Below are 272,639 nucleotides of genomic sequence, written 5' to 3' on the forward strand. Positions count from 1 at the left end.
ATATTCCCATTTCTTGATACTGAGGCTGTATATACTTGTATTATTTATTAATATATGTTTTTTGGGGTTACAAAAGATGGAACTAAGTAATAATATATTTTGAATTATGTAATTTATAATCATGATGATAAAAGATTAAGTAATGTCATTCTTTTTTATACTTTTTATTTAATATTAGTAATTAAATATATATTTCATATAATTAATTTTATGTATATAAATATATTTTATTTTTAAAATAACTATAAATAAATACTAATGTATTTTATAGAATCAATTCGCTTTTACATAACACACTTTTTATCAGAAATAATATATGCGTTTAATTGTTCTATATATATTCGTTTCTAATGGTACTTTATGTATTTCATAAAAAATTTATTTTAACTTTTTCCTTTCAGTTCTTTATAAATTTATTTTTTCATTAATTTATATACATCAATTATTAAGAAAAATATACAATTTGAATATATATATATAAACTTTTAATTTTACTTAAAATATCTATTTCTATAAAAGTTTTTTTTTATAGTTTGGAACAATTATAATAATTTATTATGTAGTATATTTACATTTGATAACTAGGTATTTTCATATCACAAATTCGATATTACAAATTTTAGTAAATTATCTAAGTGTTAATGAAAATTATTTTATGAAAGAAGTGAATTTAAAGGATGGTTTAAATTATTTTATGGAATTTTTTACTAATAATATTTATCACATCTTAAAAGAAAATTATGTAGATGAAAGTTTTTATATAAAGTCATTTTTTTTTTTATTTATTTTATACATCCGATATGGGCATCATAAATATATAATTTATGAAATTCTTTAAAGTATTTTTATACATCTCAATACTTAATCAAGTTAAATAATATTATTTATGATTATATATATTTCTTATGAATCAATGTCTAGTGTGTTAAGGGATGAAATACTTTTTATAATATATTGAAAAATAAATAAAAATATTTATTATACAGAAGTAGATTATTTTATATTGGCTGTGGTGCATTAAAATAATACATAGATATTATATATTAACTTTAAACATTTTTTAATTTAAAATAATACTATATTTTATATTTTTAGTAAAAGAAGATACATAAAAAAAAAAAAATTGTAAAAGTAAAAAATATACATATTGTTAATATTATTAAAAAAACAAACATTATTAATTTGTATTTAATGAATATTATATTGGGAAGTTAGAGTAATATTGTACTTTTCATTCCCTTAAAACTTATTTATAAGGGATATCAATTCCATACTTAAAGTAATATGTAATAAATTAATAAAATATTTTTTCATACTTATCAAAAAAATTAGAAAGCATGCATTATAATAAATTAAGTAATTCTTTTGTATGATCTTTTAGTTTGAATAATTATTATTTAGTTGTACTTTATTACACATATTATATTTTTAAAAATATCATTTGTAAATTGAAAATTTTATATAATAAATCATTTGTTTGAAATTACAAACTTTGATATGTTCTGTGTTAAGAAAAATTTTAAAAGAACCATTCTTATTTATTATTATAACTTTTTACATAAATGATTTATTATACATTTTTCTATGTGGTTATAGGGTAAACTTTATTATTATTATTTTTTTGTTTTACTTTGAAAAAGAAATTTTGAAGAATTTTGCTTTTTTATAATTATTATGTAAAAATTAGTGTTAGTAATGGCATAAATTATCAAAATTATATATGTATAATGAGGAGAAAGTTAATATTTTATTACTAAATTGATGTATTTTTTATGTGCTTTCTTAATTTAAAATATAAATAAATAAAATAAGCAAATATAGATATATTTTTTGAAAAAATTTCTCACAAAAGTTATTAGAGAGAATGAATATTCATAAAACTGAAAAAGAATACTTACAAGTAAATGTTTAGCAGGACATTACTATGTAATGCTTGTAATTTTCATGATTTATTTCATAATATATATATGGATTAGTAAGAAATTTTTAAATATGTTAAGGTATATTTTGTATATAAATAATAACTTAGATTAAAAAAGTAGGATCACCAATTTATGGGAGAAAATATCGTGGATTAAATAAGATTCTTCATAAAGGATGTTTTGACAATAATATAAGTATATATTAAAAGTATATTTATATATAATGGTATTAATTATTTTAAATATTTCTTATTCGTTTTTTTATAAATTAAAAATAATATTTTAAATTTAGTTATATTTTTCTTTTTTTATATTTTTAATTATACACTAGGAAGTTAAAAATTTATAAAAACGATAAGGTAAAGTTACATATCAGATTATTACAGTAATAATTTGTACTTATAATATTTTTACGTTTATCAATATGTTCTCTATACCGCTTAAGGAATGGAAATAATTGAGTATAATATATTTTTTCGCTTTAACTTATTTTTAATGAAATATTATTTATTTATATATTTATGTCTTTTGAATATACGGTTTCTCTAAATTATGTTTTAAGCAACATATACTATAAAAAGAATAACTAAAGAATTATATGTTAGATCTAAAATTGTAAATAGAAAAATTATTAACTTATATATTTTAGAATAATATATTGTTATTATTTATCTTTTGTTATGTACTTACTGTAACCTTTGTGTTATTCTCATTTGTAAATTTATTTCATTTAATAGGTTTATAAGTTAATGAAATAGTACGCAATAATTCTACAACATTTTTACATTTAAACTGAATTTTTTTTTTATTATGTTCATATATCCTCTAAATATACAAATAAATAAAAAAAGACAAATAAATAAATCAAGGCGTATGCATATATAGATTTTTCATGTAAAAGTAATAATATAAATTAAACTTAAAAATTATAATATTCAGAAGGTATAAAATAAAAAATATTTTTTTATTTAACTTTTGAAATATATATTTATCCATGAATTAAGTAGAATGCTATAAATTCGATCTATTAAATATATTATTGACCACATGTGAATGAACTCTTTAAATTGTATCTAAAGAATATATTATAATAATTATAATATAAAATGTTGTACAAAATATTTAAATTTTAATTTATTATTACTATTAATATATTGACATAATAATTAATATTTTTAGGAGGAATAAAATATTCTTATAAAATATGTTTTTAAAATTAGAATTATTAATGGATAAAGTACTTAAATTTAATAATTATTCTATTAGTATATGGAGGAGTATATTACTTATATAATCTACATATTCTCTACTATATATAAACTCAATGTCTTCATATAACTAAATATCACATATATATATTTTTAGTATATACTGTAAAGGATACATAAAAATATTATTTAATTAGTTCATTACATTAACTAATTAAATTTTATGTATGGAATATTCATGAGGGTATTTAAATTATTTAATTTTATTGAAAATTATTTTTAATTTCTAGAAAAACTTAAGATAAAAATTACATAATATATTTTTGAAGTAATTATGCTTTGTATACGTTATAAGATGCATTAGCTTTATGTATATTATAACATCAAATATTTATGAATCTCTATTAAAAAAAAAAAATTTACATTAAATATAGTATTCTTTATCATAAGAAGTTCATCATATTATTATTAATATTATTTTTTCCAAATGTGTTACAAATCAAAAACCATATGATTGAACTAAAAATTAAGTTGTTCATATTTATTCAAATTACTCTGTTTTTCCTTTTAATGAGGATATGCCATTTAGGAAATGATGAGGTATGACAATAATAAAGATATTTATATGATTCATATTTTTTGAGTTTTATATTTTTTAATACTATTTTTTATAATTAATTTATTTATTCTATTAAAAAATATTTACATTTTTTTTTTTTTAAGAGATTGGTTAAAACATATTTGAAAGAAAATTGTAAGTATATTAAAAAATTAAATACAATAACGTATGGGTTACTAACAAGATGTAAACATTGCGTGGATTTAAATATTGTAAATTTGAAAAAAGATATTCCAATTAATGGAATGTGCAAAAAAGTATATACATATATTAATGCAGAATGGAACACATCAAAGAACAAACAATAAAATGGAAATTCACCTAAGAATCTGGGGGACCATAAACAAAATATAAACAATAAATCTTGTATGTTTGAAAAAAAGACCTTTTCCCATATTGAAAACGAAATATTCAAAGAACTATATTATAATGATTTTCTTAAAAACACCAAGACAATTGATAAGAAGACTTATAAAAATATTGTTCGTAAAAAATATGGATTACTAGTTTCTTTACATTTATTATTATGTTTGTTGTTATTAATTGTATTCATAGTAGACTTATCAGTGGGTATAGCTTATAAAAGTAATGGGGGGATTATAGAGTATATTAGGACTGAAAGACTATTTAGAAACTTTGTCTGAGACTTCTGAATGATGTTGCCTAATACTTTAGAATGGGTAAAGTGGAACTTATTGTGGCTATCGGCATGTAATAATTTAGATACGGGTACACATAAATTGTATTTTTTAGTTTCATTAGTTGATATTATAATGTATTTTATACAATTCTTTTTATTAGGTGTTTCAATTATGTCGGCAATTTTTTATTACGATAATAAAGTTAAAAAATATGAAAAAATCAAGTACGAGAAAAGATGAATTGAATAATGAGGAATATATTTGCTTATGTGATCTAGTCCTTAATAAGAAATATTATTTGTAATATCTTTTATTATATACTTATTAAATAAAAAGTATTGCTTCTATTTTTTTAAAGCACTAATATATACTTGGACTTTCTGATATACAACAATCAAAAGATATATTCTTAGTTCTTTTGTGAATTTGAATATTTTAATTTTCTTCAGTTTGTATTAAATGTATTGTTTGAGTTTAATTAAATTATGTGAATTAATATATATATATTTCTAATAAAATAATATTTATGAAATGTATATACAAATTTATTAAAGTTAATATATAATAGAAAATTTCATATAATTTTATTGAAGTGGGATAATTTATTCTAGATAAAAAAGTTGCTTCTGCCTCTATTTTATAAAGTAGTCTAAAATTATTACTTTTTCATGCTATTATGGAAGTGAATTATGATTCTTATATTAATAATAAATGTGTCTTGTTTTGTATTTAATAAAAGGAATTGAATTTATTTTGTTGCATTGATAAGTATATGTATATTTTTTAACTAAAGTGAAAACTTTATATTTTCTCTGAAAAAAATATTTTATTATAAATATGTTATAAAACATATTTTTCCATAAAAATATTAGCCGTTCTTATTTTTGTTTTAAATCGTATGAATGTGAAATTATAAATATATAATAAATTGATATCATTTTTAATTTTGGATGATTTATAACTGTTTACTACGTAGAAAATTCTAATATTTTGCAATTAAGTGAAGGGGTAAAACTAATTATTACATTAGTGTTGTCCTAATTGTAATCTTAATTCGATTATGCAAAAAATATATAAATATGTATTATATTAAATATTAATGAATTCAAATATGATATGCTGTTTATTTTTTTTATATCCCACAAAGTTTAAATTAATGTATTAAATTTAATTATATATTAATGGATAATTAATATAAATAATTTTTCTATCTTTTTTATAACTGTAAATTACTAAAAGTGTAATATATGTCTGTAAAAAGTTAAATTATGGCAATGGTAATATAAATAAGTATATTCTTTTTACAGTCATATATTAATGTACATGTATTTTTTGGTATATTTTTGTTATTTTTCTGTGTCTATAAATATATCAAGTAAAGAACTAAAATTTTTTTATTTATGTATAGAAATGCAAGTAGTTTGTATTAACAGTTCCTGATATTTTAATATTTAAGAGTTAATTTTAAAATTAAAACATAATAAAAACAGAAGAATAATTTTGTTTTTTATGGATCATTCATAAATACGTTATATTTTTTTTTTACTAGTTGGTTCGTTTTTAATAATGTCTTTCTAGAAAATTACTCTTTTTTTTACATGTTTTAATTAAAAAAGTATAATATATAGGGTTTCTTAAGGAACGATGTTGTTCTTAATTTTAATTATGAAGTTTGATTTTTTATAGGCTTACATGAATGTAATAATATAATAAGAATCTAGTTTTTATTTATAAATCTTATACATATTATAAAAATTATTGTTTAGACAATAAAATGATACACACGTATACTTTTTTCTTTGAAATTATACCTATGATCTAAAGAATAAGAAAATAGCATATATGGGTAATTCTACATAGGGAAACTAAAAGTATTGCTATTTTAAATTTTAATAATAAATATACTTTATTTTTGTTTTGTTTATTAATATTATTTCATTTTATTAAAATATTTCTTCTGTGTATATAGCATGTAATGCGAATATTTATATTACGATATTTATTTTTATAGTTTTCAGACATTCTTTTCAAATACGTTTAAAGAAAGGAATAAAATTGTTTTCTTCTTAAAGCATTTTCTTTAAATAAATAATATTTTGAAGAAGGAAATATATTACTTTTAGATAGGATATATTTCTTCTTACTCAAATTTTTATGTTGACATTTTATAGCATATTATTATAAATAACATGTATGTTTATATGAAATTTATGCTTATACTTTTTTCTCTCTATAATCTATTTATATAACCTATTTCCAAAAAGAGTAAACTAATATGAACATGAAAATTACAAAGCATATAAAATATATTTACTTTACAATTATATATTAATAAAGAATAAATATTAAATATAGACATGTAATATAGTTATATTTTTAAATGGAATTTATGAGTTATACAAAAGAAGAAAAACTTTAATAATATTACAAAAGGCGAAAAAAGAAATTAAGATGAATGAATTTACAAGATTCCATGTAAAGATGTTATATACATATTTTGATGATTCTTTATTTATAATAATATTATGAAGAACTTTGGGTTTAGGGGTTTCTTCTTTCTTAAAAATTTTAATTATTAATTGATATATAATTTATAGTTTTGGACAGAACGTGCATCTATTATCCCTTTTATAGTATTTAAGATAATTTTCTCACAGAACAAATAATGATAATTAAAATAATAAATATAACAGTTTTATATATTTATCCTGTGTAAATTATTAGTATGAATGATATAATCAAGCATTCACTGAACTTATTTCTATTCAGAGTAATGTCAGAATATATTGTATACTAATTTTTAAAATATTCATATCAATATTTCTTTTCTATTTTTTTTTTTTAACTCCTGAAAATTCATATAGGTAAAATTATAATATGAGTTATATACATTGGATTTATAACTTGTATACAAGAGGAAATCCATAAGTTTAATAATAATTTTATATACATATGATTTTTCCGATTATGTTCTTGATAAATTTTCTAATTTATAGCATGTGGATTATTTATGATGAAAACTATAATCTTTACGTACTTTACAATGATGTGTGAAATATATATGCTTCACATTTCGTGTAATTTTTTTTAATTGGTCTAAATTTTTATCTTAAAATGGTGCATGGAAAAATACTATGAATAATCATTTCTAAATATATTTTGTTAATTGATTTGTAAATTAAATTTTTCGTATGTTTCATACGAATATCAATAGCTTTAAAGTATCAGTTTGAAAATTTAACAGAAAGAAATAATATGTGCAAACTTTTAATTATTTTAGTGAAATTTTATTTTTGTTATGTAAGAAATAAAGCATGTAAATGACAATCCATGAAATAATAATTTATTGAAAATAAATATAAATTCAACCAATTTTCAATTTTAAAAAACCTTTTATGTTGACTAGAGACATCCTAACAAAAAAAAAAAAAAAAATTTAGTACTAAAATATCTGAATATAGAAAAATTAAGATGATCTATTGACATACAATGTAATTATTATTAGTAAAGCTTTAATAAATATGTATTAGAAATAACTTATCCTTAATTAACTTTTTTGATGAAATTATAATATGATAATTAAACTAGACATTTATATCTTTATAAATATACTATAAAAATTAAAAATATTGTATTACATTTAGATAGTATAAACTCGTAGTAAATTATATATTATAAAAATTTCATTTTTGAACTTCTTATATATTCCATTAATATAATAAAAAATAATGATTTTTATTTTTTGATTTACGTAAAAATAATCTGTATATTTAAATATAATAATCATATCAAAACACTAATTGATTTCTACAAACGTTATTTATAGATAAATAATTTTATTTATAAAATTAATAAACATTTTTGTTTACAAATAAAAGCATCAAATATACAGTTTTAGAAGTTATATCCATTTTAATAATTATATCTCTGCATCATTTTACAAGTTAATATAAATGATGTATCATTTTGATTGTTATGTAATATTTTTATAACATTTTAATATTTTGTACTTATTGAACGAATTATAATGTACTAGAATATATGATATAAAATATATTATTATAATTGAATACATAAAAAATGTCTATTATGATAAAATACTATTAATATTAATTAATTTATATGAATTATATCTTCGTATTTTTATAATTAAATTATTTAATGTATCTCTCCCATGATTAGCAAAAAAATTTGCCTTATTTTATTTTATTCTATTCGTTAATTATATTTTTATGAACTTATACGTAAACTTAATTTTATTAATATTATTAAGTATTGTTATGCATTATGAGGATATATAATAATTACTTAGATTTAAATAATGTTTAAAAAAAAAATTGCCAGTCACAATTATTCTGAAAGTGGTGTGAAAGGAGATGAAACAGTTTTTATGTTTAAAATATATTAAATTCACTGTTGAACATTTAATTGAAGAATTACTGATAAAATATAAGTAATATATAAACTTCTTAGCCATTTTTTTTTATGTTTCATATATAATACAAAAGATATAAAAAAAAATATCACTGCATACTTCAATTAAAAAATTAAAAGATTTGTTTTTATTTGTACTTATGAAAGAAATAGTATTAAATTATAAACAATTTCCTAAAAAAAGTATGCTCAAAATATGAAGAATATTTCTTGTATATTTATATATATATATTTTTTTTTATTAAAATATATAAATTTATTTTTATTCTTAATATTAGAAATACAACATAATAATATTATTACAGTGTTTAAAATGTTTCATATAATTTAGGATTAATAAAATAAAAGTTTATAAAAAATTTTGAGTTTATAAAAAAGAATATATATTGAATGTTATTTTATATATATGTAATATATCCCTGTTTTATTATAATATGTGCGAATGAACATGTTTTTTGTATTTTATTATTTTTTATTTTTTGAAAATGTTAATAATATATTATTTTATTACCTCTGTTTATATATATTTAATTTAAACGTTTTGAATATCTATGAATGTAATCTAAATAAAGGATTTTAATTAAGTACGTTTTTTTTTAAGTAATATTATAATAAATATTTAATAATAAATTTTTAATGTTAGCCTACTCTTTGAATTCTGTGAAATTCATTTATGTAAGTTTAAATATGTGTTAAAAAAAACGTAAAAGATAATAGAACAAATATTAAAGAAATAAAAATAAAATTTTCAATTATTGTAAGTATATTAATTTATTACTTATATTTTTCCTACTTAACATACAATATTATAAATATATATGATGGAAGGAAAAATTAAGACAAACTTGTATGTTAAAATTTGTTCGTTTATACTTTTAATTTGGATATGCAATTTTTACAATGACGAGGTATAATAATTTTATTTTGGAATATTTTTATTATTTATATTGTACTGCTTTAATTTAATGTATTCGTTATTTTAACCATAAAATTTTTTATTATTTTAAATAACGAATATCTTCTTTGTTTTATTAGAGTATGTACAATAATTCTTTGTATGAGAGGCATAATATAGGTGGAAAATTATATACAAGAACATATCGATTACTGACATTGCATAAACGGGAACATGGATCAAATAAAGTAGGGTTAAAAGAAAAAATATCACTTAATAAGGCATACGAAAAAAACAAACAATATAATGGATGTTCTATAATTAATGCAAAAGGCTATAACAATTCTAGGAAAAGTAAACCTTCTGTAAACCATGAAGGATATACATATAATAAAAAAAAGTTGTTGGACAAGATATATTATATAAATAAAGTTAGGAACTCTATGAATCTTGACACCAAGTATTTAAGAATGACGACATATAATAATTACAAATTTTTTTATGCTTTACCTTTATTACTTCTGTTAGCTGGAATATTAATTTTTGTATTAGAAAAATATTTAGACGTTACATTTCTTTATGAAGCGTTATCAATTGCAGGTCAGTGGAATATATCGATGTTAAGTATAATACTTGTCTCGGTATTTACACTTATAGTTTTACCAACGTTTATTTATATATTTAAAAATCTTGTAAAAGATAATAAGTCAATATATCTAAAATCGAAATTGTATAATACGAAATATCCTTATTTCACCAATCTAGACTATTAAAAAAATTAAGATCAATAATTTCCTCAGATATATACACATACATCAAGCGTAACTATAATTGTATAACTTTATAATTGGTTCTAGGTGGGCTTAGACATTTTAATATTCAAAATATAAATATACATTTTTAATTTTATAGGGAATTTGAATAATTTAATGTTATTAACTTTTTATTTTAATGTATTTTTTCAGCTTTATACATTATTATGTCTTCATATATATTTGTGGGTATCTATGTGAATTTTTATGAAAAATATAATTATTTACTCTTATATTGATATGAAAAAGCACAATTCGAATAATTTGATTGACATTCCTTGTAAATTTACATTTGTAATTATACATAGAGATCTTATTTTTATTACTACAATCTGTCTTACATGATTATTTCTTGACTTAATTATAGAAATGATTTATTATTTTTTAAATAAACAATATGTATGCCCTGTTGTGTATATGAACAAAGGAAGTGAATGTGTTTAATTGTATTATATTTTTTTCTTTCTTTTATAAAACAAACATATTTGTTCTATGAAATGAGTTTTATGAAAAATAATTTATAAAATATAATTATTGTAAAAGTATTTTTAATAGATATATAGTTTTTTTTTTGGTCCATTATATAAATGCGAGGTCGTACATATAAACTAAAGGAATTACCTTTCTAAATATGGATTATTCATAATAATTCAATGTGTTGGATATACTAAATATCTACAATTAAATGAAGAGTTAAAAAATAATATATTTGTTATAATGCCTAATCGTTAAATTAGTTTAATTTGGGTAAAATAAATGAAGTTTATATTATACTGAAAATTTATAAATAAATAAAATATATAATTTTTCTTATTTTTTCATTATTAAACGATTATAGTAATTATTAAAAATAAAAATATATTAGTAGATAATATTCTGAAATTTATTTATATTTTTTTTCTTCGTTGTTTTACAAGAATATTCTTTTGAATATATTTACATATATAAAAATATAAATATATATTAAAAGTAACGAAAATAAATATGCTTTTTCCAAAAATAATATAGTGATATTCAGAAGGATATTTATATATAGGTTTTATTTTTTACGCATGTATATAATTATATTATGTAAAAAGTTAGTATCTACATAAAGATGTATAAAAATATGTATAGTTTATATTATCAATTAGTAATTTTTTCAAATTAACAATAATTATTTTTAGATGAATTGGAAGTAAAATAAAGGAATAATTTATATATATGTAATTTATATATATATTACGTTATTTTTATATGATATATATCATTTAATAAGGTGCATATAAAATGTTGCTCTTTTTCTTTTGCAATTTTTAAATAAATAAGTACAATGCTTAAGGATACGTATACATCTGTTTTGAGAGGAACTGCAATCTATTAAATTTAATTTTTTATAAATTAAAATTAAAATGATAGTATAATATTAACAATTGTCTTAGATATATTTACATGGATTTAAAAAAATATTTTTTTATTAATTTAATTCCCCAATGCATAATTTTTTTCCTTGTAAAATTATACTTATATTCTAAGGAATGTATCCTTGAAAAATAAGGAAAATGAAGAATGGTAAAGGTATACAAATTTATAGTAATAATTTTTATAAAAAAATTATGTTTTTATTTTTGTTTGTGTAAAATATTAGTATGTTTAAATATTTTCTTCTATGAAAATAATATACATAATACATGGAGTAATCCTATTGTAACGCTTTTTTTTTTTTGTTACAATAGTAAAACATTTTTGTATATAATAAATTTTAAGTTGTTATCAGAAGTATTTTTATCTACGAAGAGTAAATAGAACAAGATGAAAATAAATTTCACGTTATAAGAAATTTTTTTATTATATAAAAGTATTAAATGTTCAAGTTACCTCAAAAATGGCTATATAATAGTATGTATGTATGCATATATATATATATATATATATATAATAATATATTATGTAATCTCTCTGAATTTTTACTTAAGACAAATTAGAAAATCTTCTGTATTATTAAATTTTATTATAACCTTTTATATATCTTAAATGTGTACTCACTTTATTACTTTTATATGTAATATTATATGGCTATAAATATTTCTGAAATTATTGAATTATACAATAATTATTTAATAAATTTATTTTTATGTTTGTTTTTTTTACTTTTTTTTATTATATAAATATATTTTAAAAATATGTTTTTTTTAACTTTTTAAAGCGCACAAAAAATACTAAATTTTTTAAGTTTCTAAACTTTTCATTAAATAACAATAAATTTTATTTATATTTAGATAAAAATTGTAATATAAAAAAAAACTTGTACAAAAATATACTGATTATTAATATAGAAATCTTAAAAATATACATATTTACAAATAATTTACTAACCATAAATTTTTTTAATATATAATTTTTTATAAATGACCATGTTTTTTTTTTAAGATTAAAACTAATGTATATTTTATATGATAAAATTGTTTTATTATAGTTTTTTATACTTTATCAATTGTTTTTACTGTTTTAATAATTAATATTACTAAACTTTAAAAGGAAAAACTACATGAAACTTCTATATAATAAGAAACATATGAAAAAAAAATTAAAATTTTGTAGATAGATTCCAAATAAAATTTAGTATGCCATTTCAGAATATTATACTTTCTTTAAAATAAATACAAAATTTTTATCTTTGATTATATAATATTTTGTTTGATTTAGCCTTATATAGTCTTATTATTATTAGAATTATTTATTGTTATTTCTTTTTTGATAACGATTAAAAAAAGAAAATAAGTTACATTTCTTTACAATTAAATAATTAATTTAGATATTTTACTATTTAGCTTTATTCACACATTTTTTATATAATAACCCCATAGAGAAAGAATATAAAAACAATTTTGCTTTAATTATTCATATGAAAAATTTATTATGAACTATATATATATATGAATTCAATATATTACATCTAAAATAAAATACATAAATGAAAAATAATAATATAAAAAGTTTCATCTATTAGTTTATCTATTTTAAATATAGTAAAAATTTTTATCAGTCTATATACAGTTGAAATGAAATATAGAATGAAAGAAATTAAGTTCCTTATTTTTACTAAGTTCCTTGCATTTATGCTTTTAATTTGGACATTCCATTATAAAAATGATATTGTATTATAATAATATTTTGCGTTTATTTTATATAAAATTTATTAGTTTCATATTTTGTTTTTAGAATTATTATTTTCATAACATAGAAATATATATTCTTATAAATAATAAGTGTTTAATTTCTTCTTTTTCAGAATAACTGTAATAAATGGTTGTATAAGAAGTATAAGCTAGGTTGTCATATATCTTTAACAAATAATCGACTACTAACAGTAAATTCAGTTAACGTAAATTCAACTAAAGAATAAACAAATAAATGGTGCAAAACCAAGTTATTATATAAAAAGGATGATATCTATAAAAATGAAAGATCACTGTATTAGAAAGGAAAGAATTAAAAGGAAGCTCTTTAAAGAACCTTCATAGGAATAAAATAACTACGAAAAAAAAGTACCCTTTAGTTAATAGAATGGATGCACTTTTTGAAAAAAAAATATTCATTCTATTAGATTCTATAGATAAAATAAAGAACATGGAAATTAACAAAATAACTGCAACTATGATGTTATGTAAAAAGGTTGCGTTAGCATTTACTCCACCTTTTTTAGTTTTATTGACAACAGTTGTAGTAACATTATTATCAGGTTATGTATCTCTTAATAGTAATGGTTCACCTGGAGCCGTAGAAATACTTTCATTAATAACAAAATATTCATTACTTTTAGTATTTTTGGCTGTCTTAATTATATTAGTTATTATTTATATTTCTATAAAGTTTGTAAAATATAAATTGATAAAGTAAAATAAGCCTAATTTTTTTCATAATATCGTTAATTTTTTTGGCAAGGAAGACGTTTAAGATGTAATAACAAGATAGGTAGTATACTTAACATTATTACATGCATAAAAAATGTATATATAAATACTTAATTTTTATAATAGCTCCTACATATATATAACTATTTTGATATAAAATATAAAAGATATGTTGTTAAACCTTATTGAATTTTATTAATAAATTTTTTAAATATTCAATTAATGATTAAGTTGAAAATAATTTAATATTTCTAAATAATATATATGTGTTTTTAAAAATATTTTTTATGTAAAGCATATAAATGTTCTATAAAATTCATATAAAATGTTTCAGCTAATATTATTATGTTAAATTAGTATGAACACTTATATTTTGAAAACTAAAAAGTTCACTTAATTTATTTTCATTTTTTTTACGTTTTTTTTAGATAGATATTGTTTTTTCGTGAACTAATTAAAAGAAATGTGCATTGTTTTAAATTAAATGTAAATGTCTTTTTTGTACATAATATAAAGAAAAGAACAAATTTTTTTTTTATCATTTTGAAAAAACAAATTTAATTAATATTTGTTATAAATGTTATCATTATAAATGTATTATAATACCTATTTACTGCAAGTATATTTTTGACGTGTTTAAATTTTAATTGGTTTAAAAGTGAAATTAAAAAATATATAATAGAAAAACATTGTTCATAAGAATGAATTATTTATAGTTTTTTATTAATTTTGAGAATTGCAAATACATGTGGCTAAATAAATATCACATATACTTAATATTTTTCTTACTAAAAATATCCTTTTAACAAAATTTTATAAGAATTATATAAATGCATATTGTAAAGTGATATAATATATAAACTATTTCCATTGTTACTTTCTGTTATTGAAACATTATACAGGGGCTACTGTACTAAGTTCAATAGTATAGTGTTTTCTCTACAAATGTATTTTTCTATGTTTTGTCATTATTATTACTTAAAAATAATTTATATTTATCTAAAGGTTTAATTATAATTAACCTAAACGAAAATAAAAAATTCTTTTTCTGTAATCTCCTAAGTATAGATAATTCATTTTATTCTTTTACTATTATGTAGGTTCCTCTATATGTATTAGGTGAAAAGAGTTAATAATATCTTAGAGGGATTACATAATATGTAAATTATATGTTATGAATTACCAATATTTTGATACTAATAATTTAGCTCTTTTAATATAAAATATTATAAATATATAATCAATGTAAATTACTCTTTATATACAAACAGATATTCCTATTTTTTGTTATTAATTTTATAAGATATAATATGTTTGAATAAATGTTTTATCGTGCGCCCATAATATTTTAAAATAAATAAATAAGTAAATAAACATATTGTATAAAATTTATATATGAGTACATTACATTATTGCTTTTATTATGACAAATTATCTTATTCATGAATTCAAACATAATTGAAAGTTATATATATCTTTTTTAATTATAGTATTTATATACATTGATAATTTCATTTATTGGACTTGAAATGTATATATAATTGTTAGTCATTTACATGTATATTTATGAAATAAAAAAGTCATACTGGCATATGAAGAATGACTCAATGAAAAATTCATATTAAACATAATAAAAATTTAAATAGAATATATATATTATTTTTTTTTACTTATCAGCTAATATTAAATATAACAGTATGCTATTAAAATATTTATTTTTAATTACATAATATATATATTTATTTAATGAATTATGTTATGAATAAAAATTACTTTTTTTTAACAAAATTTTTTCAATTTTACATAGAATATTTTTCATCAGAAATAACCTGTATGTGTAATGATTCATCGTGCGTTCATTTTCAATGAAACCAAATGTATATTACAACAGAAAATATACTATAATATTTTTTTTGGGGGGGTTTTACTACATATCTTATATTTTTTTATATATAGAAATTTATAAAATAAAGTACAAATAGGAAAGAAAACATACATTGTTTTTTTTATATATAAATATTTATTTTGATAAAAGGTATTAAAATATATCATAGAACAATTTCAAAAATTCGTTATGTAGTATTTTACGGTAGATAATAATGTAAACTCATATTTTCATTTGAACATTAGACATGTTATTCACTTTTATATTTATAAATGAACATGCGTTGATAAAAAAGTGAAATTATAAGAAAATATAAAATGATTTTTTCGAATTAATATATAATAATATTTATCACATCTTAAATGAAAATTTTGTAGCAGAAAATAGTAACATGAACTCATTTTTTTTTTTTCTTCTATTTAGTTAATCCGTTATGGAATTAATGAAAATAAAAAATATATAACTTATTAATATATTCTTGTGTATTTAAATAACAATATAAGAAGTATAATACTATTTATGATTATTAATATTGTGTATGTATTGGTATGTGATGCCATAAGTTATAAAAATATTTTTATTTTGTATTAATAAATTATTGACAGTAATTAATGCAAATAATGCACATATATTTTTTGGATTATGGTGTATTAAAATAATCAATCTAAATTATAAAATAATTATAAAAAATTTTCCATTTAAAATAATAATTATCTTATATTTTTACTAAAACCAAGTACTTGAATAACTAAAATAAAATAACATAAAAACATTCTAAAATAGTATTACATTCTAAAAATTTTATTTACACTGTAATTAACATAAATTTTTCAGATGGACTAAAGATTAGAAAAAATTTTCGATGAAGACATTAAATTAATTAAAGCCTTTCATTTTGTGTGAAGCTATATTTTAATTTTAGTAGAGTAACATCTATATAAAATCTTTGTAGTTATTTGAATTAGAATTTTTATTACACGTCATTTATACTTGTAAAAATAAGAAAATCTAAAATATCTCAGTAGTCCGTAGAATATATTTTATGTTTACTTTTTGTTATGTATATTATTTTTATTTCACTAAAGAAACAAAGAGTATTAAATTTTTAAAATTATTAATAATTCCAAAAATAAGGATCATAATTTTTGTTCTAAAAGTTCAAAATTTTATTAATTATTGTTCCACAACTCATTTGTACCAGAATTCACATAATTCTGGAAAACTGTAAATTGTTACCTGCACTTAATGTAGCTAAGAAAAAAAATTATATTTTTTATTTTATTTTAAATTATTTTTTAAAATAACTGAATTTTACCTTATAAAAAAATTAATTCTTTCAAAAATATGATTTATCATTATTTAAAAAAATAAGACATCTTTTATGGAATTAGTTTATTTTTTATCAAACTTCTTTTAGCAACACAGTTAAATTTAGTAAAACATATATTCATTTATTCTGTATTTTTTTTATTACATGCTTTTAAGTAACTTATAAAACGTTTAAATTTACATCAAAGTTTATTTCATTAGAATAATAATGGAATAGTAAATAGAATTAAATTATTTCATTTTCATTATGAATTTTTTAAACTTTTGAATTAATAAAGTAGTAAAAATAAGTTCTTTAATAGGGAATATATTTTATTTTGTCAACACTTACAATTGTACTTTTAAAGGTAATTCAAAATATTAAAAGTGCATTACTTACATTTTTTGGAGAAAATTGTATTATAATACATGCCTAATAATATTAATGGAAACGAATATTTACTAAATTTACTTATTAGTAAAAAAAAAAAAAAAAAGATAATACAAATTCAAAAAATAATATTTTAGTACTATTTTACAAAATTAGTAAAGGACATATTTATATTTAATTTAAATTTGAAACAATTTGTTTAAATTAATCTTTAATATAATAAGCATTTGGAACTAGTTGAAAACATATATAGAATTTTTTGTGGTCATAAATATAAAATAACTCATTAAATCAGCGACATTGTATCAAATGTGATTTTCTATATGTATTTCAATGCATATAATTACAAATATATTGTACAAACTTGCACATAAACGTACTACGTATACATTTATACTATATTTTTTGTTAGAGAATAAAGCCTTCGTTAAAATTACTTTATATAAATTTAAATATTTGCATAAAATACTATGTTTACAAAGAATATTTATATATATATTAATATTACATACATTAAATTAATTTGAAACAAATGTAAATAATAAAAATGGTTTAATACTAACACTTGCATATATTATTCATATATGTTTTTATTAGTGTGTGTAAATATATGTAATATACGTAGTAAGTAATAATAATTTTACTATTTGCCTGTACATTATTTAAATATGTTATATCATTTACTACGAATAATCATAATTTTAAATTTTGTTTTTATGAAACCAACATATTCTTTAAAACTAGGGTTTATGTTACTTGCTCGTGTAGCTGTATATTTTATATCTTTCAAAAACATATATATTATAATAAATAAACTTGTAAGAGTAAATGCTAGAACAATAAATACATATATAAAGTTAATAGGTATACAACAAATATTAAATCTACATATCAAAACTAAAAAAGATGGAAAATACGAGGGAAAAATATTTATAATCAAGGTCTTGAATGTTTCTAATTTATTAGCTTTTTTATTATTTTTAAAATAATTATCTAAAAAAGCTAGAAACTTAAATATTTTAGCTTCTAGGAGTGCGTCCACTTTTTTAAATGTGTATAAATTAAAAGTATGATCTAAACTTTTCTCTTCCATATTTGATAATTCGATTTTTTCTAATTTTTCGTTCTCTAATGTCTCATTATTTTCATTATTTGAAATACACTATATTACATCTATACTCGTGGGTTGTTACTATTTCAGCTCAAATTCAGATAACAATAATGATGTAGTTCTTAAAGTTAAGGAATTATGCAACTTGAGTTTTTTCTCCATTAATTTAATAAAATTATTCAAAGAAAGAAGAGAAAACATAAATATTTATATTATTCATGTAAATAGATATTTATATAATATAAAACATGAATCTTGGAAAAAAGAAGAAAATAAAATAAGAGGATACAAAAATAATAATGAAAAAAATTAAAATATTCATTTTTATTATTTTTTTACGTTGCTTTTCTAGAAACTGCATCTCCAAAGTAGAACAAAAGTAAATTTTTTGATTAAAATAAAAAACTTACGTTTTTCTTCCATTGCGATAATTTTTTAGTGTTGTATTAAACTATGTAGGAAAAATGTTAATTAATTTTTTATATCGTTAATATAAAAGGTGCTATTATATGGTTCAATATAATATGTTTTTAATATTTTCCTCTCTATTTATTTTTTGAAAGGACTTTATTATAGACATTTAATTAATATTAATTTATAGAAAAAGAATTGCAAGATTAAAAACTATATATATCATATTATATGTTGCTAAAGATATTTATGGATATAAAGTTAAAATAATTTAATTGAAATAATTTTATGTAAAATGTATATAGTATATAAATTTATTATTCCATTTAAGAGTAATTTAAAATTTTTTGTTATAATATTGGAAGTATATTAAAATAAAATAAAAGGACGCACAAACTGAATAATCTGAAGTGTTTGATATTAAATTTAAATTATAAGAGACATTGAATATATATATATCGACATTATATATTATTAAAAAAAAGTAATCTACAAAACTTAATTACTTTTAAATAACAATTTTAATTTTAGGAAATTATATTTTATTATCCGTTGATATAGTTTATTAAAATAAAATTATTTATTTAAAAAATAATAAACGAATAAAATAGGATTTATATCTTATATAACATAATAGCTACAAGTTAAGCAGCTATGTAAACTTTGGTAACATTTGTTCGTTAGACACAGCATTTTAATAAAAATTAATTCATACCATTTGCTAATTAATACTTCATAATTTCTATAAACTTCTATAAAAAATTTCTTTTTCTTTTTTTGTTAAAATTATGGAACGCCATAAGTGGGCATATATATTTTTTATAACTATTTATCAATAGTATACGCTAATAAATGCATAATTTTTTATTTTGTCTCATCGCCTGTGGAAATATATACGTTTATATATTTATATGAAAAACTAATAAAAAAATATTATAGATTAAAAAAGTATACATAATATTAGAATATACGTAGACATTACATACAACAGTAGTAATTCTAAAAAAATTTCATTATTTAATAACTAAAAGTAACGTATAGAGATATATTGTTAAATCATATGCAGGGGTTATAATTTTAAAATTATGAATAATCTTTATTAATTAATTTGTTTAATAATTTAGAACAAATTATACACTAATTTAATTTATTTTTATCCTTTATATTTATATATTATCTAAGGAGAATATATTGAGAAAATTTTCGGAGTAAACATAATAAATACATAAATAAGATATAATATGAAGAATACATTAATAGAAATAATATAATGCATCCCAATATTTTAGATGTTTACATATTTTAATAAGAAAATAAGTAACTTTAAAAATATTAAGTATGGATTATATACTATTTAAAATGTTTAAAATGAATTCTTCTTAACATTTAATGTATTTTATTTAACAAAAAAATGTTATAACAAAACAAAAGAAAGAATATTTCTAAAATAAAAAAAATTAATTATATACTATATTAAAAACAAAAAACAATAGTATTTTAATATAATTTCAGAAATATCTATATATCGTGTTTTCATTTAGAAAAGGAAGCATATTTAGTACTTTTTATAAAACTTCTTTTTATTTTATTGTATTTCATTTAATCTTATATAAAGAAATTATTTATTTAAAAATTAACCTAAATGGTTTAAACATTTATCTATTTATAGGTCTTAATATATTAAAATTATTAAAAAAAATCGAGAATAAAAAAAAATAATATAAACAATTATTTTACAGTAAAAGGTATTCTTAGAAAAAAAGCCTCTCAACGCTCTTATATTTACAACTGAATAAAAATTAAATTTCAGAATAATATTAAGATGAGCTATTATAATAAAAGTTAACATTTTAAAGTATGTAAAAATTTTATTATTTCAGATAATTAAATATTTAAAAAGAATGTATTATGGTATTGTGAAATGTACAATTATTTTCTTCTATATTACATTTGTACCTTTTCCATTACATAGTAATATATTAACGAGAAAAAAATAATAGTATTACAAAATTAATTATTTACATTTTTTTGTAAGTAATTTTTAGCAATATAAAATATTAGTTTTTACGTGCATTTTAAATAATGTGTGTTCAATATAATTACATAATATCTTAAAGGTTTTGGAGATAAAATTAAAGCACATGGTACAAATCTCATATACGTAAAATGAATGAATGTATCCTTTTTATGTACATTTCTTATAATAAAATAATTTTATTTGTTTTTCCAAAATAACTTAAACCATTATATTTGTTAAATTTGAAGAAATACATTGAAAAAACGTATATTTACATTAGAATATTGCAGTTATGTATATATTTTTATTTGTTATATTTAGTAAATTTTTTTTTTTTTATTATGCATCCTATATTTTTTTTTTTGTAAAAGTATGATATTTTACTATTTATTTTCTTGTAATACTTATTACTAGAATGCTTTGAATATTTACATATAAATTATTTCTTATTAAAGATTGCTTTAAAATAACATTGTACCGCAATTAATATATATTTAATTATGTATCAAATAATAAAATTAATTATATTGTATGTACATTTTTTGTATTCTTTGCTTTATATTTATTAATATAATTATCTTTTATGATTTATGTTTTATTAAAACAAAAATTTTCGAGATTTTTATGATTATTTATCTGAATAAATTGATTAGCATGATATGTAAATTTTTTAATTATTGAAAATACACTCCATATTATATAAGTAAATAAAGTTTAGATATTTTAACCAACTATAAATCTGGTCAAATTGTAATCTTATTAATTTTAGTTTAAATTTCATTTTTTTATGTTTTTAAAATAAGATTTAAGTACCTATTTTATGGCCTTTTAACAATATTATTATCTAATTCTAAATAAAATCACTATTGAAATGGTATGAATCATTTAATTTTTTTTTTTAATTTGCTAAGTTTTTCAATTATTTATATTAATATGTTCAGCACTTCTCTATGACATATAATTAAAAAATTACTAATTAATGCATTTGCTCAAAAATTTTTATTAAAATGTTTTCTATCTTTTTTTTTATATCTTATTGAATGGGAAAATTGAGATAATAATGATTCTAATAAATTCATTTCTGAATATTTTATAATAATATATTTAATTATTCATAAAAAGTGTGAAAACGATTAAAATTATATAAAACTATCATGTTATTTATTTGTTGATAATTGTAAAAAGTGATATGATATTTTTATTGGAGAAAAAGTGAAAAAAATAAAAAAACACCTTATCAATATATAATTTTTTTTAAAATCATAATACTATCATTTACTGCTAGTAGTATAATGTGAGACAATAAAAAAAAAAATGAAACATATGAAAATATATAATTACAAATCTGGGTAAAATAATTCTTTATAACTACAAAAAATAAAAATAAAATGATCTTCATTAATTTCTTTTTATAGCGTAATATCAGTTCTATAAAAATCATATTAATACTTATCAACATAATTTACAGACTTATTTTTTTCATGTTAAAAATATAAAAATGAGTGTCCTTTGTCATTATTTTTACTCTTTTAAAGATATTTTTGAAAATTTCCTCTGTGAAAAATAATTTATTGTACCCATGCATTTAATGTAATATATATATTTATATATAATAGTATCAACACCATTTCAAAAACTTCTTAAATTGTGACTATTGAAATAAAGAATAATGTAACATTATAATTTTGTATTCATGATAAAATGGAGAGTACAGAGCATATAATGTTTTTATAAAATGTAGATTACTTTTTAACTAATATAAATATCACCAATTATGTTTCGTAATAATAGATATTTTTTAGCCTCTCAAATACTATTAAGTTATAGTTTATTAATTTTACTTTTTTATACTTTTTTTCTTCAATTAATTTAAATTTAAAATTTGCAATGTTAATTAAATCAGACATGATAAAAAATATAAGTATATTTTTATGATTTTTAAAAGATGCTAAATGGAATAATTAGTAGTATCAGTATTTAAAATTCAACATATATATATCATCTCTAAATAAAAAAAAAATTATTATATTCTTATATATAAATACATATCTATAACTACATTTTTTTAAATACTTATATAGGCTTATTAGTTAAGTGTACCATTATAAAATAAGGTTTGTAATTGTGTATCATAAAATAATTTGCATCATTATTTATAATTTATAGTTTTCTATAAGGTGTTTGTCAGTATTTTTTTGCATAGCAAAAAAATTCCCATAAGAAAATTCATTTTGCATAGATAATACATTGCTAATTTTCATCTTATTCCATTCAATATTAAAAATTCTTATTATATGTAATAATAATAGATAAACCAAAATGCAATATTAAATGAGAATTAAAGAGCTAATCTAAGGGATAAATACTTATTTACATCTTATAATATACAGAATTGAAGAATATATCTACAGATTATAAAACACTATACATTATGTACATAAATTATATTCTTAAATTTTTTTTCTTTAATTTAATTACCATATAATGAAGTATATTTGCAAAATTTAGAAGGAAATGTATAGATAAAATTCATATTTATTATTAAAATTTTTAAGCGTTCACTATTTATGTGCTACTTTTGTTATGAATAATAATAATACGCTTTTTCATTAACAAAAGCATGAATTGATGTAATTTATATATTCTGTTTAATTTTCATAATATAATGTTATAAAGAATTCCTGTATGTAAATATGTAAAGAATTGATTAATGAGAAAAAAAAAAAAAAGAAATAACGACGGCTTAGATTATATGTTAGATAAAAGTAATGAAAAATTTAAAACTTTTTGTAAAAATACATCAACAAACTTAATCAAATTATATAGTTTCTATGATGAATAAAAGTTTGTACAAATCAATGATATTATTTCCAACATTAGTTTTTTGATGAAGAAAACATTAGGAACTAATAGGAATTATATCAATATAGATGATGTTAATAAAATTTTTGTAGAAGTGAATAGTTCGAATTCAAAACTTTTACTGAGTATACTATGTTATTTTTATGCAATCAATTATGTTGAAACAGGGGAATATTAGTAAAAATTGCGTTATTATTTAACAAATTTAGAATTTAGGAGAACTAAAATTGATGGTATGTATAATAAAATGGGTACTTACTGGAAATAAATCACTCACAATAAAAAATTATATAAAAATTTTGTAGATAGAATTTATATATATTGTAATGATTATCATCATAATGATAGGTGTAAAGATTATATTAAATGTAATGCTATGTATAATCATTTTATAAGGTATTAAAAAATAAAAATGATATCATTTTAATGTTCTCCAGAGTTAATTTATAAAGATAGACAAACATAAATCTACTTTTAATAATTTTAAAAATATTATAGAAAAAACAAAGAAAAAGGATGAATTAGCTGAGGTTAATTTATATTGTCCTATATTTTCATAAAAATGTAATAAATTAATATGAAACTCTCTTTCAATTTCTCCTTAAATCGTTGTTAAGATTAATGAAATATTTTTCAAACTTATTTTTTCTTATTAAGTAAAAATAAATTGTACTTTGAATTACAGAATGTTACATAATTATATATTATTAAATATTTTAAAAACTTCAAAATATAAATTAAATGTATTATATGTTTTTTACATTTTTCATTTATATAACAGCTATTTGAAGTGGAGTTATGGTTTCATAAGAAAATACAAAAATAGTTACTGTAATATTAAGGAAAAGTATACGAATAATATATTAAACCACGGTAGAGAAGAAGCCAACTTAATTTTACAAAAAATATCATCAAATATAGATTGCTGTAGTATATGAGATATCCTAAACACATGTCACATGTAATAATTATAGGCTGATAACAACAATATTGAAAATATGCAATTAGGGTTTTGTATACAATTCTATTCAACGGAAAAAAAAAGGCAAAAGACAGATAATTGAATATATAAAAAGAAGAACAGCAAAAGATACTGTTGAATAAAATGATATACAGACGTTAATATATTTTTGAGAAATTAAAAGGTATAAATAAATTACACACTTCTTTGTTGACATGTAAAATGGAGAATACACTTTATATAAATATTTACCAAGGAAAAGAAATGAATGTAATGAATAGTTTTTTCGTGGTTATTTGTTGATATATTATACATGATATAAATATTAAAATTTATAGATATGTTATTAAAAATTATTCGAAAAAAGTAAATGCAAATAAACTTTTAAGTCCTTTTAATATCATTTATAGAGTTCACATATTTATTTAATAAATGTTATGTAAACAATAGAACAATATAATATGTAAAAGAAAAGAGGAATGACACGTTCTATATATGAAGTACCTGATTATTGATACTCGTAATATACAGTTAACTGTATGAATATATTAAATGAAATAAGTCTTTAATAAATAAATACATCAAAGAAATGTATAATCTAGAATGATCGAATTTATAAAGGAAACATTAATAAATGTTATATTTTTTAAAAATATAAAATTTTGAGGTAACCTTGTGTAAAGCAAAAGAATAAAATCATATTCTTCTAATATTATTAATATTTAGGTCTTATATTACGCAAGTGTACGTAAACATATGTAAGCAGTGAATATTATGAATGTATGCTTCATATAATTGACAAATTAAAAAAAAATATATGTCAATGAGAAATATACATCCGAATATTATAACGTTATAAAAAAAGAACAAATAATGATAGTTTATATGATGGTATAATTAATATATTCATTAAAAAAATATAATTCTTCATGAACAAATTAGCAGATTAATTAGTAATGACATAGATAACTATATATAAACTTGTAACTAAGATTTACCGTATTGCTAACAAATGAAAAAAGAATAATAACATTTTGTTAGAATAAATTTAATGGATTTTTATTATTTTTTAAACAAAATATTTTTGTTAAAAAAATTAGTAATATATATTATTGTGATATTAACACTATAACAAATTAAAGTAATAGAATATTAATAAAAAATGTATTTATAAAAATATTATAAATGAATATTATATGGCATTTATAAATGATTACAAAATTGCTGAAAGGTTAATATGAGTATGCAAAAGAACATTTTCACATATAAGTGTGCAATGAGGAATATATTATGTACAATAACAACAAAAGAAATTGTTTATATATGTTTTAACTTTTTTTTATATTAATATAAATAATTTAATATGTGAAAATTAAAAGAATTCGATTATAAGATCATCAATAAAAATTTTCAAAAAATAATAAATAACAAATTTACTAGATATAACAATATATATCTGAAATTATGTAATAAATATATAATTATGTTAATTTTTGTTCAATTATTTATAATAATTAAAAAGTTGTATTTTATATTTAATAATTTTCTTTCTTTTAAATTTATTATTTTTTTTTTGTAAAAAAGTACTATGAAATTTTTATTATTCGGTTAATTTTTTGTACATAAATATAAATTTATAATTGTAACTCTGTCACAAACAATGAATAATAAAATTATTAAAATATATTTTTACTAATATATATTTTATATAAAACCGCATATTCATTTAACTTATAATTTTATTTATTTTTTTTTTTATAAACATTTTCTATGCACAATACTTGTTTAAAAAGAAAAAAAAAAATATGTATATTCGTTGCGAATTGTTTATAAAAAATATTAATTAAAATAAGAATGATCTTCAAAATATCTATTGATATTCTATATTAATTAAATAGATATAATGTACTTAATATTTATTTGTAAATATATCTTGAATTATTTTTTAAATTATTTATTTTGAATCCATTGTGTATATGTCAATTTTAATTTGAATTATTTGGTATTTTTACGTCAATAAATGTAAATATTTATTTATATGATTAAAGCACGATAAAATAGATAATTTTTAAATTCATTAATTCACTAATTAATAATAAATATACTTTCGAATATACGCAATTTATAATAATTGTAAATTTAAAATTAAGAAGTAAAGCTCTTTAATATACACATTTTGAAATATGAAATTTTTAATGAATTATATAACAATATAACATTTTAGTACTTAATAATGGAATATTATATTTTGTCCTTGAATTTATTTAAGTTCTTATAGTATATATTATTACTGATATAAAAATATTCTTTTTTTTTCATTACTTTTTCAGTTTATTTTTATAATTAAAGACATATAAGGATAATATTTTACAAATTCATTTTATAAATATCAGTGCTAATAAGAAAAAATAATTAAAATTCGTAATTGCATTCTTAATATTTAGGGTTATATATACATATATGCATTAAAAATATTTCTTAATTTTAGGTAAATCCAGTGTTTCTAAATGTTGCGTTACAATTTTTATTGCAAATGTGTTAAATAAAAAGTATTTAATTCCTTTACTACTAATTCATTAGTTTGTACTTTTTGAATATTTATGAATAATTCTATATAATGTGTTTTAATTAAAGTTAATTTTTTATAAATGTTTTTTTAATCAAAATTTAAATATAATATTTTTAAACTGTCTTACTATACATTGTAAAGTAATTTACAATTACATACTTTTTAATGAATATTTAAGAATAAATCGAAAAGAAAAAAAAGTAAAGGAATAAATATAACACTTTTTACCATTAGAAACATTATATTATTGTTAATTTTTTTATAATGAATATATTATAATATTAATAATCTGTATTATGGAACAAAATATTAAGTCACTCTTTTTTATTAGAAATAATACATTTATAGTTCTAACTTATCTTTGTAACTTTTACAATGATTTGTTATGATAATGTTATTTAATGATATTTATATTTTTAATATTTTATTTTTATTAGTATATATTTTCATCTTCATATTATTTATACTATTAAATAATAAATATATATATTTTGTATTTTTAACATACGTTTTACAAATTCCCATATTAAAGCACATCAATGAATGTAAAGTAGAAGCAAGAATCTATTGATTACTATGAAAATATTAAAAGGATATGAATTTTAACACTGTATATTTAAAAGAAGATATACCAAATTTTCAAAATAACGAAAAAGAATATATATCTAATAATGAAAAAGGTAAAAAAGGAAAAAATATACAGTTAAATGGAAGTTTATTAAATAATGCGGGAGAGCAAAAAAAAGGCAAGAAAAATAATTCTTATATATTTGGAGCAAAAGGATATTCGCTTTTTGAAGAAACATCATTTCAAAAATCTCATTATCTAAATTTTCTTAAGAAAAACACTATAACTAAACATGAGTTTTTAAGAAATGTAAAACATAGAAAGTACAGAAAATTAGTTATTAAGTCTATTTTATTTGTATTGTCTCTATTTATATTGCACCTATTACATATTATGAAGTGAATTACAAATTTATCATTAATTCTATACATTCATTCAGGGAATATAAATGTGAATTTTTTTTGTTAGGTTTTTGGAGATGTATTTGTTTTGTTGTAGTCAAATATATACCTATGTATTTATTAGTTATACTACCTATTTTTGCTGCTATTAGTTACATTAAAAAAGCTGAGAAGTATGAAAAATATGATGTCATAGAAAGGAAAAAGTAATAATAAGGAATATGTTTCTTCCTTTAAAAAAATCATTAAAATGATATAATGTTTGTAAGGACATTAGAGACATAATTTACATACCCATAATTTTTAATATGTTATAAACATACCTATATATGTCTGGCCTTTTTTGTACACAACAGTAAGAAATTTTATTTTTAATTTTTTTGTAAGTTTGAATTTTATGATGTTTTTAAATTGGTATTTGAATGTATTGCTTCAGTTTAAATAAATATTATTAATTAAAATATTCTTTTTCATATTTTAATTTTTTGACATTATAAATATTTGTTTAGGAGTTAAAATATATTTGTAATCTCGCAATTTATATAACTTTATTCAGGTACAATAATTTATATTTAAATTAAATTATAAGGATTTCAATTTTATAAATTGTTTTAGTCTCATATAATTGTTATTTTTAAATATTTAAAAAAAAATTATTTGTTTTATATTAAAAATAAATATATTATTTTCTGTATAAGATGAGAGCGCGTAAACGTATTTTGTTCCAATTATGTATATATATATATATAGAACGAATAGTTAAACTACAATAATATTATTTTTTTTTTTGCTCTCGTAAATTATTTCATTAATATATAATCTTATCTAATTTATAATGTGGTTTCCTATTAATTTTTGCATGCATACATTTCCAATTAATATATATATTAAATAATAATTAATTATAAAAGCAAAACATAATTATAATAATATAAATATTATGTTATTTTGTAAGATAAAATTATCATAGGAATATATAATTTACTTTTAGCTCTGAGTGATGGAAGTATAGTAATTATGATTAACAAGGGAATGTATCATATTTTAACACATAGATGATGAAAAGGGAAATATGAAAATTAATGACTAAATTTATGGACTTTATCATTTTTATTATTGGTATGGTTCTAGAGTATACAGAATCCATTCATTAATATTATAGAATTTTTATTTTTAAAAAAGATAAAAAGTGAATTTCGTTTATTAATTATTTATAGTATGTTAATAAAGGTATTCTGAATTTAACTTATTACACATCTTAATATACTCTCATATCTACTTAATTATCTAATAAATCTCTATTTTATATAATTAATAATATAGAATGTAATTATATTTAAAATTATTAGTTTAACCTTTATAATATATATTGATAAAAGTTGAAATTTTTATAATAATTGGAACTACTTGACCTGTATGTATTAATAATATATTTTATATATTTGCATGTATTATTAGTAACAGTTCTAAATGATTAAGCAATGTTACTACATGATATACTTTTATGAAAATCTTTTGGATATTTATAATTATTATTATACACTATTTCTTAAACACGATATAGATAAATAATCGCAATGTTAAAATTTATATTCTGATAATAACTTTTAAGAACCTTGATATAATTAAGTTTATAAAGTTCAACTAATAATAAATCGTTAACTAAAACTGTGCTTCAGAAGGAATGAAATATAGCATTTAATATATAATTCATAAAGGAAAAAAAGCGTGTTAACAATAATAAGCGAAATAATAATGAATAAAAATAAACAACTGCTGAAGGTATAAAATTTAATTACTAATGAAATATATCATTGAATCAGCTAGTATACCAGAGATAACTATGATTGAAAAAAATAGATAAATTATTGGATAACTATTAAAAGATATTTTAATAATAAAATATTTTTTAATATATTTAAAATTCATTTCAATGTTACCTTGAGAAACTTTTTAAGCAGTATAACTAAGGAAAATATATAATTTAAAAATGAAATTAGTTTATCTGTAAATGTATTTTATTCATTTCATAATAAATTTTTCATTGTGTATAATAATGATTCAGGTGATATTATTAAATATAAATCTTAGCTATAAGCGATAACATGATGATTCATAAAAAATATAAAAGACAGTTCAAAAATAAGTTTTCATAGGAAATGAAAAGTTATAACAAATTGCAAGTTATAATATGCTTGAAAAACTTGAAGAAAAAAAAGAAAAAAAAAAGATTAATTACATCAAACCATAATTTTACAAAAATTAAATGAAAGAATTTTTTTTTTCAAATTAATTATCATCGTCTCTCAAAATTCTTTTTTAATAAATTCTTTATCTGGTTTTTTAAGTTCGAAATTTGTATTTTCAACTTTGTATGGAAAATCACAAAATAAATCATATTTATAAAATATCTTTTTAAGAACTTTATTAGATATGAATTAATAATACATAAAATAAATAAAAATATTCATGTATACAGAAATGATAAATAATATGAAATACATAATAAATCTGTAAATGCAAACGTATGGTTACTCATATTAGTAATAACCACTGTAACTTTTAAAATTAAACAAAATGTTAGACACCTAATAAACGAAATAAAATATATATAAGTCTTTAGAACTTTAACACATTTTTTCCAAATTTGTGAGTGTGCATGTGTGATATAAAAGATTAATAGTTCTTAATGAAATAATGTTTTTTTAAATAATGACATTATTATAAAAATATGATTGAATAATAACAGATTTGCTTCTAATATTCCGTGTGTTAAAGAGATTTAAACATTTCGATATTATAAGTTAAAGTAATAATTAAAATAATGCGTTTAACTTATATATGACATGCAGTTAATTTATGGATTCATTTCAAAATAACGTTCTTTGTTATTATATATTTATCCAGATATTGTTTAATTTAATTCTTAATCATCATACATGAGAAATTTTTCTACAGCAAGATTAGCACAATTTAATAGAAGGTAAATTTATATAGGAAAATTGGGTTATGATAAATTATACACTTATTATCTTATGAAATTTATTGATTATTAAATTTTTTTTTTATTACAATGAATTATTAGGTGAAACGAAATTGTATATCGCTTACAAAAAATTGTAATGGAATAGACACATTTGTCACAATATGTATTTATTAGTCTAACTGGATTGTTCATTTTCTAATTATTTAGTAATATCACATTTTATGTTTTTAGTAATTACACGAATGTTAAACCTGAAATGCATTTTCTTTAAGCATATTAAATTTCGATATTGTATAATATTAACGGGCATAAAAAAGAAGTAGAATGCATAAAAAATAAAAAATTTACATATATATGTATATAAGAATCAATCAGCTTTATGTTACATTAATATTTTAGATTTCTGTGGATCATAAAGTAATGAAGGAACTTATACAAAGTACGACAAGTAAGAATGAATAAAATAAAAAAATTACTACTAAAATATTATAATATAATATGTAAGAAAATAAAAAGACACGGGAGTTCATATAATTATGGATAATAAATGAACATGAAATAATAATTTTATTTATAATAGAAAAGAATTAATTCGATACTAAATTCATTTTCTTCGTAAAATATATCTTTAAAAAAAAATTTAATTTTCTACATAAGAAAAAGTACTCCTTTGTAAGATATAATATGAAATTAATTTTTATATTTAATTTAAACATTTCAGTGTTTATGGATTTTCTATTTTTCAATGAAAAATTGTTCTTATTTATTATGAAACAAATATCTATGCTAATTTACTGAATTAATCAACATAAAGAGGAAATTTGTGAAACTTAATAAGTTAAATCTTTAAAAATATATATGTATATTAAAATATATATATAAAAATAAACATAACTGTAATAAATTAAAAACTCAATAAATAAAATGGTCAAAATTTAATTTTGAGGAAAAACTTTAATAAAGATATGTAAGTGTGTTTTTCTTACACATATGGATAAATCATATGAATAATTATAAGATTTGCATCTTTTTATAGCTGTTAGAAAAAAATAATTATATAAACATACATTTAAAACATAAATGACATATTTATGTTAAGGGAAACTAGAAACATATTAAACTAATTTTATTAGATAAAAGTTTAACATAATATATTATACACACAATGGGTGTTTATATATTTTAAAATTCTAAAAACTATAAAATTTTATGGGTATTAAGATAGCATATTTTAGTTAAAAGCCTTCGAAGAATTGTTCTTTAAGTCTTATCCTAATATAAGCTTAAAATTCTTCTTATACTTAATGATTTGTTAATATGGTTTTACCAATATTTTTCTATATTTTAAACAAAAAATAAAATAATACTAATATGGATAGTGTACCTGATATTATAACACCTGAAAACAAATCAATTAGGATAAAAAAAAATAAGATACCATATATTACCAATAAAATAGGAGTTAAAATTTTAGTCATGTTTTTAATATTTATATCAAATTTACTTTCAAATACTTCTATCGTTTTACATTTAGAATATAATAGTTCTGTTATATGTTTATTACATTTTTCATCCAATTTCGTTAAATATTTATATATGGATGATTAAATGTTATTTTTTCTTGACTCATATTTTTTTCATTTGATATGGTTCTTTTAATTCTCCACTTTTGTCTGAATATTCAATAGATATTATTGAATATTAAAATTCTCAAATTCATTTTTAAATTTTAATGAATTACTTGATATTTCAACTTCGTCATCATGCAATAATGTAGTAATGTCTTCTAATGAATAATCATTTTCCATTAATGTATTTAATCTATTTCTAAAGGTATATTCATCTTCATTTGCTATTTTAATTGCATCTTCTTTTAAAGAGGTGCTTAAAGCATTGTGATTTACATTTGTTTCTGAATACAATAATCTGCTCTTCCTTACATCCTATGTGTTACCTAGGATGATTTCTTTATTTTATGGTTTTTCTGAGTCGACTAAAAATTAGGGTAAATATTTAATATTTAAAAAAATATCAGTATTTCCGTATAAATAAAATACTAGCTTTAAAATAAAAATGTCATGTTCCAAAAAATTTATAAAAAATTCTGAATATAAAAAATAATATTTCCTCAGGATTTTTGGCATATCGATATGAAAAGGGTAAATGAGAAAATTTTAATAAAACTTTTATATGTTTGTACTATCATGTCGAATTTACTTATAGAAGCTATAATTGTATTAAATATAAAATATTTTTATTAATATTGTTTTTTTGATAATATTCAAAAAAAGTTATAATTTTTTCTTTACAGTTTTTTGTTATTTTGGAATTTAAAATTTTTCATATTTCCTTAATGATAATAACATACATTCAAATATAATTGTGAATAAATGGGTTACATAAAAATATCTTGGTAAATTTCCCATGTAAAAATATTAATTAAAATAACAAAAATACAAGATTTTTAAAAAAATAAAAAAACAGGTAATTATACAAATAATAATTGATATTACACATACTGTAAATAATATATTTCTATACATATTTTATAAATTTTCTGTGAAAATATCATGAAAAAAAATTTCGTTAATTTGGTAAAGAGAAAGGATAAAATTTAATAAAATTGCAAGACCTTAATTATTATATACTAGTTCGATTTTGAAAAGTTATTATTTAAAAATTTTCTGTTACTATAAATATAATACAAAATATTTTGAAGTCAAATCCAAGTCTTGCATACGAAATTTTTTTTTTGAATAATTTCCAATAATTATAAAAGTTAGGACAAAAAAATATATCTATAATAATTATTTCGTACAATTTTATTTATATTCAATAAATACATCATTAACAATTTATGTGCAACTGTTAAGCAAAAATGCTAAATAGACTATTAACGATAAAATATATATTATTTATGTTTTGTAATATTATTTATGATAAAATAAATTTTATTTTTTTAAAAAATAAAAAACAAAATTTTACTAATCTGTTGTGTCATTAAGGACCCACTAAAATTTTATTTATTTTTATGTTTATAGTAAAATTTATGAATTAATATTAATAAAAAAATAAACAAGTACAAATGCTTTTTTTTAATTTTTGAAATAAAAAATAAGGAATAATATTTAAAAAGAAAATAAAATAAAACCAAAGAAAAGAAAAGGTAGAAAGTCAATATTATATTCTTTAGCGTTAATAATTATCTATTCGAAAAATAAAATATAAAGTTTCAATAAAACTTTTTTTTTTTTTCGTAATTCTCAAATTTTTTAACACATTTAATATTATATTATAGAAAAATAGTAGTATATTATATAAGAATAAATATTTTATTATTCAGTTACGGATTTTTCCTAATAATTAAAACATATATATATATGAATTTATAAATATCTAATTATGCATATTAAAGATATAGCATTTTTTATAACTGTCCTTTAGAATTGCTTAGAGCTACATTCATGTTCTACAAAAATACACCAAAATAGTTTAATTTTTCGTTTTAGGTGACAGAATATCTTAAATATGAAATATAATGATGGATCGCAAAGAGAAGATATTTGTTTTTTTTCTTTTTTTTAATTTTTACGAAAAAAAATTACTTAAAATAAGAAATGTAATGCGCTGATGCGAATTATGTGTTTTAAATTTATTTATTGTATGCATATTATTCTAATATTTTTTATTAAAGAATAATTTATATTATATATGTTAAATTATACATTAGGTTAATGGCAAATTCATTAATATGTGTATTAGATTATACTTATTAGTAATTGCCATTTACAGTAAAATGCAACTTTTTCACTTATATATTACTCATTAGTTACCATTTTTCTTTTTCTTTTTTCCCTTATATCAGAAAAATTGAGAAATATTGATTATAAGAATTATTTGATTTCATTTAAATATCATCCGAATATATTTTAGTGTATCCTTATCAATTTATGAAGCATATTTTTCTGCTATTTTATTAGATTTGTCTATTATGGTGTCATTGTCTATAAAATTTACATATATACAATCTTCTCTTATCCAGTCTTCTATCTCCTTTCTGAAACAGTCTTCCCCTATACAACCGTCGATTTCCTTATTTTTATTACTTTCTAAAGGGATATTCTTTGTTTGACGTATTTTTTCTGTAATATCTAGTTTTTCATCTGCATTTTTTTCTGTCATACATTCACTTATGGAACTATCCAAATGTAATTGTTTATTTTCTATATGCTCCTCTTTTTTACAGTCTTCTAAAACCATCATAAGTACAAGTACACACAGTTTTGCTAGTACTTTCTTTTTTATACATATATACAATTCTTCATAGATTTTTTTATTCTCAAATTCTTTATCTATTAGTAATATTTCATTCTGGTAAGTTTCTGAAATATTTATAATTTCTTCTGTCAATCCGTTAAAACAGTACTGTTCCAATTGTTGTTCTATAACCTTACTATTAATTGATATCCACTGTCTCCATATATCTTTTTCTTTTTCTAAGAATGAAACTTTTTGAATTTCATTTGAAATGGAATTTCTTGGTTCTTCAAGTTTTTTTAAACAAGCTTGTTCTCTTTTCCATTCATTTTTCAAATTATTAAACCATTCTTCTTCTTTAAATTTTTTAGTTAGGTTTCTATGTCTTTCTACCAACTTATTCCATAAAATTTGTTTTCTTTTAATATTACTGCTACTTTTAATATTTTTGATTATCTTTTCATCATTTGTTAAATTAGGTTTGGTTATATATTCCCCTTTTGTGAATTCATCTAGACATATTTCTAAAAATTCTAATTTTTGATATTCCCATTCTTCATTTTTGAATTCTTCAAATACTTGCATATGAACTTCTATAATAGTTAGGGACCTGTCCTTTTTTTGATATAACGCATTTACATTTTTTTCAATGCTATTTTCATGTATTTTTATTTTTTTTATGATTTCTTCTTTATCAAATGTAGAGTGTTCCAAAAGATCACGTGATAAACTCTTACTTTTTCTGTCAGAAAATGAAGGTAATAGTATTCGTAGAAATTTTACGTGTCTTCTTTTTACCTTTACTTTTTTTTTAAACAACCCTATTAATATGTACTATAATACCAAAAAAAAAATGGTTTTACAAAATATATTATAACAAAAATAACAACTTTATCTCATTTTTAATGCATTAAATTTATATTACCTTAATAAAAAGGGAAAATACTAGAATAACTAGAGAAATTATTAAAATAGATGATATGTATTTGTTATGTGAATTTCCTACTGGACCTGTAACTTATTTTTGAATTATATATACTATTTAGTGCAGTTAATTTAATAATATAAAAATAAGTAAAATTGGTGATACCTGGATTTACGGAAGACTGAAAAATTGTAGGAGATGAGCTAGCACTTAATACATCAGGAGATGAAATAGTTGAAGGAACTTGTAGTCCTTGCGTTTGATTACTTTCAGTAAATATTGTAATAGGACCTGATAATATTTGATCTTCAACTAAAGAATTTTCTGTTGCTTTTAATGTTGGAACTGCGGAAGGTAATTTTAAATGAGTTTTTTTAAGGGTAACATCTTCATCTGAAACTTCACTGTGTGATAGTGTTATAAGTTGATTTTCCTGTCCAGGTTGATTTTCCTTTTCAGATGCAGTTCCCAGTTCAAGTTCAACCTTCTGTATAGTTTCAGCATTCTCTCCGAAGGGAATTTTTGTTTCTGCTTCGGTTAGATCTTGGGGATTAAATGAATATTCATCTGGTTTTTGATCATTATCTTGGGGATTTTCTTTTTTTACTTCAGTTTCACTTTGAGTAGATGCAGCTGGAGGTTCTACGTTGCATATAGGAAGTTCATTAAATGTTTTAGTATCTAGTATGTTGCAATTCTTTTTTTGAAATTGGGATATTCCATTTTTACATTTATTTTTAATAAACGAATTATTTTCATCAAAGAATAACGTTTTTTCATTAATCCAAGCATTATATTCTCTAATTTGATTTAAGCATGTTTCATTACAATTATTTGAAGTAGTACGTCCCCCTTTAAGGCATTTTATTTCTTTCATTTTTTGTTTTTTTTCTTCGCAGAAATCTTCTAACTTATATTTTAAATCTAAAATTCGTTTATCTTCCTCATCTAAAATCACAAAACATCCACCAAATTTATCTAGTGGTTTATAATGAGATTTTATCCATTCCTTTAATGTTCCTTCCCATGTACTTGGATTTTGACTAGGTGGTGTTTTCTTTTCCCTAATTAGATATTCAGCCAATGCTAGGCATCCTTCTCTAAATTTGTTTTTATTATCCTCATTTTTTAAGGAACTAGTTTTCTCTTTTACATACTTTTTAATTCTTTGGAATTTTGGTGTTTTATATAGGATTAATGCTTCAAAACCTAGGATCATCCTTTTCTAGATTGAGAAGAATTATTAAGAATTATTTAATCATTAATTTCTATTTTACTCGTATTTTCACTTTTTTATCATAAATAAATATTTTATGTAAAAATATAATCATATTAACAAACATCGCATATTACCGATGTAAAACATTTTTCCATTACGACTATATATTAATATTCTAGTTCGTTGTAAATAAGAATTTTAAATAAAAATAAAAATTTATATCCTTTATTAATACAGTAATTTTAAGATTATCTACTATATAATAATTTTATGGAGAAATATAATTTAATTGAATGGCTTAATATTTATTTTATAAGTTTCTTAACTTTCATTGCCTAAAATAAATATATCATAACTGGAGATATATCATAATTATGTTTATAAATTATATTGCAGTTAAGTATATACTTTTATATAGTATTCATATCTAAATTTTAAAGAAAGGTCAATTAATTAACAATAAAAAATGAAATAAAAGTTGTAATATCAAATAATAAAAAAGTTATTGTGTAAAAAGAACATTTATATTTGTATTAAATTTTTTCTATCTTTTTAATAAAGACACATACATAAATATTGTTACCTATATTAATATAAATAATTCTTTTTATTTTTCGCTTTTTCCGAAAATAATCTATAAATGAAATAATTATTAGTACTGCTAATTTTTTTCTTTTTTTTTTTGTATTAGATTTGTAATTAACTTTTGACCTTAATCTTTATAGTGCTATAATTATTTTGTTAATACATTTTTGTATTTACTACGTAGGTTCTATAAGTGATAATTAATTATACATAAAACATATTAAATTGTTGGTATAGTTGTGTAAAACATGTGCTATTAAAATGCAATTATGTTACTTAATTGTATATATGTGTCATTTAACTATATTTTAATTAATTTTTTTCTATATTATGCCGTTGAATTGTTTTAAAATAGGATAATATAATATATATATTTTTTATTATGTATAATACCCCTATTACTTATTTTGGATATGAATGTTTTCATATGGACTAAATTTTACTTAATATAATTTATATTTAATTATATGAATCAATGAAAATGCGTTTGTACACTTATTTAAAATGTGAACAATTATTAGGAAAAAGTTATAGAAAAATTAATAATACAATATTGTTAAAATAATAAAATAAATTATAACCTTAAAAAATGATAATAATAATAATAACATGATTTCATTTAAATGGAATAATGAAATACATTAAATAATACAATATATTTTGAAGAATCATAATTATATTTCTTCAAAAAATTATAAATGCATTCGAATACATAGACTAAAAATATGTTACGTTGTTCTCGTTTTTTTCTGTACTTGATCACTATAAGAAAATAACTTTTTAATATTACTAATAAATATTTATATAGTAAGAAATATAAAAAAATTAATGCATTATTTTATAATACCTTTTATTTCAGGAATTGATAAATAAAATTTCAGAAGTTTTTAAACGTATAATGAACAACGTATGTTATTCTATTAAAAAGTAAACTTATTATTTCAAGCTTAGTGCTTTATTTGAAACATTTACATAATTTATAGATTATGGAGAGAAAATTACAAAAAAAAAAATTAAAATGTAATGATTTTTGGTAAATAGTAACATATAAAATTAAGTAATTACAGTTATTATTAATGAATCTATTATATTAAAGAATTACTGGCTTCATTTCTATTACATATTTTAATTTATATTAATGCAAGTATTTTGTTCCTTGTTATACTTACTATTTTTACTTTAATCCTTTAAATAATATACTATTATATTTATAAATATAATTTCTTAATGAAAATATACATTGGAATATATATGGAAATAAATTTTCATGTAATAAATTACTATAAATTTAAATTGTTGTATTTATATATATTACTTAATTGAAAAAAGTAATATTTAATAAACTTATAATAGTGTATGAATATATGGAAACATAAAACAAAATATTATTTTCTCAAATATCTCAAATCACATGAAATAAAATACGTAAATTTAGCTTTATAGCATCTATATAACAAAATCACTTTCTTTTGTTCATACTACTTTATAAATATGAGGATTTTTATTTTTTTCTGTTAATATATTTTTCATTTTTTTGGTTTTAATATATGATCCAACTTATTGTATGATGATGCATTATATATATAATATTTAATTAAATATAATGCAAAATTAATAATAATTAATATGAATTATTGAATGTTTCTCCATGGTACTATAAATATATTATTTGTATATATAAAAAATAATTATTTCACATTAAAATTGATATATTTTACTTGTATATTTTCCAGAGTAAATATAAAAATATAACCGATTTATATATATAAAATACTATAATATCAAGCTGAACATATTCGTAAAATTAACCCTATTTAACATTACATAGTTACTTTAAATAACATACTAATTTTTTTTTTTTACTTAATATGTATATATGTATAATGCAATAAGTGCGATATATAAGGCTATAAAATAGGAGGTTTTAAAATTAATAGTTCATATTATCTGATATTCGATTACATAATTATCAATATATTCTAAATATGTAAAAAGAAATTATAGTATAAATAAAAAATATATTTTGTCATAAGATTATTTTATTTTTTCATATATTCATATTACTTATACACGTAAATATAGAGTAATACATTATATATGGAACTTTTCTTTATAACTTCTTTCACAAGTAATTCAATAAATTATATATATCTCCATTATTTGAACGTATTATATTTGATATTATTGTTAAGTATCGATAATTGTCATTTAATCTTAATGAATTACATATTTTTGCTATTTATATAATTTGTTGATATCAAAATATATGGCTATAGCATTAATATTTCAAAATTTGAGTTCCATAATTTATCATATTTTTGACAATTTAATTATCATAGTAAAAAAAATTATTGTTTTTTTATTAATCCTACATTTATATATTAAATTCTTTCACTATTACGAAATTTTAATGAATTTAACTTTAGTTGTGTATATATATTATAGCTTATGTTCAAGTTACCTTATTAGCTTTTTAAATTTTCCTTTTTCTTACTTATCCATTTATATATATTAGATGGTTGGATGAATTGTAAGAAACATTATATATCCTAACTATATTCATAATGAACAATAATATGAACATTTGATATCCAAATAAATTAATTATTTTTTATGTTTTCTTTGTCTAGTTCATAACTCATATATTTGAATAAATATTAATCTTTTAATTTTGTTTATATATATATATATATAGATATTTTTTTTTTGTTTTTATTGTTAAACAAACTCTATGGATCTCCAAATATAAAATTTTTATACTTTTGTTAGAAACATAATGCTATACTATTACATTTTCCATATTCTTAATAAAGCAATATTATTGTGACACTTTTTTTTTGTTATTTTTTTTTTTTTTTTTAATATATTGAATTATCTTATTTATGTCTTTATGTTCTATAAAGGATATCTATTATTTAAATTTAATAAATTAAGATTTCCTTATATTTGTTTTTGATAATATTATCTGATATTATCTGAATGTGTAATCATTTTCAGATCCATGTTTTGGAACTCCCTCATTTTATTGATCTAGTTACTTTAAGATATTTATGTTTTTTTTTTTGACGACAAAAGGAAATTTCGTGAGTACAAAGCAAATATTAACAAAAATTGCATATTTGTACGTACAATACGTATACAACATTAATTTGTTATAGTAATACGTTATAGTATTTGTAGAACAATATTTACATTTTTAAATAGAATAATTTATAGTATTAGACAAAAGAAAAAATGTGGAATATACTATAAAAAGTGTTATTACAATTATTCAGAATAAAGAGAAATATTCATATGAAGTAACATCAGAAGGATGATTTTCTCATGATTGTAATAATCCGAGTGAAAGTTTTATATGAACTCGAATTCATTGGAATTAAACAGATTCATGAATATTATGGAAATATTTTAAGAATAGTACACTTTTGTACTAATATAATTTATTTGAATACTATATTTGTTTGTAATGTTTTGAAATTGGGTACTAATACTGTTGTCATCTTTTACATTATACCTATTTATATGACTGTTATATAATAATTCATATTTTTTAGCATAGATGGCTATACTCCTTGCTTCAATTGATATATGGGAACATTTTAAGAATAGCGAAACAAATAATTTACTTTTGAAATATGAAAAAAATTAAAGTTTCAAATATTTTTTCATTGTAAAAAAGGAAAAGCATAAGTGTCTTTATTTTATTTTTACTTAAATCCTTATAAACAATGCATTGCATCGGATAAAAATTGAATGCTATGATGAATATTTTATTTTTTTGTAAGTGCTGTAATATATAGACTATATAAATATGAAAATGTATAGTGAATATTAAAAATTATTATTATTTAATATATATAAAAAAGATATAATATAAAATTTTCTGATCTTTGTTGATATATATATATATAAGAATATAATTTACTTGTAGTTTATGTATGTTAAAAGAAGCAAATTATATATTTTACAAGGAAATTAAACTGTTTTTATACTATTTCTTAATTTAGGAAAATATAGATTTATATTTCAAGAAAATAATTCCAAAAAAATACTTTGACATATTGAATGTTGCTAAAAAAGACTAATTATATTCGTAAGTAAATGGTTAACAATATTTTGCTATGGAGTGTCCTTGTTTTTCATAATTTATTATCTAGTTTATATGTATCTTATCATAAATTTTGAAAATTGTTTAATGTATATTTTATATATAAAAGTTAATTTACTGTAAATAAGTGAGAACAACAAATTATGAGAAAAATTAAACATAAATAAATAAGAGAATTCACAAATATTGTATGAACAATAATTTATATACTTTAAAACAATAAATATATATTAATGTAAATTTTTTTAATATAAAAATAGTATTTTAAATTTAGTTATTATTTTTTTTAATTTTTTAGTTTTAAGAATATGATTTTTTAAAGAGAAAAATAATAGAAGGTATTTTTAAAAATTTATAGAATAATTTTTAGGTATGTAATATTTTCTTAATTTTCTCCATCTGAAATACAATGTATAAGAATATGAAGTAGTTCCTTGTAATATTCTTTTGCTGTTAAAAGTATTTTTAATAAAGCATGAACTATTTATATATTTATTTCTATTTATAATGTTGTACCTATAAAATATGTTCCTGGTATTATGTATTTGTAAAAGATTAAATAAAATATAATATATTCGTTATAAATTTACAGATGTAAAAATTACTGTATCATATATTTTATTGAATTATATTGTTATTCTTTTTCAACTGTTACCTTACAATATATACTCTATATTATTTGTAAATATTTTTCTTTTCATATTTTTTTAAATAAATGGAAATGCACTCAATATTTCTACATTAATTTTATCTTTTGTCAATTTTTTTTTTTTTTTATGATATTAAAAAATACTCTAATCATATATATTTAATTAAAAAAAAAAAAAAATTAATTTGATGAATTAAAAAACTTTTTATTTAGAAATAATGGCTTAAATTTAATTTGAAATTATGCTTTTTTTTTTTATATTACAAAATTAAAATATAATTCTTAATATGACTTTAAAAAATGTGTTTCTTTATGTATAATATAGATGCATATATATTCTTCTTTTTAAATATTTTATAGTCTGTAAAAGATTACACACGTTCTGAAGTAGTTAAAGCACACATTATAATTAACATAACGCCCAATTTTGTTTTTTTTCATTTATAATTATTGTTATTACATTGAAGGAATAATTAATATTTCACTAAAAATAATTAGTATTTTCAAAATATAATGCTGATAAAATTAGAATTATTTGTAGGAATATATCCATAGAAGTAATAATTATAGTTCTAGCATGTAGAGTAATGCATTATTTATATATTATGTAAGTTATCTATTGTATATGAATTTAATAATTCCATATAATAAAAAATAAAGTATATTTTTCTAATTAAATTTTGAGAAGGATTAATATAAATGGCATATAATTCTTGCAATATATTAAAAAGTTAAATAATATATTCTGCATATTTATGAATAAGCTCAAATAGTATTATTTTAATTAAAGTTAGCATTTTTTTTTAAATAAAATTAATATAGAAATTATGTAAGACATCTTTAAAATTATATATCTTTCTAGATTATGTTAAATGCATTATAGTTACGTATATTCTATTGTGTTTTTTCGAAGATTTAATAAAAAAATAAAATAAAATATATATATCATCCTTTGAATTTAAATGTGTATTATATTATTATTAATATTTTCCATACTCAATATATTATAAAATTAAAGATCTATATCGTGGCATAAAAAAGCAAGTCAAACTTATTTATTAAAATTGCTACGTTTATCCTTTTATTTTGTATATTCCATTTTAACAATGATATGGTATGAAAATATTATTGAAGGATATTTTCCTTATACATATTGTTCTTTTTGGATTTGTGATAATATTTTTTTTAGTTAGAGATTATTTATTTTATTAAAAAAATAATTTTTACATTTTATTTTTTAGAGAACTTTTAACAGTTCTTGAATAAGGACTTCAAATATGATAAAATATTAAGCACAATAAATTATCGATTATTAAAGAAATGTAGACAGAATAATTATTAAAATATTTCATATTTAAGAAAAGAGAAACAAAATAATCGATTGAAAAAGGAAAAAATATATCTAATAATGAAAGGGAGACGAAAGGAAAAAAGAAAAAATCTGATAGAATATCATTAAATAAAGTGCTATACTATACAGAAGTTACAGCTTATGATAATGGAATGTTTGTAGAAAACATTTCCATTTTGAAAAGAAATTGATAAAAAAAATCATTATGATGATTTACTCAAAAAAACAGGAGAATTCGAGATATAGCTTTAAAAAAAATAAAATTTAGAAGTTACAAATTTGGAGTTACCTTATATTTATATTTTCTTCTATTGGGAATAGGATTACCTACATTTTTTGGAAGTAAGTTTACGGAAGATACATCAGGTTTAGAACAATATCAGATAATTACTCAGCTTATAAAGAAAATAAAACATCTAACGGGTTTATCAGAAGGAAATACATTTTTAGTATTTTTTAGCATTGTTATGCTTATATTATCTATTATACATATAATAGCACTTTATAAGATATTAAGGAATAATGAAAAATATAAAAAAATTAACTTGATAACTGAGTAAAATAAAAAATAAGCATTATGTATCTTTCTATGAAGAAGTTGTTAATATGAAGTAATATCTGTAATATGTTTTGTAACATATTTTTAATATACAAACTTATAATTTCTGAAATACTATAAGTGCATGTTTGTGTATCTGCCCTTTGTGATACATAACACTAAAGAATTATTATCTTCATTTTTTTGTGAATTTAAATGTTTTAATTCTAATAATTTATAATTTAAAATATTATTTCTTATTAATTAAATAGTATGACCAAATATGGACATTTCTCTGTTTAATTAATTATTTATGAAAACTATTTGTTCGTATAAATTAATATATAATACAAAAGATCATTTTGTTTTAGTTAAGTGTACCGCTTTACATGTTAACTGCTACTTCCTTATTTTGTATATTTTTTTTGTCTAAAATTATTATTAGTTGATACAATTAAAAAAATGTATTTTTAGATTTACATTTAAAAAAAATGTGTACTGACATTTTACTGAAAAAAAATAATACACTTTATTTTAATAACATAATATTATATATATATGTATATATATATATATATATATTACGTAAGAAAAAACATAATAGTTATTCTATAAAATGAATTTTATAAATAATATAATATGTGTCTTTTAATAGGAATTATTTATATTAGTTTACTCATGTGGGCGCAAGAAATAATCACAATTAAATAACACAAAGCCGTTTATTATTTTATCATTGCAAATAACTGAGCTGTTAATTAAGCTTTGGAAAAACTAGTTGAATATATAGTATGCTGAAAATTTATAAATATATATATCATATATTGTTTCTATTTTTTATATCATATAACTAATTAATACGTTTTAACAGATATTAACAAAAAATTAGTTAATTTTTTTGTATTTTAATAATAATATATTTCAAAAAGTGTGTTATATCTTAACAAAAAGCTAAATTATTTTTTGGAGTTATGAAAATAAATACATGTTTTCTACAACCATATAACAGTTTGTACATGAATATTTATATATTTGTGCTATTGTTTATTCTTGTCCATACTTATATTTATTTTGTTAATATCCATATATGAGCGTTTAAGTATATTTTTAGTTTATATTGACAATTACTAATTAATTCATATTTATATCGCTCATTTTTTAAATAAAATAGAAGGAAAAAAATAAGAATATTTATTTTTATAGATAATTAGTAAATACAAGATAGGACTTTAAAGTTTGTTCTAAGATTATTGCTAAGAAATATTCACAGTTTATTAGCATAATTTTAATTTTAGTAAAAACTATATGTAGGGGATTATTAATTTGTTTTATTCCTATAATATTCAAATAAATAAGCATGTATTTAAATTGATTATCACATTATTGCCCATACCTAATTGTTGACTTTATGGATCTTTATAAATATTACTTAAATATGTATGATACGTTAAATTGAAAGAAAACATATATAGATTTTTTTATTTTTAAGAAAATTCAACACTTACATTTTAGAACTATGTATATGCTAATATTTTTGCATTATACACGAGATATACTTTTTTTTTTGTATTTTATCAGAGGTAATAAAATGTGAAATTTACATTACGTGTAAAAAATAAATATAATTTATATGTTTCCAATTAGGAAATTATTATATGTTGAGCAAAAAAATATATTCAAATTTTATCAAATTGTAAGTACATATAAATTTCTACATTAATTAAAAGATCTAAAAAACAAAAAACATACACAAGACTATTCATCACTTAATTTATTCTTTTACAACCACTTCGTATAATTAGAAACAATATAAAGCAAATGTGAAATTTATACAGTGAAAACTGAACTAAAAGAAAAGACGTACATCATATATAATAAATTAATAATTCTTACATTAAATATAAAATTGCAATAAAATCAAATAAATTAAAAAAACAAAATTAAAATTTGATAATAAAATAAGAAATATACAGATAAAAAATTTTAATTATATTTCATTAAATGGTTAAAAAGTACGAACAATAACATTTACGAGAGTAAGGAGTAAATGGCATAATAGTGATAATAATAATGAATCATTTTATAATTTAAAATTTTAAACAATATTTATAATCATTTTAATATTCAATAACAATAATTATTTAATATTATCTACGTTTACTTAAATAACACTTTATTAAGTGTACTCTCATATTAGTAGTTTCTTATATAATTATAAATATACATTTAATATAAATAATTTATAAGTTATAATATATTTTATATTCATTATAATATGTTATGCTAGTGAATTTTTTTCTTTGTTGTTTTTATATAATTAAAAAAAAAAAAATAACATGCATTCTTTCATTTTAATATCCATGGGTATATTATTCTTTGCCGAAATATTATCACTCATCTACCATAAAACAACTATCCTTTAAAAATATACCTTTCTTCAAAATGATGAATATAAATATATATAATTTGCATACAGTTTTAAAATGATGCACAAGTCCAAAAATTTGAAAATTTTTAATTAGTACTCTGGAATATTTATACAAAATTCACAAACTTTACAATAATAAAGAATTTATATTCTTTAGTTTACATTATTATATCATATTTACCATGTACATTATTTTCGTAATTGGATATTTTAGTAAGATGAAAGCTTTTTTTAGTATCTATTTGATTTTAATATTCTAAAATTTGTTTCTGTTTTTCCTTCTTTTTAAAGACATGTGTATTTATTCTTCCTTTAAATTAAGAATGATATCTTTCTCTTTATCCCTGACCTATTTTTCTCACCTCATATCTATTGTATAACAGTAATACAGAAATTACATTACTATTTACATATATATGATATAAGATTAATTGAATATATATTTATAAATGCATTTTGCGTAATAAAAGTTTTATTAAAATAATTAAAAAAAAATAAATTTATATAAGTACTTAAATTGCATTTTATTGTACTTATAAAAAGAGGCGTAACAAGTTAGGAACTAATAAAATAAAAAAAACTGTAGACGTTTAAATATTTCAGAAGAGTTATTCTTATAATTTTCACTTTGTTGTTAAAATGAATTTGTAAAATAAATTTGGTCCAGTTTTTTTATTAGAAGTTGCTGAAGATTATGCCCTTTGCAGTAAAAAAGTATGTTCAACGTAACATTTTATTCATTTTTTATACTTCTTAAATACAAAACAAATTATATTAACTGTAATAAATTAATTTTTTTTTTTTTTTTCATGTGAATTAATTAAAGATATCTAACTTCATATGTCATTATAAATAACTTAAAATGAAATAAATAACCAATTTAGTTGTATAATATATATTAAAAAATAATATATTATACTTATAAGTACATGATTTCCTTACATATATAAATGCAATGGAATCTATAAATTTTTATGAACTTTCATGTATTTACAATAGCAATATAGGTCTTCTAAATAAATATTCAAACACAAAATTATCAACGCGACATAGAAATCTTTTCATAATTTTCACATTACACCAATGATATAAACATCTTAGTACTCTCCCCCGTAAGATTTATTTATTCATATGTTAGTAATATATAATATATTTTATATTCTTTCGACTGTTTTATTATAATAATATATATATATGTATTTATATACACAAATCTTTATCTATTTGTATTTTATTAAATTATTATTATATTCTAATACATATGCGTGTAATAATACAATGTTTACATGTTAATGTTTAAAATGAATTATTATCTGGTGTCCAATGTTTTCATTTTGAGTTTATAATTTCAATTAAATCTCATTATAAATTAATTCTAAAAAACTCATTATTTATTCCATAATATTCCAATGTGCTTTTTATGCATTATTTATAAGTTGTCAAGTACAATTATTATTTATGTTTTTTATTAAATATTAGTTAACGTAATAATTAAATGCATTTTTTATTTTAACCCCATACGTTCTAAATATTTAGGGGTAAAAAATGATTATTCACATATAATACAATTACGAACAAAACTAAGCATATTAATAAGGCGTTCCTTAAAATTCAAGAATTTATTTAATGTTTATTTAATAGTGTATTTATATGATTAAACCTAATTAATCTTCATGAACTTTTTCTTAATTATATAAAGCTGTTATTCTTTAAAATTGTAGAATTTATTAGTTGTAATTCATAATAAAAATAAAAAAAAATTTAAGATCATTCATTATTAAATATATGATATATTTTCGTAATAATTAAATATTATTTAAACATTACTAAAAAATAATTACTATGTTTCTAGATTAGTTTTGCATTGTCTAATAAAACAACAACATATTTTGTTTAAAGGAAGTTTTTAATAAATGATGCGTTGAACACATTTACAAAAATGGCTTCATAATTTACAAATTATTAACTATTATTACAATGTTTATTCTGTAAGTGTCTGTTAAGGATGAGAAGATGCCATTTTTATTTCTGGTGAATTTCATTAAAAGAATAATTAAAAATATTTTTCCGATACAATTTTTGGTTTAGGATATATTACATAAAAAATAAATAAATAAATAACAAAATAAAATTGATTAATATGCATTATATATAACACAACTTTGGTTCATCTTTTAGTCAATATATATTGTTAAAAAAAAAAAAAAAGTCTTGTGCTAAAAAAAGAGGAATTAATCTTATTAATTGAAGAAAAAATTGAAATGTTAAAATAAAAAGTTTAATTTAAAACATAAAAAAACGATTATTCATATAGGAATAAAAATTTTCAAATATAATTATAAATTGAATTTTTATTTTATTTTGGAAATAAAATAAAACTTTGAATAAAACTAAATTTAAACCGTTTTAAATTCAATTCCTCCAATTCAAAGGACATTTTATGTGATATTATGACAAAAAATTTTCTACATCGTTCTGAGAAAATTTATTTGTATGTTTATATTCTGAATAATTTGCTAGTAGTTCAGGTGTTACCCTTGTCATAAAAAATAAATCCCTTTTTTTTTTTTTTTACTTATGAAAGCTTGAAACAAATAGTGCAGTGAAAAACAGTATATATATAAAAAATAAAAAGAATTGAAAATATTCCTAGACTCATAAAAGGTGTAATTATGATAACATAAAAAGAATTGCATAGGGAGTTATTGCACGGAATTTCTACAGTATGAAATTGATTCATTTTACAAAAATTAAAATATTTTCGGTGTTTTGTGGATTTTTCAGTTATTATTTTAGAATGACGATAAAAGGTTATAGGTCTATCTAATTTTTAAATTTATTCTTTATGAAGATTGAGGTTCAGTACAATTTACTATTAAATAAAGATTAATTGAATTGTAGTTTTAACCGTACATAAAATAACTTGACAGTTTTCCTAGCAAAATTTATTTATATTATAATAATAAACATAGTATGTCTTTATAAACTTTTCATTTAGACTATTTATATAACGAAGTTATTGTAAAATAGGATTTCTTTTCATAAGTAGCAATTTTTTGTTAGTGTTATCATATGTTTTAAAATAACCATGGGAATCTTTCATTTTTTTCCATACAATTGAACAAATGTTGGATATAAAGTTATAGGAACATTTATTAATACCTAATTTCTAAATAGAATTATAATATATATGAAGAAATTCAGTGTAAACATCAATTTTGTAAATATTTTTCTATTTGGAATTAACTATTTTCTATATATCCTCATATATGTAGAAATACATTTAAGCACATCAATTATTATGCTTATTATTACAATGATAATTCTTTATTTCTGATAAACTGTTGCTTAAAATTTCACAAAGTTTATTAAAACAAACGTAATGCTTTTCAAATTTAATCATTTCAATATAAGTACAGTATTTACATATATTCGCCTTTCCGTTCAATTTATAATGTATCCCATTTCTCTGTAATATGTTTAAGGTTAAACTCAGAAAATTGAAAGGAAAAAAAATGAATTATATACATTATTAGTTTCACTTTTTCAAGAAATAATTTTTCATTGTGTTTAATAATTCGTAATATATATTAAGAGTTTATAAAAATGATTTTAATGTAACATGAAAATAACCAATTTTAAACATTTTTTTATGATTTTCATATGAATTAATCAATTATGTATTTTTAAGCTCTTTGTAAAAATCCTTCAGAAATGTCCAAAGCATACTTGATAATGATTATATTCTTGTTTTAGTCTCATGGTTGAAAAATAATTTTATTTCATTATCGGAAACTATATTTTTAAGAAAAATAAATCATTACTGAATTCTGTTTTAAAAGCTTTTACTTAAGTATTATACATGTATGATTTTTTATATGTATCTAGACAGTTTATGTACAGTACAACAAAAATATGTTCATTATGTAATCCGAGTATTCTAAATTACTCGAAGTATCTAACTTTATTCACTTGTTCTTAATGATACCATAATATTCTTTAAATTTGAAATATATTTCCTATTTTTAAATAACTCTTCACCACGATTAATATTCTTAAGTGGATATATTCCATTAGAAATGAACCTTTCATTATTAATCAAATACTATGTACCAAGTACATAGTGAATAATTGTTTTTATGAGAGTTATTTTACTTTATGTATCCATATATTCAGTAGCCAGAATAATCATAATAGTTATTCTTGACAGAACGTTATTCCAAAAGTTTGTGTGAATTACCTAAATATTTATTACATAATTAATGTTATCACAAAGTTCACGAATGTGTATGAAGTCTGAAATATTTCTTATTATAAAACTCTTACCAGTAAAGAAATCATTAGCATTAAATATTATCAATATAATTTAATAAATTATAAAATGCATTTAACTTTTCATTTTTTAAAAGTCAATTCTAAAAAAACAAAAAGGAAAAGTAATACATACAAATACATAAACATGCTTTTTTAAAGAAGTGTTATTATTCTGATAAATTAGTAATAAAATACTAAAAGAGCTATAAGTAATTATTTTAATGAAAAATGAAAATATACTTTCTTAGTTAAATATTTTTTAATCAAGTTGAAGAGTAATTTAATATCCATTCATTTTTGAGATAATGAAGTTATTTTGTTGCTCAAACCGTTTTCTTACAATAAAGATACTATATCCTTTTTAATATACATTTTAATGTATTCATCAAATTCATTACAAATTACTCGGAAATTAGGTTAATTATAACAACTTAAAATTTTTTCCTATAGATCTGTGGCCTCAAAAGCGTAATCACATTGTGCAAGAGTGCATTTATTATCACATGTATTATGCATACATCTAAAGATGTAAGTAAAAAAAAGCAAAAAATATAATTTGTTCATCTCTTCTATTTTGTTTCTCCTAGACTTATAAAAATTGCTTGGATATTTCTCATCATGAAAAATTTTATTTTTCACACCCACCAAATGAAAAAAGTATTAATAAGAACTACACTAAATCGACTAGATAATAATTTATAATTAAGCTATTTTATTAAGTAAAAACAACATATACTGACGTAATTCATTTTATCTATATCACTAAAATGTTTGACTTTATTCTTTGAAATATTTTTTAAATTTCGTACAAGATTTTAGAAAATTTCTAAACAAAAGCGTTATCTGAAAAATTGTGAATAATATCAAAAAAGAGCTAACTTTCTTAAAGAAAAGTGAAGTCTCTATTAAGTTATCTAAAAAATGTATATAATAATAAATCCTTTAAGTTAAAATGATTAAAAGAAAAATTAAATTTAGAATAATCTACTTCATAAGCTCTTATTATTAAGGAGATTTATACTATTCTTCAGAAAAAAAAGGATATTTTAAAAAACTTATATCAATTATTGTAAAGGAAAATATACAGAGTCTGTATTAGCAACACGTTTAAGATATACTGTAAAAATAAACATGTTAATTAGGTGGAACAAAAAAATACGTAAGTTCATTTAGGAGTATTTCTAAAAAATGGCATTAGTAATTTATATACATATATTTTATTTTATTAATTCAAAAAAAAATAATAATTAAATATTTCGTAGTTTTATTTTCGGAATAATATATATTTTTTTCTTTTTTTACATTAGTAGCACCAATATATAGTTACATAAATCTTTTTAATTATAATGTAACAAGCTGAAAATTCTTCATAACATTTCTAAAAAAATATAACATTACATTGTAAAATATTATTTTGAAATATTTTCATTAATATAAGTAACATATTTTTTTAAAATAATTAGCAATTTGAAAAGAATCATTTTTGATGTAAACAACCACAAATAAAATATATGTAAAGAAACATTTATTTACTAACTTTTTTTTTATTCTTCTTGAAACATTTTTTTTAGATAAGCTTGTTTGGATATAAAAATATTAAATCTGTCTTCCCATTGATGAACTGATTTTTCATTTTTAAATTAAAATATTTAAATTATTATGTCAATTTTCCTGTGTATATAAAATAATTTATAGACGAGGAGGTATATCATCTATATATCAATTCAATCATTCATGTTAAAGCACAGATCATTTTATATGTTAATAATATTTCTTAACAAGTGTATTTTTAAGAAATTCGTTATTTATATTTTATATGTATCAAAAAATAGAGTAATAAAGCATTTCATAAGATGAAAAAGACAATACAACTAATTATATTCAATTATGATATTACTATACACTAAAATAAAATAGGATTTATAGAAAATAGACTTAAAATAATACACTTAAATTTAATAAAGAAATTAACTATTATAAAAATATATGTTTAAAGAGAAAATAATTGTTAGAATAAAATTTAATACAAATTATATAAATTGAAAAAAAAATATTAATAATAATAATAATTTATATTTTTAAAAAGCACCAAAAAAAAAAAAAAAAAAAGTGACTTTTATTAATAAAGAATGTGCAAATGTATTAATAAAATATTTAAGCATGTTCAAAATATTTTGAATATCTTTTTATTACTAATACATTTTCTTAGCGAACAAAAAAGAAAAAATATTATTAAAACTAATAATATGTACGTACAAATATAATGTATTTTCATATTAATTTAATTTATATTGTTTTTGTTTTTAAAAATTAAAGAGTTATGGGATAAATAAAAAACAGGTAACTTGAATGCATAAGGCAAGTGTTGAATTATTTTGGAATTTATAATTAAGGTTTTTAATTTAAAAAAATTTTTTTAAATTCAAATTTTTTTATGCGGTTATTCGGATTATTTCTAATTATTATTTTTAACAGTTTTTGCTATGTTTAATTATATATATTTTAATTATACTTCAAAGATTTAATCTTACGAAAGATAAGTATATATACATGAAATATATTTTCCTTGAAATGTAGCATAATGCGCAATATATATGTGTATATATATGATTTAGAATTTTAATAAAATGTAATAGATTATTTATTTACTTATGTTAATTTATAAAAATAAACATACTTTTAAAATTTCAATGTTTTACAAGCATAGACATTATAACATAACCTTATATATATACAAATTAAAAATAATATATATATTTTTATAATTGATTTTTTTTACTATAATATGGTTAAAATCGTTATGTTGTTCATTTTTTTATTAATCCTTTTTGTTATTTAAATAACAAACGTAAAATAAGAAAATAACGCTTAAATGAATGTACCATATCAGAAGTTCAAAAATATGTTAAAAAGAAACTAAAAAGAATGTAATAATTATTTATGAAAATTGATATAAATTAAGTAAATTATTTATTTAAAATACATGTCTTTTTTTTTGTCGTTCTTCTTTTCTAAATTAATTATATCTATAATAATACTTCATGAATAAATATATGTGATTCAGAGTACATTATAAAATTGTTATAGTTTTCTTTATGTAAATTACGTATTTCGTGTAGTCCAATATTTCTACTTATTTTGTTTATTATTTTTTTTTAAATCAATTATTAGAAGCATGTTTTGGATATCTAGAAAAGACATTGTATAAAAAAAAGTAAGCAGAGCATAATATTCAAATAGTAAAAAAATCAGCACCATTTTTGTCTGATATATTACTATTGCTTTAAAGGATTTTTTTTTAAAAGTCATTTATAATTTTTTTTTTTGGCTTCTTACATTATTCTATCATTGAATATTAAATTTTTTAGAAAGGGAGAGGGTTTTTGCATATTCTATGTTATTATATTAATTGTTATTGAGCATATGTTAATTTACGTATTAAGAGGGGTGATGAATAACTATTTTGTTTTTAAAACATGTTTTTTTGTAAATTTTCAAATGAGGGGAATATATAAATGATAGTGTTTTGTATCATTTAATGATTATTTATTATTACGTATATAATTGGACATATGTAAATATAAGGAAAATAATATAAAATGAAGGAACACAAATTAAATTATTCTGTAAAAAGTGGAATGGAAATTTCTTTTAATTATACATTTTTAAAATTTTATAATGTAAACAATTTAGTGATGGCTGTACATAATAATTATAATTATTATTGTCTTTAACGTAATTATATGAAGTATAATATAATGGATTTATCATCTGGAATATTTATTTTTGAATTGTATTTGATGTCCTATAATTTTGTGTAATATATATTAATTACCAGTGAAAACGTTCAATGAGAATAAAATAAATAATAAGTATTATGATTAATAAAAAGTGATGTAAAAAAAACCATCTTATATGTTAACATTGTAGGAGTATAGAAAAAAGTGACTTCATAATAGAATTCTTAACTACTGTTTTACAAAACAAAAGGAGACAGATTACTGAAAAAAGGTAAAAAAAAAAAAAATTTACTGAAAAAGTGTTCATTTATATTAATTAAAATGTATATATATGGAAAAATAAAAAATGTTTCATTTACTTTTCGCTAAATATATTTTGATAAGCAGACGTTGTTTATTCCATAAGGTGATATTAATTACGTATGCAATGTAAACATAAATAATAATATATATCATTAATGTTCTTTTATGTTTTTGTTAATCCTTTTATATAAAAAAATAATAAACGATAATATATTTATTTAATATTATTATTTATATAAAAAATTTATTCAACAACTAGTTACATTAATGTGAACACCATAATTGTGAATGTTTAGCATAGGCAAAATAAGGAAAAATATTTTCATTTCTGTTTAGTGTAAAATAAATGAGAGCATATATTGGTACATAAGAAATAAGATTTATCAGTAATTACTTGCTTCACAAATTAAAATAAAAAAAAGGTAAACAGAAAAAAGTGATGTAATATAAATATTTCTATAATAGGTTGAGTAGGAAAAAAAACTTTCCTATATCTAAATGGAAATAGGTAATAAAAATTGACACAGAAAAAATATGTATATATATGCATTATGTCTTTATTAGGTATTATTAACATAACTATGATAATGTGATTTAATAAAATTAACAAACAGTATTAAAAAGTTCAAGTAAAAATTTATGTATAAAATAAAAGTATAGGTTATATACATATATATAATAATTAACAATTTATATGGTTCATTTTATAAAAAAGATAAGCTATTAATCAGAAACAATTTCGTACATTATTATATAACTTTAACTTTACATATATATAAATGAATGAATAAGAAACATTAAATTAAATATTTTTACTGTACAACTTATTCAACGTTAGTTTACCAGAATATAAATATCATTAAAAAATATTCTGTTTGTCACTAGGAAAAAACTTTTAAACGTCGATCATAATTAAATGAATAAAAACAAAAAGAAAGAACAAAAAAGTAAAAGTGAATAATTAGTTAAAAGTTAAAACGTTCAACACTTCTAGTTTTTGCTAGGTAGAATTTTCATATATTAGAAATTAAAAGATTTATATCAATAGTTTTACAATTTGTATTACTGCAATAAACACCTATGAACACACAAATACTATAAAGTAAATTTATTTTTTATATGTTGTTGAGGTGTGTAATAGGATATGGCAAATGATATATATAATATGTTTTTAATAAATCTCATAAGTTAAATTTATAATCAACGCACAAAAGATTTAAATGTTTTATAAATAATATACAAGAAAAATTAAAAAGAAATTTATACAATATATAACTGTATGATAAAATGAAGTTTCCAATAGTTGAATATATGGAACATTATATACATGCTGATTCCATCAATTCAGATTTTTCTGTAATGATTTATTTTTCTTTTTTATGTTTTTTTATTTTGTTGTAAATAAATTTGTTTTTTAACTCTTTGGTAACATAAGCACATATTTTTAAATTATATTTTTAATTTATATATGATATATTCAAATAATATAATCGAAAAATGAATAAAACACATTTATTCTCAATATTTCAATATAAAAAGTCCCACACATATTTTTCATTAATTTTTTTTTCAAACTTTTCTAATTTCATTGTTATATAATTATGTAATTTCTTATATGATCCCTTAGTCCATCAATTGAATATTCCTTTTAAGTTTCTAGTTTCTAATGATCTTCTAATTTCTTACATGTATTATTTTTTCATTCTTAAATTTCTAAGCAGAGTTTTTATGTACTATATTTGTTTTATAATTGTTGAATATTTACTATATTCTAAAAAGAATTTTATACATCATTAATGTTAGTATCATAACAAAAAAAATCTATATTTTATATTTAAAAAAAAAGAAAAAAAAATTGTGGTTTTTTCCTTTTTTCTTCAGTTTCATACAATTATAACAGCTTTATTTAAATCTATATTAAGAGTGTTTAAATTTATATTTTTCACATAAAGAAACTAAATAATATATATTTTTTTATTTTACTTCTGGTTTATAATAATGTATATACATTTGCTTTTATAATTATTTTTTTAATGCTTCCATTTATTTATAAAAATAGTTTCTAATTTTTTTAAAAAAATTTATTTATGTAAAAATAATAGTTACTATTTATGTGTAATTATAAATAAATTGAAATTAAAAATAATGAAAATAAATAAAATATTTGGAACAATAATATTTAAATTATATTGCTAATAAATTTTTTAATTAAAATCTTATAAAAAGATAAATACTTTTTTTTTTGTTTTTTTCTACATTTTTGGTTAACAGTAATGTATAATTTATTAATATAACACATTTATAATTCGTCGCACATTTAAGCGAAACCTCTTTTTTTAAAGAGTAAAATACTTATAATCAGAATTACACTATGGTTATTATATATAAAACCTTTCAAGTATGTTTTTAAGCACTTTTGTTTATTTAGAGTAATTAAATTTAATAGGATTAGACTATTATTGTAAAATGAATAAAGAATAGAAATAAAATAAGATTAAAAATTAAAGATCAATAATGCTTCTCATAAGAAGTTAATTCTTAACATGCTTTTAACACTTTTAAACAGTAATTGAGAAATTCTTTTAGCTGTAAAATTTTTAGGGTATAGTTTTGTGTTTATTTGCATAGAATTCATTATTACGAAATAGTTTTATTACATTAATTTTTAATATTATTTATATCAATTTTCTATACTAAATTCGCTTATAATTATAATTAACACACTACGTTTTTTTATTATTATTTACTTTTTTAATTATTTTATAGAACCATTACATAAAAATTGAATTTAAAAGTCATTTTTTAAAATAAAATTATATGGGACATGTATATTTTGAAGGATAGCCATTTATATAATTATTAAATACAACTTTTTATTATTATGTTATTATTTATTTTTTTGTTATAAAAACCAATCTTATGAATATAGGAAGCTTCCACTTGTGTTATTAGGCTAATATAATAAAAATTAATAATAATTAATTCATATTTTTTCATAATTAGTTTTTTTTTTTATTATTATTATAAATAAGAATTTTATCGGAATTTTTGTAATTTAATTAAATATATGTTTTTATGTAGGAACTGTTTTTTTTTTAATTTTTTTTTTTTTATTATTATTATAGAATTTTATCCGAATTTTTGCAATTTAATTAAATATATGTTTTTATATAGCAACTAACTGTTTTTATTTTAATATTTTTTTTTTTTTTATTATACTCGAAACATATATAAAATATATTTTTAATAACAGCTGAATAAGTGTAATAACATATATAATTCTAATTTGATTCGTACATATTCAATATAAGTACGTATTTATATTACATTAGCATAAAAATATAGAACAATTCTTTATTTATCTTTATTTTTAATTTTTTTCTTTAAAAAATATATTAATTTTTTAAATATGGAACTTTGCAACACCCAAACTTCTGTTTTATTAAGAAAATCCTGTGCTACAAGTAAAAAGAAGAAAGGTAACACTTATTTAGCAAATTCCATAGAAGGGTCAGAAGAGAAATTTAATAAAAGCTATGGAAGAATATACACACTTTCATGTTTCACAAATACTCTTTTTCTTATATTATTATTTCTATTATTACAAGTAAGATTAAATATAAAGGTGTAGTAGTACGCATGAATTCTTTTTTCACCTAATTTTATTTTTTTTGTTTTTTGAAAATTAAATTTTAAGTTTGGAGTAGCAAAAATTTTATATAAAATATGAATTTTAACTATTTTTACAGAACGAACATGCACATGAAGATAATGTAATTTCAGAAATACATTGGAATACTTTATGCACAAGGAAATTAGGAGAAGCGAATTGTTCAAGTTCACAGAGACCCAATAGTATGTATAGAAATGATGGTTATAGTCCGGATGGTTATAGTCCATATGATAATACGAATAAAGAATTAGTGTACGGTGAAGTAAGTAATACGAATAATCTAACTAACCTAATACAAAACGAAGAAGGTGGTAATGGGTGGGTTTTGAATAATGCTGGGGGAAACGATTCTGTTGATGGTAATAGGTGTTCTGATGGTCAACATGGATATTATTATGGAGAAGTGCATAACGGATATAATATTCAGGGGGGATTTTATCCACAGAACGGAATGGTAGCACAACATAACCAAAATGAACAAATGTATAGTAATAGTTCATCTATGAATAATAATCTTGCATTTGGACATATGCCAGAACCTGGAAATTGTGCAACTAGTAATCAAGTTGAAAATAATTATGATACTGCACCTAATACAAATAGTGAACAAAATGTGCAAAATGTGCAAAATGTACAAAATGTACAAAATGTACAAAATGTACAAAATATTGGAAATGATTTTACCTCATATAATCAGCAAAATGAAGGTCTTTCAGGAACTAATCCTACAACAGTTAATAACCAAAATGTAAACATTTCCGGTAACCAAGTTACAAGAAGTAATCAGATGGATAATTTTTCTGGTGGTAGTAGAGGCACATATAATAATTCAAATGAAAATAATTATGGTAATGGATATGATAATTATCATAACCAATATGATCATTATTACGGAATTAATGGATTAGGAACATACAATAATGGTTATGAAAATGGTTATGGAAATGGAGAGAATACATACAATAACCAGTATGAAAATCCCTCTGGAAATAGGAGCACATTCATGTATAATAATAAACAGGATAATAATTATGGAGGTACTGATGCTGCGTACAGTGGTCAATATGGATATCCTAATGGAAATAGCGGATCAACATATAGCAATCAAAATCAAGACATAAATGAAGATATGCTGTGGCAGTCTTATAGAAATTATTGTGGAGGATATTCAGAAAATACGAGAGGTACACATAATACTCAAGATGATGTGTATCCTGGTGATATGTGGAATGGATATAAAAATCAAATTCCAAGTGATGGTGAAACAGAGGGGGAAACATATAGAAATAACAACGAATATTCTTCTTATGAACAATCCAACAGAAGTAGCAAGCATTATAATAGAAGGCATTCCGAAAAAGAAGATACCGATAGGCATAGTACGCGTGAAACCTCTGAAAAAATGAGCATAAATGATAAAAAGAAAAAAAATAAAGAAGAATTTGACAAACGCCGTAGGGAAGCAAAAGTTATGGAACAAGCATCTGCTGATCATATAAAAGGACTCATTGAAAAATTAGGATCCAAGGTAAGCATGAAGGAAATGATGGATGTATTTAATTGGGTGATTTTTCATGAGAGAAAAAAATATTTTATCATGGAGGAAGGCGTAATGGTATTTTGGGAAATTTTATCAGTATCTTACGGTATTCCAAGTTATTATAAGGTTAGACAATGGATGAAAGCCTATGATGGTATGACAAAAGAATTACTATATTTGGAAAAAAAATTATATGAAAAATTAATGCGTATGCTTCAACATGGATCATATTCACGTACAGAATATTTGAACTTTGTAAAAGAAGTAAAATATGCATGTCATAAAATAAGAAAAGATATGGAAAGTGAATGGCAAGGATATTTGAATTCTAAAGTTCAAGGATTTTGGGAATAAACTAAATTAATGTTATAAAAAAATTTTGTAGGTATTTATATCTGTTTATATAATAATAAAATAAAATGTACTATATATGTGAATACATTAATATTTTTTTTTAGTAATCTGGCATTATATTTTTTATTTTTAAATATTTTTATGCGTTCTATTATTTGTTTTAGTTTTAATTAGTAATGATATTTGTTTGTAAGTAAAGCGGTTAATGATAACTAATTCTATACGCATATATATGAAGCATTTTAAGTGTACATATAATTATTATGCTACATAATTTTATGTGGTCAAATATTTATTAAGTTATGTTTTGGAAAAATGAAAAAGTGGGAAAGTAAATAATAATGATTCATGTGGTCATTTATATTTCATAGTTTTATTTTATTTTAAGAAAATAATACTACATTTTAATTAATAATTTAAATTGTTTCATAAGACGAAATAAAAATAATTTTACAATATTTAAAAGAAAAATTTTCTAATATTATTGAAATTATCTTATCAATATTTTAGGTTTATGTTTTATGGTTTAGAGTTGAGATTAATGATAGTAAATGGTTAAGTTATATTAATGTAATTTTAATTCTTCGAAATTAGTTAAAGGATAAATGAATTTATTATTTTGTTATTATACTAAAGGAATTATTGATATAATTCTATTTTATATAAATTACTTAGTTATATATGTATTAGTAATTTGTTAACAGGAGATGATTAAGTATGAATATTCTTGAATGCATTAAGCATAATTTACTGAATCAAGTTAATATCGGTATTAATATATTTTATGGAATTACTCGTTTTTGTTTTTCTTTTTTTTTCTTTTTTTTTCTTTTTTTTTCTTTTTTTTTCTTTTTTTTTCTTTTTTTTTTCTTTTTTTTTTCTTTTTGTAAAAATTACATTAGATGAATATATATAAACTTAATTCCAATATTAACTTTCTAAATGTATATTTAAAGTCGCCCGTTCGTTAGAAAAAATTATTTTCACTACTATGATATGGTAGAATGAAATATATGTTAATATATAAAAATAAGTACATGAAACTTTTAATGACATTCATTTTAGTTAATATTTTAAAATATATACATTTGTGCTGGAGTATTTGAGTAAAAATGATGGTTGTGATAATAATGTTAAAAGAAGTTAGTAGCTTTAGAATACAGATTAATACAAAAATTTTACTGGATGGAACAATAGCGAAATAAAAATTCATAGGATATATTCATAATACACCTTAATTTTTATTTAAACAAAATAATGACGTAACGAAAGTTATATATTCAAGCATTCTTATAGCATAAAGAACATCACTAATAATAAGACACATAAATTATTATTAGAAAAGGTATATTTAGAAGGAATGAAAACTAAAAGTTAGAATATATATATAAGTTAATTAAAAAATATTAAGAGATTAACATATATATATATATATGTGCAATAAATATACATATATGAAACATATGTATATACATTTAATAATATTATTCATCTGTGATATGTATATCTACGCAGGACTAAAGTTAAAAATTTCGAGAATAAATGAAAATTAATTATAATTAGTTTTTTTATTTGTCTAAATATGTATCATTAGTAAAATTATATTTACATGGATATTTTTTATAGATATAATATTAAAAAAATAACTTAGGAAAAAAAATTTTATAAATAGACAAGGTAGTTCTTTTAGAATTATTTGAATATGTTTTAATAAGAAGCTTATAAGTTTATATAAATTACTTTTATTTCTTATTCTTCATAAAACATAGTATAATCTATTTAGATACGTTGTGGTATTTTTTTTATATAAACATATATATATAATATATAACAATGAGTAATTCACTAGAATATTTTAGAATTTTCAAATAAATTCTACTTAAATTTATAACTATATACAAATATTTATATACTATATACATATGAAAGAATGAAATAATATAATAATTGTATTTGTGTAATACTATAGCATAATGTAAACTATATAACAAATAAAAAAAATTAACATATTTTTTATTTTTTGTGATTTAATTGTTAGTTAAAAGAGGATTATGTTTAGGAAAATTATTATGAATTCATTATTTATATATAATTAGAATAATATATTCTATATATATTATAATTACAGTTGTCTTCTCTATATGTATCTAACATGAAAAAATAAAAGTATTGGAGTAAAAATACTTCTTTTAAAAATATCATTTCAGAATATATCTTATTTATTTATTTTATATTAGTTGAATGAAAATTATAATTAAATATATGATATCGTGTAGTATATATTTATAGATTAATAAAAAAATAAATACTGCTTTCTATACTCTTACGGCTCTAAAGAAAATAATAATACATAAAACACTTACCACTGTTTTATTATATACTACCTTATATATTATCCTTTAGTATTACTAAACGATATAATATTATCGAGTAAGTTAATTTATTTAAATTTATATACTATTGGAATTATTTTTTAAACTATGATTATTAATAAAAAAATTTTTTTACTGACATTTAACTTTTTATTTTTTTTTTAATATTTGTATTCCCATATAACAAATTAATACAAAATATTATATATATATATGAATTACTTATTGATACTTACACTAATATAGCACAAGACCGTTAAAGCTTTAATTTGGGCTTTACATTTAAAAATGAACAAAAACTGTATATGAGTAGAAACTTACAAAAAGAATTTTGATATAATGATATACATTTTCCATATATGTATATATATGCGATATGTTGAAATATAATTTATGCATTAAAAAACAATTTATGCTTTTGTTTTTGAATTCTTTTCCGTACTATAACTTTTATTATATGTTTTATATAAATTATAATTTATATTTAAAAAGGAATATTTAAGCATAATGAAATGTGTAAATTTAAAAGTTTATTTATTAGAAGTTTATATAATAATTAATAACTTTATAACTAATATATACTAATGTACCCATTATCACGAATTATATTTTTTTATTCTAAATATAAAAAAAAATCTTAAGGTAGTAAAGTATTTATTTTATATCATATTGTTTTGTTTTTTTTTCAGAAATAGTTTAACAACAAAAATTTATTATAGTTCTATTAGTAAATTAAAATATGTATATATATATATATATTGGAGATTTATTAATAAACTTAGTTATATCATAAAGTACTTTTATTAAAGTTGTTTTTATTAAACATAATAGTATTGAAGTATTTACTAAAATATTTTTTAAATTATTTTTTTTGTACTCTTAATATTTAACTTTTATTTATGCAATTTCATATTTTTAAAAAAAAAGCAAAAATAAAACAATATAAAATGTTATATGATATAGATATGTATCCTTTTATGTGCACTTAAGTATATAGTATTTTACTTATGTACTTAAAGATATTGTAACATTTAATAATTCCAACATGAACTAAAAAATAAAACCTTTTATATTAGTCAAAAAATTTATATTTACACTTTTTATTTGGAGTTTCTCTTATTTCAGGAATGTGTTTTATTGATAATATAACAGAAAATTTTATGTTATATACTTTTAGCTTCTTCAAGTTATATATATATTCTTATAAAATAAAATTTTTTATATGTGTATATAAATGTATCACATTATAAATAATAAAAAATTTTCCTTTTTTTTGTCGCACGACTTTGATAAATTTTTACGTAATAAAAATAGTACAAATAGCGTATTATCTTCAAGAACTGTTAGATTATTATCAGATCTTGTTAATGAAACAGTGAAAATAAGATTAGCAGTTAAATTACCTAGAATTGGATGTGAAAATGAGGAAAAAGAAGAAAGTAATTATTTAAAACAAAATTATGTTGATAATAATGCATTAATATATGATAGAAGTGGCAAAACTAAAAATAAATGAAATTTGATATTTGGAGATAAAAAATTATTCAAGAAGTGCATATATTTTTTATGTAAGCCATTTGTGGAAATAAATAATTTTCTTTGAAAAAATATTATATAGGGAATTTAGTACTATTTATAAATATAGGAAATGAAATTATCCTAACGAGAAAAAAAGTTTAAAACATCCAACTGTTATCCGTATACATTTTATATTTTGTCCACCAGTAATCTTTTTTTTAACAGGATCTCCAATATATAGTTTACAGCAATTTCATTACCAAATTTGCTAGAGTATTCTTACAGGGTTATCATCAATAGTTTTTTTATATCAAATTTTTCTTTATGGAAAGATCCTTGTATTAGCATTAGTTATTTTAAGTATTTCAATAGTCACTTATATATTGGTAATATTATTAAAATATCTATGTAGAGGGATGTAGAATGAAGGTTTAATTAGAATAAATACATTATTCTCAAAAAAAAATATATTTGATATATCTAATAACAATCTACTTTTTTCTTAATGTTATTCTTAAAAAAGTTTTATGTTGTACACATATAAATATTATTATGAAATTAAGATAATATATAAATATAAACAAGCGTAGAGAATATATAAACATATGTATATATTAGGTAATTATAACAATTTGTTTGTTCCTATTTTTTTTTCCATATTATCATGTATTCCTTTGAGTTAATATAGTACTATGATTTGGAACATACATACATATATATATATATATATATATATATATATGTTGCTTCATAAAAATGTGACATTAATAATGCACAATATTCACAATAAATATATGTAACTTATATGCAAAAATAATGTGTTTAAATGTTTTGTACAGATTTGCTTTTTAACGAATATATGGCTTCTTAATATAATATATAAAAACACAATTAATGTAACTTCACATAGCCACTAAAGCAATTTTAATTTTTAATAGTCATATTTAATATTATTATTATATTTTTTGAAGTTCATATGTGATGTATAGAAGAATTTTTTTAAAAAAACTTATTTTATATTAGATTAAATTTAAATGCATCATAATATTTTTCAATTAATAAATATAAATTCGTTTGTTTTTCTTTATTGATGTGTATATCTTATATAAATGAAAAGTAACAAATATTCCTTGTATAAAATATAATTAAGAGAAATACATATTTCAAACTTCTTTAATAAAAAGATTCTGTATAAATATATAAGTTTTTTGTATGGTCTATATATCAAGTTATAAGGGTATTATTTTATATTTTTTTTTGTTTTTAATGTAAATTATTAATAGCTCATTAACAAAATTAGAATTCGTGGAGATTTCTAATTAAATAAAGAAATTGAATTTCATGTATTATTTTATATTTTAAATTAAGTAATTTTTGGACAAAAATACATTTTATATCCTTTTTTATAGTAATTTATTGTAAAAAGGGGAAAAAAATCATAATAAAAAAATAATACATTTGTTTGTTTTTTATAGTAGTAAGAGCGTACATTTTTTGAAAGAATATCGGTCTGATATTATTTTGTGTTATACATCATTTAAACATTTCAATCTGTTTAAAATCATATGTATCTTAATGATAATGAATAATATACTTATGTTAAAATTTGATGAATAATTATATAATATGTAGGTAAATTTTATGAATAAATATATTTTGTTCCTGAACATCATTGTATACAGATAATTACTTATTCATTCTAAAATATTTTGCATTTTTTCTGTATACATTAGATTGTATCAAAAATAATTCGACATAAAACATGTGAAAAAATACTATATGTGAAGACAAGAATAAATATTTACTTATACGTAATCTTCTTTTTAATAATATAAATATAATTAAAGGAAAATCTATGTTATATATATTAGATCATAACAGCGCAGTTATATTTTTATTAATTTTACAATCTATGATATATTTTAATTGAATTAATAATAAATTTTTTATTAATCATTTAGTTGTACAAAGATAATATATATCCTTTTTGGTACATTTTATTTAAGAACCTATCATATTATGTAACTATTCTTTTTGTAAAAGTGCTATTTAGTATATCCTTATTGATCCTTCCCAATTGGTATTAACATGTACTTTATGGATAACATGGTATTTACATTTGAACATGTATTCCTTAGACCATGAATAATATCAATTATTTCGTTTTTCATTGAAAACGTGGTTGAATGTGGATATCTTAATATTTAAAATAGGAAATATCTTCAAAAAGAAAAAATGGGTCATCTTATTAATAAAAATCTTATTATTTTCTTTCTTTTTTTTTTTTTTTTGATAATATTAAAAGTTATAGTATTCTATGAATTTATATTCTTTTTCTGTAAATTATATACTCATGTATATAAGATTTTTTTATTGGGATTCAGATTATTGATAGGAAATATTCAAAATTTTTTGGTACTATTTTAGTTTCAAATAGAATCATATATATGAGATTATTAACTTTAGAATTGTTCTATATTACCATAAAATATATGGTTATGTACATTTATATTATACCTTATTATTATAGAGTAACTTTCTATTTGATTTACAACCAAGTAAAATTTCATTATATATTGAGGAATACGGTAAAAATGTTGTGAATAATAAACATGGTATACCTAAAACAATAAAATATTTCGATTTTGATAAAAAAATATTTAAAGAACTTGATAATAAAGATTACCTTAAAAACATCAAAACAATTGGAGATAAGGAATATAAAAAATTAACACGTAAAAAGCTCATAATACGTATAGCATTACTTTTGTTATTTTTCTTTATATTTATAGTGCCCATTTTAGATCTTTCTTTAGAAAAATTTTCAGGAGTTGGGTTGTTGGGTTTATTAGGCCCGTTAACCACCAAAAATGAATCTATGGCTGGTATATCTAAAGTTACCGTGGGTGGTCTTTTGATTACATTATTCAAACTGGGAGAATGGGCTGAATCGAAATCAATAAATACATCAATTATTTTGTTTTATTGCGTATCTTTCCTCATATTTGTTGTTAAATTTATATTAGTGATGGTTTATTACTATAATAAAGTTATAAAATATGAAAATAGAAAGTTCAGAAAAAAATTAAATAAGAAGAAATATGTTTTTTACTGTAAAAATTTATTTAATATAACGTCATATCATTAGTGACATACTTAACTAGCATAAAAATAACTATTTATATTTTAAAAATACATTTAAATATACGGATATTTTATTGGGAGATAGTATAAAAGTATGTTCTTAGTTCTTTTGTTAATTTGAATTTTTGAATGTTTGAATAATTTTCAATATGTTTATTAAGGAGTGACTTCAGCTTAATTAAATATTTTGACTCTATAAATAAATACTCCTTTTAAAATATGTCTCATGAATAATATATATATACATATATAAGCGTTTGAATAAGTATATAATGAAATATTTAATATAACTTTAGTGAAATGTGCTACTTTCTATTTGACTAACTTTTTTTTTTTTTTTTGATCAAGTCTAAAATAATTATTTGTTTAGGTTATTTAAGTAAATGTAATATTATTGTTATATTAACAATAAATGAGTTTTTTTTTGCATTTATTGTATGTATATGAATAATTTTTTTTAGAATGGTAAGTATATATATATTTTTTTTTTTAACAGAAAAAAACAAGTTAATATTTATCTTTAAAATATATATTACACGAGATATTTTATAAAAGGTACTAACTGTAAAAATCTTTTTAACAGAGTTTATTTTATATATATTATTAATGTAATATAAAATAATGCACTTTCTGATTATGGATTATTTTTAACTGCTTATAAACTTGGAGATTCTGAATCATTACAATTAAGGGAAGTTTTTATATTAACTGTTATATTATTTTTTAATCTAATTGTAGTGTTTACTAAGTGTTTCATTAATTATTTGAATATATATTATATTAAAAATTTATATTTAATTAATCTATATAATTTATTTATTTATTATATTACTAATAGTTTAAACTATTGAAAAATAATTATGAAAATATTAACAGATACTTTGTTGAATTTCTTTCTAAATATCCATTATTGGGGATTAAATATTGAAATATTTGTATGTCTTTTCTTCATATGGTACGTACTACAATTTTTGTATTTCACTAATAATTATATTAGATGTAATGAATAATTTAATTCATGAGCGTCGACATGGTTATCGAATTTACAGTAACAAGAGACTTATTTTATTAACAATACATAATACTGTTTTTTTTTTTGTGTAATTTTTTTTAATTATATTTTCTTTTAAATATATTTAATTATAACTTGCAATAATATTATGTCTCATACGTAGAAAAATAAAACATTGATGTTTAACAATAATTTAATGTTTTAAATAATCATAAGTCTCAAAAATGTGTTGGAAGAACAATTTTATTTATTACGTTTATATATATGCAATTGTGTAATGGCGACATTTGATTCTCTGTTAAAGCTTCGAATATAAGATGTATATTACATTTTTATTTAACCTAAAAATAAATATGAATTTTCTAATTTATTAAATCTATTTATAAGGAGTGAAACGGAACATAAATTCATAGTTCTATAAACTCATTAATATATAATAATGATCTAAAGCATGAATTAAAATTCAGGATAATTATTTTTATAATAATATATATAAATTAAATTTCGACTAATGATTATTTTATCATTCCATAAACAAAAGTTTTTTATTTTAAAATATATTTTGAATAAAATAGCATATCATTTATATAACACAACTTTATAATTTAAAACAATGTTTATGAATATTGAAATCATTGTATCATGTTATTCAAATATTAAATAATTAGATGAGGTAAAATTTATATTTAATGTGTTATTGAACTATTTTATTAATATAATGTATTAAATGTTACCGTATTATATTATAACTGTAAGGAATATAATAAATTAAAAATTGTTCATCATTCAAAAATTTAATGTAATTATTTCTATGAAAAAAAAATTCAATAATAAAGAATAAATATGGTATACGTAAATTAAGTTCCGTGTCATTAAAATATTATACATTGCTTTTTTTATTTGAAAAAATCATAAATAAAACTTTAACTGAAGTTCAATTATAAATTATTATATAAATATATTTTTATTATTAAATCTTTGAATATCAAAAAAAAAAAAAAATTAAATACATTTTTACAGAAAAATATATGTGAGAAAAAAAAAAAGTTTAAGAAAAATAAATATTCACTATAATTTGAGTAAATGATCAAATTAGCATACTAACTTTTTTATTGTATAATATGCAACTTAAAAGTTTTTTTAATTTACATCGTAATAAAAGTTCAATGCTTCTTTATTTTAGGAAATGCTAGGTATTAAAACTTTTTTTATGTAAAAAATTATGTTTAACTATTTAAATATGAATAAATGTAATGATAAAATATTCAAAGGGTACTAAGAAAGCGTCATGCATAATGTTACAATATGTACATAATATGTAATGAAATGAAAATATAGTATGCTAATTTTAACTTGATTTAGTAATTCAAAAAAAATTTTTAATTGTAATAATTATATTCTTTTTATTTTCTTTTTTTAAATATACTAATTTTTTCTTTTAATTTTATTGACGTATGTAAATAAAGTTAATTTTTTTCAGTACAACAAATTATAATTATTATCATATCTATTCTAAATATATAAAGAGTAAAATTTTCAGAATATAGAAAAATTTTTCTTTTTTAAGAAATTTTATATTATATGAAAATTTTAATTGTTTATATTTCATCTTAAAAATAAATTTTTAAAAAAAATAATATATTATAAATTCTTGCAGTATTTTCTATTGAAAAAATTAATCATTTTACTGTATTCATATATTAGTGTTATCATCCTTTTATATACCTTATATATATATATATATATATATATATATATATATATATATATTCTTTTTTTTGTATTAATTTTTAATAATATGAGAATATAAATATTTTTGAAATTATTTAATTGCATATAATATTTTTATACTAATTTCCTTCTTACCTTATTTTTTTATTTTATATTGATATTTCTATATATATATGTGTATTTATATTTTTAAATATAACAAATATAATAAGAAATTTATGAATTTTTAAACATTCAATAAAATAATAAATCTTGTTCTAAATTATTTATAAATTATTATATTGTAAAATAAATATAAAAATATATAGTGGTTATATTGTTATACTTTTAAAAATATACTTAAATTCATAGAATATGTTGTAACTTTGAATTTTATTTTACTATATAATAGTTTATAAGAGAAAACGTATTTTTTTAGTTAAATATGTATATACGTTTTATATAATAAAAAGTATATTTCATAACTTCATATGCTTTTTTTATTATTTTTACTGCTACAGTGCATACTTTTTTTTGTATATATGAGGAAACGCTACAAAAAATGTGAATAAAATTGAAATTACTATTTGGAAACAATGAAAAAATACATATTTAGCTTCTGGATATACAAAGATATACATTTTTATGTGTTATAACTTCTTTTAAATAAATAATAAAAAAATTTTTGTTGATTGAATAATTTCTGATTTTATCCAATATTCTTTTAAATATTATATTATTTTATTTTTAATATAATAAAATATACATGGAAATTATTATAAATAAATTTTGTTTTTATTTTTAATGTGTAACTTTTAGTATGAGATAAATATGTATAAATTCTATTTATTACATTTGAAATAAGACAAAATGAGAAAAATCAAAAATGAAATAAAAAGTTTCATACAGAATTTGCAGGATGTGAAAGATTATTAACATTTTTATTATTATCATATAAAAGTATAAATGTATACACTAGTGGAAAATATTAAGTCCCTCATTTTTATTAAAAAAAATTGTATTTAACTTTTAAATTGGATATGCCATTATAACAACAATGTGTTAATATTATGTTACTTCGTATTTTCTCTTTTGTTTCCAAATTTTATTTTTGACTGTAAAATTTTCTTGACTTATAAATATATATGCTTGTATATTATAAATGTTTATGTTCTTTTATTTAGTCTAACTTTGATAATTCAATAAATAAGCAGTACTCACTAGATAACTATTCTTGTTTAATAACTAATAGACACCTATCAGGAAGTTCATTGGATGTAAAATCAACTGAAGATAGATAAGAAGACGAGGATGGCACTAAATTAGTGGATTAAAAGAAAGATATATATGAAATTTGAAAAGGCTATAAACTAGGAAAAGAAGAAGTAAATAAAATTTTGTTAAAAACAGAAGGAAGTAATATGTTACCTAAGACAAAAAAAACTATCTTAATAGAATAGATACATTCTTTGAAATAAAGATATTCAATCATTTAGGTACCTTAGATATAATTAAAAATATATTGAAATTTTATAAAAATACTGCTAGAAAATTGGTAAATAGAAATGTGAATTTAGGAATTTCTCCACCCTATTTAGTTTTTTTGACAGGATTAATCCTTTTTTTAATGTAGATTCCACTAGTTTTGCATTACGATGCTGTATATGTAAAAACAATGGTTACAAATTTATCAAGTACATTATATCATGTAATTTTCGTATTTTTAATATTTCTGGTGTCTTTGACTATATTAGGTATTATATATATTTTTATAAAAACTGCAAAATTTGAAAAAATAAGGACGAATAATTCTAAAGTTTGTTATAATATTGTTAATTACTTTTATAAGAAATACATTTAATATGATATAAGAATATTTGGAGCGTCCTCAAAAATATTGAATATATAGGAGAAATACATACAGTTACAAAATTTTGATAATTCATAATTCATATACAACTATTTTCATATAACATAAAAAAATATGTATTTTTAATATTTAGAGAATTTGATTGTTTATCTTCTAAATTTATATTTTAAGGAGTTGTTTGATCATAGTATTTTGATATAATTGTTTTATATGTATGTAAAAGTGTTTGTGTGTGAAATATATGCATGTTAATTGATTTAATATAAAAAAGTGAATTTTGTATATTTTCTTTAAATTAATAGAAAATTTCACGTTGTTAATCTTAAAATATGAGCGTACTTTGTTTCCATTTCTTTTACGTTCATTTAGTCTAAAATTATTATATACTGACTTAAGAAAATATTTTATCTCTTCTATATTTATTGTACATAACTTTTGCCGTATTTAAAAAAAAAATAAAAGAGCATATTTTTTTTTGGATGTTTTGCAAAAAGATAATTTGATTAATTTACTTATAAATGGTATTATGATAAATGTATTACAATACGTATTTAATACTAAAATGTTTTTATTATATGTTAAAATTATTGAATATTTTGTATATGAAAAGATAAATAAGCCGTAAAATAATATTGTTTTTAACAATGATTAATCTACAGATGAACTATAATTTTGAAAAATATATTTTATTGTATCTAAATAAAATGTATATAGACTTAACACATTAGTTATTAAGATTGTATTTTAATTCAATTTTATTTGAATTACGGGAGTATACATTATAATAAAATGTTATAAATATATATATTACACATTTAAATTTATTTTTTAGTTAATGTTAAAAATTTAAGTACCTTTTAAAATTATTAATTTTATATATATATTATATAATTATAAGAAATATTTATATTATACATATATTGCAAATAATTATAAATAAAAATTACTGTATATAATAGAAACGGCTATATTATTCGTAAAATATTTTAAATAAAATATTGCATAGATGTTTAAGGCTTGTATGAATATTCATTTTTAAAGGATTACAAATTATATCATTATAGAAATTTTGTTGTGGATTTTTTATTTGTGCAACTTTTTGTTCATATTTTTTGCTTATATATATGAAAAAATTTATAAGATTAAATATATATAAGCAAACTAATATATAATTATTTAATTTCATTTATACTATTTGTTTTTACAAAAGGTGTTTAAATGTATTTTTGCGCAATATTAAAACTTCATCATGTACATTTATAGTTAGAAATAATATAGTATCATATGTTCTTTAGAATATTAGATATTTTACTAACATATCTAGGTGTAATTGAGCATGAGTTTTATAATAAGGAGAATTAAAAAAACAAAAACGATTTAAATTATTTTCTGGAATTATTAACTAATAATATTATTCATATCTTAGATGAAACTTGTGTAAATGAAAGGGATTGCATAAAATCATTTAATTTTTTATATATTTTTTGGTCGCGAAATGGAAATATTGAATTTATAATTTATAGGATTCAATAAAATAATTTTATGAATCATAATAATAATATAAGTAATATGATATTATTTACCATTATAATTATCATGTGGTCACTTCTATCTTGTTCCAAATGTTTTAAAATTATTTTTTTACTCTAATAAGAAATCATTGAAAATTGTTAATATATATAATGTGTTTATATTTTATTTTATAAGTGGTATTAAAGTAATCCATAAAAATTACATATAAATTTAAAACTTTTTTCAATTTAAGATGATATTATAATTTTAAAAAAACAAAGTACTCGAAAAACTAAACTAAAAAAACAATATATATTTGAATAATATAATTGAAATAATAATAAAAGAAAAGAAAAATATATGGATTCCTACATTAATAAGAACTTTACGAGATGCTATATAATAGATCTATATATTGATGTTTTTCTGTGTCTGATAAAAGGAATTGTACACTTTTGTATGTATATTGATACGTAAATTGGTGAATATTATTTGCGCGAATTTCTTTTGGGAAAGATTTCTTAATTAATATTCTGAATAGTGGATGAATACATATATATGATAATTTATATTTATTATATACCTTAACTCTTATAAAAAAAATATTATACATTATTAACAAAAGTATACGTAAATAAACGTCTATATAACATTTTTAAAAATTATTTATAGGTGTCATATGTTCATACGTGGAATGTTGTATATGTCATTTGAGTAATATATTATATGTAATATAAGGAAATGCTATCTTATATATGAATTATATGAAAAGTGATACTCATGATAAACATATGATTACATTAATATGTTAGTGGAAATATGTAAGGAATCATTACATATTTAAAATCATTGTGCTATAAAATTTGATAAAATTCATAATTTATACATTAAAATATGATATTTTTTTTAAAAATAAACGATTTTTTGGTGAACAGAAAAAAGAAAAAAGAATAAAATCAAATTCTTAAAATGTAATTATAATTTAAGCTTAATGATATATAAATGCCCGTAAACATGTATAAATAATGAATATTATGAATTCTTTCTGAATGTAATTGTTCAATGAGAAAAATGCAAATAACAATAAAGGGTTACACAGAAATGAAAAACATGTCACTCTTAAAAACGTAGGAATAAATGTGAAAATGTTTGTGCAATAAATACATTAACTATATTATATATTTTAAGGTACATAAATTAGTTGATCCATTAGTTATAAGACAGTGATAATATATAATAAGTGTGTAACTGGAATGGTACAAAATTATTAGTAAATAAATAATGAAGTAATAAATTTTTCGTTGAATACATATAATATAATTTTGTTATTTTTCAAAAATAATATTGAATTAATAAGTACTATTATGTACTATATATTATTATGATATTTATCGTATAACAAGTTTAAAATTTAATATATTGATATTACAAGAGTATTCCAAAAATATTAAACTCAATATGATATAATGTCAAAAAAGAGTAGAAAAATGATTTTGGATTAATACTTATATATAAAAGAACAAATTAATTTTTGATATAAGCGAATAGCATGTGCACAAAAAAGAAAAACATTACAAAATAAAGAAAATATTCGTGAATATCTTTTTCATTTTATATCAATACATTATATTTAGAAAAAGATAATTAAATAGATACAGATATAAAAACAGAAAGTGATAGTAATTTTAAATAATTCTAAGTAATAATAATGCTTAATGGGAGAATAGCTCCATATATAAAGTAATGGAATAAAATTATAATTATGATAATTTTTCTACTATAATTTTTTTAATGCAAAAATTGCTTTAAATCTAGTAATTTTTTTTCTTTTTTTTTTAATCCACTAATTTTTTTTTTGAAGAGAGTATTATGAAATTTTTTAAATAATTATTATAATATTTTTGAACATATAATAAATTTTTAATTGCCGCTTGAACTATAACATATAAGAGCTAATAAAAATATAAAGATATATAATATTTATGTTGATAAATATATTTTTTGTGTTAAAATATTTGTTCACATATGTTATATTTTTAATTTATTTTATTTATTTTTTTAAAATTTACTTTATATTTGTATGGTTTATAAAAAAAAAAAAAAAAATAAAATTATAATTTCTAAAATGTTCCAAAAAAAAATTAATGAATGAACGGAATTTTTTTTTAAAATTTATTATTATTATGTCAAATTAATTATGGATAAATACTGTATATAATTTTTAATTGTAAATATATTTCAAACAGGATATTTTATAAATTATAATTATTTTATCTAATGGAAGTGTATCCTTTTTAATATTGATGCTTGTATCTCTCTGTATTGGTAAAAATAAATATCAGTTTATTTAAATGAACAAAATACGTATAAATAATTAATTTATAGCTTTACTTATAAACTATTTAGTGATAATAAAATTTGTTGCTAAATATAAGAGATATATAATATTATAAATACATTATACATAAATAAAAAGATGATACTGATGATATTTTTTAAAATATAAAAATTTTATTATATTGCATAACATAAAGTTGTCATTTCAAATAATATATTATATTTTATTTATAAATTCATCTCAAGTTAGTTACTACGTAACATTTCCTAATTACTATAATGGAAATTTTTTTTTAAATATTACTTTTTTATTTATTTTTAAAGATAATATTGTAAAATTATAAGTAAATACTTTTACAAAATACAGATTATATGTATTAGATCTCCTACAAAAGAAAAAAATAAGTCATAACTACATTCTTAATATAAAGCTGTATATACTATTTATATTTATGCGTTCTGTATTTTAAATAAAATAAATATTTTAAAATATAAAATATATGTATATTTTTTTTAATATGGTTAATAGAATATTAATTACATACTCTTTTATTATATAATTAAATTATATACTTTGAATATTTTGTGAATAAGTTCATGTTATTTTATTTTAATGAAAGTTGGATTTTTATAAATGTCACTTATGATAATATTTTTATAATAAATGTTTGTAGTTATTATATTCCTTCAATATTATATAGTATATAAGAGTTATATAGTCTTTAATAACATATTATGCTAAAATAATAAATAATATTTAAATGAATGAAAATTTCAATAAAGTGTTCTTTATAATTAGGAGTATATTATATTATATTATTCTTAATTTTTTTTTTAACTTATCTCATTATAATATTAAAGATCTATATAATGGAAAAATATATTAAGTTACTTTTATTTATTAAAATTGCTACCTTCTTTTTTTTACAATGGACATGTCATTTTTACATTGATGTGGTATGAAAATGACATTTTGTTTCATTTGTATTATTCATATTTTCTCTGTTTTATTATTATTAATACTGTTTTCTAGGATGTTATTATTTAATACTTTATATAATAAATTATCAATTTTTTTTGTAGAGTAAGTTTAACAAATCTTTCGTTTATTTTTGCGAAATTGGTAGACAATTAGATACAAGAAGTTATCGATTACTAGCAAAATATAGAGAGAAATATGCTTCAGATGATGTGTGGCTAAAGGAAAAGATGCTATATAATGAAGGATGCCCCCCAAAAGATCTGTCTAATAATGAAAAATTAACCAAATATAAAAATAAACAAGCAAATCGAATTTCATTAGATAATTCTAGAAACTGCGAGCATCCTGGGAAAATAAAAAAGTTTGTATATGAAAGAGGGGATTCACATTTAGAGGAAGGAATATCAAGGAAATTAGAATATGAGAATGAATTTAGGAAAGTTGCGAAAGATGATTTCAAGATTTTAAAAAAGAGGGTAAATAAAACAAATTTTTTTCTTTATCTTTTACCTGTACTACTTCTAATAATTGGAATAACTTATTTTACATTGGAACAATTAAATGTTATCAAAAATCAAATTCCTACAGTATGGTCACATCTTTCAACAGTAGATATAGTACTTCCCTTAGCCTTATCTCTTATAATATTACCAGCATTTTTTTATGTATTAACGAAAACTGTAAATTACAATAAGTTTATATATGTAAAATCTAGATTAAAGTGTATGAATTATCCTACTTTTCCTAGAATAGTCTATAATACCTCTTACGATTTGTAACTTTTCTGAGGGCCATATACACATATCAAACATAATTTTATTTGTTTAGTTTTTATGAATTCTTCCTTACATGTTTATAATTTTTGCCATGGAATATTAAAAAAATGCTTCTATATTTCTTTTATGAATTTAAATATTTAATTTTTTTTTCAATGCATATATTAAAGTATTATTTTAGCTTAATATAGTACTATAAGTTCACATATACATTTGTGTTATTGGATAGTTTTTTATAAAAAACTTTCATATTTGTTTTACAGTGAATACGTAATGACACAATTTATATAGTACTTTTAGAATTTTAGTATTTTTTTTTTTGTAATTGTAAAAAATGGGCTTATTTTTATAATTACACTGTTCTGTCTTAAATGATTATTTATTGATGTAACTAAAGAATATTCTGATTTATTTTAATATAATATACCTGTTTCTTCTATTTTATAATAAAAAACTAATTGAAAATATTTTGCTTAGTAAAATATTTTTTCTTTTTTTTTTATTTTATATAAAATACAAAATATTTAACCTATAAGGTAATTTTTATGAGAAATCTGCTGTAAAATATTGTTAATGCAAAATTCTTTTTAACAGATGCTTAGCTCTTTACATGGTTTATATGGGATAATAAAAATATATAATAAAATCATAACTTTATTAAACATATATTATTTACAATTATTTAATTAGTATTGTTTTCGAAATATTCGAAGTTCCGTGTAGAGTTAAGTTCATTTAATTTATTTTTGTTCTTCCGAATTATACTATTTATTAAATTTTGCATAAATATTTAAATATATGTTATATTGAAAGTTTATAAATAAACATATTATAAATTTTTACTTATTTTTTACTTGATTAAAAGATTAAATTAATGAATTACATGTAATCATATATTAATGGATAAAATGTATTAATACTTCTTTTTGCTTTTTCAAAATAAGAAAATTTTAATTATATGCACATATCTCTAAAAAGCTAAAATATCATTAGTGGAATGAAAATAAATATATAATTTCTACAGTCATATAATATGATGAAAATAAATAAATAAATATATATATATATCGCTATAAGGTCTAATTTTAAATAAATTATAAATCTTTATTAGTTGAAACTAACAATTAAAATATAAATTATTTATATATATTACAGGATATATGAAACTATAGCGAGATTTTTAAGATGAATTATGAAAAAATAAATAATTCATACATTATATAATTGTATTTGTGACACATATTTTTTACAGTTGAATATATAATACATTATTAAATTTCAAGTTAATGTAATAAATTTATAAAATCAATTTCTTTTTACATTGAATATTTTGTTGCTGTTTTTTTACTGGACTTAGATAAATTTATCACGAAATTTATGCATATTCATTTAAAAAATACTGTATTATCCAAAGCAGCAGAACAAAATATTAAAAAAATTTTATTAGGCACGTCAATAAATAGTGGACTATTATATTAAGTAGTATTAGACATAATTATTTTATAGTAATTGTGTTATTAAGCATTCCAATTATACATATAAGTATGAAACCAAATAATGTTATTGCAAAGAAACTAAGGCAGATCAAAAATGCATATTTTCGTGAGTGTTCTTGCTTACTGTTTGGAGTAACATTAATTTTATCTTCATAATTAAAAGTATTATATTTATTACTTGAGTTGATGTGGCGTAAAGATGAGTTATTCTTTGAGTGCAATTTATTTAAAAATTTGGGTATGTATTTGTTGCTCTGAATATTATCTTAATGCTTTAATGCAGGATATTTTTATTTTAAATTACTTTCAAAGTCAAATTCTCCAAGTTCATCAAATTCTAAGTTTTCCATCAAATAATTATGTTCTTGAGAAGAAGCATCACTATATGGTGATTTCTTATCTTCTTGAAAATGTTCATTATTCTGTAATACATATGTTCTTTTTTTAAATGCTTCAGTGCTTTCGTCTTCTAAATTAATTATTTTTTTTTTTTTTAAATACTTTTTCTCCTTTACTGTATTGAATCAATTCATTTAAGCAGGCATGAATGCGTATATTAGTGTATTAGATGAATTATGGATTATATGTATAGATATCTATCAGACGTATATAAAATATTATAATATTCTGATTATGTGTTATATGAAAAGATATTGTGGAGGCCGAAAAAATTATTATGAATGATATAATTATTCCTATAACTTAATGCTTTTAAAGAATTATCAAATTTGAAATTATATATATGATCTCATGATAATATTAGATACAATAATATTTTAATAAAATATGAAAAAAGACGAAAGAGATAAATTTTTATTAAATTTTATTACGTATTTAAATCTATATATAATTTATTTTTATTAAAAAAGTGTTTATCTGAATTGTTTTTTGAATGAGCAGTAAAGTCATATCAATATTGAGGTATTCAAAAAATAATTAGAATATCATATTTAAAGATAAGACTACAGAGATCATTTATTAATTGTTACAATATTTGGTGTTCTAAATAGAGATATATTCATAAGAACAATGAAATCAAATATTCTTAAATATAATATAATTATAAATGGGAGAATTAATAAGTAATATTTTATATTTAAATCTTTGATGAATATATAGAAAAAAAAAAAAAATGGTATATAAGTTAAAAATACCTTAATTACTTAAAATTGTGAGGACATATATGATAAAATAAATATATTATTAAAATATTATTATAAAGGAACTCTATTTAGCGTAGTAACAATATGGGTTAATTCTAAACAATATAAAATTATATATTAATAAAACATGTAAATTGTAGTTTATACGAATATTTACATAACAAAAGAGAATCTTTGATGAGGTATATTTATATGCTGCAAAAAAAGCTTAATTCAGAAGAAGAATAACAATAATGAATACTACATTTTACCGTATAACTAAAACTAGTTAACTACTAATTACCATTTTATTTTTTAAATTTACTGCTAAGTATTCATTAATTATAGAAACGTGTTCTTGGAAGTTAAAAGGAATAAGAACCACGTATATATTCACTGAAAAATATGATTTAAAGTTATTTGATTAATTATATTTTTAATATTTCTATACTTCTAATATTAATATTTTTGATGCAAATATTCATAGTTATAAACATATATGCATATAAATAACTCTGGAAAAAATATTTTTAGATAATATATGAAACTTCAATAATTTGAACCAACAATTAAAATATGAATAATTTCCTCGTATTAAGGGATATATATAATTATGATAAGTTTTTTTTGCAAGAATAATTATGAAAAAATAATGAATTAATATATTATGTAATTGTATTAGGGAGTATAATTTTTTATTATTAAACGTATAAAATTTTATATACCCTTAAAGTACTGTAATAGATTTTAAATATTATAAGACTAATTTTTCACAGTGATCTGTTTTTTCATATTTATTACTAGATTTAGATTTATATAATAAATAATTTTATATATTCTAATTTAAAAGTTATCTACTTATAATTTAATTTAACGTTGCAAAATCGCAAGTTTTTGGAATGGACAATCCGTTATTCCATAGCAGCATAAAAGTATAAAAGTAATACATAACATAGATAGATAAAAAAGAACTAATAATATTTTTTTGAGCAATTTCTTGTTTGACATAACTAAAGAATATACTTGCCGTTTTTTTCTTAAATATAAAAGATCCTTATCTATATCATGATGCTTTATGGAATGATGTTTATTACATGAACTGTTTTGAAATAAATCTGATTCATTTTTTGAGTCTACCTTCTTTAAAAATGTATGCGAGTTTTTGTGTTTTTCAACAATATCACAATGTTTTAAGTTATGTTTTTTGTTTAAATTTCGTTTAATATTGGATGAATCATGTTGTTTGTGAAATTGTGTGTATTGCATCAAATCATTAAATTCTTGTTCAGAAATATCACGTTGCATTAAATTAGTAAATATTTTTTTAAATTTATCATAATGTTCTAATGAATTTGGTCTTTCTATAAAGGAATCATCACTTTCGTATAGTAAAACACTTATACCTTTTTTTAACATTTTGTGTTTTCGCTCTTCTTTTACTTTTGTTTCACTACTTAGTAATCTTGTAAATTGTACGTTGAATGTATTATTTTGGTTGTATCCTTTGTTCCATGATTTCCGATAAATAGATAACTAAAAATATAGATGAATATCCATTAGTTGAAAAGAGTATATTTATATATTATTTCAATAAAAATTTTATTTTATATAAAAAAATAAAATAGCAAATAAGAAAAAAGACAATTTATATGCAATTACTATGGTACCTCATGGAAATATTTATAAGTCCATATTAAAATGGAAGAAATAATAGCTTTAGTAAAAAAGGTAAGCATATTTCTATTTTGTAATATAATGAATTTTTTAAATGTTCACAAAACTTTTGCAGTAATTAAGGTATTAGATATATTCAATATTTTTTTTAATATTCAGTAAATGTTTGATTTATAATTTATTTTATTTGTTTTTTATTATATCAATATAAATAACATTATATTTTTTTTTAAATAAGTATAATTGTAGTATATACTGAAAAACAAATAATTAATAAAATATTTATTTAAAATAGTCATTAAGTAATATTATTGAAATAAAATTAATAACGTAGAATTTATTTAATTTTAAGAATATAAAATTGCATAAAAATTATAATTTAACGACATATAAATTTTTTCTAAAAATAACAATTATATCTACTATATATACATAAAATATTTCATTAAGGATATAACAGAGAATAAAATTCTAAAAGTAAAATTTGTATTAGTATTTATTCAAAAAATAGATTTAGAACAATTTTGTTTAAATCTGTTGTTAGACGATGAATAATAAATGTTTCTCTAGAGATTATAAGCTAATTATTCTGTGATATTTTTTAAAAATATTTTTGATAAATATATTAATGAATAAAAAAAACTATCATATATAAACTTAACAAGATTGCTATATATTACTTATGTTTATATATATATAATATTAAGTACAACTAAATACTAACTAATAAAAACTAGGTTTACGAAATATAATTATATAAGACATATGTAGTCTTGCTATATATAGTTGGAAATATTTGAAATTTTTACTTTTATAAGAATATAACAATATGACACATTTAATTTTTAAAAAGTTTAAATATTCAAATATCAAGTCGACAATTCTAATAATATAGTTCTAAAAAGAATATTAAATTCATAAGATATGTTCTCTTATTATATTTTGCTTTTCGAGCATTAGAATAATACAATTAGGATGCGATAAAGTAAAAAGAAAAACAGATAAATAAAACAAAATCCTTGTATAATATACATTTTTTTTTTTACGATATTTTGCTCGTATTATTTTTGTATATTATTTTTTTTTTTTTTTCTGGCTTTTGTAATATTAGATCAGTACTTATATATTAAGTTTTTTTTTCTATTTAATAAGTTTATTTGATATTTATTAAATAACTTTGTATTTTATAATTCAATGCGAAGATCCTCAGAAAGAAAAATTTCATGAAATCAACACAGTTATTCTTTAAATTTATGTGAACAAAATTTTCATAGAATTAATTATATTTGATAAAATTAATGTGCGAAGAAAAAAAAAACAGAGATTTTTATATTGTGTTTTCATGAAATATTTTATTTGCTTACAAATTCATGTATATATGTGCAATTCTTTGTTTTTATTGTTTATGTACTTTTTAATTTTAATTTTTTTTTTAATACATTATGAAAATCACAGCTTGATGCTTAATATTAAACAATATATTTATTTAAACGTTATACAAAACTAATAACATTTCATGTGATTTATTGACGTTTTTTCTATAATATGAAGCATATATTATATATTTATTTATATATTTATTAAAAATATAACATATAATATTAAAATAGATATGTACAATAAGTAAATTTTTAATATAATATAAACTAATAAAAATATTACAACAATAAAAAGTAACGCAAAGCAAAAAAACCAAATATATATAATTAAGTGTAATTGTATTAAAGAGAATATAATTGTTTAAATAGCAAATTATATATTTTTTTGTTTTTATTTTATATATATATATTCTGAAAATAAGAAATGTGGAATATATTTTTAAAAAAAGGAATTTACATATTTATATTTGTAGTTCAAATTATTTCAAAATAAAATTCATAATTACTTATATATTATAATAGGGAATACGTCCTTATAGAATAAAATATATTCAAAATAAAATAAAAAAAATTATTTTATTGACAAACATATTCTTATTTTATATACATACTTTTAGTTATACAGATAAATATAGAGTTTCATCATAGAATAAAATAAATTAGTTTTATGCTTGAATGCAGTTAACATGAAATAAATTATATTTGTGTATATTATAATAATGTAAAAAAGGTGATTTTATTGTTATAATTAATTAATATCGTTTAATCTTATTGGATTACATAATTTCGACCTATATATAATATGTTTAATAGCAAATTCTACATCACTAACACAGATATTTTAAAAAATATGATTTCTTATTTAGTGACATAACTGTATATGTAGTTAACATACTATAAAAATTATTATATTTTTATTAATGCTACCTTAATTTATAACATATTTTTAATATAACAAATTATTAGGTAATACAAAAAATTTTTATTTTTCATCTTACATAGAAATAGTATACACATATTTATTTATTTAATTGTCTTTAGATATATTATACGGATGAGTTTTCCACAATAAATATCATATATCCTATCTATGTTAATCTTGAGTAATAACGTTAATATTATTAATTAATATTTACTTTTTTTAAAGTCTTATGTCTTCCCCTTTAGTGGTATACAAAATTTCTGCAAAAGAATAATTATTTTAATTCAGGGTGTTTTTGTTACCTCACTAAAATAGATAACACGAATCTTTATATGTGAACTTTTCATAGTTCTTTTAAAAACATATTCAGGAGTATCCTAATATTTTTGCAATATTATTATTATAAAAATTTATTCTGTAATTCTTGTTTTTCTGTATTTTTTAAAAATACATTTCAATTAACATATATGGTTATTATTTTATATTTTCATTGATTATTATAATTGAAGAGTTATAATTTAAAATTATTTAAAGAACAATGTTCTATACGGTATATCTTTCCACATACATATATCTGATAATTTTGTTTATCAAGATGTTTCAAAATTTTTATAATTATTACTGCTGAAAACAACATCATTTTTCAATTGAAGTAAAATGGTACAAAAGATTGGCATTCTTAAAAATACAACATCAATATAGAAGTAATTCATTGTCAAATTTATTAAAAGTTTTAAAGAAGAGAGTTATGATTTATAGTTGGAATAACTTGAAGTTTGGGAAAAAGAAAAAATATGAAAAATAACATAATATATGTTTATGTAATTATAGGCAATTTTTAGATAAATTAATTCTACTTATCATGTGTCTGTTCTTATTATTTTGTATATTAATGCTCGAGTGAAGATTTTTGCAGGAAATTGTTTTTATTGATATTAAAGAGCTTCATTCCCTTATGTGATAAATTTTAAGAAGAGTTCACTTTAGAACTTAATTTTATAATTCTTAAGAGTATAGTATTTACATTATAAATTTTGCGATTTAGTAAAAATATTATTACTATTTTGTATAATGCCCCTATTTATAAATTATTATATAATACGTTGACATTTTTAGCATGTATTAAAAGACTATATGTATTGATTGAACTATGAATATTTTTTAGAAGCGTTAAACAAACAATTTATATTAAAAATATGAAACAGATACTATTTATAAGCAATTTCTCTTAAAGAACTAAAAAATACAGGCATACATATATACACTATTGCTATGATCATTTAAGAGGTATGGTATATTCTAATAAAATTGAATATTTAAATGAATATTTTATTTCATAATGGTATTTTTCTATATAGCTAGTATAAATATAATAATAATAATTTGAAATTTAATATTATTTAATATTTAACTGGTTTTGTGTGTATGTATTAAAAATTAAAAATATCATAGTACTTAATATATATAATGATTATTAAGATATACATATATATAATAATACAATTCACTTATATATATACTTAACAAAAAGTAAATTTAATGTTTTACAAAGAATTTAAGTCATTAGAATATGATTCCTTAATTAAAAAAAGGAAAAAACATAAACAAATTATTTAAGGGTAGTTATATGGATAAAAAGTAAATAGAACACAAGAATATTTATAAGTGAAAAGTGCTTCTAAAATTGAAATTATTCATCTATACATAAATTGTTGGAATAATTTTATTTTATAGTTCACTTGTTCTTTATAGTTATTTTATAATTTATATTTTTTTTTTTTTTTTGTCAATATTAAAAATATATTATTGTTTATTTTATATAGTAATATTAAATGTCGTAAAAAACTATTACCAAATTCTGAGAAATTGTAGGAGAATATAAACAAGATTCTTAATAAATATTTAAGAACTATAATGTGTATACTTTAGAATAATAAAAATGTAATAATGTTAATTTTGTTAATTTCTAAATATATTTAAAAAATTTAATTGTTTTTTCTCTTGTTTAATTTTTTTATTATGTTCTTAGAAGTTAATGTTTTTTAAGAACAATATTATAATTTTATATTTTAAATTATTTTAATAATTTTCTTTGTACATAGTGTTTTTAGAGTTATCGTTTTCTTAGAAATATAACATAAGAGAAAAATGTTTACGTTATGTATTTTTTCCCTTAATTGTTTTAATTGAAATAATATTTCGATATTTTTGTTGATTCATTATGCTGAATCTATAAAGTACGTTTACAACTCCATGTATAAATAAAATAATAAATAATACATTTGCTCTGATATTAGATTGAAAGAAAAAATACTATATCGTATATTTAATTACACTGTTTTTTTCTTTATTTGATATATAGATATCTTATCCTATATATTATATGTAAATTTTTTTCATTTGTTATTATTTTAAATTAATGAAACTTTGTGCATTATTTCTATGCGTATTTTTCCTTTAATCTCTGCTTTTTATTTATTTTTTTATTTTTTACTATGTTAATATTTTTACTAATTATATATAATTAATTTAAGAAAAATTAAATTATAAAATGCAGGATCATAAATATTTGTCATATATTAATAATTGTCTAGTTTGAACTTCAATAAAAATTATAATTTTCAAAAATTAAAGTACAAAAATAAAAAATCATGCTATATGTGTTATTAAATTATATATATTTTTTTACATTAGGTAGAAATATATTAATCTTACCTTCTAGGTACATTATAGTGCATAACGCTTAAAACTACATTAATAGGGAACAAAACATGTATTAAGATAAATATATCACACAATGTTGTGCTAAATATCCTTTTTCACTTATTAATACTATCATTATCATGTTGTAATAATTAATATTTTTTAATAATAATTTCTTCTGGAACTTTATTTTAATAAAATTAAATAATAAATATGATAATACTGTAAAATTAATTTTTATTATCTAAGCGTATAGAACTATGTATTATCTACATTCTATACTCTATACGTTTAATATTATATATAAACTCACTATTTGGAAATATTGAAATAATGTATATAATTTTTGTTTTTCATTCTTAATAAGATTATTAAAAAAATAATTTAATTAGTGTAGTATATTAAAATCTATATTTATAATATTTTTTTACAAGTACAAATTATTTTATTTTAATGAAATTTTTTATTTCTAACAATTTTTAAAATAAAATTATATAATGCATTATTAATATTTTTTTTCTTTATCATTGATATAAAATATATTATACCTGTATAATTTTTATTATGTTTCTATTAAAAAAAAAACAGTAGTACAAAAACATTTTTTAGGTAAATATAGCATCCTTTATTATAAAAAATATATTATTTTATCACTAATTTTGTCGTTATAATATATATTAGAATAATAAAATTTTTATATCATGTATCAAAAAAATAAGCCACTATCTAGCATTAAATTTTTTATGTTTATCCTTTTTAATTGGATATATCTTTTTTGCAATGATATGGTATAACAATATTATTTACGAGTATCTCAATTATTCTTATTTTCACCATTTTATTTGTATTAATATATATATCATTTTCTTGCGTCATACTATTCATTATGTTAGAAATATAATATTTACCATTTATATTTTTTTAGAATAGGTTTAACGAATCTTTGGATGAAATCTGTAAATTTGATAAAAAATTATATATAGGAAATAATAGATTATTGGCAAAATATATACAGAATAAGAATTTAAACATTTCAGGATTAAAAGAAAATATACCATATAATACAGATTATGAAAAAAAATATATATACAATAACGAAAGGGGTACTAAAGGAAAACACAAACAGTCAAATAGAAATTTATTAAATAAGGCTCAGTACTATACAGAGGTCGTGGATTATAATAATGGAATGTTTGATGGAGAGCATTTCCATTTTGAAAAAAAATGGATAAAAAAAAAAGATTATGACACTTTTCTTGAAAAAAACAGGAGAATTAAAAATATAGCTTTAAAAAAAATAAAATTTAGAAATTACGGATTTGGAATTGCTATATTCTTTTTTTTTTTCTTAATGGGAATAGGGTTACCCATATTACGTGCGTATGAATCAGTTAAGGAGGCACTTTTTACACCATTTAAAACTTGTTGGGAATTTATATATAATATATTAGGCCTAGGAGAAGGTGCAAACGGACAAACGCTGAATTCAGCAGTCCCAGGAGTAGAATATTTTTATCTAGCAATATTTGTCTTTCTTATCATTTTATTAGCTGTCTTGCTTATAATAACGATTCCTAAGATCTTAAGAAATAATGAAAAATATAAAAAAATTAAGTTAATGGCTGAGTCAAATGAATAATAATATGTATTATTATGTAAAAATTCTATTATTATAAAATAATATTCCTTATATCTTTAATGTTATATTATTAATGAACATAAATATGATTATCATGATTTCATAAGCATATGTATATAAGCCTGGGATTTTTGATGTACTGTAGTAAACAATTAACTTCTTATTTTTGTGGTGAATTAGAATATTTAACTTCTTAAGATATTATTTCTAATGTATTAATTATTCTTTATTAAATGTATTTGATATAATATATATATTTGTAAATTTATATGCATTTTTATAAAAAATGTATGTTTACTCTTTAAAATGAATGTAGGCTTTCAGAATATATACGCCTTTTTCGAATATTGTGATAATTTATATATTAATAAATAAGTATTTTATATCTTATATCTTGTTCTAGAGCAACATTATTCATTGTTTTCTCTATTAAGTGAATGTGCTATAATTTTCATGTTAACTATAAATGTTACTTGTCTGTATTTTATGAAATGGATTGGATATATTTATGTTTATATATGTATGTATACATATATATATATTTAATTTATGTAAGAGCTTAATATTTATTTTATATGATAGATTCTATGTAATATATTTTAATGAATATACTAATTATAAAAATGTTTCTTAACAGAATTAAAATTTCTTTGAATAATATAAATGTGAAATAATAGATATATAAGGAAAAAAATATTTTAGTTAAATAATGATTATATATAAATGTTTACTATATTGGGAATTGGAAGCCAATACATTTAAAGTATGACTTAACCATTATCATTTTATTATTTTCCTTAATTGCAGTTTTAGTTTAATTTTGAACAAAATATTTAATTATATATAATATTAGAATAAATAAATAAATAAATAAATATAATATATATATATTTTTATTGTTTTTCAAATTAAATGATTAAATTAATGAATTAATTTATATAATCAATTAATATATAATATGTACAAATTTTTTTTTTTACCATCTGATGAAAGTGAATTTCTAATAAATTATTTTAAGATTGAAAAGGTTTAAATTATCTTTAAAATTTATTAAAGTAAATATATGTTTTATACGAGCTTTTTATTATATATAGATATTAACTTAAATATGAGTATTCCGTTTTCGTAGTTATCTATAAATATAATTACTAAAATTTTGATATTATTATGAATACATATCAAAACACATATAATATATATTGAATATTACTAATTCATTCATATTTATAAATATAATTTTTTATATAAAATTATAGTAAAAAAAAGAAAATTCTTTTTTCATATAGAATTTGTAAAAACAGGTCTATCTTGGGGACTCGGGGCTTAAGTTATTTCTAGGAATACATCAAAATATATAAGTGCATTTTCTTATTCAATAGGAATATTGAATATTATATTTTTCTTATAGTGCAAAACTATGTTGTTATAATTAATAAGAAAATGAGTAAATATATTATGTTCTAATAAATTTTAATTAAATTATTTTATGAAATTTATCTCTAATAACTATGATATGAATAATGTATTAATACAAAACATTATATAATTTTATTATTGATGGAATTAGAATAATACATAACACTAGGAACTCTATTCTGACTTGAAAACATCTAAAATGAAAATTTAAGAATATATTTTTTGTCTTTTTGTTTTTTTCTACTATAATCTTTTTAATTATATATATATAGTTAAAAAAAAATAAATAAAATAAGTAGGTGAACATAAAAATATTTCATCTATATTAGTAATGGGGGAAAAAATTAAATAAAAATTATAATTTTCATATATTTTTATGTAACTTAAAAAATTATAATTAATTTTAACCTTTAAAAAATATGTTGTTTTATAGTTTTCGTAGTAAACTATAAATTCGATATGTTAAACATCTTATAGAACACACAAAAATATTGTTTGTTTATCTGGTTATTAATGTCAACACCATAAATAAACTAACACAAAATGTTGTAAAAATTTTTTTTTTTTATTTATTATTACTATTATTAAAATATCACAATAACTGTTATGATTATTAAATATTATCGTGATTTTCCAAAATAAGTAAATAAATTAAAATTCTTAGTAACAAACAAATTTTCTAAATTATATATTATTATTTAAAAATATGGAATGGTATATAATTTATAATATATACATTCTATAGTATATGTATTCTATATATTCTATATTATACATAAAATCGAATGTTATATATATTAATAAATCTTATTTTTTATTATTAATTTGTTTTAAAAAAATACTAATAACGTTTTTTTTATCTACCCTACTTCTCTATATTATTAAATTACATTTTTTGAATATTTAAGAACAGTGAAAATTATTTTGTTTTAAAGAAGAATTATTTTTTAGAAATAAAATTAAAAAAAATAATTTTATATTATTTTTTAAAGTTATTTATGTTTTTCTCTATTATAAAAAACATTAAACTCAAATATATTTCATTAAGTACTTAAAAAGCATTAATAAAATTATTTTGCGTTATAACAGCTATCCTATATTATTAGGTGAACATTATATGATTAATAATTATTTCTTCTACTTAATACGTTAGGTTATGAAAATATATATCATGGAACAAGAAATTAAGTTACCTATTTTTATTAAAGTTTCTATTTTTATCTTTTTTAGTGCGATATGTCATTTTTTCAGTTATATGGTATTATAACATAAAGAAACGCATATTATTTATATATATAGTGTTTAATATTTATTATCGCTGTTATTCAGTATGAGAATATTTTTTTATATAAATAATAAATATTTTTTTTGTTTTTCAGAGTATGTTTGACAAATATCTGCGTGAGAAACAAACCATTGGAAGTACATTAAATATAAAAACTTATAGAGTACTTGCAGAATGTAAACAAGATAAATATTCAAATGTTTTATATTTAAAAAAACAGATACCTAATGATATAATGAAAAACGAAAAATATATATATATAAACGATAAGGGCGATATACGAAAAATGAAGCAGTCAGATGTACATTCGTTGAATAACAATGGGGAACATAAACTATACGAGAAAAATAAATCTAATATATTTGAAACCAAAAAATTATCCCATATGGAAAAAAAAATATTCAAAGAGCTGGATTATATAGATTTTCTTAAAAATAACCGTACAATTAGTGATAAAACTTACAAAAAAGTAATATGTAAAAAATTTGCATTACGATTTTCTGTACCTGTATTATTGCTTTTGTTGTTATCAGTATTGATGATAATAGATTATTATTACTTTAGTTATCTTGTATGGCGGTTGTTTGATACATTGCGTTGGTGTTTTGGCGGTTCGTGGTACGGTTCCTTAAATAGTTTATTAAAAAATTCCTCTTTAGAGTTTTTATTAAAGTCTAAAATTAAAATAACATTAAATAGATGGAGTAGTGAAGAAATATCACTGGGGTCAATACAAGATGACGATTATGTATTTGGTTTTTTTAAATATTTAATATATTTAATATATTTAATATCTTTCTTAATATTAGGTGTCACGCTTATATTAGGAATTGTTTACTATCATAAAAAAGTTAAAAAATATCAAAAAGTTAAGTTCAGAAAAAGGTAAAATATACAAAAGGAACATGTTTCCTCGTATAAAGAAGTCTTTAATAAGAAATAATACCTGTAATATTCTTAGTGCTATGATTAATAAATGTAACTATAGCTGCTTAAATTTTATAAATAATTCCACATATAGGTGGACTTTTTTATGTTCAAGAGTAGAATATGTTGTTAGTTTTTTAGTGAATTTTAATGCATTAATATTTTTCATTTCGTATTATATAATATTTTTTCATTTTAATTAATTATATTTCTCATTATATGCTTATATATCCTTATTTAAATAGATTTTTATAAACAAATAATATTTGCATATTAAATTAATTATATGATGGCACAATATATATAATTTTATGGTATTATTGTGATAATATATATATTAAATAAAAGGAGCTGCTTCCTATTTTATACCTAGTTCTAGTAGATGCTGGTTTTCTTTTATGTTATTAAGAAAATGTACTTTTTGCTTTAAATTAGCAATAAATGATTACTTCGTAATATTTAATAAAAGAAAATTAATATATTTTGTTGTTTTCATATGCATATACGTATTTCCTTTACTAAAGAGAAATTTAATATTCATTATATAAAATATGTTTTTTAAGAATATACTATAAGAAATAACAACAGTAAACAACATATTAATGCACTTTTAGTTTTTTCTGAATAATATTAATTTATATATATATATAAATAAAAAAATATCCTTGTTAAATATACATTATTTATTATTGTTTACCAAATGATAAATTGTGTATCTTCACGATTAACTGAATATTTGAATTGTGTATAATTAAACTTAATTTTGTTAATAATTACATTGTATTACGCTTAATTTAATATATATCCGGAAAATTATTAAATAAATAAATTATATATATGTGCATCTTCTTGTGTGACATAAACATATTTAATGAATGAATTTATTCTTATCATATATTGATATATATATGTATAAATACGGTTTTTATCTTTTTTATAATAGTAATATTTTAAATATATGTACATATTTATAAAAAGCTAAGTTATTCCTACTTGTAATTAAAAAATAATTAATACGTTACAACAGTGAAATAATGTATATGTACTTTTTTATATATATTTCCTATTTTTCATGTATATATATATATATTTTATATTGATAATTAATAATGAATTTATATATATAGAACTTATTTTTTAAATATAATTAAAATAAAAAAAAAAATTTTGCTTTTTTTTAGAAAAATACTAAGTACATAGAGTTGTTTTTTTGTTTTAAATAAATTTTAATTAGTCCTATTCGAAATTATAATGTATTTTTGTAGAAGATTTAATTAATTGTAATGTATATAATTTCTCATGAAGCTGTTTCACCAGTAATTTTCATAACTAAATTTAATATACAAAATTTTCCTTTTTATAGATTCAAATGAATATTATAATATAGTAATAATATATATTTTAGTAATCGCATTCCTTTACAATTGAGATGTAATATTTAGTCAATGGAATAATACGTATATTTATCTTTGCAAAAATATACTAATAAGACAAAGAATATGAGATTAATATATATAAAAAGCTCTGCATGGTGAAATAGAAAAGATTGCTGATAATATTTTTAATAAAATGTATATATTTTTTTTTTTTTTTTTATAATATTAAATATTACTTTATTTTATTAAATTATATTCTTCTGTGTACGTAATATATATATTTATGTGGAATAATTATATTAAGATAACATATTTTGTTAGTTGAATATATATGAAATAAAAAGAAATGCGTCACAAAAATTGAAAAAGTGTAGGTCTCATTATATCATAATATTACATATTTAGATATATAAGAAAAATACTTTGATTAAATATTCACTTATAATACTATGTTTAACGTCACATGTTATATTAGTAGATTTATATTCAAGAATATAAATCCGTAGGTATCTTAAATATTAAAAATTTTAACATATTCTAATAATTCCTTTTTTTTTTATCACTTTATAACAATTAAGTTATATTTATCCAAAAAATTATTATTCAAAATTTTTCATTATATATTTTTTAATAGCCCCATTATATATAAAAATATAAATAATTATAAATTCAAGTATTATATGTATACAATTGGAAAACACGAAAAAATTAAAGGAATGATATGCATACAAGTTTGAAATGTAAGTAACAATATTAAAGGATTATTTAATAAAGTATATAATATATACATTTATCTGAAAATTTGTATAGTTAAATCAAAAATTAAGATAATGAAAATTTTTGATACAATTAGAATGACATATTTTTCAAGTATTTATTCTATTTTTTTGATATTATATAATTTTTTTTTACTTGTTTTTCTAAAATATACATAAAGTTAAATATATGACATTGAATTTCATTAACGCCGGAATTCAAATGTCAACGTAATAAAATAATTTGTGCATAAAGAACTTTAAAACAGAGGCTCAAGTTAAATGATTTACAAAAAAAAAGAAAGAACTTTTTTTTGAAACTTCTCCCAGTTAATTTTTTAATTTACCTATGTAATTATTATAATTTAACATATATACATATTTATATATTTTTTTTTCTTAACATTATTTAAATTATTCTATAGTATTTGAGTATATATATGAGTAAAAAATATTAATTGCACATATACATGTATCCATAATATATTATTTACTACATATCTTAAGTTCTTGAGTTTATTTCACTTTTTTATTTCTCTATTTTACTTTGCTTTCTTTCCTTTATTTCTTTTTTCAGTTAATGCTTTAAAAATTAAAATTCTTAAAAAATTATTAAAATTTAATGGAATATCCAAAAGAATGATTAAAAGTAATTTAATATATAAACTGTATGTTTCCATTGGGACAGAGTTTCTAAAGCGTTAATATAATATTGAATTTATATGATAATTTTCGTGACATAAATAATTATTATTCTAAAAATTATTTTATTTTTGCTACTGGTGTACTTTTTATCATTTTAGCTTTAATTACTTATGGAATGCGAAAACAGAAATTTTATTAATTATAAAAATTAATATTACAAGAATTAATAATATATGAATGGTAAGAAAATATTATTATGTTTATTAAAAATATTCTTTTTTTCATATTACGTGTTTTTCTGTTAAGACTAGATATTTGTCGAGAACTATTGTTACTCTGAAATAGTATAGGATAGAATAGAGAAGAAGGAAAATTATATCTGACATGTCTATTTAAATGTGACTCTAAGAAAACAAAAATAAGAAAAATAAAAAAAAGTATAAGAACATGAACTATGGTTAATAATGATGCAAAATTATATGAATAGCTATAACTTATAAAAAATTTTACCTACCTTTTTTTATTAAATTCAAAAAACAATTACAAAGATGTTTTTCTAAAAAGGAAGATAGGCACTTATATAAATGCTTTATATAAAAGAGAAAGAAAAAAAAAAGAAAGAAATCTGCTAACATCCTTTTTCTAATTTACCTTTTCCTTATTTAGGTTGTATGAAAAGATGAAAAGCATAGAAAATAAGCTTATAATTATGAAATGTCTGGGGAAATGTAAATAGAAGACTTAAAAAAAATTTTTCTTAAAGAATTTATGTGTGTTATGCATACTTCTATGATGTGTGACCACGTATGTTCATATGTACATGTGTATATGCTAATGAATATACATGCATTCCATAGAATGGTATATCCATGTACATATTTCCACGCATATACCTTCCTATATTTAATAAAATCCATATTAATTTTTATGCCAACTACAATACATTGACTTATTTGACTATATAATTAAATGTGTTAATGGAGGTATATTCTCCTGTACAAAATGAACTGGATAAAATTAAAACAATCAGACTTAATAAAATGTATTTTATATGGAATTTTTTATATATTTAACATTAATACATTTTTTGAGGAATTTCTTATTATGACCAAGCTTCTTATATATAGGTAAATTTCTTTTATGGTGTTCTCTTTACCATAAGAATATTTTTATAAAGGTGTTAATATTTACTTAAATCATTTAAAATAAAATATATCTAATAAAACATTTATACTCAAAAGATGATTTTATATATATAAATAACTTATTGATTTGTGTACACAATTGTAGATGTATATAATATTGCATTATTCATGATGGAATTCTTACTAATGCATATAGAACTTATGAATATATATTTTTTTTTTGTTATATTATCTTTCCATGTATGTTTTAGCCTGTTTACATTGAAAAGTCGTAAACTGATAAGCATATATGTATATATTCATATAAACATTGGCATTCTGAAAATTTATTTACATGTAATTTCTCACATTATCTATCTATGTTTTCTTGTACATATGTTTATGTAAATGTTTATGTATATAATATGTTATGAGACGAATGATAGAATTATGACATATGAAAAGGGAGAATAACGCCATTGTATGAAATTCATCGAAAAAGACATCTCTTAAGGATGTTAATCAAAGGAAAAAAAAACTTACACGATAAGACAACTAAACGTGGAGTTGACTAAATTCATTAGTTGTGAAGATAATTCGTTTCAGAACATCTCCGTTTTATATTACGTTAAAATTGTAATTTTACATTTAATTTCCTTTATTAAAGTTTCTTTTACAGTTTTTTAATTAGTATATTTGTTGTAAGCATTAAGAAAGCACGAAATGGAAAGTAAAAATTGGAAAAGTATAAAATACAAAGTTATAAATGGAAAATGTACATATTATAAGTTCGTTGGAGTCTTCTGAAAACAGTTTACATATACGCATACATGTATGTATGCATAAGGTGACATGCAAATTGATGCACATGTTTATAATATTCATAACAAATAAACAAGTATGTAAGGTTGTATACACAGATAAAAATAAAAAATATGAGCACACAAATTACTTATGCATGTGTATATATAATGAATTTATTCATTTGGAATAATAAAAAAAAATATTAAATTATAATTATTTATTTTTTTTTTTTGCAAACATTACTTTAGATTGATGTATATAAATTCATTGCTAATATGGAAAAATTTAATATGTTTTTAAAAAAAATAAATTAATTCGAATAAAGAAATGTCAGAAACGTGCTTAAGTAGAATGAAATACATGTAGATATATATTATAATGGTTCCGGTTTTAAAGAATATTTTATCAAATGATGACTGTGTAAGCATACTTCATAGAATTTATAGTTAAAATAGAATTGTAGAAAAGGTATATTAGTTCTATAATAAAATTGATTGTAAAATTATTACTCAATGAAAGAATGGGAAAATAATAATTTCACTGGGTATATGTATAACATATATTAATTTATTTTTAAATAAAATATTGAAATTAAAAAAGTTATATATGCCATTATTGTTACAATGTTTATAAGAAACCTAATTTGCAATAACATAAATTATTAATATAAGAGGCATATATATGAGAAATTATTATTACAAGTGACATTATATCTACAAAAATTAACTACGTATTAGGGGATTAATCTAAATATATATGTATATATGAGTTAATAGATATACATATATACAATAAATATGAATATTTATTAATACTACTTATTTATGTTGAACACATATACTTAAGAATTAATTGTATGTTTCAAGAAACAATGGAAATTATTTATAGATGATTCTTTAATTTTTTTAATATGTATAATTATTTATTTTAAATAAACTTGAATATTTCAAATAAATATATAGTGCATAGAAAGAATTAAGAAAAACTAAATGCTCCAAAAAATTATTACATTAATTGATTATATGTAAATTTAGAAAAAAGTTAATATATATAAGTTAATACGTTTATATAATTTTTAACGTTATATATTCTTAATAATAGGTAATATTATTTAATAAGGTGTTCAATTATAGTTTTTTATATAAACAGGAGTTTTTAATTTTAACAAAATAAGGAGCATAAAAATAAAGCGTACATTTAAAGAATTTAAATCCAGAATAATTTTGAGTATGTTTATATTTATGAATATAATACATGCATATGGATCCTTAAAGTAAAAAAGAAACTACTCTATTTTTATACAATCCAGTAAGAGAATATACATAACAGAATAAAAATTTAAAGTTTTTTTATATTCATTTTTAATAATATTTTAGAAAGGTAATTTTATTATACAAATTAGTATCATATTATTATACATTGAAAATAATATATTTAATATTTTATATTTTTATAATTATCTACATTCACTATAATCAACAAACAGTATGAAATATAATTATTTCTGCTTTTATAGATATATTTCATAAAATAACTTATATATTTATGTAAGATACAAAGTAGATGTAATTTAATATATTATTTTGTATCCTATTTATTTTTAAATCAATAACAAATATGTACTTTGTTCTACAGCTTATGAGAATGTCCAAAGGTATAAACACGCAATACAAAATTTACTAAATTTTAGTTTATGTTCTTTTATACGTTTTCTTTCATTTTTCTGATCAATAATATTCTATAATGTAACTTATATTATCTAAAATCATTTTATTATTATAATTAATATTTAATTTACTTTTTAAATATATTTTTTCATCACATTTCCTCTTTAGAATAGTATTTTTTAAATATTATTATTCATATAAAACATATAAAAATATGATTATTTTATTTACAAAAAAAAAAATAATTATTATAAAATTACCTAATTACTAAGTTTACTAAATTGCTTTCTAGTCATAATAAATAAAATGAATTATATATAATTATATAAAAATTATGTTATACCGTTTATAATAATATGTACATATATATAAAAAAGTTAAATTGGATAGTAATTTTCAAAACATCAAAATTTTGTAGGTGAACTAAATACTAGAATCAAGTAACAAAATTATTCTAATATATATATTCTATATGTCGTAGGTATATGGCACTTATTAGATTATAAATGTTTTTATAAAATTTTTTTTCATTTTTTTATTTAATTTCTATTTTTAGTGTGAACATTATCATGCGATATACCATAATTCATGTTTTTCAACATTAAAATAATATTTTAATGGTATAATATGTAGAAATATCTAATCTCATTATTATAAAGCTCAACAATATATTAATAAGTATATTCTTAATACATGCTAATGTATCTGTTCCCATCGAAACTAATTTATCTATACTAATTATAAAAAAATATATTTATTCACTAAAAGACCCATTTTATTTTATTTTTTTTGTGGAAAATATTAACGACAAATTTTTAGAATTGTTCATTTAGGATGTTAAAAAATATATATATTTGGGAATTCATTAATAAAATTAGTTTCACCAATAACCATTTTATTTGATGATGTATTTTCTATAAATAGTTTTATTGAATATATTTACTAAAACATGTTTATGTTTAATTTTTTTTGTTGAACTTTATATATGTATTTTATATATGCCTTTTAGTATTTTTTTAAAAGGTAAAATAAAGTAAAATATGAACGGTAATACTTTAATTTTACTAATAATGCCTTTTAATTATATAGAAAATTGTTTACAGAATTAAAGATATTATAATATTAATGAATACAAAATTGATAAGAAGAATTAATTGTATTATTTAAAACTCCTACATTTATGTGTTTTATTTGGTTAAGTTATTATTACTACAATGCAATAAAATGATAAAACAGATATAAATTCTCTTTATATTTTAATTTATACTATATATATACATACAAAAAAAAAAAAGATATATTTAATGTTTAAATAAATTTATCAAATTATAAATATTTAAAACATTTTCTTATACTTGTAATATATATGCGATAAATACTTAAATAATAAAAACAATGAAGAAAGAACATTCAATTCATGAGCACTTAGATTAATAATAGAAAATTAGACAGAAACAAAAATTTTGGCTTTGAAAAATATGTTACTTATAAATAGATACGTTCATTAAAAGAATCAGGCTTCTAATTGCGAATTATAGTATTATGGGAAAAGTTAATATACAAATAAATTTGTTTCATACAGTGAATCCAAAAAATTGTCAAGAAATAAACTTCTGTCACATAAAAATCTTTTTTGAGCGACAGAAATTTTTTTGAAAAACTATTTTATAGAGAATTTATTTCTTTATATATAATGCATAAAATGGAACTATTCTGTTAGGAAAAAAATATTAATAGATGCAATATGTATGCGAGTCTTTTTAGCATTTGCTATGTCAATAAGACTCTTAATAACAGGATCTTTATTACTTTTGTTCTTAGAAATCTATGATAAATTTACATTTATTTCTCTATTGTTAGTTATTTTAGATTTTTCTATGGTTATTAATATCTTGGTTAAATTCTCATTACACGCATTAAAGATAAAGAAAATTTACTTAAAGTATATCTATATTAAAACACAGCTTTAAAGAAAAATGTTTTTCATGTAACTAATAAAAATTTATATTATTCTGAATAGAGATATATTTTCAGAATATTTAACAGTTAGACACATATTTTTATTTAAGAAACAATATAATATACGAATATATAATTATAAATAAGGGTAAAAATAGATATACAAAATATTTATAAAAGTAGCATATTTTTATACATGTTTCCGAATTATGATGTAATATGTTGAAGTTATTTATTAATCTCACTTAACATTTATATTGTTTTTTATAAAAATGAGAAATTAATATTTCTCTATATTCATTACAATATATGTGCTTTATAGGATAAAAATATGATTATATATGTTTAATCTATATTTTTATATTAACATATTTGCATTTATTAAATCTAATACAGAATGTTATATATAATGTGTCGCTCTAACTAATGAGGTAATATATATATTTATGAATCTTATTTTCTCTTTTTTATTTTTCCTATTTTAAGAATTTAAGTATTTTAAAAATTTCTCTAAGAAACATATTGTATATTAGTTTTAATTTAAATGTTTCATTTTGTTTTCCATTTAATAAAACTGAAACTTTATATTTTATTTAATTTACATGTATTTTTTATTTAAATATACATATAATAAATAATTTCTGTAAAAAAAAATCTTGAAAAATATATATATTAAAACTTAATGTAAGGCAATTTTTATTAAATTTTTATATATTTTTCTATTTCATTTATTATATTGTTATAATATAATAATGTTATTTTAATTTTAAGAATAAATTATTATTAGAACATTATTTCTTTTAAAGTTTATAAAGTTTTATAATTAAACAGGTAATTACGAAACATAGGACCCATTAATTTTGAATTTAATTTATTGATTTAATTGTGTATTATAAAAATTACCTAATTTTCTATAATAAAAAATATATATTTCTTTTTGGAATATATAAAGTAAATATATTTTTAAAGTTGCGTTAGTTCCATGACTGATTATGACAATAAAACTATTACTATTTTTGTTATATCTTAAAGAATAAATGAATATTGAAAATTATTAATATATTATTAATGAAATTTAATTAACAATTAAATAAAATATAAATAAGATTTAAGATAATATATATCTTTTCCCATAACAAGCATATATATGTATCATAATTTATATATTTGTATTACTTTTCTTTTTTTTTTTATAAGTTTTCAATAGCAATAATATGACCTTAAATGCGCGCAAAAGTATAAATATTTTACAGTAAGAACTTCAAAATTTTGTGAATATATTTATCATCCTTTTTATAATAATATAATGTTAATAAAAAGGAAATCACTATTGTATATATAAGTCAATTCATGCATGTATAATTATGCTATTATAAATGGAATAAGCTCTTATATATATTAAGTAAAATATTAATCTATTATGTGTACGAAATTATTAATTATATATTATATAATTTTTTAATAAGTATAAGTGCCTTAAGAGTGATTAATTTTTATATTTTTTAAAAGTACTTTTTTCTACTTTCCAATTCAATCCCCCAATTATGATTTATATTTTATTTATTAATAACAAGACATGTAAATATGAATATTTATTGATTAAATCATGTAGAATATTAAATATTTCTTTTTTATCGAATAAATAAATTTGGAAATATCAAAATTTATAATAGTATTTGAAAGGATACATATAAAAAATTGAATATCTTCTAATAAAAATTTAAAAAAAAAAAATTGTTTTTTTTTTTTTTTTGCTATGTTAATATTTTTTCTGAATGTATATATTTAATAAATAAATTTAAAAAAGTACATAAAGAAATTGTGATATAAAATAAAATGAATAATTAGAAATTTTAAGAATTACTACACTCGAATAAAATATAATCCTTTATTTATTTTTAAAATGTAAATTGTACATATATTATATAGGGTTTTATTAAATTTTTAAATATGTTATAGAATATAAAACAATATATTTGTTTGAAGAGTGACTAAAGTATGTTCCGTATTTAATATAGAACAAAACTCTTTAACAAATTATTCCTTTTTTAATTTATTTTTACTATTATTATATCGTTAGGAGATTATAATTTTATATCAGAACTATCCAATTTTTTGTATGTATTATGTTTATGAAATTATAATAATAATTAGGAAAATATTAAAATCAGTAATTATTCAAATAATAAATAAAATAATATATTATATTTATATTCTCTATATTCTATACTGTATACAATTTCTATATTTACAAATATAAAAAAAAGAATGTATATTTTTTTTTCTGAAAAGTTTTATTAATAACATTTATTTATTAACTGTTCTAGGTAACTAAAGTATATATTTTAAATATATATAAATTAAAACAAATTATATTATTTTAATTAAATTAATTTTTAAGGAATAAAATAAAAATAAAAATTATAAAATATATTATAATATATATTTTTCTCTTTTTGTTTTATAGAATGTATCATACATATTTTTAATTATTTTTTATGAAAATAGAATAATAAGAAATTAAAAACACAGTTGTAGTGTCCACTATTAAATGTATATTATACTAATGTAATTGTTTTTTATTTTAATATATTATAATATATAAAATTTATATAATGGAACAAAAATTTAAGTTGCTCATATTTATTAATATTTCTTTGTTTATCCTTTTAACATGGATATACTATTTTGACGATGATGTTGTATGATTATATTATTTAAGTATTTTTTCATTATTCCTTTTATTTGTTATTTATTTTTATTAATATTTTTTTTCTATTATAATATTTTAGGTGCTTTTAAATTATAAATATTTATTTTATATTTTTAGAGTGAGCTTTATAAATCACAGGATGAGTACTATAAGCATAGCAATAAATTAAATATAAGGAATTATCGATTACTTTCAATATGTAAACACAATAACGATACATTTATTGTGAGTTTAAATGAAGTCAATTCAAATAGTGGAATGAACGAAAAAAAAGATATATATAATAATGAACAAATGTTTGCAAAATTAAAAAGAAAACCAAATAGAAGTTCATCAAATAATATGGAATTCAGTAAAAAAGGAAAGAAAAATAAATCTTGTATATTTGAAACAAAAAAATATTCCCGTATGGAAAAAAAAATATTCAAAGAACAAGATTATTTGGATTTTCTTAAAAGCAATAGGACAATTCGTAATAACACTTACCAAAAAATAATACGTAAAAAGTACGGATTTCGAATAACGTTACCAATATTATTTGTTTTGTTGTTATGTATATTACTTTTACTGGATTTATTCGAGGGTTGTGGACTTATAAGGGGGTTGTTTAAAGTATTGAATATAATTGCCACAACAGTGGAATCAACCACAAATAGTGTGACACCTTTACAAAAAATGTTAAGGCCATTACATGAATGGTTGAAAAATTCCTTTTTTGGTTCGTTCTTCCAAAAATCTATTCAAGTAGCAGCGAGCGGAGACAAACCTAAAATAGTTAAGCATTATTATATAACTGGTTTCTTTGGTTTTCTTATATACTTCATACCAATCTTTATAATAGGTGTCACATGTATATTAGGTATTTTTTACTACCATAAAAAAGTTAAAAAGTATGAAAAAATTAAGTTTAGAAAAGGGTAAAATGAATAATAAGAAATATGATTCTTTCTATAAGGACGTATTTAATGTGAAGTAATAACTGTAATGCCTTTAGTTATATAGCTATTAAAAGTACCCATAATTGATTACTTTTTTTCAAGTGTATCCGCATGAACAAGGTTTTTTTGATATACAACAGTAAAAATATATATTTCTAGATTTGTTTGAATTTAAATGTGCGATTTTTTTTCATTATTTATTTAAATTATTATTTATGTTTATTAAATATTATGGCGTAAATACATATTTGTGTATTTATATATATTTTCATAAAAAATATATGTATGAATGTTTAAATGAATTTATAATAGTACAATATATATTGTTTAATTTAAGCCATAAGTTACTTTACATTTGAACTGTATGAAATAGTATTTTTCAATTTTTCACTTGTTCCAGTTCAAAATTATTATATGTCCATATAATTCAAAAACTGTGTTTTACTGATTTAAAATTAAAAATTAATATGACTTGTTTTGTTTTTAATATAGGAAGTGTATGTATTTTGTTACAGAGAATTATATATATATATATATATTTGCTCAAAAGGAAATATTAATTACTCTATAAATTAAGTTTTTTGAGATATGTGTTATAAATAATACATATTTTATAGGTGGTTTTGTCAATTGTTTAGCTATTTTTTCTTAGTTTAAAAAGGAAAAAAATAAATGTATATAAAAATAACTTTATTGTGTATGGGTTATTAGTTATTGTTTAATAAAATTGAATTTATTTTAATTCTTATGTAAATGAACAGTTAACGCTATTTATCATTTTATCATTGTACCTACTTCTGGAGTTAATTCAGTTTTTATAAAAGTAATTAAATTTAATTTATATTGATAATCTATGAATAAATAAGCTATATAAATTTTATTATTTTTTACGTCGTTAAAGGATAAAATTACTTAATTATATGTAATTTGATATTAACAAATAGTATATTAAAATAGTTTTCTATTTAATATTGTTTTTTTTCATAATTGTAGACTTCTAAGAATGTACTATATATCTATAAATATTTTCATTAAGGGTAATGAAAAACAATTCAGTTATTTTCTTTTTAAAATAATAATACATAGATAAGTATTATATATAAGTTTTATTTTTTACAATCGTTTGTAAGTATATTAAGTTAAAACGTAACATTATTTCAAAAATATATATATGTATACATAAAGTTTATATTAACTATTAGAAATTTTATCAAATTAATAATAAAAGTTCTATAAACAAAATAAAAATTAAAAAAAAAGTTTTATTTGATAAATGATTTATAAATTGATAATATTTTTTTTATTCGTTTGATATGTATTAATAAATTATATCAAAATGACATATATATCTTTTTGCAAAAGTTTTATCTAAATAATCATAATGAATGAGAAACTGCATGCAACAATTTCCCAAGTAATTTTCATAATTAAACTTTATTTTTTATATATAATTTTCTATGTATTCACATGAAAATAACAATAAAATATTAATATACGTTTGAATTATCACCTTTATATAATATCTGAAAAGTGCTGCATAGTCAAAGAAATAATCATTGCACAATTTTTCTTTGTAAAAGTATACTTGGGAACTATAGAAAATTAGACTGATATATATGGAAAAAAAAAATATAAATAATAAAAATTTTAATAAAAATTGCATATATATAATTTTTAATAATAAATATTAAAATATTTTAGTCCATTTATCAAATTAGTATATTCACAGAAAAAACAAATACTTATATTTTGACAATGTTTATTTATTTTATTTTTTTTTTTTGTATGTGAATGTTTCTTCTATATGAGAAAAAATTAATTAAAAAAAATATATAAAAAATTAAGTAGATGAATATAAAGATTTTTCATTAATTAATAATGGTATATTTTAAACATAATTTACAATTTTAATATTCAAAAATTATGGTAGAATATTGAAAAGTCAGTTTTTTTTGGTATTTAAAATAAATGTTACTACTTACATAAGATAATAGCATATATATTCATTACTATATAGGATTGTATGTGCTCAGGGATTATCTAAAGGATCTGTAATAATTAATGTAACAGAAAATATTATTCTATCAGTATATTATTACCATTATTATTCTGTTAAAATAATAAATATTTTTTAAAAATAATAAGAGATGCTTCTGAAATAAATTATTTATACTAATAGAATTATTAGTTTTATAGTATCTGTACGAAATGTACATATGGTATTCATTTATAGGACAGTATATTAACTGTATTCTATACGTTATATATTCTATATAAATTTAATAATTATATATTTTTTTATTTTATTTTGGAAAAAATGAATAAAAAGAATTACATAATTGTTCATATTATATAATAAAATTATAGTTTTAAAATATTTAAGTATAAATGAAAATTATTTTATCTTAATGAGAGTTAATTTTTTATAAAAATTAAGATTAAAATTTTATGATATATATTTAAAATTATTTTCTGTAGGGATGTTATAATAGATGTTTTATTTATATAATTTTTATTAGTTTTTTACAGAGAAAACAGCAAAAGATTGTTTTAAAAATAATTATAGCATTATTGATCTTTTGAAGCATATTATGAAATAATTATTTCTTCCCTTAATTTATTAGAATATTAAATAAATGTATAATGGTGCAAATAATTAAGTCTATCTTATTTATTAAAACTTTTGAGTTAGTCCTTATAACATGGTTATGTTATTTTAACATAGATATGGTTTGATAATACTATATAAGGATATATTCTTTATACGAATATTACATATTCTACTTTAATTACTAAAATTTCATAGAATTAATTATTTATCCTTTAAATAAAATAAATTTAATTTATTAATTTTTTTTTTTTAGCGAACATTTAATAAATTCGCGGATGCAAAATACAAACATGGAAAAAATTTAGATACAATAACCTTTCGATTATTAGCAAAATATAAACCGGATAAGGATTCGCATATTTTAGAGTTAAAACAGAATAAATCAAATAATAATGAGCATGAAAAGTATGATATAACTATTAATGAAAAATGGAACAAAGGAAAAAACAAAAAATCTGATAAAAGTTCATTAAATAAGGCACAATACTATGTGGAAGTAATAGATTATAACAATGGAATGTTTGATGGAAAACATTTTCATTTTGAAAAAAAATGGATTAAAAAAAAAGATTACGATAATTTTCTTGAAAGGAATAGAAGAATTTGTGATATATCTTTAAGAAAAATAAGATTTAGAAAGTATGGTATTGGAGTTGCTATGTTTGTTATTTTTTCCTTGTTTGCAGCAGCAATTGATGTATTACCAAGATTACCATCTTTGAATAAGACATGGAAAACCTTTGCAAGCAGTGGAATATTGAAAACTCTGCATGAAACTGTAAATGGGTGGGATCAGCCAGTAAAGACCTCTGTTTATATAACATTATATAGTATACTTATGCTTATATTGATTATTGTTCTTGTAATAGGAATTTGTAGAGTCTTAAGAAATAATGAAAAATATAATAAAATTAAATTGATGTCTGAACAAAGTGCATATTAATAGAGTTATATATTTCTGTAATTAATTCTTTAATATGAGTAATGTCTGTAATATATTTAGTGATATTCTTAATATTAATACTTATAATTTCTAAAATGTTGTAAATGGATATGTGTATAATTGGTGTTTTTAATGCACAATATATATATATTTTCTTTGCTCTTTTTGAATTTAAATATTTTAATGCTTTTGAATTTGAATAGATATTATTATTGTATCTTAATAAATATTATTACATAAAGTATTTATTTATATTTTTAAATATATTTCTATAAAAAATATGGGTTTATGCTCAAATGTTTATGTATTATAGTACAAAACAGATAATTATTTAGAACTCTAGATATTAATGTTTGTAATAAAATATATTTCTTTTTATATTGTAAATTGTAATCTAAAATTACTATTTGTTCAGGTAAATAAGAAAGTGTATCATTTTAAAATTAACAATAAGTATATCTTGGATTATATTAAAAGATTGATAGTAAATATATTTCGATGTATTGATGTATATATATTATTTTACTTAAGAAAGAACATAATAATTATTATATATAATATGTTTTAAGTGAAATGTGTTATAAATTATATCAATTGTAAAAATCCTTTTATTAGAATTTTAATTTTCCTTACATCGAATAAAAGTAAAATTATAAACACATAATTAAGTAGTATCCATTTATATAGGATTCTTAGTTAAGAACTTATGGAATATATTTTAATTTCATTTCTATTCTTATTTTATTTTATAAGTTTATAAATATTATTAAATATACAATCAATTATTATTTAAAAAGAAAAAAATATACTTCATAGTTTTAAGAAAATAAAATATTTTTTTATATATATACTTAAAAAAAAGTTAAAAGAAATACATTTCGAATTATAAAAATATTTTTCTAATTGTTAATGTTTTCTTGTTTAAATCTTATATCTTTAATATATAAATGAAAGCAATCTTTGAAGCACTAAAATTATTTCTTTATAAAAATTAAATTAAGTATATATCGAATTTTTAGAACTAAGCAAATAATTTTTATAGATTAATTCTGGTTAAAATATATTAAGTCGATAGTAAATAAATGAAGTTGTAAGATAATATTACTTTATTACTTTTATATTTTATTTTTGTTATGTGTCACAGTATGTATTTGACAATGTATGTAAATATATATTTTAATAAATAATTACTGTTTAAATAAAAACAATAATTAACAATTATAACAGACTAAATTTTGCTTTTATTTTAATTAGATTTATGAATCATGTTCTCCGAACTTTGTTTTTACTAAATCTATGCTTACTGTAAAGAAATGATAATTAAGAAAAAAATTTAGTACCTCATTATCATTAAAATTATTTCATTTATCCTTTCTATATGAATATTTCATTGTTTGAATAATTTTCTATAATTTCAACATTACATGTATTTTTGTTTATTATTTTGAACGCAATATTAAGTATAGTACAAAATATATTATATATTGTTAATAACTAAAATTCATATTTATAGCAAAATGCAAAGACTTATGTAACTATGTACAATAAAAAAAATGAGCGCGTACATGAAGTTTACAATTAACAAATTACCATGGTGCCTATAAATTTCATGTAATGAGCAATGAAATCCTACTTTTCTAAATTATTATTCTTATTTGAATGTATAGATAATAAAGAAATGGATTCTATCTGGAAACTCAATAAAATAAGAATTACATTTCTATTTCTCACTTTTTATAAACATAAACATGTTACTTGCTATTATGATTATGGAAATATTTGTTGTATTTTTCTTTTTATATGGAGAAAATAAAAACTAAACATATGCATTTAAATAATATTTGTTATTATTAAAATTTACGTTACCAAAAAATTTATAATGTAGTTACACTTATTTATATTATCTATCATATATCAATTTTTTTAATCATATGTATGTTATGTATATAATAAGGTATTAATGCAGTAAAAAAACAATAAGAATAATGCTAAAGCAGACCTTACTTATGAATTATAAAATAATGGTTAGGATTTTTCCCATTTGAATTCAATTAAAATTAGAATTCATCTACCTTAGCGCCAGTCATAAATACCCTGTCAACAATATCATATATAATATATATCAATAGAAGAAAAAAACGTTAAAACTGTTACATAATGTGTAACATTTTTAGTAATATTAAATTGAAAGTGGACAAATAATAAAAATTTTGAATAAAGTTATAAAGAAAAAGTAGATATATACTTTATATTTTCATTAATGTTTTTATTCCAAGGTTTTAAATTTTTTTATTTATATAATATTATTATTGGTGTTGTTTCTAATGTTGTTTTTTCTTCTGTAATACTAAGAAAATAAACGCTACCTCATATTGTTATATAAGGATATCCACTTTTTCTTTATCATCTTGTGTTATATGCTTAGGTTTTAAAATTATTTATATTTCATTCTAAGGGGAATCTCGTTTAAATGGAATTTTCTACTACTAATTTTAAAAATAGCATCGTATTTATTTTATCTTTTTTTTTGAATAATTTTTATAGACATATATTCATTTCTTTATTTATCGTTTACATTGCTTTTTAATGAATTTGTACTTAAGTGTAACATATATATCACTAAGTATTTTATTTTTTAATGAAAATAATATAAACGGTTAATTTTGCATCAAGTGTGTCCTTGAGGTTGATAGGATATATTATGAGAACTTCCTTCATAATTTCTATTTACTTCTTCATGAAGGTTTTGTAGGGATTCACTGAATTCTTCTTGAAATTTGTTATGTTTAATAATTTTTTTCCTTTGTAAACGACTATATATCCACGATTTCAGTGGAGTAAACTACATCAAAATACATATATATTTATTTAAATTATAATTTTTATATTGTTATAATTTTTGTGAAAATAAATTATTCTATATGTGTTAAATTATTATTAATTTTAAGTATAATTCTTATTAACCTTATATAAAAAAAATATAGTGAAAGACATTAGTAATACGATAGCTGTTGTTAAAATGGGAACAAATACGTCATCTTCTTTTGTAGTTGGTAATATTATTGTTGAAGTTTGTTCTATTTGTGGTAATGTTTTTGGTAAATCATTGCATGGAGATAATTTATTCATTTTATCATCATATGCTTTTTTGAAATTGATTAACTCCTCACAAAAAGCGTCATTCCTTTTTTTTTGACATTGTTTGTAATTATCATTATAAAAGTTATAACATTCTTCAATATTATTGCAAATTGTACCATCAGAATCACTTTTTTTACCTTCATATTTATTAAAATTCTCATAATAACTGTATAATTGTTTAAGTTTATTTAAAACATCTTGATGAATAATTTTTATTTCGTCTGTGCATATGTTTTCTTTTTGGGACGAAAAATCTCTATATCTCTGAAACCATTCAGTTTTCTTATTATAACTATCATCTGAATTTATCCTATAATTTAAGTATTTACAACGTTTCAAGCTATTGGATTTATACTTATCCTTTATTTCAATTAAATATCTACCAACATTTTGGCATGGTGTAGTAAAATCAGGATATTCTTTAAACATTTTTCCACATTTCCTTCCAGGATTTTCTCCACTCTCTCTATTGTGAATATCTTGGATAACTGTTTCAAATTCACTTTTATATTTAACATATAATTTCACGGTATTCTCCTAAAAATAAAAAATATAAAATAATAATATAAAAATGCACAAAACAAAATTTTCATTAAATAGATTTATCTATCATTTCTAGAACAACAAAACCTTGGATAAAATAATATATATAATAATTAAAAAACAAAAATAAATTTTACGTTTTCTTCTGTAGTGTGAGTTGCCATTGTATACAGGTATACGTGAATTAAGGAATAAAAATTAAATTAGTATCATTTTAATATTTATATAAATGAAAAAATATATATAATATATTAATATGTAGTATTTTCCTTTTCTTCATATATAGATTTTAAAAACAAAAATTACTTAGGAAAAATTTCCCCTTTACTTTTTATTAACATTACAATAAGTAGAATAGTTAGCAAAATATAAGATAAACGCTTTTAATTGATAAAATAATAATTGTAAAAACAGGGTTATTTTATTGTAAATAAAAAAAAATATAGAGAAAAATTCGGTTTTCTGTTTTTTTATTCGTATGAGACTTATATAATTGTACTGATATATTATACAAAAAAATAAATTAATTTTAGTATATTCTCAAATAAATTTCCTATTATAATTAAATATTTTTTCAGAAATCCTTTTTTGCCTTTTAAAATATTATAAATAGATAAATATTAACTATTTATAAGATATAGTATTTTCTCATTTATTTTATTTTTTTTTTTTTTTATTGTTAAGGTAATAACTTTCATAATATTTAAATTAATATTTGTAATAGGTTTTAATAACATATGTATTGGTTAAGAAACTGAACTTCATGAATATTACTAAAATTTAAATTTAACTAAATAAAAGACAACATTTAGCTAAAAAGAAGTATAGTATATGAAAATAGGCATTTATTTGTTAAATGAAAAATATACATCCTCAAAAAATTTAATTTAATTATAAATATAATATTCCATGAATGCAATATATCGTATAATTTTAAAATAATCTGCTAATTCTCTTCATTGTATTATATACAGAAGATAAAGTTTTACTTTCTTCTTTAGAACCATCATAATGGGATAATATATATATTTATATTCGATATATAAATGTACGCAGAAAAAGTAAATATGTTTATACTATAGAATAATTATTATTATGTATTAAAAATAAAAAGCAAAATAATATAATATTTATCTTAATTGCTTTAGTAAAATTTATTATTGAAATCATTTGTACATGTAGCTTAACAAAAATATAAATTAATATTTCAATCAATATTTATCATAATAATCTACAGAGCATACAAGTTATTAGCAATATTGTTTATAGAATGTGTTTATATTTCAATATATAATAAAACAGTTGCGAAGGTTAATATCATAATATTTTTCAATTATGTATATGTCACTTATATTTTATTAATGATATTATATTTCATATGTGTTCTAACATATTATATCATTTAATTCAATGTATTTAGAAAATAGTATTAAATTATTATTATTATTATTTTTTTTTTATGTATATATTATTGTTCTAAATTATTTTACGATTATGTACGTTTAGTATGATATACAAATTATAAGTTATATCTTAACTGAATTAATATATTTAACATATAATCAAATATATTTAAAAAAAAACTAAAAAATGAAATAAAAGAAAAATATGTTTTTGTTATTATTTCATATATGTAATGATTTGTTTTTTCTTCATAAATTATGTATAATTTTAAATAGTACAATAAGCTTTATAATTGCTAAAATAAATACTAGTTAACGTTATTTTGTAGTGGATATTCTTTTGCTCTTATATCATTTTTTTATTTATAATATTAAAACTTGCTTTTTTAATTTTTACATCATCGTTTAACTTAATAAAGTATAATATTTATCAAAGTGCATTATATATTTTAACACATTACAGTTTTGTTATTCGACTTTTATATAAAATCATAACTATGTTCGTAAGTCCATGTATGTTAATATTTTTTTAAAATATTTAATATATTTTTAATGTACTTGCAATATGTTTATATGATTATAGTTAAATTAAATAATTTATTAAGTTCACATATCAAATATAAGAAATATAAGAAAACATACGTATTAATATCCCTGTAATTTATACACAATATTAATGAAATATATAATTGATATAAATATTACATTATAAAAAATAAAAGTATTTTTTGAAAGGTGACATATATATTAAAATAATATACTTTAAAAGAACTATATATTCATTATTTGTAATATAAAATAAGAATTTTAAGTTCATTTAAATTTTTTAAATATTTTTTGAAATATGAATAATGTTAATATTATTAGTAAGTAAAAACAATTGTTTCCTTAACAAAATATTATTGATATACTATAATATATATGTTTTATATAATATGAGGATATTATATTAAAAATAAGTATTTATATTTCAGTTAAAATTGTGTTATTTGATCGTCATGCTTATAATTCATTCAGAAACATATTTTTTTTTATTAATATTATTACTGCATTAATTATAATGTTTAAAAAATAAGCAGAATGCTGTTATTATAGCTTTTACTCAATACAACTAGTAAATAAAAATATACAATTTACTAATTCTTTATGGAATATGATAAAAGTAAAAAATTATTATGTATCAAAATGGATTAAACATTTTAACAAATAGATCTACTATTGGTTTATGTTATAAATAAATAAATATATATATAATTTATAAAATAATAAAAAAAAATATAAGAAGAAAAAATATTATTAACTAAATATTAAAAAAAAAAATATTATTCTATAATTACAAAAATCAAAAGAGAAAAAAATTGAAAGTTAGAATTATATATTCTTTTCAAAACTCAAAAAGGTAGTGTCCAAATTTTTTTATTAATATAATAAAAATAGATATTTAATTGAAAGGAAAAAAATAAAAATATATGATATTTTTTGAAATTCCTATGAAATAATTTTATTCTGTTTCATCTGTATTTCATTTTAGAAAAGTGTTGAAACTTATCAATTTAGTACTGTTTAACTTATATACTTTTTTATAATTATATTTTATATCTTTGATATTATAAAAATATTTATAAATTATAATTTATAAAAAAAAAGGACAATAACACAATAAGAATAATTTTTAATTATCGGTTTATATCTTTTTTTAAAAGTGAATAATAAGGTTAATATAAAAAATTATGTATCCTGAATAATTTCATTATTATCACATTTTTGTCATTTTAATAATTTCATTGATATTTAAAATTTATTATAATAAAACTTATAAAAACAAAAAAATAAATACTTTAATAATACTAACGTACATAAATATGCATGAACATTTTTTATTAAAGTCACAATATTGTTGAGAAAAAAAATTAAATTCTTTATTAAGAGAATGAATTTTTATATATGATTTTTTCATTTTGCATATATATAAATAACTCAAGAAAAAAATTATTATATATATAACAGTTAAAGTATTATAAATTTATAATAAATAAGAACTATTAATATGTGAACATTTATTAGGGCATAGGAATTAACAGTGTTTTATAGAATATATAGTTTACTTTTGTATAAGATAAATTATATGTGGAATATAATTACCTTTTCATATATTTTAAAATCTTTTTTTTTTTAATGAACAAATTTACTATATCAGTTAAATCATTAATTTCCAAATAATACGAATACTTGTAGATTACATAATAATTATCTTTTCAAAATTGAAAAATATTGTACAGTAATTTTTAATGGAATAAAATATAATTATATAAATTTATGTGATAATATTATATTAATTCAAAAATAGTATTAAAATTTATTTATTTTGCTCATTTTTATTATTCAAAATGTTAATTTTTTCTATGTTTAATATTTTGGAAAATGTCAATATTTATATATATATTTTTTTTTTTGATGTATATAATATCATCTTACGAATTTTATTGAATAGAGTATTAATATAATATTCTAATGGATATTTTTTTATAAAGAAAAAATTGCATACGTAATAGTAATATATTTTAAGTATCGAAGTTTCAAACTTCATATTTCATTCTTGCCTTTTTCTTTTTTATTACTTGTTACTTTACATTCCTCTTCTTTATTTCTTACATGCACTAAAAAATTCAAATAACCTTTATTTTTAGCAGCACCTTATCTTAAATATAATCTAACTATATTTTGGTTGTATTAGTATGAATTTATGAAATGTGTTTTTCTGCTATATCAATGGATTTTTCTACTGTCCCATTATTAACTATAGAACGGGCATATAAGTCATCTTCTCCTATCCAATCTTCTATCTCATTTCTGAAACTGTCCTTCCTTATATGAGTATGGAATTCCTTATTTCTTTTATTTTCTATATCACTGTTAATATATTCAATTGTATTTTCTGTAATTTCTTGTTTGTTACCTAAATATTTTTGTGTCTTCCATTCATTTATGGATATATCCAAAAATGATTCCCTATTTTCAAAGTACACCTCTTTTTTACATTCTTCTAATACCGTCATAAGCGCGAGAACACACAAATTTGTTAATAATTTTTTTTTTATATATTTATATAATTCTTCATAATTTCCTTTTTGCTGAAATTCTTCTATATTTAGTGGTGATAAATAATTTTTATTATCTTCGTTTTCATATTCTTCTGACATATTCTGCAACTGCTCTGCTAATCCCTTAAACCAATCCTGTTCCAAATACTGTTCTATAATAGTACCATTTTTTGATATCCACTGTTTCCATAGATTTTTTTCTATTTCAAAAAATGGAACTTTGGGTTTTTCTCCAGATTTCTTTTTTATTTCTTCCATTTCATGTATATAAGCTAGTTCTTGCTTCCATTCATTCTTCAAATTATGAAACCAATGCTCTTTTTTTAATATTTCAGAAGCATTTCTATGTTTTTCTATCCATTTATTCCATAGAATATTGAGGTTTTTTATATCGTTGTTATTTAGAATATTTTCTGTTATTAGATGATCATCCGTTAAATTAGCACAGGTTCTATAATCCTTTTTTACTAACGCATCTATACATATTTCTAATAATTCTTCTTTGTTGTTTTCCAAATCTTCATTTATACATTTTTCTAGTACTTCGATATGTACTTCTATTATGGTTTTTGATCTGTCTTTTTTTCGCTTTGACACGTTTACATTATTTGTAAGTTCATTTATTTTTATTTTTTTTATGATTTCTTTATCTTCATCTATTGAGTATCCTAAATGCTCATCTTTTACAAGCTTATTTTTTTTGTTAGAAAATGAAGGTACTAGCAATTTCAGGAATTTTATTTGTTTTCTTTTTATCTTTTTTTTTTTTTTAAACATCACCATTAATAAGAACTACAAAGAAAAAAAAAAAAAAAAGATTTATATAATAAATTATTATGGTAATCAAATGTTTATTATATATTTAGTTTATATTTTTATTTTACTTTAATAAAAAAAGAAAATAAAACGATAGTAAGAATACTTATTAAAATAGATGATATATAATTGTTAGGCTTCTTTACCACTTTATCTGTAATATATTTTTAAATATATATATATTAATACATGTATTTATTTTGAAATTAGAAAAATAAATAGCATTAGTGGTACCTGAAGATATAGGATGAGTAGAAGGAGCTGGAGAAAGTGAGGTAAAACTTAATGAATCAGTAGATGGAGAAATAATTTCAGGATTAGAAAATGCTCCAGAATCATTAGGAATTGACGGTGGCAATATAGAGTCTTCTTGTTGTGTATGGAGAGATTTAGAATCTGTAGTTTGCTCTGATGATTCAAATTCTGAAGATGCTGCTACTACATTTTCTTTCGTTTTATCTTGGTTAACTGATTGCTCAGATGCTCCTTGTTGAGGGGGTATCTCTGTAGGTGAATGTTGCACACTTGGAAAATTTTCCACTGGTGATAAAGTTTGATTTTGAGGTATAGAATTTTCTGGATCTTTATTATCTCTTTGTGATTTTTCTGGAGCTTTAACTTTTTCTTCAGGTATATTCATATCAGAATATATGAAGTTATTAATTGTTTTAAATGTTTGAGAATTCATTATGCCACAATTGTTTGTTGGATATTGGGATAAAGCTATTTTGTTTTTGCATTTGGAATGTAAGAGACCCTTCTTATTATTAAAATGATCCTCCCTGCCTTTAATCCACACATTATATTCCGTAAATTCATTTATACAATTCGCATCACCATTGCAATTATATATATTACTATTATTTGTTTTATAATTATTTAGTATTTCCATATATTCTTCTTTTTTTTCGCAGAAATCATCTGCATCATAGAATAATTCTAAAAGTTCTTTTTCTTCATTGTTAAAGATCATAAAACATCCACCATGTTGTGTTATCCCTGTAAAGTACTTACTATACCATGTTCTTAATGCTCCTTTCCAAATATATTCTTGATAATGCCTATATGGATCTTTCGAATTAATTAAATAATCAGCCAGATTCTTGCATTTTTCTCTAAATTTTTCTTTTTTATTTTCACTTTTTAAAGAAGAGACTTGAGATATAATATTAGCACCAACTTGTTTAAATTCTTGTTGTAAATACAAATTTATTGCTGTAAAACCCTGAACAACTGGGTACTATATTTAGAATCATTATGAATTATATAGGAATTATTTTTTATAGTAGATATGTTATAATTTTATAATATATATGCAATTTATAATTAAAATTATGCATCTTAAAAAATAATGAATATTACCGAGTTAAAACATTTTTCCATGACTATAATATTATTGTGGGTTGCAAATAACAATCTGAAAGAAAAATAAAAAATTTATGTCTTTTTGTTTTTCAATAACGTAATTTAAATTAATATTTCTTAACTAAAAGAAATTATAAAATTATCATCTACATAAGACTTTTTATATGATATATTTAATAATGAATGCATTACTATTTTTTTTTATAATCTACATATATTCATTAACCTTAAATATATAAAAACTAGATATATACCTAAACTTATTTTAATATTTAATAAATGTTAAGTAAATATTTTTATGAACAATTTCATGTTTTCTATATGAAGAGAAAGTCAAGTTGCTAACAATATAAACCTACATATAAGATGCATCATGTAATATATAATTTATTATCAAAGAAAACAGTATTAATATACTGTATTTTTTCCTTTTTTTTTAATGAAGACCAAAAAATATAAATAAAATTGTATGTATTAATACAAATAATACACCGTATTATTATGTTTGTCCGAAAATATATAATCTAAAAAACAAATAATTATTAATACTGTTAGTATGTTTTTTTTTTATTATATTATTTTTGTTATTTATTTTTAATATTAGTTATAATTTTTCCATAATTATTTTGTTAATGCTTTTACGTATTTACTATGTATCTAAAGATGAGAATTGATAATATATAAATTATACTAAATTTTCGCTATGATACTAGAAACCACATAATTAAATTGTAACTGACACCTAATATATATATATATATATATCACTTATCTAAAATTGAACTATTTGAGGTATATATATAATTCCATTAAGAAATTTTAAAATAGAGTAATATATTTCATATATATATATTCTGTACATGCGTATTACTTCTTTTATTTATGAATGAATTCATATTGGCAATATTTTAATTAATAAAATGAATATTTAGATATATTAAATAATGAAAGAAAAGTCATCTATTTATTCGAAATAAGTATAATTTTCTGGATATTTTTTTAACAAAATTAATTATTCTATACATTTAAAAAAGTAGTAAATTATATTATAATTTTTTAATGAATAATAATAATAATATTATATTTCCATGTAAATGAATTATTATACTATATTAAATTATATAAAAAATATTGAACCCCCTAATTTTGTTTTTGCAATTATTTAGAGATATATTCTAATGAATATATCAAAAAAATAACCTTTATTTTTTGTTTTTATTTTGCATAACTATATGAGAATATCATTTAAACAACAATGACAAATATGTTTTACCATAAAAAATGAAAAAGTTAATATATTATTTTATAATACATTTTAATATATGAGTCACTATATGGAATTACATAAAATTTTAAATGTATTGAGAATATCATAGGTTAATGAACCATAATTTAAAAATACAGTTACTAATTTTAATTTTTCTTTTGAAACTAGTACACAAGAGTTATAGAATAGTGAGTACGTTAATAAATAAATGCATATTAATTATAAATTTTTGTAAATAATTACTTCCCATACAAAATTAAGTTATTATGTTAATGTTTAATGAGTCTATTACATTAAAGGATAATAGATTTTATTCATTTCTAATTTCCGAATTTATATTTATACAAATTTTTTGTTTTATATATTTTTTTGTTTTATTTCCTTACTTTATATCTCATTTATTTTAAATATATTTTGATTAATAAGCCTACATGTGGGAATATACGTAAAAATATTTTATTTTTTTTCTAGAAATTATATTTTTAAATCTTTATGTTTGAATATATTATATGTGTGATACGCATACTACATAAATAACATATGATATTAGATGTATATAAGGTCACATAAAACAATATATTATTTTCTTAAATATATGAGAACCTACTGGAAGAAATTCAAGTTAATTGCTTTAAATATTTATATAACAATATTTTTTTTTTTTCTTCTTTATTTTATTTTTTATTATCTTATAAATATATGTATATTTTGTATTTTTATTGTTTTATAAATATATATATAGAAAATTTTTTTTTAAATATATTTCTCATTATTTTGTTGTAATATATGAACAAATTTAATTTATATTAATGGAGTTCACCGTTTACATTTAATTAAAAGCAATGAAAAAATTAATAAATATTCATATTAGTTATTAAATATTCCTTCATAATGGCACGAATATATTATTTATTTAAAAAATATTTAACAATAAAATATATATAATGATAGGTAAATATTTCACATAAATTATACTAAGAGAATATCAATGGATATATATGATGAAGTAGAGGATGAAGATGAAATATATATGCAGCTAATACAATGTTACATTTTTTAGTAACTTTAAATAATATAACATATTTTTTTCTTATTAATTATGTATAAAAGAACAACGCAGTAACTGTGATATATATTACTATAAATAGAATTTACGTATTAAAATTTATAGTTCATATTATATGACATACATATATATAATAATTAATACCCTCTAATAATGAATACATCCTTAAAAATAATGTATATGAAAAAATTTATTTTATGATATATTTTAATTTTACATATATTATTTTAGTTGTAGATATAAATATAGAATCGAAACACTCTATAAAAGTAACTTATATATATATATATATGATTTCAACAAATATGAAATAAATTTTATTTGTCTTTGTTTTCTTAATGTAAAATATTTGATAATATAATTATGTTTTAAATAATATGTTTACTCCTTTTGATTTACATATAATTGCAATATTTTCAATTCATTTAATATAAAATTCTATGATTTTAACAAAGATAATTTAAAATTGGTGTTCAATAATTTATTACATTCACACTATTTAATTAAATAAGTACAAATGTTATTACTTAAGTTCAATTATATATAAAAGGACAAGTTATATTTATTATTAAGAAAAGTTAGTTAATTTAATGATTAATCTGTAAGTGTGTTACAGCTATTATTAACGTTCATATTTTATAATTATTAATTCGTCTTTTCTCTTAGATTTCCATTTATACATATAATATGGATGAGTTGCTTATAAAAAGTAATACGCTTTTTGTGAATGGGTGTATTAAATGATAATATAGGTACAGTATATCAAATTAGAATTGACGATTTTTCACAATTTATATGTATCTACTTTATAAAATATAACTTTTCATAAATATTTTTTTTTTGATTTCCTATATTTTTTTCTTTTACGTTTGTAAACTTGTTCAAACGAATCTTATTACGCTAAAATTTTGTCGTTCTATTAGATTTATACTCATTTATACGGTACTGCTTCTACAATATTAATATTAAAAAAAGTTGTTATAATCTTTTTTTTTTTGGTATTTTCTAAAATAACACTTTCTTTAAGTTTTTTATTACTTTATGTTATATGCGGAACTATCCTTATTATTGAACATTTATAAATAAGAATTTACTACAATATAACATGTTATATAACACCTGTTGTTACGTGATTATTTTAGATTATTTTCAGAATTCAAGCTAGTTTATTAATCATTTTTTTTATCTGAATATTTCGAAATCATTATATTTGTTTTTTATTGAAGAGAATAGGAAAATTAAAATAGCATAAGCTATTATTAGAAAATATTACATATTTTTCAATGCAGCACTATTACGATGTTAATGCGTTGTCTGAGGAGATTGGATATTTGTAAAGATGTGCTTGAAATATTTGAATAGAATATTTATATTTTTAGATAAATAATATTAAAAATACTACAATATATGTTAATGTTATTAAAGGATATAAACAAATATATTGAAATGTAGTAGTTCAGAAAGTTCTTGTACCAATGACACGCTATCATCGAATGAGTATTTGACATAAATTATGTGTCATTGAGATTCTACATGTTCATTTAGTTCATTAGTATGTTTTAAGCTGTTCATGTGTTAGAACCTAGGCATATTATTTTTATTACTATTATATTCATTTTTAACGTTTTCCATTTATGTACAAAAAATATTTCCTTTTTATATAACACGTACATTTATATGGATATTAAATAATAAATAATATTTTTCACGATATATAAGCATATTATATATATTAATTGAAAAATAAAAATTTATTAAAATTAAAGCGAATATAAAATGTGTTAAAAATATAAAAAAGGGGGGATTTTCGGGAATTTTACCTTTGTTGAACAACAAAAAAATAGATTCATTTAAGTTACGGTTAAAACCAAGTAAGTAATACAATAAATTCTATAAAAATTGCTTATTTAAATGAACGCATTATTTATTAATATGTTAGAATATACGATTTTCATAAACATGAAATAATGTTATGGAAATTGTAATTTAATATTATATTTATCTTCTTTTATATGTATGTATTAAGCATTAATAATATTATTAAATAAACATAAAAATGATATAATTAGAAAAGTATTTAAACACTATTGTTATATTATAAACAATAAAAACATATGACATATATATAAGGGAAAAATTAAATATTTTCCTGTAAATTAATATATTTATATATGGTCTCTTTATTTAGAGAATGTAAATAATCTAGATGAATAACTAATTGTTTTTTAAAATAAATAGATCAAAAAATACTTAGGTTCAATAAATGTTTCTAAAAATAACAATATTTGTAAGTAAATATTTAGCAGTATTTTATTATATAGTGCACTTATTTTTCATAATATATTTTGTAATTTTTGTGTATAGATTATTATAAATTTTTATAATGGATTAAAGCATATTATATACATAAGCATTAGATGAGAAAAAAAATGTGAGGTGTTAAAAATGTTCCAAAAGATAGAACCTAAGTGTCTTGATAAAAGACATAAAGAAAATAATATATATATATTAAAAAAAATAATTATGATAATTTTAGTATAAGAAAATTTATTTTTCTTTTTTTTATAACTTAGAAATAGTATTACAAGTTTATCTATTTCCTTTTTGATTTTAATTATTAATTGAAAAGATAGTATTTATTAAAAAGAATTATATCAATTGAAATTTTTTTTGACTGGAATATTTTTTTATAAAACTTTTTTATATTTAAATTTCTAATGGTTACAATATGTAAGAGATATATATGGGAATAATATATTTATGCTCATTTATTCTAGTTACCCTAATAAATATGTTTTTGGGATTATGTATTTTCAAAAGAATATATAAAAAGTAATTTATTCTTTCTAATATTATGAATTGAATAATCACTAAGTCATATATTTTAGTTGAATGTATTTTTATTATTTCACAATTCTATAAGTATATTGTGTCATATATATATCTTTAGTAAATTTGCTTCAGTTGATATATTTTTAAATTAATGAAATTTATTGTATCAGTTATATATCTGCTTTACCTTTAAACATTTTTTTTTTTTAATATTCTTATATTTCTTTAGAATATATAAAAAAAGAAATTTAAAGTTCTATGTGCATGAATGTAAAAAATTTTCTTTTATATGGAAGGTATAACTTAAACGTAATTAAAAATTGTGATTTTCAAATATTAAGGTGCAAAAATAAGAAATCACACCTTGTTTGCACTTACAATATATATATCTACATAGATTAAGTAGTTCCATAAATTTCTATCTTAAAAAGAAATTATATACTATAAAAAAGTATATTTACTTGAGGAGGAATTAATGCATTTGTCCTAATTAATATAATTAATATGTTTTTTTTCTTATATTATTATGATTATTGTATTATTATAATAATTGATATTTTATTAATAAAAATCAACGTTTTCAAAATAAAAATTTATATAATCAGAATTATTAATTGTTTATAATTTTTAACATTATTAATTATTTTCTTAATATATAGAGGAATATATTATATTTATATTCTCTACATTCTATATAGTGTATAAACTCAATATTTACATATAATAAGTATTCGAATATTATTTTCATAATTTATTCTGAAAAAGGTTAATAAAAGTATTATATCATTATAACACTACAATGAATATTTAAATTATATATTTTAAATATATATGTATTAAATCGAATTATATGATTTCAGAGAAAGTTATTTTTTTTTTTAATAAAATTAAGATAAATATTACATAATGCATTTTAAAAATTAACTTTGATTATAGAACATGTAACGTACATTATAGTTATATATATTTTATTATATATTTATACAGAAATAATAAATTTTTTTTTATTATTTTAAATATTTCGTTTTATCATTAGAAGTATATTCTATTATTATTAACTTCTTCTTTATTGATTATATTATAATATTAAATATCTGTATCATGGAACAAAAAACAAAGACCCTCTTACTTTTTAATATTGTTGAGCTCATCCTATTATCTTGGATGCTTCATTTTAACAGTGATGTTGTATGCAAATATTATTTAAGGATATTTGAAATCATAATATTTTTTGGTTTTTTTCTCTATTAATACCTTTTTTTTACCTCTATATTATTTATACTATTAAATAAAAAATATTTACATTTTTTTTTAGGGCGTGTTTGACTTGCCATTGAATAATTATTGCAATTGTGCGAAGGAATTAGAAGCAAGAAATTATCGATTACTAGAAGGATATAAGTATAATATCGATTCAAAGGATATATTTACAAAAGAACAAATGCCAAATATTGGTTTGACCAACAAAAAAGATATATGTAACAGTGAGGAAGGGTTGCAAAGCAAAGTAAATAAGTCAAATGGATGTTCACCAAGTATAACAAGAAGTCGTAAAAAAGATATGAATAAAAAATCTTGTACATTTGAAACCAAAAAATATTCCCATTTGGAAAAAAAAATATTCAAGGAACTCGATTATGAGAATTTTCTTAAAAAAAACAGATCAATTACTGATAAGATGTACAAAAAAATAATGCTTAAAAAATACAGATTACGTTTTACTTTACCTTTATTATTTTTTTCACTGTTTTTAATCATACTCTTAATAGATTTATCATGGGGTTTGATTGATAAGAATAAGGGGTTATGGGGTGCATTAGGGGTTTCTACCTATTTAGATAGCTTTGCTAATGGTCCTCTGAAAAGTTTTTTAGAACCATTGACAAAGTTCCAAGGTTTTTGGAAATCTGCTTTTAATGCAACATCGAGTACAGTTAGTGAAAAACTCGTATTATGGCATTTATTTGGTATACTAATATATTTCATACCGTTCGTTATATTGGGTTTCACATTAATATTTGGGATTATTTATTATCATAAAAAAGTTAAAAAATATGAAAAAATCAAGTTCAGAAAAAGGTAAAATGAATAGTAAGTGATATTATTCTTTTTAAAAAGAAATACCCAATAAGAACTAATATATATTATTTTTAGTGATATTCTTAATAAATATTCTCAAAACAGTATAAATTTTATAGGTAAATTTACATAAATATACCGATAAATATATTCAACTGTAAAAGAATATGTCTTAATTTTTTTTGTGAATATAAATATTTTAAGTTTTTTAAATGTGTTCATTAATATCTTATCTCTGTTTAATGCCGCATTTTCGATTTTTTTATATGTAAGTAGGTTTTTATGAGAAATAAATTTTTCTGAGATAAAATTAATATATAATAGGATAATTTACATACATATATTGAAATAGTATGTTAATTTATAAATATAATATGTGATACTTCGTATTTTTCTACAGCTGAAGTCTAAAATTATTATTTATGAAAGTAATTATTAAAATGTAATATTAGATTTATATTAACTATAAATATGTCCTATTTTATAATTTATGTAAGAATGTGAATTTGTTTTGTTGCATTTACATATACATATTTGTAATTAGTAAAAGTATAATATATAAAATATCTTTTATGAAATATGTTTTATAGAATATATTTTTTGTTAATCCCTTTTTGAAAAAGGTGGGGATCTTTAGGCATGGTTTAAAAGAAAAAAAAAATGTATATAATTATATAATATATATATTAAATATTGATTAATTTTAATAGTTTTTTAAATTAAAATTATGAATGTTTAAAATTAAAGGAAGAGCTAAACGAATTTAGTTTATTATTAGTGTATTCGGCTGCGATATTAAAGATCATTTTGGAAATTATACTTAAATATATATTATATTGAAAATATATAATCTATATAATTTGTTAATTTTTTTTTATTATAAAAAAATAAAAGTAATTAGTTTAAGATAAAAACATATGAATGTATTATATTATGGAATTGTTTTGTTTTGTTTTTAATGATCATATATATTTTAATGTGTCCTATATATCTATGAATATAAAAATTCTCTTTATCTGTAAACAATCTATATTTATTTTATTTTTGAAATAATAGATTAAAGTGTATTTAAATATTTATATATGCGTTCTATTTTTCAAGATTGTCTATAATTATGTAGTGCGTAAAAGTTTGAAAACATTTTAAATATATATGAAAATATAAGTATTTTATAGAAACAATTAATAACATCTTCAAAATAATTACAATTTATTAAACACAATAAATAAGAAAAAACAATTATATTTTTATAGATAATTTATAAATAATATGGTTATTATTTTTTAGATAATTTTTAACAATTTGTATGTACAAAATTATATATTTGTTTGCTTCGTTTCATTCAATATATCTAATACAGAAATTTGGTTATGGAATGGTTTTTCGAATATTTTTATTTATTAAAATTGATTTTATATAGATATAAATGAACTCAAAAACATAAAGTTAATATATTTTTTAGTTATTACACTTAAATACACTTTTAAAAAATATTTTTATATAAATAAAATGTCTCATTCATGATTATTTCTTTGTAAAAAGCATACTCAAGTTAAAAGGGAATATGATATTGTTATGTACAAGCAGTTATTCCTAGGAATGTGAAAATATATTCAATATACATTTTAATTAAAAGATCAATTATTTTTGTATTTCTTGTTAATTCTACAGATTAATATAATATATTCAAATATTTTATTTCATTCAAATAAAATATATATCCATTGATATACGTAACAGTTCTATTATAGCAATAGGTATTTTATTTTTCGTTTTTTTATTACATTATTGTTACTTATGAATATATATAGTTAAAAAAAAAAATAATAATAAATTTAGTACATGATTATAGATAATTTTCATTAAAATTATGTAATACCACTTGAACGCAAAGATTACAACTTTTAAAAATTATGGTACGAATATAAAACAGAAGTCTTAATTTGACTTTAAAATAGATACTAAATCATATATTAGATAGGATAAAATAAATTTAATTTTTTAAATATATTATACGCTAAAAAAATAATATATTAATACAAGGAGTAATTGAATCATATGTTATATTTTAAAAAACATAAAATTATATTTTTCTTCATTTAATTTTTTTTATTATTTTATTGTTATAATAAATGATATTTTTTTTTAATAATAATTTGTGAAATATAATGTCTATAATATTTAATTGTTATTAGAATAACATCCATAAAATGTGTAATTAATATTTTAATAATAGATAAACCTACTATGTATGTATTCTATATGTTGTATATTTTATGGGAACTCAATATTTCAAAATAATATGGAATAAAATTTTTATCCCTTAGTTTATTAAGAAAAGGATTTGTAAAAATACTATTTAATTAGTACACTCGATGAAATAATTTAATAATATACTTAGTATAATTACGAATAAATTTAAATTATTTTATTTTAAATAAAGTGTATTTTTTAAAAATATTAAAATTAAAATTTTATAATACGTTTATAAATATATTTTTCTTTATATATATATTACAAAATTTATTACAGCAATGTACATTTCATTAATTATTTAAGAAGAAATAATAATTTTTTTTTTTTACGAATATATTAATAATATCAAAGAAGTATATCATGGAAAAAAAATTTAAGACTATGTTATTAATTAAAATTTATGCAATTATTCTTTTAACTTGATTATGTCATTTATGAATATTATATGATAATATTATATAAGGATATATTTGCGGTATACATCTTGTTTTTGATTTTTTTTTTATTATTACAACTTTTTATAATAGAATTATTCATTATATTATATATGAAATATTTACTTTTTTTCTTTTTTTAGAATAGGTTTATCAGATTTTCCGATGAGAGCTATAATCATGGTAGCAATTTAAAAAATAGAACGTATAGATCCCTATCCGATTATAAAAAAGGTAAGTGTTCAAATATTGTAGTATTAAAAGAATATATACCTAATCATAGTGAATGTGAAGAGAATGATATATGTAATAATAAAAATGGGGGAATATAAAAAACCGAATAACCTAATAAATCATTAAATAAGAAGAAATTCTATACACAAGTTACGGGTAGCGATAAGGAAATGCTAGATAGAAAATATATCCGTTTTGAAAAAACATGAGTTAATGAAAATGATTATGAGGTCTTTCAAGAATAAAATAGAAAAATTCATGATATAGATTTAAAAAATATAACACATAGAAGATATGCATTTGGAGTTGCTGTTTTTTTTCTTTTTTTCTAATTGAAAATAGGATGCCCTATATTAGAAGGATTAGGTTACTTGAGAAATCTACAAACAATTCTTGTAGGACTGTTAACCATTATTCCATAACTTAATTTTACTCCAGTAGAACACTTTATTTGTTCAATATTTTTTGGAATACTTATGATTTTATTAGTTATAATAATTATAATAACGATAATTAAGATCTTAATAAATAATTAAAAATATAAAAAAATTAAGTTGAGGAATGTACAAAATGAATTATAAGTAGTGTGCATTCTTCTCTAAGGGGATTATTAATGTGAACAACTATATCTTTAGACATATATTTTTTTTTTATACATAGATATAAATGAAATAATTTTATAAATGTACTTGTGTATATCATATTATGTTTTTACGTTAAATAAGAAATTATGATTTTAAATTTTTTGTGAATTTAAAAATTTAAGGAATTTTTATTTTTTATTATAAATTGTTGTTTCAGAATAATTAAATATTAGTGATTAACATATATATTAATTCATTAAAATATATTACTATATAGAATATATATATTGGAGTTAAAATTAGTGTACAGTAGAAAATATTATATAATTTCATAGATGTCCTGTAATAATTTATATTTTAAATGAACCATGGTTGTGTCCCATTTTTTATCTTATTCTAGTCTAAAATGTTTATTTATATATAAATTAAGATAAATATATAATTAGTTTTGTATTAAAAATTAATGTGTTTTTTTGTATTTATTGGAGCAAGGTGAACGTATTATATAACATTGATATATAGATATAGTTACAAAATATATTTTTACTTAAATTTTGAAACGTAAGTAATTTAAACTAAAAATAAAAATTGAAGTAATATGCTTATATTACAAGAAATACAAAATTATATGAAGAAATTTTTTCATATGAAATGAAAAAAAAAAAATAATTCATGTATTATATAAATATAATGGAGATATATACTATTTTACAATTGATCATATAAAATTTTATTCACATTCGAATAATTATAATAAATTTATAAAATTCATTTTTTTTAATGAATACTTTTTTCTAGCTTTTTAATAGAAATTAATTTATGAAATAATTTTATGTATATTAATTAAAAAAAAATTTATTATCCAAAGCGGAACAAAATATTAAAAAAAAGTTACTAGAAATACCATTAAGTAGTGAATTAAAATATTTTAACAAGTATAACTGAGGGAATCGTAGTAAAAAATCAAGTTAAGTATGCAAAAATTTCAGAGGTTTGAGTTCAAATTGTTCAAGTAATATTTCAATTAACATTCCACTTAAGAAAAAAAATAAGAAAAAAATTAAGCTAAGGAACCGTGTCTTTTTTAACCAAGAAAGTAGGTAACAAATTGTAGATTTTCTTGTATGTTTCTGATTATAAATTGCAGTAGTATTAATTTTATTTTCGTTATTAAAAGAATTATATTTATTACTTGAATTTATATGGCTAAAAGATGAGTCAAACTTTGAGTATAATTTTTAAAAATTTTTGAGTAAGTATTCTTTATTCCAATTATTATCATAATGTTTCAATGTAGGAGATATTTCTTTTAAATTATCTTCAATGTAGAATTATCCTTGTATCGGCAATTCTGAGTTTTCCGTAAAATAATTAAGTTCTTCTTGATAAGTATCACTGAATATTGATTTATTATCTTCTTGAAAATGTTTATTATGCTATAATACATATGGTTTTCTTTTAAATGCTTTATTCCTTTCTCATTTTAAATTAGTTATTTTTTTTTTTTTAAAGTTAAAATTTATCTCTGAGCGATTCTATTGCTTCACTACTTAATATTCTACTAAATTTAACGTTTAATATGTTATTTGTGTTCAATTCCTTGTTCTTTGATTTATAACAAATGGTTGAATAAAAGTAAAAATTCATATTAAACATTCAAAAAATGTATATTTATATGTTATGTGAATTAAATTTTTCTTTCATATAGAAACATAAAATAAAAAAGAAAAGGAAAAAATTTAAGTATAATAACTAAGATACTTTGTATGTATATTTTAATGTACATATAAGACAGGAAAAAATAAAAGCTTTAGTAAAAAAGATTCACATTTTTGTATTTCGCCTTTATAATGTATTTCTTTAAAGTTATGAAAACTTATGTAATAATTGAGATATTAGATACATATGATAATTAAGATAATATATAAATGGTAAATATACAAATTGTCTTAATTATTTACTGTTATGCCAATATATAAAGCCTTTATATTTTTTTTTTTTTTTTATGTAAATATAACAGTGGAACTACGGTGGAACAAGACAAATATACATTTAAAAATATGTTATGATTAAAAAATATATATTTAAGTTAAAGAAATATTTAACAATAATATTAATTATTATTATTAAAATAAAACAACTAAAAATGGATTTAATAAGTATTTAATGAAAAAAATCATATAAATATTATAGTTCAACATACAAATATTTTATTGCAAAGATATATATATATATTGGTATACAATATATTCATAAAATATTGTTTTAATATGGATATATTATTAGATAAAATTGTAGTAATAATATATGCACTAGAATACATTTACAAAATATTTTTAGAGCTTATATCATTAAATATATCAGAAAATGTATGATAAAATTTTTTTAGAAAGAATCTATTAATTAGTCAAATGTAATGTTTTTTGAAATTATTTTTATTAAAAATTAATTAAAACGTATATGGAATATAAATAATAATAACAAAATTATAATATATTATATGCATTTATAATATATATATAACGAGTTTTAGACATCATTTGATTAAATGCAATTATTAATAACTTAGCTGACTAAATATAATTATTTAACTTATATATAGTTTTATTTTTATGTTATAAATAATAAATAAAATATTTTTTTTGTATATTAATTTAACAACTAGCTCTATTGATTCTTTGCACACCATATACATTTATATATGAATCCAATATTTTCAATAATATAGTGATAAAAAAATATTAAAACTATAACATGTAATCCGTTATTATACCTTTTTTTTTGAATGTTACATAAATGCAAATAGAAAATGATATATTGAGAAAAAAACCAATTAAATTAAATATTATATTTTAAAAATAAAATTTTTCTTTTTCTAAGATTTTACTGCTATTTGTGTACAATATTTTTTTTATTTCAATTTTTTTTTTTTTCTTACTTAACAAGTTTTCTTATTTTAAATAATTTTATGTTTATTTTTTCACTCAGAAGGCCATTATCAAAAAAAATTGATAAATTAAAATGAAATAAATTTTAAATATATTTTAGAGAAGTTTTCAAAGAATGATTTCTTATTTTATAAGATAAAAATTAGCAAGAAAGAGGAAAAACAAAACTTTAGAAAGAAGAACGATTATACTGAATTAATATGAAATATTTTATTCATTTATATATTATTATTTTATTTTCGCTGTACATTTATTTTTGCTACAGATAATAAAAAATTATATTCATAATTTATAAAAGTTTTTTATTTAAAATACGATTTTACGAACTTAGAGCTATAAAGTATTAAATGTAAAAATATATATTAAAATTTAAGCGTGGGTAATTATTATTTTTAATAATACTGAAAATATATAAATGATAAAAAAAATATAAAAAAAAAAAAAGAAAAAAAAAGCAGCTTGCACTTTTACTTTATATGTGAACTTTTGTATACATTTATATATAAAAGAATAAAAAGAATAAAAATGATTTATTTGTTATTATTATCCATATTTTAGCATTTATTTATTATTATAGAACAAAATTATGAACATATTTATCCTTGAAAATATGTAAATAAAAAGAAAAATGCATAATAATATTTATGGTTAATCAATTAATAATCTTATTTGTATTTTACTTTATTTTATTAGCTTTATATATTTGTTAATTATAAATTAATTAATTTGGTATTAGAAAAAAATAAACTTAACGTTTGCATGAATATATATGTACATTTTTATTTACTAATACCAAAATAAGAGTTAAATAAAATAAAAAATTAAATACTGAATTGGTTGAAAATATTGTAGATTTCTAAAGTCAGGAACGAAAATGAACATATTTTTTATCTTCCTACGATATTAAAATTGAGCAAAATAGAAAATATTGATGTTTGCTAAAAAATTAAATTTAATTTAGCGTTTATATATTCTATAAAAAGTTTAGTATTCCATGTAAATTTAATATTAGAAATAAGCAGAATAATTTGTTTAGTCATTTTTTTTTGATGCCTTAGACATTTTATTTTCAGCGAAAGCATATCGTTATAGCATAGTTATATAATATAGCGGCAGATATAGTAATATTCATGTATTTAAATAAATTATAGTATGTTTTAGGAAAAATAAAAAAAAGTTAGGAAAAAAAGGCGATAACCAAATTTTTTTAAATATTTTTCTTATAATTATAAAAAAATAACTTCCTTTATATATAAATGAAGGGAAATATTTTATTATTGAAATTATTTTCTACAAAAAAATAGTTTGATTAGAAAAATTTTTAATTTGAAACTTCTCTAAGTAACTAATTTCTATAAATTAAGTTAAATATATGTAAAGTTGACGTTTCGTAAGTAAATATATAAGTACGTGTTACTAATTTATTATTATATTTTACTTCTTTATTTTATTGTCCAATACACAATGTGTACATATATAAGTATATATATATATTTTAATAAATAATTTCGATAAATTAAAAACGATGAGTAAAATATTATAAGGGAATAAATAAAAACTTCGATCTAAATAGAAGTATGAACAGTATACTGAACACTTTATTCCGTAGTAAATTTATGATTACTATAGAAAAGACTCGAAAAATAAAATTAAGCTTCTCATCATAAAAATTTATTAATTTGTCTTTTTTATATGAACTTGTCACATTTACAATAATATGATATAATTAGATTGTCTATATTTTTTTCTTCCTTTTTGTAAAAATATTTACTTTTTATAAAGTAAAATACATTCTGAAATGACAAAATATATGTTTAGTCTGATATTTCCTTCCTAATTAGTAAAACTATAAATCAGGTGAACAAATGAGTATCTTCTTTGTATTAGAAAACTGTTATATTATTAGACAATACATAATAAAATTTAAAGCACGAAATGTAACTTTGAAAAAAAAGAAATCATCAAATAATAAATAATGAAATAAAGAAAAGAAAAAAACAGTCGTAAGTTAGTATAAATTAGAGGAAATATTTATCAAAAGAAAAAACAAGGACTAATTAAATTTAAAGTATAACGAAAAACTTAAATCATTATTAAAACATTCAATACATAAATTAAGGGATGTCAATAGGAATAAATTTATTAGTAAAAAAATAAGTTCTACATCAAAATATCTCAAAGAAATTAGGAAACATATTTTGAAAATTGGATACTGGACATACTGTGCTATGTAGATAAAAATAAAAAAGACAGAAATTTAATTAAAATATTTATAATAAAATAAATTTATGCAATATACAAATATTATTTTTTTCACCAATTTTGATGTTATCAATCTTGTTTCTTTGTTTTATAAATCCATTGTATGAAGTTTTAATATTCGCTATTATATATGTTGTAGTGTTTACTTATCATTACATAGACACTCTAAAATATTATCTGATATCAAAAAGTGTTCGTAGCACTATATATTGGAATAATATTTATCTTCAGAAATGTATTTATTAAAGAGTTTTAAAAAATTTATTGTATTCTTACTAAAAATATATCTTGGAAAAATATTGAAGAAATATGTAATCTTTGTGAATTCACAATGGTATACTTAAATACTTTAATATGTAATATGAAGATTAATATATATTTTTAAATTTTATTAGTATTATAATATATTTTTTTTCTATCCATCATATATAGTATTTTTTTAAGATGTCTAAATGTTCTTATTTATTACATATATCCGTACGTATATTTTTAATAATACTATACTTTTATGATATATATATTTACTTAAATACAAGTTAAATATTTCTATAATAAATATAAATTATTTATATATGATACTTTTCTTAGATTAATAAAAATAATTAATTTAAAATTTCGTGAATATTTTATTAGGTATAAAATACAAAAAACATTATTTAGAGAAAAATAAATACTCCAAAAATAACCACCTCAGTCAGTTCTATGAGAATATAGAATATATTTATTAACTAAAATTTTATATGTTTACAATTTTTTTATCATTTTGTCCTCAAAATTTATAGCATTAGATATTATGATACGCGTTTGTATTTCTTTATATAAGTATAAATTGGTAATTTACGACAAACTAAGGGAAAGTAATAGAATAGTTTATGGTTGTGAATTATTAATCATCTAAATACTTTTTAATTTTATATAAAATGCATATAAATATATATCCTACATATATATGGAAGTATAAAATAAAAAATAGTTATCTTATTTTTGTGAAATATTGTAGGACAATATCTATTATGTAGAATATTAAAAATTTCACGTTTTTATATATACTTTTTTAATTACATAAAATCCATCATTTAATATATGATTTTGGTAATATTTATTTATAGATTAATAGAAAATAAGTATGCTATTTTATACCTACAGTGTTATAAAAAAGAAATATAAAGCATTAAGAATTTTCATTAATTGTGTTATGTTTTATTTTATATATTATATGTTCTTGTTTCTTTTCTATTTCATTTTATATTCTAAATTACTCTATTTAAAATATTCTTTTTTTATTATTTTTCTTTTTTTTTAATTACCATATTTACTATTAGTGATTTTATTTGTACATTTACTTTTTTATTCTTTTTTTTTAAATCGTAATTTCTATAAAACTTATAAATTTATATTTTTTTACAAAATATAAAAGAAAAGACAAAATATAAGTCTTTTTATACTTGAATATAATAATTTATATTTTAGTATTATATAAAAATATATTTTTTTAAATTATATATGAATTTTGCTGTTCCATATGTAATAGTATAATATAACTATATAAAAGAATGAACGTGGATAGAAATTTTTAAAATATAAAAATAGTATTATTGGATTATACCTTAGAGTAGAATGTTTTAATTAATGTACAAATGTTTTATATATTGTACATATATGGCACGTGTTAGATTATAATTTGTGTAATAAAAAAAAATTTTGTTCTTTTTTTTTTTTCCTACACTATGAATACCATTACATAGTATGAAGTAATTTATCGTTTTTTTAATTATTAAAAAATGTTTAAAATGTATATAATATACAAATATCTAAGATTATTATTAGGATTATTAGCAAGAATTTAATAAATATATTTATTATATAGGCTAATATGCCTATTCTCACTGTATATTTTTTATAATTATAAAAAATAACATTTATATCCCTAAAATTTTATTTTATTTTGTATTTTTTATGAAAAGTATTATTGACAAAAATTTGGGATTGTTCTGTAAATGCACTAGTATATTTATATATATACATATATATATATATTTTTTTTTTGGAACATTTATTAATAAATTAGTTTTACCGAAAATATTTTATCTGTATTTGCTCTTTGTATAAATAACATTATATGATATATATAAAAAAAATATATTTAAATTTATCTTTTCCTTTTTTTACATTGTATTTATATTTTATTTATGTAATTTTTTACTTTTTTAAAAAACAAAATTTATTTAAATAACATTACAAATAACTATACCCTTTTAACACTAATTTTGTAAGTAAAAGAATTTTATACTTATATAGATATGCTACGAAATTAAATTATTCTAACAAGGGTCACAAAAGAATAATTTATTTTAGTTAAAACTTTTACATTTATCCTTTTTATTTGCATATGTTCATATTTTTCTAATGCGCTATAATAACATAGTATTAATTTTTCTTTTTTTTTATTATGCTTCACTTATGTGTAGATATATGCTTATAATAAAATATTCTCTATGAGTAATTATATTTATCAAATTATAAATAATAAAAATATTTTATTTTCTTTGTAGATTGACTTTATAAGTTTTTATATAATTAGAAAATTTAAAAACGAACATTATTTACGAATAAATTACTTATTATTATCAGAATATGAGAAAGATACAAATAATATAGGACTTTATATATGTTATTTATGAATGGATATTATAATTGGGACAATATGGATGGTAATATTATATGACAATATAATGGTGAATATTAGTTTACTGATAATTATAATTTATCTGCTGAAGATAAAAAGACAGACAGCAGTTGGTTAAATGTTTATGTAGGTCATTTGAAGTGATAAATATATTTTTTTTTTGAAAAATTCTTATGTATGACATTTAGTTCTAAAATTATAATACAGGAAATATAACTTTAGTCCCCAGAAAACAAATTAAAAATATTTAATATGTATGAGTACGTTATTAGCATTTAATTTTATAGTATATATATTACCTTTTTTATAGCATATTTCATTAGGGAACTTGTTATAAATATTTGTAACAGAAGTAATAGGAATATTGATTAATTCTGAGATGAGAAATATAAATGTATTTTCGTTCGTTACTTTGTTAACTATTTTAATGGATAATTATATAGTAGTAAAATTCTTAATAATACGTTGATGTAGGAAGAAATGGAATTAAAAAATAATTATAACAAATATATTGTTTCTAGAAATAATATTTTTAGGGTGTCTAGTAATGTTATAAATTATAAATAAAAAAAAAATTTTTATGTAACTAATTTAGTTTTGTACCTTAGTTAATATATAAATATATTTTTATAAATAAATGTAAAGAAATATATATTATATTATATGAACAGTTCTTGTGTCGGTATATTTGTTTTTGTATTTTAATTTATACTTATAAGGTTATTCAACTACCTAAATGCGCACATATATATATGTATATAATATATCTTTTATGATTCATAAAAATGTGAAATTTATATTGCCCAATATTAAGAATATTATGTAAATAATTGAAGAAATTATATCTGTAAATCTTAAATATATCTCAGTATTATAAAACATATGTGATAGTTTAATTTAATATGTAAAATTATAATTAATATAACTTAACTAGTAGAAATAAATTACATTTTCAATTATTCTTTTGTTTTCTTTCATGTGATTGTAAAAGAATATTTGTATAACTTTTGTAATAAATTTATTATATTTTAGTTCTAATTTTAATGCATTACTTTGCTTTTCATTTAGTAAGAAGAGAAACATATGTTTTTCTCGGTTGATATGTATTTTTTATTTAAAAGAAAATGTAACAAAATATTTTTATAAAAGTTTTATTATGAGAATTGCATGTTCCTTGGCTTATCTGATATAAGAATATTTTTCAAAAATTTTTAGTTTTGTTTTTATTGTACAAGTATGAAATTATTAATAGAAATAATATAAATCTGATTTCATGAATGAAATATTAATTTAACATAATGAATTTTATAATTCATAAAGTTTTTTTTTTAAATGAGTGGATTAAAGATATTTGTTATTTTTCCTTTTATATTACGTAATTTTGGGAGTCAATGCTTCTTGTAAATAAGACTTAAGTATCTTTGATAAAATAAATGGATAAGAACAAATTATATTCATTTTTACCTTTGAAATAATTAAAGTATATTATTTTACCAACAGTGTACATATGTTAATACATTTTATATGAATGTACTTTATGCATTCTTTATTATATTTGTATTATATAAATTTCAAATATATATATTAAGTTAATAATAGAAAATAATAGTCTATAATTTTACAATCTGTTAATTTATGAATAATAGCATAAATTATATATAACGAAGTACTATATTCTTCAAAAATTAAATTACAAAACAAAAGATTATACTTCATTTATATTGAAACATATACTTTTTTAGTATATTATTTGGCTTTTTATAAATATGTTCTTTTAAAAATATATTATAGCTTATAAAAAATGCATACGTTTGCTAGTAACTGTTGCCGAAAATATAGATAAAATAATACAAAAACTATTAAAAAATATTTTTTTCTCTATTATTACTGCTGTTATTTAGGTATAATAATTAATATTATTTTAGAAATAACGTTTTTTTTCGATAATATAATTTTCATAAAATTTGTATTATTTATAGGAATACATCCTTGAAATCAGTAATACTTTTTTTTTAAAATATAGAGAAATGTATTATCTATATTCTGTACATTCTAGATTCTATATATAATCAATATTTCGTAATATAAATAAATCATATATTTATTTTGTTATTTTATATTGAAAAGAACTAAAAGTAAAATGTTTAATTATATTACAAAATAAATAATTTATATATTTTGAAAAATTATTAATGAATTCATTTTGTATTATATTAATTAAATTTATTGCACTATAAAAAATATTAGAACCAAAAATTTATAATTTATTTTTCTTTCATTCTTTTATAAATAAATTAAAGTTATGTATATTTTAACATATTTTTACGAAAAAAAAATTAAAAAATAAAATAAATTATAACAGTATCCTCTATAATTAAAGGAATATTATGTCATAATTATATTCTTGATAAGTATATTGCAGCTTTTAAGATCTATATCATGGAACAAAATATTAAGACTACACTTTTTATTAAAATTACTACGTTTATCCTTTTATGTTGGATATGTCATTTTTGTATTTATATAGTATAAAAATATTATTTAGTGATAGTTATATTATTTTCGATTAATTTTTATTAGTTCTTTATATTTACCATTAGATACTTTATTCTATTATATAACTAATATTTGCATTATTTTATTTATTAGAGTACTCTTAAAAAAACTTTGGATGAAAAAAAGAATAATCGTAGTATATTACATGCAAGGACTTATCGCTTACTAGCAATATACAAGAAGGATAATGATTCAAGTACTTTATGTTTAAAAGAAGAAATGTCAATTAATGGTATGCATGAAATAAATGATATAACTAATAATGAGAAGGATGATTTGGGGAAAAAAAAAAGATCAAATGAATGTCCCTCAAAGTGTGCAGGAGGTTATAAAAGACCTACGAAAAATAAATCTTGTACATTTGAAACAAAAAAATATTCTCATACCGAAAAAAAAATATTCAAAGAACTTGATTATACGGATTTTCTTAAAAATAACAAGGCAATCAGTGATAAGATTTACAACAAAATAATACTTAAAAAATTCGGATTGCGAATTTTTTTACCTGTGTTAATCTTCTTGTTTTTATTAATAATATTTATACTAGAAATATCACTGAATTCTGTAAAACCCAAAAGTACTTTATTGTCTGAATTAGGATTAAACAAGGAATTTTTAAAACTCTTAAGCGAAGGAGAATGGAAATCATTTTTATCAGTTTTGAAAAATTTAGGAGGGTTTTTAAAACACAGTGTATCTGATTCTGAGGGCACAGCTACATGTATTATGTGTGATACAGCAAATAGTGTTAGTGATGCATGCATATTAGGACAATTTTTCCGTATTCTAATATATTTCGTACCTTTCATTATATTAAGTATTACTGTAATAATAGGAATTATTTATTATCATAAAAAAGTCAACAAATATGAAAAAATTAAATACAGAAAAAGATAATATGCATATTAGTAAATACGTTTATTTATGTAATGAAGTCATTAATATAAAATTATGTCTGTAATATCTTACTTCATACACTTATTAAGCATACATTTAATTGCTTCTGTAGTAGAATTGAACATATATATGTTGTATTTTAGGTATATAATAGAATAAACATATTTTCTGAAGTTTTTTTTGAATTTGATCATTTTAATATTTAGTAATTTTCATTTTAATTTATTGTTTTGGCATAATTAAATATTTTGATTTTGTATATATATTTTTATTTTTAAATTGATATCTATGAAAAATGGTTGTCTTTGTGTGTTAAAATAAATATACTATATCACAATTCATGTAAATCATTTGAATTGTGATAATACATATTTGATATAAAAGGTTTTTTTGTGTTCTTTATATCGTTCTAGTTTAAAATGATTATTTTTTCTTGTTATTAAGAAAATGTATAATTAGTTTTAAAATAGCGATAAATAAGTTTTCTTTAGAATTTAACATTAGGAGGACAGTATATTTTCTTGTAATGATATATATATTTACTTAAAAAAAAATATTTATTTTTTAATATTTGTTTTTTCAGAAATGTATTGTGTAGCATAATTTTAGTACAAATATTTTTACAATATTTTTATATTTTTTTATGGTATTCATTTTAGGTCATTAAAATATAATAAAAAAACATAATTATTAAACAAATATAACTTTACACTCCTTAAGAGTTTATATGTTTCATATCTTTACATTTAAATCAATAGTTAAATTCATTATTTATTATTTTGGTTAATTATTGTGTTAATTCCATTTTGGAAATTTAAATTAAATTATATTATATTGAAAATTTGTAGGTAAATTAAATATTTATTTTTTTTAATATTCACATGATTAAAAGAATAATATAATGGATTAAAGTTAAGCATATACTAACAGATAATACACATAAATTTTATTTTCCATTGCTTTTTCATAATATTATCATTTTTAATATTTTCCTATTCGTATAAAAAGTCCAATTATCATAAAGGGTAATGAAAAGATAATTATTTTTTCTACAACAATGTAATAATTTGTATCTATTCTTTATATATATTTTCATTTTTTTATATCTATATTTGTATTAAGAGTTAATAAATTTTCAAAGGTGCATAAATATATATAGTATTTATAGTATTTATAGACAATTAATAGTTCATTTACATTTATGTAGTCATTATTAATATAAAATAAAATGAAAATTTTGTTCATTATACGTAATATATAAAAAATATTATTTGTTTTACCAAATAGATTACAATAAAGCTTGTTTTGTATGTTACACTATTTTTCTTACATTAAGTAAACGAATATAATATCTAAGTATTAGCATGAAAATGTCTTTCTTTTATTTTTATTTATTAAATTTTATTTTTCATAAATTCAAATTAAAATATTAGTATAATATTAATATATGCTTAATTCTCACAATTACATACACTTAAAAATGTTTCTTTTATTCACTAAAATTATCAATGCATATTAATTTTTTTTTTTTTAATATAAAGTATTATTATAATTCGTTAAAATATGTTATTACATGAAAAAAATACGTATACGCGTATATGTAAGGAATAATTCTCTCGTAATTTTACGATTTTCTTTTTTTCTAATTGAATTACAATATTCAAAATATAAATAAGGAAAAAAAAAAAAAAAAATGGATAAATTTAAAAATATTTTATTTACAATTAAACAGTGACTTAATTATAAAAATTATAATTTACAAAAATAAATGCATAATCATAAGAAATTATTTCTTGGATTTCTTTATGAATATATTTCCTTGTAAATTAGATATTACATTATAAATTATATTTTTTTAATTATATTTAGAATATCAAAAAAACTGCTTATGAATAATAGGAGAATAAAGCATGGATTATAATTAACACAACGCAAAATATTTTCTTTATTTGCTATTTCACGCTTTAATAATTAATATTTATTAAGAATAAAATATAGTTGTCCTAAAATATGATGCTTGTAAAATTAGTAATAAAAAACAGGATTAATTCCTTAGTAGCTTAATAAGCATTTTAATATATAGAGGAGCGTATTATATATATATATATATATATTCTATACATTCTCTATTGCTTATAAACTGAATATTTCCATATAATAAAAAATATTTAATAATGCATTAAATAAAAAGTTGAATTATATATATTGTATATTTATGAATGAATTCAAATTCTTTTATTTTAATGATACAATTTGTTTTTATATAACATTTAGGTAAAAAATATATAATACATTATTATATATCTTTTTATATGTAGTTGTTTAATTGTACATTATAGTTGTATATATTTTATTAATATCTTACTAAAAAGCAAAAAGTATTAATAATAAAAAATATTATGTTATTATTTATTCATTAGTTTGTATTTTATAATATTATAGATATATAATATGGAACTAAAAATTAATCCAATCTTATTTATTATAATAACTACTTTTACTTTTTTAAAGAGTATTTTATCTTTTAACCATGATGGGGTATGATAATATTAGTTATGTTATTGTATTATACTTAATTTCCGTGTTTTTTTTTTTATTAATACAGTTTTTTACAATTAAAATATTTGTTAATTTGAATAATAATCTTTTTTTTTAGTTAACGTTTAACAAATTTGTAGGTGAGAATTTTATGAAGTATAGAATATTAGACAAAAGAAATTATCGATTACTAGCAAAATGTAAAGAGGATAAAGATTCAAATAACATATATTTGAACGAATTTTTTCAAAATAATGATAAAAAAGAAAATAAATTTATAACTAATAATAAGAAACGGAATAAAGAAAAAAACACGAAATCCAACAAAAGTTTATTAAATAAAGCTCAGTACTATACAGAAGTTATAGATTACAATAATGGAATATTTGATGGAAAACATTTTCACTTTGAAAAAAAATTAATAAGAAAAAAAGATTATGATGCTTTTCTAGAAAAAAAGAGGAGAATTAGAGATATATCTTTAAAAAAAATAAAATTTAAAAGTTACAGAATTGGAAGTGCCATATTTTTACTTTTCTTCTTGTTGGGAATAGGTTTACCCATATTACAAGGATTTGAACTATTAAAAAAAGCAGGAGAAGCGATTAAAAAATTACCACATATGGATGATGTGTGGACAGCTATAGAAACATGTTTAGGTCCGGCAAAATATCATTTTTTTTTAATAGCATTTAGCACAATTATCATTATATTAGTTGTTATACTTGTAATAGTAATTCCTAAAATTTTAAGAAATAACGAAAAATATAACAGAATTAAAGCGATGTACGAGTAGGGTGAATAACAAGAAACATGTTTTTTTATATACGTTATTAATATGAAACGTTATATGTAATATCTTTAATTTATATACTTAATAAACATATACATTGTTTCTACAATTTTATTAATATACATGTGTTTAGGACGTAATCCTTATAATTAATACTCATAAATTATGTTCTTTGTCTATTGGTAAATTTGAACGCATTATTCATTGTCATTTTTTATTATAAATTATTGTTGAAACAAAATAAAATAACATCATGTAATATATGCATTTCTGTATATAATTAGATTCTTATAAGAAACATATATATATGAGTTAAAATTAATATATATCATCACAATTAATATTATTGTATTGAATTCATTTATTAATTTATGTTATAACTGTAATATTTCTGGTTTATATATTTTATCATATTCTAGTATAAAAATTATTTAATATTATAAGATTATTAAGAAAAAGAATTATTATTTTTAAATTAAAATTTAACGTGCGTTGTTTTTTACATTATGAAAGTAAGAGATTATATTATACTGTAATTTTTTTTTCTGTTTTTATTTTAACTTAAAAATAGTATTTTAAATTTCTTTTTATTTCGTTCATAATTTCTTATTAATATATTAATTGATACTCTTAAAAAATAATATTTTAGATTTTTACAATAATTTGTTGTTCTTATATTCATTTTATAATTGTCATTATCTAATTTATATCACATACGTAGTATAAATAATTCAACAGATCATTCTAATTGTATGAGTATTATTAAAAAAAAGAATTTTCATTTATTTGTATATATGTTCTTTATCTGTATCGGTAAATTTATTTTTTTGACAAAATATATTTGTAGAAGATAAAATAAAACTAATTTATTAGCTCAAAAAATATCACGATAAAAGTTACTAAATAATATATTTTGGTAAAATATATTGTTACACTGCATTAGGTCTAGTTTACATATAATAATTTATATATTGTCATTATTATATATATATTATTTGGAATTCTTCTTAATTACGGTAATTGAATAAAACATTCGTATATTAATTTTATTGTGTTCTTATTTTTAACATAATAATATATTAATATTTTTTCAAATATATATATGTAGGTAAACATTAAAAACTTTATGAGGATTAATTTTAAAAATCTTCCCTTTAGAAATAATGGTACAAATTAAATTAAAAATTAAATTTTTTAAAAATATAAAACAAAAATAAAGAGTAAGCTTTATTTACATTTAAAATATATGTAAGTTATTATAGATTCAATGATACTTTATAAATTAAACTTCCTATATATATTTTAAACCATATTATAAAGTTCCTGTATATGAGAAAACTAAAAAACGTATTATATTTCAGAAAAAGCAAAAGTTTTAAAAATTGGATACATTAATTATTGCAATTATTGTACAGTTACAACAATTAATACATTATAAAATAAATAACTCATTTATTCAAAGTGTAATATTCTAGAATAAGAACTGATAATAGGAAAACATTATTAAAGTTAAAAATTACTATCCTTATATACAAGATATTGGAATACATATATATTCTATATGTTTAATGCTGTAAATTAAATAAGTATTTCAAAATATTAATATATCATATATTTTTTTTAACATTAAAAAGTTTATATAAAAAAAACTTTTAATTACTTGACTATATTAAATAATTAACGTATACATTTTGAATATTTATGAGTGAATTAGAATTATTGTATATGATTTAATGTCATTTTTTAATCATAATGTAAATATTAAAAATTTATAATATATTTTTAAAGATGTTTTATTTTGGTCCTCATTATAAAATCTATTTTAGTTATCTATATATTATTATTTACCTAAGAAGAAATAATAATTAAAAAGTGAAAAAACACATATAGTACGATTTACGTTGAATGTATAATACTTATTATAAATATAATACATTCTGAATATATTACATCTTTAGAAAACTATATAATGGAACACAATATATGGTTTTTATTTTTTAAAATTTCTGTATATATAACTTTTACTTGGATATGTCACTTTTACAATGAGAAGGTGCGAAAACTTTATTGGAATATCTTTGTATTATTTATATTATTACTGTTTATTATTATTAATCCTTTTTTTTTTTTTTTTTTGTATAAGTATATTTTTTCATTTAAATAAGAACTATTTACATTTTTTTTTCTTTTTAGAATTCTTTAAATAAATATTTAGATAATAAATGTAGTATTGCTAAAAAATTATATACAAAAAATTATCGATTATTAGCAAAATATGAGCAGGGTAAGAACTTTTTCATCGTAAATTTTTAATGAAGAAATGCCACATAATGAAATGGCACAAAAAAAGGTATAACTAATAATAAAAAAGGGACAAATGGAAAACAAAAACCCTCAAATAGTAGTTCGTTATATATTGAGGAATACGATAGAAATAATGAGAAACGTATATCTGGTATTTCTAAAGAAAAAAAGCATCCCAGTTTTTAAAAAAAAAATATTTGAAGAACTTGATTATAAAGACTACCTTAAAAACGTCAAGATAAATGATGATAAAAAATATAAATAACTATATCTTAAAAAAAAAAGAATACGAATTGCTTTACTTTTGTTATTTTTCTTGGTATAGATACTACACCTAGTGGATCTTTCATTAGAGAAAATTACAAAGGGTAGATTATTGGGTTTATTAGGCTTGTTAAACGCCAAAAATGGAACTGTAACTTGAATGTCTACTGTTGACGTAGAGAGGGGTTTGATAACGTAGTTCAACATAGGAGAATGCAGTGCATCAAAATCAATAACTCTATCAACTATTTTGTTTTATTGCTTACCTTTATATATATTTGTTGTTATATGTATTGTATGGATGGTTTATTACAATAAAAAAGTTATAAAATATGAAAATGTTAAGTTCACAAAAAGAATAAATAAGAAGTAATAAGAATTTTTCTGTAAAGATGAATTTAACATATAGTCATATATTTAGTGATATATTTAACAATTATAGCAACGAATATGTTTGTTTTATAATTACACATATATATACGGGTGTTTCATAGGGGGTAGTAGTAATGTACATTCTTATTTCTTTTGTTAATTTGAATTTTTTACTGTTTGAATAATTTTCAATTTTTATTTTAAAAAATTATTTCAGATTAAATAAATATTTTGTCTATATATATATATTCATGTTAAAGTAGATTTTATAAATAAAATATATATATGAGTTAAAATTAATATATAATGGAATAATTTATATAATTTTAGTAGTGTTTCTTTCCATTTCATTAATAATTTGCTTTTTTTTTATCAATTCTAAAATGATTATTTATTTAGGTTATATAAAAAATGTATTATAATTGTTAACCATAAATATGTTTTTTTGCATTCAGTGTGTGTACATGAATACTTATGTTTTACAATGATTTGTTTATATTATTTTTCTTTTTTTCAGAGAAAAAAGAATGTTATTATTTATTCTATAAAATATATTTTATGCGAAATAGTTATAAAAATTATTAATTGTAAAAATCGTTTTAACACACTTAATTTTTTATACAGTCTAAATGTAAAAACTTTTATATATCGAAATAATGTAATTCTTAGTTATATATTATTTTTAACTGTTTACAAACTTGGAGATTCTAAATAATTACAATTAAGTGAATTTCTTAGACCAAATGAAGTATTACTTTTGTAAATCTTAGTGCTATTTACCCAATATTTAGCAAATTACATTAAAATATATTATATTGAAAATTTATATTTAAGTATATATATATATATTCTATTTATTTTTTATATCATTAAGGGATTAAATAATTGGATAATAATTAAAAAATATTAATGGAGAGTTTGTTGAATTTTGTTCTAAATATCATTTATTTAGGATTAAATAATTGAAGGTTCATATATCATATCGTAATATAATATGTTCTATTATTTTCGTATTTTACCAAAAATTACATTAAATATATTGAAATAACATCACATAATACAAAATGTTCGGGTTATGTTATATTATAAGTTTTTTTAGACTACTTAAACACTCTAACATTAATGCCTTAATATATTTTTTTTAAATATATTCTTTATACTTTTAAAATATTATAATTTTTATTTATATTCGGAAAAGAGGATAAAACACGAATATACTTAATGAATATCTATAAATTATTACAGAAATATATAAATATTCCTATTGAGGATGAATGCTAAAAATTATGTTGAATAAATGTTAAGTATTAATAGGAAAATAGTTATATATTACGAAAAAACTATATATGTGTGTACATATTTTAAATTAAATATATAAAAATTATATAAAGGATAACGACGGATTTACAAAAAAATATATACATTAAAGTTCAGGTTATAATAAATTGTGTTTTGGAATATAAATAAATTCTCATATTTCATAATAGTAGCAAAAATAAATAAAAATAGAACAATATACTTATTATATATATTGTAACTTGATAATCTAAAAAAGCATATATTAGAGTAAAAAAAGAATTTAATAATAAATATTTTTTAATAGATAGTATATTATATATAGAGAAAATTTTATAATGAATTAAAAAATATATATATATTAATGAATATGCTTTATATATTAAATAATTTTTACTTATTATTAAGAAAAAAGTTTATGTGGTATATTTCAATATTTTTAATGTAAATATAATTGCAAAATAAAACTTATCTTTATTAAAAATTACATATATTAAAAAATATCCTTAAAAAAATTAAATTCTTTAAAAAAAAGTAAATAATTTTATTTAATGACATTTTAATAGAACATTGCATTTTTTATATTTTGAAAAAAGTTTGTGATGTATATACATAATTAATTTAGTATATAAATTTATATTATTTTTACATTAAGATCATTATTATATTTACTTAAACAAAATTATCATATTTGTAGCATAAAAAGTAAATAATAGTAAAATACATTGTAGCGTTATCGTATATAATTGAAAATAAATTTATATTTTTTTCAAATATTTGTAATTACAATATAAAGAAAAAGAATTTTAAAAAGTACTTATTTTTAGAGTATATTTTATTTTTATAATTTAATTGCAAAAATTCTAAGTTTTGTTTTGGAAAATAAATTAATCGCTTTCATAGAAAAATCACTATGAAAAAAAAAAAAAAAGAGAGAATAAAAAAGTACCTGAGACGAATTTTAGAGCAATAAGCTTTAAAAATATAATTTGCAATAATTGAATATTATATATTAGTTTATTCATTACTAAAATACATTGTCTCTATAAATTCATTATTTTTAACATTTTTGGTGTTCATTAAGGATATACAATTATGTAAAAATATTAGTAATGTTATAATATTTATATAATACTACTTTATATAAGAGAATATTATCTAACTGGTTAATTTTATTTTTGATGAAAAAATTATATTCACACAAGATAAATTTGAAGTCATTATGAACATAAAAAAATCATTTGAAGTAACACTTAATATATTACTTAAAGATATTTAGTAATATTTTATATTTACATTATTTAAAAAAAAGAAAGAAATTCCCCTTTTATACTTATGACAATTTTTCTTATACTTATATTTAGATAAATATAACATGAAATTGAGCAATATTCAGAAATATGTTAATTTTCGTACAAAATTTAGATTTTCAATATTTATATTATTGCATGAGGGCATATGACATTATTATATTTAACTTCATGGATTTTATATATGAATTATTATAAGAATTGATAATAGTAATAAAAATAATAAGAAAGTTTATATTTCTTTTTGGTTTTATGGAATAAAATGGATTTTATACTTTCTGCTATTTTATACAAAACTATAGTTTATATCATTCTAGAATTATATAATTAATCGGTACGGTATTTTTTATTTATTTGAAATTTAGTTTTCTAAAGAATATTTTATGTTATATTAATCTCTAAATTCATGAGTAAATGTTGCATGTATTTATAATAATGTAAACATAATTTTATGGTGAAATGATCAAGTAATACTTTTACAGATAAAATATACTACTGGAGCGATAGAAATGTTTGGATTAATAAATTTTTTGAATTATACGTGATAATAGGTAAAAAAATTTAAGAATTATTCAATTATTATTTTATGTCATATATATCTAACTATAAGAACAATTATATAATATATATATTACTGTTTTTTTGCTTCCGATTTATGTCCTAATAAATGATATATTAAAGCACTTAGGTTAAAATGTAGTATGGGTTTTTCGTTATCTATGAATTATTATTAAATAAAAAAGTTTATTACTTTTATTATTATTATTATTATAAATAAATTATATTTATCAAAAATACTTTGAATAAGTATTTTGAAAAAAGTAAAATTTCATAGTACGCGATATTTTCTTTGAATTCTTATTTAAATGGCACTTTATTCTTTAAGACATATATTATAAGTAATTAATACAAAAAATATATAAAGATCAATTTTCCTAGCATTTTTATATTAAAAATGGTTTTGCATTTTTTTAGTTATTAAAAGAAGTATTATTTAAAAATTTCTATGTATTTATTTTATTATTAATAATTAATAAAAAATTTATATTTTATTTTCTTAAGTTTTGCGGGAAAACATATAAATATTGATATGTTTTAACATAAAATATAAACAACTATGTGCGGGAATATTAAAATTTCTTATGGATAATTTAATCACATCTATTATTCTTTTGTAAGGATGGTGGTAAGTATATAATTATACATTTAATATACCTAAAAATTTTTATGAACTAATTTGAATATTATGACGCATATGTTATTTCTTATTAATGTCTTAAACTTTTTTTTGCACTTGTATTATTTTACTTTATTTCGTTTTATTTTTTTACTTTAACTTTTTAGAAATTAGAAACAAGTAAAAAAGAAAAATTGAGACTTTTTTTTGAAGAAGATTATGGACCTTCTGATTTTAATGAAAAATTTCCGTCATTTTCTTTATTAGAGGATAAATATAAAGATTTATATAAAATTTGTTACATACTTTATGATAATTTCAAAAATAGACAAGTATATCCAGGGTTAATTGATTGCACTGGTAGTGAATGTGGTAGTTTTAGTATTAGTGATGATGATTACTGTGAGTTATTGAATGAATGGTTAAACAACAAAAAAAATAAATATATAATTGAAGGATCTAATTGTGAAGAAAGCGCACAAGTATGGGAAAATCACATTGAGGTATTGTGGGAACAAATTAAAATATATATAAATGATAAGTTCTTGTGTGAAAGAAATAAAACTATCTATAGTTGTTCTATTTCACCTGAATTTAAGACTGCTTCACCTGATTTGAAGACTTCTTTATCTGTGGGTTTTACATTTCTGGGAACTTGTCTTATTAGTTTTTTTTTTTTGTATAAGGTATTATATGAATTATCGTTAAAAATAATAAAATTTTAGAACAAAGATTGGGCTTAATTTTTATTTAAATAATATTATTAATATATACGTACATAATATATTTCATTATTTTTTCATATTATATAATAGTTTAGTCCCCTTGGTCCCTGGATTAACAATAATATAAATAAAAAGAAAAGAATAACAAAAAACATATTTTCTGAAGAATCATCTGGATCATTAGAAAGATCTTCTAAAAATAGAGAAATTACTATAGGTTATCATTTTGTAGAAGATTCGTAATTTATATATAATGTGTTTTGGTGGTTTCTTTCATAATAATATGAAGAATGAAAAGGTTAATACCTGGAATGTTCCACTGTTCAATAAAAAAAACAATAAATAATATAATTACCATATAAGTAACATATATTTAAGTTTCAAAAATAATGCTTTACTCATATTATTATACGTTATTCATAATAATGTTATTTTGAACATAATTTATTACAAATAATTCTATAATATTACAGATTAGCAAAGAAATTTAGGATTAATATAACATATTTTACTTAATAAAATATATAATTATTTAGAAAAACATAATTAGCTATATTTCTGGTATACTATTCTCTATAAAATATTACTAAAAAGTTTATATGCCTCTTGCAGTCACTTGAATCTATAGGGGATAATATATTTTATATTGCCATCTGCTTCCGTTGTTATCATTTTTATGAGTTGAGTATTATTTTATTAAATAAATAAAAAAACAACTATAGGATATATTAATTTTAATATACAAATTTTTAATAAGTTTTCTAAAATAATTTTAAATAAATAGAAAAAAAACATGATGAAAAAATTATTTTTTCAAGAATATTAATAATATACTTTCTAGTTTAATTAAATTAAATATTTATATAAAATATATAATATATATTATGTTATGAAGTTATATAAATAACATATATTTTATTTTTTATAAATGAAATAATTATAATAAAATATATTATCATTTTTTTCAATTACTTATATTATTCATGTATTTTTACTCTATATAATAGAAACAATAATAAATAATAATATTTCTCTTAAAAAAGTAAGGAAATGATAATGAATAATTCTAATAAATATTTATCTATATATCGATGTTATATATATACATTATTATTATTCGTATTATAGATTATATATTCAGCGTAACGGTAATATCGAGAATTAATTATCTTAATATTTCTTATATATATAACTGTATATTTATATTTAATTTTAAAGTGAAATATTATTTTTACTAATACATGTGTATGGAATATATTTTCATTACTTTTCTATATATTCGTATTTAATATATTTATATATATATTTATTTTTTTACGTAAATATTTAGGAGAATTATATATAAGAAATAGGCAAAAGAAAAAAGATCGGAAATATATATGTAATGAAAAATTATTATGTGATCCATCTGTTTTATTATAACTTTATTAATTATTATGATGTATTAATTTTAATTTTATACATGTCTTCTATATAAATAAACTGTATATCTATATGAGATGAATTATTTTATTAATATTAACATTTCATTAATAATAATTTAGTTATTACTTATATTACTTTATTTATATTGTCTGGTATGTACTCATTGGAAAACACAGAATGCATATTCCATGTAATTAAATGAATATTATTTTAAAAACAAAACTATGTTGTCCAATGTAGTTATTGAATGTGGCATATTAATATAACTTATATTAATTAATTAATTTTATTAAGTATAAATAAAGTTGTCTAAAAATCAAATATTATCCTTTTTAAAATATGAAATTTCAAATGAAATATATTGTTAAATAATAGAAAATTTAGAAAATAGAAAAATAATAAATGACATAATGACGCATGAAATAATTCATAAATCTTTTGAATATATTTATAAAAATAAAGATCTATGTAAAGATAAAATAATAAGTAAACATTAACAACGTCAAATTCATTCAGCGGACGTACAATATAAATAAAATATTATATTATAAATATTGTAAAATAAAAAATGAATACGAAAGGATAACTTATAAGAGGAGAAATTTATGAAATTGATATAAAAAAAGGAATTCATGAAATTACAAATATCTTATATAATTTTTAGATAATTGGAAAACATTAAAGAATAAATAAATAACAAATAGCAATTAGCTATCTGACATTTTTCCTCATATATAATACATTTTTTTATGATTTTATGAATATCATTTTAAATTATGTTTAAATTATCATAAGTAAAAATATATACATAAGTTATATTCTTAAATTTAATAATTGTAAACATATATTATTAACATAAATTATAAATATGACTACTGATACATAATTAATTATCTTGAAAAAATTTAAGAGCATTTATTATATTTTATTGAAATAAAAAATAAATGGAACTATGAAAACTAGGTGATGAAAAAGATTAATAATTCTAAAAATTTAGAATAACAAGATATAATTTTAATATAAAGGAAAATAATTCCATATATAATGCAAAATATGCACAACTATATTACGTATTATACATAGCATATATATCGTGTGTTTTTTATAAACACGTATTTACGAAAGTAATGTTTTAAGGAAATACATAATATAATATAATTAATGTTATCATAAATAACAATAAAATCATACTATATATGTATTAAATTATTTCTAATATTTCAATATGGAAGGTATTATATATTTAGAACCACAAATAAATAAATCATTCTTATAAGAAGATACACTATTTTTTTATATTTTATCCATATATTTTATTTTTAATAACATTAAATGTCATAATATATTATTACAATATATTCATTTATGAAAATAATATATATACGCTCACAAAAGATTTTTGTTTTAGGGTGAGGAATGCTGATAAAAAATAATCAAAATCTGTTAGTGCAAAATTAACTTCTAGAAAAAATTCTATGTATCATGTTAATAATATTGAGTATTTTAGTTATTTACCAAGACAAAGAAGTATATATATAGTTATTTTTCTATTATTTTACTTTCTTTATTGTTGATTAAATTTATTTTATATAAATTTATATTATATTTTGGATATAAAATAATAAGAAAAAATATGCTTTTACACCATTGAATGAATGCAGAAATAAATTACTGAAATAGTTTTATTTTTATTACAATCCATTTAATACTAAAATTATTGTTTTGTTTTGTTTTTTTTATATTATATTATATTAAAATCTCTTCTGAATACAGATTTTTCATTAAGATATAGAGAATAGTAAGGTCGCAGAATTTATATATATTTCGTTAATAAATAGTAAGAATACGCTTAGTTATTATAATTTTCAATAATTAATATGCATAAAAAAAAAAAACCTATAATTTATTTACTTTTAAAATATATATGTTTTTATAGATTTGATGATATCATATAAATTTCACTTTTTATATATATTAAAGAGAATGAAGGAATGAGTATGTTATGATTAATATATCATAGAATGCTGTATAAAATATGTTTTCTTCATTTATTGTAATATTTATTCTATTATTATTAAATTTAATATTTCTGAGAAATAATATTTGTTTTTTAAATATTTATATAAATTAAAAAAAGAAATCAAGAAATATAGTTAAAATTTATTATTATTATTATAGTATATAAAAAATTGCATTTCCTATATTCTGTATATTCCATATACTACTTAAACTCCATATGTTGAAATATTAAGAAATCATATATTATGTTCTTATATTATCATTAGTATAAATAAAGAAAACTGTAAAAATACTATATTATACTAAATAATTATTGTATATATTTTTAATATGAATAAATGAATTCAAATTATATTGTTCAAATGAATTATATTTTTATAAATAACACTTTTATAAAAATTTTACAGTATTTATATAAAGTTACGTTTCATATATTCTGTTGTAAATAACGTTATAATTCCATAAATTTTATTAATTTTTTTATAAATTAAATATATAATTAGAGTGTCTCTTATATTAAAAATAATATTATATTATTGTTTATATTTTTCATACTAAATGCATTACAATATTGAATATCTATATAATGGGACAAAAAATTAGATTACCGTTATTTATTAAAGGTAGAATGTTAATCCATTTAGGTTGGATATATTATTATTATATTTGTATGGTATGATAATAATAATTCAGTTTATCTGTATTTCTTATATTTTTCACTATAAACTTTTATTATTTATTTTAGTGTAAGTTTGTACATTTGATTAAATTATAATTTTATTTTTTTATTAGAGCACTCTAAAAGAATCTTTGGATGAAAGTTACAATGATTGTAGAAAATTATATAAAAGAAATTTTCGTTTACTCTCAAAATATAAGAAGAATAAGGATTCAAGTATTGTATGTTTAAATGAAGTGATACGCAATGAAGTGTACGATAAGAATGACATATGTAATAATGAAAACATGAATACAGAAAAAGGAAAGCAAATGAACAGGAGTTCGTCAAAGATTGGAGGATGCAATAAATCATATATAAAAAAAAAATCTTGTGTTTTTGAAACCAAAAAATTTTCTCGTTTAGAAAAAAAAAATATTCAAAGAACTAAATTTCATAGATTTTCTTAAAAATAACAGAACTATTAGCGATAAAGTTTACAAGAAAATAGTACGTAAAAAAATTGCATTACGAATTTCATTACCATTATTACTGTTGGTATTGCTATCAATATCTATCTTATTAGATAGATTATTGGGTCGCGGACTTGTTAAAGGATTATTTGAAGTTGTAAATATATGTGCAGGGGGAACATGGAAAGAATCTTTTCTAACAATTTTGAAAGGTTCTTCATTTTCTTGGTTGTTTAATGTACCAGAAGGAGTAACGAAGTATGCTTACATAACGAGATTCTTTGCTGTTCTAATATATTGCACATCCTTTTTTATATTAGGAATAACAATTATATTAGGGATTCTTTATTACCATAAAAAAGTTAAAAAATATGAAAAAATTAAGTTCAGAAAAAGGTAAAATGTTTATTGAATAATTAGTTTCTTTTTATAATAAAGACATTAATATGAAAAAAAATATATGATATTTTTAGTTATATACTAATTAAATATAAATATAATTGCTTAAATTTTATAAATTCATTCACTTATATACAGTCTTCCCTATACAAAACTGTAAAAAGATGTATTTCTTATAATTTTGTTAATTTCAATGTTTCATTGTTTTTAAATAAGTATTCAAAAGTTTTTTTTTTTTTTTTTTTTTGCTTTATTTACTATAATGTCTTAATATATTAGTATTTATTTATGTAAATTCATTTAAGCTATATATTTATATATGCTTTTAAATAAACATAAGAACAATTTTTAAAATTTTTGATGTAGTATATTTACACTTAGTAAATTAGAGGTTTATACTCGTCAATTAAATATTTGATATTTTAGTTACTTATTTATGAATAAAACAAGAATATTTAAAGAAGATAAATTCAGAAAGAACTTTATGTTGTTGATACAAACATTAATTAATAATATTCATCTAGTATAGTGTGAATATTCGTTAACTGTAGGTTATTTAATGTAAATATATATTTTATTATATATGTTGTCCATTAAAGGTGGAAATAATGCGTATATAATTGATAAGATTTATTCAAATATTATATATATCTTAATAATAGTTTAAGTAATATAATCTTATTATTCATTATAAATAATATATATTAATTATATCTAGTGCAAAAAGATATAAGTTTTTTTTTTGCATTATATTAAGAAATCATTATTTATAATTAATATACGTAATGCACTTATTTTTATTTACTGTTGTACCTTAATACCATGTGCAGAATTTAGATATTATTATAAAGCATTTTTCAATGTAAAATAATATTATATACTAAATTTTTTAAAAGCAAAGAAATAGTAAAAATAAAAAAAAAAGATAAATAAAAAAAAAATTTATTATTTTTCTACTAGTCTTAGTTTTACATATCAGTTCAATATACCAGAACATAAATTTATGTGCTTAACATTAATTTTTTTTAAACATTGTTAATTTTTAAATATAATAAAATTTATATTATATTTTACATAGGTGGAATAATAATGAAATAATAAATAAAAATAAACTCTCTTATTTTGATTATAAATATATTGCACGTATAATTTAATACAGTAAAAAGAAAATTAATTTTATTAAAGGAAAAATAAATTTAACTTGGTCACATAATTAAACTTATAAAGCATGTTAAACAATTTAAAAAGTTATTAAGTACATACCTTTAGGAAAAAATTTTTATAATGGAATTTTCACAATGTTTTTTTAGAAGAGTTATGTATTAAATTTATATATTATCAAATAAAAGAAAAGTAATATCAAAAAAAAAGAACATAGAATGTTTTTATAAAATTCAAAAGATAAGGAGTATTTATATTTAACATAGTCTAAAAATAATTTATTTTACCTAAGGTATGAAATAGTATGTATTTGAAACTATTTAAAAACAAAAACAAATAACAGAAAAAAAAACAGAAAAAACAAAATACGTAGGAAAATTTTGATGGTTTAAAGAAATGACTCATTAAATAAATAAAACCATATGAATTGTACATTATTATATTAATTTTATCAAATATTTATATTAATATACTGAACACGTATAAACAGGATTGTATCATATATATATTTATACTAGACTTCATGATAAGAACAAAATTTTCATTAAAATTACGCTATTTCTGTTAATTTAAATATTTATATAAATCTAATTGTGTATAATGTATATATAAATGTATATTAGAGTATATGTATTAAACTGATGTGAGTGAAAAATACAAAATAAAAATGGAACATGCAAAAATTTATAAGCATTACGAATATAAATTTTTCGTACTATGTGTAAAAATATGTATGATATAAAATACCTTACATATAATAAAATAACTATTAAAAAGTACATCTTTTAAATATGTAATGTAATTTACTATAAATTATCTTGATTTAAAAATTATTTTTATAAAACCAATATATTTTATAAAACTAGGGTACTTGTGACTTACTTGTACAGATCTATATTTAAATCCTTCAAAATAACGTGTGCTAACAAAACTAATCTTATAGAATACATATTCTGTAACCTAAAAGAAGTAACAATTCAATATCTTATCCTATATAAAAGAGAAGTTCATATATTGCAAATAATATTGGTGAAAGATACCATAAAGCTATGTTCTTTAGTAAGATCTTAAAATTTTCTTTTATACCACGTTTTTTATTTTTTATAAAATAACTATCTGCGGAAGAAAAAGACTTGAATATTTCAGTTTCCACTATTGTATCAAGTTTTTAATATATATAAACCTTATCTTGATTATCAAAATTTTGTTTTTGGGTATTTACTAACTTTGTTCCTTATAATGTTTTAGTTTGTGTTGTTTCACAATGTAATGTCTCATCAGTTTCATTATATTCTTTCCGTTATTATAAATCTTTACCAATGACTTTCTCATCCATCATTTCATCATCTGAATACGATAATAGTATAGATGTTGAATTTGATGCACCACATAATTTGAACTTTCCCTTCAATGATTTAATATAGATTATCTAAAAAAGAAAAAATAAGTAATAAAATCTTTTATTAATATAAATATATATTTCAATAAAGAAAAATTAATTTTTTAAGAAAAAAAAAAAAAAAAATACTCCTAATTATTATTTAAATTGTTATCATAGATATGGCATTCCTATAAAAGTATGACAGAAGTAAAAATTATTTTGAAAGACAAAAACTTAATTTGTTCCTCCATTAGAGTGAGTTTTCTACGTTATCTTAAATGATGTAAGGAAAATGGTAATTACACTTTTATGTAATTAATTATAAATGTCGTTATTATACTATAAATTATAATTTGTTTTAAAAATTTTCCTTTTATTTTTTTTTTTAAATATATTTTATTATTTTATACCTCTTTAATTATATTAATTTATATGAAAAAAAATTGAGGTATTAAAATATATATATATATCCTATTGTATGTCATAAATTTTATTTATGATAATGTATTTAATTAAATTAATTTAAATGGAGTTGTTTAATAAATGTAAAATATATATAATACTTATAGAAGTAGTCATTAATTTTATAATATTTTAGGATTTTTTGTTATAATAATAAAAGTAAAGAAAAGATAACATAAAAATACTCTCAAAATAAATGATCTAAAAATTTTGGTATTTTATTTTAAATAGATAAGATATGAAATGAAAATATAAAATTTTCTGTGTATATAATTAAAAACATAAACTGTAAATGTGAATTCTTACATTTAACCAACAATTTTAATTTTAGTGAAATGGTATTTTATCATCTGTTAGATTCATTTATATAATAAAATTAACTATTAAAAATATATTAAACGGTTACAATAAGATTATAGTATATTTTTTAATAAAATAATTACCTATCTAAACGTAGGTACCATATCCTTCTTTAAAGAATGACACTGAAATAAAAAATTAATAGTTATTATTTATTAACTGATTACTCATAAATTCTATAAAAATTAAAAATTTATATCTTTTATTAATATATTACAACTCCATAAACATGTATATATATTTTTATGCATTTTTTTTTTTTTTATAGCTACATAAGCATAATGAGCGTCGATAAATGTATATTATTATTTAGCTTACATTATGTAAAATTACATACATACAAATTATTTTATAAAATATCAATATAATAATATTAAAAAAAGAAAAAGATAATATAAATAATATTTAGATATATAAAAGCATTGCATAGAACTACAAAAATTCAAAAATATTTTAAGTATGTAGTGCGTAAATGTAATATATAAAGTAATATTATTAGAAAATGTAAAGGAAGAAAATAATAAAAAAAATGTACAAAGATTATATTCTATTCTGTTGTTCAATAACTTAAGAAATTGAAAAATTGGATTTTTTTTTTCTTTATTTGTTTATATTATCTAGAAAATACTAAGTAATAAGCAAAATTAATGAATAAATATAATAAAAACATAAATGAGGTATTCCATGAAAAATACATTAATTGAAATAACATTTTGTATCACGATGTTTATAATGATTATTTAATATATTTGGGAAAATATTAATTTTAAAATATTATATTTTATGGAAATATTATTGTCACAGTTTAAAATTAATTTTTTGTTACATATGTTTTTAAAATATTTTGCCTTAAAAAATGTATTAGTAAAAAAAAAAAAGGATAGAAAAATATTGTTAAAATTAAAAAATTAATTATATATAATAAAATAAAAAAGACATAATAATATTTCAATTTCATACTCAAATACATATTTATATTGTGTTTTCATGTAAAAAAGAATGCTAACTTAGTATTTTTTAATCGTTCCTATTTATTTGACTGTATTGAATTTGATTATTTAATGAAACTATTCATTCATAAATTACCCTAAAGCATATTAACAGTCAACTATTTATAGATATCTATGTATTTAATTTATTAAAAAAACAAAATAAGAAATCTTTTATTAAGTAAATTTGTAAAATATGTTCTAAAAAAAAAAATTTTAATAGTTTTGTATTTTTAATTTAATAAAAATAAATTTTCATAATATTAATATTAAAATGAACTGATTTCATGTAAATTAAAGCTGTAAAATGTGTACAATAATTTTTTTCTTATTTTCAAGTTATAAAATAATTATGAAAGGAAACATTATAGTTTTTTGAAATTTACAAAAATTCTTTGATATTTTATGTATACTCATTCTGTCATATCGAAATATATTTATTAAAAAAAATTATAGCTTAAAATTAAACTTTTAGGAATAGAAACAAGTCTTAACGTATCATACACCTCGTAAATGTAAATAAAATAAAGTTCTCTCTTCTATGTGTTATAGATATAATGAAATAATTATATTTTTTTAAAATTATTAACTCAATAATATTTGTTAATTGTAATTATATAAATTGAAAATACATATTATTATGTAAGGACATAGTTGTAATTTTTTTGTAATATTTTAGGAATTTTATTTAATTTTTCTATTTTGTGTTAATACATTTTTTTTTTTTTTTTTTAAATATATGTTGAAAATTATTTTATGATACTGATGTATATATATTACGTTTATTTAAAATGAATACAAATTTAATTATAATTAATAAGAATTGTTGAAGCTTTTATAATAGTATTATAAATATATAATATTCTTATTTATTTAAAATATAATATTTAATGTTAATATAGATAACATTTTGAATATGTGAATTATTGACTTAATATAAGCTAGTAGATTGTAGAAGTTATAAAGACTAGACTAATACACCACAAAACCAGAAATATAAGTAAAAAGAATTCTATTTAAGGAAAAGCAGATTAAATAAAAATTTATTATTTCTTTTTTTATTATTTAATATATATAAATGCACAATATAAAATGTGGTTTTTTTACTGAAAAAGACGCTTACATTTTAAAATTTATAATACCTCATAATTCATGCTAGATTTTAAGAGCATCAATACATAGTAATGCTGTAAAAAAGTTTTAAAGAATAATATATCTTCCAAATAAATAAAAAGTTTTATTTGATTATCAATTAGTTTTACGTTTACGTATATTCCTTTAGTTATATATAGAGAGCAAAACCATGTCATACAAAACATTTCTATTTATATGTAATTTAACAAATAAAGCAATAATGGATATTTATATAGATTACCTTAAAGTATAATAAATGTTGCTTTTTAAATATTTATAATAATATTGTTAATTCTATTAGATTAAATAATACGTTGTATATATAATATATTTAGTAAAAACTTCACAGCGCCCGCACTGAATTATCAAAGTACGATTTAACAATTTATCACATATCGGTAAATTTAATTACAATAGCATAAAGGTTATTACTTGTGTATTAATTACATGATGATATATAAGTTATTTTTACCAGTTTTTATACTACAAGGTGAAATATTTATTTTAGAATATATGTATTGATAGTGTTTAAGACATTTATTTATTGAATTTTCGTTATATATTTTATAGATAAATTTTTCAAAAATAAATGTTAAATACCATAACTACGTTAATGATGAGTAATAACATTAATATTTGATATGTGTTTAATATAAACGAATTTTTATAATTTTACTATCTCTTTTTCATAATGAATAAACTTCAATAAAATAATTATTTTTTAATTTCTTTTTCTTTTTTTTTTAGCATAATAAATTTGACCTCTATTACTCTTTATATTAAATTTTTATAGTTCTGCTAGAACCATATTCATTTGTATAATATCTTGTTTGTAATATTATCACTGATCAAATTCATGCTAACATTATTTTAATTTGCTCTATATTTAAAATATATTTTAATTAAATTATTCACAACTTTTTTATGAGAAAAAATATATCTATTAATGAATATTTATAAATTATTATTTGATTTGGTATTATTTGTTATATAATGACTGCTACCATAAGAATATGTGTGATTAGTTTCAGAAATATTTATAGGTATTTGTTCATTTTTTTCATTAAGATAAATCTAAATATTTACTTTTTTATTGCTGAATATGGAAGAAACATCTAGATAAGGTAAACTTATTTTAGAAAGATTACAACTTCGTAAATACAACACTGCTATACAGTAATTGTATTTCGTATTAAATTAAAGGGATTGTAGAAGTGCATTCATATTTTAAATTGGAATAATTTATAATATTAAAATAGGAAAAGTTAAGAAAAAGCGTGTGATAAATGATAATGTAATTAGTAGAAAATAATAGATAAATTCACATCTGGTAACATAGGAAATATTTTTTCTAGTGATTGTTACCGACGAATGGATTTTTCAAAGGAATTTAAATATATTTAAATCGTGTAACCCCCTGAGCATCATTAACAAATTTTAGAAAGGTACTGTTTTTAGTTTGGATATATGTGTTCTGTAAGCATCATATTCATTTTTAATGTTATGTGCTTCCGTAAGAAAAATATTTCAATTTTGTTAGATACATTCATTGATATGACTGCTTTATAATAAGTCATATTTTTCATCATAGACGAAAAGATATTATATATGTATTGTATTGATGGAACTTTTTTGAAGCTGCAAAACATGTGACATATATGAAATATTATAGAAAAGGAGATAATTTAAAATATTTTTTGTTTTATTGTATAAGTGGTAAAACTTAAGTTTCTCCATGTAAATTATATCGATAACATTACTTGAATTACATTCAATAATAATACAGTATTTAAATGAATACTTTATTTCATGCGCATTTAATATTTTATAGTTAGTATAAATATGAAAATAATCTTCTGAAAACTCAAAATTATTATTTTTTTATATTTAACTTATTCAGTATTATTTAATAACATTCTTAATTAAATATGAAAAAGCTATAGCGCGAAATGCACTTAAGTTTTATTGAGTTATATATATGTGTAGGAATACAACTTTCTTGTAGTATGTTCACATCATAAGTAGAAAATTAAATAGTTTACTAGAAAATTAGTCTATTTCATTATGATTTCTTAATTGAGGATAGACAGAAATAATTTATACAAATAAATATTTAATTTTTAAAGAATAATCTCAAGAAATGTTTATAATCATTAAATGTTAATAAAAAGATATATTGAATTTAGTAGTATATAATTTTCATGATTTTATAATATAATTTTTTTATTTTTCATAATTTATTTAATGATTTATATATATGGATTGGTATAAAATTTTAAATACTTTATTTTATACTATATATAGAAATATTAACTAAGGAAAAAAGATACATGAATAAAATGTACTAGAACCTATAGGAAACTAAATATGATATTACATAAATATAAGTTTGACAGTAAAATTAACTTAAAACAATAGAAATACAATAATTTAATTTTTGTAAATATAGTTTTTTTTTTTTTTTTAATATTTTAACATATTCCTAAGGAGAGTAATATATTAAAAGAAAATAAAGCTTCATATTAGATAATTAGATTAATTTCGTAATTACATAATATTTTTATAATTTATTACTTTTTGTCTGTTATAATATATAGAGAACATAAATGTATTAACAGAAAGCAATACTAATGTTAAAAATATTTTTATGAAAATATTATTTCATATTAATTGGGATGCATCTTATAAATATGCTCCTATTATAATATATTGTAAATGAATAAACAAAATATAATTTATTTGTTCAATATATATTAGCTGTAAAATTGTTAAATCACATATTTCGCTAAATTATATTACTATATTTTATTAATTATTATGTAAATATAGTACCACGTATATAATATTCATACTGTACATATATTTCATTCGAAATACCTTTAATTTGATGCTATTAAATTCAAGATATTTATAGTAATATTTTTTAATTATTTTTTTTTTTTAATTTATTGATATCTCTTTTAAAATTATAAATATTATTAATAATAAATGTATAAATAAATGTATGAATTTTAAAATTATTTGCTTAAAAATAATGGTATAATTAAGATTTAATTACAAATTATAATTTTCAAAAATTATGATATAAATATAAAAACACTGTTTTTCTAATTTGCCTTTATAATTCGTTTTTATATTATTAAATAATATACTAAATTTAAAATTTTTTAAATTTATAAAATAAATTATAAAAGATACAAGTTTTATAATAATATCACATAAAACTTGTGAAGAAATGTTTTTTTCGTTTATTTTTACTGCTATTATATTTTTATAACATTTAATATTTTTTAAGAATAATAGTCATTTTTTCCAAAATATCGTTTTTATAAAAAAAGAATCATTATTATGAGAAAGCATTTAAATTGACAGTCTTTTTCTTACTATACAGAACACTGTATAATATATATTTTGTAAACTATATATTTAGTTTAAATTGAATATTTTCAAATAGTATTAAATTATATATATGTATTTTTTTATTTTAATTTGAAAAGGGTTAATAATTTAATTAGTGTACTATATTAAATAACTATATTATATATTTTAAATATTTATAAAAGAATCAAAAGTATGTTACGTTAACTGATCATTGTTTTTCATAAACAATATTAAGGTCAAAATTTAAAAATAAATTTAAAGTTCTTTTACATTTTAAGTGCTGTAAAATAATTATATTTATTATATGTGTATTATTAATTTATTATTATGATAATATAAAAAAAAATATAGTCATACTTTTTAATTGAAAAAATAGTATAATATTTTTAATTTTTTTGATCAATCCCATATTACTCTATTAGAAATCTACATTATGCAGCAGAAAATTAAGTTTTTTTTTTTTATTAAAATTTCTACGTTTATCCTTTTATCATGGATATATCATTTAACAGTAATGAGATTTGATAAGGTTAATAAACGATAATTGCATTATATATATTTTTCAATTATTTTGTTTTTATTAATGCTCATTGATAGCATTTACTTTTTTAATAAATGAATATTTACTTTATTTTTTTAGAGTAACCTTTATAAATATTCGGATCAGAAGCACAATGTCTATAGACAATTAGATACTAGAATTTATAGAATAGTATCAGAAGATAAAAAGATAAAACATTCAAATAATGGAATATACAAAGAAAAAAATATATCTAATAATAAAAAAGAGACCATACAATATAATAAACAACCATGTAAAAGATCATTAAAAAATGGAAGAGATATTGAACATGCTAAGAACAATAAATTTATTGAAGATTCTAAAGGAAATATATATTTTAATAAACGTATATTTAATAAAAATTATTATTTAAGGAATGTTAGAAAATTTGCAAATGCTGATTTTAAGTTTTTAAGAGAAAGCATACAAATGAAAGATGATTGGTTTTTTTATTTACTTTTCTTGCATTTAATTTCTATACCAGCAACTTTTATATTTATTTTTGATATAAATATATGTAAAGAATGGTGGTATTTACCAGCATTCGCTCTAATATGTATATTACAATTTGTAGTTATAGTAGTGGCTTCTTATATCTACAGAAAAACTGTAAAATGTGAAAAATTAAGACATATAAAAAGTGATATGCATAATACAGCATATCCTTCTTTAAGTAAATTACTTTTTTAAAACTATTAAATTCTATAATTTACTAATTTATATACATAAATAACAAACACATCTATAATTTCAGAGATTTAATGGGAAATCTGCAGGTTACCAGATTTCTCATGCCGCAGCAGTAGTAATGTACCCTTTTAATATTTTTGTTAATTTGAACTTTCTAATGTTATTAGCATTTAATTTTAAATTATATTTTCGGTTTCACACAAAATTGTGATTTTTATAATGGTTCTGTATATAACTAGATTGTTTTTGAATAACACACATATATGCTTTTGAATTAATATATAATTGCAAAATCTTTATGTTTTCATTAATATCTGTTTCAATTTATATTTGTAACTGTAAAAAATAGTGTTGATTATTTTGTCTTATTCTAGTCTTAAATTAATATTTCCTGCTAAAATTAAAAGAATATATGGTTATTTTTTTTAAGTATAAGCATATCTGGTTTTTCATATAAAGTAACTAAATTAATGACTATTTTTTTATTGTTACATACATGTACATATATTTTTGTATGTACATAACAAATTAATTATGAGCTAAATCAGTCTAATAACAATAGATTTTTTTTTTTTATTTAAAAGATAAATATATTTTATAAGAGATAAGAATAAATTAAAAAAAAAAAAAATAATTAAACTTAATAAATTACATTATATAAGTGACGTTCAGTACTATATATGATAATTAGTTTCTATTTATTTTGATTAGTTATCTTTTAATTATTTTAAAATAAATTGTTAAATCAATAATAAAATTTCTTTATAAGGAACAACATGGTATGCCATATTTACGATGTTCTAAACTGTAAAAGATATATTGTAAGCATAAGTATTGTTCTCTTTAGTAATTTTATTCTTATAGAAGCTTTGTTGAATTATAAATTTTATTACATTTTTGCATTATTGAACTTTAAAAATTCCGGTTAATAGTAGGTTCCACGATATAATGTAATATAGAATGCTAGTTTAATTTTATTTTTAATTGTTTTTGAATGATCCCTCTTTCTAACATATATATATAAGAAAAGAAATAAATTTTTAATGAATTAAACTAGTTATTTTATATATACATTTTCTACATTTTCATATTTATATTTTTTGAGTTAAACTTTTTATAATAGACGAATAAATTTAATTTTATTTATATATTTTTTTGTTATTATTATATTTGTTAAACATACATAGACTTATATACTATAAGAATGTGTTAAATATGCTTTCAATATATTTTATTAATTAAAAAAAAATTAATGTTAATAATGTACTGTAGTAAAATAAGAAAAATATTAATATAAAGAAACATTAGATGAAAATAGAAATTTTATTCATTTTTGTGATAAGTTAAAGTACATAATTTTCTGGTGATATATTCTTGTGATTCTCTTAGTGATGCATAACATAGTTGAACAGAAGAAATATATTTATAGTAAATATCAATGTAAAACGGTTATTTAATGAAGCAACAGGAAAATAAAATTTTGTGTAAAAATATATATGTAGTATATTATTGGTTATTTTTAAAGAGTATACTGGAATAAAGACCTTCATATACATTATAATTATATAAAATTAATAACATTATTTTTTAGAGGAAGTATTGCTAATTATTGTAGAACTCATTTCGAAGATAAATGGTCATTATACGAGATAATAAATCTAGAAGAAGTCAAAAAGTGTTAATATATATATATTTCATATACAATACATTAATATTTTATACGAACAATAAAGATCAAATTAGTTATTTCAAGGTTTTGAGTTTGGCTTACATTTTGAAAATATCGAAAATCTTTTGCGTTATTTAATTTTAAGTAGAAAAATTTTGTGGAAAATTATCAATTTTGTGCTTTACTAGGTTGTTTCAATGAATAGGAAAATTTTTATAATTATCATAGTATTATTATTCATAAATAATTTTGATTTATTTCTATTTTATAAAAATATATTTAAATATTTATTATAAAATAAAATTATGACAAAAAGTATTTTTATTTTTATTCTTTACAATACTAAACAGATAAATCATTTGATATTTTTATTATACAAAAGAGAAAAAAAAAAGTTTAGGAAAAATGACTATAATATAAAATAAATGTAAAGTTAAAAAACTAACATAATATCATTGTATAAATGATATTTATATTTTTTTGTAACTCATTTATTAATATACGTATTACAAAATTCTACTTTATCAATGTTTAAGAGTTGTCCCATGTTTTATATAAAAAAATTTGTTTAATTATTTAGAATATATGTTTTGGAATTCATAAAAGCGTATAAAAAACAATGTATATGTATCATTATGAATATTATAATATATACATTAATGTAATTGAATGACATATTATTATTATATCAAAATTTCCAACTTGATTTAGTAAATAAAAAAAAGTATTTATCTATAATAACTATTTTTATTCATAATTTTTAATTATATTAGTTTTTTTCTTATAATTTTTAACTTACAGTAATAAACATAATTTTTATTATCATTTTGTTTTATTGATAATAATAATATTTTTTTTAATAAACTAAGATTTTTATTACTATTAATTCTATTGTAAATATAATTAGAGTAAAATTTATATGATATATAATAATATTTTCGTTATAAGAATTATTGGTATTATTTGTAAATATTAATTTTTTTTATTTCTTTTTAAAAATATGTTAATAAAAGTATGTATTAAAATAAGATTACACAAATTTTTTCTAAATTATTTCATATACAACATTAGTAAATTATTTATATTTGTAAATATATTTTATAATCCTTTTATATATCTTATATATATATTTTTTGTTTCTTTCATTAGTAAAAAAATATTTTTATTAATATCTTTAATATTATTGATCTGCAAAAAATGCTAATATACTACATAACTTTTTACCCCCTTTTTTTTTATTATATTAATATTTTTCTTTATATATATTTATTTACATTTTTAGAAGGAACAAGTATGGAAATTAATAATTCTTTAATATTCTATTAAATAATAAAAAATTGCACTGTGAATTAAAAATAATTGATAACATTGTAAAATTATTATAGAAAAATATAGATCATATTATTGTAGTAGCTTATAAAACATAGGTAAAAACACAGATTTCCATATATAAAAATAAATTTTATTTTATTAATACAGAATAATTTATAAAAGTATACGCATTTTTTTATATAAATAATAATGTTTACTTTAAATAATTAAAAACAATTTCATACTTTCATCTACTTGTTTTATAATGTTCATTATCGTATTAGTTAATATTATTCATCTATAGAAGAAAATTCTTCAAATAAATATATAAAATAAGAATTATTTCTTAGGAACCATGTAAATGTTCTTAATTAACTTCTGAATATATTAAGTATATATTTTCTACGAGTTATACTTTATTTTGAATAAAAAATAATTTTGTATCCCCGAATGAATAATTTTTGCTGTATATCCAACTTATTTAATATTATACTTCTACTTATTATTTTATTGTATTTTGTTTTTATTTTTATGTAAAATCTCAATATATAGAAATTATACCAAATCAACTTTTAAGTTGTGTTTTCTTCATAAAATTTGGTATATGTTGTATATATATAAATTCATTTTATTACTATTAAAATAAAACAAAAAGAATAAAAAATAATATAAGTTTATTTTAACATTTAAAGGAATTAAAATATAATTAATATTATTATTAGTCAATATATAATAGCATTAAAAAACTATACAATGAATAAAAATATTAAGTCCCTTTTATTTAATAAAATCGTTGGATTTACCCTTTTAAATTGGATATGCTATTATAAAAATAATAAAGTATTATTATAATATTTCTTTTTTTTTTTGGCTGGTTTATATTTTTATTTTTAAAAATTATATTTTCTTAGTATAGAAATATATATACTTGTAAATAATAAATGTTTACATACTTTTTTTAGTATATCTCTTGTAAATCTATGAATAAGATGAATAAACTAGGGGCATATTCAGGTTTTATAAATAATAGAATACTATCAGAGAGTTCATTGAATATAATATCATCTGGAGATTCATTGAGTGATGAGGAAGACAATATATTAGTAGATGAAGAAAAAGATATATATAAAAATGGCAAAGACTATAAATCACGAAAAAAAATAATAAAAGAAATTTTATTAAAAGCTGAGGAAAGAAATAAATTATTAAGAAAAAAAAAATATACTTTACTTAATAAAATAGATTCATATTATGAAAAAAATATATTCAATGAATTAGAATGCATAGATAAAATGAACAATAACAGCAAAAATGATAAAACTGCTGCAAGAAGAATGCTACGTAAGAAGGTAGTTTCAAATATTACAGCACCACTTTTAGTTTTTTTTATAGGAATAGTATTTTTAATATGTTTTTGGGCATTAATCGAATATATTGGAGTAGAAGGAGGCCAAGGTGTACAAACAACGATCAGTACTGTAGCACGTTGGCTATCATTAGTAATATCAGTAGTTTTAATATTTGGAGCTATCTTAGTTGTATTATATATTAATTATACATTAAGAAAAATTAAAAAATTTAAAATAAAAAAGGAAAATATTCCTAATATTTAATATAATAGTGTTAATTCCTTTGATAAAGAAAATATTTCATATATAATAATAGATGTATTATACTTTAAAATAAAATATAGCTAGGAAATGTACATACAATTACATAATTATTATTGGGCCATGTATAAATACTTAACTATTTCGATATAAAATAAAAAAATATGTAATTTTAATCATAAATTAATTGTTTAATTTTTTTGGATTAGTGTTACAAGTAATTATCTGAACTTAGTATGTTGTCATAATATATATATGTGTATATAAGCATATTTGTATATGAAATATATATATGCGCAAAAACGTTACTATAAAAAAGTTCATATAGTATCATTTTGTTATATTAATAAGAAATTTCATGTTTCTAAACTTATAAAAGGAATGTAATTTATTTTAATTTTTTACTTTTTTGAGTTAAAACTTTTTAATTGGTAATCTAACTAAAAAAAGTTTATTATTTATATTAAACTAATTGTACATAAAATTTTCGATATTTCATAAAATTTAAAGTGGGTATTTTTTTAGTGGGTTTTGTAAAAAGTATATTTAACTCATTTTCATTATAGATGATATTATAAAAAATGTATTATCATATGTGTTTACTGCAAAAATATTTTTAATATAGGTTCAAATTATTGGATGCATTAAGTGTAAAAAAAATATAAATATTTAATAAAAATTATTGTTTTTCAGAATGAACCATATAAAATTCAATACCCATTTTTAGTATTATATATTGTTGTAACTAAATTTACTCTTCATATGCTTAATATTTTACTTAAAATATGATCATAATTACTTTTAATAAGAATCCTTCAAATATTTGATATACATAAATATTATAAATATATATATATATACTCTACCTAATTATTATTTTTTATAAAATATTATATATAACAACGTGATCTTAAAATATTTAATTTTATGTACATAATATATATGTTTTTATAAGAATTAGCCAAATTATATTTATATATTTTCTTATTAAAAAATATTATAAATAAAAATTATTGTTTGTAACAGAATCAGTTATATATTACATGTTACATTTTAGACTGAATATATTATGAATGTTTAGGTGTTGTATATGTAATCATTTTTAATACGACAGAATATATGACATAATAAAAAATTTGTTATACCATTTTTATTCATGCATTTTTAACTTCATATATTGAATTTATTTATGTAGAAAAATTTGTAAAGTAAAATACATATAAGAATATAAATATATACGTATGTAATTGGATAAAATTTAAAACAAAAATTAAAAAAATATAAAAAAATTAAGTAGTTTCTTTATATTTATTAGAAATATGAGTCATATACTGATTAATTTTATTTTTATATAATTTTATAATTTTTATAAATGGATAAGAAAAATAAAATTGAGTATTTCTTCATCATAAGAACCATTTCATTTATCCTTTTAATATGATAATTCGAATGTTTCAATAATGTAGAATAATTTCTATATTACGTATTTTTTGTTGCATAATTATGAATATGATATCAAGTGAAATACTATAAATCACATATTTAAATTAATAAACAAAATTTAGATATATTATAAATATCTAGGTCATACATAGATGTATACAACAATTAAAATGAGGGAATAATCTTAAATGTCTAATGCCCACATTAGAACGGCACTTGAAACTTTTATTTGATTAAAAAGAAGAGTCTTCATTTATAAAATATCATATGAATAATGAATTTTATATGTGTTTCTCCGTAACTATGAAATGGTAATTCTATGAAAAAACTTTAAAAAATAATTAATTATAAATATTACTGATCCTATATATATTATTATATTGCTATTACATTTTTGGGAATATTTGTTGAATTCTTATTTTTTTTATAAAGTATATAGAAATGGAATACGGAAATATATACACTATTTTTTACCATTATATTTTACTTTAGCTAAAAATGTATAATTATATAATAATTTTACGTATGTTCATAATTTATCATATATAGATACGATTACTCCCTTTAGAAGTTACACTTATATAAAGGTATTAAAATGACAAAAATAATTAAGAATAATGCTCCATATGAATATATTCTTGAATTTTTATCTCATAGCTAGAAATATTTCCATTTAAATTTGAACAAAAATTAAATTTGTCTTTTCTATATTCATATATAAATATTTTTACTACAATTCCACATATAATAATTGACATACTAAGAGAACAATATTAAAATTATTGTATATTGGTATAAATATTCAATCATATATAATATCAAGAGAACAAATAATAATAAAAATTCGAAATAAGGTTTGTTAAAAAAAACATTTTTGTTTTATTTTTTTGAGTATTATTATTTCAATTTTTTTTTTTTTACTTTTATATAATATTATTGACGTTTTTATTAATACTTCCTTTCCTTTTCTTTTTTTTTTTAATATTTAAGTTATTGAAAATGCTTCATACTATCATATAAGTAATTCAAGGTTTTCTTTATCATCTTGTATTATATATTGAAATTTTAAAATTATTTATTATTTATTCAAAAAAAAATATCATATATAGCGGTATTTTCTGTTTTTAATACTTAAATTTGTGTTGTGTTTGTGTTACCATATTTTTTGAATAATTTTTATATAATTGTTATTGTAGTTTTTATAAAAATTTATATATTTTTAGTTAACCTAATTTATTAAGAAATTTCAATTTATGTAACTTTCTACACCACTGAGGAATGCTTTTATATTGGAAATAGATAAAATAATATTTATATATTAAGGATCTCTTTGGGGTTGTTAATCTATATTATTAAGTCTTCTTTCTCAGTTTTTATGTACATCATATAAGTTTTGTAAGTATCCTCTTGTTTCTTTTTAAACATCATATTCAATTATTTTTTTCCATTTTCATTGACTTTATAGCCACGATTTTATTGGAGTAAACTAAATGAAAAAATAAAAATATATATTAAAATATAATCGTTTTATGCTGATAATTATTTGTAAAAATCAACATACGAATTGCGTTAGAATATTCACATTATTAATTATAATTTTTGTTATGATTATATAAAAAAAATAAAGTGAATGTTGCTATTCATAAGATATATGTTGTTAAAATGGAAATAAAAAGGTAATTTACATTTGTGAATAGTAAAATATGTGGTAAATCATCACAAGGAATTACTTGTCGAATTTTATTGCCATACTATTCTTTAAATTTAATTAATTTATCACAAAATCATTATCTGTATTTATTTAACATTGCTTGTAATGTTGCATATAATGCTCATAAGAATTTTTAACTATTTAACAACTACCATTAGATACTTACTTTTTAAAACTAAATTTGATCAAATCATTATAATAATTTTATAGTTCTTTATGAAAATGTAAAAAAGCAGATTCCATTTCTTTAAATTTTTCCTCAAATATATTACCTAATTAGGATGAAAATTTATTATATCCATCAAACCGAGACATTTATTATATTTTTCTTTTTCATTTATTTTTTAATTCAAGTATTTACAACGTTTGAACCTATAAGATTAATTTTTTTTTTTTATTTTAATATATTTATATATTTACGTTTGTAAAATCCTACATAATATATATTTTAGCACATGCCTATCCAGGATTTCCCTTAACTCCGACATATTGAATATCTTGGATAGCATTATTTTATTCCTTACTATATTGAAGATAAATTCCACGCAGTTATTCTAAATATAAATAAAAAAAATAAAATAATAATAATAATATGTAAATTCAAAAAATCATACTTTCATAAATAAAATCATTTATTTCATATATATACAAGGAATTCTTGTAATAGCATGATATATATAATTTTTATAACAAAAAAATAAATTTTATGTTAATATGTGAACTATTATTCCATTGTATATAGGAATACGTGAATTAAATAAAAATTATTATATTCTTATGAAGTTCATAGATATAAAAGTAAAGAAATGATATATAATATGTAGATATGTGGTGTATTCCTTTTTTTCACAATTAGAATTTAGAAAATAATTAGTTAACGAAATAAACATTTTATTTTTTTATTAATATTAACATAATTCAGCGTAGTTTGTAATATATAAAATAAAAGCTTTTAATTATAAATATAATAATTCGAAGAATAGGATTGCTTTATTCTAAGAAAAAATATTTAAAGAGTAAAACAAGCCCTCCTATTATTTTTATTCATATGCAAATTATGTAATTTTGTTCTTAAGATATAGAAAAAACAAAGTAAATTTAGTACATTCTCATATAAAATGCACATTATATTATAATAACTACATAGAAATCCTTTCTAGCTTACTAAATTACCGTAAAGAATAAATATTATCTATTTTAAATTTGTAGAATTTTCTCTTATATTGATTATTATTTTATGTTTTTTAATATTATAATATCTTTCAAATTATTCCAATTCATATTTAAAATAAGTTATAATAATATATTTGATTATTAGTAAAGTGAACTATATGATTATTACTGAAATAAAAATATTAATAAATGAAAAATAAATTTAACTAAAATATAAAAATAATATATGAACATAAGTAATATATTGTTGAATGAAAAACGTGCTGCTTCAAATTGTACCTTTTATTATGGACATGTTATACAAGAAATAGATTTTGTCGTAAAAATACAAAATAACTTAATAATTATTTACAAGTTACTATAAAGGAAGTTAAAATTTTTGTTTGTTCGTTATCAAATTTAGCTTAGTATAATACCATTATTTACATTAGAAATATGAATATGTACAAAAAATATATATATTATACTATATATTGATTATAATTATAAATTAATCGTAAAAGAATAAAAAAATTGATAGTTGTCGTTATGCCTTCAATAAAATGTATTATTGTACTTACTTTGTATTTGTAACATGACAAAAGTATATATTTATATATATATTTAACTTTTGCATTATAATATATATTGCATACGTCTTATTAGAAAACATGCTTATGATTAATATTTTATATTCTATATATAGTAAAATAATTGTGAAATGTAATATCATAGTAATCATAAATTTCGTATATTTTACTTCATTTTTATCTATCTATGTTCTACGTTATATTAGTTATAGTACAGAATAAACTATGATTTTTGACACTAGAAAAATAATAAATTATTTCTCCTTTATTTCATTTATTATGTTTCTGTTAAATATATTACTCTTAGATATATTTAATATTATAATTAAATCATGAATTATCATCATATTTGAATTCTATTATATACTTAATAAAAATTTTAATTTATATTAAAAAAAAATTATATTAATTATAAATAAAAATAAGAGGTATTATTATTAGCATTATATTTATTCGCTGAACTGTCTTTTTCTTCATGAATTGTTCAGAAGTTAATATAGTTACACAATTATTATAATTCTTAAAATAAGTAATATTTAAAAATTATTAAACTATGGATATTCTATAGTTTTTTTATTATTATATCTTTCTTAATATTAATAATATAATTGTTTTCCTATTTTATTAAATTTTTTATTTATAATATGAATACTTCTTTTCTTAATTTCTTAAATCCGTTTCCTTTTTTAAAATAAAAACATTGACAAAATGCACAATATATATCCATATATTTAAGCTATTAATATAATGATATTTATATTAATTAAAAATTACATTTATATGTGTTTGTATGCTATCAATATTTGATAATTATTAATATTTAATATACTCGAAATAGTTTTAAAAAATTAGAGATATATTAAAAAATATATTAGTATTTCATGTATAAAACATAAAAGAAAACTCAATTATATATTATCCTTGTACTGTATATTTTATATTAATTAAATATTTATGTACTGTTTATCTTATATGATAAAGCCTAAGAATGTTTATTGAAAAGATATTTATATATATTAAGATAATATACTATAAAGGAATATTCATTTTAATGCTGGAATATAAGGTAAAAGCATCTAAATTCTAATGATTTTATTTATAATTCATGAAACTTGGATAAAGTTGGTACTAATAATTGATGATAATAATTATTTTTAATAAACTATTATTATTATTATATAATTTATTTATGTATTATGAGGATCTTATATTATGAAGAATACATTTATATGTTTTTATTATGTTCTTATTACCCATTAGTGATAATTATAATAAATAAAAAAATTATATTTTTTGTTATTTTAATTATTAATATTATTTTTAAGTTAATTATATTATCGAAACAATAAATAAAATGAGGCTGTAATATTATTTGAATAATAGAGTGAATTAAATAAAAATTTATAATCTACCTATTTTTACGGTATATGGTAATAGCAAAAAATTATTACATATCAAAATTTATTTTATATTTTCTCAAAATGATTATACAATTATTTTATTTTATAAATGTTAATATACAAACAAATATAATAAATAAATATTTAAAAAAAAAAGCAGATAATCAATAATCATATTAATTAGAAGGCAAAATTAAAAGGATTATTCTGTAATTACAAAAAAAAAAAAAAGATGAAAAGCGAATTTTTTTATATTCTTTTTAAAAAGTAATAAGAAAGTCACTAAAATTTTTTTATTAAAATACCACAATATGAATGTAATTATATGTTTAATTGAAAGGAAAAAAATAAAAATCATGTGATATTTCTTAAAATGTTTATAAATTAATTATATATTCCTTCATTTTCTTTTCGTTTTAAAAAAACGTTTAAACATAAGATTTTAGTACAGTTTAACTTATAATCTTATTCATATTTAACTTTTATTTCTTTAATTCCATAAGAATATTTTAAAATTATTATTTTTACCTTTTTTTTATCATAATCTTAAGTTTTTCCAAATTTAATATTTTTACAAAATATTACTATTAATTTATATATAGATATATTAACATTTTGCTATTTTATTGGGTTAAATATTAATATAAGTTTATAATATGTATTATTACATAAATAAAAATATGTATATATAATCTGAATATATTTACAAGAACTTTATTAAAAAATTTACTTTTCGCACCTCTTTTTCTGTTTTATGTTACCCATTAATTTACAAGCTTTTTATCATTTACCCCAGAACATTTCACAAAATTTATTAAATATGTTACATATGCATTATGTAATTATACCTATATATCGTCCTAATATATATTGGAAGTATATTCTGAATTTATAAAATATATTATTTTTCTTTAATTAAATAGGATTATTCCACACTGTTCTCATTATATATGGAATTTTCTGGTATATCAACTTCATTTATCCAGTCTTCTACTTCTTGGTTAAAACTTTTCTCTCCTATATAAGCTCGAATTTGTCTATTTTCATTATTTTCTAAAACATTTCCATTAACTCTAATTATTTCTTTTGTAACATCTGATTTTCTCTCTAAATTTATTTCTGTTTTCAAATCATTTATGGAAGTATCCAAATGTGATTCCTCATTTTCTATAAAATCTTCTTTTTGGGAATCTTCCACTATCATCATTAATACTAGTATGGACAGTTTTGCTAGTAATTTTTTTTTCATGTAATTATATAATTCTTCATAAGGTTCTGTCTTCTGTAATTCTTCTGTATTTAGCAGTGAAATATTGTTTTTAGTTCCTTCATTTATATCCTCATTTAAGATATTGAGAAATTCTTGTGTCATTCCCTCAAACCATTCCTGTTCCAAGTACTGTTCTATAATCTTTCGCTTTTTTGCTATCCACTGTCTCCATAAATCTTTTTCTTTTTCCGAAAATGAATCTTTTAGTATTTCATTTGGAAAATTCATTTTTAATTCATCATTATTTTTTATAGAAGCTTTTTTTTTTTTCCATTCATTTTTCAAATAATTAAACCATTCTGTTTTGTTCAATTTTTTAGAAATATTTTTATGTTCTTTTATCCATTTATTCCATAGAATTTTTTTTTTTTCAATGTCATTGATGCTTTTAGTATTATCTATTATAATTTCTTCACTGGAGAAATTAGGATATGTTATATATTTCTCTTTTGTGAATAATTCGATACATAATCCCAAAAATTCTTTTTTTTTTTTTCCCATTCATCATTTCTTAATTCTTCGAGTATTTCCATGTGTATTTCAACAATGGTTTTGAATTTGTCCTTTTTTTGTTTTGACGTGTGTACGTTATTATTTACGTTATGTTCATTTATTTTTATTCTTTTCATAGTTTCTTCGTTATCATTTATTGTGTTTTCTAAATAAACATTTGTTAATAATTCCCTTTTTTTTCTGGAAGGTGAAGGTATTAGTATTCTCAGTAATTTAATGTGTCTTCTTTTTATTATTTTTTTTTTTTTTAATATCCATATAAAAGCGTACTATAATATAAAAATAAAAAATAGATCCATAATATAAATTATTAGAATAATCATATGTTTATTATTCTTTTAAACTTTTATATTTATTTTACTTTAATAAATAGGGGAAGTATAATAATGATTATAAGGCTTGTTAATATAGTTGATATGTGTACAACAGGTGGATTTTGCGCTTGACCTATAATTGTAATTTAAATGAATAATTAGTATAGTAACTTCAAATATAGGAAATTAATTAGTATTATTGACACCTGGAATTTTAGGGGATATAGAAGAATCAGGAAGCGATGTTGTAATATCATATGTTCTAGAAGATGACGTCATAATTTCAAAACTATATGTTTCTCCTGGATCCTCAGGATTTGTATGTGATGCTATTGACTCAGGAGTTTTTTGCAATTCTGAAGAAGGAAGAATTTTAGAAATTTCTGGCACTTCAACTTGTGTAGATTGTGCAGGATCTTCAGAATTATCGCCAGTTATTATAGATGAAGCTTCAGGCGAAAATATTACTGGGAGGTGAGTTTGAGGTTCTTGTTTAATTTCTTTTTCGGCGCTACTATGCTCCCTATGTTGGGAAGGAGGATGAGATTCAGTTTCTTGTAAATGTGGTACGGGTTTTTGTTTTTGATCTTCACGCATTGGCGCACTTTGGCTTTCTTTTTGCTCCACTTCTGTTAAACTTTTATTTTCTTGAGATAGACTTCGATCAGATTCCTTTTGAAGCGGAGATCTGCATATAGATTGTTTATTAAAAATATTGGGATCCATTATGTTGCATGTTTTTCTTCGACCTTTTTGTGCTTTTATATCATAACAATTTTCAAATAGTTTTTTTTTTGTCGCGAAATATCTTTTCTCTTCTTCAATCCATTCATTATATGAGTTACATTTACTTGAATAATTACTCTCAGACATAGGGTTTCCTTGTGACTGTCTTAATTCATCCAGATAGATTTTTCGTTTTTCACAGAAATCATCTACTTTATATTTTAATTCTAAAATTTCTAAATCATTTTGATTCATAATCAAAGGACATCCTCCTAATTCATCTAGCTTCTTATAATGAGGACTTAACCATTCTTTTAGAGCCTTTTCCCACGTTGCTTTTTCTGGTAAATAATAATATGGTGGAGACTTGTTATTAACTAGATATTTAGCCAAATATAAGCATTTATCCTTTAATACTTTTTTATCATTCTTAGCAATTATGTCATCAATATAAACTTTTATGTGCTTCACAATTTTGTTGAAGAATACATCCTTCACATATCTAAAATAAGTTGAACCTAGAACACCCGAATACTTAATTAAAGTGAATTTTAAAAAATCATTTAAGCATGAATTTTTATTTTTGTTTTATTATCACTTTTTTTTATTGTAAATAAATAATTTATTAATAAATTTAAGTATAATAAAAAACAATGAATATTACCTTAGGTAAACATTTTTCCATAATGAATAAAAATTAATGCTCAAGTTGTAAGTAACAATCTGAAGGTAAAATAAAAATATACATCTTTTTATTTATCGATGGGGATATTTTAAATTAAGATAATTTAATAGGTAGGAATTATAAAATTATTATTTACATAAAAATTTATATGGGCAATACGAGATAATTAAAAGCTCTAACATTTATTTGTATGCCTGTTATATTCTTTTACGTTAAATAAATATAACTGAATATATATAATAATCATAATATGATATTAAATTAACATATATATCTTTATATAAATGGCATGCACCATATATAAAGAAAAACCCAAATACAGAAAATAACAAATTGCACATAAGTAATGTTTATAAGTAATATAAAATTTATTCTGTACAGTTATCTTTAATATCTATATAACTTTTATTTTTTTTCTTATTAGTAAGAACATATAAATACTATTATAAATGAATTAATGTGAGTAATTCTTTTTATTCTTTTTTTTTTTGTAAAATATATAATCTATATACCAAAAGATTTATAATACTGAAAGAATATTTCTTTTTTATTTTATTACTTTGATATTTATTTTTTGTATTAATCATTTTTAGTGCTATATATTTTTTGTTAATACATTTTATGTTTACTATTTACCGTCTATAAATGAGTACCACAATATATAAATTATATTTAATTGTCTCTATGGTTACCTAAAGTACAAACAAATAAAATATAATATCACTTAATATTATAAGTATATTTATACATATCATTTACCTAAAAATTAATTATTTATAATGTATATTATGGAATTATAAATTATTAAAACGGTATAATTTAATATTTATTTATATGTTCTTCGGTATGTGGCTATCACCACTTCTGGGTATATATAATTGAACGTGCAACAAATTCTATTTAATAAAATATATGCCTAGGTATACGGATTAATGAATATAAAATTGTCTACTTACTATAAATAAGAAAAATTATTAGTTGTACTTATAGCAAAAATATTATACTATAAGCATAAACATAGGTAAAATAAATTAAATACTTATACTAAAAAATAATAACATTACAATCACAGGTAAATTACATAATATATTATGTTAAATAGTACAATAAATACTGAAGTATCATAATTATATTTCTGTAATTATTAATATATATGTTATAATATAAATATTAAAAATATTTAATTAATTTTTTTGGTTTCTGCTGAATTTGATAAATTTATGTAAATATAATTGTAACACTACTGATAATTATATTAGCATACATACTAAAAAGGATTATATAATATTTTATAATACTTTTTATCAATTCATATTATAAATGGAATTACAAGACAATATAAAAGTGTTTGAAAAGAATAGATTATTTTGTTATAATGCAAATAAATTATTTACAGTTTTAATACTTCCTTTGAAACAAGACAATATAAATGTAGAACAGTAAGAAAATTAATAAAAGAATTCTAATTTCTAATGAATTTTTGTAAATAATTAACATAATCACTTAATATGTTATAGTTATTTTCAAGGAATCGAAATTTATAAAAAATTAATTTTTTCATGTATATATAATTTTTAATTTGAAATTTTTGCAAATATATTTTTCTACTCTTTTTTTTCATTTAATTCTTTACATTCTATCATATTTCTTTTAAAAAAATTTTTTTATTAGTAACAATATATTAGGAAAAAATAATTTATCATTTATCAAGATATTATATATTTAATTTTTGTATTTGAATATATTACATATATGGTAAATAAAATACATAATTAGTATGTAATAGTAGATGTTTATGTTAAAAATAAAAGAAAATATTATTTTCTCAAATATCTGAAAGCATTTTGAAAGAGCTGCTTAATGATAATTTTCAAATATATATATACGAAATTTTTGTTTTCTTTTTTTTTTTCTCTCTATACTATTCTATAAATTTATGAAAAAATATTTTTTTTTGTGGATATATTTTTTATTATTTTATTTTTACGTTTGATCAAATTTATTGTATATTACTGCAGTGTATTCATGACATTTAATTTTAAATAATATAAAATTAATAAATATTTTTAAAAATTATTTAATATTTTTTTCTATAACTAGATCTATTTTATTTATATATTTTAAAATAATATTTATTATTGAAAAATGTGTTTGAATATATGAAATTTTCAAGTCAATAACTGTAATGAAATTCAAATATATATACGTACAGAAAAGTATATAGATGAAAATAAATGTAAAAGTAATGCTATTTAGAATACTTTTGTGGCTTTATTATATTTTTTCTTATTTAATATAAATAAACAATGTAGTAACTATAATATAAATGTTTGTAAAAATCTTATACTAATTTAAAATTATAGTTCATATTATTTTATAGTGTACTTTTTACTTATCTATGTATTCTAATACTGCAAGTCATTTTAAACCATAATATAAATGAAAAATATGATATAAAAATATATTGTATGATAAATATATTGCAATATTATGTATAATGTTTTACTTTTGTATATAAATGTAAACTACTAACAACATACTATGTAATAAATTTTTGATTATATGCTTTTACTAATAATGGAACAAATTGTATTTATCGACATCATAATAATATAAAATATGTAAAGTTATGATTATATTTTAATTAATATCATTTAATCCTAATGGATAGCATATTATTATTATATTCATAATGTGTTTAATTTTAAATTCTTAAGTTATAGCACTGATATTTTAAATATAGTGTTCTATAATCTATTATATTCTCATTATTTAATTATAAGAGTACATATGTTAATATGTGTGTTTAATTATACATTAAAATATAAGATATTCTTTATATTACTAATTTTTATTTAATTAAATGATAAATCGGTTTATCTATTGTAGTTACTTTAAAGTTACAATTATTTAATTACTAAATTATACTTTTTGTTAAATATCCATTTATATATATTATACTGAAGTATAGATCATACGAAATATTATTTATCCTAACTATATTCATGTTAATCAATGGTATGGATAATAGACATCCAATTAAAATATTGTTTTTTGATATTTTGTGCCCGTCTGCTTCATAATTTACAATTTTGCATAAAATATTTGTATTTTAATTTCACAAATTTTTTTCACATTACTAAATTAGTTCCCACATTTTTTTTTATTGTTCTTTTAGTTTTACTGTCAGTTATATAACGATATATTTGCAATATTATTATTAGAAAAAATAATTCTAATCTTTATTTCTGAATTTTTAACTTTACCCTTCAAGTGCATTATTTTAGAGATTATTTTATATTCATAAAAATAATTATTATTGAACATTTATATATTAGAATATTTTATAGATCTATATATTATATAAAACTTATTGTTTCCTGAATAAGGTAATCATATTCAGTGACATAATTGTTACCTGGCCATTATTTTTAAGTATGCATTTAAAAAGTTGTATATTTTTTTGGAATATAACAGAAAAGTTAAAAAATTTTTTAATAGTATTAAAAAACATTATTTATTTGTAAATACAAGACTATTATGGCAATTAAGCATTGTCTTAATATATAAGAGTGTTTCTTGTAGAGTGTTCACATTTTTAAGTAGAATAATTTATAATTTAAAAAAAAAAAAAACTTTATGGGAAATATTGCAATATATATTAATAAAATTATGGAAAATAATTATATATATTCATATGCACCAGAATAAGAAGGTTCATCTACAAGTGACACTAGATCCTCGAACAAGGATTTTACTGAAACCACATATCATTGAGATTCAGTGATTTTATTTGGTACATTAATATATTTTAAGATTGTTAGAGCTTTAAACATCATTACATGATTACTACGAATACCGTAATCATTTTTAATGTTTTATCATTGGGTACAAAATATATTCCAATTTCATACAACACATTTATTAATACCGTTACATATTAATTTATATTTTTGGCAATAGATAACATTTCCATATATAATAAATGAAATGTACGAATTTTCTAGAAATAGAAAGAAAATAAAATGTATCAAACATGTAAAAAAGATGAATGTTTCAAATAATTCATTTATATAAAAAAGCTAAAGAAAAAATATATTTAAAATAGTAATACTTGAAAGCATATAAATAATTAATAAATTCGATAAACATTGGTTATTTAAGTGAATATATTATTTTTTGTAGATTTCGATGTATAAATTATTATAAATATGAAAAAATGTTTTAGAAATTGAAATTTAATATTATTTTATATTTATTTTCTTTTATTTGTATTTTTAAAATATTAATAATTAAACATATAAATGACATAATAAGGAAAGTATTTAAGCTTTAGTGCTATATTATAAACGTAATAGACGTATGACATACATAACAAATAAAAGAAAAATTAAATATTTTCCTGTAAATTAATATTTTTATATATGGTCTCTTTACTTAGAGAATGTAAATAATCTAGATGAATAACTAATTGTTTTTTAAAATAAATAGATCAAAAAATACTTAGGATCAATAAATGTTTCTAAAAAATAACAATATTTATAAGTAGATATTTAGCAGTATTTTATTATATAATGCACTTATTTTTCATAATATATTTTACAATTTTTGTGTATAGATTATTATAAATTTTTATAATGGATAAAAGCGCATTATATACATAAGCATTAGGTAAGAGAAAAAATGTGAGCTGTTCAAAATGTTCGAAAAAATAGAACCTAAAAATCTTCATAAAAGTTATAATGAAACTAATATACATATTAAAAAGTAAAAATATATGAATTTTAATATATGTAAATTTTTTTTTCTGGTTTTTTTAATTTATAAATAATATTTTGGTTTCATCTGTTTTTTTTTTTTTTATGTTTTAATTATCAATTGGAAAGATAGTATTTATTAAGGAGATCAATAATATAAAGTGAATGTTCTTTTGACTGGAATATTTTTTATAAATTTTTTTTATAATTAAATTTCTAATGGTTACAATATGTGAGAGATATATATTGGAATAATATATTTATACTCATTTATTCCTGTTACCATGTAAAATATGTTTCTGCGATTATGTATTTTCAAAAGAATATATAAAAAGTAATTTATTCTTTCTAATATTATATGAATTGAATAATCACTAAGTCGTATATTTTAGTTGAATGTATTTTTATTATTTAACAGTTTTATAAGTATATTATGTCATATATATATCATTAGTAAATATGCTTCAGTTGATATATTTTTAAATTAATGAAATTTAAAGTAACGATTATATATCTGCTTTACCTTTAAAGTTTTTTTTTTTTTTTAATATTCTTATATTTCTTTGGAATATATATATTAAAAAAGAAATTTAAAAATCTATGTATATGAATGTAAAAAAATTTCTTTTATATGGAAGGTATAACTTAAACGTAATTAAAAATTGTGATTTTCAAATATTAAGGTGCAAAAATAAAAAATCACACTTTGTTTGCTTTTAGAATATATATTTCTACATAGATTAAGTAGTTCGATAAATTTCTATTTTAAAAAGAAATTATATACTATAAAAAAGTATATTTACTTGAGGAGGAATTAATGCATTTTTTCTAATTAATATAATTAATATGTTTTTTTTCTTATATTATTATGATTATTGTATTATTATAATAATTGATATTTTATTAATAAAAATCAACGTTTTCAAAATAAAAATTTATATAATCAGAATTATTAATTGTTTATACTTTTTAACATTATTAATTATTTTCTTAATATATAGAGGAATATATCATATTTATATTCTCTACATTCTACATAGTGTATAAACTCAATATTTACATATAATAAGTATTCGAATATTATTTTCATAATTTATTCTGAAAAAGGTTAATAAAAGTATTATATCATTATAACACTACACTGAATATTTAAATTATATATTTTAAATATATATGTATTAAATCGAATTATATGATTTCAAAGAAAGTTATTTTTTTTTTAAATAAAATTAAGATAAATATTACATAATGCATTTTAAAAATTAATTTTGATTATAGAATATGTAACGTATATTATGATTATGTATATTTTATTATATATTTATACAGAAATAATAAATTTTTTTTTATTATTTTAAATATTTCGTTTTATCATTAGAAGTATATTCTACTATTATTAACTTCTTCTTTATTGATTCTATTATAATAATAAATATCTGTATAATGGAACAAAAAACAAAAACCCTCTTACTTATTGATATGGTTGAGATTATCCTATTATCTTGGATTCTTAATTTTAACAGTGATGTTGTATGAAAATATTATTTAAGGATATTTGAAATCATAACATTTTTTGGTTTTTTTCTGTATTAATACCTTTTTTTTACCTCTGTATTATTTATACTATTAAATAAAAAATATTTACATTTTTTTTTAGGGAATGTTTGACATGCCATTGAATAAGTATTGCAATCGTACGAAAGAATTAGAAGCAAGAAATAATCGATTGCTAGGAGGATATAAGTATAATATCGATTCAAAGTTTATATTTACAAAAGAAGAGATGCCAAATATTGGTATGACCAACAAAAAAGATATATGTAACAGTGAGGAAGGGGTGGAAGGCAAAATGAATAAATCAAATGGATGTTCACAAAGTATAACAGGAAGTCGTAAAAAAGATATGAATAAAAAATCTTGTATAATTGAGACCAAAAAATATTCCCATTTGGAAAAAAAAATATTCAAGGAACTCGATTATGAGAATTTTCTTAAAAAAAACAGAACAATTACTGATAAGATGTACAAAAAAATAATGCTTAAAAAATACAGATTACGTTTTACTTTACCTTTATTATTTTTTTCACTGTTTTTAATCATACTCTTAGTAGATTTTTCATGGGGTTTGATTGATGAGGAGGGGTTATGGGGTGCATTAGGGGTTTCTAGCTATTTAGATAGCTTGGCTAAGGGTTCTCTGAAAAACTTTTTAGGAAAATTGAAAGAGTTAAAAGGGTTTTGGGAACCTGCTTTTAATACAGCATCGAGTGCTGTTAGTGAAATAGACGTATTATGGAATTTATTTGGTATTCTAATATATTTCGTACCGTTCGTTATATTGGGTTTCACATTAATACTGGGGATTATTTATTATCATAAAAAAGTTAAAAAATATGAAAAAATTAAGTTCAGAAAAAGGTAGATTGTATAGTATGAGATATTATTCTTTCTAAAAAGAAATATCTAATAAGAACTAATATATATTATCTTTAGTGATATTCTTAATAAATATTCGCAAAATAGTAAAAATTGTATAAGTAAATTTACATAAATATACCCGTTCATATATTTAACTGTAAAAGAATATGTCTTAATTTTTTTTGTGAATATAAATGTTTTAATTTTTTTAAATGTGTTCATTAATATGTTATCTCTGTTTAATGTCGCATTTTCTATTTTTTTATATATTTTTGTATATGTAAGTAGGTTTTTATGAAAAATAAATTTTTATGAGATAAAATTAATATATAATAGGATACTTTACACAATTATATTGAAATAGTATGTTAATTTATAAATATAATATGTGGTGCTTCCTATTTTTCTACAGATTAAGTCTAAAATTATTATTTATGGAAGTAATTATTAAAATGTATTATTCGATTTATATTAACTATAAATATGTCCTATTTTATAATTTATGTAAGAATGTGAATCAGTTTTGTTACATTTACATACATATTTGTAATTAGTAAAACTATAATATATATTGTATAAAATATATTTTATGAAATATGTTTTATAGAATATATTTTTTGTTAATCCCTTTTTGAAAAAGGTCGAGATGTTTGGGGATGGTTTAATAGAAAAAAAAATGTATATAATTATATAATATATATATTAAATATTGATTACTTTTAATAGTTTTTTAAATTAAAATTATGAGTTTTTAAAATTAAAGGAAGAGCTAAAATAATTTAATTTATTATTAGTGTATTCGGCTGCGATATTAAAGATAATTTTGGAAATTCTACTTAAATATATATTATATTGAAAATATATAGACTATATAATTTTTTAATTTTTTTTTATTACAAAACAATAAAAGAAATTAGTTTAAGTTAATTGCAGATGAATGTATTATATTATGGAATTGTTTTGTTTTGTTTTGTTTTTAATGATTATATATCTCTTAATGTGTTTTATATATCTATGAAAATAAAAATTGTCTTTATCTGTAATGAATCTAATTTTATTTTTTTCTGAAATAATAGATTAAAATGTATTTAAATATTTTTATATATATTAGAAACAATTAATAACATCTTCAAAATAATTACAATTTATTAAACACAATAAATAAGAAAAAACAATTATATTTTTATAGATAATTTATAAATAAAATGGTTATAATTTGTTAGATAATTTTTAACAATTTGTATGTAAAAAATTATATATTTTTTCGTTTTGTTTCATTTAATATATCTAATACAGAAATTTGGTTATGGATGGTTTTTCGAATATTTTTATTTGTTAAAATTGATTTTATATAGATATAAATGAACGCAAAAACATAAAGTTTATATATTTTTTAGTTATTACACTTAAATACACTTTTAAAAAATATTTTTATATAAATAAAATGTCTCATTCATGATTATTTCTTTGTAAAAAGCATACTCAAGTTAAAAGGGAATATGATATATTGTTATGTACAAGCAGTTATTCCTAGGAATGTGAAAATATATTCAATATACATTTTAATTAAAAGATCAATTATTTTTGTATTTCTTGTTAATTCTATAGATTAATATAATATATTCAAATATTTTATTTCATTCAAATAAAATATATATCCATTGATATACGTAACAGTTCTATTATAGCAATAGGTATTTTATTTTTCGTTTTTTTATTACATTATTGTTACTTATGAATATATATAGTTAAAAAAAAAAATAATAATAAATTTAGTACATGATTATAGATAATTTTCATTAAAATTATGTAATACCACTTGAACGCAAAGATTACAACTTTTAAAAATTATGGTACGAATATAAAACAGAAGTCTTAATTTGACTTTAAAATAGATACTAAATCATATATTAGATAGGATAAAATAAATTTAATTTTTTAAATATATTATACGCTAAAAAAATAATATATTAATACAAGGAGTAATTGGATCATATGTTATATTTTAAAAAACATAAAATTATATTTTTCTTCATTTAATTTTTTTTATTATTTTATTGTTATAATAAATGATATTTTTTTTTAATAATAATTTGTGAAATATAATGTCTATAATATTTAATTGTTATTAGAATAACATCCATAAAATGTGTAATTAATATTTTAATAATAGATAAACCTACTATGTATGTATTCTATATGTTGTATATTTTATGGGAACTCAATATTTCAAAATAATATGGAATAAAATTTTTATCCCTTAGTTTATTAAGAAAAGGATTTGTAAAAATACTATTTAATTAGTACACTCGATGAAATAATTTAATAATATACTTAGTATAATTACGAATAAATTTAAATTATTTTATTTTAAATAAAGTGTATTTTTTAAAAATATTAAAATTAAAATTTTATAATACGTTTATAAATATATTTTTCTTTATATATATATTACAAAATTTATTACAGCAATGTACATTTCATTAATTATTTAAGAAGAAATAATAATTTTTTTTTTTTACGAATATATTAATAATATCAAAGAAGTATATCATGGAAAAAAAATTTAAGACTATGTTATTAATTAAAATTTATGCAATTATTCTTTTAACTTGATTATGTCATTTATGAATATTATATGATAATATTATATAAGGATATATTTGCGGTATACATCTTGTTTTTGATTTTTTTTTTATTATTACAACTTTTTATAATAGAATTATTCATTATATTATATATGAAATATTTACTTTTTTTTCTTTTTTTAGAATAGGTTTATCAGATTTTCCGATGAGAGCTATAATCTTGGTAGCAATTTAAAAAATAGAACGTATAGATCCCTATCCGATTATAAAAAAGGTAAGTGTTCAAATATTGTAGTATTAAAAGAATATATACCTAATCATAGTGAATGTGAAGAGAATGATATATGTAATAATAAAAATGGGGGAATATAAAAAACCGAAAAACCTAATAAATCATTAAATAAGAAGAAATCCTATACACAAGTTACGGGTAACGATAAGGAAATGCAAGATAGAAAATATATCCGTTTTGAAAAAACATGAGTTAATGAAAATGATTATGAGGTCTTTCAAGAATAAAATAGAAAAATTCATGATATAGATTTAAAAAATATAACACATAGAAGATATGCATTTGGAGTTGCTGTTTTTTTTCTTTTTTTCTAATTGAAAATAGGATGCCCTATATTAGAAGGATTAGGTTACTTGAGAAATCTACAAACAATTCTTGTAGGACTGTTAACCATTATTGCATAACTTAATCCTACTCCAGTAGAACATTTTATTTGTTCAATATTTTTTGGAATACTTATGATTTTATTAGTTATAATAATTATAATAACGATAACTAATATCTTAATAAATAATTAAAAATATAAAAAAATTAAGTTGAGGAATGTATAAAATGAATTATAAGTAGTGTTCATTCTTCTCTAAGGGGTTTATTAATGTGAACAACTATATCTTTAGGCATATATTTTTTTTATACATAGATATAAATGAAATAATTTTATAAATGTACATGTGTATATCATATTATGTTTTTATGATAAATAAGAAATTATGATCTTAAATTTTTTGTGAACTTGAAAGTTTCAGGAATTTTTATTTTTTATTATAAATTGTTGTTTCAGAATAATTAAATATTATTGATTAACATATATATTAATTCATTAAAATATATTACTATATAGAATATATATATTGGAGTTAAAATTAGTGTACAGCAGAAAATATAATATAATTTAATGGATGTCCTGTAATAATTTATATTTTAAATGAACCATGGTTGTGTCCCATTTTTTTATCTTATTCTAGTCTAAAATGTTTATTTATATATAAATTAAGATAAATATATAATTAGTTTTGCATTAAAAATTAATGTGTTCTTTTGTATTTATTGGAGCAAGGTGAACGTATTATATAACATTGATATATAGATATAGTTACAAAATATATTTTTACTTAAATTTTGAAACTTTAATAATTTAAAATAAGAATTAAAATACAAATAATTTACTTATAATAAATATAAAATTATATGATGACAAATTTTTATGATGTAGTGTAAAAAAACAAATAATTTACATACGATATTGCTGTATTGGAGACATATTTTTTTTACAGCTAAGCATATAAAATTTTGTTCACATTGAAATTATTATAATAAATTTATAAAATTAATTTTTTACATTGAATACTTTTTTCTCATTTTTTACTATAGTTAGATTAATTTATCAGATAATGTCATGTATATTAATTTAAAAAAACTGTATTATCCAAAACCAGCAGTATAAAATATTTAAAAACTGTTACATTGAATACCAATAAATAGAGGATTAAACTATAAAATTGTAACAGATATAATTATTATTAGGATAGTACAGGAGAAGTTATGTTATTTAAAGAATATAAATGCGTATGAAATGAAGATCGTAATTAAGCCAACCATTAACACTAGTGCGATCCAGTAGAGAAAGTAAAAAATTATAGATTTACATCGATTATTTTTTGTATATTTTATAGCACCATTCATTTTATCTATATAATTAATAAAACTAAAATTTTTTCTTGATTTGTTATGGCTTAAAATTGAGTTATTCTTTAAATACAATTGTTTTAAAGATTTAGGTTGGTAATTGTACTGAATATTATAATAATGTTCTAATGTGGGTGATTGTTCTTTTAAATTAGGTTCAAAGTCGAATTCTCCAAGTTCATCAAATTCTGAGTTTTTCATTAAATAATTAAATTCATCGTAAGAAGAACCATCACTATATGGTGATTTCTTATCTTCATGAAAATGTTTATTATTCTGTAATACATATGTTTTTTTTTTAAATGCTTCAGCGCTTTCTCCTTCTAAATTAATTATTTTTTTTTTTAAAAGTTTAAATTTATCTCTGACCGATTCTACTGTTTCACTACTTAATAATCTTCTAAATTTAACATTTAATACGTTATTTCTGTTCAATTCCTTGTTCCATGATTTATCGCAGAAGGTTTTCTAGAAGTGAATATTCATATTAAACATTTAAAAATGTATTTTTATATTATATAAATAAAATTCTTTTATCATATAGAAACATAAAATTAAAAAGAAAAATAAAAAAATTCAAGCATAATTACTATGATACCTTATAAAAATATTTTAATGTCCATATTAAACAAGGAAAAATAAAAACTTTAGTAAAAAGGTGCACATTTGTGTATTTCACTTTCATAATGAATTTTTTTAAAGTTAAAATTTATGTAATGATTAAGACATCAGGCATATATGGCATTTTAGACAATAATAATTAAATAGTTAATTTACAATTCATCTTGATTATTTTCTATTATAACAATATAAAAAGTCTTCAGATTTTTTTTATTTTTAGATAAATATAATCGTAGTACGCATTACGTTACAAGACAAAAACATATTTAAAAAAAAGTTATAATTAAAAAAAATATATTCCAGTAATAGTTATATTTAGAAATATTATTATTTCACATTTTTAAAATAAAACTAAAAAAGAATTTAATAAATATTTGATGGAAAAATTTAAAGAAATATAACTGTTCAAAATACAAATATTTTGCTTCAAATATATAAATATATATTGGTACAATATAAATTGATAAAATATTGATTTAATAAGCATATATTATTGCATTAGATTCTAGTAATAAAATATGCATTAGAACACATTCTAAAATTATTTTTAGAGCTTTTATGATAAAATATATTAAAAAATATATAATAAGAATTTTTTAGAATCTATCTACTAATTATTCAAATATACTGTTTTTGAGAATTATTTTTAATAAAAATTATTAATTAAAATGTATAGGCAATAAATATAATAGTAAGAAAATTATAATATATTACATAAATTTATTACATGTATAGAATGAGTTTTAGATATAATTTAATCTAAAGTAAATATTAAAACCTTAGTTCACCAAATGTAATTATTTAATATATATATAGTTTTAGTTTTAAGTTATAACTAATATATGTAATATTTATTTTTTATAATCATTATCAATTAGCTCATTTGATTCTTTACATATCATGTATATTTATATATGGAGCCAATAATTCAAAAAATATATCTATGTAAAGTATATTAAAATTATGAAATTTGAGCTACTATTATATATTGTTTTATGAATGTTTTAAAAATGCAGATTATGATTTAATGGGAAAAAAAAATTAAATTAGGTTGTGCACTTTAAAAATAAAAATTTTCACAGTTTTTTAGTTTTTTACTGGTATTATTTGTGTATTTTATTTTTTTTATTTCATGTTTTTTTTTTTTTTTTTTATTCATTTTTGATATAGACCATTATAACGTTTTAATTATTTTGTTAAATTATTTATATATGTACAACATTGTATGTATGAAAAAACAATTACAATATATCATTTATACTATATTGTTGCTACAGTTGTGGAAAGTACTTATCATTAAATTGTAATTGTGACAATATTATATTTATATCTATTACCTAAAATTTCCTTATTTGTGGTACATATTATTCCATTTAATTGTTTTTATATAGTGTAATTTATTATATATTTATTTTCACTTGTATATGCTGATTACTACTTTTATATATAAATCATTTTATTTGGACAAACACTTAATTAATTAAAGGTAAATTTAGCTGTGTTAATTAATGAAAATTTTTTTTTATACTTATTCAAAATATAAAAAAATATTAACAAAAAATAATAAGCCCATTTATACAATATAGAAAAAAAAAATGAAAAATAAATTATAACACTGAAATAAAGTACAATAATAAATAATTGAAGATAAAAGGTATATTATATTAAATTAGATAAAATATAAAATACAGATGCTTTTTAATAATGTTTCTGTAATTTTTGATAGATATATTCTAATAAATATATTAGAAAGTACATTACATATTTTTTGATATTGTTTATACATACAACTATAAGGTAATAAATTTTTTATTATAATAAATATTTATTTAGTATACCAAATAAAAAGGGTCCTGTATTATTTATAATACCTTTTAAGATCCAAGTGGTTAAATGAAATTACAGAAAAATTTAAACTTGTTATAAATAACATTGGTTATTATATTATAATAAACATATACTTTTTCTTATTTTAATGTTTGCTTTGAAAAAAGTACATATGAAAGCGAATGTAGTCAGAAAAAAAAAAAAAAAATATATTAATAATAAACATTTTTAATTAATTACTTTTCATATAAAATTGCGTTATTATGATTATGTTTAATAAATAAATTACATTTAAGAATTATATTTTAATTTATTTTTTTAAAATTTTATTGCTAGTGTTCTACTTATTTTATTGTAATATCTTATATATTATTCCTTTCTTTTTTTTAAATAAGTTACTTAATAAACATATATAGAAGATTATAAATAAATATAATTTATTGTGTTTCAAAAATATATTTTATTTATATTTATGTAATTGAATATGTTATATAAAAGTATCTAAACATTATATATTCAATGAAAATATTATTATGGATTATTATATGACAAGAAAAAACAAATTATGATTTTCCGAAATATTTGAAAGGGTTTGAAAAAAAATATATAAAATTTTTTTCAAAATATTCATAATAAAAAACTTTTTTTTTTTTTTTATCATTTTATAAATATAATAAAATAATTTTTTTTCTTTGTTTTTGAATTTTTTATTAGCTATTTTAATATATAATTAGAATTTATTTATAGTAATGAAATATATACATTGTGTTAATTTAAAAATAATACAAAATTAATAAAAATTCATGTAAACTATTGAAATTTCCTTCATAATATTATGAATATACTATTTAACTTTTAATATGAAAGATAATATTTAATGTAAAAGTATATATATTTTTATATAAAATATTAACATTATGTGAGCTAATAAAAATGTTATATGCATAAAAAGTATTATAGCTTGTAAGCGGAAAAATATGTAGAAGTAAATGCATTTACGACAATGTAATTGCTTAAATAACAAATTATAATGTTTTCTTGTTTAATGTGGGTAAAAATGCAATCTAAAAACTGTGTTTTATGTCATTATAGAAGAGACTTGCATATTAAAATTTATATTTTATATTATTTAAACTAGTGTTCATAACTGTTAACATAATATTATAGTGTGAAAAGTCTTATATATTAATATACCTGAAAAATAAAATAAAAATTTTTATTTTGATTATAAGAATGTCTTAATTTTACTTATATACTTTTAGTTATACATATATATATATATTTGTATCAAAGGGTAAAAGGAGCATATTTTAAAAAGTATTTTCGAGAATAAATTAATAAATTTTGTTTAAGCATATTATTATAAGGTAAAATACGTGATATTATTTTATTTTCTAATTAGAATTATTTCATCTTAATGGAATAAGTAGGACCGTTCTATGCATAATTTATCATTTATAGTCTTCTATTGTTCTGATACTTATCATTTAAAATATAACGTCCTAATATATCACATTCTTGATAATTTAATAAACAGAGTATAAAAATTAATATATGGTATATTGTTAATATTGTGAATTTTTATTTTATTTTAAATATATTTCTGTTTATTACATCTACTGACCATGTTACGCTTGACGAATAATTAATTAATAGTTTTTCCTAAGTTTCTGTTGATATATGTTGTATGAATGTATTTCATATAAGAAATATCATGTATACTTATTATGTTAATGTTAAAAAATAATTTCGATATTGGTCAATCAATTGAAATTAATTCTGTTTTATATTTCCCCGTCTCTATTACTAATAATTTTAAGTAAAATATTTGTCCTTGAATTTCGTATATTTTCTTTTTTTTTACGTTGTTAGATTTTTTATGTGTATATATGTATGAACTTTTTATAGTAACATTTAAATAATACTCATTTTCTATTACATTTGCAGTGTTATTAAAAAAAATTGTCCTGAACCTTTTTTTTTTTTAATTTCTTTTAATATATATTTTAACTAAGATGTTCGCGGTTTCATTTTATATGCACCTAGATATATGTTATTGAACTTTTTTAAATTATAATTTTGTACAATATACGTTAAATACTATTCGCTGTTAGTACAATATTTCTTATAATTTGCAGATTTATTTATATGCATTGGAAAAATTTTTTCATGTACCTATTTATATTTTTCTTATTGAATATCGCAGGAAAGAGCAAGTGATGTAAACTAGTATTAAATAAATTGAATATTTGTATCTACAACAATATAAAAATTGTAATTTCTTGTAGTAACACATTAAATGTATAATGTAAAAAATTCTAATTTTAAGTTAAATAATTTATAGTACTAGACAGAATGAAACATGAAAAATACTGTAATAAATATTAATATGATTATTGAAAATAAAAAGATTAGTTTATAAAACGTAGCTCCAGATATTGCTCCTATTCGTGGTATTAAACTCACAAATAAGCATTTTACTGGAACTTGATATCTTTGAAATTCAATATATTAATATAGTTCATTAATATTCTTTAAAAAATGTATCCTTTGGGGACTAATAATACGGTATTTACGAATGTGTTATTAATTTTTAAAGTTTTCCAAATGTGTATAAAAATTATTACATTTAGTGTAACATATATAGTAATATGACTATTATATAATGAACTATATTTTTTATTATAGACAAGAAGACCATTTATAACTGAATTATAGGAACATTTTAGAATTAGTGAAACAGATAATTTTTATGTTAAACTATAAAAATTCTAAAAAACCAAACATGTCCTCTTTGTAGAAAAACAAAATATTGATTTTCTTGATAAATTATATAAGAAACCACACAAATAATATAATATTTTTGATAGAAATTAAATATGTAATTGAATAATTTATTTATTGTAAACATGGTATTATAAATCTAGTAAAAATATAAAAATACTATTATGGAAATTTAATATCTTTTCTTTACCAACGTGTGTTATTATTATGAATAAATAATATAATTTATTAAATATAAAAAAGATATGACGCGAAAGTAGGTAAAGGTTATTGATATATATATATAAAAATAAAATATCTTTATACTATATATATATAATAATGAAAAAATAAAATATTTTACTAGGAAATTAAACTTAATGTATATGAATTCTCAAATTCGGAAATATATAAAAAATTTATACAAATATTTATTTATATTATAAAAAAATTTCTCAAAAAAATATATAAAAATAAGGAATATTATTAAAATTGAAAAATCGTTTTAAGTAAGTTTCATGGAGAATTTTTCTATAAAAAGAGTACAATTACGTGATGTATTTTATAAGTAATCTGTATATTATTATGAATATATAAAATTTTTTATTGAATTATTTATATAAAAACACTAGGTAAACATGAAAATGTGAAATTACCGTATTCCGAAAAAACTTAAAGAAAACCAAATAAGAACCTCAGTACATGCCTTCACGGAATTAATGTATATATATATATATATTAAAATAAAAAGATATATTATTGTTAATTTAAAATTTTTTTTTCTTTGTAATTTAAGAATAGTATATTAAATTTATTTATTTTTTTATTTGTTTAATATGAATAATAATATTTATTAAAGTAAAAAATAATATAATGTTTTATTATAGGACTATTTCAATGTATTTTTTTGAACATGATATATTCATAATTTTCATACCAAAAATTATTATATATAAAGTGTAAAGATATTAAGGAATAATATATTTTTTGTGAAGTTATTTTTAAGAATATATTATTTATTTATGATCGTTATGTTATTTTGTATCCTTAGAATTTGCTCCTGATATTACTAATTTGTAAAAGAATAAATAAAAAAACAATATATTCAATCTAAAATTATCAGATAAATATTACTAGAGAAATTATTTTTTTAAAATATACATATTCATACTTATTATGTATATATCATATTCTGCAAATTATTCCTATTTTTATATATATTTCATTTGATATATCTTTGAACTAAGGAAATTAAATTAAATATATTTTGGGAATTTTTAATCCTTCTCTCTATTTATTGTTCCTTATTTTTTATTATGTTTATATTTCTTCTAAATATGTATTTTTAATTTAAAAACATTAGAAAGAAATTAGTTTCATAAGTTTACAACAATTTTGCTTGGAAATAATGATATATATTAAAGTAATTTAAAATTTATTGTTTTAAAAATTTAGCTAAAAAAACGAATAATTTTTTTTTTTTTTTTCTTTTAGTTACCTTTGAAATATGCACTTTTTTTCACATATTATATTGTGTCTTATTAATGTAATTTTTTAAAAAGTTAATAAATCTTATGGAATTCCATTTTTATAATTAATATAATACATAATTATTAGAAAATGTTTCTTTTTTAAATTACTATTACTACTATCATATTGTTTTGATAATAAATATTTTTGAGCAATAATAATTATTTTTTTCCAAAATGAGTATTTACAATATTAGCATTATTAATAAGAAAGAATTATTAAAATTAGGAACTAGTCTCTTAATATGTAGTATAATACCTAATCTATATTCTATATTTCATATATTTTACATTTTACATATATTTAATAGTTTGAAATATTAAAAAATTATATATATATAATATATATATTTTTTTTTTTTTGGAAAAGAATTATACAAAATACATTTAATTACAATATTCTATTAAATTATATACTTTGAATATTTATGAATAAATATAAATTATATTATTTTTATTAAAATTAATTTCTTATAAATAATATTAATATATAAATGTTATAATATATTTTTAATGTTTGTATACATTGCATCTGTTGTAAAAAAACATTATAATTATATATGTATTATTACGTTATTATAAATAAATAACTAATAAAATAAGTATAGTAACCTTTATGATTTAAAAAATATAACAGTACTGTTTGTTTTTTTATTGCTGAATATAATACATTTATAAAATTATACAACATGGAACAAAAAATTAAGTTAATCTTTTTTATTAAAATTTGCATATATTTACTTTTGACTTTGATATGTCATTTTTGCATTGAAAAGGTATGATTATATTATTTAATGAAATTATTATTTTTGATTTAACTTGTTTTTATTTTTATCAATGCTAATTTTGAGAATAAGATAAAATACTCTTTTAAATAATAAATATTTTCTTTTTTTATTAGATTATGCTTAATATATCGAAGGAAGAATATAAATTTAGTACAAATTTAGATTTACGAAATTTTCGACTGTTATCAGAGTATAAAAAAGAAAATGATTTAAATATTGTAAAATCAGAACAAGAAATGCTTAATCATGAAGATAACAGTGAAAAGGTTTTATGCAGAAATATAAAGGGGAAAAAACTAACGAACATACAATCAAGGAGAAGTTTATTTTATGATGAATTCCGTAAACAATATAAGGTACAAAAAATATTAATATATGGAGGAAAAAAGTTATCCCGCTTTGAAAGAAAATTTTTCAAGCAACTTGATTACATAGATTTTATTAGAAAGAATCCGTCAATTAGTAATAAAACATACCAAACATTAATATGTAAAAAGTTTGGACATAAACTGTTTCTACCTACTTTAGTACTCTTGTGGATGTTATTAGTAGCATTAGGAAGTTCAATTAGTGGTTATATGGGTAAATATGTAACTATTAATGAGGATCAAAGTTCAAAGATTATTCTATTAAAACCTGAATACGCTATACCATTTTTTGTATTTTTGGGTATATTAATTATCATGTTTATGTTATGGTCCGCTTTTACTTATATAAAGTTTAGAAAACATAAAAGAATTTTCAAGAGGAAATGTTAGAATGGGTAAAAGAAATATTTTTTTTGTGTAGTATACAAATTGATATGAATAAATATATGTAGTATAGATAGTTATATATTTAATAAACATGTGTTTAATTGCTTCAACTACATAAATGTATGTATGAGTAGGTATAATTTTTGATACACATGAATAAATAAATTATTGTGTTATTATTTTTGTTATTCTAAATATTTTATTGTTTTTCAGTATGAATTTTAGAATGTTATTTCAATTATATTATGTATTATTGGTTTATGCTTATATTTGTACATGTAATTAAATTCTAATGAATATTATATGTTTGTCCGTTAAAATAAATGTATTATAGCAGAGTTCATGCAACTATATTGAAATGTAATAATTTTTGATTGAAATAAAACTTGATAGTTATAATTTTTTATGTTATTCTAGTCCAAAATTATTATTTGTTTACATAACGTTAATAATATTATTGTTAGTTTTAAAATCAAGATAAATACGTATTATGCTATATTTAATGAAACAAAGACAAAACATTTTGTTGTACTGATATAAATATATATATATATGCTTAAAAACACATAGTATTTATCATATAAATACATCTTATAGGTTGTTTTATAGTTCGTAATTTGCGCAAAAATCAATTTATCTATCTATATATATTTTTTTTTATTGTATATTTGAAATTTTATGAATATAAATGAAAGCTTATATTTTTTTAAGATTATTTATAAAAGTTTACTAGAAAATATTTATAATCATATGAATTATTATCTTCATTTATAATTTTATTATAGTTCCTAATTGTAATGTTAATTATGTTTTACACAAATTATTTTAATATAAATTCTATTGAAAATTTATAATTATATATATACTGCATATCGACCTTACAGTTCATGTCGTTCAAGGATTAAATTTACTCAGATATTTATAGATAAAATATAGGAATATTTTCTTTTCTACTTCTTAATCATTAATATCTAAGAATGTGTTATATACCTATAAAAATCTATATGATTTCAGTAGTAATTGGAATAAATATATAATTTTTATAACCTCTTAAAAATGTGTAAATATTTTTTTATATGTTCGTAATACTTTTTATGGCTATCTATAAATATATGAAGTAATATTTTAATATCATTTTATGAATATATAAAAATGATCATAATTTATATTGATAATGTCTAATTCTTTCATATTTATACTCTCCTTTTTTTAATAATATAAAAATAAAAGAAATATTCGTTTCTTCTATATTTAATTCATATTAAAATTCAAAACTCAAGTTGTTTCTAAGAAATAGTGATTATTTATTAGTAAAATCTTGGTTACAATAGTTTTCTTATGCACGTTATAATTTATTTTGTTAGTTCCTATGATATTTCTATAAATACGAGGGTATCAATTTTTATATTTATGTTGTTACGCATTGGAAAATGTTGATTTAATTCTATACATTATAAATTATGTATGTATCTACGATAATACAAATTATTAACAAAATATATTTGTACATTTATTTTTGAAAGTATTAATAAAAAAAATCAATAAATTTTACTATTATTTAAAAAGATAAAGAAAAAGCTTAAGAAAAAATAATATTCCCAAGAATGCTTGAAAATATAAGTAAATTAAGATAATAAGCTCATTGTATTAAGTACACTATATACATTAATGTATTTTTTTCGTACTAAAGTGTTTATCCTACTTTTTTTTAACTTTTCTATGTTATACAATTTCATATGTAAAAAATCTTTTTTTTAATTGATTAAAATACTTATTGATGAAATTGTATGAGCAGGTGAATGATATTATATGAGTCTAATTATAAATATAGAGTTAAGTACATAAAACATAATGTAATGAAAATATACTAAAATCAATTTTTGTTAATTTTTTTTTTAATTTATTAAAAAAATTAATATAACTGTTACAATTTTTTTTATTAAGAACACTATAAAATTTTCTGAATATAACAAAATTATAATTATTAAGCGCTTTATTATATTTCACTAAGAGTAACTATAATTGAATATAAAATAATTTCTGTATTATAAGAAATGCTTATATAATACATAAATATTAATTGTTTATGCTTTGCCTTAAAAAAATGATTTTTAAAAAAATAATATATTATGCATTCTTTATATATTTTTCATTCAGAGAAATTATTAAATCTATCTTATTCGTAAAATTTCTTAATCATAATTTTGTATATCTAAAATTTATATGTTATGTGTTACTTTTGTTTATAATTTTATATGCTACTAAATATTTATGAAATTAATGAATTAAATACAATGGTTATATAGCATATTAATTTTATCCAAAAATTTTTTTTTTGTTCTATTAATATTTTTTAAACGTATGGGTTTTTACCTTTTTAAAACAACCACAAATATAATATTCATGAGCTTTTAAAATTTTCATTATAAAGCAATAAATTTTAATTGGATTTATCCATATATTAAAATATTGTAAAAATTTTATCCGCAAATATCATATTTATTATTATAGAACTTTTAAAAAGATACGTATTCACAGAATTGTAGCTATCCATAAATTGTATAAATATATAGTAATTAATAATAGAACATGTTTTGTTATTTCTTTATACACACTAATGTATATATTTTATAGAACGAATTATTTTTGATAAATTCTTATTTTTTTTTAATAATTATTTTTGTTATAGTAACTAATATTATTTAACTATATCACTAAACGATACAATAAAACATTTATAAAATTAGAATAATTACATGAATGCAAAGCAAAAGTTCAAAGATAGCTTCTTTACATTCATTATAAAAATTTTCTACATTTTATGTTTTATTTTAAATTAATGAGAATTATTTATGGCTAATTAAATAATTTTTGATTCCATTTTATATATCTAATCATTGTATTTTTTATTTAATTTTTTATTTTTTAAATGAATAATAAAAAGAAATTTTAATTTATTTACTATTAAATAATTAACTTGAAAAATTAAGGAGCATCATAATTTATTTTTATTTCAATTAATTTCACAATAACGTTTTTTTTTTTATAATAAATCCTATATAGTAATTGTATTAAATCAATTTTAAAGTTATATTGTATTTATGAAATATAAGTTATATCTATATAAATTCATTTTATTATAATAAAAATAAATTAAGTAAAACAAAAATAGTAATTTAAACTATTTCTATCATTAATTTTAGGTTTTCTGATGTTCATATTTTCACTCACTATTACATCGTAACAGTGAAGTAATAAACAATGAAGGAAAATATTAAATACCTCATTTTTATTAAAATTTTTACTTTAACTCTTTTAATTTGGATATAATGTTACAGCAATAATGTGGTATTATCATAATATTTCATTAATTTTTTTTGTTTTCTTTTCTGTTAGTTGTTCTATTTTTAAAACAATACTTTATTAGTATAGAAAATATATATTCTTTTAAATAATAAATTCTTTTTTTTTAGTATAGCTGTAGGATATCATATAGTAAGATGCAAACGTTACATGGATATTTATGTTTAGGAACTAATAGAAAACTAACAAATTACTTAACATATGTAAAATCAACAGTAGATATATCACATAAATAGGAGAGTACTAAATTACTAAAAGAGTAGAATATATTTGTAAATGAAAATGTTCATGTATCAGAAAGAGAAGAATTAAAAGAAAGAGTTATTAATTAGGGGGAAACGGAATAAAGTAGCTAAACAAAATAATCCTCCATTACTTATTAGAATAGATGCATATTTTGAAAAGAAAATATTCAGTATACTAGATTCTATGGATAAAATTATGAGTAACTTTAATATTAATAAAACGGGTAAATGTATAAGTCTATTTGGAAAAATAATTTCAACATTTTCTCCTTTCTCTTTAATTTTATTAGAAGCACTTTTTTCATACATATTATCTAATTCATTATGTAAAAATAAATTTCAAGTAAAGCAACAATTACAAACAGGTTATGTAGCTTTACTATCATCTGTTCCTGTTTCTGTTGGATATCATATATTACTGGTATGTACACCTATCTTAATTACATTAGTGTTAAATATATTACGAACAAATTCAAAAAATAACAAAAAATAAAGTTAATAATTTCTAAAATTAGTTATAATGCTTTTAATATGAAGGGTATGAAAAGCATTTAATACAGTGAAATTAGGTGTGCAATGTATTAAATACTATGTATAAATATGAAATTTACGTAGAATAACATAATTTTTATAATAGAATATGGAAATTATTTTGATATAAAATATAAAAATATATTTTCTTAATTTTCAGGGAATATGATTGTTTTATTTTATAATTTACATTTTAGAGATTCCTTTGAACATAATTTTATATTTCAATATAATATATATATGTATATTTAAAAATATATGTACTTAAAACGTATGTATTCTTTATTAAATTCATGTATAAAAAAGAAATGTCTATGTTTCTTGCTTAAATTATTAGAAAAATTAATATATTTATCATTAGAAATTGTACATATTTTGTTCTAATTTATTTTAAGTTTATATAATTAGAATTTATTGTTTCTCGATCTAATTAAAGAAAAATATATGATTTATTTCAAATTAATTGTAAACGGTTTTTTTTGTGTATAATAAAACGAAAAAAACTTATTTTGTTGTTCTAATAATAAACAAATTTAATTAATATTTATTATAAATGGTATTATAATAAAGGCACTATAATTCTTATTTACTGAAAAGCCATTTTTAATGTCTTTAAATTTTTGAACGTTTTGCAAATTAAATTATATATAAGTTAAGGTGTAATAAATAATAAAGGATGGAAAAATAAATAATTTTTTTTTGCATAACCATATATGTATGAATGAATAATCATTTTAATGTTTATGATATTAAGTGTATATTAAGGAGAAATAAAATTTCAAAAATAAAGAATTAAAATAAAAGTTTAAAACTAAATACGTGTTACATTTTTATACGGATAAATTTTTTTCTTTTACCAAAAAATGCTTAAAAAAATATTTAAAATATATAAGTATGAAAAATTCTACTTACATATTAAATATTATAATTTATTTATTATTACAATATATTCGTTTCTATTAATATTATGCATGAACTATGTTCATGTTATAAAATTAATAATGAATAGTTTTATTTACATAATGAGGATATTCGCACATTACGTAATAAACAAATTAGGGTATGATAGAAAAATATTATTATTATAAAATAGAAAAGTATTAAATAGTATATTTTTAAGTTACTGAAAATATGAATAATAATCATTAGTGAATGATAGCTAGAAATTCCATTAATTTTGTGTAAAATACATTTATATAATAATAGGCGAAAATATAGTTATTACTGTAATATTACAAAATTAAAATCTTATATATTTTTTGAATAATAGAATATAAAAATAAAATAAAAATAAAATTATTTAATAAAATATTATACATTAATTTTTATTTTATTTCTCTTAATTTATTGAAGTTTTTAAGTAATATAATTCATATATGATAAATTATTCAAAGAAAATTTAATGTATTAATTATCCAATTCTGTGTTCACAAATATTTGTCTATATATAAAGAAGGGTTATCTGCTATAATCATGATAAAAGATGTAACAAAACGTTTTTCGTTAGTCTAGTATATTTAATAAATATTTCATTTTTATTTAATTTACAGAGTACCTACAAAAATTTAAAGCATGTTATAATGAGCATTTAATTAATAGAAAATATATTATTAATTATTATTTTTATGTATAAAGTAAAAGGAAAACTTTTATAAAGTTTATATGTTCTATTTATTTTTATTTTGAACTTTATATATTAGTGTATTATGATCTTTATTACTTTAATAATAATTTTATATATAATTTTTGTGTTATGCTTATACAAGCAAATGTGTGGTAAACTTAAATTTTTTTTTCTTTTCGATTTATTTGTTTTTAATGTATGATTAGCTGTAATATTTATAATAAAATGGAAAAAAAAATTTTTGCATATAATATTACATTTTGAATACCAATTATATTATTATAACATTAAATACTTTGAATTATTAAATTAAAATAAATATTTTTTTATTTTTATTATAAATAATGAAGAACAGTTTATAAAATTTGAAACACTTTTAAACGTGTTCAATTGTATAATCAAAAGAAAAAAAAGAAATTAAATTAATAGCATTCAAGTATTATTACAATAAAGATACAATTTAAACTTAAACAAAATTTATGCACTTTATATTGTATTATTTAATTTTTTTTTTTTTAAATACATTTTCTCTTTTATTGTATTGAATCAATTCATCTAAGCAGGCAAAAATGCATGTATTAGTGTATTAGATGAATTATGGATTATATGTATAGATATCTATCAGATGTATATAAAATATTATAATATTGTGATTATGTGTTATATGAAAAGATATTATAGAGGCCGAAAAAATTATTATGAATGATATAATTATTCCTATAACTTAGTGCTCTTAAAGACTTATCGAATTTGAAATTATATGTATAATCACATGATAATATTAGATACAATAATATTTTAATAATATAAGAAAAAAGACGAAAGGGATAAATTTTTATTATGTATTTAAAGCCATATATAATTTATTTTTATTAAAAAAGTGTTTATATTAATTGTTTTTTGAATGAGCAGTAAAGTCATATCAATATTGAGGTATTCAAAAAATAATTAAAATATCATATTTAAAGATAAGACTACAGAGATCACTTATTCATTGTTACAATATTTGGTGTTCTAAATAGGGATATATTCATAAGAACATTGAAATCAAATATTCTTAAATAAAATATAATTATAAATGGGAGAATTAATAAGTAATATTTTATATTTAAATTTTTGATGAATATATAGAAAAAAAAAAAAAAAAATGGTATATAATTTAAAAATACCTTAATTACTTAAAATTGTGAGGACATATATGATAAAATAAATATATTATTATAATATTATTATAAAGGAACTCTATTTAGCGAAGTAACAATATGGGTTAATTCTAAACAATATAAAATTATATATTAATAAAACATGTAAATTGTAGTTTATGCGAATATATACATAACAAAAGAGAATATTTGATGAGGTATGTTTATACGCTGCAAAAAAAGCTTAATTCAGAAGAAAAATAACAATAATGAATACTACATTTTACCGTATAACTAAAACTAGTTAACTACTAATTACCATTTTATTTTTTAAATTTACTACTAAGTATTCATTAATTATAGAAACGTGTTCTTGGAAATTAAAAGGAATAAGAACCACATATATATTCACTGAAAAATATGATTTAAAGTTATTTGATTAATTATATTTTTAATATTTCTATACTTCTAATATTAATATTTTTTATGCAAATATTCATAGTTATAAACATATATGCATATAAATAACTTTGGAAAAAATATTTTTAGATAATATATGAAACTTCAATAATTTAAACCAACAATTAAAATATGAATAATTTCCTCGTATTAAGGGATATATATAATTATGATAAGTGTTTTTTGCAAGATTAAATATGAAAAAATAATGAATTAATATATTATGTAATTGTATTAGGGAGTATAATTTTTTATTATTAAACATATAAAATTTTATATACCCTTAAAGTACTGTAATATATTTTAAATATTATGAGACTAATTTTTCACATTGAGTTGTTTTTTCATATTTATTACTATCTTTAGATTTATATAATAAATAATTTTATATATTCTGATTTAAAAGGTATCTACTTATAATTTGATGTAACCTTTTAAAAGCGCATGTTGCTTGACCTGGACAATCCGTTTTTCCATAGCAGCATAAAAGTATAAAAGTAATACATAACATAGATAGATAAAAAAGAACTAATAATATCTTTTTGATCAATTTCTTGTTTGACATAACTAAAGAATATACTTGCCGTTTTTTTCTTAAATATAAAAGATCCTTATCTATATCTTGATGCTTTAATGAATGACGTTTATTACATGAATTGTTTTGAAATAAATCTGATTCATTTTTTGAGTCTACCTTCTTTAAAAATGTATGTGAGTTTTTGTGTTTTTGAACAATATTACAATGTTTTAAGTTATGTTTTTTTTTTAAATTTCGTTTAATATTGGATGAATCATGTTGTTTTTGAAATTTTGTGTATTGCATCAAATCATTAAATTCTTGTTCAGAAATATCACGTTGCATTAAATTAGTAAATATTTTTTTAAATTCTTCATCATGTTCTAATGAATTTGGTCTTTCTATAAAGGAATCATCGCTTTTGTATAGTGAATCATTTATACTTTTTTTTTTTTTCGCTCTTCTTTTACTTTTGTTTCACTACTTAGTAATCTTGTAAATTGTACGTTGAATGTATTATTTCGGTTGTATCCTTTGTTCCATGATTTACGATAAATAGATAACTAAAAATAAAGATGAATATCCATTCGTTGAAAAGAGTATATTTATATATTATTTCAATAAAAATTTTATTTAATATAAAAAAATAAAATAGCAAATAAGAAAAAAGACAATTTATATGCAATTATTATGGTACCTCATCGAAATATTTATAAGTCCATATTAAAATGGAAGAAATAATAGCTTTAGTAAAAAAGGCAAGCATATTTCTATTTTGTAATATAATGAATTTTTTAAATGTTCACAAAACTTTTGCAATAATTAAGGTATTAGATATATACAATATTTTTTTTAATATTCAGTAAATGTTTGATTTATAATTTATTTTATTTGTTTTTTATTATATCAATATAAATAACATTATATATTTTTTTAAATAAGTATAATTGTAGTATATACTGAAAAACAAATAATTAATAAAAGATTTATTTAAAATAGTCATTAAGTAATATTATTGAAATAAAATTAATAACGTAGAATTTATTTAATTTTAAGAATATAAAATTGCATAAAAATTATAATTTAACGACATATAAATTTTTTCTAAAAATAACAATTATATGTACTATATATAGATAAAATATTTCATTAAGGATATAACAGAGAATAAAATTCTAGAAGTAAAATTTGTATTAGTATTTATGCAAAAAATAGATTTAGAACAATTTTGTTTAAATCTGTTGTTAGACGATGAATAATAGATGTTTCTCTAGAGATTATATGATAATTATTCTGTGATATTTTTTAAAAATATTTTTGATAAATATATTAATGAACAAGGAAGACTATCATATATAAACTTAACAAGATTGCTATATATTACTTATGTTTATATATATATAATATTAATTTAAAGCACAACTAAATACTAACTAATAAAAACTAGGTTTACAAAATATAATTATATAAGACATATGTAGTCTTACTATATATAGTTAGAAATATTTGAAATTTTTACTTTTTATAAAAATTTAACAATATGCCACATTTTATTTTTAAAAAGTATGAATATCCAAATATAATGTTGACAACTCTAATAATATAGTGCTAAAAAGTATATTAAATTCATAAGATATTTTCTCTTATTTTATTTTGTTTTTGAGTATTAGAATAATACAATTAGGATGCGATATATTAAAAACAAAAACAAATAAATAAAACAAAATCCTTCTATAATATACATTTTTTTTTACGATATTTTGCTCGTATTATTTTTGTATATTATTTATTTTTTTTTTCTGGCTTATGTAATATTAGTTCAGTACCTATATATTAAGTTTTTTTTTCTATTTAATAAGTTTATTTGATATTTATTAAATAATTTTGTATTTTATAATTCAATACGAAGATCCTCAGAAAGAAAAATTTCATGAAATCAACACAATTATTCTTTAAATTTATGTGAACAAAATTTTCATAGAATTAATTATATTTGATAAAATTAATGTGCGAAGAAAAAAAAAACAGAGAGTTTTATATTGTGTTTTTATGAAATATTTTATTTGTTTACAAATTCATGTATATGTGTGCAATTCTTTGTTTTTATTGTTTATGTACTTTTTAATTTTTATTTTTTTTTAATATATTATGAAAATCACAGCTTGATGCTGAATATTAAACAATATATTTATTTAAACGTTATACAAAATTAATAACATTTCATATGATTTATTGAAGTTTTTTCTATAATATGATGCAAATATTATATATTTATTTATTTATTAAAAATATAACATATAATATTAAAATAGATATGTACAATAAGTAAATTTTTAATATAATATAAACTAATAAGAATATTACAACAATAAAAAGTAATGCAAAGCAAAAAATCCAAATATATATAATTAAGTGTAATTGTATTAAAGAAAATATAATTGTTTAAATAACGAATTATATATATTTTTTTTTTATTTAATATATATATTTTCTCAAAATAAGAAATGTGGAATATATTTTTAAAATAAGGAATTTACATATTTATATTTGTAGTTCAAATTATTCCAAAATAAAATTCATAATTACTTATATATTATAATAGGGAATACGTCTTTATAAAATAAAATATATTCAAAATAAAATAAAAAAATTTGTTTTGTTGACAAACATATTATTATTTAATATACATACTTTTAGTTATACAGATAAATATAGAGTTTCATCATGGCATAAAATTAATTAGTTTTATGCTTGATTGTAGTTAACATGAGATAAATTATATTTATGTATATTATAATAATGTAAAAAAGGTGATTTTATTGTTATAATTAATTAATATCGTTTAATCTTATTGGATTACATAATTTCGTCCTATATATAATATGTTTAATATCAAATTCTACATCACTAACACAGATATTTTAAAAAATATGATTTCTTATTTAGTGACATAACTGTATATGTAGTTAACATACTATAAAAATTATTATATTTTTATTAATGCTACATTAATTTATAACATATTTTTAATATAACAAATTATTAGGTAATACAAAAAATTTTTATTTTTCATCTTACATAGAAATAGTATACACATATTTATTTATTTATTTATTTAATTGTCCTTATATATATTATACGGATGAGTTTTCCATAATAAATATTATATATCCTATCTATGTTAATCTTGAGTAATAACGTTAATATTATTAATTAATATTTACTTTTTTTAATGTCTTATGTCTTCCCCTTTAGTGGCATACAAAATTTCCACAAAAGAATAATTATTTAAATTCAGGGTGTTTTTGTTACCTAACTAAAATAGATAACACGAATCTTTATATGTGAACTTTTCATAGTTCATTTAAAAACATATTCAGGCGTATCCTAATATTTTTGCAATATTATTATTATAAAAATTTATTCTGTAATTTTTGTTTTTCTGTATTTTTTAAAAATACATTTCAGTTAACATATATGGTTATTATTTTATATTTTCATTGATTATTATAATTGAAGAGTTATAATTTAAAATTATTTGAAGAACTATGTTCTATGCAGTATATCTTTCCACATATATATATCTGATAATTTTGTTTATCAAGATGTTTCAAAATTTTTATAATTATTACTGCTGAAAACAACATCATTTTTCAATTGAAGTAAAATGGTACAAAAGATTGGCATTCTTAAAAATACAGCACCAATATAGAAGTAATTCATTGCCATAGTTAATTAAAGGGATTATAGAAGAGAGTTATCATTTATAGTTGGAATAACTTAAAGATTGGGAAAAAGAAAAAATATGAAAAATAACATAATATATGTTTATGTAATAATAGCAAATTTTTAGATAAATTAATTCTACTCATCATGTGTCTGTTCTTTTTCTTTTGTATATTAATGCTCGAGTGAAGGTTTTTATAGGAAACGGTTTTCATTGATATTAACGAGCTTTATTCTCTTATGTGACAAATTTTAAGAAGAGACCACTTTAGAACTTAATTTTATAATTCTTACGAGTACAGTATTTACATTATAAATCTTGCGATTTAGTAAAAATATTATTACTATTTTGTATAATGCCCCTATTTATAAATTATTATATAATACGTTGACATTTTTAGCATGTATGTAAAGACTATACGTATTGATTGATGTATGTATATTTTTTAGAAGCATTAAACAAACAATTTATATTAAAAATATGAAACAGATGCAACTTGTAAGCAATTTCTCTTAAAGAACTACAAAATACAGACATACATATATACACTGTTGCTATGATCTTTTGAGAGGTATGGTATATTCTAATAAAATTGAATTTTTAAATGAACATTTTATTTTATAATGGTATTTTTCTATATATCTAGTATAAATATGATAATAATAATTTGAAATTTAATATTATTTAATATTTAACTGGTTTTGTGTGTATGTATTAAAAATTAAAAATATCATAGTACTTAATATATATAATGTTTATTAAGATATACATATATATAATAATACAATTCACTTGTATATATACTTAACAAGAAGTAAATTTAATGTTTTACAAAGAAATTAAGTCATTAGAATATGATTCCTTTATTAAAAGAAGGAAAAAACATAAACAATTTAGGTAAGGGCAGTTATATTGATAAAAAGTAAATAGAACACAAAAATATTTATAAATGAAAAGTGCTTCTAAAATTGCAATTATTCATTTATACATAAATTGTTGGAATAATTTTATTTTATAGTTCACTTGTTCTTTATAGTTATTTTATAATTTATATTTTTTTTTTTTTGTCAATATTAAAAATATATTATTGTTTATTTTATATAGTAATATTAAATGTCGTAAAAAACTAATACCAAATTCTGAGAAATTGTAGGAGAATATAAACAAGATTCTTAATAAATATTTAAGAACTATAATGTGTATACTTTAGAATAATAAATATGTAATAATGTTAATTTTGTTAATTTCTAAATATATTTAAAAAATTTAACTATTTTTTCTCTTGTTTAATTTTTTATTATGCTCTTAGAAGTTAATGCTTTTTAAGAACAATATTATAATTTTATATTTTAAATTATTTTAATAATTTTCTTTGTACATAGTGTTTTTAGAGTTATCGTTTTCTTAGAAATATAACATAAGAGAAAAATGTTTACGTGATGTAATTTTTCCCTTAATTGTTTTAACTGAAATAATATTTCGATATTTTTGTTGATTCATTATGCTGAATCTATAAAGTAGTTTACAACTCCATGTATAGATAAAATAATAAATAATACATTTGCTCTGATATTAGATTGAAAGAAAAAATACTATATCGTATATTTAACTAAACTGTTTTTTTCTTTATTTGATATATAGATATCTTATCCTATATATTATATGTAAATTTTTTTCATTTGTTATTATTTTAAATTAATGAAACTTTGTGCATTATTTCTATGCGTATTTTTCCTTTAATCTCTTTTTTTTATTTATTTTTTTATTTTTTATTCTATTAATATTTTTACTAATTATATATAATTAATTTAAGAAAAATTAAATTATAAAATGCAGGAACATAAATATTTGTCATATATTAATAATTGTCTAGTTTGAACTTCAATAAAAATTATAATTTTCAAAAATTAAAGTACAAAAATAAAAAATCATACTATATGTGTCATTAAATTATATATATTTTTTTACATTAGGTAGAATCATATTAATCCTACCTTCTAGGTACATTATAGTGAATAACGCTTAAAATTACATTAATAGGGAACAAAACATGTATTAAGATAAATATATCACACAATGTTGTGCTAAATATCCTTTTTCACTTATTAATACTATCATTATCATGTTGTAATAATTAATATTGTTTAATAATAGTTTCTTCTAGAACTTTATTTTAATAAAATTAAAATAATAAATAGGATAACACTGTAAAATTAATTTTTATTATCTAAACGTAGAGAACTAAGTATTGTCTACATTCTATACACTATACGTTTCATATTATATATAAACTCACTATTCGGAAATATTAAAATAATGTATATAATTTTTATTTTTCATTCTTAATAAGATTATTAAAAAAATAATTTAATTAGTGTAATATATTAAAATCTATATTTTTAATATTTGTTTACAAGTTCAAATTATTTTATTTTAATAAAACTATTTATTTCTAGAAATTATTAAGATAAAGTTATATAATGCATTATTAATATTTCTTTTCTTTGTCATTGGTATAAAATATTTTATAGCTATATAATTTTTATTATGTTTCTATTAAAAAAAAACAGTTGTACAAAAATATTTTATAGGTAAATATAGCATCCTTTATTATAATATATATATTATATTATCACTAATTTTGTCGTTACAATATATATTAGAATAATAAAATTTTTATATGATGTATCAAAAAAATAAGCCACTATCTATCATTAAATTTTATATGTTTATCCTTTTTAATTGGATATATCATTTTTGCAATGATATGGTATAACAATATTATTTGCGAGTATCTTACTTATTCTTATTTTCACCATTTTATTTGTATTAATATATATCTCATTTTCTTGCGTCATACTATTCATTATGTTAAAAATATAATATTTACCATTTATATTTTTTTAGAATAAGTTTAACGAATCTTTGGATGAAATCTGTAAATTTGATAAAAAATTATATATAGGAAATAATAGATTATTGGCAAAATATAAACAGAATAAGGATTTAAACATTTCAGGATTAAAAGAAAAAATACCATATAACACAGATCATGAAAAAAATGATATATCCAATAACGAAATGGGTGATAAAGGAAAAAACAAAGAGTCAAATAGAAATTTATTAAATAAGGCTCAATACTATACAGAAGTCGTGGATTATAATAATGGAATGTTTGATGGAAAACATTTCCATTTTGAAAAAAAATGGATAAGAAAAAAAGATTATGACACTTTTCTTGAAAAAAACAGGAAAATTAAAAATATAGCTTTAAGAAAAATAAAATTTAGAAGCTACGGATTTGGAATTGCTATATTCTTTTTTTTCTTCTTAATGGGAATAGGGTTACCCATATTACGTGCGTATGAATCAGTTGAAGGGGCACCTTTTACACCATTTAAAACATGTTGGGAATTTATATATGAAGGATTACATCTAGAAACAATTATACCAAAAATAAAAACAGAACTACTACCAACAAAGGAAATAATACCAGGAGCAGAATATTTTTTTTTAGGAACATTCGTTGTATTTATCATTTTATTAGCTGCCTTAATTATAGTAGCTATTCCGAAAATCTTGCGAAATTATGAAAAATATAAAAAAATTAAGTATATTTCTGAGTGAAATAAATAATAATAAGCAAATATTTTTATGTAAAAATGCCATTAATATAATGTAATAGCTTGTTATATTTAATTTTATATTCTTAATATTTATAACTACTATTACCATACTTTCATAAAAATATGTCTAAATACCTAAGATTTTTAATGCACAATAGTTACAAATTAAGCTCTTAATTTTTTGGTGAATTAAAATATTTTAATATACTCAAATATTCATTTTAATGTATTAATTAATTTTTAATAAATGTGTTTTATATAATATAAATATTTGTGTATTTATATGTATTTTTATGAAAAACATGTTTGTTCTTTAAAATGAATATGTAATGTTGCATTGAATATGAATTTTTTGAATCTTGTGATAATTTATATTTAAATAATGGAGCGCTTCACTCTATCTTATATCTGTTGTAGACTAAAATTATTCCTTGTTCAAGTTGTTAAGTAAATGTTCCATTTTTTTTAAATTAAAAGCAAATGTTATTTGTTTGGTATTTTATGAACAACATATGGTATATTTAACCGTATTAATATGTGTGAACATATATATATTTTTAATTAATGAGAAAACCTAATATTTAATGTTTATTTTATATTATATGTATTATGTAAAATATTTTATAGAAAATATTTAATTTTAAAAACTCTTTAACATAATTTTAGTTTTTTATACACTATATAAATGTGAAATTATATATATATAATGAAAAAATATCCATGTTAAATATCGATTATTTATACTTTTTTACTAACTTTGTGATTCTAAACTATAATAATTAATTGAAGTATCAGAAATATTTATCATTTATTATTGCGCTTAATTATAGTGTTAATTCAATTATGTTAAAATTAATTAAATATACATTAAATAGTAAATTAATAAAGAAATTTGTTTTTTTTTATTTAATCTTTTATCTCTTTCAAAGATTAAATTATCTAATTAAATTTGATAGCACAATCATATTAATATGTACAGATCCTTTTTTTCTTTTTCTGATAATAGTGAATTTCTAATCATGTATTATACAACTGTAAAATTCTAAATTATCAATAAAATTAATTAATATAAATATATGCTTTCTACAAACTTTTTTCCTTATGTAAGTATTTATTTACACAATTGTGCTATATTCTTATTTTTCCAAAAATGTATTTAGCAATGTCTTAGTCCTATTTTAAATATATATATATAAATACATATAACTTGTATTAACTATTAGTAATTCATTCATATTTATGACGATAATTTTTTAAATAAAATAAAGTAAAAAAATAGGAACTCTTTATAAAAATTGTTCATATATACCGTTTTATAAGTTTTTACGTTTCATGGATTAAGTTTCACGATGTATCCAAGAAACAGTCAACATATATTGGTGTAATTCTATTTTTTGTATATATTTTATGAAAGTGTTATTGACATTGAATATTAAAGTTGGGGTCTAATTTATATGTTGATATGCTGTTTTACTTTTTTATTATTACATTCGTGTAAATTTTGATTTTATTCTATTTTAATAAATCATTAAATATTTATTATAATATAAAAGTATAATAAGAAAAAGAAAAGACTATTTATTCTTGATAAAATTAAAAAAATATATTAATGAACCAATAATATACTACTAATAATATATTTGATGCAAAATTTACTACTCTATTTATTTTAGTAATCAGAACTCCTCCTAAATGTATATGTTTAATAAACTAAAAAACAAAATTAAGTCAAAAATCTAAAAACATATTGTTTAAATGTAATGATAAGAATTTAGCTTATTTAGTAATAATAATTTTCAAAAACTATTATACAAAAATTACAATATATTTACATTTAACATAATATTGCTTTATAGATTTTGCGGTACAATATAATTTATATTTTTTAAGAATATTATAGCCTGTTAAAAAATGAAAGTATTATAATTAAAAAAAATATAAAATGCTGTACAGTATACTGATATCTTTATATATCATTACCATTATTCGGTTATTATAATAATTAACATTATTTATTTATAATATTAAACTTTTGGAAAAATATATATTTATAAAATTAAAATTATTAATGTATATATAGTGTTAAAATTAATTATAATCAAAATATATTGATAATTATATTATCTATATTCTATACATACTATATTCTGTATATTCCATATACTACATAAACTGAATATTCCAAAATATTAAGCAATCTTATATTTTTTTATTTTTAAATATTAATACAGCATTATTTAATTCACTAATATATTAAATAATTATATTATGTATGTCATTTTACTATGAATGAATTCAGAATATTTTATTTCAATGAAAATTTATTTTTTAGAACAAAAATTAATATTAAAATTACATAATATATTTAAATGTTATATATCTTTGTATAAGTTGTGGAAAACATTATAGGTATATATAATCTATTAACACTGTACGAATGAAAACCTAAATAAAGATATTTTAAATAAATATATCATTATTTATCCTCAGAAGTCTATTATTCAATTATTTATATTTTCTATACTTAATATGTTACAATAATATATATATATATATGATGGAAAAAAATATTAAATTTCCCTTATTTATTAATTTTTCTGCTTTTATTCTTTTAATTTGGATATTTAATTTCAGCAATGACACTGTATGATATAAACATATATGCATATTTATATTATTCTTATTTTTCTTGTTTCGTTTTTATTAATGCTGTTTTTCATCTTTAGATTATTTATTCTTTTAAATGACAAACATTACCTGTTTTTTTTAAAGCATAACAAATCAATAGGTGAAAATCCGAATATATATGTAAAATTAGGTTTAAGAACATACAGATTACTTGCAAATTGTAACCAGCATAAGGATTCAAGTATTACAGGACTAAAAGAATGTATATCATATAATGCAGGGAACGAAAATAAAAATATGTATAGTGATGAAAAATGTATCAATACAAAAAACGAATATTTAAATAAAAGTTCATCAAAGAACACGATATATCGCAAACAAACTAAGAAAAATAAATCTAATATATTTGAAACAAAAAAATATTCTTATCTTGAAAAAAAAATATTCAAGGAAATAGATTATTTCAATTTTCTTAAAATGAACAGAACAATTAATAATAAAGTCTACGAAAAAGCAGTACTTAAAAAATGCAGATTACGAATTTTTATACCTGTAATATTGTTAATGTTGTTATCAATATTTCTCTTATTAGACATTCTTTGCGATAGCGGACTTCTAGGAGGCATGCTTTGGTTACTGCATCATTTTTCACGTGGGTGGTCTATAACTTTAAATAAAATATTGAAAGAAACCCCCTTAAAATCGTTATTAGAGTATACGTATGAAATAAAGAAAAAAGCTGGAGGAGAAGTATTATCTAGAACTTCTTATTCTGGACCTTTTCTGATGAACCTCTTATACTTTGTACCCTTCATTTTATTATGTATAACATGTATATTAACAATTGTTTATTACCATAAAAAAGTTAAGAAATATGAAAAAATTAAGTTTAGAAAAAAGTAAAACGAATAATAAGGTATATGTTTTTTATGTAACGAATTATTTGTTATAAGGAAATACTTATATTATATATAGCTATTCACTTAAACATTTATACAATTGTTTTAACTTTATAAATATAACTGCATATAAATAGATTTTTTGATAGAAAAAAGTTGAAAACTATATTCTTATTTTTTCCTTGAATTTATATGTATTTATATTATTCAAATTAAACTTTAATTTATTATTTCAATTTATTTAAATATTATGATGTATTATATATATTTGGATAACTAAATAAGTATTTATGAAAAATACATATCTATGAGTTATATAAAAAATGTAATTGTACTATTTATAAAAATTTATTAAAATTGTGTGTTAATTTATATTTGAACTATAAGAAATGGCATTGCATGTTTTTCATTAAATTCCAGTATAATTTTATTATTTGTTAAAACAATTAAAAAAATGCATCATTATTATTGAATTAAAAATTTATGTGGCTTGTTTTATATTTAATGGAACGAAGTAAATATATTCGGTTTGAAAGATAAAAATAATTGTATATATATATATATAATCCTAATGTTTATTATATATAATAAGTTTTTATAAGAAATCTTTTATAGAATATATTTATTCTGATAACTTATTAAGAGTCATTTACATTTATTTTTTTTTGCGTGATATAAAAGGTAGAATATATTCATATAATAAAATATTATTTTCATGAATGTGTTCTATTTGTAGTTGCTCAATAACGAAAGAATTATAAATACTTCACAATAGAATTAATAATTAACACAAATTAACTTATTATTATTAAGCACATTTTTAATTAAATATGGGTAAGTATAATTAAATATATATTTAATAAAAATCTGCAATCGCTTAAAATATATGTACGTATATTTTATATTCATTATTATTGGATACGATTAATGAAATAAAGGTAGTTATTCATTAATAGACGATGTGTTGAATTTGTTTATCTTTTTATTTTATTTTTTTTCGTAATGATAGTCCTATAAATATGTTTTATGTGCCTACAAAAATTCTCATATTAAGGGTAAAGAAGATAAGTATATATTCCCAACAACCATACAAATAATATTCATGTATTATCTAGAGATTTTTTCCTTTCTCTATCTTTGTAAATGTATTATGTAAAATGTTAATATAATTTTAAAAGTATATAAAAATATATATACTATGTATTATAGATTAGTAATTTTTTTAAATTAGTATCTATAATATTTAAATCAAAATAAAGCTGAAAATAAGAATTATATTTTTATGCATAACCCATAAATACGTAACATGATATGTGTGTGTTACTTAAATTTTAATGTGTTGTATTTAAAAATACTTCATATTATTTTTACAATATTTCGTTAAATAAGTATAATGTATGAGGTATTTTATGAAAAAATTTGAGTTAATTTAGTAAATATATATCATTTTATTAAATAAGGTTTTTCATAGATTCTAATGGAATTTACAATGTAATATTAATGTATGTTTTAATTGCTATAACTGCAAATATTTTAAAAAGTATCCTTTAATCAATTAAATAACACATGCACATATTTTTACTTATAAATGAATACTTAAATTTTGGAGATTTTGAGATTAGCATATAGGTAAAATTATGCATGAAGATAATAAAAAGCATGTTAATAAAAAATTTAATAAAAAACGCATATACATATTTTTTAATATTAAATATATTTATTTACTCTGGTATCTTATATTAATATATATAATGTGGAATAATCTATTGTATTAATATGTTTTTTTTTTTGTATAAATTTCAATATAAACAAAAATAAATATTTGAACGGGAACCAATTCTTTCTCATTTAGTACTCGATTAGGAACAATATAAAAATGGAGAATATCCATGCATAATCATTATATATTAGATGGAAACTATTGCAATATAAACTATTACGGTCATTTTGCTCTTTTATATCATATTATAACTATTCTTATTTTGTTAGTAGTAAGTTGAAATATGCATTTGTAAGATTATATATTATTTTTTTACATTCTTTTAGACATTACATTATTATAAAAGATTTTCATAAATTTTAAAAACGTTTGAAAACAATTTACATATATTATATGAATATGTTTTTAAATAACATTCTGATAATTACCATTAACTACTATGTATTGAAGGAAATCACACAATACCAAGTAAATATATGTTTCTAATTATGATTAAATGAAATAACATTTGGGATTAATCTTAATTGTAATTAAAAAATAATTTTCATTTATTACAAGACTAAATTTATGTAAACAGAATTACATGTACAGTTTCATTTTTGTTTTATCTGTTTTACTTTTCCATGGAATTTATAGAATGTATAATACTAACAACACAATTAAAATATTATTATGTATCTTGATTATAAATTCAGCAATCTAATATTATTTTTGTTTATGCTTCCTATGCATGGTTTTGCGTTAAGAGTTATAAGTATATAAAAATTTTGTTCTTATACTATAAGTAAACAAATTTTCTGCTACATAATACTTTTATAGAGCCTACATTTATTAGATGAGATACTTTATGGTAATACACAATCCTTATATATCCATCTATAATATTTTTCAAATTTAGATAATATAATATGTTAAAAAAGTTTAGAATTTAAAAATACTGTATAAATTCAAGTAAGGAAAGTTAATTATACTAGTTAAAAAAGTAATGTAAAAAATTATTAAACTGAAATTTGTCAATTAAATATTATATCGTATTACAATTTACATATATCAGCATAGAAAAACAAATAAATATATATACGAATTAGTAACGAAATAATTTATATATTGTTAAGGTATTATATAGGAATTTATTTAACATTTAACAAATATATAAATGGATTAGTACTTTTTATCTTTGAATTACATAATAGACTTGTATGTATATATTTATATATATATAAGTTACTAATCAATCCTTTATAATATGAAAAATAATTAAGAATATATAATATTCCAATTTAATAAAGGATATAACTAGAATATGATATAATAAATTAAGAAATACATTTAAATAATTGTTTTAATGTCATAATTATTTTTTACTTTCTTGAAATATAATAATAAATTCCATACTATATATGTTATACAAGATAAAAAAAAAAATTCTTTTTAAAATCTGGGCATTTATAAATTTCAGAATCAGAATATAGTTACAGAATTGAACTGAAACATCTTTTACCTTTCTTTCTTCCTTCATTATTTATGTAATCTGCTGTATATATTAGAATTTTTAGTTTATTTTATTCTATATGTATTGTTTAATTTTTTAGTTTGTTCAATTTTTATTCTGATTTTTAGTTTTTTATTTTATTACCTATTTAGGAACTATTTTCAAATATATACATATATATATGTGTAACAAATATAAAAAACATATGTAATATATCCTTAAAACTTTATTTGCTTCAAATTTCCACTTCTCCCTTTTACCTATATTTTATAATAATATTTTATTTATTTGTTTTTTTTTTGGAATTACTATTTTAAAAATTAGATTCATTAAATAAAAAATTATTAAATATTAATGGAATTTATTAATGAAGGATTATTAAAATTAATAAAGAGTACAATTTATGTTCAGTTATTGTGACACAGTCACTGAATAGTGAATATTTATTTAATCTGTTATAATAATATTTTTGATATATGTAATTATAATTGCAAAAAATTATTTTATTTTTTTCTATTTCTGTAAAGTTATTAGTAGTATGTTTATGTATTGACAGATTCTGCATGTATAAATTTCTATAAAAAAAAAAAAAATTTTAGTTGATATGTACATTGCATATCTATATGAACATTAAAAATACGCATTAAATTTATTAGATCACTTATATCTCTATCGAGGGGAATTATTCTTAGTAAAAAAATGTTAATATAAAAAAGGGGAGAATGGGGAATAAGGAAAATAAATGACCGTGCCATGGAAAGGTGCCCGCAAAAAAAAGAAAAAAAGAAAAAAAGAAAAATATTAAAAGAAAAAAATCATAAAATGTTGTTAAGTACAATAATATACATGTGAATGTAATTCCCATTTAAACACATTTTTTTTTATTATCATGTTTATCCTTTTAAGGAGCAAATTGAAAAGATGTATTCTACAATCAAAAGACGAATATACACATAAATGGTAAATGAAAAGTGGTAATTAATGAAAAAAACAAAAAGGAAGTGTATCAGTTTACAGAAATATTTTACTGTATTTTTTTGTTCTTATTTAATTTATGAAATAGAGAAAAAACAAAATAAATCTATAATTATGTATCTTCTCTGTAAATGGTAATATAAAAATTGAAAAAAAGAATTATGAAGAATTTTTATGTGTCACGTATGCTGCTATACTGTATACATATATGTGTACATGCGTATGTGCATAAAGATACGCATGTATATATATGTACAACCATATGGTGATCTGTCAATATACATACTTCAGTATATGTACCTTTTTATAATTCTCAAGATGCACGTTTGCTTTTATACCTTTTAAAATACTTTATGTTACTTGATAATAATATTAAAAGGATTAATGTAGGCATATATCTGCTCAAAATAAGAGCATATTGAAAATTTAAAGCAAATAAATAAAATAAAATGCATTTTATATGGTATGCTTTATATTTATCTTCTTATGATTGCATTTCGATTATATATTATTGTGACTGAGTACGATACATATATATATTTATTTATGTTGTCTCCCCCTGTGGATGTGACACGAATAAAGAAATCCTATTAAAAAAATATTTTTATAAAGGTATTGATGTATAAATAAGCCACTTAAAATAAAATAAATTGAATATTGTATTTATTTTGAGAAGATAACTTTATGTATATAAATAAATGATATGAGTGCACAATTGTATGCATGTCTGTGTATATTCATCGGATAGCATTATTCATAAGGCATTGCTTATTTATGAATATAACACGCATGTATTTATATTTCATATACTATCTTTCCTTATATATAATAGAATGTTTATATTGAAAAATTTTAACTGAAAGTACATACGTGCATACATGTACCTATACATACATGTACATATACATGCAAGTACACATCATAAATGTGCACGTAGATACATGTATACATAGAAACATTTGGATATTGGAAGTTTGTTTATGCGTTATTGCTCACAGTACGTTCTTATGATACATCTTTATACATGTTTACATGTAAGAGGAAGTTTATGTTTACAGGAAAGAATAGAACAAATAATAAAATTCTTATAAATGCCATAGGTGTAGAACACAAATAAATGATGAACATTGGAGGAAGTACTTCTGTTAAGGAAGTAATTAAAAAAAAAGAAAAGAAAGAAAGTATTTGTTAAAGCACATTAACGTGGTGTTACTTTAATTAATTAGTTTCACAAAAAACTTGTTTAAGAGTAGACCATTTTATATTGCGTTTGAATTATAAATGTACTTTTTATTACCTTTATTAAAGGTTCTTATACAAGTTTTTAATTGCTGCACCCTTAGTAACAGCATAGAAAGTATAAACGCTAGAGTAGAAAAAGAAAATGCACAATATGAACATGTATAAAGCTGAAACGTATATAATTATTAATTCATCGTACTATAATGAAGCAGAGTTTATATGTCCTCGTAGGAGTGAATATAAATATGATGGACTTATGATTGTATACACATGTTTTCAATAATCACAGCTCATAAACATGCATGTAAAGAGTATGAACATTTAATAAAAAAAAAATATGAAAAAACAACATGCGCATGAAAATTTTAATATGAAATATTAGTTAAAATGGTACATAGAAAAGAAAGACAATTATTCTATAATTTTTGTTGTTTTGTTTTGTAAAAAATACATTAGATAAATGCATCTAAACTTATTTGTAATATGAAAGTTTTAAATATATTTAAAAAAAAAATAAACTAATTAGAAAAATTAAATATCATTAAATCACCAGAGCACATTGTAACATAAAAGGATGAAACTTGTAATAATCTATATTATCGCGCTCATTCTAGCATATATATGTTTGTATGGATATTATTCATAGAACTCCTTGTAGTATTATTTTTGAAAAGTTCTAATAGTTCTATAGTAAGAATTCTTAAAGAAATATTAACGAAATAACAGCAAAATAATAATTTCGATGAAAATATAGACAACACGTATTAATATATTTTTAAACCAAATATTGAAATAAAAAAAGTCATATACCCTATTATCATTGTAACTTTCATAACATCTATTAAAAAAAATATAAAATAATATTATAACCTTATATTTGGGAGAAATGGTTATTGTAGGTGATACTATATCTGTAAAACGACAAAAAACATAAAGGTAGTATTATATATATATTAATTTATTTGTATACAATATACAATAAATATATATTTTTAATAAAGTAATTAATTTATTCTGTAAAAATTTACAAAGGAGCTAATAACAAATTTCAAGAAAAAATGAGAATTATTTATAGATTATTTGTTTATGTTGTCGTATACGCATACTTAATTAATTTAAACTTATGTAAATATATTTAATAAATATAACATGCATAATACGTTTTAGGAAAAAATAATTACTCCTAAAGTTTAGCAACTAAATTACATGAAAATTTAGAAAATAATTTTTTACTAGAAGCTTATAAATTTAAATATTTTTTATTATATATTCATTATAATAAATAGTATTATTTATTGTGATTCGCTGATATACATTTTTATATAAACATAATTTGTAAATTTTTACGAACAGATAACTAAATGATAGAACCAATTAACGGTACAATATCAAGAATACTTTTTAATTATAATTATATTTCTGTATATAAATATATATTCTGCGTACATATGAAAACCTGAAACAAAAAAGATTATTATCATATTTTTGTGAAATATTAAAATATAGTATATACTATATAACCTATTAAAAATTCAAAGATTTTTTTTACTTTTCTTTAATTAAATTTTATTTTGTAAAAAAGTAAATTTATTATGTATATTTGGGACTTATTATTATTATACTATAAAAATAATATATTATTACATTGTTTTTTTTTTTTAATTATGTGTATTTACCATATTAAACTAACATTAATGATTATAACTATTTCTGCTTTTATAGCTACTTTTAATAATACATCTAATATGTTTTATGTTAATGTATGTAATTTCATGTATGATTTGGGTAATATTTCTATTTAAGTCAATGCAAAATATATAAGTTATTATTTAATCCATAAGTATGTTAAAATTTAAAGTATACATTATATATTTTCCTAAATTTTATTATATGTTTTTTTTTTTATTTTATCTTTTTGTTTATCTTAAGGATATTACTTTTTGTTGTAAATTATTTTATTTGCAGTGATTTTTTTTTAGAATTTTTTTTTTTAAGTAATATATTTACTAAAATATTATTTTATTAAATTCTTCTTTTTTTTTAATATTATCATTTCTATAGAACTTATAAATTTATAATTTTTTTTTTTAAAAATAAAATAATAAAAAAATATAAATTGCTTTATTTTTAAATGTAATAAATTTCACCTCAGTTATGGGAAAAAAAATGTATTATTTTAAATTATATAAAAATTATAGTATATCGTTTATAAAACAATGGTAAAAATATATTAAACTGTTAAATTGGATAGTATTTTGAAATAAAAGTTTGTACTTTATTTAAAACTTAGAATGTAATTTTTATATTATTACATTATAAATGCTGCACGTGTAGTAGGTTTATAGAATATATTATAAAGTAACATGTAACATATAAATTTGTCTTTTTTTATTATTTTTTCTCTTTGATTCTCATTAATACTATTGTATGCTCTAGAATATCTTGTGTTTTTCTATTATAATATAATGTTTTAAAAGCATAAACTATATAAAGAAGTAAGCTCATCCTTAAGTTGCTAAACAACAAATTAATGACTATATTACTAGTATAAGCTAATGTATCTATTTTCACCGTATATATTTTTTTTATTTTAGTTGTAAAATAGAATCCTTATGAACTAAAAAATCCATTTTATTTTAATATTATTATGAAAATTACTTACAATAAACACTTATACTTGTTCTGTTAGAGTATTAATATATATATATATTTTTTGAGAATTTATGAATAATATTACATTTACAGAAAGTTATTTATTTATGTTACCTTTTTCATAATAACTTTCTTGGAAATATTTACAAAAATATATTTAAAATTATATTTGCTTTAATATACTGTATACATGTATTTTATTTATGAAGTTTTTTGTTCTTTTAAGAAATATAATAACTATGAAAATAAATATACCTTTTCATTACTATCTAGTGGATAAACAGTTATAATATGAAAGAAAAAATGTATTTTTTTATTTTAGTAAAAACTATTATAATTATATTTCTTATTTGGAGATGTTCTAATTTATACCATACTGTATAACGATGACATCACTGAAAACTTGCCTTATATTTTTTGATAACTGATATTAAATGTACTTATATGAAAATTTTCTTATAGGTAGATTCATCATATAATAAATAATAAAAATATTATTTTTTCATTATGATGTATTTTAGATAAATCTTTAGATAATTAAAACAGTAATGATAGAACCATATATACAACAAATGGTTTTTCATTGTCAGAAAATAAGAAAGTAACGGGTAATACACGATTAAGGATATATTATATGGAATTAGATAAGATGATTCCGATAATGAAATCAATAATATTAAATCAGAATATAGTGGAAAAGGTTAGTGTAAGGTTACAGATAATTCAACTGCTTCAGCAAGAAAATTAGTAAAGAAATGAGAATCTTCTGTATATAATCCATTTGCAGTGAGAAATATATTTTTTTTTTTGGAAATCTATTATATAAATGATTTTATTATATATATTGTCGGAAATATATAAATAATACCCAAAGTATAAAATATTCAGCGAGTATTAATATCTATTTATTATTTACTCTATATGAATACATTCATATATAATGTTTTTGTTATTTTTTTTATAACTTATTACATTAAAAAATTTATTGTCTATTAAAAAATGAATTACAAAAATGATTATTATACTCTAGTGAGAGAACCATAACTGTATTGAATTTCATTTCTTTATTATGTATTTTAGTGTTTATTTATGTATTAGTAAAATTTTCAAAATAAACAGTTGTAGTATGAGAAAATGAAATTATATCCTATATACATTTCATATATTGTTTTCAGAAATAATATTTTTCATGAGTCAAAATAAATTTCGCTTTATGCTTAATGAAATTATAATCTCAGATAAAACAACTGTTGTATAATTTAAACTTTTTTTTTATGCGCCTTAGATAATAAACAAATATATACTTGCTGCACAAATGTAAAAAAAAATTATATTAAATATTTTTAACAGTTCGCGTGTTTTTACCTTAGCTTTATTATAATATTTAATTATTTTGGCATAATTTAACACGTTTGTGCATTTCATGCAAATATATATTTTTCTCAACATACAAAAGTGAAATTTATATTTCTCTATATTAACAATATAAATATGTGCTTAATAAGCAAAAGTTATATATACAATATGTATCATGTAGATTTACATTATGAAAAATATGTGATCGTTTAATTTAATATGTAAGATTACAGATATTATAGCTTCACTAATCTAATGAAGTAAATTATATTTTTAAAAATTTTTTATTTTTATTTTTTTTATGGTTTCAAGTGATAATTTTTATGAACTTTTAAAAAAATTCTTTATACATTAATTTTAATTTGCATAAATTACGTTTTTTTCATATAGATAGAACAAAACCATATTATTTTTTGTGTTTTAATATATTTTTTATTTATAAATAAATATAATGGGTCATATTTATATAAAAATATTATGTGAAATACAGATTTCATAACTTATATGATGTAAAGTTTTTTTCAGTAGATTTTTTATATATTTCACGTATGAAATTATTAATAAATAAAGACATAATTCTACATTAATATATAAATTATTAACGGAACATTATCTATTTAAAAATTCTTGAATTATTATTTATAAATGACGGGATTAAACGTCTTTCAGATTAGTTATTATCTTATGTAATTTTTGGAGTTAAAAACTTTTTAAAAAAATTATTTAAATATATATGAAATATATATTGACAAAAAAAATATTCCTTTTATTATCGAATTAAATAACTAAAGTATATTTTCTATAACATTTTTATGTTATATACTTTGTACAAAATGGCTCTATAAATATTTATTTCTTTTTTTCTGTATTTCTTATAAATATATATATTACATTACAAAAATATAAAGTAATATAAAAAAAGTAGATAAACTTATGGATTATTCTTTTATACAAAATAGTATAAATTATATTTAATTAGATACAATAACCTTCAACAATTATTATTAAGAAGTAAATGATAAGCTTTTATATACCTTTTGAATATATACTTATTAAGTCATACGCTAAAAATTTAATGTTATATATTATAAAAAATATAATAAAGAATATATATATGGGGTAACTAGTGACAAGAGGAAAAATAAAATAAAATAAAAAGTTGTAAAATGTATTCTTTTCTTTCTTTATTATTATACTGTTATAATAATTAATAAGAAAAAATCAATTAAATAAGTAATACTTCTTTTAATGTAGATAATTATCTATTTTCTATATTCTCTACATTCTATATTCTATATATATACCCTACTTGGAAATATTATGAAATCATATATATATATCATTTTATTTAGAAAATTAAAAAAATGGTAATTTAATTAATTTACTATTTTGAATAAATAATTTTCATATTTTGAATATTTATTACCGAATTCATTTTATATTATATTATATAAAGTTACACTTTTATAAATAATTTTAATATAATAATTTTTGTATATATTTTTATGGTTACTTTTCTTTATCTCTGTCGTAAAAGAATTTATAGGTGCATACATTTAATTTTGTTTTATGAAAATATAATAAAAAAAGAAGTTAAATAAATAATAATAGTGCCCCTTATTATTAAGAGTATATTATATTATTATTAATTATATACTTTTTCAGTATATTGTACCATATAAGAGATATATATTATGGAACAACAAATTAAGTCACTGTTATTTATTAAAATTTTTACATTTATCCTTTTATTTTGGATATGCCATTTTTACATATATATGGTATATTAATATTACTTTAGGAAATTTGTATTATTTATACGTTCTGTGTTGTGCCTTTTTAATGCTGTTTTTTAGAATGATAATATTTAATCTTATACATAATAATTATTGATATTATTTTTTTTAGATGGCATTTAACAAGCTTTTTGATATTAACTACAATCATCATAGAGAATTATATACAAGAAATTATCGTTCGTTGGCAAAATATAAACAGTATAATCATTCAAGTATTACATGTATAAATGAACAGTTACCGAATGGAGTGAACAATAAAAGTGATATAACTAGTAAAGAAAAATATGCTGAAAGAAAAAAAAATCATTCAAATAGAGTTTTACCAACTAATGAAAAAAGTCATAGAAAAGATACAAAAAGTAAATCTTATATATTTGAAACAAAAAAATATTCCCATTTAGAAAAAAAAATATTCAAAGAACTTGATTATGCAGATTTTCTTAAAAACAACAGGACAATTAGTGATAAGATTTATAAAAAAATAATATTTAAAAAATGCGGATTACGATTTGCTTTACCATTGTTACTATTTTTGGTGTTAGCATTATCATTTATATTAGATAAATTTTGTGGATATGGGCTTACATATGTTTTGTATAAAGTGATACTTCTCTGTTCTCCTGTAGTACAAGTTAGTGATCTAAGTGGAATTTCATATCTTTCACACATTAAAAATCTTTCAAAATTATATACAAAACCTGCTTCTCCGGCCTTAGTGCACTTATATGACATTCTGAACAGACCTCCTTTAAATTGGTTCACAAAAGTTTTGATAAAAAAGAACGGATCTCCAGTTAGATTCGAAAATCATTGTGTACCATATTTTTTGGGATTTCTAATATATTTTGTGCCTTTATTCATATTAGGTATCATACTTATATCAGCGGTTTTTTATTATCATAAAAAAGTTAAAAAGTTCGAAAAAATTAAGTTCAGGAAAAAGTAAAATGAGTAAAAAGTAATATTTTTTATGTGTAATGAAATACTCAATATGAACAGTTATATATAATATTATGAATTATATTCATATTATGAATACTCATAGTTGAATAAAGATTATAAGTGTAAATACATATGCCTGTACTAAACGATGCGCACCAGTAAAAAACAATCTTATTTTTTTTGTGAATTCTAATATATAATATATTTTAGTTTGTAATTTTAGGTATCGTTTTATCCAAATTGAATATTTTGAATTATTGGATATATTTGTATATTTTCATATATTTGTATGAAAAATATGTCTTTGTGTATTATAATTAATATTAAGTGGGACAATTTATATAATTTTATTTATTGCTTGTGTTAATTTTTATTTTGACTATAAAAATACTTTTTTATATGTTTTCATTTTTCTTTAGTTTTAAATGAATATTTGTTGATATAATTTGAAAAATATTTGATTACAATTAATATAAAAAAAAATATGTCTTGATTTATTTTTATCGACACGATGAAGATGTATTTTGTTTAATTGTAGTAAACATATATATTGTATAAAAGAAAACATAATATTCACTATATAAAATAAGTTTTATGATAAATAAACTGTGGAAAATTTACGCTGTAAATTCTTTTTTAACGGATTTTTTTTTTTTTTTTTTTTGCTTGACATAAAAAATAAAATATAAATATAATATCTTTATTAAATTTCAGGTACTTATAATAGTTAAATAACTTATTAATACTAAATATCCACAATTAATTGAAAGGTAAACTATTTATTATTTACCTTAATTGTAGAGTTAATTTTATATCTAAATAATTAATTAAATATATATTATATAGGAAATTTATAAATATACCATATATATTTTATAATTTTTACTGTATTAAACGTTTAAATTAATGAATTAAATGTAATCTAATATTAAAAAATAATATGCATAAATACTTTTTTTTTTTCATAATATTAAAATTTTATATACATTCATATCTGTGGAAAAATGTATATTATCATTACGTGTAATGAAGATGTATGTAATTTTTCTACTTTTATATAATAATCTATCTGTGCTTTTTATTTATATTTCCTCATTTTTTATGTCCAATTATATATTATGTAAATAGATAATATTATATTATAGATGCATAGAAATATAAGTAGTTTATACTGAAAATTACTAATTAATTTATATATAAAACGCTTCTTTTTTTAAATAAAATTAAAATAAAAAAAAAAGAGTAACTTTTTTTTAAATAATACATATGTACATTAATTTTATTTTTTTTGGTTACATAGGTTTTAAATAAGTCTGTTAGAAAAATTTCCATATATTTTCTTAGATGTTTTAATTAAATAAGTGTAATGATTTATTATTAAGTATACGAAGAATTTGTAATCGTTAAAAAATAATAAAATGTTGTAAAATTACTGTTGTAAATGTAAGAATATGTTAATTGCCTTTTATACGATAATAATGAGAGAAAAAAAAAAATTACTTTAAATGCTTATATATTTGAAAATTTCATAAACTGAAAGTATAATATATATTGGTATAAATAATAGATTTATAAGATAATCTTGAAAAAAATAATATTGAATCAACAAATGAAAGAAATAATAATAAAATGTTTATACAAATATATATATATAATAGAACAGTTCACATATGATATATATATATATATATTAAAAATACAGAAGAATAAATGTTTTATAAAGTAATTAATCTCTTTTTTCATTATTTTTTAATTTAGCAAAAACATAAATAATCTAGAAAATTATATTTTATTTTAAAAATAATTGCTTGAAAAACCTTTAGAAATCATGAATATTTCTAAAATAGAAAAAGTTATTAAGTAATTGTTTAACATAATTAAAATAGAAAACGTACTTTTTATAATTTTAGAATTTATATATAGAGGATTTAACACTTTATTTAGTAATATCTGATATGGGAAAAAGAGTTTAACATTTAATTCATAGTAACAGTTCAAGGTAGATTAATAATAGTCTTCATAGAAATCACGATAAATGCATATATTGTGTATATCTATGAAATTTTAATGACAACTTTTGTAATATCCTTTCTCTAATTTTTTAATTATGATTTTAAGAAAATCATATTTTCTAAGAACAATAACATTATGTTATATTTCAGACGATTAAATAAATTTTTATACCAAATATTATTTTAATATTTATCACTCCTAGTGTTTCAGTGAATAAGGTAATAATTATTACTATATTATAAAATTTTGTTGTTAAATACATTTTTAAAATAATATTATTTATTTATATATTCAGGTCGATTTACTATTTTGTAACTTTGAAATGCGTTCGTAATCTTATATATTTGTAACGGAATAAATGAAAAATAACTTGTCCGTTAAAAATTGCAGCAAAAAAATACTAAAAAATACATTTTAATAAATTGTATTATTATTCCTTCTTATTTGTTATGTACATATTATACGCAATATATATTAACCATATTTTTAAATTTACTTCTAGAAAAAACTTAAATTTATGCTAGTGCATATGATATTTCTGTAGAAGTTTTTCCCTTAACATATATTTTTCTTTTTCTTTTTTTAATATATTAGTATATCTTTTATGAGTATATAATTAATTAAAAAGAAATTAAAGTTTTAAATATATGAATATTCAAAATTTTTATTTAGAAAATAATTGAATAAATTAAAAAGTGTAACTTTTAAAATTTATGCTACAAAAGAAAAAAAAAATTAGTTTGTATTTTCTTTAAGAATTGACAGTACTTCGCAGATTATGTAGATCTTATAAATTTGATTTTTTAAGAAAATAGAAACAGTAAAAAATTTTATGTGCTTGCGTACTAATTAATTGAAGTGTAATAATTAACATTTCATATGTTATTTTTTTCTTTTATAATTAATTTTATTATAATTGTACATAATTAGTTTTTAAAAAAAGTGTTTACAAAATTTGAATTATTAATAAGATACCATTCTTAGAATTGATAATTGTTATCCTATTATGTCGAGAAATATATTTTATATATTCTCTACATTCTGTATAATAGATAAACTTAACATTTACATAAAATAAAAAATCGCATATTTATTTTTCTATATATTCTGAAAATTATTAATAAAAGAATCGTTTAATTAGTGCACTACATTATATAAATAAATTATATATTGCATATATCTATGAATCAATTCAAGTTTTTTTATTTTAATGAAAGTTTTTTTTATTGTATTAGAATTAAATGAAAAATCTCATAATTTATTTTTAAATTTATTTTACGATGACTACATGGAAAAGCATATTATATTTATGTATATTTACTATATGTTTACGAAGAAATAATAAATATAATTTTTTTAATAAATATAGATTTTCATATCACTAGAAGAATATAATATTATTATTAATTTTTTCTTTACTTAATATATTGGAATGTTTAACATGTATATATTGAAACTAAATATGAAGATAATTATATTAACTTATATTGGTGCGTTTATTCTTTTAACATGGATATGTCATTTTAACGTGGATATGGTATGATAACGTTGTTTAAATGTTTTTGTATTATTCTTAACGTTTATGTTTTATATATGTTAATAATATTCTGTAATAATAGTTTATTTATATATTTAAATAATAAATATCTACCTTGTTTATTTAGAGATATTTTAGTAAATTTTTGGATGACAATTATTACCATAGTAGTAAATTAGATGCAAGAACTTATAGATTACTAGGAAAATATGAAAAGCTTAAAGATTCAAAAATTGTATATTTAAAAAAGGATGTACCACATAATGTAAAATACGAAAAAAAAAATATACGTAATAATGAAAAATGGACCGAAAAAAAAGAACATAATAGAAATTTATTGAACATGGATCATTATTATACTCAAGTTACAGATTACAATAATGGAATATTTGATGGGAAGCATTTCCATTTTGAAAGAAAATGGATTAAAAAAAAAGATTATGAACGTTTTCTTGAAAAAAAAAGAAGAATTTGTGATATATCCTTAAGAAAAATAAAACTTAGAAAATACAAATTTGGAGTTGCTCTATTTTTACTTTTTTTCTTTTTGGGAATAGGATTATCCGTATTACCAGGATTACCATTTATAAAAACTGTAGAAGGATGGATGAAAGATAATGAATTATTGAAAAGTTTGTATAGTGCTCTAGATGACTTGAAAAATGGAGAAAATTTCTATATTTATATAGGATTATTCAGCATAATTATCATAAAATTATCGGTAATAGTTATAATAGTGATTTATAAGATTTTAAGGAATAATGAAAAATATAATAGAATTAAGTTAATGACGGAGTAAAATGTATAAAAATGAATGTTTATCTTTCTGTAAAATCTTTAATATGAAGTAATAAATGAAAAAACTTTATTGATATACTTAATAAGCATATATATATTTTCTAAAGTATTATAATGCTACAAGTATATCTAGTCTCTTTGATGCACAGCAACAAAAATATATGTTCTTCCTTTTTTGTCTATTCTAATGTTTTAATGTTTTAGAATTTTCATTTTCAAATATCATTATAGATTAAATATTATGGTGTAGCACATATATTTATGAGTTTAAATATATATCTATGAAATATAATTGATTGTGCTTTAATAGGAATATATAATAGCAGAATTTACATAATTATGTAGAAGTTGGATAATTTAAAAGTATACTAAACAATTATGATTTCTTTATTGTATCTCGTTGAGCCTAAAATTATTATTTGATAAAGTTATTAGGAAAATTTTTTATTTTTAAATTAACAATGAATGTGTGTTGTTTTGTATTTAATGAAAAAAAGTATATGTATTTCATTATGTTGATACATGTATATATATTTTTGTTTTTTTCATAGAAATGAACTTAATATTTATTGCATAAAATGCGTCCATGTAAAACATATTATAAAACTAATATATTGAAAAAATCAGTTTAACATACTTTTAGCTTGTTTTATTCCGAGGAAATGTAAAAATGTAGATATATAATTAAATAATATATGTTTTAATTATAGATTAACTATAATATCATACTAAATTTAAGATTATCAGTCACTAAGTTTAAATGCATTTTTAAAATCATTTATCCTATTAATATGGTTCCTAACTATTGTACTAACTAGAGTCTGAGTAAAATATTTATATATAAATTATGTTGAAAATTTAAAATTAAATATAGAGCATGTAGTTCTTATTTTTCATGTTGTTCTCTTATTAAACTAATGAATTAAATTCAATTAGATATTAATAAATCATCTATTGAAATACTTTTTTTCTTTTCTAAATATTATTTATAAAATTTATGTCTACTTTTTATAACATATATCTTTTTATTTTACTAGTTGGTACTAATTTTAAATATCCATAGTTTTCATTAATTATTTCTCAAAAAAGATTACATAACTTATGAGGTAATATATTGTGAATAAATAAAAACTAGGCAAATGTTTTTTACATACATAAAACAAAACTCTTCTTTCTAGAGAAAAGGTGTTTATTGAAAATATGACATCATAGTTTGCAGATATTAAATAATTTTATTTCTACAAAATATATTTTTTTTAAGTATGCGAAAATATTAGTAATTTTACTCATGGAGCAATAAATTCATATTTTAAATATTTTAAAATTAAATTTTTTATATTTTTCGATTTTATATGAATTAAAATTCCATCTTTTTTACTTAACTTTTGAATAAGGTATTTAATATTTTCCTTGCAAACTATACAGTAGAAAAGTTACTACTATATACATAAATCATAATTTCCGCGTTATTAAGAATTCCATATTTCTATAGTCTTATGTATGAATACTTTATTTAAAGTATTTTTTAAATATTCCTTTTCATTATTTTTGGAATTTTTTATAAGTTCTATAATAAATTATAAGGCTTTATAATTTTATTTTTGTTTCTACCTCGGAATATGATAGTGAAGCGATCATCATATATTACATACTTTCTATAACATTATGTATTAATACAATACCATTATTTATAAATTCTTCATGATATTTCCTTTTAGTAATTTGTTTTATTTTTTTTTCTGTATAGTAGAAAATTATACATTTATGTATCTTGGAGTATGTAAAATATATGAATTTAAAAATGAGTTCATTCTTCTGAATGTAGATAATTCAAGGAAAAATTATATTAATTATCCTTCGGTTTATATCGTGATAGTTCTTCTAAAAATGAGGTATTTAAATTTTTTTTGAGAATACATAATTATATTATTTTTAGTGTGGGTATAAGATGAAAAATTTTTATTGATTTTTTCAGTTTACTGTAAAACATTTGGAATATGCAATAAAACATATATATTTTTACAATCTAATAAAAACAAAATAGGAGTATTCCATAATGATAATATGAAGTTATAAGTTTTACATGATATTGTTCTTCATTAAATATTTTATATTGAGTACTCACCTAAATATGCATACAGTTATAATAAGTTGCTCCTAATATATATATATATAATTAATCAAGTATTAAAAATACTTTGAGTTTGTCGTAATGGTAGTATTTTTATGAGAAAATGTTATAGTACCATATGTGAAGAAAAAATTATATACATGAAATACATACCAGTAAGCATTAAAAAGTTTAAAAAAATTATATATCTTTGTTGTTTACGTATAATATTTCATAAAGATTTGTATCGTTTCCTAATTTTTTATTTTTTAAGCATAAAAAAAAAACATGCTATAAGATTTTCTCGACTAAAATTTTTAAAGTAAATTGAGGATACTTATAAATGTATTAATTTCATCGGATCCGTGAGTTTTGGAATTGTTATGTGTACTTTTTTTTTTGTGTAGAGTAATTTTTATATAGTTAAATTACTAAGAAATAGAAAAGAAAAGAGATATAAAAATAGAAAAATAATTTCATTAGATCATAATATTATACATATATACATGTAGGAAAACTAAAATAAGTAAATGTTCATCTTAATATTCGAAGAATACTGATAGTTACTTCATATCATTACCTTTATATTGTTATGTATTAATTGTCGCTTTATTCAAAATGTCATAATATTTTAATAAATTTTTGTTGTTTAGAATTTATAGATAATTAATTATTTCTTCTTTTTGAAAAAAAATTAGACTAAAATTACGTTGTTCTAATTTTTTTTATTTGTATGGAAATATTTAAAAATATTAATAATACAAATGCATGTATTATATAGAATTACAAAATACAACAAAATTGAAGAACACTCTTATAGGTTAACATAAAGAAAAATATTACAGAAATATTCTTTAGTATAAGGAATAAAAATTATTTATATAAAAACTGCATAAACGGAAAAACAAATATGATCAAAGAATTTTTATACAACTGAAAATTTTGTTTTTAAGTAATTATTCTTATTGCATGGTGCTATTAGCTCGTCGTTTATCTGTATATTTATAAAATACATAAAGTTAATTAAATGACAACAAATTTCTTTTTTACTAGAAGCCACCAAAGGAAAAGATAATTATATATTTTCGACAGGTATAACATTAATACCTTAAAAAAGTTAAATTATTCACCCAAAAAATTAAAGAAAATGCTTTTTTTTGAATCTACGCATATTATGTTTTTAATTTTTATATGTTATTATTGTTCTTTAAAATATATTTTTTTTCTTCGTCTCACTTTTTAATGTATTTTAAGTATTTACATTTGTGCACATATTCCTTAAAAGTTCTTTTGTACATGTATTCATATCTACCTCTTATTTCACATTTTTATTTTTCTCTTTTACATCATTTTATTCTGCTTTTCTTTTTTTTGTAATTAATTTTTTTTTAAATTAAAATCAAAAAATAAGAAATTATTAAACGTTAATGGTATTCACGCACGAGTTTTTAAAAATACTGTAGGGCTAAATTTGAATTTTACAGTTGTGTCAATGTCACCGAAATGTGTGCATAATGTTGAACTTATATAATAATTGTTATTATATGAGCAATTAAAAATGGAATTTTTTTTTTTTTTCTGTACTTAGGGTATAAATTTTGATTATATCTATAAGAATTAACGTAGTTCCTGCATGACTACCTTAATAAATATAAAATAAGAGAACTAAGTGAATGAATATTATGTATATCTAAAAATTATCAGCATTATATTAATGAGATGTACGCTTTCTTTTTTTAAGTTTTTTTCACTACTATCAAGATGTCTTATTTATCCAGAAAGCAGGTTATGTTGAAAAAGGAGAGAATGTAGGAGAAGAAAATCATTTTCTGGCAAGGTCGTGCAAAACTCTGAGAATATAAAAAAAAGGTAAATAACATAAAACGTGATTGATATTGATTCAAAAACATATGTATAACTGGGTATTTTAAGAAAACTTTTTTTGTCACTATTTATTTCATTGTTCAAATAGATATTACGAAGTTTTTTTGAAAACGAAGTTGCATATACATATAAATGTGTTATTCAAAGAGGACAAACAAAAAATGTTAGTGTATCTTTTTACACCATTTTTCTAATTAATTTTTTCTTTCCATTGTATGTATGAAAGTGCAAAAATTCGAAAAAATAAACCTATAATTATGTAGTTTCTTGGGAATCGGTGACATAAGAGTTGAACAAAATTATTTTCAAAGAATTTATATGTGTGAATCATGCTGCTATACTGTGTACATATGTATGTGCATACATAGGTGTATATTTACATGTGCATAAGAACATGTATGTATGTAAATTCATACAGGAGTGTGTGTACAAGTACATATGTATACTTACATAATGTAAAGTACGAATTTATATATTTAAACACAAATACATTCTTATATTTTAAAAAACGCACCTTTATTTTTAAACATGAAAAATTACATTGAATCATTTATCTATGTTATTAACATGATTTATAAAAGAATGTTTTCCTATGTAAAAGCAATAATTTCTAATAAAACAAATAAGATGCATTTTTTACAGATTGATTTATCTATTTCATTTTATGCAATCATTATAGAAATTCGTTATTATTTCTGAGCTTCGTACATATATGTATACATTTTTTTATTATGTTGTTGTACCATGCATGTGTAACGTGAATAAAGGAATCCATGGGAATAATACTTTCATACAGTTACTAATGCTCATTTAATTTATTAAAATAAAGATAAATAGAATAAGCAATTTATTATGGGAGTACAATTTTATGTCATTAACTGAATCAATTTGAGGATACAATTGAGTTCAAACCTATACACGTTAGTAGAATAACATTATTCATTATTAGATGCATTTGTGTGCACATGACAAGCAAGCATATATATATGATGATTTATACTGTCTCCCTTTGTATGTTTTAGATTATTTATAATGAAATGTTATAAAAGGGAAAATATGTGTACACATGTATATGTATACAGACTTTTGCATATTGGAAATTAATTTACATTACTTTACAGATATTACCAACTTACGTTCATTCTTTATATATCTGAAAAATTTGGAATAAGTACATGTAATTAAAAGAGAATGGAACGAATAATAAAATTAAAATAAATAAAAATAAAATATAAGGCCAATGCATGAATTCGCTAAAACAGTTACTTCCATTAAGGACGTTAATAAAGAAAAAGAGATAAGAAAACATATATATTATAACTCACTTGAACTGTGAGCTGGTTAAATTAATTATTTTAAAAGGAAATTCGTTTAACTGTAACCCATTTTATATTACATCAGAAATATTATCGTACGTCTGATTACCTCAATTAAATATCTTTATATCGAAATCAATTAATGCTTTCATCGTAAACATGGAGAATGCAAAAAAAACGATATAAAAAATAATAATGTATAATGAGCAAAGGTATAACCAAAAGGCCAAAATATATTAATTCATCGTAATATGATAGTAAACATTTCATATATGTCACTAAGTGTACATATACATAAAATGTACTTATATTTTAATGGATATGTTCATTATTTTCACAATAGTAAAACAGGTATCTAAGATAAGATACACGTGTAGTAAATAAAAATATGCATAAGGAAATTATGTATGCAATTTGAATGTAATGCATGAATTCATTTGTAACAAAAAAAAAGGAAAAATTATACTTTAATTTTTTTTTTTTTTTTATAAGAATTACATTATATATATATATATATATATATATATGTTATCTTATTTGTTATGAGAATGTATTAGATCAGTTTTTAACAACAACTTTATTAGAAAAAATAAATATCTTTAAATTTCTAGAGTAAAATGAAACACACATGCATAAAACTCATAATGGTCCTAATGTTATTGAATATTTTAATATATAAACGTTTACGTGGACATACTTCAATAGATGTCATAGTAATATTAGAATTGTAGATAAGATTTAATAGTTGTATAATATGTATTATTTTAAAAATATTACGTAATGAAATAATTAGAAAATAATAATTTCCCTAAAAATATGTATAGCACATTATTTTTCGAACAAAATATTAAAACAAAAAAATTCATATGCCTTATTATAACAATAAGTACATGCTAAATTAAAAGGAAGTTAATATAATATAACAAATGTTATATTTATGAGAAATTATTTTTAAAAATGATATTATATCTACAATAATTTAATAAGTATTCATGGATTAATTTAAGTATATATGAATTAATAAATATGCATATATGAAACATATATATATATTTAATACTTCTACTCTCTTATATAGTATTTGTTATCTCAGGAACTAAAGTATTTCAAAAAAAATGAAAATTATTTATTGAATGTTCATTCATTTTTCTGAATATATGCAATTATTTAATTTAAATTGATCTGGATATTTTTAATAGTTCCAAAATGTATAAAATAATTTAGGCAAAAATTATGTTCCTAAATATTATTAACTGTATTAGTTACACAAATATTTAGAAAGGAATTATAAAAATGGAGTTTATAAATTCATGTAATTTGTATCATAGTATATTATTATTATTATATAGTTTTAATTATTAATATAATTACTTCTATATTTTTATATTAACACAAATTTGTAAATTTTGACAAGCGGACATCCAAATGAAAGAATCATTTAATGGTCTTGAAGAATGAATCTTTTTGTATATATATATATCTATATATATACTGCATATATATGAAAAACTAAAATAAAAAAAATTATTTTATTATCTGTGGGCAATATTATAGTGTAATATGTGTTATATAGCCTATTATAAATTTAAAGCTTTTTTATATTTTTCTTTAATTATGTATTTTTTGTATAGATGTAATTTACTTGCAAATATTCTGATCAATTTATAATTATACTATCAAAATAGTAAATTGTGTTTTATAATTATCCACATTTACTCCATTAAAGAAAAACTATTGAATATAACTATTTCTTTTTTTATATGTACTTTTCATAAAATATCTAATTTATCTTAAGTTAACATATGCAATTTAAAATATGGTTTTCAGTAATATTTATATGTAAATCAATGAAAAATATATAAGTTTTTATCTGATCCATAAAAATGTTAAAATATAAAGTAGGCATTAAATATTCTCCAAAATTTTATTATTTGTTTTTTTTTTATATTATCTTTTTGCATACATAAACAAAGTTATTTTTTGTTTTAAATCATTTTATATACAATAATTTTCTATTGGAAATTTTCTACAAGTATCATATGTATCTTCTTCTTTTCTAATACTGTTATTTATATAGAACTTATAAATATATATATATTTTTTTTTTATTTATATTATTAAATACAAATTAGTTAGTTCTTAAATTTTCATAAATTTCACTTTAGAAATAATAAATAGAATGCATTATCTTATATTATATAAAAATAATAGTATTTCAATTAAAATAAGATGGTACAAATATATAAAACTGTTAAACTGGATAATAGGTTTTTAAATAAAAACGTTAGTACGTTAATTGAAACCTAGAATATAAATTTTATATTATTACAGTATAAATTATTTACATGTTGTAGGTTTATGTCACATTTTAATACAACATGTGTCATATAAAAAATATGTCTTATTTTATTTTTTTTTCTTTTATTCCTATCAATACTGTTGTATGTTGTACAAATATTTATATTTTTTAATTTAATGTAATTTTTAGAGGGTATAAACTATATAGAGCTTCAAAATCATTCTTTGGTTGATAAGGAACAAATTAATAACTATATTCCTTGTATAAGCTAATGCATCTATTTTCAGAGCATATATTATATTTATACTAATTCTGAAAATCCCTGTGAACTAAAGAAGTCATATTATTTTAATTTTATTATGGAAATTATTGATTATAAAATTTTAGTATTGTTTTGTACGAATGTTAATATATATATATATATTCTTTTTTTTTTTGGAACATTTATGAATATTATTAGATTTACAAAAAATGATTTATTTTTTGTTGCTTTTTATATAAATTTGTTGAAAATATTTACAAAAATATATTTAAAATTATATATGATTCTTTATACTTTATATTTATATTTTATTTATGTATATTTATGCGTTTTAAAAATATAAAAGAACAATGCAAATACATATATATTTATATCGCTATCTTGTAGATAAAAAGTTATTATTTTTCTTAATTAAAAATATTGTAAAATTAAACAGTTCTCATATGAAAGAAAAAATGTAATCTTTTATTATAATAAAAAATCATAGAATTATATTTTTTATTTAGAAATGTTCTAATATATATTATGGTATAATGATAACATAGCTGAGAATTTAACTTATAATTTTTGATATTTGAAATTAAATGTATTATAATAAAATTTCCATTATAAGTACATTTATAATATTATAAATAATAAAAATATATATTTTTCATTAAGAGTATCCTAGATAAATATTTTGTTAATTAGAACTGTGCAGATGGAACCTTAGATTCAACAACCGATATATTATTATCAGAAAATGAGAAAAATCAAATAATATATAATTAAAGATATATTATTTAAAATTGGATAAGATAATTCTGAAAATGAAAGTGATTATATTGATTAGACTTATTGATGAAAAGGTTAGTGTAATGTCAAACATAATTCAAATTCTACAGAAAATAAATTAATCAAGGAATGAGTGTATATTATATGTTAATCATTTGAGGTGATAAATATATTTTTGTTTTTCAAAAATAATTATATAGAGAATTTAGTTCTATATATTAATGTCGGAAATATACCAGTACTACTAAGAAAAAAAGTGTACAATATTTAGCTTGTATGAATATCTTTTTATTATTTACCTTGTAGGAATATTTTTGTTTATAATATTTTTGTTACTTTCTTTATTTTTTAATTTATTAGAAAATTTATTGTTTATTAAGAAATAAATTACGGAAAATAATATTTTACTCTAGCAATAGAGGTACAACTACAATGAACTTAGTTACTTTATTTTGTAGTTTATTGACCATTTATGTACTTGTAAATTTTATAAAATACATAGTTGATGTTTGAGAAAATTAGTTATATCCTATTTACATTTCATATATTGTTTTTATAAATAATATTCTTCATGAATCTAATGAAGTTTTTCTTTATACTAAATGGAATTATATTCTTAGCAAGATCAATTGTTTCATAATTATAAATTTTTTCTTATGAGCACTGAATATTATATAAATATATATGGATACATAAAAGTAGAAAAAAATATATTAAATAGTTTTAACATTCGCTTGTTCATACATTAGCTTTATTATAATAATGAATTATTTTTTGCGATAATTTAATAATCTTATGAATTGTATATAAATATATATTTTTCTCAACATATATAATTGAAATTTATATTTCTCATTATTCACAATATAAATATGTGCTTTATAAGAAAAAATTATACGTACAACATGTATCATGTGTATTTACATTGTGATAAGTATGAGGTCGTTTAAATTAATTTATAAAATTAGAGTTAATATAATCTCTCTAACCTAGTGAATTAATTAATGTTTTTAAAAATTATATAATTTTTTTTTTTTTTTTTGTCTAAGTGATCACTTGAATGAACTTTTAAAAACGTATTTTATACATTAGTTTTATTTTCATTATATTACGTTGTTCTTCATATATTAAAATCAAAACCATATCTGTTCTCATGTTTATATGTATTTTCTATTTAAAAGTAAATATAACAAGTCATATTTATAGAAAAACTATTATGTGAAATATATGTTTCATAACTTATTTGATATAAAGATATTTTCAGTAGATATTTTTTTTTGTGAAAGTATGAAATTATGAATACATAAGTATATAATTCTTTTTTAAAGTATAAATTATTAATAGAAAATTATCGATTTAAGAATTCTTGAAACATTATTTTTATATTTGAGTCTTAAAAATTTATACGATTACTTTTTATGTTATGTAATTTTTTGAGCTAAGAACTTTTTTAAAAAATTAATTATATGTGAAACATATATTGATAAAAAAAAATTATATTGACTTTGCTATCGAATTAATTAAATAACTAAATTATATTACCTATAATGTTTTTATATAATATACCTTGTACAAAATTTCTCTATAAATATTTAATAATTTTTCATTATATTTCTTATAAATATATATATATAACATTAAAAAAGAAAAAGGTAATATAAAAAAAGTCGATGAATTTATAAATATTTCTTATAGACATAATAGTATAAATAATATCTAATTAAATACTATAACCTACAATATTTATATTAAGGAAGTAAATGATCAGTGTTTATATATCTTCCAAATATATACTTTTTGAGTAGTTCATATACTATAAATTTGATGTTATAAATACATTATAAATCATAATATAAAGCGTATTTTTATAAAATAATTAAGAAACATACGACGAAGATATTAAAAGAAAAAGTTGTAATAAATGTTGTTTTCTTCATTTATTATTGTATTGTTAAATTTATTAATAATATTTTGGGAATAACCAGTTTTTCCTTGATATGTAAAATAAAAAGATATAATAATTAACAAGGATACATCAATTAAATGAGTTATACTCTACTTAATATACAGAATAATGTATTATGTATGTTCTCTACATTCTATATTCTATATATTCCATACTTGGACATATTGTGAAAGCATATATATAATTATTTATTTTATTTTGTAAATTAAAAAAATAATTATTTAATTAATTTACTGTATTTAATAAATAACTTATATACTATGAATATTTATTGATGAATTATATTTATTGTATATTTTGTAATGTAACATTCTTATAAATAATATTAACATAACAATTTTAGATTATATTTTTGAAGTTATATTTCCCTTTTTCATTGTAAAAGAAATTGTAATTATACAATATTTTTTATAATTTTATCAAAAAAAAAAAAAAACATTAAATAAATAATAATAGGGATCTATATCATTAAAATTATATTATATTGCTGCTAATTATATCATTTCTGCGTTTATTAGCGTATTAAATACTTATATTATGGAACAAAAATTTAAGTCATTCTTATATATTAAAATTTCTACCTTTATACTTTTAACTTGGATATGTCATTTTTACATTTATATGGTTATGATAATGACTTTTAAGTATATATGTATTATTTATCTTTTGGTGTTTTACTATTGTTAGTGTTTTGTTTTACTGAGAATTTATTCATTTGATTAAATAATAATTTTTTCCTATTTTTTCAGAGTAGGCAAGGTAAACCTTTGGTTGAATGCTACAACCAACATAGAAGGTTATACGCAAAAAATTACCGTTTACTGGCAATATATAAGCAAGATAAGGATTCAAGTATTGTGTATTTAAAAAAAGAGATATCAAATCGAGTAAACAATATAAATGATATATTTTATAATGAAAAATATTCCTCGGGAAAAACTAAACAGTTAAATGGGAGATCACAAGGAAATAAAAGAAAACATAAAAAAGATATGAAAAATAAATCTTGTATATTTGAAACGAAAAAATATTCCCATTTAGAAAAAAAAATCTTCAAAGAACTTGATTACGCAGATTTTCTCAAAAACAACAAAACAATTAGTGATAAGATTTACAAAAAAATAATGATTAAAAAATGCGGATTACGAGTAGCCTTACCAATATTACTGTTTTTTGTATTAGGCATATCGTTCATATTAGATAATTTTTGTGGATGTGGGCTTACACATGGTTTGCTTAAAGTAATAGTTTTTATTTCACCTGCTGTAAATGCTATTAAACTTGGAGAATATTCATATCTTAAAACATTTGGAGATCTTTCAAATATAATTACTGATAATAAGGCTTCTCCCGCTCTATTAACTTTGCATATGTGGTTGACGAAATCACCTTTAAAAGGGTTTACACAAGCTTTGTTAAAAAACTCAAATACAAATAAAGTGAGAAATTACTGTGCTTCAGGATTTTTGGGATTTCTTATATATTTTGTACCTTTCTTCATATTAAGTATAATTCTTATATCAGGACTTGTTTATTATCATAAAAAAGTTAAAAAATATGAAAAAATTAAATTCAGGAAAAGGTAAAATGAATAATAAGCAATATTTTCTTTACTGTAATGAAACCATCCATATGATATAATACACGCAATACTTTAAATGGTATTCATAATATATATATCTATAACTGACTAAATTTTATAGATTTATGTTAATATAACTGGTTTAATTCATACGCAGCAGTATAAAAGTATATTCGTATTTTTTGTTTATAATTTTGTATGTTTTAATATCATTCAATTTATAGTTTAAGGTATCGTATGAGATTTATTCACTATTTTGTCTTAATGTTTATATATGTATATTTTCATATATTCCTAGGATAAATATGTTTTTGTGTGTTATAATTAATATACATTATGGAAATTTATATAATTTTATTGATACCGTGTGTTAATTTTTATTTTAACTATGAACAATACTTATTTATATTATTTTATCATTTTCTAGTTTAAAATGATTATTTGTAGACTTTATTTAAAAAATGTTTGACAAGATTTAATTAAATTATTATAAGTCCTATTTTGTTTTCAATGACTTTACGCAAATATATTCTGTTGTATTAATGTAAATATATATATTTCATAAAGTAAAACATTATATTTATTACGCAGAATAGGTTTTATGAGAAATACGTTATGGAAAAATTTCATTGTAAAACACTTTCTAAAGGTTATTTTTTTTTTGAATAATAAAAAAAACAAATTACAAATATATAATAAAATATTATAATTAAATTTAGGATACTTATAATAGTTCATTAACTCAATAATTCTCTGTATTCAGAATTAAATGAACAGTTATCACGATTTATTATTTTGTTATTATTGTGAATTAAAGTGCCATTTCTATATGGTAAAAATTAAATAAATATATACTATATTAATACATTACATATAGAGAATATATATTTTATATTTTTTACAATATCTAAAGTTTAATTTAATGAAATAAATGTAATCAAATATTAATTAATAATATACATAGATACATTTTTTTTTTATTTAATAATGGTTAGATTTTAAATACATTCATATCTACAAAACAAAAATAAATTATTATTAAGGGAAATAAGAAAATATATAATATTTATACATTAATATAATAATGTGAGAGTGTTTTTTATATATATTTCCTTATTTTTTCTGGCTATAAGTATATTATGTAAATAGTTATTATTATGTAAAGATGAATAAAAATATATTTAATTTCAGTTCAGAATTTCTAGTTAATCTATATTAAAAATGCTTTTTTTTTTAAATAAAATAAAATTATAAAAAAAGTATTATTTTTTTAGAAAAGTATCATGAATACATTACTTTTTTTTTTAATACAGTTGTTTTAATTTGATCCATTAAAAAGAATTTATATATTTATTTGTGTACATTTTAATTAAATAAATATAATAATTTTATACTAAAAATATTAAACAATTATTTACTGTTCCAAAATTAAAAAATAAAGTAGTAAAATATACTACGTAAATGCAAAAATAATTTTAATACATTTTAGATAATAATATTGAACAAAAAAATGAACTTTTCTATATACTTATAGTTTTGAATACGTTATCAACTAAAAATTCAACGTTTAGTATAAATAATGAAATTAAAATATAGAATTGAGAAAAATGTTATAAAACGTACAGACAAAGGAATATACAATAAGAGATTTGAAAGAATATTCTATTACAATATTATAATTCAATTGTGGTATAAATTTTTAATAAAGACAAAAAAATATATTTTATAAGGATATTAACATATTTTTATATTAATTGTTAAATAAAATAAATCATATATAATTTAAAAAAAATATGAATTATTTTTAAATGATAATGCTAAAATAATATTTAGAAATCAAAAATATTGCAAAAACAGAAAATGTATATTTATAATTAATTGTTTAAAGGATTATAATATATAGTGTGTTCATTCCTCGTAATTAATTTTATAATATATATATTAGTTATTATTGGTTTTTAAAATAGGTTGCATTATATTTTATATAGAAATATTATCTGCCAATTAAAATATTAAATGTTCAAATCATTGTAACAATTAAAGGTAGATAAAAAGGAGCCTTCATATATATTAAGATAAATGTATAATTAATGTAAATCTATATAAATGCAATGACATTAACTGTTTAATATAATCACTTTTTTTTAATGTTAACTTGTAGAAATAATATTTTTTAATGAGAACTATAATTTAACATAATATTTTAGACTATTACAAATATTTATTGTGCGTATAAAATATTAATAAATATCACTGTTAGATTTACACATAAAAAAATAAATATTGGGGTATAAAATTTATTGTTGTTAACAGTTTATTTAATAAAATATTATTTGTTATTATGTTTATATTGACTTATTATGGTTCTACTCTGAGTTATATTCATAACATTACTAATTCATAAAGAAATATATAAAACATAACATGAAAATCCTAAAAATAACAAAAGTAAAATTAACAAAACATGCATTTTAGTAAATTATATAGTACTTTCTTATTTTTTATGGGAAAATTATACACTATACATGTCATACCTATTTGTAAATATATTTAATTTGAAATATACTTTAATTAATATAATTGCTTGTAATACTTCTATAAAAATTTTTACTTCAGCGGATTTTATTTCTTATACTTTTTTACTACAATTGTATATTATATAAATTTATATATGTTAAAAAAACAATTAAAAAATAATATAGTTGAATATAATGATTATTCATTTATAATTGACGAAATCAATTAAACTAAATTAATAATTGTAATTTTTAAAAATAATGGTGCATATATAAAAAATATGTACATATTTTCTTTTATAGGCGATATTTCTTAAATGATTAGTTGGTATCGTATATATTCATAATTTAAAAGGATTATACAAAATAAAATATTTTTTTTAATGAGAAAGTAATGCATGTATTATAATCATCATAATACAATTTCTGTTTCAATAAATTATTATTTAAGTTATTATATTATTATAATAATTAATGTTTTATAAAATATAACTCGTTTTTCATAAATACAATGTTTACGAATTCATAATTAGTATTGGGATAATATCCTTAAAATTAGTAATTTTTATGTTAATATATATAGGAATATATTATTTATATGTTCCCTACATTCTCTATAGTAGACAAACTCAATATTTATATATAATAAGAATTCACATATTTCTTTCTATGTTTATTCCAAAAATAATTAATAAAATGTATTACTAATTAGTACACTATCTTAAATTAAATATATATTAAAATATTTTTGAATAAGTTCTAATTAATTTATTTTTATGAAACTTATTTTTATTTTAAAATAATATTATGTTATATTTTAAATAATATATTTTTAATATTATTTTACTTTTTATATGTGGTATAATCAATTATATTTTTATACTTTTTTTTATATATTTATGATAGAAGAGTAAAAAACAAATTTTTTAATAAGTATAGAACTGTTTGTTATTGGAAATACATTATATTATGGATTATTTTTTCATTAATATATTATAGTGTTAAGGAACTTTATAATGAAAAACAAAATTACGCTAAACATAATTATTAGAATTGGCATGTTTGCCATTCTATCATGGATATGCAATTTTAACAATTATGTGGTATAATGTCATCAAATAAGTATATTTATTATTATTTATATTTTTCCTGTTTTACATTTATTAAAATAATATTTTACAATTGGTATATTTATTCTTATTAAACATATATATTTACTTTGATTTTTTAGTATATATTTAACAAATCTTTGGATGGAATATGTAACTATGATATGGAAGCATATACAAGAAATTATAGATTACTATCAAAATATAAAAAGGATGAGGCTTCAAATAATCTATGGTTAAAAGGAAAGCTTCCCAATAATGAAGTCTTTGGACAAAAAATCACACCTAATAATGAAGGAGGAACTTATAGAAAAAATAATCAATCACATAAATATTTATTAAATAAAGCACAATATTACACTGAAGTTATAGATTATAATAATGGAATGTTTGATGGAAAACATTTCCATTTTCAAAAGAAATGGATAAAAAAAAAGGATTATGATACTTTTCTTGAAAAAACGAAGAGAATTGGTGATATATCTTTAAAAAAAATAAAATTTAGAAGTTATAAATTTGGAATATCCCTATTTTTTGTTTTTTTTCTATTTGGAATAGGATTACCAGTATCCAGTGCATTTGGGCCATCCGATGAAAGTGGCATAGGAAATATTATTTTATCTTTTCTTGAAAGTACGCTAGGTTTAGGTAGTAAAACAAATGGTTATATATTATTATTTTTAGTAACATTCATTATGTTAGCAATCTTGATTATAATAGCTATTTATAAGATCTTAAGAAACAATGAAAAATATCAAAAAATTAAGTTGATGATGGAGTAAAATGAGCAAAAAGTAATTCGAATTTTCACATAAATTAATTATTAATAGAATGTATTATATGTAATATCTATACTGTTATAAACTTTAGAGTATTATTTATTATTTGTATAATTTTATAAATACACATGTGTATAAGGTATCATTTTTGTACGAAGATTAATAAATTAAGTTTTAATCTTTTTTGTAGATTTAAATGTTTTAATGATTTTCATTTTGTACTATAAATTATTGTTTCAGAATAGATAAATATCATTGCTTAATATATATATTTGTGTATTAGAGGAAGATTGATATTAACTGTGTATGAATTGAATCATAATTAATATATAATATTAAAATTAATATAATTTTAATTAATATATATTAGGATTTATATTTTAAATGAAAAATACCTATGCTCTCTTTTTTACCTTGCTCAATTCTAAAATAATTAAAGGTAGACTTGATCAGTAAGTTACTTCGTTGACATTATGTTGAAAAAAAAAATGTTTATCTTTGTATATAATAAAACGAAGTGAATGTATTATGCTATTTTACGTATATTTTACTCAAAAAAAAAGTCATAACTTTTATTATATGAAATAATTTTTATTATAAATATATTATATAATATATTTATTACCTAAGACTTTTCAACAAATTCTTTTTTTTTTTATTGGTAGAATTGGGGAATTATAAATATATAATGAAATAATATGATTTTTTAGAATGGATTACATATAGTTGTTTACTAATTTATATATTCTAAGCAATTAATATTAAATGAAAAGTTATAGTTATTATTTTATTATTGGGACTATTTGTAACAATAATAAACTTTTGACAAATTTACTTAAATATATTTTATATGAAAAAATATATATATTAATATATATGCTATATATTTCTATTATTTTTTAAATATTTAAAGAATATATTAATAAATTAAATTTAAATAGATACCAATATATAATATGTTGAAATTAATTATTTTTTTTCTTATTCTATGCCATATAATTAAAATATTATTATATATACAGCATTATATTATATTGGAAGTGATATAATAATGGTTGGCAAAGATTTTTTAAGAATTCATAATAATTGTTAATTCGTGTGCTTATATTTAGTGTAGAATATCTAATAAAATTAATCTCATTAAAACATTTTATTAATATCAAGAAAATTATAAGGTAATATAGTTATGTTTTCTTATATTTAACAAATAAAATGTAACAGTTACATTATTTTTATTGAAATAAAACGAAATTCGGGTTAATAATGAAACAAAAAAAAACAATAATAATTCTGTTTGTATATGAATAAATTCATTGAATATATATTCATTAATAATTCGTTTTCATATATCAGCACAATAATAATTAATAAGAACAAAATATATAGTAGTAAAAGAAAACAAAAATAATGAAATTAATATTTAATATTATAAATAAATGTATCATTTACATATTCTATACAATTTAACAAAAATTGTCTTATTTTAAATTCTAAAAAAAAAAAAAGCAAAGTTATTTTTTCTTATTAGTATATTTACTCAGCGAATTGTTTTCACGAATAATTCAGAAGTTAATATAATTATTAAAATAAGTACTTTTAAAAAATTATTCTGCTATGGATATTCGATGCTTCTTCTATTATTACAGTACTATTATTAATATAAATAATATAATTATTTTCGCATTTTATCAAATTTTTTTATTTATAATATTATTATGTCTTTCTTTAATTTTAAAATATGTTTCTTTAAATAAAATAGACATTTTGAAAAAATATTAAATATAATATGGAATATATTTAGGTATTAATATAATGACATTAACATCAATTTATAGTTGTTTTTATAGGTTTATGTATGATAATATTGTTTTACAATTATTAGTTTTTAATATATATTTAGTATACTCGCAATAGTTTTATGAGATTATAGGTAAATTAAAAAATGTATTCGAATTTCATTTAAAAAATATAAAAGAAAACGCTAATATATATTGTGCTTGTAATGTATGCTTTATATTAATTAAATATGTATATGCTCTTTATCTTATGTTGTAGAGCATAAGAGTATTTATTGAAAAGTTTCTTATATACGTTACGATAATGTACTATAAAAGAACATTCGTTTTTTTAATGGTAATATAATGTGATAATATCTAAATTCAAATGATTCTATTCAATAACCATGAAATTTGGATAATGTTTATATTATTAATTAAAGAAAATTATTTTCTAAATAAAATATTATTAATATATAATAATATAACTTTTTTATATATTATAAGGATATAATATTAAGAAGAATGAATATATGTATTTTGACTATGATTTTATTACCCTCTCGTGAAAATTATAATAAATAATAAGAATATATTTTTTTTTATTTTATTTATTAATATTATTCCTGACTTAATTAGTTTATCGAAACAATAAACAAAATGGGATTGTAATATTATTTGCTTAATAGAAAAAATTAAATAAAAATTTATAATATACGTATTTTTATGGTATATGGTAACAATCAAAAATTCTTACATATCAAAATGTATCTTATACTTCCACACTATGAGACTAATATTGATTTATATTATAAATTTAAATACATATATATATATATATTTATATACAGTTTTAATAGGAAAATAATATGAAAAAGAAAAATATTTAATAATCTTGTTAACTAAAATGAAAAATTAAAAGAATTATTCTGTAATTACAAAAACCAAAAAAAAAAAAAAAGTTGAAAGTCAAAATATATAAATTATCATTAAAGTGTAAATGAAAAGTAGGTCAATATTTTTTATTAACATAACATTATATTAATGAAATTTTAGGTTTAACTAAAAGGGGAAATATAAAAGATATACAATATTTTTTAAAATTTCTACAAAATAATTATATTTTCTTTCATTTCCTTTCTGTTTTAAAAAAAAGTTGAAGCTTATGTATTTAGTACTTTTTAATTTACATACATATTAATATTTAACTTTTATTTTTTTGATTTCATAAATATATTTCAAAATTATTATTTTTGTTTTTTTTTATTTTTCTAAATATTAATTTTTCCCTCAATATTTTTGGAAAATATTAATATTAGTTTATATATAGATATCTTTATTAGCATTTTAATACATATATTGTGTTAGGTATTAATATAACTTTATAATAGTTATTATTACATACATTAAAATAAGTATATATAATATGAATATTTTTAAGATAACTGTATTAAAATTTTTACATTTCACACCTAATTTCCATTTCTATGTTATTCATTAATTAATAAACTTTTATTAATGATCCCTTTATATTTCGCAAAGTGTATAAAATATGTTTTATAAGCACCATCCGTTTATATATAAATATCGTTCTATTATTTTTTGTATGTGAATTATGAATTTATAGAATGTATTTTTCCAAATTTAATAAGATTATTCTACTATGTTCTCGTTATATATGGAATTCTCCGGTGTATCTTCTACTCTTACCCATTTTTTTATTTCCTGGCTAAGACCTTCCTCCCCTGTATAAGCAGGAATTTTTTTATATTCTGTATTTTCTAGAACACTGGCATTAAATTCAATTATTTCTTTTGTAACATTTGATTTTGTCCCTAAGTTTACTTCTGTGGTGCAGTCATTTATGTAGCTATCCAAATGTAATCCCTCATTTTCTATAAAATCTTCCTTTTTGCATTCTTCCAATACCATCATGAATACTAGTATGCACAATTTCGCTAGTAATTTTTTTTTTATATATTTATATAATTCATCATAACTTACCTTCTGCTGTAATTCTTCTGTACTTAGTAGTAAAGTATTATTTATAATTTCTTCATTTACATGCTCATCTATCGTATTGAGCAATTCTTGTGTCATTTCTTCGTACCATTCCTGTTCCAAGTATTGTTCTATAATCATGTGCTTTTTTGATATCCATTCTCTCCATAAATCCTTTTCTCCTGCTGAAAATGAATCTTTTTGAATTTTATTTGAAAAATTCACTTTTAATTTTTCACTATTTTTTATGAAATCCTTTTCTTTTTTCCATTCATTTTTCAAATAATTAAACCATACAGTTTTTTTTAATTTTTCAGAAATATTTCTATGTTCTTTTATCCATTTATTGCATAAAATTTTTTGTTTTTCAATGTCATTAATACTTTTAGTATTTTCCATTATCAGTTGTCTATTACTCAAATTAGGATATGTTTTATATTCCTCTTCTGCGAACATTTCTAGGCATAACTCTAAAAATTCTCCTTTTTTGTGTTCCCATTCTTCATTTCTGAATTCTTCTAGTACTTCCATATGTATTTCTATAATGGTTTTAAATCTATCCTTTTTTTGCTTTTGTATGTTTAAATTTTTTATGTCGTGTTCATGTATTTTTAGTTTTTTTATGATACTTTCTTCATCATGTAATAGGCTTTCTGTATGATAATGCGTTAAAAATTTACTTTTTTTGTCATAAAGTGAAGGTATCAGTATTCTTAGAAATTTCATTTGTCTTCTTTTTATCTTTTTTTTTTTTTTTAACCTTCCTATTAAAGCATACTACAGCACAAAAAAAACATATACATAAATTACATTATTACGTTATGAAAATTTTATAATATTTGTCAATACTATAAATTTATTATACTTTGATGAAAATGGTAAATATAATGATAACTAGAATGCTTGTTAGTATTAATGATATGCTGTTGTTATGTGGATTTTTTGCTGGACCTGTAATATTTTTTTAAAAATATATATTATATATTATAGTTATTTCAGAAATAGTATAAGTATTGTTAATGATACTTAGTATTTTAGAGGACGTAGGTAAAACAGAAGGAAGAGAATCATTCGTTGACATTCCAGGTGACTGAACAATATCAGCATCAATGTGTGCTTCTGAGGCTTGAGGATCTGGATCAGGTGGTTTATAAAATGTTGGTGCTTCTGGAGGTGGAGCTTCAAAATGTGTAGAATATTGTGATGGTTTAACTTGCATATCCCCTGTAGAACTAGGTTCACTTCCCATAGCTGTAGTTTCAGATTGTGATTTGTGAACGTTTGAGGGAGGTTCTGGTTGAAGTGTGGACGGTAGTTCCTGTTGAGTTTCTTGGGTATCTTGAGATATTTTTTTATCTCCGTCTTTTTCTGGTGAAGCTTTTCCTGTATATGAAGTTTTAGGTGTTTCTTGACCTTGACTTGGTAAAGTTACTTTTTTTTCATATAAAGATTGAGGAGGTGAAAATGTGCGCAAGGATGAACATTCAGTTAGAGTTTTAAAAGTTTCTTTATTTCTTAAGTCGCATGTAAATTCTGAACGTTTTTTGTTTTTTTTTTTTTGTTTTTTGTTCCGTAGCATGTTCCAAAAAGGCTTTCCTTTTCTTCAAAATGATTCTTCATCTGTCCAATCCACTCATTATATGCGTTACACTTACTTATGTATGTATTATGATTTTTTTGGTTTGTACTTAACGCTTTTATTTCATCAAGATCTCTCTTTTTCTTTTCACAAAAATCTATTTCTTCATATTTTAATTTTAAAATTTTTTTATCATCTTCCTCTAAAATTAAAGGGCATCCTCCATGTATAACTAGATTTTTATAGTAATTATTTAACTTATAGTTTAGTGTTCCTTTCCATGTTTTTTTATGATCTTTATAAAGTTGTGGTGGATTTTTGTTCTTAATTAGATAATCAGCCAAATAGAAGCATCCATTCCTAAATGTATCTTTATCGTTCTCATTAATTAAGGAACTAGTTTTTTGTTTTATTTCATTTTCAATATTTTTAAACACTGACAGTCGAGAGATTGTGAATGTCTGTGTACCATAGGAATTATAATACTGTATACAAAAGAATTATAATTATTTATTTAAGCATTAGTTTTTGAGTTAATTTTATTATAGCTTTTTTATCATAAATAAATTATGCATAAATTTATGCGTATTAAAAAACATTAAAACTTACCTCGGAAAAACAATTATCCATGGTATTTTAACAAGAATACTCTAGATCGTTGTATATAGCATTCTAAAAGAAAAATACTAATTTAGTTATATTTATTTACCAATAGAGAAATTTTAAATTAATTTATTTTAATATAAATAAATTATAAAATTATCATTTACATAAGAATTTATATATGAACTATAAATTAATCGAATACATTAATATTTATTTTTTACATTCCTTATCTTTTTTTTCTCTAAATAAATATATTACAATTGGTGATATATCCTAACTATATTTTAATATTAATTCACAGTTATGCATATATTATTATGCAAAAATAATATTCTCTTTGTAAAGGAAAAACCAAAATATTAACAATAAAACAATTTATATAAGTTATATTAATATGTAATATAGAGTTTATTCTGTAAAAATTTCTTTAATCTATGTAATGCCATATTTTTTTTTTCTTAGTACAACAACATATATATATAATTAGATATTATTATATATATTAAGATAAATAATTCCTTTTATTCTTCTTTCCTATGATAGGTGATCTATAAGCCAAATAATTATTAGCACTGATAGTATATTTATATATTTGTTTTTTTTGTCTTATTTTTTTTATTCATAATTTATATAGATCATTATAGTGTTATTATTTTGTTAATATTTTTATATATTTACTGCATTGTATATACGAAGAAGAAATAATAATATAAAAATTAAAATAAATTGTTGCTATGCTTAAAGGAAGTTTGTATCTTCAAAATAAACGTGTGACGCTTAATACAATATTTATTACCTAAAATTCCTTATTTGTGGTATATATTATTTGTTGTATATATTATTACATAGCATAATCTTAATATAGTATATTATATGATACAATTATTTTCTTTTTTAGTGGTCCATTAACAATTTTAGATATTAATTATTTCGTTTGGACAAACTGTTAATTAATTAAAAGTATGTTTTGTTTTAATAATTAATGAAAATGTGTTCTGATACTTATTAGAACTATAAAAGGTAAATAAGAAATAATTATAACAAACTAAATTATAAAATATATTTGAAAACAACGTAGAATATATTATAAAATTGAAATAAAAAATAATAACATAATAACTGAATGCAAATGTAATAATACATTGAATTAGATAAAACAAAAAATATTTAAGCATTGTAATTATTTTTTAGTAATTCTTGATAGATATATTCTAATAGATAGATTAGAAATATAATATTAATTCTTTTGGTTGTTTCTACATATAACAATAGGAAAATATCTTTTTAATACTGATAAATATTTATTTATTATGCAAAAAAATGAATATCATAAATAATTTTTAATATCGTAAAAGAGTGAATATCTAAATGAGAATGCAAAACAATTAAAACTTATAATCAACAACATAGGTTATTATTTTATATTGTACATACATTTTTACTTATTTTAATGTTTCATTTAAAACAATTTCATGTAAGATAAAAAATAATCAGATAATAAATAATTAATATGCTAATAATAAAATTTTGCAATTATTTTACATATAAAATTACATTATCATGTTTATTTTTAACAAATCATTTATGTTAAAGAATTATATTTTAATTTTTTTTTTTTTATTCATTGATTTATTTTTATAAAATATATTTCTTTGTAGCCATGCTCTTTTTATTTTAATCACTTATATATTATTCCATTTTCTTTTAAAATATGTTATTTAATAATTATATACAATGGATTATACATAAAAATAATTTATTATGTTTTAAAATATATTTTTTTTGCATTCTGCATTTGTATATATTATATAAACCTATATAAGCATAATATATATAATGAACATAATATTGTAGATTAATATATGGAAACAAAAAACAACATATTATCTGTTGAAATATTTGAAATAATTTGAAAAAAACTGCGTAAATTAGTTATAAAATATTTATAAAAATTTTTTTTTCTTAATATTTCATAAATATATTTGAATATATATTTTTTTCAACATTTATTCGTTTTTAGTTATCTTTTTTAGCGTGTCATTATAATTTTTGCATAATACAGAATTTTGTACTTTATTTTGTTTTTTTATTTAAAAATAATACAATAATAATATGAATTAATATGAATTAATGAACTTTGGTTAATAATATTATGATTATACTATTGTTTTCTTATTTCAAATCTAATATTTAACCCAAAAATAGATATAATTTTAAGTAAAATATTAACATAATATAAGCTAATAGTAATGATATATTAATATTAAGTATTATAGCATGTTACCGGAAAAATATGTAATAGTAATTGCATTTAATATAATGTAATTTTTTAAATAAGAAGTTATAATTTTTCATTATTTAATGTATACAAATATACAATGTAAAAAATGTGATATAAATTATTATAAAAAAACACTTATTTAAATTTATATTTAATATCTTTCAAATTAGTGTTCATAATTTTCAACATAACATTAAAGTGTAAACAGCATTAAATAATAATATACCTGAAAAATAAAAATAAAAAATTGTTTCTTGATAATACATCTTAATTTTACTAATATCGTTTTAGTTAAACAGATAAATATATAATCCCGTCCTATAACAAAATGGTCTTATTTTTATATGTATTTACACGAATAAGGCAATAAATTACATTTATGCAGATTATTGTAATGTTAAATATGTGATATCCTTTTTATGTTTTTATAAGTATCATTTCATTTTATAGGATTAAATAGGATTATTTTATGTACAATTTATTCCTTATAAATTCATATTGTTCTCGTATGCAAGTTTCAAAATTTGAGGTCCCTAATGTATAGAATTACTAGTAATTTAATAATCATAGTATAAAAATTAATATTTATGTATTATTACTAAGTTAATATATGACATATTTTTAATATTACAAATTTTTATTTGATTTTAATTATAATTATGTTTATCCATTACATTTACTGTACTTGTTATGTTTTCTGAATTATTAATGTGTATTTTTTGATGAATTTCCTTTTATATATATTGTGTGAATGGATATAATATAAGAAATATTATGTAACACAAGTATATTAATGCGAAACAATAATTTGAGTATATGTTAACTATTTGTAATTAATTCTTTTTTATATTTGTGTATCTTTATTGATTATAATTTTGCTTAAAATATTTGTCTTTTAATTTTTTATATTTTCTTTTTTTTTTTAGTTGTTAAATTTTTTACTTTGGTCTATATGTATGAAGTTTGTATTGCATTATTAGAATCATACTCATAAATTATTGCATATGTAGTGTTATTATTAATAACAAAATATATTTTTTTTTTGTTTTTTGCTTTTTCAATATACATTTCGATTGAATTGTTCAGTATTTTCTTTTATATGTAAAAGAACATATATTTTTGAAGAATTATAAATTAAAATTTTGTGGAATATACTTTATGTAATACATATTATTGGTCAAACATATTTGATCGTTTTTAGAGCCATTTATCAGTATTCAGGAATTTTGTTAATATAAATAATTTTATTTTTTTGTATTGAAGACCGAAGCAAAGTACAAATGATATTATCTATTATTAAAAATATTTCATATTTGTATATGCAACACTATTAAAATGGTGATACATGTAGCAGAATATTTTAGGGATAGTGTAGAACATCTACGTTTTTAAGTAAATTAATTTATAGTACTAAACAAAAGGAAACATAGAAAACCGTGCAATAAGTGTTAATGTAATAATTGACAATAAAAAGAAAAGCTCATTCACCTTAGTTTCAGTTGTTTCAGTAAATAAATATTAATTTTACTGGAACTGTATAACATTTTGTTTGAATACTTTCATGTAGTTCATTAACATACTTTAATAACTGTACCCTTATGCAATTAATAACAAGATATTTATAAGAGTTATATTTATTTTCAAGTTTTTTTATTGTGTTCGAAAGTTATTGAATTTAGAGTAACATATCTACGTATAAGATTACTATATAATAAATTATATTTTTTAGCATAGGCACGAAAACTACATATAAAACTGAATTATGGGAATATTTCAGAATTAGTTAAACATATAGTTTACATGTAATATTATAAAAAGGGATAAATAAAATATATCTTCTTTGTAGAAAAGCAAAATATTAGTTTCTTTGGTAAAATATATATGAAAAACATATGATGAATATACAATTTCCGGTAAAAATTTAATATGAAAATGAATTATTTGTTTTTTGTAGACATAATATTATATAGTTAGTATAAATATGAAAATTATATTATGCAAATGCAAATTTAATAACATTCATTATTAAATTCCTTTGTTATTATGCATTAATATAATTAAAACTAATCATTAAAAATAAAAAGTACATTATGAAAAAAGCAGGAACGTTTTATTGAGATATATATATAATATATAATATACACCTATGCTATATAAATGTAATAAAAAAAAGATAAAATATTATACTAGAAGATTAAATTATGTGTATATAGCTTCTCAAATTGTAAAAATATAAATAATTTGTACAAATATTTATTTATTTAAAAAAAAAAAAAAATGAACAAAATATCTCGAAAAAATGAAAATTGTTAAAACTGATAAATCTTACTTATAAGCAAATAACTTGGAAGATTTTCCTATACGAAGAATTAAATTCTGTAATATATTTATAGGTTATATATATATTATTATGAATTTTTAAAATACCTCAGTGAATGCTTTATATAAAACATTAATTGTACATAAAAATGGAAGATTATCATATTCCGAAAAAACATAAAAGTAACTAGATAAGAGTTTCCGTATATGATACGACGATAATAATATATATATTAAAACAATAAAATATATTAGCGTTAATTAAAAAAATTTTTGTTTTTGAAATTTAAAAATACTATTTTAAATATATATATTTTTTAATTTTTTTTCAATTATTATAACTGTATAGTTTGGAGAATAATACTTTTTAATGTAAATAATAGAGTCTTTTTATAGAACGATTACAATATGTATCATTGCATATGACATTCTGATCTGTCACAGGAATGGTTACTATATATAAAGTTTTAAAATAATAAAAAATAACATATTTTTTTGCTATAGATATGTTTAACAATATATTATTTATTTATAATCATTGTATAATTTGTATCCTTAGAATGTATTCCTGGCATTATTGATTTGCAAAAGAATGAATTAAAAAATAATATCTTTCATTTAAAATTATCAGAAAAGTTTTACTTAAAAATATTTTTTATTAAATAATTTGCTTATTTTTATTTATTATTTACATAATGTAACCTTTATATTATACTTATATTTTAAATATATTTCATTTGAGATACCTTTGTATTAAAGCATATATATTTAATATTTTAACGAAAAAATACTTCTTTCTTTGATTTATTTTTCATATTTTTTATTACACTAATATTTCCTCTATATTAATGTTTTTAATTAAAAAAATGTAAAAATAAATTAATTTCATGAGTATAAAGAAGTTTTTTTATAAATAATGATAAATATTAAAATTATTTAAAATTTATCATTTAAAAATTTATGCCAAAAAAAAATATATATACTTTAATACCTTTAATATATATATTTGTTCCTACATGATGTTGTAACATACAAATATCATTTTTTAAATATATAAAATATCATATAGTTTGTAAATTTTATAATTAGTATGGCACAAATTTTGTAAAATATTTTTGTTTTTTTTATTATCATTCCTACTATATTTTTGAGATAATTAATATTTTTTATCATTTATATATATTAGTTCCAAAACATAGTATTTATAAAATTCGGATAACAAATACAAAAGCATCTTTAAAAATAGAAATTATTCTTTTAATATGTAGTATAATGCATAATCTATATTCTATACATTTCGTTTTTTAGATGTATTTCACATTTTGTTTAATATTAGGAAATCATATGTTTTTTTGTTTTTGAAAATATAAGAAAACATTATTTAATTAGTGTAATATATTAATGTATATATTTTGAATATTTAAGAATGAATTCAAAATATATTTAATTTGTTAAGGTTTAGCATTTATATATAACATTATCGTAAACCATTAATAATATATTTGAAGGTTTTTTTCTTTTATGGATTATTTAAAATAGAATATATATATATATATATAACTAAAAATGTTATGAACGAATAATAAGTAGAAATTTACAAATGTAATTACTTTGTTCTTTGTGATTAAAATTATATTATATTATAATTAAATTTTTTTTAGACCCTATATATTATCATATTAAAGATCTTTATAATATAACAAAAAATGATATCTTTCTTCTTCATTATAATTACTACATTTATCATTATAACTTGGACATGTCATTATAGCTATAATGTATTATGATAATATTATTTAAGTATTTTTACATTATTAACATATTTTTTGGTTTAATATTATTAATTCTATTATGAAGAAAAAGTGTTATAATTATTTAAATGATAAATATATCTATATATTGTTTTTAGTGTACATTTTATAATACGGTAGGAAAGTACAATTTTAATAAAAAATTAGATATAAATAATTATCAATTGTTAGCACAATATGGAAAGAATAATGTTTAAAATATTACATGGGTAAAAAATATGATACATAATAATAAAGAGAACTAATATAATGTTAGAACTAAATATGGAAGTAGTATAATAGAAGAATCAAACAATAAAATAAAAGTTTATTATACAAGAAGGAATTCAATAAACAATATAAAAGACATAAATATTTAGTATTTGAAAAAAAAAAAATATCCCATTTTGAAAGAACATAATTTAAACATCTTGATTATATAGATTATATTAGAAAAAATACATCTTTACTGATAAAACTTATGGATACATATTATTTAAAAAGTGAGGATTACGAATATATTTATCTTTTATACTGCTCTATTTGGTATTCTTTTCACTATTAATTAATATTATTAAAACAATTTTTGAAAAAAGTATTGAAGCATTTTATTTACGAGTCTTCGATGAATTATGTATTGTATTCTTGACAGGGTATATTTATATATTTATAAAAATTACAAAAAATATGCGAATTACGAAAAGCAAATACATAAAGTAATAATAAGAAATATGTTTCTCTGTGTAAAAGTCCCTCATGTTAAGTAATAACTGTAATATATTTGAAGATATATATAACAAATTTATACATAATTGCTTAAATTTATTGGTTACATCAGCATATACCTGGAATATTTAATAAACAAGTGCACACAAAAAATATTTATAATTTTTGTGTGGATTTGTATGTTATAACATTTCTGAATCTGTATTTTAAGGTATTTTTTTAGCACAATTAAATATCATTTTATATATAATATGGTGTTTAATTAGATTGACATAAAAAATATGTATTTATGATTTAAAATTGATATGTAACGAATAGTTCATATAATTTTATTAAGGAGTCATAATTTATACTTTAAATACAAAACAATTGTTTTTTTTATTTCATGTGATACTATTCTAAAATGATTATTTATTGACTTAATTTAAATAAGACCATTATTAATTTGAAATTCAAAGTAAATGTTGCTGTTCTCTGTAAATAATAAAGCAAAATTAATGTATTTTCTTTAATTAATGTATAAATATTTTTTATTTTTTACTTAAAACTAATATTAATTATTTTAATACCAAATATGTTTTAAATGAATATATCATAGAATTTTTATTCATTGTAAAAACCATTTTATGAGTCCTTTAGTTTATTTTCTATAGTATAAAGAAGAAAGTATATATATATAATAAATAAATATGCTTATTAAACATCAGTTATTTATAATTGTATCCTAACTTATGCATGTCATGTCTTTACCATTAAATGAAGAATAATTCACATTTATTATTTTATTATAGTGCTTAATTTTGGTATTAATAGATTCTTACAAAAATGAATTATATATATATTATATTTTATTTTTATATATGATTAAACTATATATTTATTTTAATTTTACATAATTAGGATATTAATTTGGTGAATTAAATATGGTAATATATTAATATTAATATATATAATTCTTTTTTTTTTCTTATAATTGTAATATTTTATATATGTAAATATATCTGTAAAAAGCTAAGTAATTATTGGAATTAATGGAAATAAATATAAATTTTCTAAAATCATATAAATGTGTGGATATTTTTTTATATATACTTATTATACATATGTATATAATTATAATTATTAAAGACTTATATCATTTTAAAAATGTGTTAATATATACGTAGTTTTTATGGAGTATTACTAATTAGTTTATATTTGTAAATTTTAATTTTATAATAAAATAAAATCAAAAGAAAATCTATTATTTTTATATATATAATTCATAAATACAAAATGTTTTTTTTGGTTAATTTATTTTTTACTGGATATATTTAAAAAATTATTCTATTTTTCTTTGTAAGCTTCAATTAAATAAGTGTAATGTATATTATTTTGTAAGTAAATGCTTTGGTAATATATATTATGATTAAATATCAATTACGAAATATAATTCTTTTATATTTAAAGGGAAATGATAATATAAAATTAATACATGTTTTAGTTATCATACAAACGCTTTAAAAGTTAATGTGGTGTAAATAAAACAACACAATCATATATTTTTCCTTGTAAAAGAATACTTAGGACCTAGGGGAAATAAGAAAAGTATACATATATAAAACTATATGGGGATAATGAAAACATATTTAATTAGTAATCTTATAAATAGTAGACATTTAATTTTTTAATAATTTTAAGTATTATTATATTTTATTAAAATATATTACCCTAAAAAAATACTATATATATCTCGAGAATTTTATTGCAAGATATTTTTTTTTTTTATTACTAGTAGTAATATATATTTGCATAATTAATTTTTTTTATGTAATTTCCTGGAAGATAAAATACAAGTGTATGCCTCATATGAAGGATATAAAGAATTCTGTTATGAGGAGAAGGTAAGTTATGTTATTTACTATTGTAACGATTTAAAAGATGAGGATGAAAAATTTAAAAAGATATTTAAGAAGGTATAAATATACCTAAAAAAATTGCCTAGTAAAAATAATAAGGAAGATCTTATAGATCGCTGTTTTTATTTGCAGGTATCTTTTTATCACAGATTGAGGAAAAATTTAAATACTCGTAGGAATAATAATAGTGAGATTAGTTTTATTAATAATCTTTCTGATGTAGAGAATGTTATCAATTTAAATAATTTAAGGAATTCAGCATGTTGGTTTAATTCTGATTTTAATTTTAAAACCTATAAAGAAGTGAATCATTTACATGATTATTTTAAGAATTACAGTTTTATGAAAAGTAAAATATGTGCTGTAAAGCATGAGGAGAAAGTGTATTTGCAAATAAATTATTCATATTAGTATATTATATACAAACTTTATAGGAGGGTGATGAGCGTGTTTAATGATAATAATTATACAGATAATTGTTGGGATTTTATTATTAGTGAAATGTATAACACGCTTACAATGTTTTTAAAATTAAAAAGTTTTTTCTTTGACAAACTTGATATTGAAATTATAAAGGCAGCTAAATCTAAATAAATTAATTATTTCGTTAAATATACTACAGAAAGGATAATAAAAAAAAATAAAACATCAATAATAATTAAGAATATTAATATTGTTGTTTTAGAAACTTCTATCAAATTAACATGTAATTCTTTCATTATTAATTCGTTAAATGTTTCTGAACTTAATGCAGTATTTTTTAGTGTGTATCCCCTTTTAATTATTAATACATAACTATATATATTTTTTTTTTCTAAAAGATTACAACTATAAATTCATTGTATTACATATATATTACACTTTTTTTTTTTAGATATTATCTCAATATGGGGCTTAATTTCATAACAGTAAAAGAAAATAAATATATATATAAATATTAATAAAGAACATACGTGTTAATTATAAAAGAATGGTTCAACATATTCCAGAACAAATTCATTAAGAAAGATATTAAATATAGATTATTATATTCCATGATATGCCGCAGAGTTATTGAATATGTAACATACGAAGACAGATAATAACAATATTCAAAGTACACACATATGGTTTCATATAAAATTCAATTCAGAGGGAAAAAATTAAGAATTACAGATAAAGAACATGCAAAGAAGAATATAGTTAATTTTAAATTATACGTTATATCTATATAAAAGGAAATATAATTAATTTAAAACTTTTTAATGAAGGGAGATACGAGAATACTGTAATTATAATATTGAGAAATATTAGAAGGTATAAAATATATTTTTAAAAATATAATTTTAGAAAGTATAAAAATAAATAAAGAAAAATATTTTTAAATAAAATAAAAAAAAAAATAATAAAAATGGAAAACAAATAATTTGAAATTAATACATTAATAGGAAGAAAAAAAAGAATCTATAAAACAAGTTTATATATTATAATTAAAATATTTGAAATACAAAAACATTTATTTTTATTTCACATTTGTATTTTAATAAGTAAAATGGAGAATATGATTTATAGAAATATTTACCAAGACATAGAATTAAATATACGTAACATAAGGCGAATTAGTAGGTGTTTACTTATACGTCATACATAATATAATTATTAAATTTTATGGAATGGTAGTTAAATAATATTTGGAAAACATATATGTAATTAAATGCCCAAGTCTAATAGTTAAAACTTTTTAAAGAGATAATTTTCTACATATTGAACCTAACGAAGTCATTAAAATAACTTCATATATAAAGTAAATATAGAATTTTTGTTATATATTGAAGTATCCGAAGAATAGTATTCATTATATATGAATGACTATGTGAGTATATTAACATAATGAAGTACTCGATCATATGTATAGAAATGAATTGTATGTTATAAAATTATATAATTTATAAAAAATTAATTAATAAATAGTTTTTCTTAAGATATATACTATTTTGTGAGAATGCTAAATAAACTAAAATAAATGAAAACAAAATCATATATTATCTTTAATACATAATCACTATGTTGAATAAATGTGCATAAACTCATATAAGTGAATATTATGAATGTCTTTTCTATATGATTGTGCATATAAGGAGAAAAAAAGTTACTAAGGGATAATATACATTTTAAAATCATATCGTTATAAAAAATATATAAATAATAAAAATGAAAAACTTGTACAGTTCCTTTATTAATTAAAAAATATAATTCTTCATGTACAACTTATTAGATCCATAAGTAATAGCATAGTTAATATATGATATAACATGGGTGTGCAGTATTACTAATAAATAAAAAAATATTAAATAATAAAATTTTTATAGGATACATTTTATATAATTTTATAATTTTTTCTACCTATATATTAATGTCAAACAAAATTATTAAGTATTATATATTCACATGATCTTAACCATATAACAAATTATAAAAATTAAATAATAATATAAATGATAAATTATGAAATATTACCACGGAATATAACATAATGCATTTAGGTAGATAGAAAAATATTAAGATTAATATTAAAAAATAAGAGCATAATTTAACTTATGATATAGTTGCATAACGTAGAAAAGATTAAACATATTAGAAACAAAAAAAAAAAATAATTCAAAAATTACTTTTTCATTTAAAGAAAAATTAAAATATTTAGAAAGTGACAATTAAAATAATTCATTTATGAAACAATAAAGTAATAAGTTTATTATGAAGTAATAAATATGGTTCTTTTGTTAGACTATAATTACATTTATATTAGGAATAAATATAGAATTATACAATTTCTTCATAATTACTTTTTTTTAATTTAAAATTATCTTTATATTTAATAGTTTTCGTTCCTTTTTTTTTGATTAATTTTTTTTTTTTTAAATGTAATATGAAATATTTTTTTTATGATTCGTATAATGTTTTGTGCGTATAATAATTTTTTAGTTTCCATTTGCAGTGATATAAACCACAATTAAAAAAATTAAGATATATAATATTTTTGTAAATATGTATTTCGCACAAAAACAAAAATTAAATTAAAATATATTTACGTATATATTTTTTTTAAATATATGCTTTTTATGGTATGTGTTTATAAAACAAAAGAAATAATAAACTTATTTTAAAAAATTGTTCTGAAAAAAATAAATTAATGATTTTCTTAACACATTATTATACTATTATATTAAAAAATATTATGTATAATATTTATTTGGAAATATATTTTATCAGAATATTTTTGAAATTATTACTAATAAATCAAAGAAACATCAACAAAAAATATTTTTGATTTTTTTTTTTTTTTTTTTGGTTTTTAATCATAAACATTAATTTATTTAATGAATAAAATACGAAAAAAACGTTTTTTTATAAATTTATTAATATATTATATGCAATAATTAAATGTATTTCCAAAATATAATTCATAAAATTATATATTTATAGTACAGATACAAAACTTCCATATGGATTATACTTTTTAAAATATAAAATTTCATAAATTATAAACCATGAAAATCCCATTTCTTACAAATGTATTTTATTTTACAGAATTCATATTATATTAGTTATTACGGAATAATTTATAATGGAAATGTTCTTTTATTAAAATTTAATTTTTTCATTTATATTTATAATTAAAAACATTTAATTATAGTTACTAAATTTTATAATATGCAGTTTGTGTATGTATTTGAAATGCTAAGGAAAATTAATTGGAATCAATAATTAAAGCCTTAATGCATAAAATTATATACAGTATCTCCATTTTGCA

General features: G+C 18.6%; 40 protein-coding genes across 40 annotated transcripts; 29 read left to right on the forward strand and 11 right to left on the reverse strand.

The window, feature by feature from the left end:
* Positions 1-3,640: 3,640 nt before the first annotated feature.
* Positions 3,641-4,630, forward strand: MKS88_000784 (uncharacterized protein; the record flags this gene model as incomplete). The annotated part of the gene is made up of 4 exons (XM_067219164.1): positions 3,641-3,730; positions 3,854-4,006; positions 4,133-4,334; positions 4,551-4,630. The coding sequence occupies 4 exons, from the start codon at positions 3,641-3,643 to the stop codon at positions 4,628-4,630; spliced, it is 525 nt and encodes a 174-aa protein (XP_067075565.1).
* Positions 4,631-9,645: 5,015 nt separating this feature from the next.
* On the forward strand, positions 9,646-10,492 carry MKS88_000785 (uncharacterized protein; the record flags this gene model as incomplete). The annotated part of the gene is made up of 2 exons (XM_067219175.1): positions 9,646-9,732; positions 9,860-10,492. 2 exons carry the CDS (start codon positions 9,646-9,648, stop codon positions 10,490-10,492), a joined length of 720 nt encoding a protein of 239 aa, XP_067075566.1.
* A 3,585-nt stretch (positions 10,493-14,077) lies between these two features.
* MKS88_000786 (uncharacterized protein) lies at positions 14,078-14,410 on the forward strand (the record flags this gene model as incomplete). Its single annotated transcript, XM_067219186.1, has 1 exon — positions 14,078-14,410. The coding sequence occupies one exon, from the start codon at positions 14,078-14,080 to the stop codon at positions 14,408-14,410; it is 333 nt and encodes a 110-aa protein (XP_067075567.1).
* Positions 14,411-24,434: 10,024 nt separating this feature from the next.
* Positions 24,435-25,347, forward strand: MKS88_000787 (uncharacterized protein; the record flags this gene model as incomplete). Its single annotated transcript, XM_067219197.1, has 3 exons — positions 24,435-24,534; positions 24,715-24,805; positions 25,191-25,347. The coding sequence occupies 3 exons, from the start codon at positions 24,435-24,437 to the stop codon at positions 25,345-25,347; spliced, it is 348 nt and encodes a 115-aa protein (XP_067075568.1).
* A 3,187-nt stretch (positions 25,348-28,534) lies between these two features.
* On the forward strand, positions 28,535-28,909 carry MKS88_000788 (uncharacterized protein; the record flags this gene model as incomplete). Its single annotated transcript, XM_067219205.1, has 1 exon — positions 28,535-28,909. The coding sequence occupies one exon, from the start codon at positions 28,535-28,537 to the stop codon at positions 28,907-28,909; it is 375 nt and encodes a 124-aa protein (XP_067075569.1).
* A 4,676-nt stretch (positions 28,910-33,585) lies between these two features.
* MKS88_000789 (uncharacterized protein) lies at positions 33,586-34,038 on the reverse strand (the record flags this gene model as incomplete). The annotated part of the gene is made up of 2 exons (XM_067219206.1): positions 33,586-33,837; positions 33,952-34,038. 2 exons carry the CDS (start codon positions 34,036-34,038, stop codon positions 33,586-33,588), a joined length of 339 nt encoding a protein of 112 aa, XP_067075570.1.
* A 1,804-nt stretch (positions 34,039-35,842) lies between these two features.
* MKS88_000790 (uncharacterized protein) lies at positions 35,843-38,295 on the reverse strand (the record flags this gene model as incomplete). The annotated part of the gene is made up of 2 exons (XM_067219213.1): positions 35,843-36,985; positions 37,252-38,295. The coding sequence occupies 2 exons, from the start codon at positions 38,293-38,295 to the stop codon at positions 35,843-35,845; spliced, it is 2,187 nt and encodes a 728-aa protein (XP_067075571.1).
* Positions 38,296-44,743: 6,448 nt separating this feature from the next.
* Positions 44,744-45,548, forward strand: MKS88_000791 (uncharacterized protein; the record flags this gene model as incomplete). Its single annotated transcript, XM_067219224.1, has 3 exons — positions 44,744-44,825; positions 45,028-45,142; positions 45,218-45,548. The coding sequence occupies 3 exons, from the start codon at positions 44,744-44,746 to the stop codon at positions 45,546-45,548; spliced, it is 528 nt and encodes a 175-aa protein (XP_067075572.1).
* A 14,172-nt stretch (positions 45,549-59,720) lies between these two features.
* MKS88_000792 (uncharacterized protein) lies at positions 59,721-61,878 on the forward strand (the record flags this gene model as incomplete). Its single annotated transcript, XM_067219235.1, has 2 exons — positions 59,721-59,918; positions 60,061-61,878. The coding sequence occupies 2 exons, from the start codon at positions 59,721-59,723 to the stop codon at positions 61,876-61,878; spliced, it is 2,016 nt and encodes a 671-aa protein (XP_067075573.1).
* Positions 61,879-67,865: 5,987 nt separating this feature from the next.
* On the forward strand, positions 67,866-68,916 carry MKS88_000793 (uncharacterized protein; the record flags this gene model as incomplete). Its single annotated transcript, XM_067219246.1, has 2 exons — positions 67,866-67,877; positions 68,299-68,916. The coding sequence occupies 2 exons, from the start codon at positions 67,866-67,868 to the stop codon at positions 68,914-68,916; spliced, it is 630 nt and encodes a 209-aa protein (XP_067075574.1).
* A 9,307-nt stretch (positions 68,917-78,223) lies between these two features.
* MKS88_000794 (uncharacterized protein) lies at positions 78,224-79,114 on the forward strand (the record flags this gene model as incomplete). The annotated part of the gene is made up of 2 exons (XM_067219257.1): positions 78,224-78,310; positions 78,437-79,114. 2 exons carry the CDS (start codon positions 78,224-78,226, stop codon positions 79,112-79,114), a joined length of 765 nt encoding a protein of 254 aa, XP_067075575.1.
* A 1,783-nt stretch (positions 79,115-80,897) lies between these two features.
* On the reverse strand, positions 80,898-83,165 carry MKS88_000795 (uncharacterized protein; the record flags this gene model as incomplete). The annotated part of the gene is made up of 3 exons (XM_067219268.1): positions 80,898-81,121; positions 82,201-82,264; positions 82,773-83,165. 3 exons carry the CDS (start codon positions 83,163-83,165, stop codon positions 80,898-80,900), a joined length of 681 nt encoding a protein of 226 aa, XP_067075576.1.
* Positions 83,166-89,128: 5,963 nt separating this feature from the next.
* Positions 89,129-90,066, forward strand: MKS88_000796 (uncharacterized protein; the record flags this gene model as incomplete). The annotated part of the gene is made up of 2 exons (XM_067219278.1): positions 89,129-89,215; positions 89,353-90,066. 2 exons carry the CDS (start codon positions 89,129-89,131, stop codon positions 90,064-90,066), a joined length of 801 nt encoding a protein of 266 aa, XP_067075577.1.
* A 2,587-nt stretch (positions 90,067-92,653) lies between these two features.
* MKS88_000797 (uncharacterized protein) lies at positions 92,654-93,656 on the forward strand (the record flags this gene model as incomplete). The annotated part of the gene is made up of 2 exons (XM_067219289.1): positions 92,654-92,740; positions 92,862-93,656. 2 exons carry the CDS (start codon positions 92,654-92,656, stop codon positions 93,654-93,656), a joined length of 882 nt encoding a protein of 293 aa, XP_067075578.1.
* Positions 93,657-104,639: 10,983 nt separating this feature from the next.
* On the forward strand, positions 104,640-105,658 carry MKS88_000798 (uncharacterized protein; the record flags this gene model as incomplete). Its single annotated transcript, XM_067219300.1, has 2 exons — positions 104,640-104,726; positions 104,855-105,658. The coding sequence occupies 2 exons, from the start codon at positions 104,640-104,642 to the stop codon at positions 105,656-105,658; spliced, it is 891 nt and encodes a 296-aa protein (XP_067075579.1).
* A 2,660-nt stretch (positions 105,659-108,318) lies between these two features.
* MKS88_000799 (uncharacterized protein) lies at positions 108,319-109,229 on the forward strand (the record flags this gene model as incomplete). The annotated part of the gene is made up of 2 exons (XM_067219311.1): positions 108,319-108,405; positions 108,540-109,229. The coding sequence occupies 2 exons, from the start codon at positions 108,319-108,321 to the stop codon at positions 109,227-109,229; spliced, it is 777 nt and encodes a 258-aa protein (XP_067075580.1).
* A 2,668-nt stretch (positions 109,230-111,897) lies between these two features.
* Positions 111,898-113,077, reverse strand: MKS88_000800 (uncharacterized protein; the record flags this gene model as incomplete). The annotated part of the gene is made up of 3 exons (XM_067219322.1): positions 111,898-112,071; positions 112,194-112,907; positions 113,051-113,077. 3 exons carry the CDS (start codon positions 113,075-113,077, stop codon positions 111,898-111,900), a joined length of 915 nt encoding a protein of 304 aa, XP_067075581.1.
* A 3,980-nt stretch (positions 113,078-117,057) lies between these two features.
* On the reverse strand, positions 117,058-119,616 carry MKS88_000801 (uncharacterized protein; the record flags this gene model as incomplete). The annotated part of the gene is made up of 4 exons (XM_067219333.1): positions 117,058-118,209; positions 118,302-118,387; positions 118,468-119,473; positions 119,596-119,616. The coding sequence occupies 4 exons, from the start codon at positions 119,614-119,616 to the stop codon at positions 117,058-117,060; spliced, it is 2,265 nt and encodes a 754-aa protein (XP_067075582.1).
* A 6,248-nt stretch (positions 119,617-125,864) lies between these two features.
* Positions 125,865-126,846, forward strand: MKS88_000802 (uncharacterized protein; the record flags this gene model as incomplete). The annotated part of the gene is made up of 2 exons (XM_067219344.1): positions 125,865-125,951; positions 126,079-126,846. The coding sequence occupies 2 exons, from the start codon at positions 125,865-125,867 to the stop codon at positions 126,844-126,846; spliced, it is 855 nt and encodes a 284-aa protein (XP_067075583.1).
* A 13,839-nt stretch (positions 126,847-140,685) lies between these two features.
* Positions 140,686-141,699, forward strand: MKS88_000803 (uncharacterized protein; the record flags this gene model as incomplete). The annotated part of the gene is made up of 2 exons (XM_067219355.1): positions 140,686-140,772; positions 140,896-141,699. 2 exons carry the CDS (start codon positions 140,686-140,688, stop codon positions 141,697-141,699), a joined length of 891 nt encoding a protein of 296 aa, XP_067075584.1.
* Positions 141,700-144,150: 2,451 nt separating this feature from the next.
* On the forward strand, positions 144,151-145,033 carry MKS88_000804 (uncharacterized protein; the record flags this gene model as incomplete). Its single annotated transcript, XM_067219366.1, has 2 exons — positions 144,151-144,237; positions 144,356-145,033. 2 exons carry the CDS (start codon positions 144,151-144,153, stop codon positions 145,031-145,033), a joined length of 765 nt encoding a protein of 254 aa, XP_067075585.1.
* Positions 145,034-151,756: 6,723 nt separating this feature from the next.
* On the forward strand, positions 151,757-152,721 carry MKS88_000805 (uncharacterized protein; the record flags this gene model as incomplete). The annotated part of the gene is made up of 3 exons (XM_067219376.1): positions 151,757-151,762; positions 151,921-152,439; positions 152,569-152,721. The coding sequence occupies 3 exons, from the start codon at positions 151,757-151,759 to the stop codon at positions 152,719-152,721; spliced, it is 678 nt and encodes a 225-aa protein (XP_067075586.1).
* Positions 152,722-156,508: 3,787 nt separating this feature from the next.
* Positions 156,509-157,050, forward strand: MKS88_000806 (uncharacterized protein; the record flags this gene model as incomplete). The annotated part of the gene is made up of 2 exons (XM_067219378.1): positions 156,509-156,595; positions 156,715-157,050. 2 exons carry the CDS (start codon positions 156,509-156,511, stop codon positions 157,048-157,050), a joined length of 423 nt encoding a protein of 140 aa, XP_067075587.1.
* Positions 157,051-159,491: 2,441 nt separating this feature from the next.
* Positions 159,492-160,245, reverse strand: MKS88_000807 (uncharacterized protein; the record flags this gene model as incomplete). Its single annotated transcript, XM_067219381.1, has 4 exons — positions 159,492-159,573; positions 159,654-159,729; positions 159,931-160,042; positions 160,198-160,245. 4 exons carry the CDS (start codon positions 160,243-160,245, stop codon positions 159,492-159,494), a joined length of 318 nt encoding a protein of 105 aa, XP_067075588.1.
* A 6,508-nt stretch (positions 160,246-166,753) lies between these two features.
* On the forward strand, positions 166,754-167,572 carry MKS88_000808 (uncharacterized protein; the record flags this gene model as incomplete). The annotated part of the gene is made up of 2 exons (XM_067219383.1): positions 166,754-166,849; positions 166,961-167,572. 2 exons carry the CDS (start codon positions 166,754-166,756, stop codon positions 167,570-167,572), a joined length of 708 nt encoding a protein of 235 aa, XP_067075589.1.
* A 3,733-nt stretch (positions 167,573-171,305) lies between these two features.
* Positions 171,306-172,165, forward strand: MKS88_000809 (uncharacterized protein; the record flags this gene model as incomplete). Its single annotated transcript, XM_067219390.1, has 2 exons — positions 171,306-171,392; positions 171,515-172,165. 2 exons carry the CDS (start codon positions 171,306-171,308, stop codon positions 172,163-172,165), a joined length of 738 nt encoding a protein of 245 aa, XP_067075590.1.
* Positions 172,166-179,383: 7,218 nt separating this feature from the next.
* Positions 179,384-180,229, reverse strand: MKS88_000810 (uncharacterized protein; the record flags this gene model as incomplete). The annotated part of the gene is made up of 1 exon (XM_067219401.1): positions 179,384-180,229. The coding sequence occupies one exon, from the start codon at positions 180,227-180,229 to the stop codon at positions 179,384-179,386; it is 846 nt and encodes a 281-aa protein (XP_067075591.1).
* Positions 180,230-180,741: 512 nt separating this feature from the next.
* Positions 180,742-181,966, reverse strand: MKS88_000811 (uncharacterized protein; the record flags this gene model as incomplete). The annotated part of the gene is made up of 2 exons (XM_067219411.1): positions 180,742-181,815; positions 181,946-181,966. The coding sequence occupies 2 exons, from the start codon at positions 181,964-181,966 to the stop codon at positions 180,742-180,744; spliced, it is 1,095 nt and encodes a 364-aa protein (XP_067075592.1).
* Positions 181,967-188,166: 6,200 nt separating this feature from the next.
* MKS88_000812 (uncharacterized protein) lies at positions 188,167-189,145 on the forward strand (the record flags this gene model as incomplete). The annotated part of the gene is made up of 2 exons (XM_067219421.1): positions 188,167-188,253; positions 188,381-189,145. 2 exons carry the CDS (start codon positions 188,167-188,169, stop codon positions 189,143-189,145), a joined length of 852 nt encoding a protein of 283 aa, XP_067075593.1.
* A 4,325-nt stretch (positions 189,146-193,470) lies between these two features.
* On the reverse strand, positions 193,471-194,392 carry MKS88_000813 (uncharacterized protein; the record flags this gene model as incomplete). Its single annotated transcript, XM_067219432.1, has 3 exons — positions 193,471-193,512; positions 193,618-194,175; positions 194,306-194,392. 3 exons carry the CDS (start codon positions 194,390-194,392, stop codon positions 193,471-193,473), a joined length of 687 nt encoding a protein of 228 aa, XP_067075594.1.
* Positions 194,393-201,136: 6,744 nt separating this feature from the next.
* MKS88_000814 (uncharacterized protein) lies at positions 201,137-201,993 on the forward strand (the record flags this gene model as incomplete). The annotated part of the gene is made up of 2 exons (XM_067219443.1): positions 201,137-201,223; positions 201,349-201,993. 2 exons carry the CDS (start codon positions 201,137-201,139, stop codon positions 201,991-201,993), a joined length of 732 nt encoding a protein of 243 aa, XP_067075595.1.
* Positions 201,994-209,739: 7,746 nt separating this feature from the next.
* On the reverse strand, positions 209,740-210,637 carry MKS88_000815 (uncharacterized protein; the record flags this gene model as incomplete). The annotated part of the gene is made up of 3 exons (XM_067219451.1): positions 209,740-210,272; positions 210,356-210,434; positions 210,569-210,637. 3 exons carry the CDS (start codon positions 210,635-210,637, stop codon positions 209,740-209,742), a joined length of 681 nt encoding a protein of 226 aa, XP_067075596.1.
* A 5,644-nt stretch (positions 210,638-216,281) lies between these two features.
* On the forward strand, positions 216,282-217,225 carry MKS88_000816 (uncharacterized protein; the record flags this gene model as incomplete). The annotated part of the gene is made up of 2 exons (XM_067219452.1): positions 216,282-216,368; positions 216,506-217,225. 2 exons carry the CDS (start codon positions 216,282-216,284, stop codon positions 217,223-217,225), a joined length of 807 nt encoding a protein of 268 aa, XP_067075597.1.
* Positions 217,226-219,778: 2,553 nt separating this feature from the next.
* MKS88_000817 (uncharacterized protein) lies at positions 219,779-220,755 on the forward strand (the record flags this gene model as incomplete). Its single annotated transcript, XM_067219453.1, has 2 exons — positions 219,779-219,868; positions 219,997-220,755. 2 exons carry the CDS (start codon positions 219,779-219,781, stop codon positions 220,753-220,755), a joined length of 849 nt encoding a protein of 282 aa, XP_067075598.1.
* An 11,127-nt stretch (positions 220,756-231,882) lies between these two features.
* Positions 231,883-232,933, forward strand: MKS88_000818 (uncharacterized protein; the record flags this gene model as incomplete). Its single annotated transcript, XM_067219455.1, has 2 exons — positions 231,883-231,969; positions 232,097-232,933. 2 exons carry the CDS (start codon positions 231,883-231,885, stop codon positions 232,931-232,933), a joined length of 924 nt encoding a protein of 307 aa, XP_067075599.1.
* Positions 232,934-236,383: 3,450 nt separating this feature from the next.
* MKS88_000819 (uncharacterized protein) lies at positions 236,384-237,278 on the forward strand (the record flags this gene model as incomplete). Its single annotated transcript, XM_067219456.1, has 2 exons — positions 236,384-236,479; positions 236,607-237,278. The coding sequence occupies 2 exons, from the start codon at positions 236,384-236,386 to the stop codon at positions 237,276-237,278; spliced, it is 768 nt and encodes a 255-aa protein (XP_067075600.1).
* An 11,147-nt stretch (positions 237,279-248,425) lies between these two features.
* On the forward strand, positions 248,426-249,474 carry MKS88_000820 (uncharacterized protein; the record flags this gene model as incomplete). Its single annotated transcript, XM_067219457.1, has 2 exons — positions 248,426-248,512; positions 248,638-249,474. The coding sequence occupies 2 exons, from the start codon at positions 248,426-248,428 to the stop codon at positions 249,472-249,474; spliced, it is 924 nt and encodes a 307-aa protein (XP_067075601.1).
* Positions 249,475-253,002: 3,528 nt separating this feature from the next.
* MKS88_000821 (uncharacterized protein) lies at positions 253,003-253,877 on the forward strand (the record flags this gene model as incomplete). Its single annotated transcript, XM_067219458.1, has 2 exons — positions 253,003-253,089; positions 253,218-253,877. 2 exons carry the CDS (start codon positions 253,003-253,005, stop codon positions 253,875-253,877), a joined length of 747 nt encoding a protein of 248 aa, XP_067075602.1.
* A 3,425-nt stretch (positions 253,878-257,302) lies between these two features.
* MKS88_000822 (uncharacterized protein) lies at positions 257,303-259,859 on the reverse strand (the record flags this gene model as incomplete). Its single annotated transcript, XM_067219459.1, has 5 exons — positions 257,303-258,427; positions 258,516-258,601; positions 258,677-259,183; positions 259,306-259,714; positions 259,839-259,859. 5 exons carry the CDS (start codon positions 259,857-259,859, stop codon positions 257,303-257,305), a joined length of 2,148 nt encoding a protein of 715 aa, XP_067075603.1.
* Positions 259,860-268,799: 8,940 nt separating this feature from the next.
* Positions 268,800-269,260, forward strand: MKS88_000823 (uncharacterized protein; the record flags this gene model as incomplete). The annotated part of the gene is made up of 2 exons (XM_067219460.1): positions 268,800-268,834; positions 268,999-269,260. 2 exons carry the CDS (start codon positions 268,800-268,802, stop codon positions 269,258-269,260), a joined length of 297 nt encoding a protein of 98 aa, XP_067075604.1.
* Positions 269,261-272,639: the final 3,379 nt, after the last annotated feature.

The sequence above is a fragment of the Plasmodium brasilianum genome, chromosome 2 (genome assembly GCF_023973825.1).
Source record: "Plasmodium brasilianum strain Bolivian I chromosome 2, whole genome shotgun sequence".
In the NCBI taxonomy this organism is placed as follows: domain Eukaryota; phylum Apicomplexa; class Aconoidasida; order Haemosporida; family Plasmodiidae; genus Plasmodium; species Plasmodium brasilianum.